This window comes from Polypterus senegalus, chromosome 12 (genome assembly GCF_016835505.1).
Source record: "Polypterus senegalus isolate Bchr_013 chromosome 12, ASM1683550v1, whole genome shotgun sequence".
Taxonomy (NCBI): Eukaryota; Metazoa; Chordata; class Cladistia; order Polypteriformes; family Polypteridae; genus Polypterus; species Polypterus senegalus.
Window position 1 is genome coordinate 8,604,461 of NC_053165.1, and position 276,012 is coordinate 8,880,472.

At 41.4% G+C, this 276,012-nt stretch overlaps 8 protein-coding genes, 1 long non-coding RNA gene and 3 other non-coding genes across 24 annotated transcripts; 6 read left to right on the forward strand and 6 right to left on the reverse strand.

The window, feature by feature from the left end:
- The first annotated feature begins 3,064 nt into the window (after positions 1 to 3,064).
- nek4 (NIMA-related kinase 4) lies at positions 3,065 to 60,800 on the forward strand. Of its 3 annotated transcripts, none has more exons than XM_039770465.1 (16): positions 3,065 to 3,513; positions 12,449 to 12,715; positions 15,869 to 16,066; positions 19,639 to 19,746; positions 25,177 to 25,331; positions 27,756 to 27,891; positions 31,172 to 31,576; positions 34,232 to 34,285; positions 37,079 to 37,186; positions 43,624 to 43,776; positions 44,021 to 44,084; positions 44,351 to 44,454; positions 47,064 to 47,155; positions 49,463 to 49,668; positions 52,294 to 52,427; positions 60,121 to 60,800. In XM_039770465.1, exons 1-16 carry the CDS (start codon positions 3,427 to 3,429, stop codon positions 60,232 to 60,234), a joined length of 2,385 nt encoding a protein of 794 aa, XP_039626399.1. In that variant the 5' UTR covers positions 3,065 to 3,426; the 3' UTR covers positions 60,235 to 60,800. The 3 variants fall into 3 exon arrangements, with proteins under 3 accessions (XP_039626399.1, XP_039626400.1, XP_039626396.1); XM_039770462.1 differs by having other exon boundaries at positions 3,067 to 3,513; positions 47,061 to 47,155; XM_039770466.1 differs by lacking the exon at positions 43,624 to 43,776 and having other exon boundaries at positions 47,061 to 47,155.
- Positions 60,801 to 62,966: 2,166 nt separating this feature from the next.
- LOC120540021 lies at positions 62,967 to 64,495 on the reverse strand. Its single transcript, XR_005635742.1, has 2 exons — positions 64,194 to 64,495; positions 62,967 to 64,112 (listed from the first exon to the last, which is right to left on the reverse strand). It is a non-coding gene; the product is annotated as an uncharacterized LOC120540021 (long non-coding RNA).
- A 238-nt stretch (positions 64,496 to 64,733) lies between these two features.
- spcs1 (signal peptidase complex subunit 1) lies at positions 64,734 to 69,973 on the reverse strand. The gene is made up of 4 exons (XM_039772545.1): positions 69,843 to 69,973; positions 66,719 to 66,778; positions 66,550 to 66,636; positions 64,734 to 64,934 (listed from the first exon to the last, which is right to left on the reverse strand). The coding sequence occupies exons 1-4, from the start codon at positions 69,891 to 69,893 to the stop codon at positions 64,809 to 64,811; spliced, it is 324 nt and encodes a 107-aa protein (XP_039628479.1). The 5' UTR covers positions 69,894 to 69,973; the 3' UTR covers positions 64,734 to 64,808.
- Positions 69,974 to 70,171: 198 nt separating this feature from the next.
- glt8d1 (glycosyltransferase 8 domain containing 1) lies at positions 70,172 to 92,291 on the forward strand. Its single transcript, XM_039772963.1, has 10 exons — positions 70,172 to 70,247; positions 73,462 to 73,496; positions 73,589 to 73,687; positions 77,586 to 77,802; positions 80,128 to 80,245; positions 85,550 to 85,634; positions 85,723 to 85,835; positions 87,579 to 87,745; positions 87,939 to 88,051; positions 89,479 to 92,291. The coding sequence occupies exons 2-10, from the start codon at positions 73,481 to 73,483 to the stop codon at positions 89,661 to 89,663; spliced, it is 1,113 nt and encodes a 370-aa protein (XP_039628897.1). The 5' UTR covers positions 70,172 to 70,247; positions 73,462 to 73,480; the 3' UTR covers positions 89,664 to 92,291.
- Positions 92,292 to 92,316: 25 nt separating this feature from the next.
- On the reverse strand, positions 92,317 to 111,601 carry gnl3 (guanine nucleotide binding protein-like 3 (nucleolar)). Of its 2 annotated transcripts, XR_005635994.1 has the most exons (17): positions 111,496 to 111,601; positions 111,206 to 111,264; positions 108,397 to 108,534; positions 107,842 to 107,946; positions 107,673 to 107,753; positions 107,396 to 107,528; positions 105,725 to 105,828; positions 105,084 to 105,228; positions 103,553 to 103,640; positions 100,679 to 100,856; positions 100,376 to 100,518; positions 99,453 to 99,556; positions 98,168 to 98,334; positions 95,753 to 95,840; positions 95,115 to 95,247; positions 93,465 to 93,529; positions 92,317 to 92,559 (listed from the first exon to the last, which is right to left on the reverse strand). XR_005635994.1 is itself a non-coding variant. In XM_039772962.1 (15 exons), the coding sequence occupies exons 1-15, from the start codon at positions 111,506 to 111,508 to the stop codon at positions 95,150 to 95,152; spliced, it is 1,644 nt and encodes a 547-aa protein (XP_039628896.1). In that variant the 5' UTR covers positions 111,509 to 111,601; the 3' UTR covers positions 94,954 to 95,149. The 2 variants fall into 2 exon arrangements, 1 of the variants encoding a protein (XP_039628896.1); XM_039772962.1 differs by lacking the exons at positions 92,317 to 92,559; positions 93,465 to 93,529 and having other exon boundaries at positions 94,954 to 95,247.
- Positions 95,621 to 95,695, reverse strand: LOC120541822. The gene has a single exon (XR_005636096.1). It is a non-coding gene; the product is annotated as a small nucleolar RNA SNORD19 (small nucleolar RNA).
- Positions 96,088 to 96,163, reverse strand: LOC120541820. Its single transcript, XR_005636094.1, has one exon. It is a non-coding gene; the product is annotated as a small nucleolar RNA SNORD19 (small nucleolar RNA).
- On the reverse strand, positions 99,695 to 99,768 carry LOC120541821. The gene has a single exon (XR_005636095.1). It is a non-coding gene; the product is annotated as a small nucleolar RNA SNORD19 (small nucleolar RNA).
- Positions 111,602 to 111,746: 145 nt separating the features above from the next.
- Positions 111,747 to 157,067, forward strand: pbrm1 (polybromo 1). Of its 6 annotated transcripts, none has more exons than XM_039772956.1 (30): positions 111,747 to 111,904; positions 114,170 to 114,387; positions 116,397 to 116,494; positions 117,741 to 117,888; positions 119,387 to 119,533; positions 119,726 to 119,842; positions 120,559 to 120,627; positions 120,896 to 120,994; positions 121,106 to 121,191; positions 122,007 to 122,098; positions 123,790 to 124,006; positions 124,860 to 125,001; positions 126,224 to 126,321; positions 128,331 to 128,610; positions 129,120 to 129,225; positions 130,710 to 131,352; positions 131,945 to 132,156; positions 133,737 to 133,922; positions 134,127 to 134,284; positions 134,982 to 135,248; positions 138,261 to 138,406; positions 138,501 to 138,658; positions 141,252 to 141,435; positions 143,130 to 143,340; positions 145,809 to 146,010; positions 147,992 to 148,153; positions 148,567 to 148,725; positions 150,844 to 150,911; positions 155,802 to 156,015; positions 156,332 to 157,067. In XM_039772956.1, exons 2-30 carry the CDS (start codon positions 114,181 to 114,183, stop codon positions 156,502 to 156,504), a joined length of 5,049 nt encoding a protein of 1,682 aa, XP_039628890.1. In that variant the 5' UTR covers positions 111,747 to 111,904; positions 114,170 to 114,180; the 3' UTR covers positions 156,505 to 157,067. The 6 variants fall into 6 exon arrangements, with proteins under 6 accessions (XP_039628890.1, XP_039628891.1, XP_039628892.1 ...); XM_039772957.1 differs by having other exon boundaries at positions 122,013 to 122,098; XM_039772958.1 differs by having other exon boundaries at positions 114,170 to 114,321.
- A 4,283-nt stretch (positions 157,068 to 161,350) lies between these two features.
- On the forward strand, positions 161,351 to 171,212 carry LOC120541389 (small integral membrane protein 4). The gene is made up of 2 exons (XM_039772964.1): positions 161,351 to 161,631; positions 170,770 to 171,212. The coding sequence occupies exons 1-2, from the start codon at positions 161,478 to 161,480 to the stop codon at positions 170,859 to 170,861; spliced, it is 246 nt and encodes an 81-aa protein (XP_039628898.1). The 5' UTR covers positions 161,351 to 161,477; the 3' UTR covers positions 170,862 to 171,212.
- Positions 171,213 to 204,844: 33,632 nt separating this feature from the next.
- Positions 204,845 to 244,278, forward strand: LOC120539907 (5'-nucleotidase domain-containing protein 2-like). Of its 3 annotated transcripts, XM_039770231.1 has the most exons (14): positions 204,954 to 205,710; positions 209,770 to 209,954; positions 212,649 to 212,723; positions 213,789 to 213,844; positions 214,439 to 214,532; positions 216,754 to 216,882; positions 223,038 to 223,098; positions 228,388 to 228,490; positions 230,438 to 230,539; positions 231,656 to 231,737; positions 232,040 to 232,126; positions 239,294 to 239,434; positions 242,360 to 242,424; positions 243,845 to 244,278. In XM_039770231.1, exons 1-14 carry the CDS (start codon positions 205,488 to 205,490, stop codon positions 244,104 to 244,106), a joined length of 1,665 nt encoding a protein of 554 aa, XP_039626165.1. In that variant the 5' UTR covers positions 204,954 to 205,487; the 3' UTR covers positions 244,107 to 244,278. The 3 variants fall into 3 exon arrangements, with proteins under 3 accessions (XP_039626167.1, XP_039626165.1, XP_039626166.1); XM_039770232.1 differs by lacking the exon at positions 232,040 to 232,126 and having other exon boundaries at positions 204,955 to 205,710; XM_039770233.1 differs by lacking the exons at positions 239,294 to 239,434; positions 242,360 to 242,424; positions 243,845 to 244,278 and adding an exon at positions 232,524 to 232,672 and having other exon boundaries at positions 204,845 to 205,710.
- A 5,321-nt stretch (positions 244,279 to 249,599) lies between these two features.
- On the forward strand, positions 249,600 to 267,891 carry LOC120541643 (rabenosyn-5). 3 transcript variants are annotated; one of them, XM_039773463.1, is made up of 12 exons: positions 249,600 to 249,700; positions 251,830 to 252,129; positions 253,152 to 253,295; positions 255,523 to 255,623; positions 256,910 to 256,955; positions 257,044 to 257,205; positions 257,561 to 257,805; positions 259,068 to 259,138; positions 260,279 to 260,365; positions 261,428 to 261,530; positions 263,081 to 263,185; positions 266,024 to 267,891. In XM_039773463.1, the coding sequence occupies exons 2-12, from the start codon at positions 251,970 to 251,972 to the stop codon at positions 267,140 to 267,142; spliced, it is 2,343 nt and encodes a 780-aa protein (XP_039629397.1). In that variant the 5' UTR covers positions 249,600 to 249,700; positions 251,830 to 251,969; the 3' UTR covers positions 267,143 to 267,891. The 3 variants fall into 3 exon arrangements, with proteins under 3 accessions (XP_039629397.1, XP_039629398.1, XP_039629399.1); XM_039773464.1 differs by having other exon boundaries at positions 249,644 to 249,700; positions 251,806 to 252,129; XM_039773465.1 differs by lacking the exon at positions 249,600 to 249,700 and adding an exon at positions 249,960 to 250,266.
- The last annotated feature ends 8,121 nt before the right edge of the window (positions 267,892 to 276,012 follow it).

Below are 276,012 nucleotides of genomic sequence, written 5' to 3' on the forward strand. Positions count from 1 at the left end.
GAGCTACCGGGGGAGAAGAGCCTTGGTGAGAGAGGTAAAGAAGAACCCAAAGATCACTTTGGCTGAGCTCCAGAGATGCAGTCAGGAGATGGGAGAAAGTTGTAGAAAGTCAACCATCACTGCAGCCCTCCACCAGTCAGGGCTTTATGGCAGAGTGGCCTGTCGGAAGCCTCTCCTCAGTGCAAGACACATGACAGCCCGCATGGAGTTTGCTAAAAGACACCTGAAGGACTCTGAGATGGTGAGAAATAAGATTCTCTGGTCTGATGAGACCAAGATAGAACTTTTTGGCCTTAATTCTAAGCGGTATGTGTGGAGACAACCAGGCACTGCTCATCACTTGTCCAATACAGTCCCCACAGTGAAGCATGGCGGTGGCAGCATCATGCTGTGGGGGTGTTTGTCAGCTGCAGGGACAGGACGACTGGTTGCAATCGAGGGAAAGATGAATGCGGCCAAGTACAGGGATATCCTGGACAAAAACCTTCTCCAGAGTGCTAAGGACCTCAGACTGGGCCGAAGGTTTACCTTCCAACAAGACAATGACCCTAAGCACACAGCTAAAATAACGAAGGAGTGGCTTCACAACAACTCTGTGACTGTTCTTGAATGGCCCAGCCAGAGCCCTGACTTAAACCCAATTGAGCATCTCTGGAGAGACCTAAAATGGCTGTCCACCAACGTTTACCATCCAACCTGACAGAACTGGAGAGGATCTGCAAGGAGGAATGGCAGAGGATCCCCAAATCCAGGTGTGAAAAACTTGTTGCATCTTTCCCAAGAAGACTCATGGCTGTATTAGCTCAAAAGGGGCTTCTACTAAATACTGAGCAAAGGGTCTGAATACTTAGGACCAGGTGAGATTTCAGTTTTTATTTTTTAATAAACAATTTTAAAAATTCTTTTTTTTTGTCTGTCAATATGGTGTGCTGCGTGTACATTAATTAGGAAAAAAATTAATTTAAATGATTTTAGCAAATGGCTGCAATATAACAAAGAATGAAAAATTGAAGGGGGTCTGAATACTTTCTGTACCCACTGTATACCTGCATTGTTCTCACTCTTTAATATTGTTCTTTATCAGTATGCTGCTGGAGTATGTGAATTTCCCCTTGGGATTAATAAAGTAGGCGGCACGGTGGTGCAGTGGTAGCGCTGTTGCCTCGCAGTTAGGAGACCCGGGTCCTCCCTGTGTGGACTCTGCATGTTCTCCCCGTGTCTGCGTGGGTTTCCTCCGACAGTCCAAAGACATGCAGGTTAGGTGGATTGGCAATTCTAAATTGGCCCTAGTGTGTGCTTGGTGTGTGGGTGTGTTTGTGTGTGTCCTGCGGTGGGTTGGCACCCTGCCCAGGATTGGTTCCTGCCTTGTGCCCTGTGTTGGCTGGGATTGGCTCCAGCAGACCCCCGTGACCCTGTATTCGGATTCAGCGGGTTAGGAAATGGATGGATGGATGGATGGATTAATAAAGTATCTATCTATCAATGAATGTGGAGGAGAGGCGGATCATCCAATCCACAGGGATCTCTGTTACAGGATCAGTCCAGCCTCTCATTGATGTGGACCCCCAAGTACTTATAGAAGTGTACAATCTCTACATCCACTCCTTGAACACTGGCTGAGTGAAGAGGGTCTTTGGTGTGGTGAAAAATCAATAACCAGTTCCTTGGTTTTGTTGATCCTGAGAGCATGCGTTGATAGCGCATTGCTGCAGCCCACCACACACCCGAGTGCAGTCAGTGACACCTCAACCCCACACTTTTTTTTTACAGTGGCTTCAATGCCAATCCTGCCACCAACCCCTGAGTTTTCCCTGTAAGTTGGAGGACCTGTTTGCTGGGCTGGGTGCAGGTTGACATCATACCCAGGATGGAGTGATCACAGGTTAAGGGCCTTGGAATTGCAGGCAATTCTCACAGTTGTTTCTCTTTCTCTTCTTCTCTGTCTCATCCCCATCTATCTGTCTATCTAAAATCTAATGTCTGTCTGTCCACTTTTCATTAGAGAACTACTTAATGGATTTAGATTTTTTTTTCTTTTTATAATTTGCTTGAACATTCCAGTTGATTTTGCGACTTCTCTTATCGCGCTGTCATAGTTTGCCTGCGGGTCCAGCTTCCAAGAGAGAGGCTGCAGGCCAAGGGGAGCAGGAGTGGGCAGGGCCCTCCTCACTCGCACACCAGCCTTCATTCGAGTCGCTCTACCTTGTGCCATATATTGGAATGTACCTCGCCTCCTCCTGTTTGTTCAGCAGACATTATCATCTAGAGATTGTTAAGGAGTCATGTTTGACGTTTTCGAGAGAGAGAGAGATCAGAGCTACGTGTGTTTTACAGGGCAGCTGCTCGTTGCCAGAGATATCACGACCATGTGCTTTTTCTCTCCATGCGGAGGACGCTCTCCCGTCAGAGCTGAACACAATCATATACTGTGCCAACATCTGACGTTGCAGCGTGCCTATCTTACATTTTTTTGTCCTGTTTCACTACTACGTGGGCGGTGCCGGGCGCTAGTTGTCAATAAGTGTAGAATCATCAAGTGATTTTTAGAACTTGAGATTACAGAGTGGGCACCTCTTAACTTTCATAAACTGCTCTCCTTGGATGATGGCGTCCCTCCTGCCTGGCCACCTATGTTTCCTGATGGAGTGAGTGGCTCTGCCAATAGGCAAACTGCAGTGTGTCCAGGTGGTCTTTCATAAGAGGATTCTTATAATCCTGGACAGCTTCTCAAAGGTCTTCGTGATGTGGAGTTTAAGGGCCACTGCCTGGTCTGGATGACTATGTCTTCTGTGGAACAGGAGCAATGCAGGATGTTTTCTCGACCAGGAGAAATGCCAGCGTTGCCTTGGCTCCATCTCCCTGATGTCCTGCAATGCAATGAGGAGGTTGGATATTTTGGGTATTTGGGTAACAACGTTGTCACCCCATCTAATGGGATTTTGAATTCAGTTTAGTGGCAGACAGACAGACGCATTATGTGGGGGAGGTGCGCAAAGATCATGTGCTTTCCAACCTCCCGCGTGAGTTCAGTCTGCGCAGTTCCCGCAGGCAGCTTTAGAAGATGAACTGCCGCTTGAGTTCGTTGTGATGTCGAAGATCCTGCGGACATGTTCACATTCTGGGAGATGATTCAGACTCAACTTGACAACCCCTCGATGCGGCCGTTATTTTACAGCCGGCGGCCACGGGCGTGCTGTTGTTTATGACGCGGGGCAGCAGGCGGCGCTGTGTGCGCCCTCATTGCTTCTCCGCGTCAGGCGCTGACGCTTGGTTGCCTGGAGACGAAGAGGCCGCGAACGGTTTGTAGAAGGCTGATCTGCTGCACCGAGGCCTTGGCGCAGCAGACGCGATGAATGAAACGTGCGTTCAGCCGCAGGGCGATACGCGGTCTCCGGCGATGGCCTGGGAAGCCTAGGGCTGTCGGCAATGGACAACTACTCCTCCATTAGAGTGGTGGGCAAGGGCAGCTACGGAGAGGTGCAGCTGGTGAAGCACCGAATCGAAGGGAAGCAGGTAAGGCGGCCGAACTCGAGGAGACGTGCCAGGGGTTGGCGGAGCCCGTCGGGAAAACAAAACCCGTAGACGCAAAGCGAGAGGACGTGCGGGCCGTGCCGGGTTTGTTACAAGGGGTCGGTGACAGTATCGTCGTAAAATTCATGGTAGCTCGACTCTCTTAACATCCAGCGTCGCGTGTCCACCTGGCACAATAGCCAGTGTCCTGCGACAAGCGGCGTGTCCGGGCCGCACAAGTTCACCTTACAGTTGGACAGGCTGCGAAGGTGCCGACGACCAGGCAGTCCGCTTGGGCTCATTGGTGCAAACTGGTGAAGGTAGGCGCTGCACCCCGCCGGATTAAGAGTGGAGTGGCGCAGTTTGAGTGCTTATGTGACACAACGCGACAGAACTGTCACCAATAAATAGCCAGGGGTCAAAGAGACATTTAGATGAAATGATATGTTCTGGGGTCGCCTTGTTTGCTTTGGAAGCTGACTTGGAACTGCAAAAGTTATTAACGGTCCTAATTAATGGAGACTTAACCAGGAAACGTTAAGGGGTCGTCCTGTACATCCGATTAAAGTTATGTACGCAGATAGAGAGAGCGAGAAAAAAAAAAAAAACATGTACTCCTGTTGTTTTGAGCTTGATTGGAAAGAAACGTCCTTTTGTTAAAAAAAATCAATCTGTCGCCCCTCAAGCTTGCTTGAAATATTGAACTTCATTATTGTATTTCAGAAAGGACTTGGTAAACTATTAAGAGGGCACTACAAATCTGTCTGAACTTCATAGTAACTTGTCTCTCCATCTGTTATTCTGTCTCTGTTTGCTTGAGGGAACAAAGGCGCTATAAACTGGTTAATGGCATGTACACGCAGGATAAAAAGTATACCTCCTGTGATAAACTTGTTGATCGGTATTCACAAATAACCATATGCAGTAAACTCTTAAACAGCTTTATAAATGTGTCTAATTGTTATAGTATCGCTCTATTTATCACATAGTGCCATTTACCATTTAGTACCTTTCATACATATGTATTATCTTTCACACGTCTCTAATTAATAGTGCCTTTCATAATATCATTTACTACCCTTTACATATGTGTCTATTATATAGTGCCTTTTAAATGAATCTAACTACTAACTGTATAGTACCTTTGATTTTGCTGTCTGTATAATATATAATGCCTTTCATTTTAATTTATTGTGCAATAACTTTAATATCTATTTAAAGTATGTCAGTAAATATGGTGCTCGCTCTGTCTGTCTATCTTGTACTGCCATCCAGCTCTATATCATTTAGTATATTTCATACATATCTATTGTTATCTTTCACTTGTATGTCTTATAAAAAGTGCCTTTCATAATATCGTTTACCATCCTTTACATATGTGTCTATTATATCCTATCTATCTGCTTTTAGGCGTGCTTGAAGGATTAGCTTTTTAAAGGCATGGCACACACAATATAAAACTATACCTGTTGTGCTAAACTTTTTGATTCTGTTTTCCAAAGGACTTTTGGCGGTAAACCGTTACATAAGTTTTTTGGTAGTAAACTATTACATACAACTTTGTAAATCTGTCTACATTATCTATCTGTATAGTGCCTTTCAGGCTATCCTGAAGGAATAGCTAATTAAAGTCATGTGTGCAGAGGAGAAAAAAAATAAAAGTCTATTAAATAAAGAGCTTTATAAATCTGTCCAAATGTTATCGTGCTTATCTATCCATTTGTCTGTCTGTATTTCTGTGTGCCTGTATAGCGCCTTTTCAGCTTGCTTGAAGGAAAAGTTTTTTGCAAAGGATAAAAAGTATAAGTGTTGTGCTACACTTGTTGATTTGTGTTTTACAAAGTACTTTTGGTGGTAAACTATTGAATAAACAGCTCTGCAAATCTGTCTAAATTTCACAGCGCTTATCTCTGCCTGTCCATCTGTCTGTATAGTGCCTTTCAGGCTTGCATGAAGGAACTATTAAGAGAGCACTGCGAATCTGTCCGAACTTCATAGTAACTTGTCTCTCCATCTGTTGTTCTGTCTCTCAGTTTGCTTGAGGGAACAAAAGCGCTATAAACTGGTTAATGGCATGTACACGCAGGATAAAAAGTATACCTCCTGTGATAAACTTGTTGATCGGTATTCACAAATAACCATGTACAGTAAACTCTTAAACAGCTTTATAAATGTGTCTAATTGTTATAGTATCGCTCTATTTATCACATAGTGCCATTTCTCATTTAGTACCTTTCATACATATGTATTATCTTTCACACGTCTCTAATTAATAGTGCCTTTCATAATATCATTTACTACCCTTTACATATGTGTCTATTATATAGTGCCTTTTAAATTAATCTGACTACTAACTGTATAGTACCTTTCATTTGATTTTGCTGTCTGTATAATATATAGTGTTTATATTTCATTTTTATTTATTGTGCAATCACTTTAATATCTATTTAAAGTATGTCTATAAATATCTAACTATCTGGAGTGGTAATCCTACCGACTATGCCAAGTACTTTAATATAGAATCACACCATAATTCTATCTATCTGTCTATCTATCTTTTATAGTGCCTTTCTTGATCTATCTATCTATCTCTATCTATCTCTATCTATCTCTATCTATCTATCTATCTATCTATCTATCTATCTATCTAATCCTATCCTACCGACTATGCCAAGTGCTTTAATATAGAATCACACCCTAATCCTATCTTCTCTTTTGCCTTTTAGGCGTGCTTGAAGGATTAGCTTTTTAAAGGCATGGCACACATAATATAAAACTATACCTGTTGTGCTAAACTTTTTGATTCTGTTTTCCAAAGGACTTTTGGCGGTAAACCGTTACATAAGTTTTTTGGTAGTAAACTATTACATACAACTTTGTAAATCTGTCTACATTATCTGTCTGTATAGTGCCTTTCAGGCTAGCATGAAGGAATAGCTAATTAAAGTCATGCGTGTAGAGGAAGGGAAAAAAAGAGCCGTGTTGTGTTGAACTTGTTGATTGTACCAAAGGACTTTTGGTTGTACACATTTAAATAAAGAGCATTAGAAATCTGTCTAAATGTTGTAGTACTTATCTGTCTGTCTGTCTGCATTTCTGTCTGTCTGTTCAGCGACTTTCAAGCACACTTGAAGGATCTGCAATTAAGTGGCCTTCACAAATAGTATAAAACGTGTAGCTGTTATGTTGAACTTGTTGATTGTGATTCACAAAGGCCCTTTGGCAGTAAACTCTTAAATAAACAGCTTTAGAAATGTGTCACCTTTTTATAGTGTTCATTTATCTCTCCTTCTGTCTGTCTAGCTAGCTATCTCTATAGTGCCTTTCAGGGTTGCTTGAAGGAATGTCTGAGGAAAGTTATGTGTGCATTGGGGGGAAGAAAGAGAGAACCCCAGTTGTGTTGAACTTGTTGATTTGTATTTCGGAATGGACTTTTGGTGGTAAGCTAATCAATAAATAGCATTGCAAATCCATGTAGATTTTAAAGTGCTTATCACTGCAAGCCCTCTGTCTGTCCGTCTGTATAGTGCCTGTCAAGCTTGCTTGAAGTAACATCTGCTTAAAAAGTGCGCGTAGGATAAAAAGTTTACCTATTGCGCTAAACCTGTTGATTGTATTTCATTAAACTTCTCAAACGAAGAGCTTTTCAAATCTGTTTAAATGTTATAGTGCGTATTTGTTTATCTGTCTACCTGTCTGTCTGTGTAGTGCCTTTCAGGCTCACTTGAAGGAATAGCCGTTTACATGCAGAGGAGACACAAAATGTGTCCAGTGTTGTGTTGAACTTGTTGATTTGTCTTTCACGAAGGACCTTTGGTGGTAAACGATTCAATGCACAGCATTTTTATTATCGGTCTCTCTCTATCTGATGTGTCGTGCTTCTCATTCATCTCTTTCCATCCATCTATCTAATAGTTCCAGATCTGTAATAAAGTGCGTTTTACATTCCGGTTATCAATTACAATATAGCACCTTTCACATTCAACTCTATAGTTTACTAGCTGTGTAAGCCTGCGGTGTAAAAAGTCTGAGGTCCTAGAAACTATTGAAATGTAGAGATGTCGGGTAATTGAACTCTGGGCGTCTCTCTCCTAGGAGGTTTTATTTTGCCAACCTGCTGGCATCGCTTGTGTATTAGCGGCGGGAGGAAAAGTGAAAGGGATACCGTTTTGTCAATGATAGCGGCTAAGCGACTTTGTCTTTTTTTTCTGAGGTTTCTTTTTGCTGACATGATGGCCCCGCTTGTGTTATTAGCGGCTAAGCGAGTTTTCTGTTTCCTGGCCCTCACCCCGACTCCACCTCTCACTTCCGGGCCAGACAGACACCTGCACCTCCTCACGTAGACGTTTATATATAAGATGGTGTTCTCAGTGCCCTGTTTATCAGGTATAATATAGTGCCTTTCACATCTATCCATCTATTATATGGCGCTTTTCATATCTTGACTACCACTCGTTGTGCCAATCAGTCCATGAATCAGTCCCTTTGTTTTAAATCATGCCATTCACAAAATACACAATCAAATGCAAAGGTTGCTGATGTCCAGTTACTTGGTTTGCAAAAAATAAATAAATAAATAATTAAAGAGAAATGACATTTTTTTTTTCCATGAAAGTAACAAGCAAAACAAACATAAAATGTGTATCTCTTCACTGCTCCAAATTCAAGTTGACCAAAAAGTGGCATTTCTGGCTGTCCAGGTTTTATTTTAGACAGATAGATACTTTATTAATCCCAAGGTGATGTTCCCATACTCCAGCAGTGGCATACTGATAAAGAACAATATTAAATTAAAGAGTGATAACAATGCAGGTATAACAGACAATAACTTTGTATAATGTTAACGTTTAAGGGGGTGGAATTGAAGAGTCACATAGTGTGGGGTCTCCTCAGTCTGTCAGTGAAGCTGCTCCTCTGTCTGGAGATGATCCTGTTCAGTGGATTCTCCATTATTGGCAGGAGTCTGCTCAGCGCCCGTCGCTCTGCCATGGATGTCAAACTGTCCCGCTCCGTGACTACAATAGAGCCTGCCTTCCTCACCAGTTTGTCCAGGTGTGAGGCGTCCCTCTTCTTTATGCTGCCTCCCCAGCACACCACCGCGTAGAAGATGGCGCTCGCCACAACCGTCTGATAGAACATCTGCAGCATCTTATTGCAGATGTTGAAGGACGCCAGCCTTCTAAGGAAGTATAGTCGGCTCTGTCCTCTCTTGCACAGAGCATCAGTATTGTCAGTCCAGTCCAGTCCAGTCCAGTTTATCATCCAGCTGCACTCCCAGGTATTTATAGGCCTGTACCCTCTGCACAGTCACCTCTGATGATCACGGGGTCCATGAGGGGCCTGGTCCTCCTAAAATCCACCACCAACGTTTGGTTTTGCTGGTGTTCAGTTGTAGGTGGTTTGAGTCGCACCATGCAACAAAGTCCTTGATTAGGTTCCTATACTCCTCCTCCTGCTAATTAGCTGAGGTGAAAAGTCCGCATTGTGTCACGACTCGGGGGAATTTGGGTAAATTTCCAAATTGAATGACATGTAGGTCAGAGTTTCTATTTTCATGGGGAATTTCCAACTCGGAAGCTCATATTTACCATCTCTCTAATAGTACGTGAGTGCAACAAAAGGAGGTTGGTGTCAGGAAGGGGATCCGGTTATAAAAAAAATATCTGCTCCAGTATCCCTTTTGATGGGGGTAACGGGCCAACTGGGGTGAATCCAGAAAATGGCTATTAAACTGGCAGGGAGAGAGAGTCCATCTGAAATGCTTAACATTTGGCAATGTAGGTGGAAGCAGCCAACTCTAGAGAAAAGCCAGGCATATAACTAGACACCAGGTAGACAATAAGTGGGGCCTGGAATTGCCCGTGGGGACCGGAGAGCTTCTTTAACTACCTTGTCAGGTTAATGGTTGACTGTTCATGGATGAACATGGATCAGAGTGCCCATATTGAACTGGCATCTGGCCTATTCATGGTAAATTCTTGCCTTATGCCCAGGGCTGTGGAGTCGGAGTTATGGAGTCAGACCCAAGCTAACAAAGCAAGTAAACAAAATTAATTAGTGGTTATCAAATGCATCCATCTGGACAGAATTTTGTATTTTTGTTGGGAAGCCACATAAATAATTGAGGCCATTTTTTCTGTTGTGATGTGACACTTTACGGACATAGAATAGATCGTCTATTGATCTTAAATTGAATCTGATGTTGCGGTTGGTTTTATATGTTGGTTTGGGGATACAAAGACCATCTGTATTGTCCAAAAATCTACAAAATTTCTAGTCTGTAACAGATGGCTGTCACTGTGCTGCATCACAGCAGCTTAGAAGGGTCTCCTCCATCTCAGTTCCATTAGACCAGGGATTCTTAACCTGAGATCCGTGGACCCCTAGGGGGTCAATGGATGGGCTTCAGGGAGTCTGTTAGAGTCAGTTAAAAATTAACATTTATATTCACTATGAAGCCTGGTACTGTTGATTTAGAGTAGATTTTGTAGTGGTAGTAATGGTAGTAGAAAACGTTATAGTAGTAGATCTGTTTTAATTTGCACAAAAGGATTGTCTTATATATAAGCGTCTACGCGTAGAAGTGTGTCTGTCTCTCTGGCCTGGAAGTGAGAGACTAGAGCATGAAGCTCAAATCGCTGAGAAACGAGAGAAACTCGCTTAGCTGCTAATACACAAGTGTGGCAAGCACGTTGTCAAAACAAAACCTTCCGAGGAGAGAGAACCTCGCTTAGCCGCTAATAGATAATGGAGGTGAACACATCGGCAAAACGAAACCTCCGAGGAAAGAGAACCTCACTTAGCAGCTGATAGATAACGGTGGTGAGCACGTTGGCAAAACGAAACCGCAGAAGAAAGAACACTTTGCTTAGCGGCTGATAGATAACGGAGGTGAGCACGTCAGCAAAACTAAACCGCTGAGTTGAGAGAATCTCGCTTAGCAGCTAATAGACAACAAAGGCGAGCACATCGGCACAACGAAACCTCCGAAGAGAGAGAAACTCGCTTAGCCGCTAATAGATAACGGAGGCGAGCACATCGGCAAAACGAAACCTCAGAGGAAAGAGAACCTCACTTAGCAGCTGATAGATAACGGTGGTGAGCACGTTGGCAAAACGAAACCACAGAAGAAAGAACACTTTGCTTAGCGGCTGATAGATATCGGAGGCAAGCAAATCGGCAAAACAAAACCTCCAAGGAGAGAGAATCTCGCTTAGCAGCTAATAGATAACGAAAGAGAGCATGTTCGGCAAAACGAAACCTCAGAGGAAAGAGAACCTCACTTAGCGGCTGATAAGTAACGGAGGTGAGCACGTCAGCAAAACAAAACCGCTGAGGTGAGAGAGTTTCGCTTAGCAGCTAATAGACAACAAAGGCGAGAAAAACGGCAAAACAAAACCTCAGAGAAGAGAGAATCTCGCTTAGCTACTAATAAATAACGGAGGCGAGCACATCGGCAAAACAAAACCTCCGAGGAGAGAGAATCTCGCTTAGCAGCTAACACAAAACCGATGATTGATTGAAGTACCAGAATCCATGATTTCTAGCAGCACGGGCTTACACAACTAGTATTTCATAATTGTAATGAGTGGCCATTACGTTTTGCATAAAAACGGAGTGTTTACTTTTAAGTTTAATGATATTTTAATTCAATAATGCTTTATTAAATCTCGATAAATAAAGTCTATTAAACGAGGTGAGACACAAAAATAACCAGATTGGTAAAAAAAATATATATAGTTATTGATAAAGTACAGCAGTCTAAAGATTGTCACCTTCTATCTACTCCCCCTCCCAATCTCTACACCGCTCCATACATATGTATCCTCCATTGATTGAAACAGCGCTGGAAGTCTTCTTGCTTGAGGCTCTTCAACTGGCTTGCCATTTCTGTCTTCACTTCATCCATTGACGAAAAATGTGTTCCCTTCAGGTCACTTTTGATTTTCGGGAACAAGTAAAAATCACAGGGAGCTAAATCAGGATAATGTGGAGGATGATCGAGGACAGAAGTGTCTTTGTCAGACGAGACCGCTTTATGCAAAAAGCATTGTGTGATCATTTCGAACAATCTGATTCACCGTTTTGATGTTTTTCATCCGTCCGTTTTCATGAGCGTGGGCGACCCGGACGTTGAACGTCTTCCACATTTTTCTTCTCCTTCCTTGAAACTCTTGTGCCACTGAGAAACTTGCGTGTGAGACAAACTGTCATCACCGTACACTGTTTTTATCAGTTCATAAGTTTCTGTGGCCGTTTTGTTCAGTTTCGTGAGAAATGTGATGTTGATTCGCTCTTCGTTTTTTTTTTTTTTTTTCACCCGACATTATAACAGCAACTCGTGCAGCGCTTGTTGTGCAAATACTGACTGGGCACTTCACAGGGTGTCCCTAGCCGGTCAGCAGGCTGGGAGGGCGTGTAGGAGGGGATATAGTTGTATGATTCACGTCCGGCCGACCTCCAGGCGGTTTTCCAGGAAAGCCCCAAGCCCAGTCCGGTTATTTTTGTGTCTTACCTTGTATTCATTGTATGCAAAATTGTATTTATGTGAATATTTCTGGGGAAGGTGGGTCCATAGCTTTCATCATATTCATAAAGGGGTTTGGTAATCATTCTACATTTTCATAATTTTAGTTGTTACCCATCTGACTTCCAGACCCCAGAGTAATATATTTAAGACCCCTTCTTGCCACACTATTCTCATTTTGAAATCCATGGATGAGCTCTCATCAGCTTTTACGGTGGGCTGTTAGAGTTTAATAATCCTACCTGTTAGCACTGCCTGTGTGTTTTCTGATTAAAACAAATGGCCGTTATTTCCTTATTTGATTATGTTTGTGCAGTCTCGTTACAAGCAAATGTGCCTCTTGGGTAATAAAGTTTGTGCCACCTGACGTAACCTAACCTTACTCTTTCTCAACCGTCTAAAACCTTCCAGTATGTAGTGAAGAAGCTGAACCTGCAGACCTCTTCAAGGAAGGAGCGGAAGGCAGCGGAACAAGAGGCCCAACTTCTGTCTCAGCTTCGACACCCCAACATCGTGACCTACAGGGAGTCCTGGGAGGGTGATGATGGTCAACTGTATATCGTCATGGGCTTTTGTGAGGGCGGCGACCTCTACCACCGTCTGAAGGAGCAGAAAGGTCATCTTCTTGCTGAAAGTCAGGTCGTGGAGTGGTTTGTTCAGATTGCCATGGCACTGCAGGTATTCCGCCGCTCTGAGCGCCGTAACGACAATTGGCTTCATTGACGGGAGGCTCCGAGGGGTTAGACAAGGCAGCCCATCTGTCAGCGACTTGGCCTTCAGTGTGTTTTTGAATAGAAAGCAGTGATTGTGGGCTTGCCATCTCTTTGGCATTGCAGCTCAAGAATTTAATGAGACACCTCTCTGTAAAAGGAATGCTCACAGATGAAGTCGTTGGACAGGTAACGTTTGTTATAAAGAAACTCTTAGGGTGAATCGTCCAGTGACTCGCTCCAATACAAATCAGACAGGTCTAATTTTGTCATTAGCCATAAGGGCGGCTCTGTGTGCACGAGAGCTGACAGCCCATGAATGCTCATCCGGAAATACGATTCATATAATGCAACAACGAGGGTAAGAAACCGTGGGCGTTTTGAAAATCGCAAACAGAACATAAGCTCGTCTGTCTGATTATTGACATTTTACCTCCCACAACAGAAAGGCAAACACAAAAAAAAAGAAGGGATGAACTCGCCATACCTGTTAACCCTTCATATGGCACCGGCTTTATCAGGCTGACCCACTGATAGTTGTCAGAAAAAGGGGTGAGGGCACCTGTGCTGGAAAGTCACCCCATGATTGGTAAATATGGCCAGCAATTTCTCAGTCATGTAAATTGTAAAGGTCCGGCGATGAGATTAGCCACTGTGGTCAGCGGTCGGACATACCCTACGACTAAACATCATTTAATGTGGCATCGGCTTAATGTGCCATGATGTTGTCAAATGCATGTCAGTGCACAAGTCAGGATATGACATATTGGTGGCCGTGATATTTAGCTGCACATCAAAAGGTTGTGTGAATGTTGTCATAAATAGAAGGTTAACTATTTTTTTTGAGCATGTAAAAATTCAACAACATTCTGGGGTTTCATTTTTCTGCTAGCTGAATGATTTCAAGTGTCAGTCTTGCCCTCTGGAAAAGAAACGCAGCTTTTTGTTTTTTATTATATGTCACCAGATGTTTATTCTGCCTGACAATAAAAGAAATCTCTGCCAAATGGGGAAACGTTACCATTTTGGATCAATTCCATTTTTATAGAAATGTCTTAACAGTTCTGGCACGGCTGCAGTATTCAGGCCAGAAGGTTCCTTCCTGACAATATAAATGTAGAGAGCACAGAATGCTGTGTGTTTGAGTTGCCATGCTGCCCATTCTTGATAAGAAAAGCTTCAAGTACTAGGAAGTCTGTACAGCATGAGGCCATGTCAGAGGGAGGCATACATACACTGGAGTCTGTGACTGAAGACCTTTAGACCCTTTAGGAAACTTTAATTAGTATTAAGAATATATTTCTGTTTAAATGTTGGTATTCATTTTTCAGTGTTTTCTTCCATTATCTAACTTTGTTTTGTTGTACACTTTGTTGTATTTTATTTTGAAAGTTTGTTTTTTTCTTACTATATTTCCATTGCCAGTGGATCTGCACCTATGTGTGTGTGTGTTGTATAATATGAGAGGTAAAGATATATAAATATGGATCAGACTGTGGAGCACAACTCCAGGTCCAGGCTTTGGTCTTGTCACATCTGGACTACTGCAGCTGTATTAATAGAAGTACCACCATATGTCACTAAGCTGCTGCAGATGATTCAAAGTGTCTAGTGTTCAACCAGCCAAGATGGGCACATGTCACTCCTCCCCATAGAGCACTACATTATGGAGCAGCATCTTTAAGTTCACATCCTTGATGCTCATCTACATTGTATTCAATGAATCAGTGTGCGTGTGCATGCATATGTATGTGTGTGTGTACAGTATATATACGTAGCCTTTGCTATATATATATATATATATATATATATATATACACACATATATATAGACATATATATATATATATATATATATATATATATATATATATATATATATATATATATGTATATATATATATATATATATATATATGTATATATATATATATGTATATATATATATATATATATATATATATATATATGTATATATGTATATATATATATATATATATATATATATGTATATATATATATATATATATGTGTATATATATATATATATATGTATATATATATATATGTATATATATATATATATATATATATATATATATATATATATATATATATATGTATATATATATATATATATATATATATATATATATATATATATATATATATATATATATATATATATATATATATGTATATATATATATATATATATATATATATATATATGTATGTATATATATATATATATGTATATATATATATATATATATATATATGTATATATATATATATATGTATATGTATATATATGTATACATGTGTGTTATATATAATAGAGAGATTGATTTATTTTGTAAGTCCCATTTCATTTTTAAAGGTTTATTATAACAAATAGTTTCAACGGGCTTCTTGTACTACACAAATATGATTCTGTCTTCCTCTAGTCCTCCCAGGTAGGCTTTGTCCTCTTCCGCCCGACTCCAGCTCACCTGGGTGAGGCAGAGTCGCTCCTTTTTATATAAGACCAGAGAGTACTTCCAGTACCATGACATTTGCCATAGGAAGCACTTCCAGGTGAGGAGGAAGCCCTACAAGATGATCATCACTATCATCTATCTCCCTGCGGCACCCATGACACACAACAGCGCTGGTCCATGAAACTGAATTTCCCAGCATGCCATTCGGGTGTCTGTACGGGTAGAGTTGTGCAGGGATACTTCCATCTAGCGTGTCTGGCTGGATGGCAGATAATTCAGGCTGGTTGTCTCCCCCTGTCCCACCATTGTACTACCCTCTCAGCTAGGTAAGGATTTGGGCAAGCCCCACTGGGATGCCAGTGTATCCACTTCTGTGCGTCAATGTTCTGCCAGTCTCCTGGCAGAGCCAGGGAACACTCTGCCTTTCCTCTTGCCTATTCATTAAGGCCAGGTAAGGAACCTTGAAAAACCCCGGTAGGGAGACCAGCCCATGCCTACCATCCTTTATAATATTAATATTTATTTTGTGGTGTTAGATCTTGTGTGATTTTTAAATGGTATGGTCACAGATAAACTGGCATGGTATTTCAGTTTTTATAATAGTTTGTGTAATTTTTTATTATTTGTTTTGTTCCCAGTATTTACATGAGAAGCACATCCTTCACAGAGACCTTAAGACCCAAAACATCTTCCTTACTAAAACTAATATAATCAAAGTGGGAGATCTTGGCATCGCAAGAGTGCTGGAGAACCAAAATGACATGGCCAACACCCTTATTGGGACGCCATACTACATGAGTCCTGAGCTCTTCTCTAACAAGCCCTATAACTACAAGGTAATGTGTGCTAAAATGAGACCTTTACTTGCGTGGTATGATTTTATATTTTAGTAACGAGGAAATTCTATCTCATTCTTGTTATAGTATATTGTATTTGGTGCCAAATGTTCAAAATGGCCGACAATAGTGCCAGAGCCATTATTAACAAAGATGTGCAGCATTACAACTAGTGTAACAGCAATACAAATTCAGCCTTTTATCGTAGTGTTTTACATGTGGTAAGTGTTATTCACAATAGACTGCTCAAAGTGTGTTTCCATATAGCTGCAGCGGCTGCAGGTTTTCATTTTAGTCTTGTTCTTAATTACAAGGGTAAATCAAACAGGAAAGGCAATTTGAAAATTATGCAGTAACCCCAGTGAATAGAAGCTAACACAAAACAACTTAAAATCTTTTATCGAGTGCATTTATCTTGATTAAAATTGTCCAAAATGTTTCCAGGGCAAGACTCGACCTGTAAATGTTGCGATCGAGCTCCAGCCTCACTGGGCCACACTTTCTGGGCCTGTACCAAATTAACAAAGTCTTTGCCTGCCTATCAGAGAGCCTTGGTGTCATAATCACTTCTAACCCACTAACAGCTGTGTTTGGTGGGCTCCCAGACGGGCTTAAAGTGGAGGACAACAAACAAACTGGAATTTCCTTTACTACACTACTAGCACATAGACTTGTCTTGCTCAGCTGCAAGAATCCTAGCCCACTACTCTTCAATCAGAGGTTAACCAATGTTCTATACAACTTGAAATTGGGGTGAAAAACAACAGATTCTCACTTAAAAGATCTCTTCAAAACTTTATTAAAAATATGGCAGGGTCTAATCAGTAACATTTTAGAATTAAGCTTCCATTTCAGGAAAAAGCATACCCTTCTTTTGCTCCTTTTATAGAGTAGCTTCGGTTGCTGGCTCCTCTCTCTTTCTCTTGGGTGAGAGTTGAATTTTGCTTTGATTTGTTAACATTCCATAGAGTCAAGTCATATTTATCTGTTTGTAATTAAAATCAATAAAAAATATTAAAAACCAAAAAAAAACACGTTTGCAATGGCTTATGGGTAGTTTGAGCATGCATTGGCACAGCACTCTGCTATTAGTCTAGTTGAAGCTGAGGCCAACTGAACATGGACGCTCTGCTGAAATTCACTGAAGAATGTTGCCTTGTGTAGATCAGTAAGCTGTCTGGGGTACCCATTTTGCACAAACTTTAAGTTAAGCCAAGTCGTCGTGCACTATGGCCTGTGCAGATCCATAGATGATATCCAGATGTGCAGCAACAGCAGACAACATCATCCGTCGGCTTTCTTTGGTAAAGGCATTCGCCATGTCAATGTGGGCTTGTGTGTCCGCGATATTGATGGCCGACCAGGTCGAGCTTTGTCAGTTACACTTGTTCTTCCTGGTTTAAACCCATTCATAACCTTTTTGTTGAGTCACGCTCTTTGGTGGATTTCAGCAGCTTTCGCTCCCTTTACCTGAAGAAATCTCACTACGACATGTTGTTCAGCATTGGTGTAATCCTGCAGCGAGGCATCCACTGTGAACTTGAACCCTGGACACAGACAGAGACGGACACCAATTGTCCCAAAGCACACACGTTTATTCTCTTTTTCAATTTCTACACACAACACAATGCATCAGTCACTGCCATACACAGTTCTTTTCCTTCTTCTTCTCTTTCGTTCTGCCTCCTCCTTTCCTCTCCTGCAAGCTCTGTCCTCTTCCACCCATCTCCAGCCTCCCGAAAGGAGTGAGGCGGCCTCCTTTATACTACACCCGAAAGTGCTCCAGGTGTCTCCCGATTGACATCCGGCACTCGGAAGTGCTGCATATACACTCGGCTCCTCCTCTGGCAGCGCCTCTGGGCGTGGCAGAAATGCTTCATGCCCAGACTCCGGAGCTGTCCAGGCGTCCCCCTGGCGGTGGCCATGGACCCCTGCCGGGTTGAGCTTCCAAGCTCCAGTTCCGTGACCCCGATGTAAACCAAGGGGGCGTCCCTCTCGTGTCCCGGGGGAGGTACTGCTGGTCATATCTCTTCAAAAGGGCGTCCCGGCCGGGCAAGATCCCCAGCTGTCCATCACACCACGTTCATTTGATCTTGGCTCCACCTAGACTAACTGCAGAGCGCGGCACTCTGTGTGTTCAAACTACCCATAAGCCATTGGTAACGCTTTGTATTGCACCATCTTCTAGGATTTGTGGTTACTGCGTAATTCTCAAATTGCCATTAGTTTTTTTTAGTGCAGCTAAGGGAACAGACTTTGCCGCCTTGATTTTTGTCTGACTTGTTTTTCAGGGTTCCAAAACTTAAATTGCATTTTTTTTTCTTAACTTGCTGTCCATTAAATAAAAAGGACTGAACTGCTCCAGTTCATAAAACATTTTGAATCAGGGTTCTCAAACTTCCGTTCCTAGAGGGCTGCGATGGATTCAGTTTTTTCCTGCAACCAATTGTACTGTGGGTGCCAGAAAGTTTGTGGACCCTTTAGAATATTCTCTATTTCTGTATAAACATAACCCAAAACAAGATTTTATCATTTTTTTTTATATTTGGGTGATGCATTGCCTTGCAGTTTACAAGACGCTGATATAGTAGAAGTGTTTGAACACATTTTTATAAATGAATCGCAGGCAGGTTACGCGGTTTGCTCAGAGTCGTACAATATACAGCTTTCGAGGACTGAACCGCCAGTCTTGGGGTTAACATACTGCTGTGACTGCATAAATCGATATATCCAGCAACTCCTGTTCCTGAAAGGTTTTTTGTTTTAAAATTTAAAAAAAAAAATATATATATATATATATATATATATATATATATATATATATATATATATATATATATATATATATATATATATATATATATATATATATATATATATATATTGTGGCAGTAGGGGCACTAGTGCTCCCTTGAACCCTCAGGTACGACTCCAGACACCGGATAAAAGTCCAAGACTTCTTCATTATCTTTAGCACAGTGCACCAAGCACCTTCCACTCTACTCATAAATCACCAAATAAACACACTATTCCTCTCTCCTCCTCGTCCAGGCACTTCGCCCTCCTACCTTCCAGCTCAACTCAGTGTCTGGACTGGCCCATCGTCCTTTTATAGCCCCTGTCCCGGAGGTGTTCCTGCCCAACCAGTCCACAGTTCCTTATTCCTTCCGGGTCAGGGTAAACAGTCCTTTTTCTTCAACCCGGGAGCACATCGTTTCTTCCTGTCACGTGACTGTGACGTACTCCCGGGTTATAGGGCACATATGAGCCCACAAGCCCCCCTACAGCGACTCCCAGCGGCCCCCAAGGTATCCAGCAGGGCTGTGTATAAACACTACAAGGTCCGTGATGCCCTGCTGGAAGTCCGGGCACGATCCTGCTGTTGGGAGACCTCCACCAGGGGTGAGGACCGGAGTATGAAGCCGGCAGTCCTCCACTATATATATATATATTTGAATATATCAAATATATATATATATATATATATATATATATAATACAATATAATATAATATAATGTGTGTGTTAATATGTTTTGCAGTGGAGTTAACTGAAAATGCATTTTCTTGCAGTCTGATGTCTGGGCGTTGGGATGCTGTGCATATGAAATTGCAACTCTGAAGCACGCGTTCAATGCCAAGGATATGAACTCCTTGGTATACCGTATTGTTGAAGGAAAGGTAAATATACATTTTATATGTGCATATTTACATTTTTTGGGTTGCCATTACAGGGTTAGGTGCACTCACATTGCTAGATTGGCCCTGCCTTGTGCCCGATACTTGCTAGGATGGGCTCCAGCTTCCCCATGACTCATCTCAGGGTTTGGAAAATAAATAAATGAATGAATGGATGGGTGGATATTGTTACTGCTTACTGTGTTCAAACCTCCAATGAGAGTTAAATTTCAAGACCCCAAAACTCGGGACTGTCGCTGCCTTTATACCATCTGTCCTGCTTGTTGAAAATAACATTGTTTTTTCTTTCAACATTTCTTGTTAACAGAATAATAGATGTATAAAGAAAATCTTGAGAAGAGACCATTGCCAAGAAATTTTTTCAAGTCCCACCCTCCTCTCAACCATTTTCAACTAGCACACGGTCCTCTCACCTCTCATTCATGTGAATGTTTTTGTCAGACACAGTTCCTGCGCTCTCAGTTCTTATAAATTTTTACGTTTTCCTCACTTTAAGTTCCCAATAAAAGAAGACGTATTCTGTCCAAATCTTATTGATGAATTTCATCCTGAAAGGTTAAACAACAGAAGAAATGAGTACACAGGTAATCCTAGCACCGAGAAACGATGAAGTCAAACGAATTAACGCAAACATTTTCAATCAGTTAGAAGGCAATGACATGTAAATTTTTTTTGATGTCATTTTATAGTCTTAACTGGAAGTGAGACAGCTTTAACCTTAATTTCCTATATCCCCAAGAGTTATTGCCATGCAGCCTATTGTTACGTTGGTAGTTATAATTATAAAGTTTAAAAGGATTGATTAGATATAGATATAGCCTGCTCTATTTCTCTCCCCCACTTAACCCCCCACCCTCCCATTTTGCCTCCCCACAAGAGGCTGGACCCCACTTCACACAATCCCGGTCCTCTGACATACCCAGAGACAGAGCGCGTCCAAAGCAAAACAAGCCCCACGCAGCGGTGTTTTAGGATTAAAAAATAGAGATATCTATTGCCAATATAGCCTAAATACTATATGCCTAAAATATAACCATTAAACTATGAACTTAAAATATATATAATCTTCAGCAATCTTAATGTATTAAGATAATAAACCCAGGGAATGGTGTTAGAAAGTGGTCCAGAATAAGCATAGTAAGTCTTAATGCAATAATAACAATAAACCAAGGGTATGATGTTAAACAGTGTCCTTTAGGGTAGAGAAAAAATAAATAAAAAAAAACGTAAAATTTTAAAAGGCAACAAGAAAGGTAATGTAGTACATCTTCAGGGATTATCATTAGACACCAAAGGAGATCTTGATAATGCCATTCGTATTAAAATGTTTCCAGTTTCCAGTTCGAATAGATTTTGCAAAGACAATTAACAAATCACAGGAACAAACATAAAAAAAATTCAGTTTATTTATTAGAGAGAAAGAAAACGATATTCACTCACGAGCAGTTATTCGTTGTGTTGTCACGATGCAAGTCCAAACATGGAATCAAAATTCAATGCGATATTGATAAAGTTAATTCAAAAAATTTTTACTGAAGTTTTACAGTAAAAGTGTACTTTTAAAATGTATTTGCGTGTTCATTTCAAAGCCAAACAGAATGAAAACATACAACACAACGAATACCTCTGACCCAACATGAAACATAATTTCCTTTCAATTTATTACGTTTTACTATCTTTTAATATGGTTAATTACTCGCTGTGATCTAAAATAGTTAGGTCTATTATGTATTTGTAACAATTCCCATAAAAATATCAATCTGTTTAAATTGTACATCCACTTCCCCATACACAAGTGGCAGAGCCGCGAAGTGGCTAGCGCGTATCGCCCACCCGGGGGTTCGAGAGCAAAGCTCTATATATATCTATATCTATATCTATCTATATCTATATCTATCTATATCTATCTATCTATATCTATCTATATATATATATATATATATATATATATATATATATATATATATATATATATATATATATATATATATATATATATATATAGCTTTACAACCAATCAAACCCCCCCCCTCCTGAACACTGACTTAGCCCCCATATTAATAATTTTTGCTATATATTCCCTTTGCTTCTTGTAAGTCTAAACATTATCCTCTGATGAAGGCCCCTGGCAGGGGCTGAAAGCTCAGGAATACAAACTACTTTATGATACGCGAAAACATACAACGCAACAAATCCCTCTAACCTGGAATAGGCCAGGAATGGTGTAGAGAGCCATTCTTCTACAACTTCTCCTAGTAGCAAAAAGTGTCTCCTCAGTGCTGAACCTCATGACTCCCTTAAGGGGCCAGAATGCTTATCTATTATAGTGGGGACTGGTTGTCACCTAATGAGGCACATTACCTGCATTGTGAGGGAGCGTCAGTTATGGCACTATAACCAGGTGGTGTGATCCGGCCCAGGATCCTCATTGTTGAGGACCCGATTGGCTGGACGTAGCACCTGGATGTGATAGATTTGCCGGGGTGGGGGGGACTGGACGTAGGGGTTTGCCAGCCAGGATCCTGAGCTGTTTTGTTGTGTGGTGGGTGTAACAATGTGCTGTACACCAGTGCATGCTCCCCAACCTGACCTGACCTGATCTATGTGCTTAAGAAACTCAGAATCCCTTTTATTCACCAGTACTTAATATTCAGGAATTTGACTGGGTGTATTTGGAGCTGCTTATAACCGAGCACAACGTCGCATATGATTAACATAAAGAGCATAATTTAAAAAACAAAAGCAAAAATCATTATACAGAGCTGCAGAATAGTTCAATTGTAAAAGAGTTGTGCAAGTGATGATGTACAATGCTCATGCACACACACTCCTGTACATTTAATGCATGTACACACACCTTCATACAGTAGATGACAGAACACATGTGAAGACGGCAGACTAAATTACTGGTTTGAGAGGTTTGTGGCTCTGGGAAAGAAACCGTTTGGGTGTCAATTTGTTTTAGTTTTAATTGACCTGAAGCGTTTACCAGAGGGGAGTTTTTAGAACCAGTAATGAGCTGGGTGAGATGAGTCTGTGGTGATCCCTTGACATGTTTAGTGACACGAGACGTCTACAGGTCTGCAGCAGACGGAAGAGCACAGCCAATTATTTTCTCAGCATACCCATCCACACGCTGTCATTTATTTTTGGAGTGTGCCGTTGCTGAACCAAACCAGATAACAATGTGATTACACTTTCACTTATGACGTTATAAAAACGTACTAGGATTGGCTTCTTAGTGATGGAAGTGGTGTTAATGTCCCAGCTGAGAGTGTCTGGGATAGTTGTGCCCAGAAATTTGAAGGATTCCACCATATTGACTACAGAATCATTACTTACTGGTGGGAGAGGCTGTACCTGCTGGTGACCATTTCCACTACCTTGATGGTATTGAGGACCAGATTATTAGTAGCACTCCCAAGACACAAGACGAGACCTTGTAAGCTGTTTTCGTTGCCCATAGTAATTCGTCCAATAATGATGGTGCCATCAGCAAACTGAATGATTTTTACTTAAGGATCAGGAGACCTCCAGTCATTGGTGTACAGGGAATAAAATCAGGGAGAAAGTACACAGCCTTGAGGGGCACCTGTGTTAATATGGAGACATTCTGAGAGGTGGGAGCCTACAATCTTATGATCTCTCACGGCTTTCTATTCATATTAATATTTCAGGGAGTAGTGAACTTCTGCACACTGCTCATTATATTATTGATGGAGGTGTTGGGTTGCCAGCGGTGTTATGGTATATGACCTTCCGCCTGTCCTACACTACTTGGATTTTGCCTGCAGTTGCTAACCCTGCTGGACCCTCATTATTTCCACTCTCTTCCCGGTGGTCTACCTTCTCATGTCATCTCATCTTATCTTTTTTTTTTTTACTTCTCTGTCTCTTGGATGATCTATTATTAAGCACCCCAGGCTTTCTATGTAACCAAGCATTCATTGCAACCTTTTGTTCCAGTACCAGCCATTGTATTTAGTGTCACTTTTTTCTTGGACATAAATATAAGGTGAGCCAAAATGAAGTAGCACATTTCTCAAGGTCATTTCGCGAGGTACAGGCAGCCGAGTGGGTTGGAGTTGGGGGTCTTTTGATAAGTGAAGATGCCTTGTAGTTTCAGTTTTCAACATGCCTTGGTCCGGTACGCGCCATGCTTTCACTGTCGATGCGTTCTTCAACAATAACGAATCCATCATCACTTTCCGAATGCTGTTCCTCACTCCTCCTATCGGTGACGTGCCAAATCGGAAAAACAATCCTTCACTGGGTATCTAAATTTAGACAGACGGGTACAACATTGAACAGAAAATCTCCAGGCTGTTCTTGGACTGTACGAACACCTGAAAACATTCAAGCTGTAAGGGCATCCATTTTGCAGTCTCCTAGACATTCAGTGCCTAAACCATCTTCGGCATTTCCAATACGTCTTTGATTTTGCACGAGGACCTTCATTTCCATCCATACAAAATGATGGTAGTGGAGGAACTTGCTGAGAGAGACTCGGCGAGCTGTAGAGAGTTGTGCGCCAGAACATCCTGCAAACCGTTCATCGAGATGCCATTGCTGTGTGCAGCGACAAGTCACATTTCCATTTGAATGGATTGCGTAAATAAGCCAAACATTCGCTATTGGGTTGAAACCAACTCTCGTGAACTTCATCAGAGAGACCCCTGTACAGCGAGTGGGTTACAGTTTGGTGCATTGTTGCAGAATTTTGCGTTGTAGGCCCTTACTTTTTTGAGGAGGGGGGGGAGTAACGGTCACCGTCACTTCAGAACGTTATATTGAAATGCTAGAGAACTTTTTTTTTTAGCCCCAACTGGAAGAAATGGATGTGGTGGATGCCTGGTGTCAACAGGATGGAGTGACAGCTCATACGACCGGCGCAAGGTTTGCGGGAGATGTTTCCGGGGAAGCTGATCTCCTTTCGCAGTAATGTCGGGTGGCCTTCACATTCGCCTGATCTCACTCTGTGTGATTTCTATCTCAAGTTGAAGGTATACACACACCAAGCTCAAAACCTTGAAGCCCTCCAGGGCGCTATTTGCCATGAAATCGCCGCTTTTCCCCTTGAAATGGCTGAACGAGTCATGCGAGCGTTCAGAAGTCATCTCGAAGAGCATATCGCTAATGATGGCCGCCGCCTTGAAGACCTCATTTTTAAAACGCAGTGAACAAAATCTATTTGGTATACCCTTTCTTGTGTTGTTGTAATGACATTTATTTTATCTTGTACCATTTTTGTAGAACAAACGCTTGAAATGCGGTACTTCTTTTTGGCTCACCCAGTACATAAAACACAAAGAATACACTTCCTTCAATCACTAAACACCGATGTGCTGTTAGGTCTTCTGCGTGTTTGTGTTTCCCACTCTTACCACTGATTTTCATCCATTGTGTCTGCAGCTTCCGCAAATGCCCAAAGATTATAACCCTCAGCTTGGAGAGATAATACGAAGCATGCTCAATAAAAAACCCGAGGATCGCCCAGACGTGAAGCAGATCTTGAGACAGCCTTACATCAAGGGTCAGATCGCCGTGTTTCTGGAAGCTACCAAAATGTAGGTATTTTACTCTGTGTGCTTCATATTCACCCCTGTTTTCCATCCATTACGTTATTTTTTTTTTAAACATAAAGCGCAGGTAAACGTTGGTGTGGTAGCTGACACGGCACATGCTATTAGACGGAGAAGAGTTGTAAGATGCAAAGAGTTTCTGACCATCTGAAATCTAATACTAGTGGTTTATATACCATATCTTTCTTAAAGAAAATAGTAATAATAATAACATGAATGCATTCCTTCCTTCAGGTAGCGAGCATGTTGTGCTTGTTCAGGTCTCAGTGTTTAAACTGCAGGACCACAGAAGCTGAAGATTGTTTTCCAGCCAAACTGAACTTTGTTCCCAACTGATGTTTTTTGTTTTTGTGGTAGGGACTAAAATACACACTTGGATCTTCCATAATAAAAGCATTTTATTTTGTATAGCACATGTCAGAGAACAATTGCACAAGTTCAGACCATGTCTGTCTGTCTGTCTGCAGTCAAAGTAAAAGTATGTAAACCCCTAGGAATTTTCTCTATTTATGTCTAATTCCCATATAAAACATGGTCGTATCTTCATGTCAGGCACCGTGATGAACAAACACAGTCTCCTATAACTCCTCCATCCTTCAATTCTGTGAGCTGCTGGCCGTCTCTTGGTCTATTTAATAAAAGACCATAGCAGAATGCCTCTCTGTAGCGATGGTTCTGTTGAGGTCTTCAATATAGTGTTTCTCACTTGATGTCCGTTTAAATCAGACTCCTAAAAACTGCAGATCTGTGCCCATTTTCATGTAGCTTCTCTTGCTTTTCTTCAGTGAGGTTGGACTCTTCCTTAGTAGCACCTACTGCAAAACCAAGACAACATCCATCCATTAAATTAAACATTTTTAGTTTTCAAGCTGCATCTTTGATAAAAAAAATTGGTCGCCAGATCTGTTAGTAGTGCAGAGTTTTAAAGGAACACTTCAGATTTCCTGTTGGGAAATCATCCATATCCAGGCCTTCTGGATGAACTTGTGCCGCACGTTTTAGCTATCAAATTGAATTTTGTGTCTCTTGCCGATCATTTTTATGTGGCTCACTTATGGGGACCTCAGTATCTGTTGGATTCTGTGTCACATTTCCATGATGAAGTGAGCAGAGAGGCTAAGCTCTCAGCCAGTTTGCATGTATGTATGTACTGAGGGATACGTGGTGATTGTTTTCTGCAATGAAATTGGCCAGGAAGCTATTACTGCCAATGACAATGGGAAGTCATTAGCTTAGTAGTTTACTGCGTTCATGTGGGTCTCCCTAAGGGAGAATCTAAACTGGTCTGGCATGAGCAAAGCAGCCATGTTAAAAGTGTGTTTGCCAGGACTGACTCTTTCTTATCTAAACCCTTTACTAGGTTGCTCAGGAAAATATATGGGGGTAATGCTTTAACAGAACTTGTATGGGTTTTGATTTCTTAACTGAATCTTGAAACTTTATTTTTGAATCATGTCCAGTGTTTCTGTTTCTTTATTGCTTATGAATGTTAAGTAGTTGGCATTGCCATGATTGGCTTACGAAGTTGCCTTTTCCACACCGTGCCAGGGCCTTGTCATCCTAGCAGTAGCTGGATAGAACTCACTAGGGATTCAGACCTCGGGTGGTATGACTCATCCTTGCTCTTTGCAGTAAGCTCTTACACGGGCGGGTGCCTGGGGACCTACTGTTTTTGTAATTGACGTGCCTCTTTGAAAGGCCTTTGAGTAAAGTGATCCTAACTATTTAACTCTTTCAGGGCTGAATATTTTTTCCAAAAAAAACCGATAGTTTCACACAGAAATCAACATAAAACGTCTGTTGCTGCATGCTGTGGCTGCCAGTTTGCCAAGAATGAGCGCCAGGCTTGCTGCCAGGCTGTCTTTGTGTGGCTGGGAGAGCAGCAGTGGCAGTCACGGTCGCAGTGCATTAAAATCTGATTTTTTTTTTAGTTGCAATCCTCCCTGGCGAACATTGTCAGTACCGCGACTAACTGGGGACTGATCAGCTGAAGATGGACCCTCACATTCGTTTTCAATCACTTATATCAAAATCTGAGTCTAACAAGTCATAGTCCAGTTCAGAGATGATAGATAGATAGATAGATACTTTATTAATAAAAGTATCTGTCGTCCACAGAGTATTTTGCTTTTCGCATTCGATTTGATCTCTTGCCAGATGTCAGTGCCATTTTTGCCATTGTGTGCGCCTTGCTACTCACGTGACCGCATGGAGTCTCGGTCAATCCAATGAATCTAACTTTCCTTCTAGCAATGAGAGTCCAACATAACGAATGATTTTGTCACAGTTTACAGTTGATTACCATCGTCAACTCCTCCTTTTGACAAAAGTCGACATCAGCCCTGAAACAGTTAAGTAGGATACTATAATCCTTGTGTAGTTCAACTAATGCTTAAACTTTCTTTTAAGGAAAACTGCCAAACCAAGGAAAAAGGAGTCCAACCGCAGGTCAGAAGGATCTTCATCTACACCCTCAAATGTTCATTTAAAGCAACAAGAAGTTATGCCGCACCACCCTCGGGAATCCAACAAGAAGCTGAAAATGGTGCGTTTAGCATCCTGATTAATTAATTCTTTTTATTTATTTATTTTTTCTCAAACTAGATAATTATGACTGTCTTCTGCTTTCTATTCTTTTGATAAAAATCTGTCACAGTTATTTATACAGGGTGATTCAAAAAGACTCATCCAATTTCAAAGTGCCATATTTTTACAACCGTGAGGTGCCAATCCCATACTAATTGAAAGAAAGGGGGGTCCCAGAGTTTCTGACTGTCACCAGAAGATGGCTCCCTTCATCTGTGCCTTTCTCAACAATGAGCTCCCTCATCGCTGGATTGGGCCTTAAAGGAGCCCACACACGATATGGCACTCCACTTCTGAACTTGTGTGGTACTCGTTGCATGGCTGCACTCGGGTCCTAATCTGGATCCTGAGTTGGTTTGCCGTGTGGTGGGTGCGGCAATGCGCTTTATCAGTGCGTGCTCCTATCCTAACAACCTGACCCTGTACGTTAAGGATTCTGTTTATCACTGGAAAGAGCCACGAGTACAGTGACACGAGTATGGGATGGATTTGACTATCGCGTTAGCTGCAGGAGGCCATATTGCGCGCTTGTAAAATTGCAGAATAAACTTTATGCTCACCTAAAACATTTACAGTTTACTTCATTGTTCTGCAATGATTTACAAGTGAAATCACTCATTTTGAAATTGGATGAATCACCCCATACAGTGATAGACTTCAGATTATTTAGAAATGGCCTTAACTGTTCTCCAATTAACAAGAAGGATTTCAGAGAGTTGCCTCTCTGAGATCATTGCAGATTTCTCTTGTCTTTTTTTGGTGTTAACAAAAACTTTCCTGCTTCAAGTCACCCTGCCAAAGATTTAAAGGCGATTGCACTTCCTGATCACTGACTAATCAAGTGCCCCCTAGTAGCAGTGCCTGATTCAAGCTGCTTCCTTCATTGACATGAACACAGTAAAGGGCCACATGTGGTTGGCTTAATTTTTGTTGAATAAATAATGACAGGACAGCAAGATGGTCCAGTGGTTCGCAGTGCTGCCTCATAATTCCGGCATCCATGGTTTAAATCCTGCGCCTGGATGTTGTCTGTATGTGAAGTTGATGCGTTCTTCTTGCTCTGTGTTAGTTCTGGTGTGAGCGAGTGTGGGTGTCCGCTCTGAAATGAGTTGGCGTCCCATCCAGCGTTCTTTCCTGCCTTGCACCAAATGGTGTCAGGATAGCCTATGAGAACGTAATGGTCAATAATAACAAAATGTAAAATATATTTTGGAATATTTTTTGACTTAAGTTTGATTTGTTTAATTTTGGTACTTTTTGACGACTGTAAAATCTTTATTTTATTTTTTTTTTTTAAAATGGGTATTCTTTTTTTTGTTTTGGGGGTAACTGGCCAGTCTGGGTAAACCTACAAAAAGGCAGTCAAATCAATGATGTGGAGGAGGACCATATGATTTTCAGGTCAGGTCAGGTTTTGGGGTATGCAATGGTACAGCTCGTTGCTACACCCACCATACGACGAAACAATTCAAGATCCTAGTTGGCAACTTTCCCAGGCAGACACATGGTCCAGTCCCACCCACCGCAAATGACCCTCTTATCTGCCGCAGCCAGGTATTACGTGGGCGTCCCCTTGGCCTGGTTCAGCCGCTCGGGTCCTCAACAATGAGCCGGATCACCCTCGGGTAACTGCGCCACATGGCTGTAGTGCCGTAACTGACGCTCCCTCACAATGCAGGTCATGTGCCTCATTCGAGACTTCATGAGCAACACAAAGGCAAACCAGCGGGACCCTAGGATTCTCCAAAGAGACACAGGAGTCCAGTCTTCGTCTCAGGTCACTGGATAGTGGCCATTTTGAAGGTAACTGGCCAGTCTGGGTAAACCTAGAAAAAGGCAGTCAAATCAATGATGTGGAGGAGGACCATGTGATTATTGGGTCAGGTCAGGTTGGTGGGTATGCCCAGGTACAGCTTGTTGGTACAGCTCGTTGCTACTCCCACCATACGGCAGAACAGTTAGAGATCCTGGTTGGCAACCCCCCAGGCAGACACGCAGTCCAGTCCCACCCTCCAGAAATGACCCTCTATCTGCCGCAGCCAGGTGTTACATGGGCATGAGGATCCTGCATGCCAGATCACCCTCGGGTAATTGCGCCACATAGCCATAGTGCTGTAACTGACGCTCCCTCACAATGCTGGTCATTTGCCTAATTCGGGACTCCATGAGCGACACAAAGTCAAACCAAAGGTACCCAAGGATTGTCCAAAGTAACACAGGAGTCCAGTCTTCTTCTCAGGTCACTGGATAGCGGCCATTTTGAAGGTAACTGACCAGTCTGGGTGAACCTAGAAAAAGGCAGTCAAATCAATGATGTGGAGGAGGACCATCAGGTTGGTGGGTATGCCCAGGTACAGCTCGTTGTTGCACCCACCATACGGCAAAACAGTTAGAGATTCTGGTTGGCAACCCCCCAGGCACACACGCAGTCCAGTCCCACCCTCCAGAAATGACCCTCTATCTGCTGCAGCCAGGTGTTACATGGGCATTCCTTTGGCCTGGTCCAGCCACTCATGTCTTCAACAATGAGGATGCTGCGTGCCGGATCACACTAGGGTAATTGCGCCACATAGCCATAGTGCTGTAACTGACGCTCCCTCACAATGCTGGTCATTTGCCTCATTCGGGACTCCATGAGCGACACAAAGTCAAACCAGCGGGATCCAAGGATTCTCCAAAGTAACACAGGAGTCCAGCCTTTTTCTCAGGTCACTGGATAGCGTCCATGCCTCACGAACGGGAAGCACTGGGACACTAAAGACTTGGACCTTTGTCCTTTAGTTGAGATATCGGGGGTGCCACACACCCCTTTAAGGTGATCTCATGACCCTTCATGCTCTCCCAATCCGTCCACTGACTTCATAGGAAGAGTCGCCAGAGACATGAATGTCACTGCCGAGATAAGTAAACTTCTCAATGACGAGGTTGATCCACAGATGTGCGCCATGCGTGACTTGACTCTTTCTTTTTTGTTTTACGCAGTTTAATGATGTCAGAGTGTTTTACCAGTGGAGAACTCCAGCAGATATCCTGTGCATGTAAACACAAATTTTTAAGAAATTGAATTTCTGCCTTCACCGAGTTACTCACCTTAACCTGATTCTGTGTGTACATGTTAGCGCAGTGAGTGATGAAGGCTTTACAGTTCATGAAGAGAAATTTGTGCCATTTCAAAATATAAACATATCATAGAATCTGTGGTGATGATCTAAATGTTGTAATTCCCCCCCATCCTATAGAATGAAGAAAAAGGTGCGAAAAAAATCAAAAAGCACGATCTTCCACTAGAAAGCCCTTTGCCTGCAAAGCCTTCCCTCCCTCCTGCCTTCAGTGGCGATGCTGTAAATACTTTAAATGCCTCCCTGGCAACCCTTAGCAAAGTGGATATTGATATGAAGCCTGACGACCCTAACAAAAGGACACCTGATCCAGAGACTGAACAAATCTCCAGTGTCACCAGCGCTGAGGAGCTGAAGAAGCCGTCCAAAGTGCAAGAGCTGTACCGACGATTGGGCTCTAAAACAGCGGAAAAAAGTAAACGCCCGTTGGCAAAACAGAACCATTTCCAAAATATGGACGAGAACGAGGACACTGCAGAGCTCCTTCGGGGTTTGCCTTCAAAAACCAATTCTGCTGACATACAGGTAACATTTTAACACAAGTTCATCTACCCTGAGTTGCAGTTGTAGACGGGTTTGTTTCAAATTATTTTAGGTCAGTACATGTAATTTTGAATTTTCTGTTACCTTTGTTAAAATTTTGAACCATTTTTTCCCCCCGTATTTCAATTTCTTTTGTGCGTAATTGTTTTAGTAAAAGGGTGAAACTTTAAATTTCCTTTAGGAAGTAATGAGTGATATTTCTTTTTCCTTCTGGGAGATTCTGTAGCTCAGTAGTTAGGGCTGCTGCATCTCAACATCTGAGCGCTTCATTCAAACGCCCTGCCTGCTCTGTGCGTCGTTCTGTGTTACACACTGAGGGTTCAGAGACCCCTAAAAGGCTGAACAGAGCACTGGAATGTTCCAGCAAATTATACAAAAAAAAAAGATCTAAATCCGTTAAGTACTCCTCTAATTCGCTAACTAAGTGGAGGTTACGCCCCAAGGCAGACGCGTGAGTGAGGAGGGCCCCGCAGCCCGATGAGTCTCTCTCCGATTCGTGCTAATAAACTGATACCGCAAGCAAACTCTGATACTTAGCGCGATGAGAAATCAACTGGAATGTTTATGCAAATTATAGAAAAAAATCGGATCTAAATCGGTTCAATTAGTTCTCTCATGAAAAGCAGACAGACATACAAATGGGTCTAAAAAACTATAAGAAAATTTGTGCTTGGACCATAAAATTTTTAAAACCATTTCTTAGCGAGCACCTATGGGTCAAGGGTAACCTACATTTCAAATTTCAAGTCCCGAGTCCTCATGGTTCGGGAGATACGCGACACGTGTTGCAGACCAACCACACACGTTACCTGGTAGGTAACCACCCATACAATCGGATTGTGATTCAGACTTCGAATGCTATGTATGTAATTACCCCGATCTCCAGGCTGTCAAGTAAACGAATCGCATGCTGTGGCGCAACGTAAAGAGCCTTTGCCTCTAACGCTTACGTCCGAGGTTCGATCCCCAGTGAGGGGCGCAGTGGAGTGTGTACGCCTGATGAGCCAAAAATAGGGCGAAACATGTGTCGTGTACTCTTTGCATTATTTGACAGTTAAGTGTGTAATATAGATAGATTGATTAAAGAATAATCTGGGAAGATAATCATTTAAAGGGGTAGTCCTCCCCAAAAATATTCTAGGTTTTTTTTATGTTCTATTTGGCCCATGTTGTTTATAGTGATGACCAAGAAGAAATGTTTAATTTCATGTTCTCATGCAGGATAAAAGAAACATTACAATAAAATAGAACCCAGTGGTCACCAATGCTATAATACAACCGTACATGATGTGAAAAAGCATCTGACACTCAAGTCACATAATCCACATGTTTGTTATCCAGTCGAATGCTCAAAACATGCACAATGCATGCATTTTTTTTTTCCTAAAATATTGTTAACAGTTACTTTCGGTGTGGAGGTCGGAGTACAACAAAAACAGCAAACGCAAGTCACATGGGATTGTCTTTTGGAATTGAAGGTTTGTCGTTCCCCCTCATTCATTGGTTAAGACTCCTGCCCTCAATTTAAAAGCACAGTATTATAAGAATGCCTTTCCTGTTTGTTATATTCTAATTTTTCCAGAAGTAGCTAATAAGAATTTTTTTTAGCAGAAATGCACGTGTTTTATCCATTTGGAGCATGCGACTGGATAACAGCCAAGAATTGGTTTCTTTGTCCTTGGACGTTTTTCATATTGTTTGCTATTGTGCAACACCGGTCACCATTGAGTATTGTTATATTGTGAACATTTTTGTCTCCGTGTAAAAACATGAGATTAAAAACTTTCCTTGGCCATCATTACAAACTACATGAGGTACGTAACATTTAAGAAAAAATAATTTTTGGGTGGAGTATACCTTTAAGACTTACCTGGATTGAAGGTCACCTCTTGCAGCTGTTGAAGGATTGAATCAGGCCCAACATTGAGCTGATGATTCTGTAATCTTTATTAAATACAGTGAAATAAGCAAATGAGCCCTGCTGGCAAAAAGCATATCTTACATTCCTGTAATCTGACCTATCTGGGTAAGGATTGCAAGAAAACCTGAAAGTCAAATTCCCAAAGGTGCAAAGCTTCCAAGCATGAGTGCTTGCTACCGAGACAACTTAAACAGTCCCTCATGTTGTGCAAGGCAGTCCCACCAGCTATGTCATTTTTGTAATTAATGGACAGTAAACACACCTCAGAGCACCATGAAAGTGCTAGACATGGAATTGCTGTAATAAGTAAGTTATCATAATGGGGAGAGCCAGTGGAGTTCTGACCACAAAAGGCCAAAAAGAGGGATGACATACTTGGGAGTCTTGAACAAACTGCAGTCATGTAAAATGTGAACGTCTTCCCTGTGTTTCTGGACATTTCTCTCCAGGTACTCGCCTTAATTCCACATCAATAAAAGACATGCATGTGGACGTTAGTCTCTAACTGGTGACTCTAAATCATCCCCAGTGTGAATGTGTGGGTGAGAGGTGTCCTCGGCCAAAGTTAGTTCAAGCTGTGTGGGTATCGGCTCCCCAAGACTTTGAACTGACTAAGCAGGTTGGAAAATGGATGGGTGAAGTTTTATTCTTCCATTCTTACCATCCAGATAAAACATTTATTTTATTTGACTTTTTTTCCCTCTCTTTCTGTCCAGGAGAATTTCGATTCCACAGAAATGCTTTTAGAACCATTTGTTGCAGTTAAAGTGGTAGGTGACTCACGTCTACTTTCTTAGAGACACTCAAATGTCATATTTTAAACTTCCTGTTTTGTGTTAATGTGAACTGTAATTATCAAGTTTTATTTTGTTTTAAATGATAGAAAATATCCGTCTTATGTTGTTCAAGTTATATTATACTGCATGTGAACAACTCTACCAGTTTCTAATCACGATAAGGTGGCTTATCTTCTTCTTCTTCTTCTTCTTCTTTCGGCTGCTCCCATTAGGTGTTGCCACAGCAGATCATCTTCTTCCATATCTTTCTGTTCTCGTCATCTTGTTCTGTCACACCCATCACCTGCATGTCCTCTCTCATCACATCCATAAACCTTCTCTTAGGCCTTCCTCTTCTCCTCTAGCCTAGCAGCTCTATCCTTAGCACCCTTCTCTCATTATACCCCTCATCTCTCCTCTGCACGTCCAAACCAACACAATCTCGCCTCTCTGACTTTGTCTCCCAACCGTCCCACCCTCTAATGTCCTCATTTCTAATCCTGTCCATCCTCGTCACACCCAGTGCAAATCTTAGCATCTTTAACTTTGACACCTCCAGCTCTGTCTGTTTTTTTGGTCAGTGTTATGAATAAAAGGTAAAGTACCACCTCCGGTTAGCGGAAATAGCCCAAAAGTTGACAAATATCTATGTTTTGTATCTAATACTTGTATGCAAAATTTGGTTGACCTAAGTGAAAGTGTACTCATGTTATCGTGTTTACATACACACAGACATAATACCAAAAATGTATTTTCGGACTCTAAAACTTTGAGATTCATCAAAATGTCGAAATGGAATTTTTGGAGGATTCCAATACTTTCCCTACACTTCGTATACGAGAAAGTCAGGGAGGTCTAAAACGTCACGATTCATCAAAATCTCGACATCACCATTTTTGGATGATTACAATACTCTCTGTATAATTCGTATACGAGAAAGTAAAAAAGGAGGCGCGCATTTTGAAAAAAGGAGAGAAGGAGCTGGGAGAGAGGATTCAAAAGGGAACGAGATCTGTAAGGCATGGAAACTCCATGTGTAGATCGGTTTGGGCCCACGTGAAAATAAGTGCTGGCTGACTAGTGTTGGACATCAGTGTGCACGCCGCTGCCTATTAGTTGTGATGCTTGTGTCTTCCTCTTGACGGACGCGTTAACGCCATTACACCTGGGTGAGGTGGACTTGGGCGTCCAGGAAAGGATTCTCTCCAAAACGATGAGAACGCTCCTTTATATTGTAAAGGGGAAACGTGCCAGTGTAACATTTTTACCAGTGCACTGGATTTAACTGCGAAATACTCAGGCCGGTTGGATCCAAAGACAAAGAGGATGATCAAAAAGGGGACTGGGGAATGCGTGTGTGACTTACAATTTTTTATATATGTATATACAGTGGGTACGGAAAGTATTCAGACCCCCTACAATTTTTCACTCTTTGTTATATTGCAGCCATTTGCTAAAATCATTTACATTAATTTTTTCCCTCATTAATGTACACACAGCAGCCCATATTGACAGACAAAAAAAAGAATTTTTGAAATTGTTGCAGATTTATTATGGCGGTGGCAGCATCATGCTGTGGGGGTGTTTTTCAGCTGCAGGGACAGGACGACTGGTTGCAATCGAGGGAAAGATGAATGCGGCCAAGTACAGGGATATCCTGGACAAAAACCTTCTCGAGAGTGCTAAGGACCTCAGACTGGGCCGAAGGTTTACCTTCCAACAAGACAATGACCCTAAGCACACAGCTAAAATAACGAAGGAGTGGCTTCACAACAACTCTGTGACTGTTCTTGAGTGGCCCAGCCAGAGCCCTGACTTAAACCCAATTGAGCATCTCTGGAGAGACATAAAAATGGCCGTCCTCCAACGTTTACCATCCAACCTGACAGAACTGGAGAGGATCTGCAAGGAGGAATGGCAGAGGATCCCCAAATCCAGGTGTGAAAAACTTGTTGCATCTTTCCCAAGAAGACTCCTGGCTGTATGAGCTCAAAAGGGGGCTTCTACTAAATACTGAGGGTTCAAAGGGTCTGAATACTTAGGACCAGGTGAGATTTCAGTTTTTCTTTTTTAATAAATCTGCAACAATTTCAAAAATTCTTTTTTTTTGTCTGTCAATATGGGCTGCTGTGTGTACATTAATGAGGGAAAAAATTAACTTAAATGATTTTAGCAAATGGCTGTGAAAAATTGAAGGGGGGTCTGAATACTTTCCGTACCCACTGTATATATGTCTGTGCTGTCTGTAAGAAGTCATTTTTCTTTGGTCTCATTTACTTTTTCTGCTTGAATGTTTATCTGCACAGTACATTATGAAGCGGTGATTCGGTATTTATTTGTTCAGTTCAATTTCGTGGATGATTTGCTAATGGGGAGTTTGTATACAGTTCTGTTTGGGGTTTTACGTAATATATACTCTGCTTAGTTTAGTCTCTTGGTTTTATTTATTGTTCATAAAACACATCTCCATCAAAGGGGAGCGGATTAGAGCTAAGGTTCTGTCCATTTTCTGAACCTGTTAGTATGAATCTCTTACTAAGAGTAGGAGGTTCTCGTGTCTGTCCGGTTCCTCATATTGCATTTTGAGGAACTCCCTACACAGTAATCAGTCAGATTTATGCTTGCATTCTCTCTCAGACCTTTTCACAACGAATGCTCTGTGCCTGGACTTAGTGAAGAACCCTAAACGAAAATAAGATAAGTTGAATTGAATTAAAAAGTGCCCCCCCCTTTTAATTCAGTTTTGGGATAGGAGACTTGTCTAAAGCATGATATCTTCTGTTGCAGGACGATTCATTCGGAGATGCCCCAGCTAGACTTCAGCCTCACAGTTCGTCTTCTGAGCCTTCAGTCTCTCGGCAGCGGAGAGTTCAAAACAAAGAGCACAGCGAGGAGGTCGGTAACGCTAACTAAAGTTATGTGTGTTTTTCACTTCTGAGTTTCAAGGGTTACCTCTATGAACTCATTTCACTCAAGATGGTATGGCAGCCAGGCCTTCAGGTTTGCTGGGTCAAGTGTTTTGTAAGACGTTAAATATCCATTCATTTTCTCGGGCTCGGGGCTGTGGAGAGCCTGCACTTATCGTGTCACTTTAAACAAGGATGCAGCACACTTGAGTGAGGACACAATGCCAGTGTCGGGTCACAAAACGGCATAACCTGCATGTCTTTGGGATGTGGGAGGAAACCTGCACAGACCTGAGGAGAATGTGCTGATTACCCGCAGACAGTGAGCAGGCTGGGAAGTGAACCAAAAGCCCTATCCGGTACATTGAATACATTATTTGGAAATGTGGCTACAATGTAGAATTATGATACAGAATTCAATTTTTGTTGTGTGCTTAGTCAACACATCACTTGTTGGATGGGTTTTTATTCATAAATTCAAATAAAATTGCATCATTTACAGTGGGGGGGATCCCCTACTAAATTTGTAAGTTTACTTACACACAAAGAAATGAACAAGTCTCTCATTTTTATGGTAGTTTCATTTTAATGGAGAGAGAGAGAGAGACAGAAGATCAACCAAAAATCCAGGAAAAACACATTACATAAAAGTTATAAATTGATTTGCATGTCTTTGAGAGAAAAAAGAATTTGATCCCCTACAACCTAGCCAGAATTCTGGCTCCCACAGATTGGCGATTTCAATCAATCAATCAATCAATTCCAGAGACTCCTGATCTCAACTCGTGATGTGTATAAACCCCACCTGTCCACAGAATGAATTTCTTCCACTCCAACTTCTCCTCCACCATGGGCAACACCAAAGAGCTGTCAAAGGACATCCAAGACAAGGCCAGAGTGGACTACAAGACCACCAGCGAGAAGCTTGGTGAGAAGGTGACAACTGTTGGAGTGATTATTTGGAAATTGAAGAGAAATAGAAAATGAACCATCAGTTGCCCCTCGGTCTGGAGCTCCACGCAAGGTCTCGCCTCATGGGGTGGTGAGGATGATGATGATGATGAGAACAGTGAGGGATCATCCCAAAACTACATGGGAGGAGCTTGTTAATGATCTAAAGGCAGTTGGGACCATCATAGCCGTAAAGAACACCATTGGCAACACACTATGTCATAATGGATCGACATCTCGCAGCGCCCACAAAGTCCCCCTGCTCAAGATGGGACATCATCTACAGGCCCGGATGTTCTGACAGACTTAAGACTGGCCTGTTCATTTCTTTGTAAGTGAGGGATCTTGCAAGGGATCTAATACTTTTTTCCCCCACTACATTTTATATACTATCTTTAAATAGCACTAACTCCAATTGCTCTACAAAGTGTAATGGTTTATTTTTTGAAATTGAGTACAGTTAATTATCGCTGTTCCTTACAGTATAGTGAAAAGTATTTGTTTCTTGGGTCACTGATGTAGAACCGACTAGCGACCGTACAGTACTGATTACATGTATGCAGCACATTCAAATTACTAAACAAAGCCATGTCATTTATAAATAAATAAATAGATATAACCATTTCAGATTAAAAGCCAAATTACATAAATAAATAAACTGTTGGGAACTTTCAAGTATTGTAACCAAGTGCAGAGTCGCAAAAACTTCCAAAAATGCCCACTAGATGGAGAAACTGACAAACCTGGGTGGTAACAAGGGCAAACTCGGGATCTTTTTAAAATAAGAGAGTTCTTTTTCCAAAAATATGCCCTGGGCATGAAGAACCTCTGTGGATCACCAAATGCATGCCCATGTTGCAATACGGCAGTTCATTCGCAAACAAAGTGCCAGTACAGAATCCAGAAAAAAGGTTCAGAAATCCAGAAAAATCACAACAGCAAAAGAATAAACGTAAGAGAATTCACCACACCACAAGCTCATTCACAATGAACCGCAAGGGACTGTGAGTTGGACTCGACTTCATAGGGCAAATTAAGCAAATACGGTTTATAACTTCTGGAGTAACCTAAGAATACTCAGAAACTGAGAATTAACAACTTACTTAATTATTGTGAAGTACAATTAAATCAAAATAGTGACTTGAAAACCCCTGATGTATTGTGATATCAGCAGTGATTCACTCATAATGATCTGTGACTGGCGAAGACAAAACTAAAACAGGCTGATTTTGTCGCAGGTTGTAGGGTCGAACTCGCATGCGAGAGCTGCCTATCCGTGAGCGCTCGGAGTGAATTCCACGGTATACAGCCATATTGTCTACAGCACAACAAATGTGCTCTTCATCAGGTTTTACAACATATACCATCCTTTGTTTCTCATTACAAAGGAAATCCCTGGCAACAATGGCAGCAGAGGTGCCTACCAGCTGCTTGTTCTCCACGTTGTTTGTCCCAGTTCTTATTCCACTGTACCCCAGGCTGATTGGCTGCCAAAATGTATCGACTTTGCAATAGGAAATCTGAAACTGTGCTGAGAAGTCATGAGGGGGTCTTTGCAATCCTTTGTCCCCTGCAGTTCCTAGTCATGTAATCTGACATTCTGAAGGCAACAAGATCCAGCAACTGGAGTTGTTAAAAGTGACGTCCCCGTAACCTTGAAGTTGTGTAGTGTGACGTTGGCCCACCTAGCAGTATGCAGTAATTGCTTGAAGAGCAGTGGGTGATCAGATGTCCATGTAAATTATGCACCTTTTAAAGTCTCTGTGTAATGTCACTGATCACTTTGACCATCTGCAGAACTTGTAAAAGCCGTAATGTTACAGAAGGCAGGGCAGAACTAACGGCACTAAAATTACATCCAGTTTTCTTAATATTAAGTTGCATCTCAGAGGTTCAGCTGGATATGCACACACCAAGCACTGAAAATTTGCCTTAAGCAGTTACCTTTACTATTGATTTCACTTCTGTTTCTTGTATTTAGTGCATATGGTTTTTTTCTTCATGTAGTTGGCACTGTGCCATTTCATTTTCTTGAGGGGCTGTCATGCTAATTTTTCTCATTAATGGTTTTACGTCTTTAGCTGAAAGTCCCATTAGAATTTCAGTTCTTTGTTGCATCCTTCAGTTCTATTTTATCGTCTTTTTTTCGTCTACTTATTGTCAATTTTCTGAAACGATGTCGGGGATAAGCCGGAATGTCCCTCTAACCAACGCTGGCAGTCCATTACGATGCATTCATGCATTTGCTCCTGTTGAACAGTTTGCACCTGCCAATTAAGGTAACTCACCTGTAGGCTTTTAGAGGGAGGTTGAAGACCGTAAAAGAACTCGCACCATTACGTGGTAAGGGTGCAGACCTAATGTAGTCAGTGGCTGGGCAAGAAGCGGAAACTGAGCTGCTATAGCCGTAAGGTCGAAGTGCCAACTGCTTTCATTTTCACCAATCCTAACAGTAGCTGCTGGCATGAGGTGCATGTTGATTGTGAATAATGACGCTGCTAACGCCTTACAGTGCAATATTGTGTTTACAAAGCTTTAAACCTAAATGTTTCTAGTAATTAACAAAAAAAAAGGACAACTTAAACATTTTGTAGCAGCAACTCAAAAAGGTGAAAGTTAAAACATCATAGTATAGGTCATAGGCATATAAAGCCATATTAAATACCAATTAGTCCTTTATTTTTGCATGGATTATCCTGATTATTAAATGGGATTATGTTGAACAGCTCTTGTTGATTTCCTTGTGCCTTCATAATTTTATTTTTATCAGCGATTTATCTTCAAACTTTATGGTTCTCAACTCCTACTTCTCACACCATCATCCCTGGCTTTGGGTTACAGCACTCCTTGAGGGGTGCCATTATAGGGTGGCATCTGTCACTGTGGCCAGTTGATTGGATGGCAAATTGAGACTACTGAAGCTGCATACTGAGTAAATTATGCATATCTATGTATACATATGTGTATGTATGTAAAATATATACAGGACTATTCAAAATGAAAGAGCAGATTTCAAATATGTATTTCAAACAAACTGTAAGACAGAAACAAGTATATATTATATATTTATATATATATATATATATATATATTATCTAAATATATATATACTGTATATATATATAATATATATTATATTTATTATATATATATATATATATATGTATATAAAATTATATATATATATAAAATATACACGAGGGGTACCCAAAAATAACTGGAATCTGTACCTTGGTGCCCAATTTCAACTTAGTTGCGAATTTCTCCGCTCGGTGTGGCACACTTAGAGTATTCTGTGGTTGTTGGCCCAGTGGTTTTGCTCTGTATTGTTCATACATCATTCCACATTGGCTTTGTTTGGTGTTTATTGAACGTGTTCTGCGATTTTTGTGACGGGTCATCATAAAGAACAGCGAGTCTCTGTGAAATTTTGTTTTCTCTTAGGGAAACAGTAGCGAAGCTTGAAAGTGCTTGTAAAGAGGAATCGTTAAGTAAATCACAGGTCTATGAGTGGTTTTCACGTTTCAAACAAAGGCAAAAATGTCTCTTGAAGACCATCGAGATCTGGCCGACCTTCCACAATTAGAAATGACGAAAATCTTGAACGAGTCTGCAATGCAATTTATGAAGATTGCCGTCGGACTATTGAAGAGATTTTCTGAATTGACTTGTGTGTCTTGACGTTCTCGCCACCTTCCCTATTCGCCTGATCTTTGCTCCATGCGACTTTTTCTTGTTCCTGCGTATGAAAAAAGAACTCAAAGGAAAGCGTTTTTGTATCGTGGAGGAAGTCAAAGAAAATTCGCTGCAGGCCTTGGACAACGTTCCTTTTCAACAATTCCAAAAATATTTTCCACCAGTGGGGAAACTGTTTGGACAAAAGCTTTAATTGACATGGAGAGGACTCTGAAGGAGACTAACGTTTCAGTAAGCAAAAATTATTTAAACATTTTTTTTTTTTCAATCTTGGTTATTTTTGGGTGCCCCCTTGTATGTATGTATATATACGTTGTCACAAGAACGAGACATGGACAGATAAAGGGTTGGGGCAGCCACCCGTATAATGTGGTATCCTGGCTGCAAAAGTCGTTTTACCAAATAATCAGCACTGAAGTGCATTCAACTGAGTCCAAAACAAAACTGAGGAAACAAAGGAAAAGGGGCAGGTTTTAAAGGGGGAGACAGGAAGTGAGGTCATATGGATCCAGCACGTGGTCTTCCACGATTGGTTCATAGCCGGATGTGACATCAGAGGGACTGGAGCTGGTGTGGCCGACTTCCATTGGCTCAGTCCCGGAAGTGATGTCAGGAGAGCCAGGTGAAATCCCCCGGGGATGGTCTACAGGCAAGGGAGAAAAAGAGTCAGTGCACCCTGCCACACCCCGGCATGCCTCCGACTGCCTTCACTCAAGCCCTTTAGCTGCCTCCCATGCGCACGTGTGTGACAACGTGTATGTTTATAATTCTCTACCTTGTATATACAGTGGCCTCCATAATATTTGGGACAAAGACACATTTTTCCTTGACTTCCCCATCTGCTCCACAGTTTAAAATGACAAATCAAGCAATTCAGACATCGTGATTAAAGTGTACATTGCAGACTTTCATTTAGGGGGATATGCATAAGTTTTAATCACACAACTCTTTTTTTTTTTTTCTACACAGTTACCTCCATTTCAGGGTACCATAATGTTTGGAATAGTTGTTGTCACAGGTGGGTTTCATGGATTCATAAGATACCTCGGCTTGCTTCTATCCTTTGGAGTTTGCCATTGTTCAACATGAGTATAGGAGCTTCGCCAATGAAGGTTGAGAAAGCCGTTATGGGGCCAAAAAAAACAAGAATAACGTAATCGGGGACGTCAGTAAAACCTTAGGATGAGCTAAATCAACTGTCTGGAAAGTCATGAAGAAGAAAGAACACACTCTGGTGGGCTCAGAAATCACAAAGGGACTGACAGGCCAAGGAAGACCTCCACTGCTGACAAACGGAAGAATCCTCACTATGGTCAAGAAAAAGCCTCCAAATGCCTGTCCGACAGATTGGAAGGGGGGGCATGTAAAAAAAGGTGTTGTGTGACTGAAATGTTAGCAAATCCCCTTAAATGAAAGTCTGCAAATGTGCACTTTAATCACAATGTCAGAAGTATCTAGTTTTTAAATTTCAACTGTGGAGCGGTGGTTGGGTTGGGCATTTTGGAGCACCCTGGGGGAAATTAAGGAAAAAGGGGGTCTTTGTCCCAAACTTGATGGAGGGCACTGTGGATGTTGAAGTAAATGGTGATATTAAACACAATAGTATGTTCCCAGCAGTACTTGTCAATCTTGTAAAGGGTAATTGTTGTGCCGTTTGCTGCTCACAGCTCATCAGCTACAGCACCAACTTCTTTTTGTCGGTCAGTGAGTTTCTTGCACATTTGCTCAGCCTTAGTTTTGATGGCTGGTTAACACTGCTGTGTAATTTCGTTGTTCCAGTTTAGGGTGGTACCTCCCAGGCCTTTGCCTTGCCCCCCTCAGATTACAGACACGAGTCATGAAAAGAAGAACCTCAGTAATTTGGAGATCCAACAAGGTGGAATATCCCGGTCACTTTGCAGTTCAAAAAACGGCGAAGTGATTGCATCACAGGTTTCCTTTTTCTGTTTTTTTTTTTCAGTTCTGAATGTCAAGTTCTACTTTTCCTTCTCTTAAACTTAACTTTTCTGTACTTTAGTAGCCAAGGAAATCTTATATGATCTGTATGAAATTTCACAGCCAAACAATTTAATTGTAAACTTTACCCTATGTATTAGAAAATCACAAAGAGGTTGCAGGTAGATAAATGTGAGCTCCCTGCGTCCTTAACTGACATTCATATTTCTGCACTTTCAAGGAGCGCCCCCTGTCAGCAAGAGAGAGAAGACGACTTAAACAGTCACAGGAGGATTTTTTCTCTGGTAAGACCTTTTCATTAGTCTTCTTTCTTAAACTACAGTGGAATCGGACACTTTCATCTTCTTCACCTTCTAATCTAAGTGGCATTTTTAAGAAAAGGATTGTTTTCCAGTTAAGAAACTGGTTCTAACTTAAGCCTGCAGACATTACAGTTCTGTGGGGCTTGATTTGCCCACTTCTTGTTTAGAGGCCTGAAAGTATCAGAGAACCAGTAAATGTTCTTAAAAAAAGAAGTATTTCATTTGTCTTTTTTCTGTCTTTTTTTTAGTTAATCTACCGAGACGGGCATCTCATGATGTAGTTTTGGACTCGAAGAAACCGTCAGCTGGAATGATTCGGTCTTCATCTGATCTTATTACACATAAAGAAAAGGTAAATAAAGCAGAGGACATATATCTATATGTGACTAGCTGTCCCCCGCAGCTCTGCCCGCGTAGTAGTGAAATGGGACAAACTTCAAAAACCAATTAACAAACAGGTAGCGCTAGCTATGCGGAGGCAAGGAATGCCCCAAAATGCAGAGGTAGACTGACTTGAATGGAGGCTGGCATGTCTGTAGGATTTGCACAAATAAATCGGTACCTCAAGCAAACTGTGACACTTGGTGCGATGAGAGAAGTTGCAAAATCAATCGGAATGTTCAAGCAAATGACAGAATAAAAACACGATCTAAATCTGTGAAGTAGTTCTCTCGTGAAAAGCGGACAGACATACAGACAGACGTTGGATTTTATATGTACTACGAATTGTTGCTATTTCATTAGTTTCACTTTCATTTCAGAACTTCTGTAAAAACAATATTTGGAATCTTTCTTGTCCCAATGTGCTCAATCTTTTAAATGAGGTCTTTGGGACTTGTGTTTAATGACTTTTGTACCATAATGTAGGAAAGGTTTCTCTGTTTGGAATTTCAGCACAGATAAAACGATCCACATCATCAGCAGTTAACTGTTTTTGCAAAGTAACCAATAAATGCATGCGAGTTAAACCCCGTTTTTGAAATTCTCTGACTTAAACTAATTTCCTTTTGTTTGCGTCAATGCGATCTGTGCTATCTTTTTTTTTGATATTGTAGCGACTGACGTAATAAAGTGTCACAAAAGTTCTACTTTAACAATCGCCGACCGTGTAACCCCAAACACAACTTTCTAGCACCTTCTCCAACCTTTCCTCCCACGGGTCTCGCCTCCCCCTTTACCGCATCAATCAGCACCCAGCTATCAGTCTGCTGTGGTGTATTCTGCCCTCCCTTTCTCCGCACTTCTCTTTCTTCTTTGCTGAGAGCACAGGCTCTGTGTGTGCCACGTGACTTTACATGACTGAATGTTTTGCTGGCTGTCCGGCCTCTTATTTGATAAGAAGGGAGTGTCTTGCAAGAATCTTATGTTCCATGTCCCACCGAGACTGCCCTGGGACAATCTCTTGGCACCATGTCTCATGTTTACGGTCCCCGTGAGATGCTCCATGGCCCGTCTTTGTTGTCTCGCTGGTCTTTAAAATGTCTTTCGAGAACTTCCGAGAAGATCACATCTCATCGCCTGGCTTTTACATTCCAGGATTATATATATATATATATATATATATATATATATATATATATATAGTCAGCTGGGGAAGGTTACAGAAAAATTTGTGCTGCTTTGAAGGTCCCATTGAGCACAGTGGCCGCAATCATCCGTAAGTTGAAGAAGTTCGAAACCACCAGGACTCTTCCTAGAGCTGGCCGGCCATCTAAACTGAGCAATCGGGGAGAAGGGCCTTAGTCAGGGAGGTGACCAAGAACCCGATGGTCACTCTGTCAGAGCTCCGGAGGTCCTCTGTGGAGAGAGGAGAACCTTCCAGAAGGACAACCATCTCTGCAGCAATCCACCAATCAGGCCTGTATGGTAGAGTGGCCAGACAGAAGCCACTCCTTAGTCAAAGGCACATGGCAGCCTGCCTGGAGTTTGCCAAAAGGCACCTGAAGGACTCGCAGACCATGAGAAACACAATTCTCTGGTCTGATGAGACAAAGATTGAAGTCTTTGGTGTGAATGCCAGGCGTCACGTTTGGAGGAAACCAGGCACCGCTCATCACCAGGCCAATACCATCCCTACAGTGAAGCATGGTGGTGGCAGCATCACGCTGTGGGGATGGAACTGGGAGACTAGTCCGGATAAAGGGAAAGATGACTGCAGCAATGTACAGAGACATCCTGGATGAAAACCTGCTCCAGAGCACTCTTGACTTCAGACTGGGCGACGGTTCATCTTTCAGCAGGACAACGACCCTAAGCACACAGCCAAGATATCAAAGGAGTGGCTTCAGGACAACTCTGTGAAGGTCCTTGAGTGGCCCAGCCAGAGCCCAGACTTGAATCAGACTGAACATCTCTGGAGAGATCTTAAAATGGCGGTGCACCGACGCTTCCCATCCAACCTGATGGAGCTTGAGAGGTGCTGCAAAGAGGAATGGGCGAAACTGGCCAAGGATAGGTGTGCCAAGCTTGTGGCATCATATTCAAAAAGACTTGAGGCTGGAATTGCTGCCAAAGGTGCATCGACAAAGTATTGAGCAAAGGTTGTGAATACTTATGGACATGGGATTTCTCAGTTTTTTTATTTTTTAATAAATTTACAAAAACCTCAAGTAAACTTTTTTCACATTGTCATTATGGGGTGTTGTGTGTAGAATTCTGAGGAAAAAAATGAATTTAATCAATTTTGGAATAAGGCTGTGACATAACAAAATGTGGAAAAAGTGATGAAGCGCTGTGAATACTTGCTGGATGCACTGTACATAATAAAAACAAATCATTTGGCTTGGATATAGACATCAGCCATGGACAGTGTAAAATAATAATAGCGATAATCGCATTGTTTAAATTATGCAGACAAGTAAGTTAAGTTTGACCGTATTCAGTTTTCGGCTGCTTTTACTTTTCCATGGTGGCCGTGCATGACAGCATCTTTGTGATTTTTTTTTTTTTCCCCAATAGCAGCAGGTGGCAGCGATGCAGCATCTGTCTGATGAAGATGAGTGCAGCTCTTCAACGAGTTCTACTGACCGGTCAGAGGGAGAATGTAAGGATGGGTAAGAATCTTTTTAAAATATATACTCGTTTACTTACTATTACCAGGAGCTTTGGGAACCATAAGACAAAATGATCTATAATTATATGTACAGTACATACACACACACACACACACACACACACACACACCAGACGAGTGTTTTTAAAAGAGTAAGGCAACACAACCCAGCTGTGTTCTCCGTACTGTACATTTATTCAGTGCTTATGCATTTAGAAACACAGACTTAGTCAAATGCTGTAGTGCTTTTCTATTTAATCTCCAGGTTTATGCTGCCATCAGTTGCACTTTGACCCCATGGTGTCCATCCCCATCCAAGGCACAGCATCCAGAATTTTACAACCTTCGATATCCATCCCTATATACAAAGTCGTAACGGCCGCAGCTACACCACCACCAAGACCCTTGGCCTGGCAAACTGAGGAATCATTAGACCAGACAAGCCGTACGTCTTCCAAATAACTCCCCCCCCCCAACCCGATCAAAATAATCAAATGGTCAATAAGCAAACCATATATACAATAATAATGGCGTGTATATATATTGATAGTAAAAAAGGAACAAAACAATGTATATCTTACTCCCTCCCAAAGCCCCAGTTGTTTCGCTACAAATTCAGTTTTGCACGAATCATTTTGCTGCAGAATCGGTTTTGACCAAATCGTTTCACTTATCACTCCAAATCCATTTTGTGATGTTTTTGACCCATTCTTCCTTTATTTTATGTTATAAAATGCACACGTCTCTTCGCAGTCATTAATTGGTAAAGTGCACATTTGTTTTCTCCAAGGTTTGCATTCTGACATGCCAGGGTGGTCCGGAATGCATGTGATTGATTACTTTTTTTGAAAATCCTTAAAGCGGCGGTTCTCAACCTGTGGGGTGCACCCCCCCCTAGGGTAAGTAACAAAAAAGGGGGCGCGAAGATGTGAATAAAAGAAACCAAGAATCGAAAATCTGAAAAATACAGTAATCCCTCCTCGATCGCGGGGGTTGCGTTCCAGAACCCCCCGCGATAGACGAAAATCCGTGAAGTAGAAACCATATGTTTGTATGGTTATTTTTATATATTTTAAGCCCTTATAAACTCTCCCACACTTTTAACATTATTAGAACTCTCTAGACATGAAATAACACCCTTTAGTCAAACGTTTAAACTGTCCTCCATGACAAGACAGAGATGACAGTTCTTTCTCACAATTAAAAGAATGCAAACAGATCATCTTCTCTTCAGGAGCAGAGAATTTCAGAGGGAGAGAGAGAGAGCGCTCGCAAAGAAAAGCAAACAATCAAAAAATCAATACTTGCTTTTAAGTTTGCGGCATTTTTAGAGGAGCGTTAGTATCTTCTAAGCAAACAGCCTCTGTGCAAACAGCCCCTCTGCTCACATCTCCTCCGTCAGGCGCAGAGAACGTCAGAGAGAGAGAGTGAGATTAAAGCAACAATCAAAAAATCAATACGTGTGCTTTTGTGCTTTTAAATATGCCGAGCACCACAATAAAGCGGCATTTTTTTAGAGGAGCGTCAGTATCTTTTAAGCAAACAGCACCTCTGCTCACACCCCCTCCGTCAGGCGCAGAGAATGTCAGAGAGGGTGAGAGAGAGAGACAGAGAGAAGCAAACAATCAAGCTCTGCGCAGGATGCATATCTTATAGCATTGAGGAGTTTTAGTTAATATGTAATACATGCTCTGATTGGGTAGCTTCTAAGCCATCCGCCAATAGCGTCCCTTGTATGAAATCAACAGGGCAAACAAACTGAGGAAGCATGTACTTTAAATTAAAAGATCCATTGTCCACAGAAATCCGCGAACCAGCGAAAAATCCGTGATATATATTTAGATATGCTTACATTTAAAATCCGCGATAGAGTGAAACCGCGAAAGTCGAAGCGCGATATAGCGAGGGATTACTGTACATCGATTGAAACCAAAACAAATGAACTTAAACTACATTCTGATACTAGAAAAATGATTACAATGTTAGATAAATGTCGATAAAAGTTAAGTAGGTATAATAAAACGTGTAGCGGTGTATCGGCAGCAGAAAATATAGGAATACATTTTATTAGGGTTTCAAAAAAACGTTAGGGGGGCACGATTAAAACTGTTGTGAAAACTCGGGTCGCAAATACTGAAAGGTTGAGAAACGCCGCCTTAAAGAGTTCAAACCGTTTCGAGTGCTCAGGTTATGACTGATTGCGAGGAGTTCTCCTCCTCTTCTTTGTGAGCTTTAGCCTTTGAAATGTTTACTGCTGGACTCTTAAAACGATGTGCTCTTCCTTAACCCATCATGTCTATGATTTCAGCAAGAGTGATTTCAATGAAATGCAGGATCTGGTGCAACTGATGACCCAGACGTTAAAGATGGACTCTAAAGAACTCCACGGTACGCCTTCTACAGCAGCAGCAACACCAGAGTTTAAGCTGAATCGAAAGTACCGAGACACGCTGCTGCTGCACGGAAAGGCACACGAGGAGCAGAGAGAATTCCTTTTCAGTGAATTTCCTTCAGGTTTGTTGCGTGTCTCCATTTTAATTGGGTACATTTGTTTTTTAGAATACGTCTTATCACAAAGCACCTTCAGAGCAAAGGGAATAAAACATTCAAAGGTTATTACTAGACCAGTGACGGCGCACTGCATGAATACCCTTGACTTGAGCCTTCCTGGTTGTCTTCCTCTTTCTCTGTACTTCTATCGTTCATTTTCTCAGAGGTTGATGCGCCTGCTGCTTCCTGAGCAGTTGTTCTTTTGTCGGCACCTTTTTGCGTTAAAACTGATGAAGTCAGTGTTTGTGTTGCAGTCACTTTGTACGTTTTTTCCTTAAGCTGGCACTTAAGTCTTCAATCTGCCTCAAGAATGATTTAAGATATGAAGTGGTAGAGGAAGTGATGGCGAAGGTGGTAGGGAATGAGAATGGCGCCCGTACGCATGCGCCTCTGCCAAGAGTTGATTCTACAATAAAATAAAAATGGAGGTCAGTCATCACCCCGAAAGCGAACATTCGACGTCCAGTAGTATATGTGTACCAAATTTCAGGTCAACAGTTCCTGGACAGACAAACGGACAGCCACGGTAGCGTATTATATACACGGTGTGCACAAATATTAAGTAAGTTGTATTTTTGAGGATTCATTTTATTATGGAACAGATACATCCAAATGCATGCTATCAGTTAATCCAAAATATTAATAAACCTGTAACAGCAACAACAACAACATTTATTTCTATAGCACATTTTCACACAAACAGTAGCTCAAAGTGCTTTACATATTAAATAATAGAAAAATGAAAGACACGATTATAAAACAAAATAAATCAACATTAATTAACATCGAATAAGAGTAAGGTTCAATGGCCAGGGGGGACAGAAAAAACAAAAACTCCAGACGGCTGGAGGAAAAAATAAAATCTGTAGGGATTCCAGACCATGAGACCACCTGACCAGTCCCCTCTGGGTATTCTACCTAACATAAATGAAACAGTCCTCTTTGGATTTAGGATTCTTGATGATGATGATGATGATGGTCACGTAGACTTCTGCCTTTTAATCCGTCCATCATTGTTGGAGCATCATGAAGCATCATGTAAGTTGAATGTTTTACAGGGGAGTGAGTGTGAACATTCTCGGGGGGAATGCATATGTGTGCAGAATTATTGCTCAACTAAAGGAAAAACGAAAATCTCACGTGTTTGTTGTCATCTGTTAAAGTGAGAATAATAAACGACTAATATTTACAAATAAACATTTCTGACATTTCAAAAAAATAAAATAAAATCAGTGCCCATTATAGCCATCCTTCTGTTCAATAACCGTCATAAGCCTTCCATTCATGGAGTCTGTCAGTTTCTTGGTCTGTTGACAGCTTTTTGTGTGCAGCAGCAACCACAGCCTCACCCAGATGCCGTTCAGAGAGGTGCTCGCTTTTCCTTTCCCGTAAATCTGCCATTTAAGGAGGTCAGGTGAGGAAGACTAGAGGGCGTCACCCCGCTCGCTTCACTCGCCAACCCCCGACCTTTGCTATGCGCCAGCCACTTTGTGTCTCCGCCGCTCGCGTATGTGGATCTCACTTTCACCAAACAACAAATCTTTTAATTCTCGCGGATAGGCCTCTTCATTGGGAAGAAACACGACTGTTCTCTAATGGCGACACGAATTAGACGACTGAAAGTTTAAATCCGAACAATATCTACACACTTCTGTCATATCACCTATGTCCATATATTCAATCTCTTTTTTTGCTGTTCAGTTATTTCACCGAGTAATAATTTCCATTTTGTTTGCGCTAATGCGATCTTTACTATCATTTTTTGGAGACTTTCGAATTTTCATACTTCCATTATCTCTAACCTGCTCTGCATGTTTATCGCGCCAACGTTTCTGAATTCTTTACGACATTTTATTTGTCATCTACACTTTGACTTTTATTTCTGGCCCCAGGCCGGACAAAGTCTTGTCTCGCAGGATTTGAAAGTGTCTCTCTGAGAAAGTCGCGTCTCGTCCCAGGCTAAAAAGTCATGTAATAGAGAGACTAGCCATGCTACGTGTAATAGAATAATTAAAAAATATTTGCCATCTCTTGCGCTACATGCACTTTCAGCTGCTTTCCTCGGTATTCGTGTGCGTGTGTGTGAACGTCTCTTCACCGCCGCTCCATCTCTTGAACGCGTTCCCGTAAAGCCTGCTTCTCAGACTCTTGTCATTATTTTTGAGGCGCCTTTCTCGCATCCCATCTGCTTTTATACTTTGAAGGTGATTCTCTGCAGACCTCCCAAGCCGTTTCTCCTCCTCGTGTATCTCACTCTCGCACTTCAAAGCCAAACTGACCAATCACATTGCTCAGAGGAGCTGCACCCACAGACATTGGTCTACTTTTATTATATAGGAGAAACAGTATAGATAATTTTATGCTAATTTCTAAAATATTCTTTTTACTTTGTCATTCTGGAGTATTGAGTGTTTCTTGAAGGGAAAGTAAAAATGAATGGACATGATTTTTATCATAAGGCCGCACCGTAACAAAAGGTGTAAGAGTGAAGGGCCCTGACTGCTTTCTGAAGGCAATGGCGTGTTCATTCATTCTAGGACTCCATATTAACTGGACGTGGTCTTATGACTTCTGTGTTTTGTTTCCCAGATTCTACTTCTGCTCATGCAAAAATTAAAAGGACAATTGAGTCTATGAGGACAAACATCATGAATGGAATTGGAGTAAAGCTTTTAGACAAAGTTTTGGACATAATGGAGGAAGTTGATGATGACCAAAGAGAGGTGAGTACTGTGTAGCAATTGCAGGATAAGAAATGCAGTTGCTAATTTCATTGTCTGCTTTTTTTTTTTGTGTAGACTCTCGAGGTGTTCGAGCGTCTCCTAGCAGAATTGGGTCCAAATCACAAACCAGACTTTCATGAGACACTCATTTATTTTAAATATATATGTCGAAAGTGCTTAACTTTAGAACATTATATAGCTTACTTGCGAAGAAACAGCTTTGCTGAAGTCCGTCCCCAAACTATCGGCTCCGGAGTCGTCATTGCCCCCTAATTCCGCTTGCACCACACAAGGCGCCCTTTCCTACTTGATTTCCAGTTAGACATTGCGATTACGTCAGGGAGAGAGCAAGCATTGTCTGAGGTCGTGGGCAAGAATATGCCAGAGCTGTCCATCGTGCCTTGATAACCTGCAATGGTGGGCGGGGGACAAGAAGGGTGGCACTAATGGGCAGGCGAACGGACGGCTGTCAGAGCACACTAGGAGGAAGTGACTTCTTCTACTTTATGTAAAGCACTTTGAGCTCCTGTTTGTATGAAAATGTGCTATAGAAATAAATGTTGTTGTTCTCTACGGGCCGCTCGTCCTGGACATCAGTACAGCAGTGGCCAAAAGTTTTAAGAATGACACACACATGGATTTTCACAAAGTTTGCAGCCTCTCTTTTTATGATGGCAGTTTGCATCAACTCCAGAATGTTCTGAAGAGGGATCAGATGAATTGCAGAGTCCCTCTTTGCCATGGAAATGGACTTCATCCCAAAAAGCCAGTGCATGCCAGCCCTGCCACAAAACGTCATTTCAGTGATCCTCTCGTTCACATGGGTGACAGTGTCGACGAGGACCAGGCTGGAGGTCACTCTGTCGTGCTGATCGAGTTAGAACAGCAGACTGGATGCTGCTTTAAAAGGAGGGATGGTGCTTGAAATCCTTGTTCTTCCTCTCTTGACCACCGTTGCCTGCAGGGAAACACGTGCAGGGCACAAAAAGGGCTTCACGGGCCAGGATATCGCTGCTAGTAAGATTACACCTAAATCAACCATGTATCGTATCATCAAGAACCTCAAGGGAGAGAGGATCAGTTGTTATGAAGAAGGTTTCAGGGCGCCCAAGAAAGTCCAGCAAGCGCCAGGATCGTCTCCTAAAATTGATTCAACCGTGGGCACCACCAGGGCAGAGCCTTTTCGACAATGGCAGCAGGCAGGTGGGAGTGAGTTGAAGACTTTTGGAGGATGGCCTGATGAATTGTGCCTTTCAGATCTTGTGAAGAGCCCGGCTCATATGCTTCTTTTTAACTGGGAGAGAGATGGGAGCAGGATGCATTGTGGGAAGAAGGCAGGCCGGCGATGGCTGTGCAGTGCTCTGGGCAATGTTCTGCTGGGAAACCTTGGGTCCTGCCTTTCATGTGGATGTTACTTTGACATGTACCACCTACCTAAAGATTGCTGCTGATCACGTACACCCCTTCATGGCTGCGATATTGCCCAACAGCAGTGGCCTCATTCATCACGGTAATGTTCCCCTGACACACTGCAGATTGTGTATGGGAATGATTTGAGGGGCACGACAGAGTTCAAGGGGTTCACTTGGCCTCTAGTTCCCCTGAGCTCGATCCGATCAAACATGTGAGGGATGTGCTAGAAAAACAAGTCCGATCCATGGAGGCCCCACCTTGCAGCTTACAGGAAGGACATCATGGTGCTGAGACCACCAAACACCTTCAGAGGTCTTGTGGGCTCTGGGGCTTGACAGGTCAGCACGTGAGGGGGGGCATACACGATATCAGGCAGATGTTTAATAGCCATTAAGAAGGCTAACAGGTTATATGGCGCCTTGGTGTGTGGAGTACAAGTCACAGGAGGTTCTGCTCAGAGTTTATAACACACTGGTGAGGCCTCATCTGGAGTACGGTGGGCAGTTTGGGTCTCCAGGCTACAAAAAGGACAGAACAACACAGGAGATGATCCAGAGAAGAACGACGAGGGTGATTCAGGGCTACAGGGGATGAGTGATGAGGAAGGATTCAAAGAGCTGAGCCTTAAGGAGATGAAGAGGAGACCTGAGTGAAGGGTTTAAAATGATGAAGGGAATTAGTGCAGAGGATCGAGACGGTGTCTTTAAAATGATTTCATCAAGAACACGGAGACACAGCTGGAAACTTGTGAAGGGGAAATGTCACACAAACATTAAGTTTGTCTTCACACAGACACGTGAAATCTAAAAAATAGTAATAGTACCTTTCATATCCATCTATGAGAAGGATTTAGGAGTCGTAGTGGACTCTAAGCTATCGAGTGTACAGAAGCCATTAAGGAGGCTAACAGACTGTCAGGTTATATAGCGCCTTGACGTGTGGAGTACAAGTCACAGGAGGTTCTGCTCAGGCTTTATAACACACTGGTGAGGCCTCATCTGGAGTCCTGGGTGCAGTTTGGGTCTCCTTAAAGACATGAAAGCACTGGAGAAAGTCCAGAGAAGAGCGACGAGGCTGATTCAGGGCTACAGGGGATGAGTTATGAGGAAAGATTCAAAGAGCTGAGCCTTAAGGAGATGAAGAGGAGACCTGAGTGAAGTGTTTAAAATGATGAAGGGAATTAGTGCAGTGGATCGAGACTGTGACTTTAAAATGAGATGAAATTGAAAGTCCGCCTTATGAGAAGGATTTAGGAGTCGTAGTGGACTCTAAGCTATCGACTTCCCAACAGTGTTCAGAAGCCATTAAGAAGGCTAACAGAATGTCAGGTTATATAGCGCCTTGATGTGTGGAGTACAAGTCACAGGAGGTTCTGCTCAGGCTTTATAACACACTGGTGAGGCCTCATCGGGAGTCCTGGGTGCAGTTTTGGTCTCCAGGCTACAAAAAGGACATAACAGCACAAGAGAAGGTCCAGAGAAGAGCAACGAGGCTGATTCAGGGCTACAGAGGATGGGTGATGAGGAAAGATTAAAAGAGCTGAGCCTTTACAGTTTAAGGAGATGAAGATTAAGAGGAGACCTGAGTGAAGTGTTTAAGATTAAGAAGGGAATTAGTGCAGTGGATCGAGACGGTGACTTTAAAATGAGTTCATCAAGAACACGGGGACACAGCTGGAAACTTGTTGAGGGTTAAGTACACACAAATATTAGGAAGTTTTTTTTTTTTTTTTACTCAAAGAACAATAGGCACTTGGAATAAGAGACCAAATAGTGTGGTAGGCAGTAAGACTTTAGGGACTTTCCAACCCCGACTGGATGTTTTAGAACGATTAAGTGGACAGGACTGGAGAGCTTTGTTGGGCCGAATGGCCTGTTCTCGTCCAGATTGTTCGAGTGTTCTGAAGGTTTTAACGTTGTGCGTGTTTTTGTGTTTCAGAAGGATGCAGTTGTATTTTCAGTTTGCCAAATGTGGACAGCCTTCTCGTTTTGTGTGTTTTTCCCCCCTTAAGAATATTTGAAAGTGATTTTTTTTTTTTTTTTCAAGTCATAAATCATTTTTTGTTTATATTTCATACTTTGTTTTTCTCGTGTCCAATTATGAATAATGTTGACCTTTTTAGATACTTCTTCATCCTAAGTAGAAAGAGCATTTCTTCTCAAATATCCCAGATGACATCTTGTCTTACTCCTTCACATACGACCCACACACGATACGAAACACTAGCTTGGAACAGTGGCAGACGTATTAAAGTAGCCGTTGGCCAAATGAACCCTAAATGAAGATGGCCTCGGGTTCAGAGGAGGAACCTTTCACCTGTGGACCACTTGCTTTGCAGGTGGTGAGCCTTATTGAATTACGCCCTTCATGCCGGGCCTGACCGCTGTCATTACCGAGCAGATTGTGCCTCGTGATGAGCTCTCAGTTTCACGGATACATTTTTAATGAGGCTAAGTGGCGCACTCAAATGAATATTAGCATGCCATTAAGGTGAATTATTGCAGCTTTTTTTTTTAATCATACTTCTCGTTTATTCATTTCAAAGTTCATAGACATTGACCCGACAGAGACACAGCAGATCTGTTACCCGTTACTCATCCTTGTGTAGGATACAAGAGTCAGTCTTCGATTAAAGGGACTCGTGACACGGATTGTTTTACATTGTGACGCATGTTGTGTCACAGTGGGGTCTTAGTGTCACCCTGTTGTCCCTTTCAGATTCTTCAGTTTCTTTCTTTTAACAGCACTTACCTGTCAAAGACGGGGTAATAGAATTCATTTTAAAATCGTGCTCCACCTGCACCGCTCCTCGGTTTCTTCACATGCCTCAAATCTTCCCTGTAGATCTGAATAGGCGTATCCAGATTTCCATCTTGTATGGTTACTCTTACCATCCTGGCCTCTTCTGCACCTAAATGCGTCCCTTTTTCTTTTACAATCATATTCCAGAAAACTAGGTGTAGTATCAGAAGAGGAGAGACGATTTATATATTTTATTCATAATTTAACTTAAGATTTTCAATAAGGTGCCCAAAATATAAGACGAGTAAAATGAGTGTTGGCAAAATAATACCAGTACAACCTGAATACCAAACAGTTCATCAAGCTTCCGTAGACTACCGGGGGGCTCTCTGTCTTATTATGTTGATTGGCCTCTAATATGGCATTGACCCGTCTCTAGCATAGCCTTAGATGGCTTGATACGAAGGAGTGACCTGGCATTGCCATCTGTGTGGATGGAGGTTTAGTTTGCTGCTCCATCCATAGAGAAGGCCATGCTGAGACACTGAGCCTCTCTCTTTAAAGCACTCCTGTGGTCCTTGACATGCCTGTTGGCCAAGTGGGAGCGTAGCGTATTCATCTCTCCCTCAGGCGTGACTCCTCTGTATTCCACCCCAGGCCACCTGTATTCCCACAGGCCAGCAAGCCCGCCAAAATAAATCTGCTCGTCTTTAATCTCCAAGAGAGGTCAGTTTCTGTCTGATCTGTAATTATGGTTCAAACAGGAGTTGGCTTATCCAGCTTCCATTTAAACATTTATCAAAATTGGAATAAGGCTCAAAACGTATTTGATAAAAAGCTATTTTACAAAATAATTCTCACCAGATATCATTGATACTTACTCTCCACTACACGGCACATACAATTATATGAAAAAGTAGGTACATCCTCTGTGGTTTAACTCATCAGAACATAACTAACAATCATCTTGTCCTCGCCAAATCCCAACATTGAATAAAAATGGCTGTGGGTGAAAACATAAAAAAATGTACTTTGTGTAGCGGGGCAAGTGATGAGTCCAAAAATAGTTAGGATGCCAACGGGGCAAACATTGTTTAATTTGAACAAAAGCAGATTGAATGAAAACCCGGACTCGATGGAGCTACTAAAAACTGTTGGCTTGTTGCCTTCTAAGTCACTCTGGTGGCGTTCTTCAAGACTGCTCATCTGGAGTTGTCTCTGCTAGTCGAACTGTCAGGTCTAAATATGATGCAACCTTCCGGAAATGTGTCCCTTTTATACTGGAAGGGGCGAGGCTTCTCTGACTCCATTGCCCTCAAGGGGCGGATTCTCGATGTTTGTGAGGGGAAAAAGGAGACAAGACTGGTAACGGCCGTGCCCACTCTCGTCCCAGGGTGGTAACACATACCTTAGGTGAGCCCGGAAGGCAATCCTCTGATACACGTGTAAAATTTCTCATTAGTTAATCAACAAACATTTGTTGTATCTCCAAGTCTGACTCCTCAATTTCTGGTACCTTAGGCTCTTGAAATTATGGTAACCCAGACTTTGACTCTTCAATTTCTTGTTCCAAAGGATCTTCAAATTATGGTACCCTAGACTTTGAGTCTTCAATTTCTGAAACCTCAGACTCTTCACATTATGGTACATCTGAGTCAGACTCCTCAATTTCTTGTACCTCAGCTCTTCGAATTCTGGTATGTCCGAATCTGATTGTTTAATTTCTGGTACCTCCAAGTCTGATTCCTCCATTTCTGGTATCTTAGGCTCTTGAAATTATAATAACCCAGACTCGGATTCTTCAATTTCTGGTTCCAAAGGATCTTCAAATTATGGTACCCTAGACTTCGAGTCCTCAATTTCTGGTACCTTCAAGACCTCAATTTATGGTACAACCAAAATCTAGATTAGACTTGTATATTTATGACGTGCATTGAAAGCACACAACATACAAGATACGAGGCACTGCCTCACCTTCATTGTAAATCATCAGACCACTTTTTAGCAACTTCACCTGTTAAAGTTAAGAGTTTAAAGGCTGTAGCAATACCACCGGGGCCTTTTTGTTATATTATTTATTGATCTCCTTAGCGTTGCAGTTTTTGGCATGAAAAATGACATTTATTAAATCTCATCTTTCTGCTCTAAAACGTGTAAAACACTGTCTGAAGACGTATTCACTTCGTCATCACTGCTCGTATCTCTGTCAACAGCGTGCAACATCTGGGCTGCTGAAAGACAGTCCGTTATGAGGCTAGGAGAAGACATGTCTGCACCGTTGCCTGGGTAACACTCAGGTCCATTGCTTACGGAAGACACGCCCATACATTTTACCGAACAGCATTTGGCAGTAACACTGTTGGCACTTTTACAGCCCGAGTAATCCTCAGGTCTAACGCTTATGTGAGACGCGTATATACAGGGTGGGCCATTTATATGGATACACCTTAATAAAATGGGAATGGTTGGTGATATTAACTTCCTATTTGTGGCACATTAGTATATGTGAGGGGGGAATCTTTTCAAGATGGGTGGTGACCATGGTGGCCATTTTGGATCCAACTTTTGTTTTTTCAATAGGAGGAGGGTCATGTGACACATCAAACTTATTGGGAATTTCACAAGAAAAACAATGGTGTGCTTGGTTTTAAGGTAACTTTATTCTTTCATGAGTTATTTACAAGTTCCTCTTTGTGTACAGCCATTGACATGTCGCAGAGGTTAACACGTGAGGAGCGGATAGAAATTGTGTTGATGTCTGGTGAACGCAGTAACCGGGTCATTGCAGCAGATTTCAATGCAAGACACCCTATAAGACCACCCATCTCCCACGCTACAGTTAGCAAACTGCTTTCTAAGTTTCGTGAAACTGGTTCAGTGTTGGATTTGCCAAAATGTGGACGCATCTGACGCTTACACAAGACTTGTCTATACAGTTACCCAAGTGACGCTCGGGACTAATGCTTTTCGCACTGTTTTTACAGCTTGAGTGACACTCGGGTCTAATGCTAAGGAGGTTAAAGAAGTTACAAATATTGAGTAACATTAACCTTTAAAAAGACAAAACCTACTAAATTAAAAAAAACAACTATATTCTTCTAAGATGGCTAGAAGGAAAAAATAGTTTAATTGAATTAGTACATATGAAAATTGGAAGTTTTGACACATTACAATTCACTTTTCGTCAGATTTGGTACATTTTTTTCCGTCTCTGTCTTTGGTTTACTTTCGACCAAGACTCTGACTCCATAGCCCTGGTAACAATCCCAACCTCAAATCTTAACATTAATAATTAATAACAAAAAGAAATGATCAAAGTAGAAAGAGAAGAGAGAGCTTCTGTAAAAAGGCTGCCACGGTGCCCGGCGCTCGTAAGTATTGTAACGCTCTGCTGCTTGCCTGCCTTTTTAAAAGTGACGGCCGTTCTTGAGCAAAGTGCCCTAAAGACACCGATTGAGTTTGAGGCGGAGAGCTTTAGAGTGGCAGACGTGGACGGCCGTGACTGAGTGCGTCTGTTTGTGTCTCCCTCCTTTTTTAGGTGAGGCTACAGGAACATCTAGGAGAAGAGAAATACCGAGAATACGCAGTGATGGTCAAGCAGCTGAAATTCCTGGAAGATCTCGCTCTGAACAGCCAGCACTCTTTCTCTTGAGAGCGGACTTTGACTCACGGAAGATGTGAAGATTATTTTGTGCCTTTTTTTGTCTTTGTAGGGTGAGAATTTAAAAGCTGGCCGGATACAGATGGCCGGTTTTATTTTTGTTTATACTTTTTTTTTTTTTGGACATATATGCAACTATTTTGTACCAAGCTGATGTTAATAAGATTAACTGCGATTCCAAAAGGTATGCAATCCGGTGTGGATGTCAGGACAGATTGTGTTTTGTGCCCACCCAGTAGGACACGCTGGATAACCGATGACCAGTACTTCTATAATGGCGGCTGCTGTCTCGTTTTAGAATCACGATGTGCAGTTTGTTTCCCTTTCAACGACTTGTTAGCCTTTCTTTCTAACTTTAGCACAAGTGTAAAAGATTTATAACACTATAAATGTATTTCTGAAGAGAGCGTTACACTCCGTAAATGATGGCATAGAAAGTACAGTATTTAAAATATGCAATTACTGGGAAAACTATAGAGAAACTGTGCAAAAAAAAAAAAGTGTAATTATACTCATCATATAAAATTAAAGCCGTTTTTTATATTCTTCGCTGATAACATTCGGTTTGTTATGTCACTTGGTTGATAAAATTTAGTTTGGTGAGGGGTGTAGGGCTGAGACTGGGAGACGAGTCTGACCTAAAGGTGAGCCGACCAGAGCAAAGTCTTACTGAACACCTGCTCTGAGGTACCGTGGACCTCAAAATGGGCCTGACGTTCACCTTCCAGCAGTTTAAAGACCCTAAACTAGTGTTGGATCGCCTCTTAAATTTTAAACTCAGAATCTGTTTCAGCCTTCAGACCTCAGTACCGGTACCAAAACTGTTCTGAAGCGAATAACAGATAACTCCAAAATCCTCCCCATCTTACTCCAGTCTCCCTGGTGTGCTGAACGGAGCAAAGTACGGAGAGACCCTTAGTGAACACCTGCTCTGAGGTACCGTGGACCTCAAAATGGGCCTGACATTCACCTTCCAGCTGGATAAAGAACCCTAAGCTAGCGTTGGATCGGTACCACAGTTCTCACTTGGGTATCAATGCCAGCTTTCGGTATTCAGTATTGGTACCAAAATGGACCGAAAGCAAATAAGTTATTTCCAAAACCGGACCACCAACACCCTCGCCTCCATAATGCCCGTCTGTCTTACTGCAACTTCTTGGGTGTGTTGAACAGAGATAAGTATGGAAAAACATCTGCATCAGGGTTAGGGTTAAGGTGCTCAGGACCTCAGAATTGCCCAGATGTTCACCTTCCAGCAGGTTAAAGACCCTAAGCTAGCGTTGGATCGCTTTTTAAATTTTAAACTCAGAATCTGTTTCAGCTTTCAGACCTCAGTACCGGTACCAAAACTGTTCTGAAGCAGATAGATAGATAGATACATAATTTATTAATCCCAAGGGGAAATTCACAATAACTGATAAGTCCAAAATCCTCCCCATCTCACTCCAGCCTCCCTGGTGTACTGAACGGAGCAAAGTACAGAGAGACCCTTACTGAACACCTGCTCTGAGGTACCCTGGACCTCAAAATGGGCCTGGCGTTGATCTTCCAGCTGGATAAAGTCCTCAAGCTAGTGTTGGATCAGTACCACAGTTTTGAGTTTGGTATCAATACCAGCTTTCAGAATTCGCTACAGCGACCAAAATGGACCTAAAGCAAATAACGGTTAATTCCAAAATCTGCCCCTCGTCGTACTGCAACCTCTTGGGTGTGCTGAACAGAGAAAAGTATAGAAAGCCCCTTAATGAATATCTGTGTCAGGGTTAAGGTGCTCCAGACCTCAAAATTGCCCAGATGTTCACCTTCCAGCAGGTTAAAGACCCCAAGCTAGCGTTGGATCGGTACCACAGTTTCCTGTCAATAGCCATGAACTTCCAATCATGATGAAGGGAAATTGGAGGTTGGGAGACTCCCTTGTAAAGCCCCCCATTTCATTAAAGCAGTTTAAGGTTGACGGTGTCCCCGTGAATTTCCAATCACGTCAAAGCACGCAACTTTAGATTGGTAAAGCATGTGAAATGGACGTTTTTTTTCCCCATGACTGCTATAACAAAGGAAGGGAATTTAGAGTAGAGGCAGTGTTTACTTCCGGGCCTGAACAAAATCACGAGCTGCTCGTACCGGACCGTTTTAAAATGTAGGGCTTTTTGGTACGCTTCTAGCACAAAGCAGACAGTGAGGGGGGACTCATCTGTGAAGTCGTGATTGTAGTAAAGGAGGGGAGAAGACGGTGTCCCCCTGCACTTCCAATCGCATCACAGTGCGTAGTTTAGTTTCATAAAGTAGACAAAATGGATTTCATCTCATCTGCAATAGAGAGTGTTGAGGGAAGGGGGATTGAGAGGAAGGCTGACGTTTACTTCTGGTACTCGGTTGGGGGGAAATCACAAAATGCTGGACCGCAACACTTCAAAATTTGCCAGTTTTTGGTACGTTTCCAGCACTATTATGTTGCACGCCCTTACTCAAAGCACAAACCAAAGATGACACAGGAGTGGATTAGGGTCGTCTCCAGAGGGTCCAACCGGAGCACTGACTCGAACGACTCCGGAGAGACCTGAAGGTAGCTGCCCACCAGCGGTGTCCGTCCAACTTGTCGGAGCTCGAGGGGCTCTGCAGAGAAGAATGGCAGAAAATGCAGGCGTGTGAATGTCGTTGGTCATCACCAAGAAGACTCCCAAGAAGGCTTCAACAAAGTACTGAGGAAAAGATCTTCATACATATGGTAATGAAATATTTCAGTTTTTTTTTATTTTTAATAAATTTGAAAAAAATCCTCAGGTTTGGTTTCCACTTGTCCATGTTGAGGTAAAAAATTAATTAGCACGAGGCCTGAACATAAAATGTGTATAAAAGGGTCTGAATACTTTCTGAAGGTGCTGCATAAAGAAGAGTGTAAGGCAAATGAAAGAAACCTGAGGTCTTGAAATCATTTTTGGAATGTTTTGAATATGCCAGTAAAGGATTACAAAAATATAAACAGTAGAACCAAAATTATCCGAGGTAACGTGGACCGATGCTACCTCAGGTAGCTGAAAACTCCTACCATAGTGGAGACATTACGCAGATAAGGTGCTCGGGGTGGGTTTGGGGTGAAACCACCAGGGAAGCGCACCAGTCACAATGATCAGCGATGGACTCTGCGTGACCGACGTACGTAGATCTCCTTTTACCTCAAACCCTGCAGGTTCACAGCTTACCAACAGTACAAATCTTCAACCCAAGGTGCTACGTGGGGAGAGTCCCCAACAATTGACTTCGCGATGAAGGTGGGATTTGCACTCTGGATGGGTGGAGTGGCAAAGTTACGCAGAGAAAGACAGATCAGCTGACATCACCAGGGAAGTGCGCTGCTCACAGTGCTCAGAGATGGACTCTGTGCGACTGATGGATGTAGGTCTCTGTTTAGTACACACCACATAGCGCTCGCTCACAGTGGTCAGAGATGGGCTCCGCATGGCTAGCAAATGGATCTCTCCGTTTAGCTCCCGCCGCAGAGCACTCGCCTTTGAGCCAGAGAATGTGGGTTTGCAGCTCACCGCCGGCAATTCACCACAACACAAACCTTCCAATTGTGATGCTACGTGTTTCAAATCCATAGCAAATCAATTGGCGACAAGGATTGGATTTGCACTGTGAAGAGGTGGAGTGTAGTGGAGACACAGCACAGACAAAAGTGTGAGAGCCGACATCACCAGGCAAGTGCACCAATCGCTCACAGCGGTCAGTGATGGGTTCCGTCAGGCTGATCGATGGATCGCTCCATTTACTCCGTACCGTCTGTAAGGTAAGGTGCCCTTTTCAAGGATTGGCGTCCATTCCAGTTGGTTCTTCCTCACTGCAAACTCTTACCAGGATAAGCACCTACACTGTAATAGAAAAAGTAGACACATCAATGGAATTGTGACAGCTCTGCATATACCACCTGCACTTCCGAAGAGGTCACCCACCTTAAAACGACCAGCCAGTGCTTGGATGAGAGACCACCTAGGAAAAGCCTGGGTTGCTACTGGAAAAGGTGTTGGCGAGGCCAGCAGGGGGTGCTTAGCTTGTGGTCTGAGTAGTGGATCCCAGGGACACTGTGCTGTTAAAGTGGCACCGTGTGAGATCATCATGCGAGATGTGAAACTGAGGTCTTGACTCTCTGTGGTCACAGAAGATCCCTGAGCACCCTTCATAAAGAGTAAGGTGGGTATCCTAATGTCTAGGTGAAATTGCCCACCACAGCCTCTGTCTCTCACCACTTTTATCACCTGTGAGCGTACTGGCACAAAAATGGCTGCCGTCACATCACCCAGGTGGACGGATGTTGCACATGAGTGGTGGCTCCCCACTCACTAAAGTGCTCTGAGTTGCAAGGAAATCTCTCTATAAATGTTAAGAATTATTACTGAATAAAAAGAAAACATGAATTGCTTCTCGGATAAATGATTTATTTTGATGCGTCTGAATTTTTCAATATATATTTAACAACATGTTTTTAAAAGTAAAAAAGAAAAAGAAAAATGGTGGAAATGCTATTCACAATCCAGAAGGTCTGCCCAGACTCCAAGGAGAGGCGTCTTTCACTTGTGCTTCTTGGATTTCTTCACAGACTCGGGTTGCTTTTCTCTCGTTTCTGCAGGGGCTTCCACTGCAGGCTGCCATTTCAGGGGATGTCTACGAAACACGGGCCACGGTGGAAGAGTAAGCTAAGAAAGAATCAAAAAAAAAACCAAAATGTTACACTAATAGTAGTACGTTAACATTTATTTGCATTATTAGATGCTTCTATCCAAAGCGACTTACAAAAAAGGTCAACATAATCAGGTAAACCTCAGACTGTTTAGGAACAAAGTGACAACCGGCAGTGACAAACTCGGAACAAAATACAAGTGAGTGACAATTCCTCGATTACAAAAACCAAATCCAAAATATCAGTTTAGACAGAAACTCGCCAACCAGAAGGCAGGGTCTAAAGACACGTCTTGAACAGACTGGGGAAGTCAGAATTTCTAAAATGTCACGTATGCCGTTATTCCGGTTAGAGAGGCCAGGATGACACACGTCGGTTTCTCTGCAAGTTATTAACCCAGCAGCACTGGGTGTGAGGTGAGAAGCACATGGCGCTCCACTAGCCAGGCGCTCTTAGCTGTGTCGAGGTTGAAGCAAATGGGGGGCATCGGGCAATGGACAGGGGGACAGATGAGATTAGACAATTTGCTGATGACATTGTGATCTGTAGGGAGCAAGTTGAGGAGACCCTGGAGAGGAATAAAGGGCAGTAGGACCACCAAGTCAGAATACACGTATGTGAATGAGAGGGAGGTCAGTGGAGTGGTGAGGATGAGGGGAGTAGAGCTGACGAAGGTGGATGAGCTTAAATACTTGGGATCAACAGTACAGAGTAATGGGGACTGTGGAAGAGAGTGCAGGCAGGGTGGCATGGTGGCACAGTGGGTAGGGCTGCTGCCTCGCAGTTGGGAGACCCGGATTTGAGAGGGGACTGGGCAGTCGAATGGACTGGAATTCCTACAGATTTTATTTTTTTCTCCAGCCGTCTGGAGTTTCTTTTTTGTTTTTTCTGTCTACCCTGGCCATCGGACCTTACTCTTATTCGATGTTAAGTAATGTCGACTTATTTTATTTTCTTACTGTGTCTTTTATTTTTCTATTCTTCCTTAATATAAAGCACTTTGAGCTGCTGTTTGTATGAGAATGTGCCATAGAAATAAATGTTGCTGTTGTTCCCGAGTCCTCCCTGCGTGGAGTTTGCATGTTCTCCCCGTGTCTGCGTGGGTTTCCTCCCACAGTCCAAAGACATTCAGGTTAAGTGCATTGGCAATCCTAAATTGTCCCTAGTGTGTGCTTTGTGTGCCCTGCGGTGGGCTGGCGCCCTGCCCGGGGTTTGTTTCCTGCCTTGTGCCCCGTGTTGGCTGGGATTGGCTCCAGCAGACCCCTGTGACCCTGTAGTTAGGATATAGCGGGCTGGATAATGGATGGATGGATGGATAATCTAGCCAATGCCATGTCATTGTCTGACTCGCTCAGTCCATACCAGTGTTGAGAGAGGTGCTGAAGCCTATCCTTGCTGGCATAAGGTGCCAGGCAGGAACAAATCCTGGACATGGTGGCCAATCCGTCGCATCACAGGGTGTGAGCACACATGGACCAATTTAGTGTCATCAATTCTTGTGTGTCTTTGGATGATGGAAGGAGACTGAAGCCCCCAACACAGAGAGCAGCATGCCCACTTCACCCGGTTCCCTCACTTACCACTGTGCCACCTTCACCAGCGTCAAACAATCAAATCGGGCAAAAACTCACCAAACAGGAGAGTGCAAAGCCGGCCAGCACGATGTAAACCGTCCACCCAAACTGCTCAACGATGAATCCATAAATGAAGCCGACCACCTGAGAAACCGGAATTAACAAATAAATCCATGTGGGCAGATTCGCAAATGATTAACCAGCAAAACACAAAAAGGATACTTACCGCAGAGGCAACAATAATCGACTGGAAAATCTGCTCTGCTAATTTTTGTCCCTTGTAGTCCTAAAATACACACAAAAGAGCACAATGTTTAAAAATGCAAACAAAAAAACTTATGGTGTCACATTTATACTTTTCATAACTTCTGCACAGGACATACTGCAAGACCACAACACTCTTTAAACCGATTCAAGGTAGGAATCAACCCTGGCCTGGCATCAGTGCATCGCAAGGCCCACTCGTGTGCCCACTCCTGCTACTTTACAGCCATGTTATGTCTTTGGGATGCACCAAAATCTGAACTGATTCATTTCATTAAATGGCAGCCAAACAGGAATGAGATGCGAGACGAGACGAGACGAGAGCTAAACTGAGATCTCAAACTCCTACCGGGTTCTTAATGAGAAGCCGATTCTTGGGGTTCATTAAAGCCGTTCTTGAACTTCTGGACTTGTCGCTGCCACAGCAGACTGTTGATTTTCTGTCTTTTTTCTCCAAGCCCACCGTCAAGATGTGTTGGTGACCCGAGCAGACCGGTGTGAGCGAGACCTTCACCTTTCTTTATTTTCTGGTGGCTGCTTGTTTTTTGCCTCACTGTTGTTTGGCTGCTCATTAAGGAAAAAGAAACAATGAAGGGGGTCCGAGTCACGGACCTTGTTGAGAGGTGCAATGACATTCATGGGACTCTTCCTATGAAGTCAGCAGATGGATTGGGAGAGCGTGGGGGGGGTCATGAGGTCTTTGTAAAGGGGTGGGTGGCGCTCCCGATATTTAAAAAGGACGAAGGTCCAAGTCTTTCGAGTCCTGGTGCTCCCTGTTGGCGAGACATGGCCGCTATCCAGCGACCTGAGACGAAGACTGGACTCCTTCATGTGTGTCTCTTTGGAGAATCCTCGGGTCCCGAAGGAGGCACGTGACCTGCACTGTGAGGGAGCGTCAGTAACGGCACTACGGCCATGTGGCGCGTTTCCCCGAGGGTGATCCGGCTCGTAAGATCCTCGTTGTTGGGGACCCGAGTGGCAGGACCAGGCCAAGGGGTCGCCCACGTAAAACACCTGGCTGCGGCAGATAGAGGGTCATTTCCAAAGGGTGGGACTGGACCGGGGGGTTGCAAACCGGGATGCCGAGTCGTTTCGTTGTGTATCAGTACACGCTCCCAAACTTGACTTGAGTCGCGTCAATTAAAGGGGGTAACACAAGTGAATCAGCAACAAAAACGGCTCACTAATTAAGAAGATGGTTAGAATGAAAACCTGTAGCCACTGCGGCCCACCAGATCCGGAGTTGGACACCCCTGGTGTACACGTTCTCCCCATGCATTTGTGGATTCACTGGTGAGTGATTACCAGTTTTAACACTGAATACCAGAAATGTCGCGAATTCTACTCAATTAACAAAATCTATTCATGTACGGTGAAGTAAATCCCACTCAGACCCTTTAACATCCACAACCCGAGCCCCTGAAGATTCAAGGTATGAACTGAGGCTAACCTGAAAGAGGCCATTTTTGTCGGACCCAATATTAGAAAACTGATTTCTGCTGCAGAATCTGTCGGTGCAACGGACGCCCTGAAATGCCAGGCGTGGGTATCACTCAGTAGTTTCTAAATATTGGGGTGGCAACAGAGATCCAAATTGTAAAGAAAATGTTTGAAGTTTAAGGAACTGGATCACAATAGGAGTCCCAGGAGTTCACTTTTTGGATTTGCATTTGGAATGTTTCCCTGATACTGCGGTGGGCTGGAACCCTGCCCGGGGTTTGTTTCCTGCCTTGCGCCCTGTGCTGGCTGGGATTGGCTCCGGGAGAAACCCGTGACCCTGTAGTTAGGATATAGCGGGTTGGATAATGGATGGAGGTTTCCCTGATAACCTTGGAACGGGAAGCGAAGAGCAGGGTGAAAGATTCCATCAGGACATCAAGGACATAGAAAGAAGGTACCGGGGGACACCGAGATGTCATTATGATGGCGGGCTACTGCTGGCTGGCCATTCACAAGGAGGGACAACAAAAAAAGGGGGGACAAATGACAGGCCACCAAATAAGAAAAGAAGAAACTAACAAGTGGCAAAAACTAGAAAGTGATGGATTGTTGTTTTCTTTACAAATACGTTTAAAACTTTAGGTTAAATATTTTCATGTTAAATTGATTTTGAACAATAGTGAATACGTTAAGAAATTGTACGTTCAACTTTAATTCAACGTGACATTTTAGAAACGTTCTGTTAATACTGTATGTGTTCACGAATGCAAGCAAAAAATCACAAAGCATTTTTTAATCAAATTAATTTTGCACCCTGTTGAAAAATTGCGGCCATATTTTGAATCTGCCCCCCTCCACCCGGACCCTCGTCTGGATAAAGAAAATGAATGGACAGATTTATAGCAGCCGCTTTATGCTTTATTCATTTGTTAAATTTTAAACTTTCTGTGTTAAGATCCGCAACCTTCTCGTAAAGATGGCAGTTAACATTGCGGACAACTGTTAACAGCTGTGGACGTCGTTTCATAAATTGTTTAAAGAGGATTACAGAAAAAAGCGGGACAAACTATCCCAACGTTGTTCTTATTAAACCTCCACCAATCCGTTCATTTTCCGAACCTGCTTGTCCAGGGTAGAGAGAGTCGCGGGGCAGCTGCAGCCCAATCCGGTCACCACCAGCCGCAAGGCAGGTCACATTTTGTTGGTTATTTTAGAACATAAGTTGTTTGAAATTTCTAAAACGGCGTAACTGAATGCAAGGCGATGCTGAACAAATAATTTTCGCAGGCTATCCACTGTAACTGGCTGTTAATTTAAAAACTCCCAACAGAGGCTGAACTGGCCAACTTTACCGTGAAGAAGGTCACTCCGCTAACAGTTTATCGTGGCCCCATTCTTCCGATTTCTTTTTTCCTTCTTCTATACTATACTATGCGTGCATGCATATCTTGGAAAATGTGCATCTCCTGTGCAGTTTGTAGTCATTAAGATAAGAATGCTACAAAACACGTATTGTGGTCTGCATCCGCACGTAATAGCATAAAAGGGATCGTGCATTACAAATAATTACATCGTTTTTAAATTCCACCAAAACAAAGCCAGCCACGTTGTGTCCTACTAGCTTGAATTAATGAGCAAAATCTTACCATATGCGTATTAATTGAATTCACAAACGGCAAATTCTTCAACATCATCATTGTAACGGAGTCCGGAATACAAGCAATCCAAACCTGCGAAACACCACCGACCAATAAGAAAGAGAGGGCGACTTCCGCCTTCTCAATAGCATACGTATTACACATAGGACCCTTACCCGACCATCCACGCAAATGCCTGGTTGTTTTAAAAGTGTTTAAACGTTAAAGCCCATTTACGGTAAAAAGAAAATAAACAATACAATTAGATTAAAACACACCCGAGTGATTTCATTTTTTTTTGCGTTTGATTTTATACAGGCAATAAATGGGCAAGCTAAATGTAAGCCGCCGGCAATGTTGATGTCGAGCTGGCACTTTGACGTTGCTGCCAATTGAAGTAGTAAGAAGCTGCAGGTAATTTTGAGTTAAATTCGTTTTGTGTCTTTGTTGATTTGTTTCTTTTTTTTAACTTGTCACACGTATTGCTATAATGGTGTTAAACGAGAAGGAGATCGAGAGACCAATATTTCAATAACGATGAGGAAATAATCGAGGAGAGCTACAGGTTTGGCGAACCCTTGCGCTGGAGATGCACGCTTCGCAAATGGGACAGTGAGGGGGATCGGACCGCGGCGGTCTGCCTGCACGCTCGTATTGTATTTAAGAATATGCATTTCAGACAACAACATAGATGGCGTGTCTGAGTTTATGCAGTAGCTATTCTGCAATGGAGAGTTGGTATTCTTGAACGGTGATCTAAAACGTCGCTCCTTAAACAAGACGTTCTTTGCAGTGTACTGGAGTGCCTGGGGTCTAAAGACAACGTATTACTATTATCTCGAGGGAGGAAATAATTCAGCTTTTCATAATTGCTTCATGTTTGTTAACATTCTGATTTAAGATGTAGCAGCACACTACCAGAGGTTGTATTCGACAATGCGATTCACTGTTAGTTCATTAGGCTGCGTGATTAAGCGGGCTTAGAAAAGGGCAGTGTATGGTAAGGTATGGTATAGTAGTGACTGTTCTTGTTGGAATCGATAACGAATCTCAAAAATGGCCTCGTGTCCTGTATCTTTGACCTATATGTGGCATGTATTATACAGTAGCACACAGATAGGTCATTCCCCTTTAGCAGTTTGAAGGCATTACATTGCCATATTAATTTATTTAAAGCTATGCTGCTGAAGTTCACCTCGGGGTAACAAAGAGGTCTTAAGAATCCCTAACCGGGACAATTACTGGGCAAAAGGAAAGTGCAGTGTGGGTACGGAAAGTATTCAGACCCCCTTCAATTTTTCACTCTTTGTTATATTGCAGCCATTTGCTAAAATCATTTAAATTAATTTTTTCCCTCATTAATGTACACACAGCACCTAATATTGACAGACAAAAAAAAGAATTTTTGAAATTGTTGCAGATTTATTAAAAAACAAAAACTGAAATCTCACCTGGTCCTAAGTATTCAGACCCTTTGCTCAGTATTTAGTAGAAGCCCCCTTTTGAGCTCATACAGCCAGGAGTCTTCTTGGGAAAGATGCAACAAGTTTTTCACACCTGGATTTGGGGATCCTCTGCCATTCCTCCTTGCAGATCCTCTCCAGTTCTGTCAGGTTGGATGGTAAACGTTGGTGGACGGCCATTTTTAGGTCTCTCCAGAGATGCTCAATTGGGTTTAAGTCAGGGCTCTGGCTGGGCCATTCAAGAACAGTCACAGAGTTGTTGTGAAGCCACTCCTTCGTTATTTTAGCTGTGTGCTTAGGGTCATTGTCTTGTTGGAAGGTAAACCTTCGGCCCAGTCTGAGGTCCTTAGCACTCTGGAGAAGGTTTTTGTCCAGGATATCCCTGTACTCGGCCGCATTCATCTTTCCCTCCATTGCAACCAGTCGTCCTGTCCCTGCAGCTGAAAACACCCCCACAGCATGATGCTGCCACCGCCATGCTTCACTGTGGGGACTGTATTGGACAAGTGATGAGCAGTGCCTGGTTGTCTCCACACACACCGCTTAGAATTAAGGCCAATGAGTTCTATCTTGGTCTCATCAGACCAGAGAATCTTATTTCTCACCATCTCAGAGTCTTTCAGGTGTCTTTTAGCAAACTCCAAGATTGAACTTTTTGGCCTTAATTCTAAGCGATATGTGTGGAGACAACCAGGCACTGCTACAAGTACCTGGGGGTTCACATCCATGACGGGCTGAACCGGTAGCATAACACTGAGGAACCATTGAAGACAGCTGACTTTTTTTCCTCCTTCTGTGTTCCTTTAATGTGAGTATTGACACCCTTCACATAGTCTCCAACTCTGTGGTGGCCAGTGCGATTTTCTGCATTGTGGTGTAAAGTGCTAGCAATTACACTTCAAGAGAGACCCACCGAGTCAACAAGATGATTAAAAAGTCAGAGTCAGTCATTGGATGCCCTCTGGACCCCCAGTGGAGCTGAGAATTGAGGCAAAGCGCAGGGCCATTATGAAGAAAGCTTCCCATCCTCTCTGTGAGGCTCTCAAATTGACGACTTCCAGCCAACAAATTATTCAGCAGAAGTGTGTGAAGAAAGGCTGCTGGGGCTCCTTTATACCAAATAGCAATATGTCTGCATAAGGCCTCACTGCAACTGAGACTGCCAAGTCTGAACTTTTCTTTAGAATTTTCTTTCTTTCTAGTCATTCTGGTGTGTGTGTATTTATTTATTTTTCAACTTACTGACTTATCTACCTACCTATCTATGTATTTATTTATTTAAAGAGTGTCTGTAGAAAGCGAAATTTCCCCCTAGGGACAAGGCCCTTCTATCTATCTATCAATCATATAGTGCCTTTCATATCTATCTGTCTGTCTATCTATCTATCTATGAAAACCACTAAGTATAAAATTGTAGGGAGTGGTTTGCAAAATCCAGTTGTAGTTTTTACAATACTGTGCATTAGTCACATTTTGATAGATTTTAATTTTTACAAATCCACAAACAATCTTCACAAGTTTAAAACCATATGATATGTGAATAGTATATTATGTGACTGTATTAATGAAGAAGTGCAGTTTGTTTTTTAGGGGAGCTTGTGGGTTCAGTTGTGTTTCCAAAAATATTTAACATGAAAATGCATTTATAATAATATAATGTGTAATAATATAATATAATGTGTAAGTTGTTGTATAGTTGGCTGAGGTTTTTGTTAATAAAGTTTGTTTTAAAAAATAAACAAAAAATATCTGTCTAATCCTGCCAACTATGCTATCCATCTGTCTAATCCTGCCAACTACTCTATCTATCTGTCTATCTAATCCTGCCAACTATGCTATCTATCTGTCTAATCCTGCCAACTACACTATCTATCAATCTATCTGTCTAATCCTGCCAACTACGCTATCTATCTATCTATCTGTCTAATCCTGCCAACTACGCTATCTATCTGTCTGTCTATCTAATCCTGCCAACTATGCTATCCATCTATCTAATCCTGCCAACTACGCTATCTATCTATCTATCTATCTATATATCTGTCTAATCCTGCCAACTACTCTATCTATCTATCTGTCTATTTATCTAATCCTTTTTTTCTAGACCAGTGTTATTTGTTCAGAAAACATTACTCATGTAAGTTATGTGTTTTCTTTATTCTCATTAGATCTGTGGAAGCAGAAAAAATGTCCTTCCGGAGAGGTACGTGGGCCACGTGTGTCAGAAAACTGCTGTGAAAATCTGTCACCATTTATTGTCCTTGTATTTATTTATTTTTTTCTTCTTCTCCTAAGTGAATATTGTTATACTGCTGCTGATTGCTGTTGCATTTTTGATAATCGTACATCGAAACCTTTTGAGTTTGAACGACTTCCTGAAGAGGCAAATTTCTGGTGAGTTTTGATTCTGATCTACTTGTAAAAAAAAATAAAAAATGCTGATAGCTTTTATTTGGGGATGTTGACTGTGATGTAATGAACTCTGTGGACCCAAGGAGCATTGGGGGGGCGAGAGCCAAAACACGAGGCACAACTCGGCCACACACAAGTTTAAGAGAAAATAAAAATGTTCAGATATTCGGTAACAGCATCTTGTCGCATTAACAACTCAGCCGAGCGCCATACCAACAACCAATAAAGCTCGTCCTCTGTGAATGTCGTCCACCTTCTTCCCGACTCGGACTCTCCACATGGGGTGAGATGCCACCCTTTGTGGCGAACCCGGGTGCACTTCTGGGGTCACAGCACTGCATGCCGGAAGCATTTCTGGGTCATACGGAAGCTCCCCAAAATAGGGAGGTCCATTCTTTACAATACAGTAGCACCCAAGGACCCCAACAGGGTCACCCTTCTGTATTACAATTCCCAAGTAATCTTCTTCTTTATTTATTTATTTGGTATGTACTATGCTATATACTGTATACCCTGCCGTTCTCTCTTATATTCTGTAAGTGCCTTGAGCATGGGAAAGGCACTATATAAATAAAATATATTATTATTGTCTGGGTGGGCACTGCCAACTCTCGTGCTGGAGGACGAGTTGTTCAAAATATGAGGGACGTTCAAAAAGTTTCCGCACTTTTACATTTTCATTGGAAATGGTGAAGGCGGGAGGAGTAGTAATTGGGCATTAAAAAGTTGGTACGATGCTGGGCATATTACATCGCAAACAAAGGTGATCGTGTAGGAAAGTGATGTCATTCCCTTTTGAAATTCCTAATAAACAGATTAAAAAAAAAGTGTGGAAACATTTTGAACGTCCCTCATATCCATTAGGGGCCATGTAGGAAGTCGTCCTTGCCCGGAGTTGGAATGCCAATCCATCCAGTCTGGCACTTAAAATAAGTAATTAACATTGGGAAATCACAAAGAGGATTGCCTTTGCTTTTACTGAATGCGTTTTGTATCTTGCCGATTCTGTTGACCTGTTATTTTAGACACCTTCCAGACAGTCCATGTGCCATTTAACAAAAAAGTCTAGTGATCTACATCTTCACGTCAGGTATTTTATGGGCAATCATCCCAATTATATGCATGTTGAGAAAATTGAGCTGGGGTGACTCCTCATTTTTATATGCATTGGCCTTTCATCCTCACGTCAGCAAAGCAGCAAGCTGTGTATCACACTACACACAACACCTACATTTCTGAGCTAACTAACTTCCTCACTAAACTTGAACAGTAAGATTTCTTTCGTGAACGCCTGGCACCATAGACACCCAAGTGTGTATAATCAACATTTAGACCAGTAATCTGGCTGTTAAAGTTGCTCTTTCTATCTGATAATCGCAGAGTTAACAAAGATAAATCTAGCAAATGATAAATCCCTCACCCTAACCAAAACCAGCCAGGAATTTGAATCACAAAAATGGATAATTCTAGACCTTACTAGTCCTATAGTCCTGTTTTTGCCCTAGTGAGTACGTAAGAGTTTGGGAGCATGCCCAGCTAGGCCGTCACCGCACCCATCACACAATGAACTACCTGGATTGGGACCCGAGTGCAGCAGGTGACACCTCAGCACCACACTGGGACAGTGGGAGGTTTTTTATGGTGGCTGGAGTGCCAATCGTACCACCAACCCCATGTATTCCCTGTAAGTTGGAGGACCTGCTTGCAGGGTTAGATGCAGATTAACATCATACCCACCAGGATGGAGTAATTTTCAGGTTAAAAGGTCTTGCTCAAGGGCCTGACGGAGCAGAGTCACTTCTGGCATTTATGGGATTTGAACTGGGCAACCTTCCGATTGGCATTAGAGATCTCTAGCCGCAGAGCCACCACTGTCTTACGAGTTGAAATATTTGGGTGCTGGGAACTGTTTGCTTGCCAAAGACACGGTTCACGGCTAAAGGTTTAAACACGACTTACCTCCAAAGAGAATTGGATTTGGGGGTGAAAAGCACAATAAACCGAATTTGGCTTGGATGCCATCCAAAACAATTCTGGCATTTATTGATGGAAAAAAAGTGTAAGGTAGAGTGTTCATATATTAAGATTTGTATTGGGTGTGACGAGGATGGACAGGATTAGAAATGAGGACATTAGAGGGTCAGCTCAAGTTGGGAGACAAAGTCAGAGAGGCGAGATGACGTTGGTTTGGACATGTGCAGAGGAGAGGTGAGGGGTATAATGAGAGAAGGGTGCTAAGAATAGAGCTGCCAGGGAAGAGGAGAAGAGGAAGACCTAAGAGAAGGTGGTGAGAGAGGACATGCAGGTGACGGGTGTAACAGAACAAGATGACGAGGACAGAAAGATATGGAAGAAGATGATCCACTGTGGCAACACCTAACAGAAGCAGCCAAAAGAAGAAGAAGTTTCTTGGGACAGGATTAGAAATGAGGACATTAAAGGGTAAGCTCCGAATGGACGATTGAGAGACAAAGTCAGAGAGGCGAGATGGCATTGGTTTGGACATGTGCAGAGGAGAGATGAGGGGTATAATGGGAGAAGGGTGCTAAGGATAGAGCTGCCAGGGAAGAGGAGAAGAGGAAGGCCTAAGAAAAGGTTTATGGATGTGGTGAGAGAGGACATGCAGGTGATGGGTGTAACAGAACAAGATGCTGAGGACAGGAAGATGTGGAAGAAGACGATCCACTGTGGCAACACCTAATGGGAGCAGCCAATAGAAGAAGAAGAAGAAGGTTCTTATAACACAACATGAAGTTATGGGAAAGAGTAGTGGAAGTGTGAGTTTGACGAGGATGGACAGGATTAGAAATGACATTAGTGGGTCAGCTCAGGTTTGGAGACGAAGTCAGAGAGGCGAGATTGAGTTGGTTTGGACATGTGCAGAGGAGAGATGAGGGATATGATGAGAGAAGGGTGCTAAGGATAGAGCTGCCAGGTAAGGGGAGTAAGGCCTAAGAGAAGTTGGTAAGAGAGGACATGCAGGTGATGATGGTTGTGACGGAGCAAGATGACGAGGACAGAAAGATATGGAGGAAGATGATCTGCTGAGCCAACACCTAATGGGGGCGTGCGTTCTGCTTCTTTTCAGATCTGATGAAGTGTAAGAAAGTGAACACACCTTTAGTACAGACCCGCAATAATTCCAAGCCTTGACAACAGTGGATGTAAGGCAGGAGTTTACAGAGAAAGGGTTGCCAGGCCATTGCAGGGTACACTCAACACTCATTCATTGCAGGAGGATTTAAACGTGCTGATTAGCTCAGTGTACCTGGTCTTGTGAGGCGGAGTGCCAAGAGAAATCTTTGAAGCAGATGGTGCCATTTCCTTGTCTTCTTAGAGAGTCAAGGCTGGGGGGCTGTCAGAAGGCAGGGCCTGTTAAAGCCCATTGCGGCACTTCTTGTGTGATTTGTTTTGGAGGAGGAGGTTAGGAGCAGACGCCGATACAGCGCATTGCCGCACCCACCACATGACAAGCCACCTCAGGACCCCAGGTTAGGACCCGAGTGCAGCCATGCAATGGGTGACACCTCAGCACCACACCAGTTCAGATGGAATGGAACCAGTGTGAGGTTGTTTTTATGGTGGCTGGAGGGCCAATTCTGCCACCAACCCCCAGGTTTTTCCCTACAGGTTGGAGGGCCTACTTACAGGCTATACAAAAATAAATTGTATTTTGTTTTAGTGCGAGAACTGTAACTTGGGTGCTTAGAGTTTTGAAGTAACAGTGTGAAACGCTGTGCCAGCCTGCTGTGAAACAGTAAATGAACGTTAAGATTCGATATTGAATTTCAAACATCCTTTGCTAGTTTCATGTAAAAATGGCAGAAAACTGTCGCACGAGTTCACTTATAACGCAGTCTGGTGGTGATTTTTATTGTAGACGTGGATCAAAATGGATTACAACCCATTGACTTCATCGTGAACATTCCTGAGAAGTTCAGAGCTGTCAGGACGGGTGAAGAAATTCCAGTGGTCATCACGGCCGTAGAGGAACGACTTGGAGGACTGATAGCAGCAGTGAACAGCATTCACAGCAACACGCAGGCCAACGTTGTGTTCTACTTTGTTACCACAAACGACACGGTAATGCACTTGAAGTAAGTGTTTGCATCTTCACGTTTACACATTTGTGAGCTGTAGAAGTTGATATCACTAACGCAGCCTTTCTGTTGGTACTACACAACACTCCACCCTTAATAAACCCAATCTCTCTTCTGTGCCCATTTTTTCCCATTTCAGATGGGGTCTATCTGTGCAGCATTAAAGATAAGGCAGGATGGAGATGCCAGTCCAGTATGAAACACTCTCACACACACACACACACACACACACACACACACAGGCTTGGTCAGTGTGTAGCCTGCAGTTAGCCTAATATAGAGAGAGTGAGAGGTTAGGAGCAGACGCTGATACAGTGCAGTGCCTCACCCACCACATGACAAACCACCTCAGGATCCCAGATTAGGACCCGAGTGCAGCCATGCGGCGGGTGACACCTCAGCACCTCACCAGTTCAGATGGAATGGAACTGTGTGAGGTTTTTTTTATGGTGGCAGGAGTGCCAATTCTGCCACCAACCCCCAGGTTTTTCCGTGCAGGTTGGAGGGCCTCCATGCAGGGCTGGATGCAGATTAACGTCATACCCAGGACGACTAACACAAATACAGGGAGAACAGATGAAGTGCACAAAACTCTCTGCGCCTGGCTGCTGTAGGTCACCAGTGCTCACCCTGGTGCTGTAGTGTCCACCCGTGTTGACAGACACTGTGACGGCCAAGAAAACCTGTGACATTTATCTTTTTAACAAATGAATGTGCATCAACATCCTGTTGTACTTAACTACTGTGTATTTGCTAGGGGTACTGCTGATTTTAGAGGTTAAAAAGAAACTTTATGAAATGTATCTGTAATTCAACGTATCCTCATTGTACACTGTACTACAATGAAGGGAATTTCTTCGTTGTCCCACTGGTGCAGAAACATGGCTGTGCAGGGTTCAACAACACAGCAGGCACAAATGGCAAATAAAAAATATAGATATATTAGAAACTACCAAATTAAGGAAATAAATCCACCTTAATAAAAGGGAATGTGTCTGTCTGTGTGTCAATCTAGTTTCTACGTCTCTGTCATTCCAATATTTGGCGCTTCACAAACATTAACAATGCTTTCACAAATCCCATATCAAATAGCATTTACCAGAGACGTGTGCATTGAATGTGTCATTCCAACAGTTGGTGCATCACAAACATTAACCTTGCTTTGATGAACCCCTTACCAAATGGCATATAATTATATGCATTGCATTTATCATTCTAACAGATGGTGCATGACAAATATTAACACTGCATTTACAAATCCCATACAGTACCAAATGGCATATAACAGAGACGCATCAATTGCATGCTGCACTGCAAACATTTAACACTGAGGCCTACGTTGATTTTAAATTTCAGTCTGTCTTAGATGGGTAGCGAAGCTAGTTAATAGATGAGTATCTGTGTATCCATCCGGTTGCTGTATCTTTGTCATTTCAACAGATTGTGCATCACACACACGTTAAAACTGCTTTTACAAATGGCATATAACAAGAGACATATGTATTGGATGGTGCAATGCAAATGTTAACGCTGAGGTCTACTTTGACTGCTTAGATCTCAACCTGTCTTAGGCAGATAGCACAGCTAGTAAAAGAGTGTCTGTGCAGCTGCCCAGTTGCTATGTTTATGTCATTCCAACAGGTGGCACTTCAAATGCATTGCATTTATTATTCCAACAGCTGGCACATCACAAGCATCAGCACTGCTTTTATGAATTCCGTATTAACACTGGGGTCTGCGTTGATGAATTAGATTTCGTCCCGTCTTGGATAGATAGCACAGCTATTATCAATATAAACATGTAAGATGCATCTGACAGAACAACTAACAATAACACAGTAAAACTGAATCTTGTGTGCAGCCTGATTGATAGTGCGAGTGTTTCCAAAATGGAGTCTTGGACTCCGGTAAAGCAGGTGATTGCGTGGGAGTTAACAGTTTAATGGTGGCTACTGTGTACAAGTCTGGTACGGTTTATGGATGGGTGATGTAGAATCTGTCAAAATGGAGTTGGCTTTCTTAAAGCCTTTGTTGTCACAAGCGTCCTGTATGTGTGGCACCATGGGTCACGGTGAGGGGCTGCCAAAGTGTAGTTGCCAGTTATGGTGAATGTTTATTTAAACCAGTTACGTGCCTGAGGTGGTCAGACTTTTACCTTTTACCTTTGACGTAATTGCAATTCCTTTTTTTTTTTTTTTACATTTGGTAAAGATTCGTTTTATTTTAAATTGCAGTTTTCATTTTTTTACTATGACCTACACCTTTGTTTCACTACACAATCACTCACCTTGTGTTTTAAATGCTCTCTTTTCTGATTTCCAGGCATTGGATAACTCAAACTGATCTCAAGGACGTCAAGTACAGAATTGTGCCATTTGATCCACACATCCTGGCAGGCAAAATAAGGATAAATTCAGAACAGTCGGAGGACATAAAGCCAGTATGTATCGATACACAAAATGTTCTGTCCAATTAATTGCATCCACTGGACCAGGTTTATGAATAGAAAAAATGATCCATACTGTAAATTTCATACAGATTGACAAAAACTAGAGTGGCATAATGTATAGGGTGGTCCGGATCTAATTATGCAACTTTTAATGCAATGCGGGAAAACAATACAAAACAAAAATCTTGTAATAAATGAAAACGGAGTTACACTGAATGAATTCACTGATTTTCCGTGTAATCCACCCATCCATTTTCTAACCCGCTGAATCCGAATACAGGGTCACGGGGGGTCTGCTGGAGCCAATCCCAGCCAACACAGGGCACAAGGCAGGAACCAATCCTGGGCAGGGTGCCAACCTACCGCAGGACAAACACACCCACGGGCCAATTTAGAATCGCGAATCCACCTAACCTGCATGTCTTTGGACTGTGGGAGGAAACCGGAGCGCCAGGAGGAAACCCACACAGACACGGGGAGAACATGCAAACTCCACGCAGGGAGGACCCGGGAAGCGAACCCGGGTCTCCTAGCTGCAAGGCAGCAGCGCTACCACTGCGCCACTGCGCCGCCCTTTTCCATGTAATGTTTTTGTGAATTCTCTATGTAATAAACTTAATAAGTTATAGCGTAATGAAAATTGCATAATTAGATCTGGACCACCCTGTAGTTATATATGGGGTGGATTTTTAATTCCTCGGCTACCCTTCTTCTTCAGAAACACCTATTAAAATAACCTCAGTGTCTGTCATCTCTGAGCATGATGGCTTATGTTGATGACCTGTGTGTTAAGTAATAATAATTATATTTATCTAACGCTTTTCTATCCTACTCCAAGCTCTTTATGTAGACGGTGAGGAGCCACCACCAATGTGTACCATCCACCTGGAGGATGCAGAGGCAGCCATTCTCATGCCACACATTAGTTATTAGGTGGTGAAGGGGTGAGAGTGAGAGTGAGTTAGCCAGTTATAGACATTACTGACCAGGCTGTGGTGGGCAGTTTAGCCAGGACTTGTACCCTTTGTTTCATTGGGGGATGCCTAGGGATCATTTATGACCACAGAGAGTCCTAAACCTCAGTTTTACATCTCATCCTAAGCACATATTTGACAGCGCTGAGACAGTGGGACTCACACTCACACTCACACTCACACACACACACCACGGGGTAAAAGTGACCCCCGATTGCCTCACCAACACCTCATTCAGCAGCAACCCAATGTTTTCCTAGATGGTCTCCCCTCCAAGTGCTGGCCAGGCCCAAACATGCTTATCTGCTCTAAAGTGCAGGTGGAATGGCCGCTGGCTATCAGTCAGTCTATTCTGGAGCTGGACACGCACTTGATACATTGAGAAATGGTGGCCGTGACAAGGGATGGCAATACTAGAGCTTTAAACCTCTTGTGGACTAAGCCCCGGACACAGACAGGCAGACATGTTGTAAAACACCACCACACGTTTATTTACAGTTTCTACTATTTACAAGTCCAATAAGTGCCACACAAACCCCAAGACTTACCCAAAGTCCAGGCCTCTCACACACTCTGCCTTTCTCCTTCTTCGGGCCGCCTCCACTCCCTTCTCCTGCTTAGTCCTCTTCCTCACCCGACTCCAGCCTCGAATGAAGGGTGGCGGCCCCTTTTATAATTGCCCGGATGTGCTCCAGGTAGGTTCCAGCAATCTTCCACGGACACACCCACGTGTGGCGGAAGTGCCGGCTGCATCCCCGGAAGCACTCCAGGTGTCCCTGCTCCTCTTACCCCAAAACCCCCCCGGACTTCTGTGTGGCGGAAGTGCGGAGGTCCAGGGCTACAAAGGCATAGGGGCGCCCCCTGGCCCCTACAGGGTTGAGCTTCAAAGCTCTGTACCCGTGGTTCCCATAGCAACCAGGGTGGCTGCTCCCTCGTGGTCTTAGATGGACGCACGCCCTCTTCCGGTCCTCCAAGGCGTCCCAGCTGGGTCGTTGCCCCAGGCATCTGCGACACTCTCCACGTTTTCGTGACAATGTCCAGCTCACATGTACAGGTTGCCTGCATTCTGACTTGAATGAGAATAAAATCCAACTTAATAAGAGGATGTCTGTATGTCCAGTTGCTATGTCTCTGTCATTCCAACAGATGGCGCAGAGAGCATACCTCACTTTGACCCAATGCCAGCACTATGGGTCATGCCATCTGGTGGCTCCAGGAAGGTGTAGAGTCAGGCCAAGACAGCCACTATAAGATGGTCCAGATCTAATTATGCAATTTTCATTACGCTATAACTTAAGTTTATTACATAGAAAATCACCCGAAAAATCCCGGACCATCGAGAAGTGTGCGAACTGATGACATGAAGAATCGTCTTCGCGCCGAACTGGAATCGTCCCCGCATAAATCAAAGTCATCCAGACGATCTGGACCACCCTGTAGAACTGCTGATAGTGATGATGAGGGAGCGCATGATGGCTGAACTATAACTACTGGGGGCTTGCCCCAAATCACTCAGGGTTCTGTCCTTCTCCATTTCACATCCTCATGTAAGGAAACTGGCTGTGAATCCATGGCCTCCCAGTCAGTAAGCCAAAGTTTATGAAGCGTGCAGGAGGTTGGACCGAGGTCTTAGAATTCACGTGGGGTTGTAACCGGGAAGACATATCCACCTTAATAAAAGGATACATGTCTGTGTGTCCATCCAGTTGCTATATCACACACTTTTGTAGTAATAAAATGCACTGCATTGGTCACTCCAACAGATGGCACATCACAAACATTTCATCCATCCATCCATTATCCAACCCGCTATATCCTAACTACAGGGTCACGGGGGTCTGCTGGAGCCAATCCCAGTCAACACAGGGCACAAGGCAGGAAACAAACCCTGGGCAGGGCACCAGCCCACCAAACATTTGTAGGAGTGAAATGCATTCCAATACATGACGCGTGACAAACATTAGCACTGCTGTTACAATTCCCATACCAAATGGCACATAAGAGAGACATATGCTTTGCATGGTGCACTACAAACATTAATTCTGAAGTCTGCGTTAATTACTTAGATTTCAGCTCTTCTTCAGCAGCTGGCACAGCTTGTGGGCTCTAAAATGCTGCTGGACAGAATAATCTGTGAAGTCGGCGTCACATTATATAGTTGGAGGTAGGCGTGTGCGATATACATCGTTTACGATTATATCTTAATTGCTGTTTTAACGATGTGCGAGATTAAATTATCGAGTATGTAACTCACTTTGCAAAAAAAAAAAACAAAACAAAAACAGTTCATTCACTAATGCAACAGTATAGACCACTGCGCGTGCGCAAAGCGAGTTGCTTAGTCGTGACGTGTACGTCCAGCAAGCCGGAAGTTAGCATCGCTCGCTGCCTCAAAATGAGTGAACAAACAGCGCCAGATGATAAAACAGCCTCGCCATCTACGTCGTCAAGAGTTAATTGCCAGACGTGGTTCATTCGCACTCACACGGCAGTGGTTTGGTTTTGAAAAGACTGATGTTGCTCAAAAGACGGAAATCTGCATATTGTAGCGACCCGTGGTTGAGTCTTAAAAGTTTTTAGAGCCGAACTCAGCCGTGCACTTCTCCCAAGCTGGTCGGCTAGCGGACTGCCAGCGTTATGCACGCAGCTGTACCCAGCTCTTTAAGTAGCGAGCACTCGTGTCCCATACACCGCACGACTCCGAGTGTCTCGGTAATCATTGCTTAGATGAAATCTTAGCAATACACAGCTCTGTCCTGTTGTATCTCTTTATTAGAGCAGATAGGCAGAAAACAAAGCTCAATCATTGCAAAGCCATTGCCAAGGTCATTAACGAAGCCATCTTTCTCACTGATGGTAACTATTTACAATTTAATAACCCCGGACGGCAATAACCCAAATCCACCCCATCAGTTGAACACAAACACATACAACAATTACAACAGGAACAATAATTCGATTGCCTTACTAATTTAACACAACAGTAAACTTTACATAAATTACCCACAATGCATCATGCCGCCAGCGCTGGCTGCCGGGTCACTACAATATTATGTGGTGAATCGGTTGCCGTTAAAGACACCTCGACAACTAACTTGTTTCACCATTTGCGAACTAACCACCGTACAGAATACGAAAAGCTTAAGGAGTCAACTGTCCAGCACAACTCTAAAGTAACCAAGGTACAAGCAGAAAAACACGCTCAGCAAACTTTAGCGGACTCGTTCTGCACAAAAAGTGCCTTACGACAAGAAAAGCAACACATGCCATGACATAACAAACGGCGTCACCAATGACATCGCAAATGATGTGGTGCCAATTCAAGTGGTTGAGAGAGATGGTTTTAAACAACTTTTGAACACTTTAGACCCAAGGTGCACACTGCCTGGCCGAAAATATTTCAGTCAGACCGCTCTGCCTAGGTTGTATGATTCGTGACGCCAAACTCTGATGCATAAACTGCAAAAGGTTTCACATTTTGCCACAACAACGGATTTATTGTCAAGCCGAACATCCGAGCCATACCTCTCCCTGACGGTGCATTTCACTGACGAAAACTGGCAACTTCAAAGCTCCTGTTTGCAGACATCCTACTTCCCACAAGATCACACTGGCGACATCATTGCGCAAGGTCTGAAAGATGCGCTGGCATCATGGCCACTGTGAGAAGACCGCATGGTTTGCATGACAACAGCCAGCGGGGCTAACGTTGTCAGTGCACTACGGATTAATAACTGGAAGAGGCTACCTTGTTTTGGGCATAGGCTTCATATTGCGATTGGTGAGTAATTTGGGGTTCCTCTATAAAATGCAGTTTAGGTTAAATTGATCTTATTTATTATGACATTTAAAAATACAAAAAGTAGTAAGTAAAGCTATAGATGACAAAAATATAATTTCAAATAATACATTACATTATCTTGGAATTATCGTTATCGTCCAAGTCCCAGAAAATATGGAGATATTTTTTTTTCCCAATATCGCACACCCCTAGTTGGAGGGGTAGTCAAACTTGTCGGCTGCAGTTTCTGATATTGTCTCCCGAGGATGTCAGACTAACACAGTTTCGCATTTCCAGAGTAACACAAGCAGAGTAAACAACAGAGTGCCTAGCAAGCTTTATATAATGCATATCAGGCTCCCGTCTTTTCATATATTTAACCTTATAAACAGTTTTACATGGATGTGTGTGTGCATGAAGTATGAAATACCCGGTAGATATTAAACAGACTTTTTTTTTTCCCCCCAAGTGACTCCCCGGTTTTTCTCCCGAGTTGACCGTTTTACAAACCCTGACGTCCGTTTATTTACTTTTCACCAGCTCACGTTTGCAAGATTCTTCCTTCCTGCATTTGTGCCAGATGGAGAAAAGGCCATTTACATGGATGACGATGTGATAGTACAAGGTAACGAGGCTGGCAGTGTCGAGGGGGTTTGTGTGGAGGATGAGGATGCTGTACGGTTTCTCTGTAACGGCACCGTTTTTAATTCTAGGAGATATCCAGGAGCTGTACAACACCAAGCTGAAGGCAGGACATGCTGCTGCATTTTCAGATGACTGCGATTCAGCCTCGTCCAAAGGAATGGTGAGGGGGGCTGGAAATCAGGTAAAGTAGCATAACAGTCACGTCAGTCATTTTCCAACCTGCTATATCCTAACTACAGGGTCATGGGGGTCTGCTGGAGCCAATCGCAGCCAGCACAGGGCACAAGGCAGGAACAAACCCCAGGAGGGGCGCCAGCCCACCGCAGGGCAAGTAGCATAACCGAGTCGTTTTATTGTGCAAGGTCCCAGGGTGACCCTGTTTTCCTCTTTTATTTTGCAGAGCTTAATAAAATGTCTCAAATTCCATAACATGTACCACTCTATGATCAGGTACTTTAGCACTTCATTGCCACTCCACTTCCCTTCTAAATCTATAACCACAGGCAATTAGACCGAGTAAAGAAACCTGCAGAAGTTAAGTTACACATTTCATTATGTGTTATTGATAAAAATGCCAAAAAAATAAGTAGAATACTGTGTGATTATTGGCAAACCACACCGTTACAGTCTTAGCAGTGCATGTGGGGTCCATAGGCGGCTCTTGGCTCATCCTCACTCTAGCTTGCTTTGCTACCAGATGGCCTTTGAATGGAGTGTTGAAAACGGGCCACGTACCTCTCTCAATATGGCCACCAAGATAAGAGTTGTCTTCATAATGGTCCAGATGGTAAGGTGACCAACTTTATGCCACTCTTACTTCTGAAGTCAGTCAGCCATTTTCGAACCTGCCTAGTCCTGAATAGGGCCACTTGGTGCTGGAGCTCATCCTGGCTAGCATAGGGCACAAGGCAGGGCAAACAGAACCACCCCAGCCACTCACACGGGCCAATTTAGGATCACCAGTTCACCCAGCCTGCATGTCTTTGGACCGTGGGAGGAAACCCACCCAGACGTGGAGAACCTGGGGGTGCGAATCCTGACCCCCCACCTGCAAGGCGGCAGTGCAATCCCCGTACCGCTATACCGCCATACAAGTTTTTAAGCTTTTCCTCCACGCCCCTTACCCTCCAATGTAAATCACTGACGTGGGCAAGATGTATATTTTCTTTAAATTTATACAAGGCGCTTAACTTTTGAACACAAGTTTGTCAGGGCCAGTCAGAGACCATTGTCATTGGTTGGGTATGTCACATTACACCACGGGAGCGCACACCGCCAACTGACACACAACTCGCTAAGATTATGTAAATGAAGGCCGTGACTGGGCAGCACGGTGGCGCAGTGGGTTGGCTTCCCGGGTCCTCCCTGCATGGAGTCTGCATGTTCTCCCCGTTTCTGCGCGGGTTTCCTCCCACAGTCCAAAGACATGCAGTTTAGGTGAATTATTACAAGTACAGAGCAGCATTCAACAGAGTTCTGTTCAGAGTCCTGGAGGCCCCGGCCATCAAGCTGCCTCCATCTATTGGCTATTCCACAGCTGAGTCAGTGCTGGGCCAGCCAATCCGATGAAAGGACCCCTCTACCTTTTTGGTATTTGGTACACTGTATTGATACAAGATGGCATGAACTTTGGGGGTCATCCACTGTACAGCTCCCCTGGATCAATTGTCAGGTTAAGGGCCTTGCTAAGTGCCCCAAACGGAGTAGGAACCCTTCTGGCAGTGACAGGATTTGAACCGACAACCTTCCAGATACCAGCCCAGATCCTTAGCCACAGAGCCAGCACTCTGCCTTCTAAATAAATACATATTAACGTCAAAAATGACCGATTATAACGCAAAGAAAGATTTCTTATCGGTATCGATTGGTCAGCCTGTATGTTTTTTTTATAACATCCATTTTATCTCCTCTCCAACCCCCCTAGTTCAACTATATTGGCTTCCTTGACTTTAAAAAGGACACCATAAAGAAACTGGGCATGAAGGCCAACACCTGCTCCTTCAACCCTGGCTTGTTTGTTGCCAACCTAACCGAATGGAGACTTCAGAACATAACTGAGCAGCTCGAGAGATGGATGGAAAGAAACGTAGCGTGAGTACACAAAGCAGTCTCCCTCTTTTTTTTCGTAAAGAAACTTTTTACGAGTATTAGTTTAATTTTATTTTATTTTTTACATGCATGTTTTTTTTTTATTCATTTGCAGTGTTCTAGTTGCATGATTTTGAACAAGTGTTTGTTTTCTGATGCGACCGCCTTGCCAACCTATTATTGTGCTTCTCTGCAGAGAGGATTTGTACAGCAGGACTCTTGCTGGCAGCGTCACTGCGCCACCTCTGCTCATTGTATTCTATAAAAAACACTCCACTATTGATCCCTTGTGGCACGTGAGACACTTGGGTAAGTTGCATGCACTCCTTTAGTGTTGTGTTATTAGTTAAAGAGAGCAAACTGAATTCTCTTTGTAGCGTTATTAGCACTTTAACAATGTTGGGGGGATGGCTGCCACCGCATCCGGAGTAATATTTTACTCTAACATTTGGAAGATTTTTTTAAATGTGTTTAGCTTGCCTGTCTCTTCAAAATAAGGGAACCAATGTGCATTATGCCAACAGTGAGCTCAAAGCAAGTTGCAGGCACAAATCCGTTCTGTATGGCACAGAGGAGCATACGCAAACAAAAAAATAAGGGGCACAAATTAAGAATAGCCAGAGAAAGCTGGAAGAATCTAGAAACTATAGGAATTTAGTGGGGCACTCTGTGGACAGGGGGCAAAAAGAAACCATTCTGAAGCAGGAGATCAAAACTTCGCTATTAAGATCACGTCAGATTCTGATTCTATGATGCGCAGGAAAAGTTGATCTCAGAATGGCGTCTGTACACGTTTCATATCATAAAATTAAGTAATTTCCTTTTAGATTAATCAAGTTTTCTGATTCTGAAATATGGTGGCGCAGTGGGTAGCACTGCTGCCTCTTAGTTAGGAAACCCGGGTTTTCACTTCCCGGGTCCTCCCTGTGTCTGCGTGGGTTTCCTCCCACAGTCCAAAGACATGCAGCTTAGGTGCGTTGGCAATTCTACATTGTCCCGTGTGTGTGCCCTGCAGTAAGCTGGCGCCCTGCCCGGGGTTTGTTTCCTGCCTTGCACCCATTGTTGGCTGGGATTGGCTCCAGCAGAACCCCGCGACCCTGTGTTAGGATATAGCGGATAATTAATGGATGGATGGATTCTGAAATTACAATTTTTGGTAGAAAATTATGCTCTTTTTTTGGTTTGGCATAGTGTGAAAGGTCATGGCTATATCCTACCCAAGATTACAAAATTTAGAACAAACGCTTTTCGAGATGTCCACCCAGAACACAGATGTACATATTTTTTGGAGGTTAGCTCTGCACGTCTTTTTCAAACAAGGTGTGCCAAGTTTGTCTTGTTACAGGCAAACAGGTCCTGTTATTTATCCCTGTAACCTTCACAAAACCACCTTGACCGATGGCCAATGATAACTCCTGGCCACAGTTTGCTGCTCATGTTTTGGTTCATTTTGTATCTCATTATTATCCGGCTGCTAATTAAGGAAAAAGAAACAATTATTGGGCCTGCGTCCTCAAGAGCAAGTGAATTAAAATTCATTCACAAGACGTTAATCAGGAGCAAAGACAGGTCACAAATTTAAGAAAGGAGCAGCCACTGGGGCCCTCCAGGACCGGAGTTTGAGATCCCTCATGTAATAGTTTAATAATTTAACTTTACTTTGACTTGACTTTAGTATTCGTAAAACCTGCTTGTTTCTAAAAGAGGCATTTTATTTTTGTTTCCTTCTCCATAAGGTTCCACAAGTGCTGGAAACCGCTATTCATCCCAGTTTATTAAAGCAGCCAAGCTTCTTCACTGGAATGGCCATTTCAAACCGTGGGGTCGGGCATCTCCTTACTCGGACACCTGGGACAGTTGGTACATCCCTGACCCAACAGGTAAATTTCACCCCATCCGGAGAAGCACAGAGGAAAAATAAGGGGCTTGAACAAGACATTGTTTTTGCAGCCGCAGCCCCTGATCGCTGTTACCTGGTTTTTGGACCTCAAAACCTGTGATTTCTCAGGAGTGCCCTTTCTGTCTACTTGGATAATGAGCTGTTTTCTTTACATTTTTTACATTTGTACTGTACTGTACTTTGCATGCAGCTATAAAGGATCCCTTTGCGCTTAAAGCAGAGGGCCGCCAAGCCTGATCTTCAAGCATTACAGTGGCCGCAGGTTTTTTTTTTTCAGCCAACCAGCTTGATGGAAGCCAATTCTTAACTGGAAATGGCGGATGTACTTAAGTTAAGATGATGTTATCCTGGTTCCTTCCGGTAAGTCAGATATCTAACGTCCCAGAGAAAAGAAAAGGATTCTGTGGACTTGTGTAAATTAACACTACATAACAGCATGTGTAGCACATAAAACATACAATATCACAATACATGAAACAATTCATATACTGTACCATATTGAACTCCACATGTAGCAACATAAAACAAATACCCTACTTAGACATCAATCACCCAACCCTGAATGGGATGCCACTTTAGCAAAGATTACCTGCTACTGCCCACTAGCCCTCAGGTTTTCTTTTTCTTGGTCCCCATCTTATATACAATTTTGTGAAAAATCCATCCATACATTTTCCAACCCGCTGAATCCGAACACAGGGTCACGGGGGTCTGCTGGAGCCAATCCCAGCCAACACAGGGCACAAGGCAGGAAACAATCCCAGGCAGGGTGCCAACCCACCACAGTATGTGAAAAATACACCCCATTATTTTTTTTTTGTTTTTTAAATATTTGGACATATCAATATTTGATTAAGGAGGCAATCCCAGGAGGGAGACGAAATTTGATATTGCAGTAATTGTTTCAATGACACACCATTTCTGTTGGCTCTAACAGTTTATATTGCCCACTCATGTCTGTCTACCAGTCTCTGACAGCGACTCCATTCCTCAATGCAGAATGGTTTTCAGCTGGGTGCTGTTTAAGGGTTGTCTTGTGTGCACAGCCTCTTTCAAATACACAACACACAGCATCTCAAAGGGATTCAGATCCGGGCTCGGCCTTCCCAGAACACCCCCAATCTCGTTTCTTTCTTTTCAGTCAGTCCCATGCGGTTTTACTGGTAAGGTTACGGTCATTGTCACGTTGCAAGCTCCCCTTTCAGTTGAGCTTCTGCCTTTCCTGACAGATGACCTCACATCTTATTCAAGCACCTTCTACTATAATGGAGAATTCCTAGTGGATTCTAGGAGGGGGAGCTGCCCAAGGCCAAATGCAGCAAAGCAAACCCAACATAACATTTTCATCACCATGCTTTAGAGATGCCATCAGGTTCTTCTGGTCATGTGCGGTCTCTTGTAGTTGCAAACCATCTCCTCTGGTGCTGGCCTGGTCTGGCCAGAGCACATTGTTTCAAATGGCCTTGGTCCTTTTAAACTTGCACAACTACCTTTTTCTAAATTGTACAATGGATTACTACATGTAAATGTGGAATGGTGTTTATTTTATCAACACCTATAGATAAAGAAGATCTAACAAAGACCAAATCCTGATATGTCCATATATATTTAAAAGAAGAAAAATAAAATTTCATGGACAGGCCCACATTTAACTGGCCAGTTAAGTTTTGGCATCTTGCTTCATGCATCTCAAAGTTAATTGGCTAATGGTCAAAGAACAAAAACGTATTGAGAATGTCTATGAAAATAATGCAAAGATATTAGGTGAAGAATTAAGCACCTCTTGAAACAGAGGCTACTGGGTTCACACTTACCATGTCTGTAAAAAGTCTTCACTTTTTTGTTACACAACACACTGAATCACAGTCAATTTAAATTTGGCTTTTTTGACACTGGACAAAAAAAGCTCTTTAACATTAAAGTTAAATCAGATCTCTGCAAAGTGGCCTAAATTACAAATATAAAAGTTTAATGTTTTATACTTATAGACAGGTAGCATGGCTAGTTACAAGACCAACTGAAATGTAAGTAATCAACGTGGACGGCAGCGTTAACGTTTGCAGTGCACTGTTAAATATGCATGTGTCTGTTATCTGCTATTTGGCATGGGATTCGTAAAAAGCATTGGTAATGGCACATCACAACTATCTGTTGGAATGACAAATGCAATGCCTTTATCTCTGCTTTACGTCATTTAGAATGGGATTCGTAAAAGCAGTGTTAATGTTTGTGATGCACCACCTGTTGAAAAGATGGAGACTTGCAAATGGACGGACGTGTATTTTTTTTATATTTTGACATTACAAAGAGTCTTTATCCGTTTAGTGTCAAAAAAGCCAAATTATTTCTTCTATTTTGAACAATAAGAAAATATAAAGCTTCCAAGGGGATGAATACTTTTTTTTTCTCGGCACTATAAGAGAAACTAAAGGGAAGCCACCCCATCCCACCTCCACCAGTTTATGTCCATTACTTGTCTGCAATGGCAAGAGCCGAGACAGGTGTAGGGGAGTATAGCAGACACAGGCACAAGTGATACTAAATGGGTAAAGTGACTTTGGTGTCACACCCCTCTGTGCTCATTACCTAGCAACAGTTAAGATTAGATTTACAAAATAAAGAGAACAGGCTCAAAGAATAAAAAAAAAAGAGGACAACTTGTACTTCATCCTAGTACATTTTTTAAAATTTACAGTCACTTTATAAACTTTGGTATTAACAGAAATTGGGCAGCGAGAGGGAGGACAAGCTAAATAACAGTAGACATCCAGTTAAGTGGAATAAAAACCTGCTGCCACAGAGTGACTTGAAGAGTCCCATCTTGGAAATAAAGGTTGCACTGTTGGTGATCCAAGAACTTGATGGCCTGCAGTGAAAGCGCCACACTTAAGATGTCCAGTTAGGAGCGGAGAAGGACCTGAAATGAAAACAAGGGACTGAGACCACATCAACCAGTGCAGCTCAATCAGGCCAAGACTGGAACCTTCTTACTTGGATACATCTTGACTGGGGCAAAATACTAGCCAACACTTGAATGGAAGGGGAAAAAACAAAACTTCAGGAGACCGAGAGGCAATCTGCCAACAGCCCTGGTCAATACTGTATATGCCTGGCACTTTAACTTTGTGTTTTGCGTGACTAAACAGTGTTCAGAATCATCTGTCAGTGTATTAAGGCGCAGATACTTTTACTTTGAACTGTACTTGACCAATTTGTTGTTTTTTTTGCTGTAATTTTCGCATAGCCAGCTGAGGTGCTACGTCTTAACCAAAAAGTGTTTTGGAGTTCAGAATAGCTGTTCCTCCCTATAAAGGTGCCGTGTTACAGTTCCTTTTACCTTGAACCGTACTTTGAAGTTTTTTGCTTTTCTATTTTAGTTTTATCTTGTATATACAAAATGCGGTGTCAAAACTGATTTCTGACGATTTCAAATTCAAAATAGTCTTCCATCAGTATAAAGGGGTACTCTTATTTTACCTCAAACCACATTTCAATTTTTATAGTGTGAAAATTCTTATACTTTTGAGATATGATGATTTAAAAAAAAAAAAAGTGTTTCTGGTTAGTTCAGAACAGTTTTCCATCAGTATAAAGGGGGAGTGTTATTCTCACATATTAGATGGAATAAAACAGATAATCAGCCACGGTCAGGACCTCTTCTACATACAGTATTACTATTTTATACATGCAAGATAATCTCTCATTACTTACACGGTGTGACAGTTTAGAAACTATATAGTTTAGAATGTTGCATGTACAGGATAGGACTGCCGCAAAACTCCATTCATTCAATTTTAATGTTCCCAAGAAATTTCCACTAACCTCAGATTGCATTTTCTATATTGCTGCTTTTCCATTATTCATTTTCTGGTTTCATTTTTCATATCCTGTGGAGCACACAGAGTGGGGCAGACTGAACAGTTTAAATGTCATAGCTTTAATAAAAATAAATAAAGTCTTGACTTTTTAAATATAGAATTTGCTTTGTATCATTACAACTGAAAATATCAATGGCTTCCTCATAACTATTATGAATTGCCAAGTCTTCATGTGTGTGTACATCTTTCCAGACTATTCCTTTATGTCACAGTTTTACAGGATTATAAGTATGTCATGTTTAGTGGCCCCCGTGTCAATCAGATACTACAGATGTACTACATGCTAGCCCACTACTGCTTGGCGTGCATTATTCACATTGCATTATCCCTGAATGCACGTTAGGGCTGGACGATGTACATTATTACACTTCTAAAACATTAACGTTATACAAAGTTATTGTCCGTTTTACCTGCATTGTTATCACTCTTTAATTTAATATTGTTCTTTACCAGTATGCTGCTGCTGGAGTATGGGAATTTCCCCTTGGGATTAATAAAGTATCTATCTATCCAAAAAAAGAGCTGAAGTTAATGTCAATAAGAGAGGACAAGTACATTTGTGAAATAAAACTTCAGTCACATAAATTCCTTATACCAAACTAAACATCAGGTATGGTAACTGAATCCGATTTATGACTGTAGCAACACTGAAAAGAAGGAGTGTGCTAAAACCATTCAACAAGTCCACTTAGACCAGCCACCATTCCAAACAAATTCAACGGGTGTTGGTGTTAGTGAGCAGGTGGATGTCGGCCTTCCACAGGACCGTCATGAGTTTAGAACACAAATCGATTGGCTTATTTGAAGTGCACCAGTTTGTCCTCCCCAATATGAGACAGAGTAATAATTAAAAAAAAAAAAGTGCCAAAAATGAAAGAAAATGAAAATGTACACTTTGAACGCACATCATACCCAAACCCCGACTCAGTAGCACTTAACCAAAGGAACACAAATCTTGAGCCAAAAAAAAAAATTCAAACCCACAGACAGAATAAAATATAAAACTATTACAAGAATTTGTTCTGACCTTGCTAGACATGCGCTCTGCAGATTAGCACAAGGATGCGATTAGCAGAACCAGGGAATACTGAACGGTTCAGGTGAGCTGGGCTTTTTAAATCAAAATGAACACTATAATCTCTAATAGCCATCTAAAAGGAAGGTGATGATAAAGCACTAGTAAACTGAAGAGAATTTCCTAGAATGACACAATGAGGCAAAGGCGGCCATACAAAGAAACTCTAGTCAGATGCTCAAGGTCCAGATCTGAAGGAAACTCGCTACAAATCAGGAACTGCATCTTAAGAGATATGAAATGCAAGCTCGGAAGAAAACGAAATCACTTTATACACAGTTTTGAGACTTGCACATTCTCAGTCTCTCTTGAAAGCAGATGAAGTGCATCATTCTAATTAAGGAAAGAAAAAAAAATGTGCAAACACAGCTACCATGATTATTGCTTGAAATGTGACTTAACGTACACCTCATTGTGAAGGTAAGCATTTATTTAGTTCCCTTCGTTACATCCCCCAGGGGCATCAAGGGTTTTTACAAAATATGTACAACATTTACAACTGATGAACTGTTATATTACACTGGAAATTAAGGACTCCTCTTCCACAATGGTCCTCAGTTGAAGTCCGTATTAAAATCATAAGCGTCATCATCACCAAGATTGGATGATGAAAAATTGATGTCAATGGGCACCTGCAATTGTGTTTTCTTGGCTGGGGAAACACAGAAAAACAGGAAAATCGTTTCAAAACCAACACTTTGTTCATCCCTTTTTTATCATAACATATGTGAAATGAAATACACACATCCTCAAAATGTACCTTTGTGTTAGAGCACACACAAGGTTCAGCCTACAGTCATCCATGCAAATAAAATTTCACACCCAGTAGATTTTCACAACACACAAGAGAGTAATTCAGAGTGCTGATCTGTCCCTGTACTTTTGTGAAATTCAATTATTTTTAATATACAGCTAAAGAGAGCAGAACTGGCACATCATTGCCTGGGAAATCCTGTCTATCAGATGACCACCCAGACCACTGCCTTCACCTTGCGATCTGCACACTCCTGCAGGCTAAAGAGTTTTATTTTAATGAGATCAGAGTTGGATATGAAGTCTTCAATTCAATTCAAGATTCAACAGGATTCTCCTCATGTCTCATTGGGCAAATATATAATGCATCTTAGAAAGCCAATCAGAAGCCTTTGCTTACATACCCATTTCCATTTCTGCTTTGTCCTTTTCAGGGGCATTCTTTACAGAAACTCGTTTTCTGGTTCCTTCTCGGCTTACAGATGGTTCATTCTATATTGACAAAAAAAAAATTAAGTCAAGCTGGTACAAAAAATCTTCTACAAGGAGATGCTGGAGGGATTTATTCTCAATATACTACATTAAAAACACTCCAGTCTGTTCTCCGTCCATCCCAACTTCTTATTTATATTTCCATCCACATTACTACATGGTAAGGTTTCCCCAACCCCCCTTTTACAACTACTAGCTTGCATAAGATGGCAACACACAACAACACAACAGGAAAAGCACTTCTTATAGCTCTGGTGAGATCAGAGTTGGATCTGAAGTCTTCATTAGAAGAATCAAGATTCATTCATTTATCCTCATTTCTCACATCAGAGCTGTGCGTTGCTACTCTTTAAAACCTTAAGAACCATTAAGTACAACAGCCCAGTTAAATTTTTTTTTTTTTAAATTTCACACAAAAAAACCCATGAGGCTCTTAATTGCTAGAAATTAGGAAAGCACAATTTAAATTACAGTACTGCAATAGAAGTCGTTTTTACGACTGGTACGATTTGAGACATGAACTACAAAGAAGCTGGCTTACACACTGTCACTTGGAAGCGAGATGGCATCTCATTTATAGGAACTTGTATAAAACGAGTCCAGTATTTCACGTTCAGTCATTAATACAGGCATACTAATAACTGCCGGTTCTTAAAATATCCAAAAGATACAGTCAACTCTTCACTATATAGTAGGACTCAAGTGTTTGTAACTGTTTGCCTGTTCAGCACTGCTCTCATTTGAGCTGAAACACTTAAGCAGTTATTAGATACTTAAAAACCAAAAAAAACAAAAAACAGTGAAAGGGACAACGCTAAACAAACAGTTTAATATTGTCAATCAAGGCTGTGCATTTTAAACTGATCTCAGTATTAGGAAACCAAAACAGATTAATGAAACCCTAAAAGGGCACGTATACTCCACCGGTCCCTGTAGACATTCTCAGTAGCAGGTAATGGCCAAATAAAACGCGAGAGAGTGTGGTTGTTAGACTAAATCTTCTCAATACGGTTAAGCAAAAACACTTTTAAATAATCTAGCAGAAAAGCAGTTTTCATGAATTCTTGCATTACTGGAAATTGGCATTAAACCAATCTATTTATTGTACTTGCCATTCTGCCCATGCATGAAGTTGAAAAATTACTATTGTAAGGGACGGCCGGCAGCTCAATGCGGCTGGGACACCCAGAGAACGGAAGGATAGGGGAAGGCAGCTTTTCTAGGTCACTTCCTCCCTCAGAACGTTAGATGGCAGCTCCATTGGGTGACAGCAGAGTTGCACATCTCAGCCCTGTTGGGTGCTGTGAGTGCCACCAGGGGGTGGTATAATTATACAAGAGCCATATGGCACGAGGTTTCTGCCCAATATAAAAAGGATTGGGCCAACCTAACAGGGATGAGCCAGAGTCGGGTGGATGGTGGACAAAGCTTGTTGGAAGGAGTGAAGGAGGAAGAAAGAAAGAATCATTTGTGTGCTTTATTGCCCATTTACTTGTGGCTGTGCTGGTGGAGAGCACTGCGAAGAGTTAAAAATAAACGAGCACTTATGTCACCATTGTCTGTGTGTTGGGGTTGAGGAGCGACAGTGCCCTCTAGTGTCCACACTATTTATCTGTATTGTGTTGATTCTCTTAGGCTTGTGTGTAGCCTTTGATTGAAGATTCAGTCTACTTTCAACCCCCAACCATGCACCAGGGTACTTTTGAAACCATAATTCAAAATAACTGCAGTGCCTCATAACTGAGCATTTACTCAAATATGCCTTTTTTTTTTTTTTTTAAGTCCCCCAATACTCTTGGCAATCTAGAAGAGACTAACAATTGCAGAATATTTATATCATGTCCAAACAGGTTCCTAGTCAACATTCCGCTCCAATTCTACAGGCATATAGGCAAAACCTTTCTAACACACTAGCAGAGTGGAAAAAGCAACACGTTTCAAAAGGAGAACACATGAAGGCATTTTCCATGACACAACAAAAGAATTGTGGGGATCTGAAAGGCAGCGTTTGTCAACTGAGCAGACAAACACTGGGGTTCTCTCAGCATCATATAAAGAAAAGGGTCATTCAAGTTAGAACAAATTAATATTTTATGGGGTCTCTGAACCTTTTAAAATTTCCAAGTGTGTAGGAACAAGAAATCTTGTTTATAAACCTTAAACTGGACTGGTTTGACAAGCAGGGCAAATACAAGAACTAAATACTAATGCTTATTTGTTATCTGTTTTTTCTATCTTTCAAATAAATTTTATTTGAAAACCTAGCATATACTATATTTTATATAAAAATAAGAGGCAAGGCAACATATTTTGATTTTTTTTTTTACCTCTTCCATTTCTACACCGTCTTCACCATCCTCTATGTGTTCCTCCTCTTGCTCATTAGACTGCTCCATATGTTCGCCACTGTCCTCCGAGACATCTTCCAACAGTCCAACTGTAGCATTTAATGACTGAAACGTAATGCTACTTGACTTAGTGGGGCACTTCACAGCTGTGGACGAAAATTTAGACACCCACTTAAAATAAGAACAATGTTTAAAGGCTGGTATGATTCCAAATTACAGTAAAGACCACAATAACCAAAAACTTAAAAAAGGAACACAAAGGAAGAATAAATGTGAAGAGCACAAAGTAACATACAGGACAAAACCACTTCTTGGTCACACTGGGCTTAACGAGAATGGTCTTGACCCTACTTGTTTTTGTTAAAAAAATAAATAAATAAAAATAAATAAATAAAAAGCTGCTGAAGCACAATCGCTATATCCATGTTTCATAGGCCTCCTTATGTGTTTTGGCCACTCCAACACCACCCAGACTGAGCCCTTGCTACTGTGTCCATCCTTAAAGCCCTTTTGGTCAGGGTCTCCTTCCGTAAAGAAGAACACAAAGGAAGAATAAATGTGAAGAGCACAAAGTAACATACAGGACAAAACCACTTCTTGGTCACACTGGGCCTAACGAGAATGGTCTTGACCCTACTTGTCTTTGTTAAAAAAATAAATAAATAAAAAAATAAAAAGCTGCTGAAGCACAATCGCTATGCCCATGTTTCATAGGCCTCCTTATGTGTTTTGGCCACTCCAACACCACCCAGACGGAGCCCTTGCTACTGTGTCCAACTTTAAAGCCCTTTTGGTCAGGGTCTCCTTCATAATCCTTTCCTGCAGTTATACCTAGAACAATCCATGCAACCTTTTCCAGGGCTACAAACATCCACTGAACCCTGACCTAAACTGCTGCATTTATAGGGTCATTACTGTCACGTGTACAGAGAACAATGAAACGCATAACATGTGCTAATCAACAACATGTCACCACTCTCTGGCACCAAGATCTTTGTCATATATCTGTAGGTAGGTAGGTAGGTAGAGTGAAAGGCACTATATAACTGACAGATAGATACTTTATTAATCCCAAGGGGAAATTCACATACTCCAGCAGCAGCATACTGATAAAGAACAATATTAAAGAGCGATAACAATGCAGGGTAAAACAGCCACATAAAAGAAAGTGATAGGAGTGATCAGGGAAATAGAGAAAAAAAAGGTAGAAAGATAAAGTCATACACGTAGACAAGATACTAACTACAAGTGATAGGTAACATACCAGACAGTGTCTTAAGATTGTCATATTGCAGTGTGTCATCTTCAGAAAGGCATGAAGAACTGTTAAGTTCATTGGGAAGATTACAATGGTAATTCATTTTACTCCTGGGGGTGTTCATGTATACAAAAGAAGAAGAAGAAAAAAAAAAAGTTACGACTTTTTCAGGAATGCTACAAGTAATAAAACATGTAAATATTACAAGTAGAAGATAACATTGGGCCAGGCGGAACAGACTGTACTTTTGCCTTCAGGAGATCAGAGTTGGATCTTAAGTCATCACAGAGAATCAAGTTTTAGTTTAGTATCCTCATTTCTCACATGGCATTAGTACTGTTCCACTTCAAATCACTACCTTGATACCCCGGCTACAATGAAAAGACAATCTTTATCTTAAAAAAAAAAAAAAAACAACCACCACACAACACACTTGCAAGAAATTACATTAAATGTGACTAGTCCCAGCATCATGCATGCTAAAGTTGCAGGTTTTAATGCCACCCCTTGGTCCATGGCCTTAGCCCCAACACTACTGGAAAAATCCTTCAATATGTCATATTTAGGTTGTCTTTAGCGCATTTTCATGATGGTTTGCACTTGCAAGCTGAACTGTGGCATACTGTCTGTGGCCACCTCTTCAGATATTAAAGTCCCAGGCATGTGAAGGTATGACTTTAAATAGTTCCATTTGAGTGAGTGTATTTGAATATATAAGCAGGACCTGTGATGTCTCATTAATTGGGTTCCTACCATGTCAGGATCAACCTGCCTAAAAGATTTTAATACTTTTGAGTAAATGATGTTCAAAAATAAAATAATTTTATTTTACAATGTGGGCCACATTCTATTAGAAACATTTAAAAATCTCAAAACACACACACACACACACACACACACACACACACACTGCATCGACAATTGCTTACCCAGTCAGGTCTTTCAGGAAGATCCGTGCAGCTTTATCTGTATCTGGAATGTTCCCCTTTTTCACAAAACCCCTCCTCTGTGCAAGCAAAGTTAAAAATTCCAAGGAATTTCTGAAGTCAGGCAAATTATATGCCATCATGATCTGTATTGGAGAGTGACAAAATGTACACAAAAATCACCAAATTGCCCGTTAAAACTTACCTAACAAGATAAAAACTACACAGAAAATCTTAGTTTATACTACTAAAGGGTCAAATTCACCAACTATTAGTATTTCTTACATTTCAAAGCAGTAACAATACCTTTTGTTTGCTACATTGTTTGAGTAGTGCATTGACTGCCCCTCTTGGATTTTCCATATTCTCAATGTCAACATGACCTCTTAAGGCCAGAGTAGCCACAGAGTTTGAGGGGGCAGCAATGATAGGAGGGCAGTCAATCATCCGGATGTGGTTGTCAATTTTCACTTCCTGGATATGCCTGCATGAAATTAAGAAAGACACAGATTACCAATTCAACTGAAGTTGATTATTTTTGCATAATTATTCACTCTCAGTGGGTTTAAGATTCTCAAGATTAATTTGAGCTATACGATCAAGCTACAAAAATGTAAAACAAGTACATTTACCGTTATTTGTGGTATGTGGTCAGTAGAAAAGTAAAGACAGACAGCTCAGAAGCACGTGGACTATTAACTTAACACACTGAGGGGGACAAAAAAAATCCAAGATACAAAAACTATGTAAGTGGAAAAAGTTTTATTTTTAAAAAGTATTATAGTCTAGTATCTGCAAGGGACTGTTAGTCATTTCTTTTTATGGGGTCTTCCATAGCTATCACTGAACAGCAAGAATCTGTAACCGTTTCACTAAAATTAGACAACTAAACTGCTATCCAATGCTAAAGTGGCTTGCTTGATAAGCAACTGATAAAACGCTGAACCAGACCAGTGGACACAAATCAACAGTCAGGTCACTACATCAATTGTGTGTCACTATCTTTTACCCTCACATTTACATATGTGGTGTAACGTGTAAAATGATTAGCAGGACTTCCTGTATTTTGAAAATTAAAAGCCACACAACTTTTCCTCCTTTAACAAACAACAATTAATGCTCTAGAAACTTCAACATACTCCTGAGGTTGAAAATCAGCCAAATTGGTATGTAACCCATAAAATGCAAAACTTCAGGTATAACAATAGGGTGTAAAATTATGGACAATGGCCTGTGTTCTGAAGCTTTCCCATGTTAATGCTACTAATTGTGTACTTATTTACTGTGTAGAATTTTCATAAAACAGCTATAAATATACACAGATACACTATATATATATGATATATATATATATATATATATATATATATATATATATATATATATATATATATATATATATATATATATATATATAGATATATATATATATATATATATATATATATATATATATATATATATATATATATATATATATATATATCTATCTATATATATATATATATATATATATATATATATATATATATATATATATATATATATATATATATATATATATATATATACACACACACACACACACACACATATATATACACACACACATATACACACATATATATATACATACATACATACACAAATACACACACACATACATAAACACAAGAGGAAGCGAAAAATAAAAGTAATGTCCCATAAAACGGCAACACTCCAGTTCAATAAGCTTACATATAACCTATCATAATAGGTAATATGACTTATTGAGCTGACCATCAAATCCAGAACATGAACAATCAATCAACACAAAACAATTCCACATGTTCACTACAGCACTTGGGTGTTTTCACACTCCTATCCAGTTTGCTTTCTTCTGAATCAGGGGATGTTTCATTATTTTGTTTCAATCTCTACTTTATTTGGTTGCTTTTCACACTGCAGACTGTCAGGCGAACTAAACATATCAATAAACATCCAGTGGGCCTATTGTGAACTTCATTCAGTGGGCAGAAATACATTTTTTTTCCAGAAAAAAAATAAATCATTGAAAGTTAACAACAGTTGTGTTTGCCTACTACTTCCATAGTTATCTGGTTTATTTAATCAAGCACAGCTCTATCAGCAAAATGGCTGTAAACAATCAAGTGTAAAAACGTATGAAATGTATGCTACTACACATGGCACAAAAAGGACACGTTTTAAATAGGCAAGAATGCAAATGGAAGCACACTCTGCGGAGGGTATACATTGATGTGCTTCAGCTGTAGGACTGTAGATGTGCCAGGTGTGTTTCATTTAACTATATGATGCTGTGCATTTACTCCCCCACATTCACCATACCCTAAATCTCAAATCATGTCTACGATCTTAACTCCTGTAACTAACTGCTAACGTTCAATTTGGAACGTCTGATTAACATTTACTACATGTCAGTTAGTGTATCCACATCGTGCCCTGTAAAAGATCACACTGACAGGACATCCCACCTGCATGACTCACTTCTGTGGTATAAAATTTTGAGACAAGTTTTGATTGACCCGATCACAAGTGAATTTTGTTTTCCCCTTTTAGCTGCTGTATAATTACGCTCATAAGAGGCATGTATCAGGCATCTGATCAGGTGCTAGGCCTGCCCTAACTGACTGGTAATTGTGCAAGTGTTTATTTGGATTTTGTCACATTTGTACCTATGTATTTTCAACTTTTTGTAGTTGTTAGTGTACATTTTAACCCTCGACCCTATTATGCAGTGAATGAAACTCCCCAATCATCAACAGCAAATCACTTAAGTGTGACGACCACATCCCAGTACACACAATTTCACCAATGCTGCACAGTATTTACTGTAATCGGCTTGGTCTTGTGTTAGTTCACAGTCATACTTCATGTGAACTATTCTAGGGCATGCTTGGTACCGCACTGATAACACCCTTACCAAAACGGCCTCGGTCCAGTTTGGTTTGCACACAAGTGGAATTGGCATGTTTACATCTACCTAAACAAACTAGACTTTCAGGGAAATTGCACCAGAGTTCAAATAAAGTCATTAAATAAATTAGGGGTGAAAAGGCATTTAGACTCAACTGCTCATTACCACTGCTTTGTACATGCCACATATGCCCATCTTTTCTACTCCCATGCCCAATTTCAACCCTTATTACAAATTGTGCTTACTTTGTAGTGCACCTGTAAATCCCAGTGTTGCAAACTTCAGCTTTCCGTAAGCTATTAATTATGCTGCTTTTGCCTACATTAGGGAGCCCTGAAAAAGAAAAAAAAAACCAAACAGACTTAATGCACAAAACAAAACCATCAAAGCTCCTTCATAAATGATATCACCTAGCAAGCCATTTAAAACCAAATAGGCAAAAAAAAAAAAAAAGTGTATTATCAAGTAGTTTATTGGTGAAATGTTTGATTTTATGTACATCAGGTTGAACTCACTCCCTGGTTACAATTTTGTTTCCATTACTTTGCCCACACAAATCCCCAGACCCACTGAATTACACATTTTACTTTGATCCTGCTGCGTGTGTTAAACTCATGCCAGCTCTTGTACGTTTATTGTAAAGATGTGGTGACTGACTGAAGAGAAAGCCATTTCGTTCTCCATGCGGATTTTGAACAAATACTTTAAAATTTCAAATCTCTTTTGTTACATAAAGTACTTCGTAACAAAAACGTACAAGGACCCGACAACGTATTCCTTGACAAAAGTTTCTAATGGAAAAATTGTGATCTGCAAGGCACATCAGGCTGCCTTTTGAAAAAAATCTTTGCACATCACAAACAGAGAACATATGGAATTACATCACTTGTCTCTTGTTGTCCCTCGTACCAAGTGTAAAACAAAGGGGGACAGGGCTTTTGCAGCTGCTGCTCCTCGCCTGTGGAACTCTTTACCTCATTACGTAAAGGAGTCGACTACAATTGAACTGTTCAAAACGAGATTAAAGACTCATTTCTACTAACTTGCTTTCCGTGACCTTCAGTAATACTGATGGTTTTCCTCATTGTGATTATGTAATCTTACTTCTATTTATTATTTATTTTAATCGTATTTTTTTTTCTTCTTTTATTGTAAAGCACTTTGGCCGCAACATTCCTGTGTTGTTTTAAATGTGCTATATAAATAAATTGACATCACAACTGGCTTGTGATACAATGCCAATTGTTAAATAAAAAAAAAAAAAAAACACACCATAGTATTTTGCACTCTTCACATTTGCTCTTTTTAGCATATTTAAAATTTTAAACAATTAAGGAGAAATGATCTAAAAAAAATAAATAAATAAAAAAAAAAAACACAAGGAACTGGTAAGATACGAAAGGGCCATCCATCCACGGCACTGGCTCTGCCATTAACTTACAGTGGAATAAACTTTTGTTTCCCCACCCATTTCTTACACCAATCTCCACAACCTTTTGAAAAGTTTGATGGATGCATTTTAATCAATACTATGCATCTCCTTATGGAAAAAACAGACTTTTTTCTGTACCTTTTAAAACACTTTTTCATGTGTCATCTTGGACGGACCCAAACAAAACCTGTACAACTTCACATTCTATGCACATTACATTTAACAGCAGAACATAAAAGGAGTCAGACTCAACATCACAGAAGAGTTGCAGGTATAAAAGCAAGGTATTCCTTTTAAAACAAGGAGCAGAAGTTGCCAATGATAGCTAATAAATATGTCCTCACCAATGACTCCAACCTTTAAAATGCCATCTGTCATCTGGGGATGGCAGCATTCTTTTAGGTGTTTCAACAAGACATCACCCCCGTAACAGGAGCTGCCTTTCATTAGCTGTGTAATTCCACCTGGGGGCATTTTTTTCGTCACTACCTGTTAAAAAAAACAAAACCAGACTATTAAAAAATGCATTATTTTTTTTTTTTCTCCCAGAAAGGGTCAGATTCTATTCTCCAAGCTATTTATTTATATTTCACAGAAAACCTGTTGCAGTAACATCCATAAAACGAAATGGTTAGTTGAAATGGCTGGTTGACAGTTAGGAGAAACATTTCAACAAAAATTGATACAAGGAGGCATTTAAAACAGAGAATGAAAAAAAGGGCATTTAAGTGCAAGTTCAAATTTGCTGTCATATGTATAGAGTACAGTAAAACATTTACCTGCATGTCTGACTAAAACGCAACACCTCAATCACTCCATGTCTTAAGTGTTTTAATAAAGTGAGGTGCTCAATGACAGTCTACATTCACTAATCTGAGCTACACCAATGTGATAAATACCATCAACACCACATACTTTCAACTGTATAATAACAGAAAAAAAAAAAAACTGCACCAACAATCGATATATCAAAATTAAATCCTACCTTCATACTGTCTTCAAACATGGTAGCTGATTTGAAGGCCACTGTGGGAAATTCTAGTTGCAGACATTTTATCCAGTCTGTGACAATCTCTTTTGGTACTAGATCTGAAATTTTAGAAAATGAAGCAAACCATTACTTATACTTCTATTAGTATGTCAGAAGCATGTCAAAAAACTCAAGATGCATATTTTCTATATAACCTAATCAGAAAAGCTTTCATTCCAGCTCAGTAAAATCCAATGAACTAGAACTACTAGCAATTCTGACACTACCCCAAATGGAATTTACATTAGTATTAATCGAAATCTGTTTTATATGTGATCATAAGGCTAACAAACAACACACTTCACCAAAACCACCACCATACAGCGAGTTTTGCCACTCTACTGAAAAAATGTCCCCTGAATTCTAGCAAGAAAAAGTTGTAGTAAAAATGTACTTTATTACAACTAACCTACAGTATAAAGAACAAAGGATATACCTATATAAAAAACACACCTCTAGACAAAGAATATTAAGAATGGCTGCAAGCACCACAAACATACACACCAAGAAACCAGGCAGGTAGAAATACATCAGTGTGTGCTGATGAAATGTGAACACTAGCAAAAATGGAAGGGTAGTCCTGGGATGTTCATTCATGCCAGTGACTTAATTTGTGGAATACTTTCCTGTACATTTCCCCCATGATGCTTTATGAGGCCAGCATGACATCAGAACTTTAATGGGTACGTTCAAAAATTTCATGCATGTGTATTACAAGATTGTTGTCAAGTTGCTTTGGGCATGCAGCATATCAGGACTGGATCAGTACTCTAGATTTGCAACCAGCATGCATGTTTATAATGAGAAGAGAGAAAAAAAAAAAAAACCACATACAGTGTTTTCAATTGAGGGATACAGTAGTGACGTATTTTACTATTACAAAAGTTTCTGATGCACCATCTGTTGAAATGACAAATATATTACTTTGTGAACTGCAAAAAACAAATAGATGGTGCACTGCAAGAAATATTACTCGGGGTCTACGTTGACTACATGTACTTCAATGGGGATGTGTATCAGAGATGGAAATAAACCAAATGTGAACAGGCCCAAGTTAAAAAAAAAAAAATCGCACTTAAGAGCATTAGAATGCATTCACTTTTGGCTTACTGAATTCATATAGTTTAAGCTATAAATTGCACTTATCTACAGTTATAATTTATATTTTCATTTATGCACATAACTTGGATACATTTACTCATTAATGAATGTTACTAAATATGTACATATGCAATTTTAAAAAAAGAATGCAAAGTACCATTTTGCTACTACTTGTGTTTATATATAGAATTCTAGTAAAAATCCAAATCTAACATATGAAGTTCACACCCTCTGTCCAATCTCAACAGAATTTTGTACACATCTCATTTTGAGATCCAACAATGTGACCCTGGGGGTTCCTTGAATGGGGTTTCTTTCTTAGTACAGTGAGTTTTAAGTACGGTGCCTTTCCCCAGATTTTGAGCCCAGAAATAAATGAATGCGTCTCAGGGAGGGTACACTTTAAGAAACACCATTCACATTAATCACTTAGGCAATTCTGCCTTAACATTACTTACTAGGCAAATGCATTGTTGACATTGAATAAATAGAGATAAATAATTTGTTTGCTCTTTTTTGACTCACCGACTTTGTTCAAGACTAACAGCAACTTTTTCTTTTGAGATTTCAGGATGGTTTCTTCTATCTGTGGACATCTACAGCCCCGAGGGTCTCTTGCATCTAAAACTTCAAGGATAACATCACTGGCATCAATAACCTAGTTGACACAAAGGATCAATTAGCTCTTTCACCAAGTAAACATAACATGGAAAGGGACACAGACACAAATAAAACTTAAGGCAATAAATGCTATTAAAAAAAAACCTGCATTCCCAGCTAATAATCTTAAATCAGGACTTACTTTTTGTATTTCTAGGCAGAATGACGCTGTAAAATGTTTAGCTTCCTTTTTGTGCGATTCGGATTGTTTCACTGGAAGTTTCTGTTGAACATACACACAACACTATTCACTGTATCATTCTAAAACACAAACTGTTTTATACAAAAAAAAAAAAAGAAACATGGCTAACCTCGGTTTTCTGGGATTTTGCCTTCTGGTCTTTACCACCTTCCTGTTTTCGCTTAGCTTTCTCTTTTTTTCTAGCTAGCTTCTGCTTTTCTTTTTCTTCTTCAAGCTGGAACACAAAAACAAGTTTCTCAAAAAAAAAACTTTACTTTCTAGGATAAAATGTATGAACTGTATTGGTTTAGTGCATTAAGCAGACAACCAACTCCAAATTAAAATCACCAAGGACTCACACTAACACACCAAAACTCAGACAGACAGACAGAGAGAGAGAATCATGGGACTACTTCAAAGACTGCCTGTGAAATTCCAATAGTAAGAAGGGCCTTTCAAAGTACAAGATGCTCATCTCTACATTTGTTAACCCACTTGAACACGAACAGTTTACCAGGATGCTTCTCCACTGTAGTGGAATCAAGGTCTTGTTCCTTAATCATTTACAAGCATAACTTTTAGCAAACCCAGTTATTGAGACTTTTGACAAGGAAGTTCAGAGGAACTGCACATTTGATCAAACTTGCCACAAGAAACCAGATAAGGCCATTTTGACAATACAAACCTTTAACCGCCTCTGTTCTGCTTCCCTTAAAAGCTCTTCTTTAAAAGGTGCACTGTTGGGAACTCCAGGGTCTTTTTTAGTTTTCCGAAAGCCACGTTTCTTTGCTTCTTTACGTAATTTTCTGTGATGCTCACGAACCTACAGAGGGGTAAGAAAAATCTATTACTAGTGGAAATCTCTTCCTGTCTTGCACAATTAAGACTAACCATTTTTATTCTTAAAACATTATGCACTTCCAAGTTCTGGTGGACTTTTGTCTGAGCCTTTCTACACTTACAGTTCAACCCAGCACTGATCTTTTCACAATTGTTAAAAGTCCCAGAAAGTCCTACACCAACTTGGATTTAGCTTATCCTTTCAAATGTGGGATTCTGTTAGCAACTGCTGGAATAACACCCAAGTATAAACGCTTAACTCATTTTAAGCCATCATTTTTGTGTGATTCAAAACAAAAATGCAACCAAATATATGATACTCGTAAAATCTGGTGTACTGCCACCATACTATAAAAAAGTAACATGAACAGCTGTCATGTTTATCTATGAACTATGGGCTATCCCTACATTGTTAGGCCGAGAACCAAACCAGTTTAGTTATTAAAAGAAACGGCTACACAGGAATCTAAACCAAGTCTGTTTTTTTTGAGAGAATTGCCTTTTGATATTGGAGTGTAACAGTTAGGCAATAAACAATTAACTCAACTGCATATATGGAAATTAAGCAATAAATCAAGTTCAGCTCAGAGCAGGTTCTGTCTTCTTCCCCTCCACAAGAAGTAACATAAAAACAGTCCTTTCAGAACAGATTTCCAGAAACCAATCTTGTCTTTAAATTTTGGATGTGGGAATTTAATCCCTGCCCTTATATCAACTTCATAGTGGTCTGCCACCAAATACGTTTTCAGCAATACACTCAAAACCAAGATGGCAAGGGATACCAGAATTATGCAGAAGGTTTCACTAGTGAAAAGTAACTAAACAAATTATGATTACGTGAGGTGAAAGATCTTTCTGGGAATCAAAACCAAACCTTACAAAATTTTGGTTGCACACTTTCACTCTTAACTAATGAGCACTTTAGTAAAGTGTGTCATTTTTGTTCTTAATGAGCAGGACAAAAAATAGTTCGAGTGAACGGCACATTTTGTATTATCAAGATTAAAGTTACCAGACTCGCCCTCAGTCTTTCACACATTTTTTTTTTATATTAGTTCAGCATTTTAACTGAGAAAATTAGGCCAGCATCAAAACACCTCATATTAAAAGTCAAATTATAGCAAATATGGGTTTATTCGATTTCAAAATTGCAAAGAGACAAACATTTAAACACATTACACAGCTAACAAGTCAATGAGAATATAAAGAGCAAATTAATTGGGCAATTTACATTAAAACTAATTGAGAACATTGTGCTAGCTTTAAAAGATCTCAAATTAAAAAAAAATTGCAGAATCATAGCTAAGATATAAAATTGAATGTCTGTCTCTCCCCTATACAATCCTACACCCCTTAAACTAATCTGAATGAAATTTTGCATACTTGCAACCTGCAAGATTAGAGGCATTGACCGAGAGGAAGTGTTAATGACAAATGGGATAACTATTAATATAACTGGATTGCCATAAAAAAACACACCCCAGAAATTTTTGCTTTACTTTCTTTATCCATTCTACACATAAACCAGAGGAACACCAGGTACTTCCGCTAGTAAGGATTGTAAGAAATATGATTTAAAGAAATAAGTTTAAAAAACAGGCCTTTTTGTACTTAATCAGTCTTTTCCAAACGTACAGAGACACACACGCAAAGTGACCAAATATTAAAACACATTTTGTAGCTAACAAGTCAGTGTAAATATGAACAGCTCATTAATTTAAAAGGAATCATTAATACTCTTTAACAAATACTACTAGGTCTGACGGCCCCTCGTATGTGTGTTATTTAACTCAAAGGTCTGCAATACAATTTTTATATGGAAAGCTGGAAATCAACAAAGGGAGCAAAAGAATCACATTATCTTAATTTTTTTTTTTTATTCCTAAGCTTTCGATTCATGCCAGAAATCATCATCATCATCAGGTCATGACTAGATTCAACACACACGTGGATAGATACTCATCTATCTATGAAAACTTTCACTTTTGAAAATACAAATATCCAAACGTTTTTTTTGTAATGTATGTACATCATACACTGGACGTATATTATTTTAGAATCGACAAGGGGTTGGTCAGAATGATCCTTTTCATTTGATTTTTGCATATCTAAATGTCAAATTAAAAAATGTCCATGTATAAGAGAGTTGTACAGCATTCCTATGATATTAGTTTTGCCTTGTACGACTTATAGTTTATAACGAAACCAAAGAGAAAGCATTAAACCCATCTTATTGTAGTACCCATATCTCATTTATTAGAATATGCCTGTGCCATTTGCCATTGCTTAATTTCATGATGAAACATTTTGGAATCCCATTCAACTTTTTGGAATTTGATGACCAGAAAACGCCATGACGAAAACGTGGAGCTCGCGCACGCTCAACCTCCGCATGGCCAATGGACGAGTTTTCTCAAACGATTTCTAAACAAATTATTAGCCGGTCACCACCTAAATAACCTATCTGTAGTTTCCGTTATAGTTTGGTAATACTACTGTTATTACGCTAATAAGATTTCTGTCTCCCTTCCACATTGTCGAAGATAACATGTGGGGAAGAAAAAGATGAAGGCCTACTGCTGCCCCAGCGCATGTTCTACGATCAGACTACTGGTATACGACAAACCTCTTCCCTCGTTCCGATCAGGCCTCACCTTCCTCTGGATCTTGTAGCGCTTAGCACAGGACAGTCTCTTACTTGCTTTCTTCAGTTCTGAAAAACAAGAAGACACCGATCAGAAAAATGAAATTTCTATCACATTCGACACACGTGCCTCTCGGGTGACAAATGTACATTTCAGAATCAGACGCGCCAAAAAGGGGGCTATTTTAGCCCGCCAATCAGCAAAACATAAGCAATGCAAGAAGGGTTTTCCGAAATGTTCCGAATAAAAATTCTGAAACGTCCCCAATTTAAATTAAACGCAAAATTTCTCTCACTCACTTGGCCGCTTCATCTTGAAGCCTTGACGTCCTTACACTTGCAGCTACCAGACCACGTGTAAAAGGAAAAGAAGGAATAAGAGGCGTGCACCGGAGAAGATACGCTCCATATTTCTTAGCGTTGATTGGACGAATGCATAAGATTGACGGGACCATCCTCCTTTCAAAGCAGACTCTCTTACTTCGCCATGACGCTAAGGGAGGGGGAGGGGAACGGAACCGAACCGCTTGTAATGGCCGACTTCCTGATCCGGGTTACGGCCGCCTGCAAGGGGGGGGGAAAGCTGTGGGACTATTGTCAGTTGGGCTCTGCGGTGGGGGGCCCACGCCATTAGCTTCATTTTTATTTTTATTTTCCCCCCTTTCTGCAGAGCTGGGCTGTTGTGTTTGAGGAGCGGTGCCGGGAATAGGTGAGCTACTCGAATAACCGGGACGAATGTGGTATGGGGAGAGCGGGTGACAGACGTGGTGGGGTGGTAGGGAGCGTTTGGCGGCTTCTTTTGGTACATTAGGTGGGCCGTTGTAGTCGGAACAAAATCAGCGAAGCTAATGGGAGGACATTAGAGCTCATATCAGGCGGACAGGTGTGCGCAGATCAAGCGTGACAGGCGCGTGGGGACTTCATCGTAAAGTGGTTTACGGTATCCCGCTTCATTTCTGCTCATATCTCGCGTCTTATCTATTCCTCGATTCATTGTCGAGTTCGGCGCCACTTTCTTAGGATACACTTAAATGAGTTTCTAATTATCCCTCACTTTGATGCATATGTTACAGCTGGCATGTTGTGCAGAGTAATGTAGTACAACTTGATTACATTGGAGCATTTAGCAGCCAAGCCTGCAGTCCACAACAAAGGAGGCGTTTATGTCATGTGACCGTACAGCAGGCGAGCCACACATGACCAGGGATCCACACACATCGTGCACTCCACTTACTTGAAAATGTTTTGAACGACGTGCTTATCTAGCACCGGTAACACGTTCCATCACCAGGCGCTGTAGCGAAGAAGTCAATTGCAAAATTAAATACCTCGTCCGCGCCCTGTGCTCAAGGTTATGAACGTTCGTTGCCATTTTTGCATGTTGCTGACACACACACACCTCGTAAGCTTCTTAATTTTGCAAACAGATATTAGGATCGCAGTGTTTCAGTGCTCAGAAACATGTCCTTTGACAGAAGTATTTTTTTTATTCGTCGTTTAATTTGTAAAAACGAGGAACAAGTTATTTCATTAGATTAGATATACATTCTCTATATAGGGTCACAGGGGTCCGCCGAAGCCAATCCCAGCCAACACAGGGCGCAAGGCAGGGAAACAAACCCCGGGCAGGGTGCCAGCCCACCGCAGGGCGCACACACGAGGGATCTAGCCTTTTATAATGGGACGGTCCTTACAGAACCGAAGGTCTGTGTGTGTCACTAGTTAATAGTAAAATTAATGAGATATTTAAGCACTGTGGCAAATATACACATTTCTTTTGTTAATGTAACTCTTAACACTACAGTTCTTTTCTGAATGCTGATAAAAAGAATAAAAAAGACCACCCACTTAAACAGTGAGATCAACTACAAGTAAAATGTTTCACTGGTACGGGGTTTGAGACAATAACCTGCATTCACAGGGACACCCACCAGGACTGAGTTTGGGAAACTACATTTATTTCTGTAGTACAATTTCATACAAAGAGTGTAGGTCAAAGTGCTTTACGAGATGTCAAAGAAAACAAATTAGAAATAGATAAGAATGAGAATAAATTACCTACAAAAATAGTAGATAAGAATCAGTACATAGTTATGTAACGCAAATGTGTAAGAAATAGAAAAAGCAGAGTCATTATATATGCTGTAGGTTCATTTCAAAGTCAGTAGTGATAAGTCAGATGGCTGGTCTTCTGTCTTGCAGTCTCCGGCATCACTCAGAACGATACCTCTGTTTGAGAAATGGCTAACAGTATGTTTTAGAAGTCCAGATAGATGCGGCGCTTAGCTGAAATTAAAACTGCAGTTCAAACGGGGTGCCTAAGACAGAGAACCACTGCTTGAAAGGTTTCCCCAAACGATTGTTTGTGGCACAGTTTCACTAAAGGCAATAATGGAAGTATGCCACTCAGTTGTACATCATTGTCAGCAAAGCATTTTGAGTAAAACGCCGTCATTCTGTCTTTTTACTTCATTCCATTTTCAGTACTGCTCTGACATGTTGAGGTTTATGGATGTAAAACCCAAACGGCGCAGAAAAGGCCAGACATGCTTTTCAGCATCGGCAGTCTTTTGTGTTTCCTGGTCGATTCCTTTGCCAATGTAAAAGTATAATCAGGGGTTTATGTATGTGTATATATAATAAATAAATATAATATATACTATAATATATACTATATATATATATATATATACAGTATATATAAATGTTCATTTACTCTAAGTGCAAAATGGGGAATAAGCAGACCACATTGCAAGAAATTTTAAAAATTTTGTAGACAAATTTAATGGGGTACATTTTGTGTCATTCGGTGGTGATGTTAATTTAAAATGTAAAATTTATTATTAAATGCTTAAATTAGTATTGGGTACCTCTTTATGACCGTTCTTATATTTTACTAGTGAAGACTACAGACAGTGTAATGCCTAACGCCTGTATTAGTTTGTAATGTCTGATATTGTGCATCAATCCAAAGGTGTTGCTTCTATGGGGTCGAAAAGGAGAAGGGCAACTTCCCCTTCCAGTAGTGTAAGTGGGGGGGATTTTGATGATGGACAGACTTCGACCTCCACCCCTGTGAGCGGCAGAAAAAGGCGACGCACCTCCAATTTACCAACTGTAGATCCAGTAAGTGGATTTCCAACTATTGTTCCACCTTTACAAAGAGACAGTGAGCACAGCGAACAGAAAAAGGTGTGTCTCGCATTTCATAGTTTAAAATTTTTAACTAAGTATACATGTACATTCATGTATGTGTATGTATTTATGTAAAGCATTGTTTTAACTGTTTAATTGGTTGTCAGTCCTACTCTTCAAACGACCTAACACAGTAGGCTACCTTGATTTAGCTAAAATATTATAACATTGTCTTTCATTAATCTCTCTGGCTTTATGTGCATCTGTGCTGATAAACATGCATATTGTGAGGTTTGAAAAAGTACTAGACTGTTAAGGTTGTTATAGCAGGACTAGAGCTGACAACTGATTGTTCCCTTTTTTTAAGGTTCTGAATGGGAGCGTCTTTGTATTGTTAACATTGAAGTCTGCAGCGTATATATCATGACATAATTATTTTTGATGTTATTCCACTTGAAGATTAGACTGTCATAAATTGGGGCCTGTCAAACTGAGACAGTTAAACAATGGATAATCTGTGCCTGCAAATTATTCCAAGCTTAATTAATGTGTGCGTGTGTCTATAAGTGTCTCTAACATTCAAAACTATCATTCTGAGAGAGACATTTTTTGAGAAATTTGTGAATTCTCAGCTACATCACTTTTCTTCAGTCTCTCCATTAACTTGTAAGCTCTGTAGTAAGCATCTGCTTTATATTGACCAGTCCCACATGCTTGCTGTGTCTAAAATGAGGGTTTTTTTTTGTTTGTTTGTTTGCTTGTTTGTTTACATCTTTTACTTTTTTCAATAGTAATGAACAACTATCGAGATCAAATCACGGGGGGGATATTTCTGTTGCACTATTATATTGTATTGCGGATTACTTGTGTGCTGTTCTGTACATAATATTGTAATTACCCCGTTTTTTTTGTTTTGAACCCCACTGCATGCCCAGCCTATCTGAAAAAGGGTCTCTCTTTGAACTGCCTTTCCCAAGGTTTCTTCCAATTTTTTTTTGGGGGGGGGATTTTTTCTTGTCTTCTTAGAGAGTTAAGGCAGGGAGGCTGTCAAAAGGCAGGGCCTGTCTTGTGTGATTTCAGGGCATACAAAACTAAATTGTATGTTGTATTTTCAAAACAATGAGACGGAAGAAAGTTGTGTAATCTAAAATGGCAAACAAAAAAACAGTTTGGAGATTGAATAATACATTTTTGATGACAAAATGGCAAAGACATGAAGTTGATAATTTGCAGACGCATATTAGTAACTATTGAGTGTTTAGGTACAATAAAATGCTGTAGCCTTGTCCATCCTTAATCCCTTTAGGATCAATAGAGCTTTGTTTCCTAATTATCGGTCTGCAGAAAAAAATGCTTTACAGTGTCTCTTAGGAAAAACTGCTGCTGTGTTTATGGGGAGAAAAAAACATGGTGCATCTTGGAAAAAAAATTTAGCATTTTTTTACATTAAATGCACCAGATTTACCATGATGGCCCTTTTCCTGGAAGTAATGGTTCTTTCATGCATTAAATTAGAACCAAATATGGAAATATAAGGGTTAAGTGAGTACTTCATACAGAATTTAGAATTTCATCTTTTGAGCAAGTTAAGTTTTTGTACATTGTTTAAACAGGTCTTTTGTGCAAGGTGGCTTCAAAATAATGAGGGATGACATGGTGTTTCATACTCGACACACCTGGACCTCAATTGAATTTATGAACCGGAACAGAACTCACAAAAGGCAGTGAATAGTGTCTAATAACATATTCTTCATCTTTTCTGTTTGGACAGAATATATTCGTATTTATCTGTTTTCAAGGTAAAGTATAATTAGAACTCAGATCTTGAATCTTTACCTTGGAGTGGAAAAGCACACAGAAACGTTTAATTATATACTTGGGTGCAAATATATACTATAGTGCTTATGAAGAAAAGGTCTGGTTTAATTGTATATTAAACGATGCATTAACTCAGTAAGACTTTTTGGATGTGTATTGATGTTTTATATATTCTCTTTAGTCATTTTTATGTTAAAGTGTTTTATCAGTTATGACGTCTACAGTAGCTCTGCTATTGCTTGTTCCAGATTGCAGTTTGTCATGAACTATTCAATGCTATTAGAGATTACAAAGATGATCATGGAAGGCAGCTTGGTGAATTGTTCCTTCGTGCACCAAAAAGAAGGTATGATTATTTCACTTAAACTGTTTTAATTGGTTCTGATTCTTAAACCTAGGCTACATGTAAATCAAAATTGTGGAACCTTTTTTGTGTTTTAGAATGCCATGTATTTATGAGAATAAGTGTGTGTATATATAAAGTGGACAAACAGACAGACACCAGAATGTCCAAAACACACACGTTTATTGATGCCCATCACTACAATGCCTTATTACCAACAGTCTTGTCTCTTTCTTCGTTGCCTCTATTCCCCCTCCTCACAAGCTCCGTCTCCTTCCTTCCAACTCTGGCTCGTCTACTGGAGGGAGGTGGCCCCTTTTATAATGACCCAAATTTATTTTGTTCCAATACACAGTAGGGAGAATGATAAGAGAGGTAAAACAAATCTCTAAGGATCACTGTTGGAGAAATACAGAAAGGTATCATCTTGGGATCACCATGTCTCCAAAACTACCATCAGCTGCCACCTGTAAGCCAACAGATTGTTTGGGAGGCATGCCAGGAAAAAAATAAAAACATACCTACAATTTAACCACAAATGTCAGCATCTGGAGTTTGTGTAATACTGCTGGGACTTTCATTGGATCCATGTCCTATGGTCAAACAAAGTGAAACATTGAGATTTCTAACAATAAACACTCCAAGTATGTTTGGCACAAAAAGAAGGATGGCTATTCTGAAAAGAACCTGATCCCCACTGTCAAGTATAGTGGAGGGTTTTTTAAATTTTAACATCTTTGCCAAGAAACTAAAATTGGTGGTGGTTTCGTGACCCTGTAGTTAGGATATAGCGGGTTGGATGATGGATGGATGGATCTTCCAACAGAACAATGATCCAAAACATATTTGTAGATCAACACAAAAACGGTTAAAGGAACTCAGTCAAGCTTCTCCTCAGTGGGTGTTTATGTTAATGCAATTTGGTGTTTTCTGTAAGTAGTTCTGGAGAACAAACATTTTCTTTGGTCCTGCTGGGTAGCATTTTCCCATTTGTTACATTAACACCTTTCAAAAGCTTATCTTTAGTATTTTTTGTGTAATGAACCATTCTGTTATCTGTTTATCTTCTGAAATTCACCTCAAATTCCACATGTTGCGTACAGTATGTCATATAGTCAGTGGAACAAGCATAGCGACATTTATAGCATATCCAGTATGAAAAATGATATTAAGTCCTATTTTTTTAAATGTGAACCTCATATTTTTTGAGTAAAACAGAATTTTATTTATTTATTTATTTATTTTTTAGAAATCAGCCAGACTACTATGATATTATCACACATCCTATTGACCTAATGAAAATACAACAAAAACTGAAAATGGAAGAGTATGATGATGTTGACCAGCTAACCAGTGATATACAGCTAATGTTTAATAATGCCAAAATTTACTACAAGGTGGGAAAATTTTTAATTTGGAATGTAGTATAGAAGTCTTTTTGTTAATTTCTCACAAAGTATTTACATGAATGACTAAATAAACAAAAAAAAAGCAAAGTGGGTCCAAAATATGTGTGAAACCAGTCATTCTTTTTGGTGTATGCTTTGTCAAGAGCCAAGTAAGCGGATATTGTTTAACAAGTGACATGAAGGCATTAAACATCTAAATTAAATTTTTATGCCAAATATTTATTTTGGATGTCCCATTTACTTTGAAATTGTTTTTATTTATTAAAGCACCATGTGCTCTATTTGCCACTGCAGCATGTTTAGAATATATATTTCCTATACAGTCCTGAGCTGATGAACCTGCCGACCAAAATAAAATGCTCACAAGCAGTGCACCTGTTGGAAACATCTGCAAAGCTTTTGTTCATTCAGACTTTAGTTGTCTATGCTTGGATCATTTTAGTATTTGTGGGTTTATAGTATTCATTTAATTTCCCATGTCCTTTTAATGCCAGTATCTTTATCGTTTGGTTTATCAAATGCAAACTACATCCAAATTCTCTGTTCATTGATTACAGAAATGACCATTAATACAAGAGCTTCAGTAAAATAACCACGTTGAATATCCCTTAAAATCTTTAAGCAGCGCAAGTTCAATTTTGATGATTGTTGGTTAGGGTGTCTTCTTTATGGGCCGTCTTTGCCCAGATATTCTGTGTTGTGCCCTGTTTCTTTACGATTGCTTGTTTTCTAATCTGCAGCTACATCTGGCAGATAGTTTTTTTTGTTTTGTTTAAAAATTGTGGCCTTTGAATCTTAAGTTAATAATTTATTCCACTGGTGTAGAGAAGATTGTAATGAAAAAATACTGTGTTGTTTCTTCTTTATACAGTCTGATTCACTACTCTTTTTTTAATGTGTGTATGGTTGCCCTAATGGAAGGAACCACACTGGTAGCAGAAGGTACAAAAAAATTTGTTTGTCTTGCCACCTGTTTGAGCAGGGTGGTGAAATTGTACTGTATGCTCAAAAGAGTCATCCTTGATGTGCATAGAGACTCAAGGGAAGTTGTTACTTTTACTATGGAAAATGTTTTATATATATAACTTTCCCAGACTTGTACTGCTGGAGCCACTTGCAAAGTTTTCAAGATAATGTTTCTTTAGTCTAAAAGATGGAATGCGCAATATGGTACTGTTTAAAAAATAATATAAATTACCCTGTCCCCATTTCCACTTTTTCCTAAATACTCTGTCAAGAGTAAGAACTCTCAATTCACTTTTTGTTTTTCTTCTTCATATTATCTAAAATTGCATGTTTTAATCCATGTGGTTGTGTATTTATAAATGCACAACCTGGTGTTTTGCCACCTATTTTAAAATAAGCCTCGTATTGGTCCAGTGCATCTTTGCTTACTACAACGACTTATAACTGTGAAACCCTCGTTTCAAAAGCTTTGTTTTCCCTCCTCTCATGTTTAGCTACAGATTTATCTCTTTATGTTTAGTCTGATAGTCAGGAATACAAATCTGCTTGCAAACTCTGGGATCTATATTTACGGATGAAAAATGAGTTTGTGCAGAGAGGAGATTATGAAGATGATGAGGAAGGAGATGGAGGAACTGAGAACCCCGGGACATCAACAGAGGAAGAGGTGAGTAAATTGGTTTACTCCATCACCTTTCTAAGTATGTTGCTGTAGCCTTGACATCATTCTTTAAGACTTTATATGAAATGAGCATCTCCCCTGTCCTTTTTTTCCTTTATTAATGTTAAAACACCCTGTTGCTCATATAATATTTTTTAGTTTGAACATCCCCTCTAACTGTTGCATTATTATTCATAGAATTCAGGAAGTGGCTTGAAGGAAGTATTAGAGCAGCTGCTTGAAGCCATAGTCACAGCAAGCGAGCCTTCGGGAAGACTAATTAGTGAACTATTCCAGAAGCTACCATCTAAAGTGGTAAGAAAGCAGGAGTCTTTACATGTACAGTAGTTAGTGCAAAATATCCTTTACAAATTAAGAATACTTGGATTGTTACATTCCATTAATTTCTTTTCCAGTTTAACATTCAACATTCCTCACACAGATATATGCCACAAGTCTTATTTAACAAAGTGCAGAAAGCATTTTTTAATAAACACCAATACAGTGTCCAGTGTTTGCATGACTCTTTAGATGTAGTCTGCAGGATAATTTGTTTATTCTTTTCAAGAGAAATTAAAAAAAAAAAAAAAAAGCCTGGCTGAGGAAAGCCGTTAAACATATCTTAAAAGTAAGTACTGTGATTGCCCGGATGTCTATTTATAAATTACTATACATATAGTTACCTCATTTTATAGTTTACATTGTCTATGGGGTAATTATTGTGAAAAATAGAAAATGCAGGGAAATTCCTATTTGCACATGCTAATCAACACGCCAAACGTGGTAACTCTCCAACACCATGATTAATAACCTTACCTCAAAACGTCTCAGATCATAGACTCCATTATATCCATTATTAGATTGTCACTACAATATAAAATATGAAAATATTGAAGACTACCAAACAATGTTTAGTTTAAATAATAATAATGCAGTGTCTTTGTATGGGGAGAAGATCATTTGACAAACAAAATACCAACTAGTTACATTTTCAAATAAGTGTTAACATCAGTCCTTATGTTTTTATACAGCATTACCCTGATTATTATGCAATAATTAAGGAACCAATTGATCTCAAAACAATTGCACAAAGGATTCAGGTATGTTGGTCTTTCTACTCCCAAATTGTGGCCACACTTTTAAATAGTTAAATAGATTTTAAAGGGTTGTTTTTAACTTACTAAAGCATAATTTTTGTGAAAAGTGCTTTTTAACTTGGATTTTTTTTTCTATTAAGGAAAGAAGTGTATTGCTATATGCTATAAATTAAATTAATTTTGCTCCATAGTTTTTGCATTTGGTTTTTTTTTGTTTATGTCAGTATTAATTGTCAGATTGTGAGACTCTCCTTTTTTTTTTTTTTTTAAGAATGGTGCATATAAGAGTGTCAATGCGATGGCCAAGGATATAGATCTGTTAACAAAAAATGCTAAAACTTACAATGAACCAGGATCTCAAGTATTTAAGGTATGTCAAGTAAAGATGATTTTGGTTTTCATTTTATTTTTATAATCTGAGTGTTTATTCTTCATGTGTTAGGTGCTTTGTTTTATAATTGTATTTATATTTCTTTGAAAGGATGCAAACACCATTAAAAAGATTTTCATACAGAAGAAAACTGATGTTGAACATGCTGAGCCAATGAAATCTAGTCTTCGAATCAGGTATAGTCTACTTTTATGCTGAGTCAATTTTTACTGTTGAGTAAAAGAATAATACATGTATCCAACAAAGAATGTTTATAGATGTTTGCATTTTAAGGAACCCTCCACCCACAAAAAATGTTTCATCTGTTACTTATCCTGTGGTGTTTGTATTAATAGCTGAGGAAAAAAATAAATTTAATGGAGAATGTAAGAAAGTTGTTAATTCAGTGGAGACCAGTAGGGACTGTTGCTAAACAACAGCAAGCGATATTCAAAGGTCCATCAAAAAAAATCTTATAAATAACATAATCCACATGACAGTTGTCCAATTGTATTCCCAGAATGTCTAAAACACATGTATTTGTTTGCTAGAATAAAGTTAAGATGGGACTCTTGTCTAACAAATTAGTTAAGTTAAACATCTCAAATTTGTTTTAATGCACTTCACTTTTCTGCGTTGCTTTGATTTTTCTGGAAGTATTCTATTCAACAGTACTCTCTAACATTACTACAAAAAGCACAAGGTAGGTAGCATAAAAAAACATGTTTTTGGTGGAGCAATCCTTTAAATATGTAGCATATCTTATATATTATGCTTCTTAAAATTCAGATAAATCTTCATAGAAAGACACTTAACGCAGACACAAGTATTAAACTTTATCAGATGTATATAAAGGGGCGATTATGTTTGCTTTTTTAATGGAGTCAGAATATTCTATTGTTTTACTCACATATTTGTTACAGAACAAAATCTCTGATGAAATGTTGTTTTAGGAATTTCTGAAAAAGTGATTTCTCTATGGCACGAATTTCTAACCTACTCTTTTTGGTAGAAACAGAAGATCTACGCAAGCTGATCGACAGCCATCCATACCTATGACATTACAGTACTGCTCGGAGAGTGATGAAGATGCCCTTCTAGCTGGTAAGACAAATTGATTCCTGTAGTAACAGGCTTCCTGAACATTTATACGTCTTTACCATGGTTCTAGGTAGCCAGATTATGTCTCGATTATCTGTTTTTAATGAGAACTGTAAATTGCTGCTGAATGTTTTTGCATTAGTGTGCTGTAAACTGGACTGGCATCACATCTAAGGTTTGGGTAACTGTGAACATTGGTTATTGCTCTCTACAGTTTCTGAAAATGAATGATTGGCTTCTGTTTCTCCAAAGACATACATCTGCCTGTTCTTTAAAATAGGTTGAAACATTTTAATTAGGTTAAAAACTAACGTTTTCTGTTTCTGCATCAAAACTTACAAATCCTATGCATTTAATGATGTATTTTTAGGAAAATTAAATAAATATATTTAACTTTGAAAGAAAATGGGATCTTCAGCTGCTTGCTACAATTTTTTTTTTTTTTTAAACAAACTAATGTTATTTAACATTTACTTTAATAGTAAGGCAGTTTTTGGAAACGGACAGTTTAATGCCATAACTTACCAAAATTAGGAAAATATTTTCAACATTCCAGTTTGCCATTTATCTCTGGGCCTGCATTGTTTCTGCATTGTATATATATATATATATATATATATATATATATATATATATATATATATATATATATATATATATATATTTTATAATATAGTGTGTGAATGGATTCCAATTTGGACCAGCTCCTTGTTCAGGTCTAGTTCCTGCTTTGTGTCTGATTGAGCTGATGTAACTTTCTCAAACTTGTTTTAAACCATTTTTAGTCATTTGTTGAATTTGTTTAATGCTGGATTTAATAACTTTTGATTAAAAGTTGATGAGCACTCTGTGTAAGCAAGGTCACCAGTAACCTGACTTTTTTCCATCCTCTCTCTGGCTTTTATCCCCTCAACCTACACCATGGTGCTTCTCTCCTGCCTTTCATTCCATATGCCCAAACCATCTTCAGCACAACACCTACCATCTCAATAATGAGTCTTTCTGTTAAATCAATATTCATCTTCCTCATGCCTTTTGATGTTCCACACATTCACATTCTGATTTCTGTTCTTACGTAACACAACATTAAGACTAAAAAAGTGTTTTGTCAACAAGACTTACAAATTCCTACACTTTAGAGCAGAGAATACCTATAGTGTATTTTTTGTTACTAACTGCTTGCTTTGTATGTTATGTATCAGTAAGTCAGTAATTAACAAATATACGCACCATGTCAAGCCCTTAAAAGTCCCCATTCTACCGTGTTGGCATTAGTTTTGTGAAAATGAGGATAATTTAGTTGTTGAATATTGCTTTTTATTGAAGACATTTTTCTCATCCAAATTGTGCATTTTTCAGACAGGAACATGACATATTGTTAAAATCTATAAGCTTAATATGGTATACCTGCAAGCATGGAAAAAAATGTTGCAGTCAGTTATCTAGTTATACTGTAGATAGGTGCATACATAGGTATTTTTTGTAATTATATTTTTCTGTACTGATATGAAAGTATTTTAGTTGACAACTTGAAATTTTATATAATGAAGCATAATTAAATCTGTGGAACTTTTAATTGTTATCCTCCTTTCCTATTTACTAGATGTTGCAATTATTTTCTACCATGCAAAATATTGTAGCAGTTTAATTAACACTAACACTAAAAAATTTTTTTTTTTCTCCCCCCGCCCCAGGGGCTGTTCGATATGATGAGGGAGAATCGGAGGCTGAGAGTATCAGTTCCAACATGGATATTACAAATCCCATCTTCCAGCTTTATGAGGCTGTTAGGGGAGGACGCAACAGCCAGGGACAGCTGATTGCGGAACCTTTTTTGCAGTTACCTTCTAAGAAAGAGTACCCAGATTATTATCAGCAAATCAAGCACCCGATCTCCCTGCAGCAGATACGGTAAAAGATATTTAACTTGTTGTCTGTTTCTTTAATAGTGTTTCAGATATTTCAAACAAATCATGAACAGGGAATACTCTGTGTGATCTTAATTCTATTAATTTAAATCCGTTCCAGACTGTGTTCCTTCTCTGCATGTAGGTGTCCTTCATTTTGCATTTTGCTCCAGTTATTCTTCTAGTGACTGTGTATAGCAGTAGCCCAAAAACGTACTTTCTGTATTTCATTTTAAATTAACAGGAAACGTCAGCATGTTACGCTGTGGCCAATTTAAAATGTTTGAATTGTTACTGTGGTGCTTGGGAACAGCATGTTTGTAGCTCTTATTATTAGCCCAGGCACCATTTTAAATTTCTTGAGACAACGAAGAAATCGGTCATGAAAATTCATAGGCAGTTAAAAATAAGCCATGAAAGGTACGCCTGTGGGGAATAATTGGGCACAATAGGACAATTATATTACAGATGTGTCTGTGAATAAAGTATTCAGATTGATTGAGGGAGGCGAAACATGCTGCTGTTTCACTCTAGGTATGGAGAAAAATAAGGAGTCTACCAAGTACCTTTGAGTACTGTATGTTGATGCAATTCTATAACAAATTATTGGCAATAAAAAGTGCATTTGTTTTAAATTTTAAAGAATATATGAAAATGAATGTTTATCAATTAACTTTACCCTTAACTCCAAATTACAATGATCCTCCTTTAAATCACATACGTATATGTGTTTGAACACTCAGAAAACCAGAAGCAAGCCAGCTGTCAGAGTAAAATGTTAAAAAATCGATAGCAATAAAGAAAACATTGCTTTTTTTTCCCTTCAAGAATTTTTCACTTCTTTCCTGGCCTGACAGAAACAAGATGAAGAACAATGAATATGAGACTATGGAGCAGATTGAATCTGACCTCATGCTGATGTTTGAAAATGCCAAGCGCTACAATGTTCCCAATTCAGCAATTTACAAGCGTGTCATGAAGTTGCTTCATTTAATGCAGGTAAGAGATTTATCAGACTGTGCGTCATTGTTAGGTTATATTATTTGTATGTTCTTCCGGGATTTCATTACAGGTTAGTGCCTGGTTTCGGCCAATGGGAGAAGTGTACATGAACATGCCTTGTGATGAACTGGTATCCCTTAATGGATTGGTTCCTGTTTTACTTCTATTGCTGCTATGATTGGCTTGGATTCCCCATGACCCTGAATACAAAGAAACAGATTTATAAATGACATAGTTGGATATTACTAAGGACAGAGGGTAAAGTTTGATATTTTCTGGTTGTATACATCCTTGTCCTCATCTCTGGTCATGTGTTTTGGGTATTGGCTGAAAGAATGAGATCATGACTACAAGTGCCAAAAATAAGGTTTGTTTGCAGGGTGGCTGGGCTGATACCTTGTGATAGTGTGAGAAGCTCAACGGTTTAGGAGAGTGTCAGAGTAGATTTGCTGCCTCATAGGATCAAGAGGATCCAGCTGTGGTAGTTTGGCCATGTTGTAAGGATGCCCATCATACTGTGCAGAGACCCTGCAGCAGACTCAGGATTGACTGGTGAGATTATATCTCTTGGATGGTTTCACAGTGCCTGGGAATTCCCCAGGAAGAGCTGGAATCTTTAACTGTGGACAGGAAAGTCTGGACTGACCTGCCTCTGAGTTGTCCCCGAGACTCTCGCAAGGAAAATTTAAAATGAAATGAGATTATGTAGACAAAGTATTTTTATATCTAGTCTGATAATGCATTTGCGTCTAAACCTGTTATAATGTTACCCTTTGCCTTCAACTCAAGCAGGAATTGAAAGAAATCAGAAGAGTTGTTTGAAGTGCGTGCTCTAGTCAAATATCAATGTATATTGCAAACAAAGTAGTGGAATTTGTAACATTAAGTGGCTAGATTCATTTTTGTCTTCAGAAAATCCCTTGCATGTGGATGCTTAATGTATTCTGCCAGGAAGACATTTATTTTTAGAAATGGCTCTCCCCTTAAAGTATAGTGATGCGTCACTGCTTGGAGTATTGATTTTTTTCTGTTCTATAATAAATGAAAGACTTGCAGACATAAGTTGTTTCCATTTCTCTTGATCGTGCACGCCCATAAATGAGCAAGTGATTTTAGGTTGCATATTCTGTCTTTTTAATTAACAAAATAGTCTTGATGATTTAAGCAGGTAGTCTGTTAAAATAGCATTAAATCTTATTCACAAATGCTATATTCATAGCTAAAAAAGAAGGAGCTCTTAAGGAGGGATGAAGCAGAAGATGGGGACAGCATGCTTTCTTCAGCAACTTCAGATGCCGGAAGTGCAAAGAGGAAAAGGTATTTAAATAAAATAAAAAAAAATAAAAAAACCTGTGATGCTTGTTACTAATGAAACAAAGAAAAAACATTGTCTTTTGAAACTTAATTTCTGCATATAAAAATACATTTGCAGAATAAGTTTGCATTCGTAAGGTTGTGTAAATATAGTATTTATTACTTGGGAATATAATTTAGGTTTAACAATCCAATCCAGCTGAACCCAGAAAATGGCTCTCAAACAGCTAGAAATAATTTTGGCTTGTAGGAGGTTAGGTAAGTCTCTCATGTCTTCGCTTCCTTGGTTTAATGTATGTAAAAAAACTGGTACATATTCATATCAGTAATTAATTGAGGACTCTGAAATAATTTAATGTTTCTTTAACACAAGTTATTTTAGTACATTTTGCAGGTAGTGAATCATGTATAATTTAACAGGTATTAGACAAAGCTTCCTGAGTATCTATAATGTAATTGTAATCCTTCAGAGGCAGCCATCTAGTTAACATCCTAATAAATAAATATGATCATATGACATAATCATATTAAACAGTATTACAAACACTTTATTGAAATATTGTAGTAGTTGGCTAAATTTTGGTGGAAGAGGGAGGAGCTTCCATTCTGGTGAGTTAATAAATAGGTTAAAAAGATCCTTCCCCTTTTTTTTTGTATACATGTCAAGCATATTGTACTGCTTGTTGATTTTTGATTGGACTGCTTTTTATCAAGAGGTTTTTAGGGTATCATGTATGTAAAACACATAAACCTCTTTTTTTATGTTGATAAAGTTTCTGTTTTCTGTATAAAGTTTGTCAATTTGTTACATTTGCCACTTTCTATTAGAGAACAATAGTTTTAGAAAAGGAAAATTAAATCTTCTCACTTTTAATATTTTTCTGCATATGACATGTTCAAGCACTTTATTGTCATTGTGTAACACAACGAAATTACTTTTTGTGATAGCCCCAAGGTGCATTTAAAGAAAAGTCAAATAATTCCAAATATGTCGTATACAGTGTTAAGTAATCAAGTAACCAGAGCAAATTATTATTGCTCAAAGTACAGAGGCATAAATTGTTATTGCACCTGTTAATGAATAGTACATTACATATTCCATATTGTAATACATTAGTATATTGCACATTACCAATATAGCTTATTGCACATGTTCAATTAAAAATGATCTCAGACTGAGGATATTCAGAGTTCAGAGAGTTTATGGCAGATGGGGAAAAACCTATTTTTTAGTCTGTTTGTGCGTACACGGATTGACCTAAAGTGTCTTGACGGGAGGAGCTCAAACAAAGATTTTCCGGGATGAGTTTTGTCCTTGAGAATGTTTTTGGCCCTTCTCACACAGTGAGTCTTATACAAGAGTTCGAGTGATGGCAGCTCAGTCCCAGTAATGGCCTCTGCTGTTTTTACGACCCACTGCAGGGCTTCTTTAGCAGCCTTCGTGCAGCTATTATACCTGCAGGCCATCATGCAGTTATTAAGACATGTCCTTATTTGCTGTATTTTAGTAGTCAACATTTAAAGAAAGAATCAACTTTTTAAAGTTATACAGGAATGCACTGATTGATTTTCAGAAGCTAATACACAAGAACTTGTATGTGCCTGATAAGGTTGTATGTCAACCTACAGTATATCGGAGTGCATACCACCCCAACCTAATTCAGTTTTAACAAGGAGCATCTTAAAACCAAAAACATCCCTTTTTTTTTTTTTTTTCTCTTATTTTAAAAATGCACCCCCATTTCTGAACAGTTCTTCAATCTGCATCATTTCTATATCACTTTATTTTACCATTTTCACTTTCTTACTAGCTTATTCATTATGATTGCTCTGAATTATTTTTCTGGTACCTTAAAAGTGTTTTAAAATGTAATAAACAACCTGAGCTCAACTAAAAAATACAAATTACGTGCTAATGTTTAAATTGCACTATAATATTCAAAATGGTCAAGATTTGTATACACTTTATGAATTTTTAAGAGTAATTTATTTCTAAATTAATTTTCTTCTAGTATCAAAAAGAGTACTAAGAAACACAGACTGAAGATTCTGTTCAATGCAGTAACAGAGGCACGGGAAGCAGTTTCAGGAAGGAGGCTTTGTGATCTTTTCATGGTCAAGCCATCCAAGAAGGATTATCCAGATTACTATAAAATAATTTTGGAGCCAATGGATCTCAAGACTGTTGAGCACAACATTCGCTCTGACAAATACCTTACTGAGGAATCCTTGATTGAGGACATGAAGCTTATGTTCCGAAATGCACGACACTACAATGAGGAAGGATCACAGGTATTGTAGATGTAACCCTTTCATTTTATAAATTCTAAAACTAAAACAATGCCACAACAGTAAAAAAAAATCTGAAAAATCATTAAGTGCATAAAGACTTATTTTTTCATTTTTTTTTCCTGTTTAGTTATTTTGTGAATACATTACAGTTCAGTTAAAAACAGTACTCTATTTTATTCAAGGTTAGATAAATGGATAGATACAGTTCAGATGCTTTCAGTTTATTTGTTAAGCTCACTTTTACCTGATAAAATTAAACATTTGTTGGAATGAGGGGGAAAAAGTATTGCATAAGTTAGTATTAGGCAGACTAATGAGAATTTGGTATATGTATATAGGTTTGAGCACAATAGTCAAAGGAGGAAGAAAGTGATTCTGCAAGTAAAGAAAATCAGTCTTGTTTTCCCATTCGTTAAATTTAAAATTATTGATGATCGTGGTTTTCATTTTTTTTCTGCTTCGTGTATTAATCATTTTTTCTTTACCTAATGCTTTCTGTTACTATATAGGTATATAATGATGCCAACGTGCTTGAAAAAGTATTAAAGGACAAAAGAAAAGAATTGGGACCACTGCCTGAAGATGATGATATGGCTTCCCCAAAACTGAAAATAAGTATGTTTTAATTGCTCTGCCTTAAGTGTCTGCTAAGAGTACAATGTCCACCAAATGTCTAACAAACAGTGGTTCTAGATTTGGAAAAGAGTTACAGATAGTCTAGAGAAGCTGGAGTTGATTAACAAGTTGAAGTTTATTTATTTCTTCTAAAACATGCTATATACTGTATGCATTTGCCATCCGAAATTGAGATCTAAAGTTAATCGCATTCTATACATTTAAAATATATCTTGTCCTCACTGGCCCTTTAAATTGTAGTCTGTGGGGCACAGAGGTAAAGCTTAAAAACTTACAAAATATGTCAATTTTTCAAGCTAAGACAGTTGTCGAGTATTGGTACACGTCTTGTGATTATACATAAATTGTGAAATAGTTTGTAATGTCATTTTTGAGTAATAAAATATTATTAGATTAATTTATTTTAGAAGACCAGCTGTGCCTGATAGCTCATCTTCATCTTCCATCTGCATCAACCTTTCATTCTGAGGATATGGTTTCCTCCTAACAGACCAAATCACAATGAACTGTTTGTGCGTGCAAGTGGTTTTGTTTTGCTTTACTTCTGTATTTACATGAAAATTTGCACAAGCAAGTAGAAAATATATCCTTACCACAATAAAAATATTACCAGAATTATACAATAGAATGTTTGCACCGAATGCATCCGAAACTCGTAAGGGCTGATAAATACTCAACAGCTGTCTTGGCTTGAAAAATGGATTATTTGGCAAGGTTTTTAAGCTTTTCTTCCGTGCCCCCTATTCTCAATTGTAAAACACCAGAGCTGGAAATATATATATTTTTTTAATTAAATACAAAGCGCTAAACTTTAGAAAACAATTTTGCTTGGCAAATGGATATATACCATGTTTGTGAAGAAATAACCTTGACCTTTACAATTGCAAATTCATCCTTTAATTTGTAAACGGTCAGTACTCTTATATAACTCAGCAGTGTTGTTTGGGAAGAATTACCATATAAGAAGTGGAGCTGAATGACGAGTAGACCAAAATAAGAATTGGAGTGCAGCAGGTTAACTTTAGAGTGAGTTTCATTTGTTTTCTTGAGTTATTAGCAAAACGCACCTTAATAGATATAGTCTAGTCTAAGCATTGTACAGAGTTTTTTTTGTTTTATTAAGTTTATCTTGTGAATTTTACATAGGTGAAAAAAAAAAATAGGTATTTTTTTTTTTTTTTTTTTATATATATATAGATGTTTTGTCCTGTGCCGTGGGTTATTTTGTATTCCAAATTTGTTTTCTATTTTTGAAATTTTTATAATACTATACACACTTTAATCTTGCATTTTTGAGATAAACAGTAAAAAACTTTTTTTTTCATTCTGTATTAAACAAGTGAATATTTGGTAAAATTAACATTTTGCTTGCAATTTATTAATTTTTTTTCTTTTGTTTGAATTATAATAATATAGGTAACAAACCAGTACATTTGTTTGTGTCTTCTTTTTATATATTCCAGGTAGAAAAAGTGGTATATCTCCCAAAAAATCCAAGTACTTGACTCCTTTGCAACAAAAGCTGAATGAACTTTATGAAGCAGTGAAGAACTACACAGATAAGCGGGGTCGCCGTCTAAGTGCCATTTTTCTTAGACTACCCTCTCGGGCTGAACTACCAGACTATTATGTAACTATTAAAAAGCCAATTGACATGGAGAAAATCAAGAGTCACATGATGGCCAACAAGTTTCAGGATGTGGATTCCATGGTGGAAGACTTTGTCCTCATGTTTAATAATGCTTGTACATACAATGAACCTGAATCTCTGATTTACAAAGATGCCCTGGTACTCCATAAAGTGCTTTTAGAAACTAGAAGAGACCTTGAAGGAAGGGAAGATTCTCACGTTCCCAATGTTACCCTGCTGATACAGGAGCTGATCCATAACTTGTTTGTATCTGTGCTAAGCCACCAAGATGACGAAGGACGCTGTTACAGTGACTCTCTGGCAGAGATTCCAGCAAGAGATCCCACTAACTCCAATAAGCCTTTCTTGAACTTTGAAATAATCCGAAAAAACATTGAGAGTAATCGGTACAGGAGGCTTGACGTCTTTCAGGAACACATGTTCGAGGTTTTAGAAAAAGCTAGACGACTAAACCGGTACGATATTTAATAATAGTAGTTAAGTTGGTAAATAAATCAAGACTGTTTTAGTTTTGTTGTTTTTGTTTTTTTTTTTCTCCAAACCACAAATTAATCTTATACATAAGCCATTTAAACCCTTTTTCATTAGCATACCAATCTGCCTGACCTTTCCCAGCATGCCTTGTTTCAAGGAAAAGCCATTACACTGTACTTGGGCTTATCAAGGTTGTAAGTAGGACAAAAAATGATTTGTGAGTAGTAGTTTTGTGGACAGAACTGTCTCTACATTTCATTTAAATGCTATCCACAAGGTACAATAAATTATTTGTCAAAAATATTTCAAATTTTAAGAGTTCTTTTGTCGCATTCTGTTTTTCAGCACATTTTTTGTATGTTTTACCAAACCATGGCATCTAATTAATGTTCCCTCCTACATTCTGATTCCCACTTGAGCAAGCTATAATATATTCTTAATTTATTGAATTCTTGTAGCAAAGTATTAAGCATTTCTTAGCTGTATTTAGAATGGAACATTGAAATAGGGGAAAGGGCTGATAGCTTTGAAGAATTATGAGTGTTTTTATTTGTGTATTTTCCTCATTTCAAGAACTGACTCGGAAATTTTTGAAGATGCCGTGGAGTTACAACAGTTCTTCATTAAAATCCGAGATGAGCTGTGCAAAAATGGCGAGATTCTCCTTTCCCCAGCTCTTAGCTACACAACAAAGCATCTTCATAATGATGTAGAAAAGGAGAAGAAAGAAAAGCTACCGAAAGAAATGGAAGAGGATAAACTTAAGAGGGAAGAAGAAAAGAAAGGTACTAGTAGTTCTAACTGATTACTTTTATCCCCATGTAGTAGATGATTCGTTTTAATAATCAAAGAGTCACATAGTATAATTGTCTCCTTATTTTTAAAAACTGATCACTGAGACTTGTTCATGTATACTTTGCTTCAGCAAGAGAAGGTTTAATTTACAACTGTGTGTTAAACAATCAAATGCTTTAGTCATTGTCGTTGCACTGACTGCGCTATTTCTGTGTCTAGCATTCTGACAACTGAATGCGTCATCGTTTTACTTTGATTAAAATTTAAGTATTGTCATTCAGTTTTTTTTTTTCTTTTATCAATCCGTTATCCAACCCATTATATCCTAACTACAGGGTCATGGGGGTCTGCTGGAGCCAATCCCAGCCAACACAGGGCACAAGGCAGGAAACAAAACTCGGGCAGGGTGCAAGCCCACCACAGGGCACGCACCCACACACACACCAAGCACAAACTAGGGACAATTTAGAATCGCCAATGCACCTAACCTGCATGTCTTTGGATTGTGGGAGTAAACCCACGCAGACATGGGGAGAACATGCAAACTCCACGCAGGAAGGACCCGAGAAGCGAACCCAGGTCTCCTTATTGCAAGACAGCAGGAAACCCACACAGACACAGGGAGAACAGTTAGGTTTCTAAAACAAAGCTGTACCTTTTGTAGAGGCGTACACTCCCAAGAAATATCAGTTATTTTGTCTTGCACAACACAGTAAGTGACAAAACAAAGAAAATAATCAAAAATTACAGAAAAATGCTGTTGAGACACAGGAAGGAAGCACGTCATCAGAAAAAGTGTCTCTGGTACAACAAGAATATGGTTGTGTTTCTTGCCTGTTGCCAGATTCCTGTCTCCTTAGCTTTGCCCAGGTAATTTGGTTCTGAGAAAAGGTCCAAAGACTGGATGGCTTGACCGATCCCAACACAACAGGGTTTAGATGTTAAATCATTGTGGAGAACATACAACCAGGAAGTAGCTGGGTGTGTCGGCTGCTCTTGATGTCGTCTTAGTCAGATGTTTACAAGAATTAGTCCAATAAATGATGTGATACTCTATGCACCGTTCTTCCTGCATCTCTAATGTTTCAGAATATTCAGCAAGTTTTTTTTTGTGCTTGACTTGTTTTATAGTTTGCTTCTAAGTGCTGATATCTTCTTCACAGCTTAAAAATCCTTGTGTATTGTCTGCAATAACAGTAGAGTGTTGTACTGTGTTAGCCATAGATTGATACAGGAGAAAGTAGGGTGAAATGACATTTCACCCTACTTTCTCTTGTCTGTAATAAGTAATAGTAATCATCTGTGTGTATTAAAAAAAAAAAAAAAGAATATATTCCCAATTAAAGCATAATCGTAGTAATTTATTACTATATACAAGCAGGCAAGGTATTGTTAGTTTTAAAAGCTAATATAATTTTGAAAGTGTTGGTACCTAAAAAAAAATAAAGTACTATATAACATTATTTAGAATATTGATTATGTGACATACCAGGTAAAATGAGAGCTGCTACTTATCCTGGCAGAGTATTCCTCCAACACACATTTGTTATCTCTGTTTTGATTTCTGCAGAAGCTGAAAAAAGTGATGATCACACTGGAGGATCGTGGCAATCTGGACTTCAGCGTACATATAGCCAGGATTGCAGCTTTAAAAACAGCATGTACCATGTTGGGGATTATGTGTATGTTGAGCCAGCAGAACCCAACTTGCAACCCCATATAGTTTGCATTGAGAGACTTTGGCAGGATGACACTGGTAAGTAAGTCAGCAAGAAAATAACGTCTACACACCAGGGACACTCATGAAAAGTGTTAAAAAAAAAATTCTTATTATTGTAATGGACATGACAAGCTTAGCATTTTTAGAATAAATATAAATGGTGACTTATTCATTACTAGGGCTAGATAGATGTTCAGTTGTTTTTACTTTACCACTACTAACCTTTTTTTCCCATTTCAGGTGAAAAATGGTTGTACGGCTGCTGGTTTTACAGGCCAAATGAAACCTTCCACTTGGCCACTCGCAAATTTTTAGAAAAAGAAGTGTTCAAAAGTGACTACTATAATAAAGTGCAAGTCAGCAAAATATTAGGGAAATGTGTGGTTATGTTTGTAAAGGTAAACACTATTTACTTTGCTCCTTTCAGATCGGCTACTTAAAAGGAAAATAAAGTGAGCAGGGTTAACTGCAAGAGATGTGACTGATCAACACATTATGTATTCCATTAAAGCATTAAAGACTGTCAAACTATGAAAATTAAAAAATATTCAAATGTGGTAAAAAAAAAAAAAATAGTTAAATATATCAATATTCCAGTAGCACTCATTGATTCAGTCAGTCATTATTATATATAGAAATTAACATCATGCACTATTGCAATGCTGAAGTATATAGCAAAAACAAAATTAAAATGTCCAATATACTGTTACTGCAAATATCATCATGCGTAATGTTTCATGCTATTTGTTGTTAGTTTTTTTTTTTCCATTCATTTATTGAATTAATTCTGTTTTCTGCTGCCAGAAGGGATACTGCTCTATTGGGCCCTTGAGCAAGGCCCTTAACCTAAAAATTGTTCCAGGGGCGCTACACAATGGCTGACCCTGTGCTTTGACCCTCAAAGGTCATGTAAAAAGACAATTTCCTTTTGGGGAAATAACAAAATATATCAAAATCCAAAAAAAAAAATCTAGTTTATGGATTGTGTTTCACTTTATTTCAGATATTGTGAAAGACATTTTGTCTAAAGATCATACATATTACACTAAAGAGAAACAATTCACAGTAGTGTCTTTTATTTTTATTTGTTTTCAGGAGTATTTCAAGTTGCATCCAGAGGGGTTCAGGGCTGATGATGTATATGTCTGTGAGTCACGGTACTCTGCCAAAACAAAGTCATTTAAGAAGATTAAAATGTGGACCATGCCACTGAGCTCTGTGAAGTTTGTTCCACGTGATGTGCCATTACCAGTGGTACGAGTGGCTTCTGTCTTTGCGGCTGCCACCAAGCATGATCAAGATAAACATTCTGAGGGACCTGAGGAAGGCAGAGGATTGGATTCAATCAGCATTATTGATAAGGTGTGTTTAAAAAAAAAAAAAAAAGTTAATTAAGTTATTAAACATTTAAGAATCCATACTTTGTTTCTGCCTAGGCAATATTGTATAGAACATTCCACCTGTTGGGTAAGGAATTAAAATAAGTAATCAGAATTATTTAATATGAATATGTATTGATAAGATAAATCGGAAACATGATATACTATGGTATATCTGCACAGGTGCTTGGTGAAATAACTACCATATTTACTCGTGTACCTCACGCCCTCGTGTAAGATACACGCCCTAATTTTTACAAAGAAAATTGCGAAAAAAGTTTTGCCTCGTGTATCATGCGCATTGTGATTGTATAGGAAGTGTTAAGAGAAAGAGAGAGAGAGAGCGCTGTCAAGCGAAAGTGTGAGCAAGCAAGCTCAAGCAGAAGAAGTCAACATTACAGAATTACATTTCCTCATGTAGGATGCACACCTGATTTTTCTAATGCTAATTTTCGGGGAAAAAATGTGCGTGTGGTATATGCGTAAATACGGTAATACAGAGTTAAAAGAAAAAAATATAGTTAATATGTCTTTGAAAAATTAATGGTGTTTTACTGTGTAAGGTATGGACATCCTTCAGTATTAAAAAAATGAAATTTAACACAAACCTTAAATTATTGATTTCCAATAGTTATCTTAATTCTCATATTCATAGTCTGTGTGTGTGCATTTATAGATACAGACTCCCCACCATGTTTTAATGTCTGTTAATAATACAGGAGATCTTTATGAGACAAAGAGAATCTTCTCCTGCTGCATTCACGGTGTTACACAACACAGACATCGTGAGCAACAAGGGAATGTTCTGATTTCATTAAATTAGACATGAAGTTCTGTCCAGCTTTAAGTCTTCAGTTTGACCTACAAGCATAAAATGTCACAAACCCCATCACATGTAGTAACAACAACATTTATTTATATAGCACATTTTCATACAAAAAAATGTAGCTCAAAGTGCTTTACAAAATGAAGAATAGAAAAATAGAAGTTACAATAAAAAATAAAAACAAGTCAACATTAATTAACATAGAATAAGTAAGGTCTGATGGCCAGGGTGGACAGAAGAAAAAAAAACTCCAAGACGGCTGGAGAAAAAAATAAAATCTGTAGGGATTTCAGACCATGAGACCGCCCAGTCCCCTCTGGGCAATCTACCTAACATAAATGAAAACAGTCCTCTTTGGATTTAGAGTTCTCACGGAAGGATTCAATGATGATGGTCACGTGGACTTCTGGCTTTCAGTCCATCAATGTTGGATCATCATGAGGCTTTGAGTAGGAAAAAGAAACAGAAGAGAGAGTAGGGGTCAGTACGGATTTTAGAGCCACTATGAATAGTTATTATGATGAATTGAACATGCAGAGTAGCACTTCATCATTTGATGTTAGAGTTCCAGTAGAGTATGAATCACAGCTATACTTACTTTGAGCACGGTCAAATGGAGCTATTTCATTTGTCATTTCCAGTTTCTTAATCGTAGTTCTTGAAGTTTTCCCACAGGTGATGCATCTTTCCTATTTGCTTGGTAGTCTTGGTGAAATGCATCGATAGCACATTACTCACTTTAAACCTGAAAACTGCCAGGTTCAACATAAGAATTTACTGACATTTAGTTGTTCATATGTTCAGAATGGTCCAGCAATTTTCTGAACTCAAGAGAGTTCACAGGTTGAGTGGGTTGCTAACAAATATGCAGAAATCAGTATGATCTCTCTACAAGTTACTGGGTCCTTATTTGTCACCAGTACAGGGTACATTGAAATTCTTACATGAATGTTGTGTCACTGCTCTCTGGCACCATGATTAGTTAAAATTTTGTAACTACCTTACATTTTAAAACATCTACCTTACCTGAAACTTTTCAGAGCCCACTTTACAAACACTATCCTTAATTGGGATACATATTTGTCACATTTTAATAAATGACTATAAAATTTGAAGACGAACAATGGTTGAGGACTACATTCATTCTTTATAATGATATACTTAGTTACAGAGACGATGAATGGTTTAAAAACAGCAGAGCCAATAAAGTTCATTGGGGATTTGAACACATCTGTCCCATCTGAAAGTAACCAGGCTTAAAGACGTATTGCATGGCTTTGTGGAAGAGTGAACAGTTTCAGTTTCCTGATATTTAGGTTAGCTATTTGAAAATATGTACATAACAGCAAGTGTGTTTTGTAGATTTTCCTAAATAATTGCCTAAGGTGCTCATGATTTACTTGCATCAGTATCTGTGCTTCTCTCACATGTGACAATTATATTTTGTGTAAGATCATTTTAAGTTGGTTTTCACATGTATTTTGACATGAAAGAACAGCAGGAATAATACTTGGTTTAGAAATTTCAAAGTGCAAATTCTCAGGATTCTTGATTTCTCATTGTTCATACCTGCATCAATCCTGAAACATACCTATACATTTCTGGGCTGTACTATATAAGTAAGTGGGCCTTTGCCATTTATGCAGCAGTTCAATGTCCCTGATGATCAGCCTCAAGCATTGTAGTAAGCCCACCCATTCTAATCCAGGCCGAAATGCAACTTTTGTCAAGGGGCATTTGCAGGTGATTACATATGTAAGATACAGGCTTTCACTACAAAGCTGGAAGTAGTTTGAAATGAATAACTTCTAACTGTTTGATGTATTATGTTTTGGGAAGATGTGCATGGTGTTTATCATCTCTTTGGTCCTCAGGCTTAATAATAATAAGCACTGACTCCACTAACCAGCAGTAGACATTTTCCAATACTGTGTGAATGATGAAAACACTGAAGTCTTCTCATTCACTGCACCTGTGAATAGTGCACACCAAGAAAGTCTACATTTAAAAATACAGATCACTTATAACCGCCCACAACTGACGTGTAGCATTATTACATACCAGCAAATGGACAGATTTGTGTTTTATATACTTTCTCTGCTCTGCTGCTGCTGCTTTTTTTTTTTTTTTTTTTTTTTGTCTGTCATTTTCTTCCCTCTGGTTCCTCAGGACAAAGATGACGTTTCCGTGGACATGCCCAATGGAGAACCTGGCTGTGTATATTATGAACAGCTCCGGTACAATGACTTGTGGCTCAAGATTGGTGATTGTGTTTTTATTAAATCACATGGATTAGTCCGTCATAGGGTAGGGAGGTATGTATCTTTAAGTTTGTAAAAGTTTGTGTTAGATGAATATTTTTTTTTTTTTTTTAGATTTCTTTTTAATGCATAATCATTTTTTCTTCAGAATTGAAAAGATGTGGGTCCGTGATGGAGCTGCATATTTCTTTGGCCCAATTTTTACTCACCCAGAAGAGACTGAACATGAGCCAACTAAAATGTTCTACAAGAAGGAGATTTTTCTGAGTAACTTGGAGGAAACCTGCCCCATGACATGTGTTATAGGTTTGCGTTAATTTTGTTATAGTTTTTAATTACTTTTTAATACGAAAGGATTAGTATTTTAATATGATAATAATAATAATAGTGCATTTTATTTATAAGGTACTTTACATTTGTAGTAAATCTCAGAGTGCTACATAAAAAGTTTAAACAAAGGCAAAACAAGTTAAAAACGGAGATAAAACAACAATAATTAGTCACATTCTTGTTAATATGCTTTCCTAAATAGAAAAGTCATTAACTGTTTTTTAAAACCGCCCACAATCTGCTGTGTTCTCGGCCTCTCTGGTAGGGCAGTCCAGAGCCGTGGAGCAGCCACTGCAAAGGCTCGGTTACCCATTGTACGAAGTTTGGCCATAGGGAGGGGAGGCTGTAGGTATTTGCAAAATGGAGGTTTCTTGTAGTGGATTGTAATATAAGGAGTTCCTTAAGATATTGTGGAGCATTTACATGGATACACTGGTGAGTAAGCAGACAAAGTTTGTATTGAATACGGAGGTGAATAGGGAGCCAATGAAGTGACCGAAGGATTGGTGAAATTTGTTCATATTTCCGCACCCTCATCAGGATACTTGCAGCACTATTTTGAATTTGTTGTAGCTTTTGAAGGCTCTTGTTGGGTATCCCGATGAGGAGTGCATTACAATAGTCCAGCCTGGAGGAGACAAAGGCATGAACCAGCTTTTCAGCATCACAGAGGGAGAGGCAGGTACAGAGTTTGGCTATATTTCGGAGATGCAATTTTACAAAGGTGATTAACATTTGTATCAAATGACAGATGGGAGCCTAACTTGATACCCAAGTTTGTAACTGAAGGGGAGAGGGCAATGGTACGATCAGAAAAGGAAATATAATGAATGAATTTGATGGGGGTACCAATTTTTAAAGAGCTTCAGTTTTGGTGCTGTTGAGCTTGAGGAATTTCTTGGACATCCAAGCCTTAATCTCATCCAAGCAAGAGTAAAGAGTTAATGGAGGTGTAAGGGAGGTTGAATCCAGTCTGACATAGAGCTGCATAACAGTGGAATGAAATTCAATGCCTGCCGATGATGTGACCCAGGGGTAGCATATAGATGTTGAATAGGGTCAGCCCAACGACTGATCCTTGTGGGATCCCACAGATGATAGTGTGGTTTTAAATGGTTTTATTTCAGGTGACTACCTGTTGAAGCTCATCGAGAGAATCCCAAGTGTGTGCAAAGCAGTAATCAGAGCAAAGGGTGGCTATTTTGAAGAAACTAGAATATAAAACATGTTTTCAGTTATTTCACCTTTTTTTAAGTACATAACTCCACATGTGTTCATTCATAGTTTTGATGCCTTCAGTGAGAATCTACCAATGTAAATGGTCATGAAAATAAAGAAAACACATTCAATGAGGAGGTGTGTCCAAACTTTTGCCTGTACTGTATATAAGTGCATTTTATTTAGTAGAAAACACAAATCGGCATAACTGATCTGCTCCTTACACCTGTTCAGTTGTGATCCTAGTTCCGGTAATGAGGTAATATTCTAGTTCTAGTTATAATAGCAGGGGTTAAAAAAAGTGAGAACCCATTAAACTTTCTTTTTTTTTTTTTTTTTTTTTAAAAACAACTAGAATAGTAAACAAGAACACAATGTTTGTCACAATTCACATAGTCTTTTCTAAAGCAGTTCCCTACTGATGATTATTTGTAAAGCTGGACTTCTTCAGTATTGGAGGTAACTTCAGAGTATGGATAAGAGAAGAATGTCCTGCATGAGGTGAGGTCATCAGTAGAGTCTCTCAAGATTCACTGCCTAGAACTGTTTTAAATTTATTTTAATAACATTGGTTCTGGTATAGATAGTGAGTAGACCTGTGTCATTTCCAGACAGCAACAAAAATCAAAGGATACCACAGGCTGGGAAAATACAGCTTATGCAAAAACGGTGCATGCAGGCAAGACAAATCTTAAATGTAATTGCAGGGTGGTCACCTACAGTGAGCGAATTTTGAAAGGGTTTTAGGGGTTTATGTTGATGCAGCATTGTCTCCTTCACCAGAAATTGGAAAGGCAAATAAATAGTTAGGTTCTGTTGTAAAATGTATTAAATGTAAATCAAGTGGAGTGATCCCCATGCTGTAAAAGAAATAGCAGAGAACTTCAACCAACTTCATTTTTAGAGTAATGAGCATTATCTGTTCTGACAGACAGAAGGAATTAAACCCCTTGAGCCTTAAACAGAGAAGACCACCTGGGGATTAAATCCAAATCTTTAAAAATCTTGATAAAGCTGATGCTGAAACACACCAGTAGAAATAAAGGGCAAGTGCATTCCAGACAAAAGATCGGCAGCAGTGTTTCTCGAAAAGAGTCCTGAGAGTTTGGAACAAACAAGGTGAAGTGGTAACCGTGACAACTTTATTATAAAAATATTTATATATCAGACTGAAAGACTGAGCCAACTAAAGTATTAGCTAACCAAATGAGCACAGGGAATTAAATCATCTCCTGTTGTTTGTCAGAATGTTGGTGTTCTTATTTATGATATTTATATAATTCTTCCAAAATAAATGTTTTGAATAACAGTATATGTATCTGTTTTAACTTATGTTTTTGTTCTTACATAGGGAAATGTTCAGTTTTATCCTTTAAAGACTACATCTCTTGTCGTCCTACTGAGATCCCCGAAGAGGATGTCTTGGTTTGTGAGAGTCGGTACAATGAAACTGAGAAGCAGATGAAAAAATTTAAAGGTCTCAAACGATTCTCCCTCTCTGCCAAAGTTGTAGATGATGAAATCTATTACTTTAGGTCAGTAATAACACATTTTTTAAATGGGTTTTTAAAAAACTATTTGTTGGACCTTAAAACTAATTATTGTAGAGTTCGTGCTCAGTTTTGATAAGAGTTTATCAAACAGCTAATTTTGTGTGAAAAAAGTATAACAATTTTTATTCATCAATTCATTTGCACTTTTTTTGTTTTGTTCTGCCATTCAATCATAGAAAGGTTTGGAAGGTGAAATGTGTACCACTCTATTTATATATATAAAAAAAAAAAAGTGATGGTAAATCTCTATTAATAAAATGTTTTAACTCTAAATTCTAATATTTTTAACTGTCAGTGCATAAAGAATTTAAGCTGTTTATTGCAGGATATAAAGGCATAATGAAAACTTCTAAAATAGCCCTGCTCCCCAGCAAAATATTTAACAGTTTATCCAAAGTGTCTGGCAAAGTACAAGATGAATGTGAATGTTTTTAACAAGTTGGAGCTTTAGTAGTTCCAGAAACCTTTTTGTTTACAGTTATTTCCCCAGTCACACTGTCTGTCTATGGCTAAACAATACTGAATTTGTGGAAAAAAATTATTCAAAATAGATGCAAGTGTCTCTGATCATCTACAAAAAGAGAACTGCTGGAGCTGAGCAGCTGTCTCATATAATCGTAACATCATAACTTGCAGAACATGTTTCCTTCTTCCTTTATGTGATTGCTGCAATAGAAGTACATATCCTGATCTCATCTCCAAAAATTAACATGATTTAGTTGATTTACTAAAAATAGTACTGTACTGCTCTTTGTTTTGCACTGTATGAACAATGTGATTACTTTAATTGTCTGTCTATGTATTCTTAGCTGCTTATTTTACTCAATACTCAATATAAAAATTCATAGACACAAAAGTGCTGGGCCCATTGACAGAGTAGGTGAATTTCTCCCATATGCCACAGAAGGAAGTGAAAACTGAATCTTCTGCAGTTATATACACCATTTTGTGACCTTGATGGCTATCCTAGGTCACTTTATAAATAGTTACTACCATATTTCTACATGAGTACTAGCATGTGAGGCAACCATCTGGTTGCCATGTATTGAGTCAGTGGTGGGGGAGTTACTTAGCAGTATTGTGGTTTACAGTCTGATGCCTAAATAATTTGGGGGCATGCTTCATCTAACCCTATGATCATCCGAGAAGGAAATATTATGTTAGGTCTCTTCAACTGGATGTGGGCCCTCCTCACTTGCACGTCTGCCTCGGGGCATTACCTTAACCCCACTTAGTTAGCGAACGAGAGAACTACTTCACGGATTTAGATCTGGTTTTTTTCTATAATTTGCTTGAACATTCCGGTTGATTTTGCGACTTCTCATTGCGCCAAGAATCATAATTCACTTGCAGGAGCGGTATTTTTGCACTAATCTAAGACAGAGGTGAAGAGTAACGGCAGGAGTAGAGAGCTGGGCCATGCCCTCCTCACTGTCCCGTTTCACTACTACACGGGCAAAGCCACGGGGGATGGCTAATACTGAATAAAATGGGATTGTGAATTCACACAACCAGCTTTATTGATGAAAGAATGTTGTTGTTGTTATTATTTATGAATTTACAATGTAAGCAACCATTGCATATCTAAGAAGAAGTATTATTTGAAAACTGTGTTGTAGAAAAAGCTAGGTTCATTGTAACTAAAGTGATAATTGAAAAGTTTCATTTTTTGTCAGAAAACCAATAGTGCCGCCAAAAGAACCATCCCCATTGTTGGAGAAGAAGATCCAAGAGTTGGAAGCAAAGTTTGCTGAACTGGAAGGCGCAGATGAGGATATGGAGGAAATGGGTGAGGAAGAGGGAGAGGCCATGGAAACCACGGTTCATCCACAGATGCAGACACCCCTGTCCAATGAACTAGACATCATGCCTTACACTCCTCCACAGGTACGAAATCAGCAGCACTTTCAGCATTCCCTAGAACAAGCAGTGTGGCTTTTTTCAGTGATGGGGTTCAGGCTAAGCAGTGACAGCATAAATTGTCAAGATATTAGGTCATCATTAATTCATTTGGAGAATTTGATTAGGGAGACCGTAGATGAAGGTATTGTGTTTTGTTAGTTTTTTTTTCCTTGTAAATTCTTCCTATTTATTTAAAAGTGTGCTGTACCATTTTACAGCTTGTCATCAAACTTAGTAGTAAGTAAAATTAATAGATGCCTATTCAGCAAATAAACAAATCTTTGGAATCCTCATGTTCACTTCCTAATCCCATAATGTGCGTTTCTTACAGCTGTTTAAAGACTACTGTGTTCAGCATGCATGGTTATGTTTTGGACGTTCTTAAACATGTGATGTACTGTCGAATGATTGTATTTGTATAAATGTATAGCTGGCAAGTATTGTGGATGCAGCAGGTCTCTAATCTATTAATTCTCACAATCATCAAATACAGGGTCACATAGCTGCATTAGGCAAAAGGCAGGAACCTGCTCTGAACGAGATGCCAGTGTATTGAAATGGCGCACTCACAAGCACACACATTAATAGGTTGCCATGCATCCTCTGGTACCCATTATACTTCATTTCTCTGTGTTATATGTACTGACACTTTCTGAGCAATCTAAAAAGTAACATACAGTTTTAATTTACTGCATTGTACTTATACATCATCAGAAATCGTGCTCTGCAGCTATGGTTTTCACCTTTTTACTGTAGTGCCAATAGTTTATGTTCATACAATTAATTATAAGTTTGGTGTTTACTACAGATCAGAAGTAGGAAAGATGACAATGTTTATACATCCATTCCTCCATCATTGATTCATTTTTCTAAACCCCTTTTATCTAGAACACTGTCACAGGGAGTTGGCTTACTATACGTTTATCTGCGGGAGTGCACAGAAAGCGCACGTGAACAGGATCCAGTACATTTTTAAGAGTATGTTCACAGACAAATTAAGGAAGATTACAATTAACTGATGCTGAACTAAGGAAGTAAATTGAAACCTTGATGATCTTTATTCCTCCTGTATAGAACATGCAGGAAAAAAAAAAGTGTGGTAGCTTCAGGCTCAAGGGGACCCAATGCCAGTAATGGTACAATTTGGGTACAAGACAGGACCCAGCACTGGACAGGATGCAAGCATACAGTAGAATACATTCCCACACACCTCCCAATACTCATTCATAATATGATCATAGATGAGGATGGGAAGTGTACTTACTGAAGATCTGAAAGCCGTGTCCTAGGACTTTGGTTTTGGCACTAGATAATGATGGTAAAAACGGGCCAAGTCCAGTGGCTGTATCGCTCATCTGCTGCTCATCCTCCCAGTCATTTTTTTCCCCAAACTGCACAAAATCCTCCACTTGTTGCATCTGCCCACTTTCACTTGCAGAGAGCAAGTCGTTCTTCTTTTGAGGATGTGACCATGAGCTCAGGTTTTGGAAGTGTTGATTCTCATCTTGGCTGTGAAGCATTCTAGTGCAAGTCAAAGCTCACGGTTCGATGTGACCATGAGGATAGTATAATCTGCAAAGATGCAGCCCAGACTGGGTTACTTCATACTGCTCAGTTTTGCCTTGATGTCATGCTGGTTAAAATCTTGAAAATGGCAAGGATACATCCTTGGCAGATTCACATAGCCAATTTAAACAGATGAGACATAACAAACATCTAGTATGTGAACAGATGGCCTGTATTATATACACAAAGACAAAATGGCAAGTAGCAGTCCTGGGAGCCCATTCTGTGGCAACACATCCCACAAGTTAGCACGTGGAATATGGTCATGAACATTTCCAAATCCAGTATATAACATGTACTATGTTATGTTTTGAAGCAGTATTGCAAAGATCTCACACAGCTGTAAAGTCCATGCAAGGCGAAGACGTGTTCCCCAGCCATGATAAAGTGCACATTACACCTCCTTTGATTCAAGTTTCTGTTATCTGTTGAAGTTTCTAGTGTAGGCCTTTCCATGTGGGCCTAATTAATTGGAACACACACTTTTGTCCTTCTTTTCATGAAAGGGGCCATTATCAGTCAACTAGTCATTCCCATTTTCTGAGATTAAGACAGGTCTGAGCCACAGAAATGGGCCCACTCCCAGCTACTTTTTTTTTTTTTTTTTATGTTTTTTGAATGCAATTGAAATATTACTGTTTTGATTATTTATTTACTTATTGATGTGTTTTATTATTTTATTTGAAACCATTTTTTTTACATTTGTTCCAGTCACAAATTTGATAAATGTCAGATTTCAAATAGATTACTCTCTCTGTTGTTTTAAATATTGTATCATCATGTGAATTCTGTTATTTCACATCCCGTTTGTAATAACACATATTTATTCTTTAAATGTTAATTTATGTTGAGTTTCAAGTCTCAATTAACTTTTTGTCTGTTTGTAGTCAACTCCCAAGTCTGTGAAGGGCACCACGAAGAAAGAAGGCTCTAAAAGAAAGATTAATATGAGTGGGTATATCCTCTTTAGCAGTGAGATGAGAGCTGTAATAAAGGCACAACATCCAGACTTCTCTTTCGGAGAGCTTAGCCGGCTGGTGGGAACAGAATGGAGAAATTTGGAGTCGACAAAAAAGGCAGAATATGAAGGTATCCGTCCATATGAGCTGTAAAATGCAAAATGCCTATTGATGTTTCTATTAGATCAAAAATAGATTTTTACTTTTAAATTTCATGTCCGTTAAGATTTTATTTGGTATAGTACTATTAGCAATGTTTGGCACATATCACTTTTACAAAATAATTATATGCAAAAGCTCACTATATTGGACACAGTTCAAAACATTTGAATCAAATACACAAAAACAAAGTAAGCAGTCACATACAGTAGGAAAGTTGTGAATTAAGCTTTATAAATAAAACTTTCTCTAAGAAAAGTAGTCTGGCAGGTACAAAATAAGCCAAAGACAATTGTATGCAAAAGTATATGTGGATGAACCCCTTTTATCTTCATCTTGTCAGGAAACATTGCATCTGTTCAAGCAGCATTCTGTTTTCTAGTTTAGGCAGATGTTAGGTGTAGCAGACAAACCAAGATGCCCATTAGCACCCCAATCTGTCTAGAGTTTAAGGTTTTTTATTATTATTTATTATTATTATTATTATTAATAATAATGTTCGGCTGTTATTTATAAAATGTAGTGCTTGAAAACAAAGTGTTAAATTTTGTACCGTCATATTTTATTTTTAATGCAATTTACCATTCATATCAGAATCAGAACTGTACTCTGTTCTTGAAATTTTAAAATTATTCTTGTAAAGGTTGAAATAGAGAAAAATCCTGGCGGACATTTTTAATCTTTAAAAAGCGACTGCAGTCAACAATATTTTAAATAAAATCAAAAAGTTAAATGTCTTGGCTGTGTAAGAGTTTGAACATCTCTTAAAATAAGTGTTGCGGCAATCTGATGTACTGTACTCCTCACATTTCAAAACCTGCATAAAGAAAATGTTCTTTGGCCTCGTATAGGCTGAAGTGATTCTAACTATCCCCACATAAAATCAGTACCGAAATATCGATGACCCACGAGGAGCTAGCAAAAGGTTGTTATTGTTAAGAGGTATGGAGCAGGAGTGCAACAGAAAAATACTTTATAGAGACATTACAGATATCAGGGAATACTGACAAGTGGAGGGAAAATTGCTCTACTTTGGTCCATCCACAATTAATAATTAAGTATGGAGAAAGTTTAATTTGGAAATTTTAGCTAACAGTCTTAAAAGAGATGTAGGAATGTATGGTGGTCACTCCCAGCGGACTACAGTCATTTTAGGTATAATTCATAGGTCTCAACTCTGAGAGAGAGAGTGGCAAAATGAAACCAGTTTGCCACAAAAAAAGGCCAGCCTTTAAATTACTTCTCAGAAAAATGTGTGTGAAAAAGACAATCTGAACAGACTAAGACAGAAGCTATTGGCCTTAATTTTAAAAGATTTGTTTGATTCAGAGCCAACACAGCTCATCATCACTATGGTGTTTCTTCTCTTCAATGGGACAGAAATTCTGATTAACTCCAAGAGTAAACTGATTAGCTCCACATGTTATATTTTGGCTGGAAATGTCTTGCTCTCTTCCAAAAAACAAAAGTTAAAGAAGAATTCCACCTTAACATAATAAAAATCTTAAGGACATAGTCAAACCAACCAAGGGGTTACGCATCAAAGATTCTCTCACAATTTGAGCCAGTTTGAATTGGTTTTTTTGCCGGGAAGTCAGGATAAATTATCCAAGGTGACCTACTGCCATTATCAAAGAAAAAGTGACTTTTAATTAGAGGGTATGCAAATTTGATTAACCAAAGGCATTGAACTTTTTTTTCCTAAATAGATCTTTTGTTTTTCTTTTAAATATTGTTCACAAGGTGAGAACGCGACACATTTTCCTCATTTCTGCATCGTCCAGGAATTGCGCCTCAATGTATTTAAAAAAAAAAAAAAACGATACACAGCAGTAAAGTTAGAGAAAATATATTGTATGTATATTGGTAAAAATGAGATGTGGACAAAGAATATAGTTTCATAGTTACTCGAGCTTTAGGTTTAGACACCATACCTTTCTTCTGTTTGACAGAAAGGGCAGCAAAGGTTGCAGAACAGCAGGAGCGAGAGCGTGCCGCACAACAGCAGCAGTGTACATCTCCAAGAGCTGGCACCCCGGTTGGTGCCCTGATGGGAGTTGTTCCTCCACCGACCCCAATGGGAATGCTAAACCAAAACATGACTCCAACATCAGGTAATGGTGTCAAAATGGCCTTTTGCTTTCATGAGCATGAACCATAAGTTTTATTTCAGATTTTATTTTCTTAATGAAACACTCAAGAATTATGTATTTTTGTGATAACAATAAGAGCTGTCAAGTGTGTTTTTTTTTTTTTTTTTTTTTTTTTTTTTTAATGAACTGACCGAGGGACGTGATTTTTCTGGTACATATAGTGGAGAAATGTGATAAACAAAAATGTAATTTCATACATAATGTAACTTCATCAAGTGCATGTTCATAATAATTAAACAAGCAGCTAACCAAATTGCTCTTTGAAATACTAACCATTATTTAATATAATCATGCTTTTCCATTTTTAGTGCATGCTCTTATGATAGCTTATTGCATGGTACTGATGCATGAACTTTGTTGTGTTGTCCTTCAAGGCATGAAGGGTGGCTATGGACCACCTATGTTACCCTTTCAGGGCCCAGTTGATGGCATGGTCAGCATGGGCAGCATGCCACTGCATCACCTTGGGGTCCCTCCTTTACCCCATCATCTACCACCAGGTATGCCGGGCATCCCAGGCATTCCTTACCCGGGTAAGAACCATCTTCATTCTTGCCATGCAGCATCATTGTCATTGTCATCATTCTGTTGCTCATTTGCTGACTTTAGGAGTGCATCTTTTGCCTTGTCTGGTTTGTGTATATAGCCAGTCCCACCATATTTTATTGTTAGATCTTGATTCATTAATACAATCTTTTATCCCTGAAATTGAATAAGAAGTTGTTTTAAATTTTCTCCAGTAAATAAAGGACAAGATATCTAAAATCAAGCACTCTGTTAGTTTATGTGGTCTGACTAGAGGGCACAAATAAAAAAAAAAATCATCATGTTTGGAAAAACTAAATACAAAGAAAATTTTGTGAAAACTATTTCAGTGTTTTCATTCAGCTGTATCCGAAGTTATATTCTGACTTTTATGTATTGAAGCACTGACATTCTTAACACCACATTTTACCCAGGTTATAGAAAAACAAATTTCCACCTTATTTAAAATGATAAAATAATTCAGCATGTGGATATACTGCATTCTGCTGTATGTACACATCACAATTAGAAGCATATAACTTTAGATGAATGAAATCCATATTAATAGAAGCTACCATCAATTAAAAGCTAATAATCCAGCTAGGAGTTATTGGACTTTTAACATTGCCTTAAAAATGTGTAAGTATTTCTGAATATCTTATTACCTGGGTCACTATAATGGAAAAGTATAATATTAGGAAAACAAGTATAGAAAAGCATTGTTCTGAAACATAAGTAAATAAACTGCAGTTGCATATTGTGCTGAATAATGGTGAGGATGAAAACTGAAAATTTGTAGGAAACCATTCAAAGCAGCTTTTTTGTATGTTACTCTCCACGAGATAAAAAGTGACCAATGCTGCACCAACAGTGAACAGTATCAAAAACATTCATGAAAAGATCTTGCATTACTCGTGTTGCATAATCCACATGTCAAGTTTATTCAGTTGTATGCTCATAATGTCCCAAACAAATGTATTTTTGCTTTTTTTTTTTTTTTTTTTTTTAAAATAAACCTCTTCCAGAAAATTGAAAGTGCTCTGACACAATTTGAATTATAGATTTGCCTGCCATTGTTACATTGATTATTTTCCTCAACTCTAGTAGCTCTGAATTATTTACTGGTGGTCAGTGAAAACTGCGCGCTTTAATTGCAGCACAAATCAGAGACCCGTTCTCTTCCTGAGATAATATTTTCACTCACACACCCACTCATTTGAAGTGCAATAATATCTAATAAAAAGTTGTTTCTGCGTTGGGCTCATGTTGGGGGAGGGGGTTTCTTCAGTTTAAATGTGCATTCACATCTAAGCAAGTTCCATTTTTATTTATGAGAGCATTTTCCAGAACTAATTTGTATAACAATGTAAAAATACATGAGTTTTGGAGGAGACTGGGCTGGAGGTAGCAGAGTAAAAGATGCTATGATTTGCACTGGGTGTGACGAGGATAGATAGGATTAGAAATTAGTACATTAGAGGGTCATCTCAAGTTGGATGGTTGGGGAGACAAAGGCAGAGAGGCAAGATTTGCATTGGTTTGGACATGTGCAGAGGAGAGATGCTGGGTATATTGGGAGAAGGATGTTAAGGATAGAGCTGCCAGGGAAGAGGAAGGCCTAAGAGAAGGTTTATGGATGTGGTGGGAGAGGACATGCAGGTGACGGGTGTAACAGAGCAAGATGATGAGGACGGAAAGATATGGAAGAAGATGATCCACTGTGGCAACACAAAAGACGACGACGACATGCGTTTGAGACTTTATTAGCATACAACTGGATGATTTCATGTATGAGATTTTTTTCATGGGCATTTTTAAAGGTTTGTTATTTTCCAGCATTGGTCTTTCTGAAACTTCATTATTTCTGTTCTGTATATATGTATTTTTTTCCCTTGGCCATCACTACTAGCTACATGGGGGAGGTAACATGCAAAAAAAAAATCATTTTTATGTGCGGTATTCCATTAACAAGAGTACATTGCATCAAGAACAACTTACTGTAATTGTTGAGTAAATTGCTGTATAGATAAATATTTCCAGCTCAGAGCATGAAATATGTCTTTATGTACTTCTTTATACTTGACGTGATAGAAGACCTCTCTGTTTCTGGTCTCTGTGTTGCGTAGGTGTAATGGGTCCGAGTGTCAGCACAATGGTTGGAAGCCCAGCTAATGCTAGTCCATACAGTCAGCAGGTGAGTTATTTTCAGTGTGTGATGCAGGGCTAACAGCATATCATAGAAATCTGAATTTATTTAATAGAAGTATCAGAAATTAGAATGTGTTGGGTGTTTTTTTTTTTTGCGCTTCAGAATTTCCCTACATGAATTAGTATGGCATTTAGCAAGCTAATTAATACATAGTTGAAATGTGGCTTTTATTTCAGCTCTTCATTTGCATGTAAACTATCAATTGGCACAGCACATTCAGGTGGCGCAGTAGCTCAAAGCTGGTGCCGCTTGTCACTTGGATCCAGCAGGCTGTGTTTGAATACCACACCTGGTCACAGTCTGTGTGGATTTTGTAGAATTCCCCAAACGACTGCATGGGGTTTTTCTCTTGGGTACACTGTTTTTCTTCCCACATCCTTAAGATGTGCATGTTAGTTTAATCAACGATTCTAAATTATCCCTATCTAGAAGTGTGCCTGATACTGCCAGAATAAGCTGTGGCTACCTTTGACTGATTGAATAGGTCTGGAAATGCAGTGGTGTTTTTTATAGCACATACCACATCTCAGATTCATGGTATATGTCTTTCAAATATAAGCTCTCTTTTTTTCCCTAATTAGAGGTAGAAAGTGAGGTAATACGAGTAAAGAAGGGATATCATGTACTCTTACATTTGCTCATTAATAGGGCAGTGTGATGTGAAATTAGCCAAGAGTTCAGCTTTCATCTTTTTATACTTTTATTTACTTTGCAATTGAGATAGAAATGCATTTTTCTTGAATATGTGAACATTCAGTCAAATCGGAAAGTATTCAGACCCCTTCACCTTTCACATTTTACTGTGTTGCAGCCTTGTGCTAAAATCATTTAAATTCATTTCCCTCATCAAGCAACACTCAACACCTCAGAAAGGCAAAGTAAAAACAGAATTTTTGGCCATTTTTGCAAATGTATTTAAATACTTATGTCAATATGGTACTTCAGTTTTTGACTCTTTTGTGATACTTGAAATTTGGCCAGCGTGCATCCCATTCAATTGATCATCATTATGATGATTCTGCACTTGTGTAGAAGTCCAGCTGTGGTCAGTTCAATTCAACGGACTGGATTAGGAAAGGCACCTGCATATAGAAGATCCCACAGTTGACAATGTGTATCACAGTAAAATACAAAGTCCTCAGATTGAAGGAATTGTCTGCCGGGCGTAGAGACAGGATGGTGTCGAGGCACAGATCTAGAGGAAGCTTACAAAAAATTCCTATAGTATTAAAGGTTCCCAAGAGCACAGTTGCCTTCATAGTTTTCAAACGGAAACACTGTGGAACAGCTATGACTTTTCCTAGTGTTGGCATCCCAGCCAAACTGAGTGACTGTGCGACAAACGACATGGTAAGAGAGGTGAACAAGAGAACCTGTTGTGAGATGATGGAAACTATGAGCAGGACAATCAACTTTGTAACACTCCACTTATCCGGGCTTTATGACAGAGTGGACCGAAAGAAGCCTCTCCTCAATGAAAGACACATGGCATTCTGCTTGGAGTTAGCAGAAAGGCACCTGATGAGAACCAAGATTCTCTGGTCTGGTGAAACTAATATTTGTATCCTGGCTGGAGGAAACCAGGCGCTGCTCATTACCTGTACTCCTCTCTCTTCCACAAACCTTTCGCCAAGCACTAATCACTGTCTTTCCAAAACAAAATAAGGACTTATTACAATGTGCATCATACAGACCAATTTCACTTCTGAATAACGACGTTAAAATACTCTCTAAAATCATAGCTAGAAGGATGGAGAAAGTGCTCCCCTCAATAATATCACAAGACCAAACTGGATTTATTAGGGGCCGACACTTATCTTCAAATCTTCGACGCCTGTTTAATGTAATATACTCACCAACTAAATCAAACACCCCAGAAATATTATTATCATTGGATGCAGAAAAAGCATTCGACATGATTGAATGGAAATACCTTTTTACTATTTTGGAGAAGTTTGGGTTTGGCCCGAACATTTGTGCATGGATTAAATTACTGTATACTAACCCAGAAGCTTCAGTTTGCATCAATAACATTTGCTCAGACTACTTTAAACTAGAACGTGGCACAAGACAAGGATGCCCTTTGTCACCACTGCTGTTTGCAATTGCCATTGAACCACTGGCAATACATTGTCGAAATACTGATCAGATAAAGGGGATTAGCAGAGAAGGACTGGAACAGAAAATCTCATTATATGCAGATGACATGGTACTGTATATATCGGACCCAGAAAATTCTGTGCCTGCAGTCTTAGCAGCACTCACAGAATTTCAAAAGCTCTCTGGTCTCAGAATTAATCTGAATAAAAGTGTACTCTTTCCGGTGAATTCGCAAGCATATAATATTAGATTAGACACCCTTCCTTTTATCATTGCAGAACAGTTTAAATACCTCGGGGTAAACATCACAAGTAAACATAAAGCTCTTTATCAAAAAATTTCGTGTCTGTATGGAAAAAATTAAACAAGACTTGCATAGATGGTCAACCCTTCATCTCACACTAGCTGGAAGAATTAACACTGTTAAGATGAATATTCTTCCTAAGCTCCTTTTTATTTCAAAACATACCAATATACATTAATAAATCGTTCTTTAAGCAATTAGATTCAACAATAACCTCATTTATTTGGAATTCTAAACATCCACGCATCAAAAGAGCGACCCTACAAAGACAAAAGGCAGAAGGCGGCATGGCTCTACCTAACTTCCAGTTTTATTACTGGGCGCAAATATACAGTCGATAAGAACCTGGACACAAATAGAAGAACATACACAGGCATGGACCGCAATAGAAGTAAAATCCTGCAGTACTTCTTTGTATTCCTTGCTTTGTGCTCCAATAAACACACGTTATCGGCAATACACTAATAACCCAATTGTGCTCCACTCACTTAGAATCTGGAACCAATGTAGAAAGCATTTTAAGACGGAGAAGCTTCTTTCTGTGGCACCCTGCAAAAGAACCACCTCTTTCAACCCTCACAAACATATGCAGTTTTTAATATCTGGAAAAATTTGGAATTAACTTGCTTAGAGATCTTTATATAGACAACGCCTTTGCATCCTATGAACAATTACGCTCCAAATTTAACATTCCAGCTACAAATTTCTTTCACTATCTTCAAATCAGGAACTTTGTTAAACAGAACCTTCCAGATTTTCCTCATCTTGCACCCTCATCCACGCTGGAAAAATTATTGCTCAATTTCAAGGAGTTAGACTCCATCTCTACAATATATAAAATCCTTTTACAATCCCTTCCTTTCAAAGATCCAAGAGGACACTGGGAAAATGACCTCTCAATTAATATATCAGAAAAGGAGTGGAAAGTAGCAATGCAGAGAATTCACTCAAGCTCCATATGCAAAGCATACAATTATACAACTCAAAATTATATATCGAGCACATCTGTCTCGACTAAAACTCTCCAAAATGTTTCCAGGGCATGATCCAACCTGCGAACGTTGCAACCAAGCCCCAGCCTCACTAGGTCACATGTTCTGGGCCTGCTCCAAATTAACATTATTCTGGACAAAAATTTTAATTACCTCTCAGACAGTCTTGGACTCACAATCCCTCCTAACCCATTAACAGCTGTGTTTGGGGTTCTTCCAGAGGGTCTTAAAGTGGAGAAAGACAAACAAACTGTGATTGCATTCACTACACTGTTGGCACGCAGACTTATTCTGATAAACTGGAAGAACCCAAACTCTCCTCTTTAAGTCAGTGGGAAACTGATGTGTTATATTATTTAAAATTGGAAAAATCAAATACTCAGTTAGAGGATCTGTGCAGACTTTTTCAAAACATGGCAGGATCTAATCAGTAATATTTTGAAATGATTTATAAAGCACAGAGAATTTGTTGATTTAGGTATTTTTAAAAGCCTTAAATTTTACACGCTTGGCTTGCTCTCTCTCTCAAGGGTGGGGATCGATCTGTTCTTAGCATAATTTTTTTTTTGTAAAACTTGATTGCTATGTATTGATTGTAATAAAATTAATAAATAAATAAAAAAAAAAAAAAAAAAAAAAAAAAGCCTCTCCTCAATGAAAGACACATGGCATTCTGCTTGGAGTTAGCAGAAAGGCACCTGATGAGAACCAAGATTCTCTGGTCTGGTGAAACTAATATTTGTATCCTGGCTGGAGGAAACCAGGCGCTGCTCATTACCTGTATAGTACTATTCTGTTCCAGTGGTGAACCATGGTGGAGGCAGCATCGTGCTGTGTTGTTTTCTTTCTTTTTCTCCATGTGGCAGAGAGAATAGAGTTGAGGAAAAGCCGAACAGAGTATAGTACAGAAGTACCCTTAATGAAAATCTGCTCGAGAGTGCTCTGGACCTCCAACTGAGATGAAGGTTCACTTTCCAACCGGACAAAGACCCTAAGCACAAAAGCAAAGACAACACGGGAGCATCTTTGTTACAGTTCTGTGTTCTTAAGTAGCCCAGCCAGAGCCTGGACATGAACCCAACTGAACATCTCTAAAGAGACAAGAAAATAGCTGTCCACCGACTGCCGCCATCCAACCTGACAGACCTTGAGAAGATCTGCAGAGCAGAATGGCAGAAAGATCCTCAACCCCAGGGGTGTGAACCTCGTTGCATCAGACACAAGAAGACTCCATGCTGGAAGTAATGCCAAAGAGGCTTCAACTGAGTATTAGGTTAAAGGGTTTGAATATTTGTCAACGGTATTTTTCTGTTCGTTCGTTTTTTTTTTTTTTTTTTAGTACCTTTTGAAGAAATTCATCAGGTAGTTTTAAAACAAATGAGCAACAAAAAGTCTTTCCTGTTTTGACGACCTTATTATTAATGTGAATTTGTTTGTAAATTACTTCTAATGCATACTGTACTTCATATTTTTTTTAAGATGGGTGTGCATAACCAAGGTCAACAAGCTCCACCCCCTTACCCAGGTCAAGGACCACCAGGGCAGCCTGCCTTGCAGCAGCCATCCACACCCATGTTTGTTGCTCCACCACCAAAGACACAGCGACTTTTACACTCGGAGGCCTACTTGAAATACATTGAGGGTCTTCATACGGAGTCGGGAACCGTCAGCAAATGGGACCAAACACTTACAGGTATTCTTTATGGTGTGACAAGTGGCTTTCATTAATAATGACTTTCCACTTGCTGTAGCTTGTTGTGTCACTAATACAGTCTCTTGTTTTAATCTTTCAAACTTCATCTTTCTCTTGAAGAAAGGGCAGATTGAATATCTGTATACTGTAGGGGGCTTGGTCGTTTTACAAAAAAGGTTTTGTTGTATCAAATGTCACATATGGAGATAAGAAAATAGCAGTACATAAAACGTAAACGACTAGGTTTTAATGTCTGTGAGACAAAAAGTATAACACTTTCAAGTTCAATTAACTTTTTTTTGTGTGTGTGTTGTAGCGAGAAGAAAAGACGTTCACCTTTCTAAAGAACAGGAGAGCCGTCTGCCTTCTCATTGGCTGAAAAGCAAAGGTGCCCACACGACGATGGTTGATGCACTTTGGCGCCTGCGAGACTTGATGTTGAGAGATACTTTGAATATTCGGCAAACGTACAACCTGGAAAATGTTTAGCAAATTTCTTTTTCCAAAAATCAAATTTTTTTTTTCTTAAATGTTCACTGGAAAATGAGGTCCAGAAGGAAGTCTTATTTTATTGTTTAATTTAAAAAAAATATACAGTTCTGAAAGGTTTTATAAGAAATCTTTAAAATGAGGTTAGTTTGATTTTTTTTTTTTACACTGTTTTGTGTTTTTCTTTTTTTATATTAATATTTTTTATTTGATAATTCTGTTTTTTGAGTTTGTCCAGGCAGCTCTTTTAAGCTATTATTATTATTATTTTTTTTTTTTTGTATTTGCAAGTTTCTCATCTGGTATACATTGTGAAAATGCTTAATATTTGTTGTACTGATATCCAATGTAAACAATATGAACATTTTCATATGAAACCTGATGGGAAAAGTTGGTTTCTAACATCATAATTTTCAATCATGCTATTTCATCTGATGTCCAGTGAGTTGAATTCACAAGTTTCCAGACTGGGAATAAAGGAGAAATGGCAAAAGGGATTGAAAAAGGTTTGTGGTGTGAACTGATTCTATGCAGGAATAAACTATGAGGGACGTTCAAAAAGTTTCCGCACTTTTTTTTTTTTTTATATATATCTCTGTTTATTAAGAATTTCAAAAACAAATGATGTCACTTTTCTACATAGTCATCTTCCTTAGCAATGCAATTTTCCAAGTCACATGACACTCTTAGACACGACCAATCACTACTCTTCCTGTCTTCACTGTTTCCAATGATAAAATAAAAGTGCAGAAACTTTTTGAATGTCCCTGGTATTTAAAGTTAGTCACTTCAGTCAGTGGAGCCAACCAGTATTTAGCACCTGGACACAGTGGTGGAGGTCTTCACTATGCTCTCAACAGTTACTGTGGCTTCTGCATTGACGGCTTTTTAAGTTTTAGGTCATTATCTCCAAGAGTTTAGAACATTTAATTGGGTTGCACATAACAGGGGTAATCAGATGCCCCATATATCCTGGGACAGTCCAGTATATCTGACCTAATTTGAGTGTTCTGACTTGTCTAAATATGTGACAAATTGAACAATATGACTAATGCCTCATTCAAGCGACTTCAGAAGTCGTTGCACTATGGACATTATTGCATGTAGATTGCCTGTCAATTGTGCATCGGTACATTTCACCACCAATCATATCAGTTCGGTTTAGAGAGAAAATAGTCCACCTTAGAGCTATGACCTTGTTTATAAAAGAAAATTACAACAAATCCTTATGACATTAAAATATTAGAAACGTTCTGACAAGAACAGGCCTTTCAACCCAGAGATCTAGTCCATCCTAAGATTGGCCAAAATAATATCAACTTAAGATTTTGAAGGTCGATAAAGTCATGCTATCCACCACACTTCTTGGTCATTTATTTCACGTGTCTGTGGTTCTTTACAACAAATATTCGAAAGTTTTTTGTTTTTTTTTTTTCTTTCAGCCTTCCAACTGTGTCCCTGTGTTCATGTTACAGAATTCATTTTAAAGTAAAAGCTGGTATCCACTGCACCAATTACTTTTATAATTTTAAAAACTTTGTGTTGCCTGTTGATCTCCACTTCCTTAAACTGAAACGGGTCAACTCGTTTAATCTTCCCTAATATCTCACATGGCTCAGCCTTGTTATACATTTCTCTGGACGTTCCCTAGCACTGCCACGTCTCCTTTTGTAATATGGAGGCCAAATCTGCACTCTGTACTACGGGCGAGGCCTCACCAGTCTGTTGTTAAGCTTCAGCATAAACCTACATTGACTTGTTCTCTGCTCCACAGGGCTACTATTACGTTGAAAGCCTGTTTATTTTTTGTAAGTGTTGGATCTGTTGTGCTCATTAAGAATTACTTCTGAGTGATAGAAAAAATTTTTGTTTTTGGTTCCTGACCCATTCAAACTCACTGTTACAACAAAACCCCGCCAACATATGATACACCTTTTGCAGTATCTTGATGTCTTGTTATGCAAGACATTGAACTTTTTGGGGTCCCTCTCTATTCTTGGCCGTATAGAACCATAAAACTCTTTTAATTTTTGGGTCATATTTTGTGCAGGAAATTACACCCTTAAGCTACAAGATACTAATAGGTGTCTTCAAGCAAGTTTTCCAGGCCACCTAACCAACCACAATTGCTCGCCCTCTAATGGGATAACAAGGAAGGGGAATCCTTTCCTCAAAACTTTAATAAAAGGATGATCGGACATATAAACGCGGAGTGTTGTTTTATGCCATTTTGAGGTTGCTAATTATGAATATGACCATATTTTTGATATTTGATTCTTTACCGGTGGTCCTAGCCCACTAATAGCCATTCCCAGGAAGGTTAAAAATGACAATTTCAAATATAAGCATGTGAGGTATTGTTTTAGATTCTTTCAAGGTCTGTGATTACAAATATGAAGTTTTTCTTAATCTTTTGCAAGGGTCTAGCCCTCAATCAGAGGGTGAAAAATTACTAATTTCTGTTCCAGTTAAGAATATTTAGACATTAAACATTTTGGTTGAAGCACACATTTAATATTTCAAATATTTGATACAACAGTCCTTTTTTATAATATATGTCTACATCATGAAGTAAACCATTACATTTCCTAGGAACATCCTGAAATGGAGCAGCTAACACGAATTCAGACTTTTTTCATCTTCAAGGAGAAACTTCAGAAAACGTAAGCAGTAAGATCAAATTTAAAGTCTGCAGACTAAACTACTGGACCATTCTGTGAATGTCTGCTAGGAGAAGATGTGCGGTGCCTTTTGTTGATTATGAAGTGAACTTCACTCCAAAGCACATTCATTTTTAATAGGAAATGTGTTGAATCGCATCCAACAGGAGGGCACCTTTCATTAAATAGGCTTAAGTAAGAACACATCAGCCTCTCAGAGCTGAGCTTTTCACCTCCAGTCTCCATGTCAAGAAGCACTTGGAGTGTATTTATAGATATAAACATGCACCTGGAGGGATTCTATTGGCTTTTGTTGCATGCTGTAGTCAATTTTCTTAACATAAAATGTTTGGAATAAATGTGTGGTTTTCATTATGTACTTATTGAAGTAAAAAAAAAAAAAGTTTTCAAACTGAGGGTCCAGAGAAGAACCAGAGTGTAAGGCAGGAACCAACCCTGTACACACACACAGAGTCACACAAGGCCAATCTGGAAGTGCCAGTTAGCCTAAATCTGTACCTCTCTTGGGAATGAAGAAGAGAAAGTCCGCAGACATAAGGAGAACAAGCAAATTAAACATTTGCTGCCCCCTCAACACAGTGCTTCTCAAGTGCGGTCCTGGAGGCCTTACCATCTTCTGCTTTTAATTGTATTTCTGTCATCAATATGCTTGATGGTGTCATATCATTTTCTAACCGGCTTAATCCAGAATTGGTTCCCTCTTTTGGGGTGTTGAGGTTGGGAGACTATTCAAGCTAGCATAGGGTGCAAGGCAGGAACAAACAATGGATAGGGCACCAGTCCATAGCAGGGTAAACACACACTAGGGCCAGTTTAGCATCTCCAGTTCACCTAACCTGCATATCTTTGAACTATAGGAGGAAACCAGAGGGAAGCCTGGCAAGCATGAGGAGAGCCTGCAGCGTCAATGCAGAGAGGACCTGGGGCACAAATCCTGGCCTCCTTACTGTGAGGTTGCAGCACTACAACTGTGCCACCGTGTTTTGGGGTTGATCTAGAAAGTACAAAAAAACTGGGTTTGTTAAATTTTTACTGGAAAGTAGCGAGCATGGATGTACTGTAAATTACATATGGAGGATTTAGTATTTACTTTTCTTGGTTATTCATATTTTCATCATAGTCATTATTTTTATTCTACTTTACCAGCTGTTCTGGTTTATTAAGGCGTTACGTAATATTGGTCAGGCTCGTCGTTCATTGTTATTAATAGGATACAATCAAGGGTGCAGACTCTACATATGAAAAGGCAATTTAATAGACAAATGACTAACAAAACTATTTATACTTTAATCATAAAATGTTGAACACGCACGAGTTTTTGCAAATGCAGATTATAAGATGTAAAAAAAAAAAAAGGCCCGCTAGTGTCATTGACAGCGGTACGCAGCACAGTGATTGTTACTTTGCTTTTGAGTTTAGTGATTTGACGTCGGTGACATGAGCTATGCATGCTGCACGATTAAACACGTTTTGAACTTTGATATTTTTATATATTTCAGTTAATTCTCATGACAGCGGACGCACAGCTTGAAATCGGGACTATGCCGTGATTTCCGATCACCATATCCCGTACTGATTGATCTAGAGGACCACTGCCCTAACGCAACATGTGCAAAACGACGAGTGCCTGAATGCGCGAGCGCCGCTACTTGATTATACGTTTAATAATATTTCCATGTTGAATAAGTATGACTCTACTTCCAGTACTCATTTCGGCATTGATCGCATTCGCAACCCCTCGTACGTTTCGGCTTCCACTACCGCCCATCGAAGCAAACAAAGTAACAGTTTGATTGGTGTACAGTATGTCATTTTTATATTTTTGGATATATCAGGGCGCAAAGGTTAGCGCTGTTGCAGTTGTGATTCTAGAAGGCTGCATAACATCGGTTAAATAATCGAACGATTCTAAAGTTCGTGCATTTTAGAGTGTTGTGTAACCGAGGGTACCCAGTGATGAACTGGAACCTTAGTTTTGGCTCTGTGGCATTTAGTAATATAGAATAAGATTACACGTATTCGATAATGGATAATTGGACTTGATCATATTTTAATACAAAACCAGAGTACTTGCTCTCAGCTGCCATCCACACGAGAAGACTTAATATCAACAAAGTGAGGCGGGGCCGGCCCACATCCACATGCGTGGTTATCGCGAGAATATAATGACGTCATTTGACCGCGACCTGTAAAATGCACTTCGCTGTCAATTCCGAGTCTTCTCGACTCCGCTAAACTCTCTAGTCATGTTGGTTGTTTTCGTGTGTCGGACGTGGAGTTTTTTCCTGTAACATGGCGAGAGGCATCGCTCTTGTTCGAAGTATCCTTGAGAAAGTCCCCGGCCAGAAGCTGCTCGGCCCGTACAGATTTTTGCCTTTTTTCTTCGTGCTCGGCGGAGCGATGGAGTGGTTCATGATCAATGTGCGAGCCGGAGAGGAGACCTTCTGTGAGTGTGATGAAAGACACGCTTGTTAAAAATGCTGTTATGAGTTCCTTTGTCCCTGACACAAACTATTTGTACACCATTTTAACTGTGGGGTTTAATGGCGTTTATAAAATAACAAACTTTACGTTAATCCACATATGGTTTCACCTTGACGTTTCGGTCGTAAAAGGTCGCACCAAACGAAGGGTTTTTGTTGCAACATTTTTTTTAATGATTTCTTTGTTGATAATACAATTTTGCTATTTAATGTCATGATTTGTTACCACGTGGGAAAGACGCTATATACAGATAAAATGTATTATTATTACTTTGATTTTTGCAACGTCAACACATTCTTACATTGTAAAATTTTCTTTTGTGAGAATATCCTCAACTATTTGTGGTCCAGGACAGATTAGTAATCTGCAGTCCTTCACTATTTTCCCTTTTCCGCTTCTTTCTCAATATTTTTTTCAATCGAATGCTTCATGATGAGGACACTCAGTTGTAAATGGGACCAAGCATTGCATGGAGCTGATGGGTCTTTTGTCTGTTACATCTCAGTGTTCATTTACAACTGGTTAAGGAAGGGAAGCAATTAAAAAATGGAGATCGGAGCTGTTTAAGACCAAATGATGCAATTGAAAGTTGTGAATCTGAACAAGCAAGTTTCTTAAAATGAAACACAAAAATGTTGCAGTCACCAGTATTGTATTAATTGATAATTTAAGGGTATTGCAAAAACAAGTGTATTACTCATGTACTCTTATGTGATTGAAGTTTTTAAAATTATGAAGGGAATTAGTCCTGTGGATCGAGACCGTTATTTTAAAATGAGTTCAACGCCGACACACTTGTTAAGGGTGAATTTCGCACAAACATTAGGAAGTTTTTCTTTACGCAAAGAATGATAGACCCTTGGAATAAGCGACCAAATAGTGTGGTAGACAATAAGACTTTAGGAACTTTCAAAACTCCACTTGATGTTTTTTTGGAAGAAATAAGTGGATAGGAATGGCAAGCTTTGTTGGGCTGAATGGCCTGTTCTAGTCCAGATTGTTATCTCTTTCAATGCACTGTATAAAATCCCACGTATGTCTGTCCGCTTTTCACGAGAGAACTACTTAACCAATTTAGGTTGTTGTTTTCTACAATTTGCTTGAACATTCTGGTTGATTTTGTGACTTCTGTCATTGCGCTATGTATCACAGTTCGCCCGCGGTACTGATTTGCACGAATCCGAGTGACAATGCAGCGGGGCGAGGACCTTCTCACTCTGGCACCAGCCTCGTGGTTACCTCCGCTTAGCTAGCGAACGAGAGAACTACTTCACAGGTTTTGATCGGATTTTTTTCTATAATTTGCTTGAGATTCCAGTTTAAATTGCGACTTCCCTCACTGCGTTAAGAAATCATATACCAGCGAGACAGAGGCTGAGAACCGAGGGGAAGAGTGACGTCAGGAGTGGGGAGCCGGGCGGGAACCTCCTCACTGTCCTTTTCACTAGTGATGGGTAGTTCTTGAACGATTCGTTCATTTTGAACGAATCTTTAATGTGACTCGGGAAGAACGAGTCGTCTCGTGGGAGTGTTTCGTTCAGTCGCGCATGCGCATTTGCGCAACTTCCTATAGTTTCTGTATTGGAATTGATTCACCTGTTTCGAGTCTCCGGGTTTTTCGAGTCGTTCGTTCATCACGTGACAACCCCATAAGCTTAACCAACTCAGTCTGAGCCGGAAACAGAATTGATTAGTTTATCTCTCGAGTCTTCGGGTTTGAGTCGTTCTTTCATCACGTAAGCCCCATAAGCTTAACCTATGCACTCTGAGCCGGAAAGAGAATTGAACGAAATGACTCGAAAAATGATTCGTTCATTTCGCTGAATGAGACTCAAAGATCCGAGTCAGTAAAATGATCCGAACTTCCCATCACTACTTTTCACTACTACGTGGGCGGAGCCTTGAGGGACGGCTAGTCTTCTATATATAAAGCTGACTGTAACAATTTTGCGCTCCTGTATGTCTTGTCTTATCCAGTTTACGATTAGTAACCGCAAGGGGGCGCCAGAGAGCCGCAGACACTTCAATATAAGTCCACAAAATAAGAATACAGTACTGTATAAATAAATACGATAAAGAGTTTTTATTCCACAAAGCACCTACCGATGAACACCTGTCCAACAATTAGCCACAATCTTATATATAAAGCAGACTGTATCAGTCTTGCCGTCTTGCATGTATGTTATCATCCAGTTGACGCTCGGAACGTTTGTGGTGTGTTCCGTAAAAGCAACCGACAGTTTTATCATGAAAAACCATTAGTATTATATGTTTGTCGTTTAATATTTGGCTTTGTTAATTATATTCTCATTTTGCATTATTCTTATTGTAACACTGTTGTAGTGGTAATAGAATTATATCAACATAATAATAATTTAACTTTTTTTCGTTGTCAAATTCTGCATGTAAAAATGTATTACTACACCACATAACCAAATTAATGTCAAGTTGTTTTTTTTTGTTTTTTTTTTTAATTTTCTCAAACAATAAAAAAAAACTTTATTTTCCTCCCAGGCAACGCCAGGTATTTGAGCTAGTGTTATGATACAGCAAAACCTTAGTGTACATTTGTTTGGGTGTTCGCAACACAAAGCCTCGGTAAAATGTTCGTTCGTCTCCGTGATGTGACCAACTAACAAAACGTCACTTTGGAGCGCGCTGAGGTGGCTTCACGTGATATTACTTGTTTAGAGTAAGACCCGCGAGTCCTTCATATTAACAGGTCACTTTACCATCGGGTCCCTGCATAGACATGAATAACCGGTCGTCCGCTGATGTTTTGTAAGCGTTATGAAGACCAAAGGAGGCCACTGTTCGGGTCTTGTTACGTAACAGTAAGCGGGTAATGGATGCATTTTTGCAGTCCCTGAACTAAAGTGTCACCTAAACGTCTGTTTTGTCCTCTTCCTTAAATACACGTCAGACAGCAGTGAAAAAACGACTCTGACATGCTGACCATGATACATTTTTCCGGTTGTCTTTTGCCCTTCTTAATTGCCATTTTCACATATGGCTTGTTCTTTGAAACTCGGCCTCTTTGACCAGCGTCGCCTCTTCTCTTTTGCAGGTGACACGGCTATTGGCGTACATTTAGGAAAGAAGCTAAATGAGGAGCTGTAAGGGGTTTTGCTTTTCAGCTTGCACACTCTGATATACAATTCATGATACTTAATTTAACAGAGTAGAGCCGCTGCTCCTCCGCGTCGAGAGGAGTCAGATGAGGTGGCTCGGGCATCTGATCAGGATGATCAGTTGTTCCGGGCACGTTCCAACCAGGAGGAGGCCCCGGGGAAGACCCATGGCACGCTGGAGGGACTATGTCTCCCGGCTGGCCTGGGAGCGCCTTGGGATTCTCCCGGAAGAGCTAGAAGAAATGGCCGGGGAGAGGGAAGTCTGGGCAGCCCCCGCAACCCGACCCCGGATAAGCAGAAGAGGATGGATGGATACTTAATTTTCTAAGATCATGCAGGATTAAAGGGGAGCAGCATCAAGTTAAAAAAAAAGAGGGTAGAAAGCAACTCTGGGCAGGGGGGGTCCCATTTGCTGGAGAGCTGATGATTGTCCTACTCGCACCGGTTTCAAGGTAGGAACCAAGTCTAGTCGGGGCTCCAGTTCATTACGGGATATAATCACAGACACACACACACAGAGCTGTTTATACTGCGCCAGTTTAGATTTGCCGTTTAACTTACCTGCATGTGTTTGGAATGTGGGCCCATACAGGAATGGAAGTGACATGCAAACTCCGCGTAGGCAGTGCCCAGGTCGGGAAGATCTTATTTCACGAAAACCCGTATCTTATAGCATCAGTCTCCTGTATGAATAAGTAAAAATATCGATAAATGAATCTAGGAGAAATGTCAGAGTCTTCCAAGTGAATACCTTTAAGAGTGAGGTAGGCAACAAAAGTTATTCAGTTAAACTGAAGATTGGAGCTCTTAACCTTTCGGCCCTGGATTTTTCTGTTTTTATGGAAAACATTATTTTGTGAGATATTCTAACTTTGGGGCGTCTAGGAAGCTCAAAAAAAAAAAAAAAAATGATCAGTATTATTATTATACTCAGCAAAAAAAGAAACGTCCTCTGACTTTCAACTTTTTTTTACTTTCAGTAAACTTAATGTGTAAATATTTGTATGAACACTAAAAGAGTCAACACCATAAGACGTAAACTAAAAATGTTTCACAATGTGTCCCTGAATGAAGGGAGGCTCAAAATCAAAAGTACCAGTCAGTATGTGGTGTGGCCACCAGCTGCTTGAAGTACTGCAGTGCATCTCCTCCTCATGGACTGGACCAGATTTGTCAGTTCTTGCTGTGAGATGTCACCCCACTCTTCCACCAAGGCACCTGCAAGTTCCTGGACATTTCTGGGGGGAATGGCCCTAGCCCTCACCCTGTGATCCAGCAGGTCCCAGACGTGCTCAATTCCTTCGACGATAAACACGAATCCGTCCATCACCCCTGGTGAGACAACACCGTGACTCATCAGTGAAGAGCACTTTTTGCCACTCCTGTCTGGTCCAGCGAAGGTGGGTTTGTGCCCATAGGCGGCGTTGTTGCTGGTGATGTCTGGTGAGGACCTGCCTTACAACAGGCCTACAAGCCTTCAGTCCAGCCTCTCTCAGCCTATTGCGGACAGTCTGAGCACTGATGGAGGGATTGTGTGTTCCTGGTGTGACTCGGGCAGTTGTTGTGGCCATCCTGTACCTGTCACGCAGGTGTGATATTCGGATGTACCGATCCTGTGCAGGTGTTGTTACACGTGGTCTTCCACTGCGAGGATGATCAGCTGTCCTTCCTGTCTCCCTGTAGCGCAGTCTCACAGTGCGGACATGGCAGTTTATTCGGCAGTCCTCATGCCTCCCTGCAGCATGCCTAATGCACGTTCACGCAGATGAGCAGGGACCCTGGACATCTTTCACAGTCGGTAGACAAGTCTCTTTAGTGTCCTGCATTTTTAGAACTGTGACCTTAAATGCCTACTTTCTGTAAGCTGTTAAGGGTTGCATGTTAATTAATTGATTAGGGTTAATTGAACATGCATGGAAAACATTGTTTAAACCCTTTACAATGAAGATCTGGAAAGTTTATTTGGATTTTTAAAACATTATTGTTGAAATACGCAGTCCTGAAAAAGGGACGTTTCTTTTTTTTGCTGAGTATACAATAGCTGCCAAATACATGAATATTACTTGTTTCACTTCCGTGTTTCGGTGGACTGCATGCCAGTCTGCACTAACAGCACCAGGTCAGGTTTCAACGGCTGCAAACGTCCCCGTGCTTTACAAAAATGGCTGCCTATATGTACAGTGGGATGCAAAAGTTTGGGCAACCTTGTCAATAGTCCTTATTTTCCTGTATAAATCGTTGGTTGTTACGATAAAAAATGTCAGTTAAATGTATCATATAGGAGACACACACAGTGATATTTGAGAAGTGAAATGAAGTTTATTGGATTTACAGAAAGTGTGCAATAATTGTTCAAACAAAATCAGGCAGGTGCATAAATTTGGGCACCACAAAAAAGAAATCAATATTTAGTAGATCCGCCTTTTGCAGAAATTACAGCCTGTAGGTTCCAATGAGAGTCTGGATTGTGGTTGAAGGTACTTTGGACCATTGCTCTTTACTAAACATCTCTAGTTCATTCAAGTTTGATGGCTTCCGAGCATGGACAGCTCTCTTTAACTCACACCACAGATTTTCAATTCTATTCAGGTCTGGGGACTGAGATGGCCATTCCAGAACGTTGTACTTGTTCCTCTGCATGAATGCCTTAGTGGATTTTGAGCAGTGTTTCGGGTCGTTGTCTTGTTGAAAGATCCAGCCCTGGCGCAGCTTCAGCTTTGTCACTGATTCCTGGACATTGGTCTCCAGAATCTGCTGATACTGAGTGGAATCCATGCGTCCCTCAACTTTGACAAGATTCCCAGTCCCTGCACTGGCCACACAGCCCCACAGCATGATGGAACCACCACCATATTTGACTGTAGGTAGCAGGTGTTTTTCTTGGAATGCTGTGTTCTTTTTCCTCCATGCACAACGCCCCTTGTTATGCCCAAATAACTCCATTTTAGTTTCATCAGTCCACAGCACCTTATTCCAAAATGAAGCTGGCTTGTCCAAATGTGCTTGAGCAGACCTCAAGCTGCTCTGTTTGTGCTTCCTCTTCATCACTCTCGCATACAGCATCTCCTTGTGTAAAGTGCGCCCAATGGTTGAACGATGCCCAGTGACTCCATCTGCTGCAAGATGATGTTGTAGGTCTTTGGTGCTGCTCTGTGGGTTGACTCTGACTGTTCTCACCATTCGCGCTTCTGTCTATCCAAATCTTTCTTGGTCTGCCACTTCGAGCCTTAACTTGAACTGAGCCTGTGGTCTTCCATTTCCTCAATATGTTCCTAACTGTGGAAACAGACAGCTTCAATCTCTGGGACAGCTTTCTGTATCCTGCCCCTAAACTATGATGGTGAACAATCTTTGTCTTCAGGTCATCTGAGAGTTGTTTTGTGCCCCCATGTTGCTACTCTTCAGAGAAAATGAAAGGAGGAGGGAAACTTACAATGGACCCCCTTAAATACTGGGATTCACCTGTGTATGTAGGTCAGGGGTCACTGAGCTTACCAAGCCAATTGGAGTTCCAATAATTAGTTAATAAAAAAGTTTGGGAATCAATAAAATGACAACGGTGCCCAAATTTATGCACCTGCCTGATTTTGTTTGAACAATTATTGCACACTTTCTGTAAATCCAATAAACTTCATTTCACTTCTCAGATATCAGTGTGTGTGTCTCCTATATGATATATTTAACTGACATTTTTTATCGTAACAACCAACGATTTATACAGGAAAATAATGACTATTAACAAGGTTGCCCAAACGTTTGCATCCCACTGTACTAGTAATAGGATGTCAGGGCCGAAAATTACTTTATAATGGCACAAGAGTAACAATTACAGTTTTCTTTCATTTTCTGCTATTCAGACTACTGTCATTACTAAAAATCCAAATATTTTTATTTCCCAGTTTCCTACCATATCAGCTGACTTTTTTTTCGGTTCCCATACGGCACTCAGCTTGGCAAAGAACGGCAATTAAGCATGGCTGGCCAGTTTCTCAGAGACATTTATTTAAGTGTTGCTTCAAAGTGAAAAAACCGTTTATGATAGAGTGAAGGTTGGCACAGGGTGTAGCGCTGCTGCCTCACTGCTCCAGAGTCCTGGGTCCTGGATTTCCAGTCCACATCCCAAGGCCGTGTGTGAGGTTAACCAGTGGCCCTACGCTCATCAATAACAGCAAGAACAACATTTATTTCTGTAGCACATGTTCATTCAAATGGTGCAGCTCAAAGTGCTTTACAGATGAAGAAAGAAAAGTATAAAAATTCTGGCAATAGTAATTAACAGAATAAATTCTGGTCTGATGGTCAAGGAGAAAAAAACTAGAGGACTGGAGGAAAAAAAAAAAAGAAATCTGCAGGGGTTCTGAGGCCACAAGACCACCCAGCCAGCCCCCCACTAGGCATTTTACCTCACTTAAATGACCTCAATCACATGTGGGGGGGAAAAGTGTGGTGTGTGCGCACGATTGTGCCCAGTAACGGAGCAGTGCCCCTACCTTCTGCCCAAAGTTGCTGTAGAAGACCCCAGCTTCTCAGAAGCCTGAACTGGGTAATCGGCATCGCAAATGGAAAACGGATATCTTAATGAACATGTGGAGGATTTGTAATGGTGGAGGCAGGCTCTTTAATTTATGGAGGGTGATGTGGAGAGGATCGACCGCTTTATAAAGTTCTTGGTGAATATCATTATGGTGGTCCCAGATTTCAGGGGGCCGACTGTAAATTAAGGATGAGCTTTAAAGTTCTTTTTGAAAATCATTATGGTGGGTCCCAGATTTTAGGAGGCCGACTGTAAATTAAGGGGATGCTATAGAGAGGATCGACAGCTTTATAAAGTTCTTGGTGAATATCATTATGGTGGTCCCAGATTTCAGGGGGCGGACTGTAAATTAAGGATGAGCTTTAAAGTTCTTTTTGAAAATCATTATGGTGGGTCCCATATTTCAGGAGGCAGACTGTAAATTTAGGGGGATGCTATAAGAGAAGATTAACAGCCTTAAATTTCGTGGACACATCATGGCTATCGTCAAGTAAGCTGAACAACCAATTTGCTCTCCCAGAGGCCTAAGAAAAGCCTGACTGGCGTCATCGTACCCCCAGTACACGAGCAGCTCCGCACAGGACTACAAAGCACTATGGGGAGGGTGGGCCGGTTGGCTCACAGTATTACTGGCCCACGCTGTTCAGGATATACAGTACTGTATACACAACAGTCTGCCATGGAGAGACAAGCAGGATTATTAATGATCGTCTCTTCTCTCTGCTCCATTGTGGCTAACATTACGGCGCTGCAGAGCCCCATTGGCACTGGCAGCATTAGATTTGGAGACTCTTTTAATGCGCCATTACTGACTACTGCTTTACCAGATGTTCATTTATTTTATGTATTTATTTATTGAGCTTCTGTAAAAAGACAAATCTGAACCCACCCACAAGGACAAGTAAGGTTCTGTCTATCAGTGTATTGTGTCGTCTTCATTGTCTTATCGTTTGTCACTCATTTTCTAGCCTGCTTAGCTGGGTGGGGATTTGTCAAGTGGTGGGTGTGGTGATGCCCTATCAGCGCATGCTCCCCACCCCTCTCGGTCTCAGTCCTGAACAGAGTCGTGGGGGTCTGCTGGGTCCTGTCCCAGCTAGGATAGGGTGCAGTGCATCACAGGGCTTCTTTTTTGTTTGTTACTGTGCTAATCTGTGGCAGTAAAAACCTCAAGTGACGTGTGTGACCAGGACAACAGTGCTGAGCTTAAATGAAGTGACATTTTATTTTTTTGCATTATAGTGATTTATGTTCTTAATTTAGAAATTTGACTTACAGATGTATTCTATTTTCAAATGCACCCAGGAAACTTTATATGAATTAAAGTGTATTTAAAAAAAAAAAAAAATTAAAAAATGGGCTTTTAAAAATCTGTTTGACTTAAAGTTTGAGTTTTTTCCTGTCTGGCGAATTAGGTGCCTCTCTCTTTATTTTACAGATGATGTGTTTAGAAGAAAGCAAGCTGAAAGGCGCTATCAGGAGAGACTGGAGCAGGGCTTTGCTGTACAAACGGAAGAAGTGAGAAGATAAAAAGGTGCAGGGAATGTGGGGCAGCAGAGTGCCCCCCCGCCAACCGGAATGGACCCCTGGGGGGCAACTGGAATGACTTCATGTGAATATCTGCCGAGAGCGGATTATAAGGAGCCTTCATAAAGCACAACTCCATGTTGGTCAGTTATTTTCAGTGGCTCGCCTTGTTCAGTCACAGGCTGCTTACTCAATTGTGATGAGACACTTGGAGTGGAGGCGTCTAATAATTATTCATAGCATAATTATTGTTTATATTGTGAGACTTAGAATTTTCATATAATCACATGAAACAGCTGTTTTAGACCACATGTAATATTGGTTTTCTAAAATAAATCACATGTGCCATTTAAACACTGAAAAATAGAGGTTTGATTGAAATTCTAAACTTTATTTTGAAGTGTAAGGTGGCCTCGTTTGTTTACTTTCCAGTTAAAGGAAAAATTTGAGGCCGCAAATGTAATGGACTGTGCACCTATGAAAGCTTGCATATATTTGTTTTCTGGGCTTGTTGTTGTTTTTATTATTATTATTATTATTATTATTATTGCTACATTTCAGCTCCCATAACCAACATGCAAATCCACACAGTAGAACTGAGATTAATCTATTTATTCTATTTAATCTATCTATTATATAGTGTCTTTCACTCTATCTATTAAATATTGCCTTTCACTCTATTATATAGTGCCTTTCACACTCTATTAAATATTGCCTTTCACTCTATTATATAGTGCCTTTCACACTCTATTAAATATTGCCTTTCACTCTATTATATAGTGCCTTTCACACTCTATCTCTTCTGACATATTTTGTACAGAACAAGGCAGGGTCACAGGCTGTGTTTAGTTCTGAAATGTTTTCCCCTGGTGGATGTTTATTTAATAATAGTAATATTTTTTTACATGTGTTCTCACTACTCAAAGCACTTTTCATAATGAGTGGGGAGCCATTTCATCCACCACTAGTGTGTAGCATCCACCTGGATGATGTGATGGCAGCCATTTTGTCACCACACATGAGCTGTTAGGTGGTGAAGGGGTAAGAGAGAGACAATTAGAGACAGGGGGTGACTAGGGGGCCAGACCCCAGCTCGTTCTGCCCGGCACGGCTATGCGGATTTAAATCCGACCTCTCTTTTTTTTTTTTTTTTCTGGAAGCCACAGACCTGCTATACCACATGGAGCAGAATTTAACAGTAGATGATATCCCATAGAATGATTTGGATTTGTTTAGAGTCCTTGGGCCTCATGTATAAACGGTGTGTACGCACAGAAATGTTGCGTAAGAACTTTTCCACGTTCAAATCGCGATGTATAAAACCTACACTTGGCGTAAAGCCACGCACTTTTCCACTGTACCTCATGCCTTGTCGTACGCAAGTTCTCCGCTCGGTTTTGCAGACTGGCGGCACCCAGCGCCAAAGCAATGGTACTGTTCTTGTGTGATTACTCATTATTTTCATGACGCGGCTTTATAAATACACAGAAACTAACCGCATATTGTTTATTAGTGTAATGCATCTGATTGTAATTAACTTGTAACAATATAATGGTCCAGGGAACAGCCATAGTATTTCAAATACCAGAACTGCTTTAGCGTTGTTACTCTCACTGCACCACCTTCTTCTTCTTTTTCTTCTTTCAGCTCCTGTTAGGAGTTGCCACAGCAGATCATCTTTTTCCATATTACTCTCACTGCACCACTCAGAGTATTTATATCACTGTATCTGAGTGTGAATCACAGCAGCAGCTGATCGGAAAGAGAATCAAGCACACGCTGTCTCAGCCACGGCAAAATGTTTTAAAGCCTTTCCTGTACGGACCTCGCGGTTCAGAATCAGTTTCATCCCAAGAACTTTAAACGCACTCAATCAATTGCTCCTTGTAGGACTGTCTGTACTTATAAGTACAATCACCCCACTGTAAACTTGCACTACAGTTCTAATATCTCACAACCTGCGCCACTTTATAAAGCGCGTATTTACATATGATGACGATATCATTTTTAAGATGAAATGCAGCAAAATATGTTTGTTAAATTATACAGATAAAACTTTAACTTCATTTAAATAATCTATATTCTTCACTGGGAGTGTCTTTAAGGATAGAATAATTAAACATGTACTACAAAGATATTTCAATGTTCTTTAAACGTTTTGAAGAATCTGCGCTAAGCTTACAGATGGCTTAACGTCTATTACAGAGCTGATTGTGTGGCGATCGGTTACTTGGGGAAAGAAAAGCAAGGACTGCAGGGGCGGCCACGCCAATATATATTGAATATAAAACAGAAAGGGAAAATAACGACACAGCTAAAAACGCAGCAGCAAATTTCGACAAAAGTTAAACGCTTGTGTCATGAGCACGAGGCAGCTATGCAGTGTCCGCAATGGACTTGGCCATCCGGCGTGCATAAGATACCATATTGACATTGGCGGGCTTAAGGGGCCACCGATTCTTTCTCTGCCTAGAGCCGCCCCTGAGTACTGCTGCAATAAATTTCATGGAAGGTCGCGCACAATCACTGCACCGTGAAACCCATGTTTAATAACGTGCTTTAACTCCTGTCATCATGAAAATGATATCACGTATACATCTCAGTATTTTAGTTATTCAGAGAGCTGTAATATCACGAATGTAATGGACTCTGTGTCCTGTCAGAGGAAGAGAGCCAGTTTAAGAAGCAAGTAGTGATTCACACACACAGATCACATACGAGTAGAAGATCAAATACAAAACAAAGCATTTAACGTGCTACTTGAATTACGATGTGATTTGAGAAACTGGTTAAACGATTTTAAGATGACGTTTATGATGTTCTACTTTAATGTCAAAATAAACTACGTGATTAAGCTTCCTTTTGTTGATTATACCACGGTTTATTTGAACAAATAGTACGTTTTTCTTTGCCTCCGCTTGGTATTCGCTGAAATTCTTATATTTTCCCTCTTGCTTTTCCCATTGTCTTTTTACAGAAGGCTGAGCTTAAGGGTGATTTTATATCGATTTGCATATTCATAGCGGCATAATTCTGGGAGGAGTTGGGGCGGGACAGAAGGCGCGTGCGTTAGTTTTCACGCTGATCGGGATTTATGTAGTAGATATAGATGTATGTGCGCACAGATTCCTGCATCTGGATTTTTCTGTGCGTAATTACATTTCGGCTTTTGTGCATACGTCATGTTATAGTGCGAGTTCCACGCACGGCGTTATTCATGAGGCCCCTGGAGAGCTCAGCTCCCCCATTTGGCCAGCGCTGGGCCAGCCAATCCGATGAAAGGACCCCTCTACCAGATGAGTCCTGTGATCCTTTATCAGGGATGACTTTACCTTAGGCAGTCAGAAACAACTTGGCAGGTGGGTCTATCCTTCAATCTCTCTATCTCTCTCTCATTACTATATATTGCCTTTCACATCTGTGCATTACTATCATGGTGCCTTTCCTATCTATCTATGGGCGCTGTGCTCCTCAGAACACTCAGTAGTTTGATACACTCGCCCTGATCTGCGTCTCCTCACAGTTTGATGGTGGTGATCTAGAGAGTTTTATCGGTCTGTTTCTTATAGTGCTCTCCACATCTGTCTGTCTGTCTGTCTCTGTTATATAGTGCCTTCCACATCTATCTGTTTATCTGTGCAGTGTCCATTACACCCATTTGACCCAGCAAGTGCCCCCTAAACTATTCCAACAAATGGCCTGCTTGTTAGTCGAGCAATCCAGACTGATGATGAAATGAGATGTACAGTTAAGAAACATCTACAGCTACTTCTTCTTCTTCCTCCGTAGCTATTCCCATTGTTATATGGGGTCATTATCTTTGTTGACTTGACTGGACTTCTCCACTAAGGGGTTTCCATGTGAATTTTATGGCCGAATGCCTTCCCTGACATTGAGCAGCCTAATTCCTAAAGATACAAATGGCCCCCCTGTACCTCGTTTTTATACCCCATTTTATTGGATTCTATTTCTTGTCAAACTGCTAAGATGGAATTTATCGTGCCGAGTTGTGAGCAGGATCATTACAGATTTGATCAAACCTTTATCGGAAAGTGGCTGCACTGATCGATTCTAGTGACACGGGTCCGTCGTGGCTGTGATGGTGGGCTGCAGGTTGTCTTTATGTAAAGGTTTCGTCTTTCCAAACACACGGATGCGACCAAAGGACAGAACGCCCTGCAACGCGGACACACAACGGCGGACGTTTGTAACACACGTCGGTTAACAAAGAGGTCGGCTTACGTAAGAGAAGCAGGCCTGATGGTAAAGAGCAGCTCAACTTAAACTGACAAACGTTAAGTGGATGAGAATGAAAGAGGAAAATGTCCGTGTGCACAAGGGGGGCCTCTCACCTGCGCCCAAATGGCCGCTGCGTCTGTTACGGTGCGGTGTTACGGCTCCTCATCCCAGGGCTGCCGTATTCTCAAACCCGATTGGTTCCCTTCAGGTCATGTCATGTTGTCCTAATATGTTTAGGCCAGGGCTTTTAAGAGACGATACACGTACAAATATATTTGAATGCTTTACTTTACCCCGTGTAATCTGTAGCAATAGTCGAGAAAATCTTTTCATTTTATCGTTTCATACGGAATGGAGAGAGACATGATTATGATACCGCTAAAGCCAAATGACATATCATCATCCAGGCGTTTTTTTGCCTAAATATTATTGTTGGTGGGCATCATAAACAGAACACACACAGCCTCATGGGATGACTTTTTGAATTAAAGACGGGATTCTCAACCAATGTAAGGGAGGGACGGCAGCCTTACCCGGCCAAGACCCCCGTGAGTGGAAAGGAGCGTACACAGAACGTTATTTCCCTCAGAGCGCTAGATGGCAGCCCCCCTTGGGTTGCAGCAGTGCCTCAGATTCCCACAGGGCAGCATGGGACTTGGAGTTCTTCAGCTCGGCCCTGTTGGGTTACATGGGGGCGCCGCCACTTCATGGGGTTTCCATCTCGCCCGGAAGTGCTTTACGGAAGACCAGAAGTGGTCCTGGGTGGGAGATAAAAGGAGCTGCCTGCCTCTGTCGGGTGGGAAGGTGGACAAAGGTTTCATGGAAGAGGCAGTGACTTGTGAGAGACGGGAAGACGTCCAAGAGTTGCTGGGCTGCGATCTCGTGACAAGAAACGCTTATTGTGAGGGGTAGAGGAGGGGAAATGCCCAACCGTGTCTAACTGCAGGACAGACAGATGCTAAAACGTCCTTCGACGTGAGGGTCCGATATGCCCACAAGTATAACAGAAGAACAGCAAAAACAGGAGGAGGGGAAAAAAAGCTCAACTCACCGAAATCGTTCTCATCATCATGCGTCGGTGAAGCCCCCTGCTAACCGTTCTGCAGACCGAGGAAGACCCCAATAAGACCATTTACAGGAGTCCTTTAAGAGTTTCGGCCCTTAGTGTCCATTCACATCCTCGCCACGCGATTCTGAAGGGTCAAAAAGAAGCCAACGTTTACCCACGAGGACTAAATGAAGAACTTCTGTCACTTGGGTCCAATTTTGGTTGACCCACTTGGCCATCTGTTGTTGTTGTTGTTGTTGTTTTTTATTATTTTTTTGTCTTTTTTGTGTTTTTTCTCCGACCCCTTCATCTGATTTGTTGGGTCTGAGCAGCAAACTCCCATCTTTAAAATGAGACGGTTAAATGAAGCCAAGGGTGTGCCATTAATATCTAAAATATCCTGAGTGGGCTTCTATGAATGATGCATCATTCTGAGCATTGTGCCATCTCCCATGCCTTCATTCATTCATTTTTTTTTTTGTTCCAAAGACAGGCTGTGCCATCCCACTCTGCATGTCAGATGCCAGAATACTCCCATCACCATCCCATACCACATTAGGGTGGGTGGCGCCACCTGTTGGAGATATAGCCGGACACCATGTTTCCAAGACAGTGGGTGAGAAGAGAGTTTGGGCACACATTGCCAATGCCAGCTATGAACCTCTGGTTTAGTCTGAATGGCCACATTAATAAAAACTTCTTAGCCTACTGATGCCATGTTTATCAGATATCAAAAATGGGGCCCTCTGTCTTTGGGGGCACTGGCCCTTAAAAATGGAGTCCTTAATGCAGTCGACTCCCTTGCAGGTCACATCTCCCGCTAACCGTTCAGACATTCTCACACTGAAGGAGTAGACTCGTCCCTCGCTCGGTCGTTTTTAGGGAGCAGAAGGCCCCCCACACCACACCGTCCTGGTAGTCTCGCCATTGAACAGTGCCCTCTTGCTACCTCCTCTCTCTTGTGTGGCCAATGTGCCAGGCATCATGGGCAAAGGACTAGTCATCTCTGGCCAGGAGTTCCTATTTAAATGTAAAAAAAAAAAATGTCATGAATCAATGAGTGCTCATTTTATATAGTGCCTTTCACAGGATGATCAGTACAAGGCCAGCAGAATGCTCGCCAGCCGTGAAAGTGACACAGTTGCCCCCAGGGCTTTAACGGTACTGCACATTTGGAAGGAGCCTCCATCATGTCCTCCAACAGTCCGGTCAGGTACCTCCTGAGGGTGACTCCGTGCTGCACGTTGTCCGGGCGCTGAGTGCACATCGGCACTGAATTGCCTTCGATAAAGAAAACAAAGAACAAAGTCACGACTGAGAAAGGAGAACCGTTAAACAGATTTCTTACTGATTTCTCAGCTATGTGTGGCGACATTGCCACCTTGTGGACATTTGAGTACTGCACGCATGTGGATAGCGGTTTATTTCAGTTCTTACGGCCATTTACTTGCAGGTGTTAATCAACATGCAACATGTCGCCACAATCGTTGTCCCTTCCAGGTTTTCTCCCTGCCTTGTGGTTGTTACTGACTAGATAAAGTTCCCCTCTTTGTCTGTAATCATGTATTTGAAGCAGGGTGGCCACAACATGGATGGATAATCGAATGGGGCGAATGCTAAAATGGAATAACACCGCCACCTTGTGGACAGTTTGAAGTACTGCAGTCGTGTTAAATAGGATTGGTGAGTGTATGAGAGGGACAACACGGTATGACAGTTTGGTGACCAAGTGCCAAGAGGTGAGATTGTGGTGGTCTGGGCACGTACAGAGGAGAGATGAGGGGTACATCGGGAAATTAATGTTGAGGATGGAAGTGCCAGGCAAGAGGAAAAGAGGAAGGCCAATGAGGAGGTTTATGGATGTGTTGAGGAGGGGGACATGTAGGCAGTCGGTGTGTCAGAAAATGATGTGTAAGACAGGAAAAGATGGATAATCTGCTGTGGGGACCCCTAAATGGGAGCAGCCAAACAAAGAAGAAGTCATGTTAATGTCACACAGATGACATGCCCTCCAGTGTGTTTTCTGTTCCTGCCTTGTGCCCATTTACTCCTTAAAAAGACCTTGTGTGTCTGTGATTTCATGCTGGAAAAGAGAACAAAAATGAATGAAAGGAGTTGAGAGAGAGACATGCACAGCGTAAAAATGTAAAGGACCTTAATGTATAATTCAGTCCAAAGAGATCTCCACAAGGCGTTTCGCACTTTGTGCCACGTTAATCTTACAAAGTATGGATGCGGTCAGTCTTGGTATTTCTTCAAGCTTTCTCCATTTTATAGTCCATGCTGGTGACACCTTTGTGGTGGGTGGCAGAAGCTCCAAAGGACCACCTTTAAATGACAGCCTGTGTGACGTTTTGCCTCTTTGTTGTCACCACATGTTCTCCGGGTGCTCCTTGGCACATCCTAAAGAACTGAACTGGTGACTCTGCAGTGGCCCTCGGTGTGTTTGAGAAGCTCTTGCAGCCTTGCATGTTCTCTGAAGTTCTGCCCAACTAATGATGGCTTCATACCTCGGAGCGTGTCACTCGCTTGTTTTCAGAGCTCTTCACTTGTGCCACCTCATCCTGTCACGCTTGTTCCCAAACAGTCCAAGGCTGACGGTGACTCCATTAAGTTGTAAGTCACTTTGGGTAAAAACGTCTGTTAAGCAGATACATGTGAGTGGCTCAGTATGGGCGAGTGTGCCATCCAGGTTTTGTTCCCGCTCTGGTCTTCATGTTCTCAGGGTAGACTGATTTCCATGACCGTGATATTTAGTGGACCTTCTGTGGTTTCCAATGACTTTAAAAAGAAAAAAAATCAAAACCACTCCTTTATGACCACACCTATTGAATCCACGTAATGGCCGTGGCAGCTGCGTTGGGTGCAAACCCTAGTAGGTGGCATCAGGCCATCGCTGACCATCTTATTTCGCTTTCCCTCTTCCTAAGGAATGAACATGCAAGTTCAAATATCTGCTCAGAGGGGTCACCTGAAGTCCCAATGTGACGAAAGAAGTCGCACAGCTTATATAAGTGCAATGAATTATTATTATTATAATCTTTTTGAGGCAAAAGAGGCCAAAGAAGGAGATAAGAACTATGGATGAAAATGTAGCATTTTGCGCCTAAAGAAAGAAGAAGTCAATGTGAGGGCACCCAACCTTTAGGGCCATCAAGACAAAACTTGGCCGTCCCTTAACCCTGAACGATTTAGAAGAAACACCTTTTTATTTATTTCCTAATTTTTTTTCTTGATACCCCTCTGTTGTGACGAACCCCCACCCATAAAAGTAGCCAAGGTGATTAACCCAACTTGTGACTTACATTTGTGTTCCTTTTGCCTTTTACTGATGAAGACCTTTTTCTGAAGAAATCCCTGCAATCAAGAGAGACAGAAAATATCAGAAAGCACCACAGCTGAAGACGGTAAGAAGCCAAGGAGTCCAGGGATTCAGGTAGGCCTCCCATTTTGTACAAAAGAACAAAGACAAAGAAAATTAGTGTGTGAGCGTCGGTGGGCTATCTGCTCTAAGGAACCAACTTACCTGAACTATTCTAGAACATTTCAGTCATTACAGTCTTATGAAAAAGTTTGGGACCCCCTCTCAGCCTGCATGATAATTGACTCTCCTTTCAACAAAAAAAGATATCAGTGGTATGTCTTTCATTTCCTAGGAACATCTGAGCACTGCGGTGTTTAATGAACAAAGATTTTTAGTGACGCAGTATTTAGTCGTATGAAATTAAATCAAATGTGAAAAACTGGCTGTGCACAAATGTAGGTCCCCTTGTCATTGTGCTGATTTGACTGCCTGTCACGGCTCAATGCTGATTACTTGGTTGGATGAGCTCATCAAGCCTTGAACTTCACGGACAGGAGTGTCCAATCATGAGTGGTCAAAGGTATTTAAGGTGGTCAATTGCAAGTTGTGCTTCCTTCCCTTTGACTCTCCTCTGAAGAGTGACAGACAGCATGGGATCCTCAAAGCAACTCTCGGAAGATCTGAAAACAAAGATTGTTGAGTCTCCTGGTTTAGGGGAAGGCTACAAAAAGCCATCTCAGAGGTTTAAACTGTCAGTTTCAAGTGTAAGGAATAGAATCAGGAAATGGAAGGCCACAGGCACAGTTGCTGTTAAACCAACTTAGGTATGGCAGGCCAAGAAACATACAGGAGCGGCATATGAAGAGGCAGGATTGTGAGAATGGCTACAGACAACCACAGATCACCTCAAAGACCTGCAAGAACATCTCGCTGCAGATGGTGTATCTGTGCATCGCTCTACAATTCAGCACATCTGTATGGCAGGGTGATGAGAAAGAAGCCCTTTCTGCACTCACGTCACAAACAGAGTCGCTTGTTGTATCAAATGCTCATTTAGACAAACCAGATTCATTTGGGAACAAAGTGCTTTGGACTGATGAGACAGAAATGGAGTTATTTGGTCAGAACAAAAAGCACTTTGCATGGCGGACGAAGAACATCGCATTCCAAGAAAAACACCTGCTACCTGCTGTCAAATGTAGTGGAGGTAACATCATGCTGTGGGGCTGTGTGGCCAGTTCAGGGACTGGAACCCTTGTTAAAGTCGAGGGTCGGATGAATTCAACCCAACATTTAACACATTCTTCAGGATAATGTTCAAGGATCAGTCACAAAGTTGAAGTTACTTAAGCAGGGGTTGGATATTCCAACAAGACGATGACCCAAAACACAGCTGGAAATCTACAAAGGCATTCATGCAGAGGGAGAAGTACAATGTTCTGGAATGGCCGTCACAGTCCCCTGACTTGAATATCATCAAACATCTATGGGATGATTTGAAGCAGGCTGTCCATCAAATTGAACTGAACTGGAGAGATTTTGTATGAAGAATGGTCAGAAATACCAACATCAGAGTCCAGACACTCATCACAGGCTACAGGAGGACAGCGTCGAGAGGCTCAAAGGAGCAAAAGGAGGCTCAACTAAGTATTGATGTCATATCTCTGTTATGATGCCTGTCTAATTTTGTTATGATGCATATTGCATATTTTCTGTTAAACCAATAAACTTCATGTCACTGCTGAAATCCTACTGTCTCCATAAGGCATGTCAGATATTAAAAGGAAGTTCAGCCAACGAGAAACAGAAATCCAAAGAATTAAGAGGGGTTCCCAAACTTTTTCATATGACTGTATGTACTGCTGTGATGCTGGTCTGATTATAAAATAGGTCATCACGATAGCAATGGACGAGAAGAATTCAGAATTAATGGCAGAATTCCGGTATTTGAGGGTTCTCCTCGAGGGCCTCTTTCTCTCGTACGATTTCGCTCAATAGCTAATCGGCACATTGTCATCACATCACAGGGTTCAGTTTCAAGTTTGGGATTTTTCTCAAGTGTGGTAATGGACTTTTTATTTGTAATTTTTCTATTTTTCCCTCGTAATAATCTTGCTCCCTTATTGGGGGGGTCTTCAGTACTGCAGATCATGAATCTGCTGTTATTTTTTTTGCATTTTTGACTTACGCCGACGTCACATTATGTAGATTTTACTCATGGGGCTTGTCAGACTTGCCGACTTCAGGTGTTAATCTTCTCGTCAGACTCCATCAGTTTAAATGACTGAAAATCGGAGGACACCTCTAATTTAAGTTCCAGCACAGTCGTGCTCGCCTCATTTTGTTACAGCCGATGGTGTGCTGCGTAATGGGGCCAGTGCTCTTCAAAGGGTTAACAACTACGACAGGCTCTTCCACAATCGTGGCCCCCTTTTTGTTTTTTCCATCCCATCATGGTCCATCAAACACGAGACATCAGACAGACGAGCTTCTCTTTTTGTTTGAGAGGCCTAAAACTCCCGCGTGCTCTTTGTTTCTCGTCGTTTCATTACATGCATTGTACTTCCAGATGAGCACTCATTGGTTGTCGGCCCTCGTGCACATCATACGAGTAAAGGAAAAAAATTCGGAAGTGAGCGTCAGTAGGAACCAAGGTAGCCAAACTATTGTAGAACATTTCAGGAATTATTTACCGCTCTGATGCCGATCTTTCTGATCATAGAATGGGTCATTGCGATAGCCACAGACGAGAAGAATTTGTAATTAATGGCAGAATTACGGTATTTGAGGATTCCTCTCGAGGGCCTCTTTCTCTTGCACGATTTGACTCGAAAACTAATCGGCATATCATCAACTCATAAAAGGCTTAAATTTAGAGTTCAGTATTTTTCAGTTTTTCCATTTTATCTCTCAACCATCCTCAAGAAACGGTGACACAGACACACACAGCCCTATAATTGAGATATCGATGTTTTCGGGTCCTAAAACCGGAGATTGAAATTTTTGACAAACCTAAAGCTTTCGCTCCTCCTCATAGATGATAGGTTTTGGTAGGGGAGGGCACAAAGCAAAAAAGATTTTATCAGTACGTTCAAATTCATGGAAGTTCTTCTGATAACAAAATGAGCAAACTGCCTTTACAGCCAAAAGTGGAAATGGAACCAGAAAGCATAAGACAAACAATTAAGATAGCAATAAGGTGGAAAATGTCCACCTGGTGTAATGTGCAGGTACGTTAGGGGACTCCTCTTAAGTCGTAGGGGTGGGCTTGTGCGTATGAGAGAGCAGACGACTAAAGTACAATGCAGCGACTTCAAGTGAGCACTGGGGGGCAATAAGCATCCCAACCTTTTCGATCAACACTTCATGTATCGCAACGATCGAAGTTTCACCATACCGACACCTTTTCTTAGCGTAGCAGTGAGTACCGGAAACCCTTCACAGATCTTCACAGTGGCCAATAAGTAACCAATACTCGCCCCTAATCACCAACACCACTCTTCACCCACACATGGATCTTTAATCAACTGTTAGCCTATCACGACGCTTGAAGTTTCACCATATTGTCCCCCTTTTTGATCGTGCTAGTGAGCATCACAATTCTTCACAAGGAACGATAAGCACCCCAATCTCTTTGATCAACTGTTTGTGTATCGCGACAATCGAAGTTTCACTGTACCGTAGACAACTTTTCTTAGCATATCGGCGAGTCCCGGAAACTCTTCACAAATCTTTACGAGGGGTATAAGCAACCTGCACCACAACCCTTTCTTTGTTCATCTGTTAGTGTATCGAATCGAATGAAGCTTCACTGTACCAATAACGGTAATTACTAGAACCTTTTCACAAATCTTCACGGGGTACATAAGTAATAGAACCACTTCGATCAATTTAATATCAAAGTTTCACTTTAGTGGAAACTTAGAATTCTTAGCATTCTGGTGAGTAGCAGCACCTCTTCAGAAATCTTAAAGGGAACAATAAGCACCCCGACCTCTTCAATCCACCGTTAGTGTATCGCGACGATCAAAATTTCCCTTTACCGGCACCTTTTCTTAGCATACCTGTGAGCAGTGGAACCTCGTCAGAAATCTTTACGAAAAACAATACGCACCCCCTCCACCACCCTTCAGTCAATTGTTTCACCTTACCAGCGCCTTTTCTTAGCATACCGGTAAGTGTCAGAATCTCTTTGCAAATCTTCATAGGGGGACAATAAGCATCCCTTCCTATATTGTTCGATCAATTGTTAGTGTATCGAAGTTTTGCCATACCAGCACTTTTCTTAACATAAATGAGTGAGTAGTGGAACCTCTTCACATCAGACACCACTCTTCACCCACCCATGGATTTTCGATCAACTGTTAGTGTATCACAACACTTGAAGTTTCACCGTACCAGTGCCCTTGTTGAGCATACCAGTGAGCACCATAGATCTTCATGGGGAACAATAAAGACCCTAACCTCTTTGATCAACCGTTAGTGTATCACGACGATCAAAGTGTCACTGAACCGACACCTTTCCTTAGCATATTGGTGAGTAGCACAACCTCTTAGCAAATCTTTACAGGGAGCAATCAGCACCGTGCACCATAACCATTTCTTCGTTCAACCATTAGGGTATCACAACAATTAAAGTTTCACTATACCGATAAAAGTGAGTACCACAAACTTTTCAGAAATCTTAACGGAATACAGAAGCCACACAACCTCTTCGATCAATTCGATATCGTGACCATCGAAATTTCCCCTTGCCAGCACCTTTTCTTAGCGTACTGGTGAGCAGTGGTACCTCTTCAGAAATCTTTTACGAAAAACAATACGCACCCCCTCCCCCGCACTTCAATCCGCTGTTTCGCCAAACCAACACCTTTTCTTAACATAAACGAGTTGAGTAATGGAACCTCTTCACATATTTTTGCAGGGGGCTATTAAGTAACCAGACACTACTCTTCACCCACCCATAGATTTGTGATCAACTGTCAGCGTATCACAACACTTGAAGTTTCACCGTACCAGCGCCCTTCTTGAGCGTACCGGTGAGCATCCATGGTGAACAGTAAACACCCCAACCTCTTTGATCAACCATTAGTGTATTGCGACGATCGAAGTGTCAATGCGCCGACACCTTTTCTTAGCATATTGATGAGTGCCAGAACCCCTTCTTTACAGGGAGCAATCAGCAACCTGCACCATAACCACTTCTTTGTTCTTCTGTTAGTGTATCACAACGATTAAAGTTTCACTATACTGATAAAAGTGAGTACCACAACCTCTTTGACCAATTTAATATCATGACCATCGAAATTTCCCCTTACCGGCACCTTTTCTTAGTGTACTGGTGAGCAGTGGTACCTCTTCAGAAATCTTTTCACGAAGTACAATAAGCACCCCCTTCCCCGCCCTTCAATCAACTGTTAGTGTATCAAAGTTTGGTTCACTGACAAAAGCGTGACAGACAAATGAGCGCCGACAAATAAGCGACGACAAAGTCGCTAACTGGTTTTCGACAAATGCGCGCCGACAAAATCGCGAGAGAGGCCAAGAGAGTGGGACGCGTACGTGCGCATTATGTATACATTATGTGCTAGGTTATAACTGTATTCAAAGATGCTAATTGCACTGAGTTTCGTTCCTCCGGAAGATGTTGGGTCCGCTTTCGATGAACTGAGCGAGAGTAGACCCGACAATCTCCAGAGTGTTTATGATTACTGGGAGGACAATTACGTTGGACGATTGAGACGCAATCGACGAGCCAACCCGTTGTTTCCTATCACCATGTGGAACATGCGAGAACGTGTTGCTGATCTGCGTGCCGTGTCTCATAATATTGACTTCTGAAATAACCCATTATATATGCTTTAAACTAGTAATTCATATCTAGTGAAACTTTCGCGATTTTGTTGGCGCGATTTTGTCGCCGCGTTTTAATCGGCGCTATTTTGTCGGCGCTTATATGTCTATCGTGCAAATGTCGGGTCACTTCAAAGTTTCGCCATAGCAGCACTTTTTCTTAGCATACCGGTGAGTGCCAGAACTTCTTCGCAAATCTTCACGGAGGGACAATAAGCATCCTTTCAAATATCCTTCGATCAACTGTTTAGTGTATCACAACATTCAAAATGTCACCATAATGGCACCCTTTCGTAGAGTGCCGATGACTGCCAGAACCTCTTTGCGAATCTTCACACCCCATTCTCCTCTGCCCTCTTCAAACTACTGTGACGTATCGCGGTACTCAAAGCTTCACAGAGGACGTATCGTCGTGAAAAGAGTACCGACAGTAATTTGGTTCCACTTCAAACGCTGTTGTACAAATTCCAATAGAAAATCGCTCCTATGGACCTTCATTTGGAACTTTTGAAAATGTAGGTGACGGGTGTCGGGTTTTTGGAGGTTTGTTTACCTTTATTACTGGCTTCTAATTTTTTTTGACGTATAGGTCACTGCATTTGATTTGTCTGTACGTGCGTGCGTGTGTGTGTGTGTGTGTGTGTGTGTGCGTATGGGTGCACCAGAGGTACTTATGTCCCAGCGGTACCATAGAGTCTCCATCTGCCCCAATGGGTCACACCTACCTGATCTTGGCAGAAGAATTTCCCCTTAGACTCATCCTGGAAGAGAAGAACACAAAGTGCAGTGCATTGCATTAAACTGTTGAAGCTGTTTTATCTGGCTTGCTTAAAGCATAACTTCAATATTTTTCAAGTTGAAGTAGGGGCTTAGTCAGGAATAGATTTTAGGGTGGGCCTGTGTAAAAAGGGATGTTCTAGTTTTTAGTAGGATATATAAGGGCACTTTTATTCATGTTGTGGTACAGTCACATAACTGAATTATTAGGAACATGCAAAAATTGAGCAAACATTATCAAGGCCATCTAAAAATGTTGTTGTGCCACAGCGGACACAGACACCAAATCAGTCCCTACCTGTCCTATAAGTTTTATGCCACACAGAGGCATCGGGGCTTTAGACTGAACTAGTTGATGATTTCATCACGAATCCAGATTTTCAACAAGATTATGTTCAAATGATAAGCTAGTCAAATTACTGAGACAACTTGATGACACTGATGATCTCAAATGTGTTTTGATCCGATTTACGGATGAAATAAAACTCTCAGCACTACAAGTTGTCGCGACAAAGCAGTAACATCACGGGACACGTCTGCAGGGCAGTTGTCAAGCACCTCCAAAATGGATGACCATTTTTGCCGTCTTGTTTCGACGTTTCTTTTAATTTGTAGGACAAACGCAGTGTATTCTGCGTCCTGCATATTTATTCCATATAGCTAAACGAGGCTTTTTGAAAAACCTTGATATTTCCAATTGTTTTGCCATGTCAGAAATAATCTCTCAAAGTAAGAAACTATTTGAGAATACTAACTAAGAACTTAAAGTTGTGTTAAAGCTTTAAATGTGTTTTTTCTGAGCAGAGGTTATTAATAGCATCATGAAATATCCATTAATTTTATTATATGGCAGTATATAATAGATAGATAGATGTGAAAGGCACTATATAATACATAGATAGAAAGACACTATATATTAATATAGTATAATATATAAAGGCATTATAGATGGATAGATAGATGCGAAAGGCACTACATAATAGACAAAGATAGATGTGAAAGCACTATATAATACATAGATAGAAAGGCACTATATATTAATATAGTATAATAGATAGATAGAAAGGCACTATATATTAATATACATGTAGTATAATATATAAAGGCATTATAGATAGATAGATGCGAAAGGCACTATATAATAGATAGATAGATATGAAAGGCACTATATAATACATAGATAGTGTCACACACGTGCGAGTAGGACGTTGTATGGACCAAGCTAAGGTAATTCCATGCCAGGCCAGGAAGTGGCGGCCACACAAAACCTTCTGCTGTTATCTCAACAGACCAGCCCTGGGAAAACCTGTCTGATTCAGAACTGATGATGTCGCTTCCAGCACCCTGCATGACATCACTTCCGGTTCCAGTGCCCAGAAGAATGTCACTTCCAACCCACAGACTGACGTTAGAAGAACATCACTTCCAGTTCCTACACATCACTTCCAGCCTGATCCCTTAAAGCCACCATCTTTGCAAACCCTCACCAGTTCTGTTTTGGACTCAGTCTTGTGAACATCTCTGTTCCTTTAAAAGCCTTTTTGCAGCCAGGAAAATGATATGGGTGACTGCCCCAAACCTTCTTGAGTGTGTTAAGTCTTATGCTTTCACAATAGATAGATAGATAGATGTGAAAGGCACTATATAATAGATGGAGAGATAGATAGATGTGAAAGGCACTATATAACAGATAGACAGATATGTAAGGTGCTATATAATAGACAGATGTGAAAGGTGCTATATATTAGATACATATACAATCTGTTTATTGGGAACCTTAATCTTCTTGGGCATCTGTTGCCATGGCTTCCTTTCAAATGATGTAACACCTCAATCTGACCCCCATACAGAGTTTTCTTTGTTGCTGGTCCTACTCCCAGATCAGATTTGGACACCCCAATTCTAAAGAGGGTCTTCATTTATAAGGTGCTTTACAAGTGTGATGTAGTTTAATGGTTTCTAAATTTCTCAAAGTTAGCCAATGAAATGACTAACTGGGGGCAAAGAGTGCTTAGGGATTTCATCCACTACTTGTTATAGCGCCTTTTCATAACCAAGACCACCTCAAGGCACTTTATAGGTCGATTTGATATTACACTCCCTGACAGATGAAGTGCCGCACAGGGAGTCGGTCTATGAGACACGTACAATGACCAGAATGGTGCCAGGTGGCATTTAAAAGCGTTGCCATGATCTTGTAGGGGTAGCCACTTGGAGCTCATTTTTAAGAGAGTCGTGTCTTACCTTGAAGGCAATGTCAATCTCCATTGGCTTTTCCTGTAAGACAAGACAACATATTGAGACACAATGCTTTAAGCAGTCCATTTCAATTAAAATTAATAAAAGCAATTTGCATATCTCTTCGAGTTCAGTGCAAAATGTTTCGATTTAATGAATCAAAAAAGTTTCTAATTAGGACTAACACCACTGAAAAGACCCCAGGATACACAGCATGACACTGGCCAGTCCAGGTGACCCCACGTCACAATGGAAAGACCTCTGACCTTCAAAGGCTTGTTTTCTTATTCCTTATTAATAATCTATCATGCTTGGGTGCATCCCACTAATTTTTTCTACAACAAATATGAATTACAAGAAAAGTGTTACGACAGTTTAACACACGTTGCTCCGCCCCACTCATGAATATCAATGGTTTACCAGAACACATGGAAAAAGTCATAACTTTTACAGCATGATATTATTTCACCCACTAGATGGCAGCAGAATAGCATCCCGAGAGATATTCTGGCATAACACTGTCAATCAGATCATTAAATGTCACCCCATGACTCAATTGTAATAATGCAGGTTCAACAAATTTTTAATATTTCAATATTTCCTATGAAACCTAAATAATAACGACGGTCATCTTTGGCTACTCAGCACAATAATCACAGACTCCAGCTACATTTTTGTGATCATTGTAACATGGCTCCTGGCACGCACTGCAGCGGTCAACTGTCCAGTGATACTGGCAGACATGTGTGGCTTCTTGTGTGTTTTGTGTCCACTTTTGCTTCTACAAGAAGCGGTTTTAGGTGATGTGACTTGTAAAGTTTCATTCTGTGCTTGCCTCACTTCACCTTCAACCTCCTCCTCTTCATCTGAGCTCAGCTTCAGCATTCAGAGAGCATCAGAAGTGGCACACTGCACTGCTTCACTCTGTTGTTCATCGTTTGTCTCTCCGCCATGTGTCTCTGTGACACTCTCTGACTCGTCATCTGCCACCACAAACATGGGATTCTCTCAAGGGCTTGTGGTGGTGATAAAGGCCTGCTTATACCCAGGAGCTGGCAACTGCAGACGCCGCCATGGATGGAGGATGAGCCCCCTGGTCTGTTTATAATTCAGGTGTTCAGTACATGGCACTCACTATTTGGGAACAGAATCCCTGACTTTTACTTTGCTTTTACATGTTGGATTTTGCAGATATTTCCGTTCCTGTCTGCACAAACCTTCATCTTTGCCCGTGGTTTCTTGCCACGAATTTGTAGACATTTGGCTATTGCTGTGTGCTTGTAATGTTGGATTGTGAGGGTGTGGATGGCGACTCTTAACACAACTGTTCTTCCAGTGAGCTCAAGGTGTCTTGTCTAGCAATCGACGTGCACAGGGCCCCGCAGTTACAAAACTATGGAGGCACACGGTCACCAACATGAGGTTACGAGCAATAGGACTGCTGACAAAACTCACGTCATTTACACCCTAGCAGACGCCCGTGGACACCTGCTGCAATGCGGACGCATCAAGTAGAAATGAAAGGTAGGAGTCATAACATCTCTTTTGTTATCTCTTAACTCTCGAAACTCATCCATCCATCCATTATCCAACCCACTATATCCTAACTACAAGGTCACAGGGGGTCTGCTGGAGCCAATCCCAGCCAACACAGGGCACAAGGCAGGAAACAAACCCTGGGCAGGGTGCCAGCCCACCACAGGGCACACACACCAAGCACAATTCAGGATCGCCAATGCGCCTAACCTGCATATCTTTGGGCTGTGGGAGGAAACCCACGCAGACACGGGGAGAACATGCAGACTCCACGCAGGGGGGACCCGGGACGCAAACCCGGGTCTCCTAACTACGAAGCAGCAGCGCTACCCACTGCGCCACCGTGCTGCCCTCTCTAAACTCATAAATGCCTAAAATAATAAGCAGCTGTAATGAACATATATAGATACAAAAAAAAAATCCTGAGAAAGAAACATTAAAGCTCTGCTCACAAATGCAAAACGCACCTGTAAAATGAGTGACTCTTTACCGCATTCAGGGTCACAAGTGACCCTATATGATTTGGGTGAATAAATGATATAAATTTTGAATTATTTTAGCATATTTCTGTAGATTAAAGGAATGAGGCCTACCTTGTGGACTGTGTCCCTGCTATAGCATATGACCCCGTGAGAGCTGTATGAATATAAGGGCCAACATCCAGAAAGGGCTTTTGGGTGCCAGCTTTATACATTTCAATTAGTACACATTTGCACGGGTTTAGAGAGAAATGTAAAAGTCAAGTAATTGATAATGGATATATTCTTTCCAGAAGTAATTCTATTACAACTTGACAGAAGTAATTAATAATTCCTGTTAGATTACGGGTGTCATGGTGCTGCCTCGCAGTAAGCAACCTGGGTTCTCTTGCGTGGAGTTGGCATGTTCTCCCCGTGTCTGCGTGGGTTTCCTCCCACAGTCCAAAGACATGCAGGTTAGGTGCATTGGCGATCCTGAATTGTGCTTGGTGTGTGCTGTGTGTGTGCCCTGCGGTGGGCTGGCACCCTGCCCGGGGTTTGTTTCCTGCCTTGCGTCCTGTCCTGGCTGGGATTGGCTCCAGCAGACCCCCCGTGACCCTGTGTTAGAATATAGCGGGTTGGACAATGACTGACTAACTGACTATTAGATTACTTTCATTGAGTATCACACTACACCACATTGCCCAGTGGGCCGGAAATGAAATCTGCGCTCCCCCAAGATGCAAGTCAGAATCATAATTCATGTGCCGCCATCTGTGTCTGTCCATCTGCCTGTCTGTCTCACCTTAGCGTTAACACAGTCACCATCTTACCTCGTCAACCACATCAACCTCCATGGGCACCTCCTGAAAGACAAAATAGGTCCCTAGGTTACAATTCTTGGATTATGGAATATGCAAATTGGAATTTGTACGTATTTTGTAAATTTGGATTTGAATTGTTTCTACTTATTTTATTACTAGCAAAATACCCGCGCTTCGCAGCGGAGAACAAGTGTGTTAAAGAAGTTATGAAACAGAAAAGGAAACATTTTAAAAATAACGGAGCATTTGCTTTCTATTTGTTTGCATAAGCACAGTCCTTCACCAGCAATTTTAAAAACGCCAGTGCCAGCGTGTCTATAAACTTAATTTAAACTTACGGTTTACACCGTGCTTTGTTTCCGCAGTAGCTGCACTTATGAATATGCTTGTATTTGTCACTCGCTTCATATTCTTTTGCTGCCTTCTCAATTGTGTAATACGTTTTTTGTTCAGCGCTCTTTGGAGCTCTTGCTTGTTCTCTACGTACTGCGTTCACAGTCAGTTCATGTGAGCCGCTAGTCCTTCGCCCGCAAATATTTACCTTATATGGGCAGGCACTCAATTACGTGGGAGGCGTGACGATGAGGGACGCAACTCCGCCAACTCGGCGACCGAGCTGCAGGCTATGGCCGTATATATGGACATAAGTAGGTTCCAGTTATAACCGTTATGCGTAGAATTTCAAAATGAAACCTGCTTAACTTTTGTAAGTAAGCTGTAAGGAATTAGCCTGCCAAATTTCAGCCTTCTACCTACACGGGAAGTTGGAGAATAAGTGATGAGTCAGTCAGTGAGTGAGTGAGTGAGTGCTTTGCCTTTTATTAGTATATTGTAGATTATACTAGTGAAGTCATTTTCTGGCTTCCTTGCTTCTGCCATTTTGTGGCGGAGTTGCACAGTCATGGCCATGTTGTTTACCACCACTGTGGTTTTGGTTTTGTGACTTAAACCCTTTCGAGATTAGTCAGTTTTAAAATTGTGTGTTATTTTAACTTTGATTTTTGATTTTCGTCTTGGGCTTTGTAATTTTTGACCTTCTGGCTTTTAACTGCCACAAGTTTGTTGAAAATAGTTTTCTCTCTCATCTCCTGACTTTGCTTTCTTCCTTTTTCATTTTTCACAGTCACAGAATGAGCACCCTGAGGTCCTAACCGCGGTCCTTGCTGATCTGACACTGAAGTAACGAGACACACAAGGCCAGAGAGGTGAGCAAGATGGGAGGGAAGGAGAGAGTTTTGATTTACTGGTGGGTCGGCCACCCTACAGGTCAGGTCAGAAGCCCATTATCTGTTATATAGTGAGATCTGACGAGGCACTGGCTTTTGTTATTTTGCTTTTTCTTTTGCTCCTTGTTGCTTCTTCTGTTTCTCCTACACATATAGGACGACCTGTTCTTGATTTTCCTTATACTTGGGCTTCCCTGGCACTATTTGGGGTTCTTGAGAACATCCTTGAGGTTCACAATGTGCACACAAACCCAAGTAGGACCAATTAAGCAGCAGGCTGACAGCAGGTCATTACCATGGGTGGGTGACCCAATAGAAATATGAGTTGGGGGATCGGGTGATGAAAGGAGACCATGCCACTCCACATTAAGAGCATCAGTCTTTTGTTATTTAGATAGATAGATAGATAGATATACTTTAGTATAGTAGGCAGGATCAGATAGATAGATAGAAGGACTTTAGTATAGTAGGCAGGATCACATAGATAGATAGACTTTAGTATAGTAGGCAGGATCAGATAGATAGATTGAAGGACTTTAGTATAGAAGGCAGAATCAGATAGATAGATAGATAGAATGACTTTAGTATAGTAGGCAGGATCAGATAGATAGATAGATAGATAGATAGACTTTAGTATAGTAGGCAGGATCAGATAGATAGATAGACTTTAGTATAGTAGGCAGGATTAGATAGATAGATAGATACTTTATTAATCCCAAGGGGAAATTCACAAAATTCACATTTAGCAACCTCTCAGTGACTACAACCTTAAACAAAATGGCATCCATACAGGCCGTCTCACCTAGTCGAGATCACTAGGGGAACCAGCTGTGGTGACAGGTCCTGCTCTGCCACCCCTTCAAGATAATGCCACCTTATAAATATACACATCCATCAAGGATTCTGGTGTTCTACACAAGTAACATATTCTGGGAATGGCTCCTTGATTTGCTTTGATCGTCTCCTGACATTCACCACCACCTGCCACAAGCTTACTTGCTTGTTCAAGGGTCTTTGGCTGCTTTTCAGGCACCTTACCCAGGAGGTCAGATCACTAGGGAAGGCCACTTGGTCTGCAAATGTGTCTGGAGATCTTGCGACTACAGAACATTTCCAGGTGGGGAATCTGACAGTAAACCTTATTGTAACACTGAGTCATACGGTGAGATGGCCAGCACTTACCTCCTCCATTTTGTCTGTCTCCATGGGCTCCTCCTGAAAGACAAGAGTAATGACAACGTGAGGCAGTCTGGCATTCTCCCTTTTTTAGGTTTTTGCAGGAGCAGCAGAGGTTTTCAAAAACTGGAACTGCTGCCATTTCCCTACTGAAGTGGTCTGAGCTTCTGAATTTTTTCAGCTTCAGCCTGTGGAAGACTGGATTGGACTTAAACACTCATAAGCAGATGTTCCAGCTTACCCTGAAGCCACCGGGTGATGGCAGACCACCACAGAGGAGCTCTTACCTCGTCCATCTCAAGGGGTTCTTCTACCTGAAAGACACCATCAAGAGCAATGAGATTTCAATAGGAGCGTCACATCAGGTAAAGTGGACAGTTGTTACATCTCAGGCTGAGTTCCTCCCTTGGCCAGGGTTCAAATTCACGTTTTATGTCAGCTTTGTTCATTTCTAATTCTTTTCTACGTATTAATTTGATATGCTATTTGTTGGGCTATATTATCTCTTGTGATGGACGGCCGGACGCCCAAAGGATGGAAGGATGGGGGAAGGCAGCTACTTTGGGACACTGCATCCCCCAAGACGCCAGATGGCGACTTCCCTGCAGTATAGCGGCACCCCGGGTTCCCGCAGGGCGCTATGGGATCTGGATTTCGGATTCACAGCCCTGCTGGGTACCATAGGTGCCACTGGGAGACGCAGCAGGGAGACCTGGGAGTTTCCACTTTCTGCATAGCCCATTAGTACGCTAAAGTCACGGGGACGGAAGTCCCGTAGTTCTTCTGGGCTGAAGAAAATGCAAGTTTTCCATCTGTGAGGACCTGTCAACATCAGTGAGGACCTCACTTGGACTCTTAACACCACACAGCTGGTCAAGAGGGCTCAACAGCGGCTGTACTTTCTGAGGAGGCTGAGGAAGTTCGGTATCCTCGGCAACTTTTACAGCTGCATTGTTGAGAGCATTTTGACCAGCTGCATCACCGTGTGGTACGGCAACACTACTGCTATGGACCTCAGATGCCTGCAGAGAGTGGTAAAGACTGCTGAGAAGATCACCAGGACCCCACTGCCCTCTCTGCAGAGCGTCTACAACTGCAGAATCCGCATGCCTCAACCCTCAGGTAACCCTCAGGGACCCCAGCCACCCCCAACACGAACTGTTCACACTTCTGCCCTCAGGCAGAAGGTACAGACGTATGAAATGCAGGACCTCCAAGCTAAAGAACTCTTTCTTCTCCAAGGCCATTAGACTCTTAAATAACTGACTGGAGTTTATGACCTCACGCAACTGTATTGGACTTGTCCATCACACACCTGGGGCAGCACGGTGGCGCAGTGGGTAGTGCTGCTGCCTCGCAGTTAGGAGACCCTTAAGGGTTCACTTCCCGGGTCCTCCCTGTGTGGAGTTTGCATGTTCTCCTCGTGTCTGCGTGGGTTTCCTCTCTCAGTCCACAGACATGCAGGTTAGGTGCATTGGCGATTCTAAATTGTCCCGTGTGTGTGCTTTGTGTGTGTGTGCCCTGCGGTGGGCTGGCGCCCTGCCCAGGGTTTGTTTCCTGCCTTGCGCCCTGTGTTGGCTGGGATTGGCTCCAGCAGACCCTCATGACCCTGTAGTTAGGATATAGTGGGTTGGATAATGGATGGATGGATCACACACCTACCTGCACAATTACACTTTATACTTCTCTTCTGTTTTTATACTTTATGCTGCCTCTGTTGCTTATTATCTATCTGCTACTTATTTTTTATGCTTATCTTTATACGTTGGTTTTATCATTTGGTGTGGACAGCAAAGAAAGAATTTCATTGTACAGGGAAACGTGTTTCCTTACTGTGCACATGACTAAAAACTTTGAACTAGAAACTGACCCGCATGTCACGGGGACAGAAGGACAGAAGCACTTCCGGGTCAAGGACTATAAGAAGGACTGCTGTAAACCAAGCAAGCGAGCCGGAGTTGGGAGGCAGAAGACAGAGCTTGCTGGGAGGTGTGGAGGAGAGAATTGCGTGTGATTATTGTGCTTATTTACTTGCCTTTACATGGTGGCTGTGGTGCTTTGAGGGCACTATATTTATAAAAGAAAGGAATTTAAAATACCTATTTGTACTTTTACTTGGTGTCCTGGACGTCTGTCTGTCAGGTTAGAGGAGCCCATTCTATCTCTACATATAAAAGGCCAAGCCCTCACTGACCCCTCACTAATTCTCCCACTTTCCATATCGGTGGGAAGCTGAAATATCGCCTGCTCATTCCTTGCAGTGTACTTACAAACGTTAGGGATGTTTCATGTCCTATTGCAACACCCAAGGGGTGGAAACGGGTGTACCCCCTAAACTGTATATATAGGTAGGGGAAACCCCTCCTCACTATTTCTGCGACTTTCAATTTACATAGGAAGCCCAAATTTCCCATGCTCATCCTTCACAGTGTACTTACAAACATTAAGCATGATTCATTTTGCGCCGTGCCCCCGTAACGAACTTTCAAAAATAATGTCTTCTTTTTGGCGGTTCTCCCCATTATGCCAAAAGGAACTTTTGGAACTGACCTCTCCTTTTGGCGGTTTCATTCCTTATTTCCGTTAACAGACGATTTATTTCACAGCAGAGACACACAAGGGCCGCCCCCGGTCCCCTTTCCTTTTTCTGCGCACCTACCACGAGATTGGCCCCCTGCCTATATACATTAACGACATCCCGCGCTCATGTGCCTCCTCACTCGCTTCCTTATTTTCCTCAGCTGTTCATCGTGCTCACTGCTCACTTCTTCTTTACTCCACCGCGTCAAGCCTGTTATTGTTCACCTCGCTTCACATCTTCCTGCTGGTGACTCCTGCTTTTTCGTTTACTCCACCGCTTTACTACGAAACTTACAACCACCAAAACGTTGTAACGGCACCAGACTTCAGATCAGATCTCTGCACAAGATCCTCATTGAGGTCACTGTCTTCACTGGAACTGGCTCAGGGGAGACCCTCTCATACCCTCTGACCTCCCATTCCAATTTAAACACCTCCAGTTTTCAGTAAGGGTCTCAGCTTCGCTATGACAATAAATAAGTCACAGGGCCAGACTCTTGAAAAAGGTCACCATTGACTTGACACAAGATGGCTCCTCACATGGCCGACTGTATGTTGCATGCTCAAAAGTGAGCTCAGCAGACAGTTTGGTCATTTTACAGCCCAAGGGTAGAACTGCAAACGTCGTTTACAAAGAGATCCTTACAGCCTAAAAATGTGCATTTATCCTACACATTTACAATCAGAAATTCAACTCGTTACATTCATCAAATCCACTTTGATCCGCTGTGGCGATCCCTAACAGGAGTAGCCGAAAGAAGAAGAAGAAGACATTCATCAAATCCACTGTCAACAGTAAAATAAGCCTACGACAATTACATTGACAGTCATGTTACGTTATTTTTAAAATGTTTCCTTTTCTTTTTCATAACTTCTTTAACACACCACTACTTCTCAACTGCGAAGTGTGGGTATTTTGCTAGTATATGTATGTATGTATGTATGTATGTATATATATATATATATAAAAATCCAGCATTTGTCTGTCTATCTGTCTGTCTGTCCGCTTTTCACAAGAGAACTACGTAACAGATTTAGATTGCGCTTTATGTCGCTTTCTCCCGGGTTAGTTACCCCAAGAAACCTTATATGTCCTCGCCCCCCGATAGCAAAACCAAGAATATTGTATATCAAGAAGCCCTCGTATAGGAAACCTATCAATATAAATTGTTCTCAATGCAGATTATATTTTGTATTGATTTTTAAAGTTTGTCCTGTTTCACTACTACACCGGCGGAGTTTTAATGCCGCGGCAAAGTCTTATGTGGATGTACTCGTATGGAAGACCAACCAGGAAAAGCTTGGGTTGCTGTGGGAAGAGGTGTTGGTGGGGCCAGCAGGGGGCGCTTACCTTATGGTCTGAATGTGGATCCCGATGCTCCCTCAGTGCAGTGACAGGGACACTGAGCTGTAAAAATGGCACCGTCCTTTAGATAAGACTTAAAAGTGAAGACCTTTACTCCTTCGTAAAGAGTAGGGTGTATCCCAATGTCCTGGCTAAAACTGACCACCATGGCCTAGTCATTCTGGTCCCCTAGTCCTCCCCTGTGACTAATTGGCTAACTATCACTCACCACTTCACCTCCTAACAGCTGGGTGTACTGGCGCAAAAATGGCTGCCGTCACATCATCCAGGTGGACGCTGCAATTAGTGGTGGATGAAGTGGCTCCCCACTCACTGCCTAAAGCACTTTGAGTAGTGAGAAAAGGCGCTATATAATTGTGAAGAATTATTATGATTATGTTGTGGGTAGTCACCTGCAAATCATGGGCCAGAAACTGCCTATAAATCTGGAGTGTCTCCCACAGTTCCAGGTGGTTCATTCTGAATGCACCTTGGAGTTTGGCGAGTGTTTCTTTGTGTAGTTGTGTGCTTTTGTGATTCTATGGATTTTTGACTTTAATTGCTCTATTTTAAATACTATTGTTCGAATATCTGCTTGGACACTTGCTTGCTTTGGCCTGCCTTTTGTGTTGTAGGCAACTCCATTTTCCCCTTTGTGCTTCTATGGAGCTTCACTCTTAAGATAGATAGATAGAATGATACTTTATTAATCCCAAGGGGAAATTCACATACTCCAGTAGCAGCATGTGGAAGAGCATGAGTTTTATGAAGGATGAATCATTTTTTATTTATAAAGACTCTGTGCCCTTATTACTGGATGCCGGGGTTTGATGGTGATATCCCCCCACTGGTGGATACTTTAGGGATTGTGAGTTTTGGGATTCCTAGATCATAACAGTAAATATTAGGGGGTCTGATCCATGAGGAGAAGCCATCACCCATTCAGGTGGTCTTTAGGCGTGACTTGTCCTGCAGTATTTGAATCAGATTTAGGCGGAGTGCAGGTGAGTGTGTGAGGGTGACATGTGATGGTCCGCATCTCCACTCAAGTTGCATGCAGTCTCATGTTTCTGGGATGGATACCAACGTCCACTGCCCCCAGAACGTGTATTGTATGTGCAGCTTAGAAGATAGAAGAAAGTAGGATGCTGTCCAGTGATAACCCAACATTTTGTTTCTGTGCATTTGCAAAGTTCATCCGCTGCCTGTTTATATTTTTAATATCTCTTTGATTCACTCTGTGAGTTCTTTAGAACGTCAGAACAACCCGGAGGAGCACAGGCCATTCAGTTCTACAAAGTTCACCAGTCCTGTACACTTCATTCTTTCAAAATAACACCAAGTGGAGTTCTGAAGGTCCCTGAAGTCCTGCTGTCCACCACACTACTTGGTCACTTATTTCACATGTTTGTCTCTCTGTGTGAAGATAAACTTCCTAACGTTTTTGTAATTTCCCCTTCACAAGTTTCCACCTGTGTCTCCGTGTTCTTGATGAACTCATTTTAAAGTCACCGTCTCGATCCTCTGCACTAATTCCCTCATAATTTTAAACAGTCAGGTCTCCTCTTCATCTCCTTCTCCTTAAACTGTAAAGGCTCAGCTCTTTGAATCTTTCCTCCTAACTCATCCCCTGTAGCCCCTGAATCAGCCTTGTCGCTCTTCTCTGGACCTTCTCTTGTGCTGCTATGTCTTTATGGAGACCCAAACTGCACCCAGGACTCCAGATGAGGCCTCACCAGTGTGTTATAAAGCCTGAGCAGAACCTCCTGTGACTTGTACTCACCACACATCAAGGCGCTATATAACCTGACATTCTGTTAGCCTTCCTAACGACTTATGAATTATGACTTTACACCGCCACGACAATTACACATAATGCAGAAGAGCTGCACTGCAGCCTTTTTGACAGATATGAGCGAACCCGCCATCGTCTGCTGTTGTGGAGTACAAGCAGAGGTTGTGCATACGTGTGACTGGACATTCAGTTTTACTAATACATGTAAATATTCTTTAACACTTCATAAAACAAAACAAAGCCATCAAAGGCGTGTAACCTTTTATGCCACCTTGTGCGTCTTTCCTCGTCCACACAGCGTAGCGTTTTATCCAAATACCAGCGGAATCTTTGGATCAAGCATCTCCTCGAGTTCTTTGCCACCAAAATACGTTCTGATTATTTGGTTATCCCATGTACTGTTAGGGTGGCACATTGGCACAGTGCTGCCTCAGAGTAAGTAGACCTGGGTTCACATCCCAGGTCCTCCCAGCGTGGAGGTGGCGTGTTCTCCCCGTGTCTCTGTGAGTTTCTTCTCATGAAGGTCAGGCGGACTGTAGACACTAAACTGGCCTGAGTGTGTGTTTGGTGTTTGGCTGGACTGGCACCCTGGCGTCCTGGCCGGGGTTTGTTCCTGCCTTGCCTAGGCTAGCTGGGTTAGGTTTCAGCCCCCAAAAATAACCCCCCTCCCGTGACCCTGATCTGGATTAAATGGGTTAGAAAAATGACACGACATGTACTGTGAGCACCACAGCCTCAAGCAGTGCACTCTCTGGCATCCCCTCCGTCCCACCACAGACACCAATTAGCCCCACCCTAGTAAAATTAAATTTAAATGATTTTGGTAAAAGGCATCTGTGACCACTGTGAGGGGTGGAGGTCTCACAGCCAGAAACAACCTCACAGACACAAGTCCCAGGTTCACAAATAAATGGTTTATTATAGCGGAATACCTTTAAACAGGTTTCTTGTAGAATTCACCGCACATATTAAGAATCTTTTGTCTTCTCTCTCCTTCCTCCTCCACTCACCCCTGGCGAGCTTTGTCCCTCCTACATACCCGACTTCAGCTCGCAGGGACAGCCAATCCCTGAAGCTCCACCTGACAGCACCCATGAAACCTAGCAAGGGACTACAGTTCCCAGCATGCCCTGCAGGTGTGCATATGGATACCCAGGCCCAGAAATGCTGCCATTTGACATTTGAGGGTAGCAAACAGTCTTAGAAGGCTGTCTCTTCCCAGCCCCGCCTGGATGTCTCAGTACCCGCCTCTGCTTTCACGTTGGCAACTCATTCCCGCCACCTGACTGAGGAAGAGAACACCCTGCCTTTCTTTCTGGCCACTCACTATTATGGCCTACTTAGCCAACAAGGAACTAAAGACCATCCCTGCCCATGACTGCCATCCATCATAGGCTGAACAAAACAAAATGTGAAAAAAAAGTCTGAATTTATTCTGAAGGCGCTATATTTAATTCCTAACCATCCATCCATTATCCAACCCGCTATATCCTAACTACAGGGTCACGGGGGTCTGCTGGAGCCAACACAGGGCACAAGGCAGGAAACAAACCCCAGGCAGGGCGCCAGCCACCGCAGGGAATTCCTACCCAGGAACCAAGAAACATATACATTCAACGTGGGCACCTAGAAACCAAGCGTTCTCTGAAAAGCTTCATCCAATTCACGGCTGTGAGGCAGAGCTGGAGCCATCCTGGCAGCACTGAGCACAAGGCAGGAAACAGAACTGGGCAGGACGCGCCAGTCTGCCAGTCACATTTGGGCCGAATTGCAATATCCTAGCAACTTAACAGGCAGGACTTTGAAGCACAGCAGCCTCTTGACGATGACCGGGGGCAGGAATCGAAGCCATGACTCACTTCTTCACCCACCGCGCTGCCCACATTTAGGAACTCCATGATTAAAGTCAATAGAAAAAAAGAAATTCGAAATGGGGTCATTTACTTTTAAGCAAAATATGAATAAAATAAATAAAAGAAGTGAAGGGGTCTGAATACTTTCTCAACACACCATATTGACTTCCCACCCCGGAGATTGAATTGAATTGAAGGGAATATAAAAACAGCAGTGTTTTGTACCTGTGCAAGGGAAGCCAACGGCCGCCTCAAAGTGCTGCCACGACTCTGAGATCCTTGGATTTGGCTCAGACTTGCGGGGCAGGAGGGGTGAATAATCTGCGCCACCATTTTTCTTAGAGAAATCCCTTTAAATAAATTTCCCTAATTTCTTTTATGTTTTTAAAACTGGCACAATACTATGCAGCATCCTCCCCAGCAGCTGAAGCCACCTAAGCTTAGGCTGTGCCAGCTGGGCAGGCTGACTTATGGAGGGTGGACCGTACCATTAGTGAAGTGCGGGGTGAGAGCGTCTCCTTTAAATCTCTCGTGAGATCTAAAGAGGTGTAGTCTGCGCTTGAGAGGCCATATGGGCTGGACTCTTGGACTGTAGGGGGCGCCGTAGGGGTAGAAGGGCTCTGGGTGTTCTCTTCTGCCAACTCCTTAAAAAGATCTTGGGAATCGTTTACTCCCAGAGCCAACCCACCAAACGCAATCACTTGGTAGCCATCCAAATGTCTGTCATCTGCTGTTGTTCAGACAGGTGGGCTTGGATATGCTCATTAAAATCAAAAAAGCACAACCTTGAAGAAAAAATCGTCAGACGTTAGGATTCTTTCTGTATCATCAAGGCTGCAGAAGTACAAGTTGGTCTTCGCGCTGCACAGTTTCATCCACGTTGAACCGTTGAGGCAAACCAAACAGCGAGGGGGAATCAAACCTCCGAGGGTCTCGTTTGTAACACTGGTGTGTGGATTCAAGCGAGAAAACATCAATCCATTATCCAACCCATTATATCCCAACACAGGGTCACGGGGGGTCTGCTAGAGCCAATCCTAGCCAGCACAGGGTGCAAGGCAGGAACAAACCCCGGGCAGGGTGCCAGCCCACCACAGGGCACACACTAGGGGCAATTTAGGATCGCCAGTTCACCTAACCTGCATGTCTTTGGACTGTGGGAGGAAACTGGAGCACCCGGAGGAAACCCACACAGACACGGGGAGAACATGCAAACTCCACGCAACTGCGAGGCAGCTGCGCTACCCACTGCGCCACCGTGCTGCCCATGCGAGAAAATATACGCACATCAAAAAAAATAGGAAAAAGTGTACGGCAAAAAAAATTTAAAAAATCACATTTAGAAAATCTGCCATATGCACACCTCTACGCAATTTACTGTTTCTAAATCCCAATCACCTTATAAATGTGTGCACAGTTGAACGCACCTCGATCACCGCCCTCAAACGTCCATATATGGAGCATGCTAATCAGCCTCATACATATGCAATCATAGTGCTGCAGCACTTCATTGGCTGGTACAACAAAAATATGTGTTATTAGGTAACAGCAGCTGCCCGCTCAGACACTGGCACCTTACGCCTTCCCGGACTTATGCAGCCCTCAACCCACCTGACGTGCTAAGACCCCCCTCACCTGCATTCAAGAGTGTATGGCTGTGCTCCATAACTGAGAACCGAACATCACGTGTGGCATTATAGCATGTCTCCTCTGCACTCTGGGGGTCCAGGAAGGCGTAAGGTGCCAGTGTCTGAGCGGGTAGCGATTGTCGTTATGATGAACAGTTCAGGCAAAGTGACATACTGCGGGTCCAGCCAGTTACCGTACCACCCTAATTTCTGCCAGGCCGCAGGATAATTTTTACCCCCAAGCTGTCAGACTCCTTAATACCATGCTGCCCCCCTGGGATCTTCCACACGGCCTCAACCACCTCTAAACACAGAACTTTTATACACGCAGGACGCTGTCCTGTAAAGATGAGTGTGCAGGTAGAAAAGAACTGAAAATCTCATATTGACTTTTAAGGATTTTGACACTCTTGATGTCCTTCTGACGTGAAACATTCTGACCTGTCACTGTTTACACACGTCTTAAACAACTATTATTATCCATTCATCCATCCATTATCCAACCCGCTATACCCTAACTACAGGGTCACGGGGGTCTGATGGAGCCAATCCCAGTCAACACAGGGCGCAAGGCAGGAAACAAACCCCGGGCAGGGCACACACACCCACACACCAAGCACACACTTGGGACAATTTAGGATCGCCAATGCACCTAACCTGCATGTCTTTGGACTGTGGGAGGAAAACCACGCAGACACGGGGAGAACATGCAAACTCCACGCAGGGAGGACTGAGGAAGCCAACCCGGGTCTCCTTACTGCGTGGCAGCAGCCCTACCCACTGTGCCACCGTGCCGCCCTAATTATTTTAAATTGCTTGAGTTAATTTTTTTGTATGTGACAGTAATTCTAATGTGATTTTTGTTGAATACAGTTGTTATTTTGAAATGTTTTGAATGCTTTTCTATTAATGTTGGTTATGTGTCAATATGAGCGCTCAACAGCCTTTCCGCGTGTTTGTTTTTTGTTAATAGGAGGACTCACAGAGCTCGAATAGTCACTTTTTATGCTCTCTGCTTTAATATTTCATGCATGTTATTTTTTCATTTTTTCATATATACAGGGTGAGTCAAAATTATATTAACATTTGAATGTTGGAAACAACTTATTCACAAAACGTACTTCATATGTGCAAGATGATTTACAGGAGGGTCTCAGCCTGTTCGCCATCACGTTCAGCACATGGACCATATGTGGCACATGAATTGTCCCCCAAAAACTGTATGTAAGTAAACACATTAGTGTTCACGTGATTTTGACTCACCCTGTATTACCCTTCAAAGTGGAGGCCTCTCATTTAGAGAAACTGCAAAGAAAAATCCAAGTGTCGGCGAGTCCAGCGGTGTCCTACACAATCCAAAGGCCATTGCAGACTGGTAGGAAGCCCTGATAGGAAGAGATCAGGCAGAGCCAAAGTCACAAGCCAATCAGAAGACGAGTTTCTCAGGGTCCCCAGCTGACGTGATCACCGGCGCCTCACAGCACAGCAACTTCATTTCGTTTGTTAATTCCTGCCATTATCACTGCAGTAGTGTCCAAGTGGTACTTCAGTGGGTGTAGTAACTCAGTCTCCTCCAACTCTGCTTTAAGACACACACAGGGGTTTCAAGTAATCAACACGAGTTGGGACACCTGTGCAAATTGTTAACTTCCACTTACAAGGCTTCATTTTACTCGAATGGCTGCAGAACATCTGTACGTTGTAACCTGTTAGTTGTTCCCTGAAGAAGGCCCATTTCTTTCAGTTTTTGCTAACTTAAGCTTTAAATTTAAACCTCTGACAGTTTACTGCTCACCTTTTCACCATTTTAGGTCATTCATTGCATTAAGGCTGATACATCTGAAGAAAAACTGAGGTGTCCTAAAACTTTTCTCCAGTGGTGTAAGTTAAACAACATATCAATGCATCCATTATCCAACCCGCTATATCCTAACTATAGGGTCACGGGGTCTGCTGGAGCCAATCCCAGCCAGCACAGGGCGCAAGGCAGGAACAAATCCCCGGCCATGGTGCCAGCCCGCAGAGGGCACACACACTAGCAGGCTGCTTTGATAAATCCAAGATTTGAATTAAAGTGTGTACACTTAATGATTCCTTGACTTTATTTTTATTTGTCATTGTTTATTTGTTCTATGCCTGGGTTTCATGAAACTTTACGACATACAGGCATTTCCATTAGAACTGAAAAAGCTGAGCTGTTCTTAAAACCTTTGTCCGGTAATGCGTAGTATTTGTATGTGGTGTTGCGTTCTGTGATAAGCAGCTCTGAAGCTGCGGAGTTCCATTCCTGTACATTACGTACCAATAAAAGCACTTCTGCTTCCCATTCTCATTCTGTATCCAGGAGCCCTGCGGCGTCTGCGCAGACCGCCAAACCAAAGTTCGAAAGCTCCGCCAATCACGTCTCCGGCCTGCGCAGATCTGCCACGCACTTTCTTAACAACGCCGTCAAAGTTTCCAGCTGTTCGGCTAGAGATGTTCTCGTCGCTATCCACCCAGCTTTGTTTTACACGAAGGTGTAACTGTGAAGTCAAGTGAACGTGTTCCGCAGCGGTTTTTAATTTTTATCTATTTTTTTAATGCCACTGGAGCGGTTCGAGGGATTACGAAGCGGGCTGCGCGTCTGGAGCGCCTAAAGGCAGAATCTGCGGCTGTAGACGAGCCGGGCGGTCAGAGAAGCAGCAGCAGCAGCGGTAGCAGCTCGCCGCTCCGAGTGCCTGAGGTGACCTGCACGGATCGCTCCTCTGAGATGAACCGTCTCAGCAGGACCGCTTTGATGAGGTGCCAGCAGCGGTCGTCTGGGACGCCCTTGACATTTCGCCGCGTCTCGGCCGGGTGTACGGACCACGGGAAGGGCAGCGGGCAGCCCGAGCTGCAGGCTGAAACGCCACTCAGCGAGGTTCGACCGGAGAGAGGCGACAAGGGGGCGCACATGTGGGCGAGGTACAACGACATGAAGAAGCTCGTCCATGGTAAGACTTGTCCGCACGTTTCGTCTTTTTTTGTGGGGGGAAAACAAGCGTTCCGCTGTGAGCCATCGAGATCGCTTACCGTACGCTTTTAAAAAATACGACTGTAAGTTTACAGTAAATTTCTAGCTACTCATTGCATTACGTTCACAGAATTTTCCAGTATCGTATTACTGTATATTTTAACAAAAGGACAATGCTACACTCTGAAAAAGAACAGTCCTTGAATGGCACCTTACTGGGTTGTGCGGTTCGTTCAAAGAAATCTGAAGTTGCTTCTTTGTCATTTCAAAAACTTCCTAATGTGTAGGGGAAAAAAAAATTTTTAATGCAAGGTGTGCTACTTAGACTCTTAAAAAATAAAAAGTGCCTGAGCGGCCCTTCAGAGGGATGGCCAGTTTGGGTTCCTTAAAGAACCATCCACGTGAAGGTTCCAGAAAGATCCGTTTATTTGTTTCGATCAGTAAGATGCTCCATAAATAACCAGGAACAGATCGTGGCAGATTCATACAATGCTAACGGTTCACGAGTTTAAAAAGACTCTTGCTGTATACAATAACACAGCTTTTCTTGATCTGGTAGAGTCCCTTCTAAGTACCTCTGCATTAAAGTTTAATTTTTATTTTTTTTTACATGTTCGTGATCAGGGTAGGCAGGTGAGGTCATCATGAAAAGTAAAAAAAAACTAATAATGATAACATAAAATAAATGTGTCCACTGGTCCGTGCTATAAATTTGTTTTCTATATGATTCCAATAATTTTGATTATTTTTATAGTCACAGTTGCTGAATTGGTGCATTTCCTGTTCCAATACACGAGATTTGAACCAGCAACCTCCCTAACCTCAGAGCCACCACTCCTCCCACATTTCCTTGGGTACTCTCTCAATCAGCCCCCACAGGAAAGCCAGCCTTACCTATAAGCATCAGCTCAACAAATGGCATTGGGGGGCAGGCGCGAAAGGTATGGTGTGCCCCCCATTAGTTTAAAGTATTCCTGTTTGAGATTGGATTGAATCAGAGGCCATTCTATAGCACGACGCCCTATTGGTGTAGGGATTTGGACCAAGAATGTATCAATTCGGTTGCTTTACCCCTCTCTCCCTCTCTCACACCATCAGGATGAATCAGCATCTCACACACCATGGACTGAAAAGAAGAGCACACTGAGCAGCACAACGCGGCAGCCATATTGAAGCAGGCATGTGGCCCGTCCTGTAGTAAGCTGACATTGAACGTTAGAACACTCTGGACGAGAACAGGCCATTCAGCCCAACAAAGCTTGCCAATCCACTCCTCTTATTTCTTCCAAAAAAACATCAAGTCGAGTTTTGAAAGCCGATAAAGTCTTACTGTTCGCCACACTACTTGGTCGCTTATTCCAAGTGTCTACCGTTCTTTGTGTAAAGAAATCCTCCCTAATGTTTGTGTGAAATTTCCCCTTCACAAGTTTCTAACTGTCTCCCCGTGTTCTTGATGGACTCATTTTAAAGTCACCGTCTCGATCGACTGCACTAATTCCCTTCATCATTTTAAACCCTTCAGTCAGGCCTCCTCTTCATCTTCTTCTCCTTAAACTGTAAAGGCTCAACTCCATCATTCTTTCCTCCTAACTCATCTCCTGTAGTCCTTGAATCAGCGTCACTGCTCTTCTCTGGACCTTCTCTAGTGCTGTTATGTCTTTATGGAGACCCAAACTGCACCCAGGACTCCAGATGAGGCCTCACCAGTGTGTTATAAAGCCTGAGCAGAACCTCCTGTGACTTGTACTCCATAACGAAAAGTTGCATAATTTCACACTGGCTTTAGAACGTTAGAACACTCTGGACGGTTCAAAGCTCACCAGTCCTGTCCGCTTTATTCTTCCAAAAAAAACTTCAAGTTGAATTTTGAATGTCCCTAAAGTCCTCCTGTCCACTTGGTCTGTTATTCCATGTGTCTGTGGTTCTCTTCCTAACTTCCTAATGTTTGTGTGAAATTCACCCTTCACAAGTTTCCAACTGTGTCCCCGTGTTCTTGATGAACTCATTTTAAAGTCACCATCTCGATCCACTGCACTAATTCCCTTCATAATTTTAAGCACTTCACTCAGGTCTCCTCTTCATCTCCTTAAGGCTCAGCTCTTTTAATCTTTCCTCATAACTCATCCCCTGTAGTCCCTCAATCAGCCTTGTCGCTCATCTCTGGACCTTCTCTTGTGCTGTTATGTCCTTTTTGTAGAATGGAGACCCAAACTGCACCCAGGACTCCAGACGAGGCCTCACCAGTGTGTTATAAAGCTTGAGCAGAACCTCCTGAGACTTGTACTCCACATGTCAAGGCGCTATATAACCTGACAGTTTGTTAGCCTTCTTAATGGCTTCTGAACACTAATGGGAAGCTGACAGTGTAGAGTCCACTACGACTCCTAAAATCTTCTCATAAGGTGGACTCTCTCAATAGATGGATATTAAAGGTACTATATTACTATATGATTGACAGACAGATTTCACGTGTCTGTGTGAAGACAAACTTCTTTATGTTTTTACGAGATTTACCCTTAAGTTTTCAACTGTGTCCCCGTGTTCTTGATGAACTCATTTTAAAGTCACCGTCTCGATCGACTGCACTAATACCCTTCATCATTTTGAACCCTTCAGTCAGGCCTCCTCTTCATCTTCTTTTGTTTGAACTGTAAAGGGTCAACTCCAACAATCTTTCCTCATAACTCATCCCCTGTAGCCCTGAATCAGCCTTGTTGCTCTTCTCTGGACCTTCTCTTGTGCTGTTATGTCTTTATGGAGACCAAAACTACACCAAGGACTCCAGATGAGGCCTCACCAGTGTGTTATAAAGCCTGAGCAGAACCTCGTGGGACTTGTACTCCACATATCAAGGCGCTATATAACCTGACATTCTCTTAGCCTTCTTAATAGCTTCTGAACACCGTCTGGAAGTCAATAGCTTAGAGTCCACTACGACTTCTAAATCCTTCCCATAAGGCGGACTTTCAGTTTCATCTCATTTTAAAGTCACCATCTCGATCCACTGCACTAATTCCCTTCATCATTTTAAACACTCAGGTCTCCTCTTCATCTCCTTAAGGCTCAGCTCTTTTAATCTTTCCTCATAACTCATCCCCTGTAGCCCTGAATCAGCCTCGTTGATCTTCTCTGGACCTTCTCTAGTGCTGTTATGTCCTTTTCGTAGTCTGGAGACCAAAACTGCCCACCATACTCCAGATGAGGCCTCACTAGTGTGTTATAAAGCCTGAGCAGAACCTCCTGTGACTTGTACTCCACACATCAAGGCGCTATATAACCTGACAGTCTGTTAGCCTTCTTAATGACTTCTGAACACTGACTGGAAGTCGATAGCTTAGAGTCCACCACGACTCCTAAATCCTTCTCATAAGGTGGACTCTCTAGACTAGAAATGATGACTTAACTAGGAACATTTTATGTAACTATCAAGTCTTTGTTCCACTTGAAGCTGCACATCAGCATTTATCAGGTAGTATGGTTGCCAGTATTCACTTGTACTTTGCTTATTGTTGTTATTTTATGAATATTATCAATAATACATTATTTAAAGTTGTAACTTCACTCCTGTTTGTCTTTTACGCTATGTAATTACTGAGGTTACAGATGTAGAGGGGACAGTGGTGGGAAGTTCTAAAGTACAATAGCATTAAGTCTATGGAATTTGGGGCATTCTAACAAAGGCTACACATTAAAGAATACAAAAGGGAAAGCTGAGTTAATATAGAACTCCACGAAGACAAAGCAGCAGGTCGTGTTCGCTGCAGAACATTTGGCGTCGTCCGTTAGACTTCTGCAGCTGTAGTTGCAGGCAAAGAAGATTCTTAGCAGGTTTCGGGGGTCCAGCGTGAAACATAAGTAATGCTGGCAGGCCTGACACTTGGCAACTCCTTTTGCTTCACACCAGTGCACCTCTTCCAATTTCAACATGGAGTTACCTGCACCTTTTCACACATCTTCTCGAATGTTGATGCATCCTGGTACTTGATTTGCCATCAGAAGAGTCCCACTGCCAGTTTTGTTCCAACCTCTGTCTTTTCAGATCTGCTCCTCCCAGGCGTCTGCAGTCTGCCCAGCCCGTCTACGATCTACGCCAACAACGAGATCAGTCTGGAGGACATTGACATCTACGGCTTTGACTATGACCACACTTTGGCCCACTACTCCACTTGCCTGCACAGACTGATCTTTGAGGCAGCGAGAGACATCCTGGTTGAACAGTATAAAGTAAGACGTACTCTTTGAATTTTTTTCTCTGAAGGAATGTTTGCTGTCTGATATCAAAATCGGAGAGCGTTGGCTTGGCCAGCCACCCTGGACTGAGTAGGGGCTCTGAGCGTTTTTGTTAAAGAGTCACCTCAGCCTGAATCGTGTGGGTTTAGGGTAAGGTGTGCAGGCATCACGTCTATTATTCTCCACTACAAGTGGTTATTAAATAAATATGAAGCACCCTTTGCTAGCCCTGATAATAAACTCTTTTATTATTTTACTCCTTTCACCTGCCATTTATCATCACGTCGAAGTTCTGGAGTGACACAGTGCTGCCTTATCACTCTAGGAGACTGGAGCTGCAAGAACTTTGCATGTTATGAATTTGTCTTCACGGCGTCTTTGGGTTTTTATTTATTTATTTATTTATTTATTTATTTATTTATTTATTTGTTTTCATATGCCAGTTGTGTTCAGTTAATTGGCATCTCTTAAACTGGTCCGATGTTTCTGGGGAGTGCCCAGTAGGTACTGATCCTGGGGACGCAAGGCACACTTGAACTCTGATGGACACACTGGAGTTCAGTCATACAGGGCCCTTGGAAAAATACCAAATGTGTGTTAGTGACTGGTGGTCAAAGCCCATTTGAAGCCCTGGTTTGGATGACGGTGCCCCTCGGTGTCCAGAGCTAGTACTATTAGACTTAGACGACCCTCATCCCCCTCATAAATAAATGGTGCCCTTCTGTGTACATACTGCACACTTTGTAACATTCCTATTTTTTTTTGGGGGGGGTTGGCTGCTCCTTGCCACCCCCTAGCAAGATGCCATCCCAGAATGGCTACCCCAGGGCACGCATACCTCAATCGGCCATGGGTGCCAGAATCTCTGGGGCAATCAAATTCGTGCAAGGTGGTCACACATGTCAGGATGGAGCTCCGTCCAGAGGTCTTCTCATCCCATTGTAGGTGGGCCGTGGCCGACCCCGGACGAAGCCCCCAGGTGATATGTCGATCACGCTTGTTTCACAGCAGTAGTATTATAAGTGGATCATGGCCGACCCTGGTGGAAAGCCCATCCACTGGTTTGATGATTGCGCTCCATTTACTGCGGCGGCGTTGCAGGTGGGTCGCAGCCGACCCTGGACGAGCTCCCCAAGGCCCACCCTGACGGCACTGCACTGATGATTACACTTGATTCATCTAACCCCCAGATGGTTTGGTGATCACGTGGGACCACCTCATCCCACTCTGATGATTGATGGAGGGGGACCCCCACCGGGTCGCGAGCAAACTGACACCACAAATGTTGGGAAGCCCATCATTAGAGAGTCTTCTTCTGTTGATCAGCATCAAAAAAGCCAAACCAAACCCCCTGGGATTCAGTGTTTTAGAACAATAAAATGAAGTGAAAACGTCTAAGGGGGCTCTATTTGTGTGAATGTATATTTCTATATTTCTGTGTATGTTTATGTGCAGGTTGCACAGCAGTTGCTATCGCTGCCTGTCATCCAGCTTCTTGATTTCTAACCTCCATGTGTTTTTTGCGTGTCCTCCTCATGACTGCATGGGTTTGTCTCGGGTTTCTCTCATTTTCTTTTCAAACACGAGTGTCTGAAGGTCACTGGAGGCTCATGGATACGTGTGTGTGTGTGTGGGCCCCGTGAAGGACTGGCACCCAGTCCGGGGTTTGTTCTTACCCTGAACAACCCAAGATGGTGGGCTTTGCTCCAACACTCCCTGTGACTCCGAGTTCCATTAACTCTTTGAGGGCTCAATATCCATCTATCCATTATCCAACCCGCTATATCCTAACTACAGGGTCACAGGGGTCTGCTGGAGCCAATCCCAGCCAACATGGGGCGCAAGTCAGGAAACAAACCCCAGGCAGGGCGCCAGCCCACTGCAGGGCACACACACACCCACACACCAGGGACAATTTAGAATCGGAAATCCACCTAACCTGCATGTCTTTGGACTGTGGGAGGAAACCCAGGCAGACATGGGGAGAACATGCAAACTCCACACAGGGAGGACCCAGGAAGTGAACCCGGGTCTCCCAGCAGCGCTACCCACTGCACCACTGTGCCGCCCCGGGCTGAATATTTTTTCCAAAAAATATTCAGTTTTCTGAAAAGCACACAAAGCAACGCTTTCACACATAAGTCAATATAAAACGTCTGTTGCTATGTGCTGTGGCTGCTGTTGGCGCATATTTGGCATCTCTGGTGGCAGTGACTGCATGGGGGCACCTCAATGGTCAGCAGAAATGCACGGTGGGCCAGCTGCCTGGCTGTCTTCACACTGCAGGTGGTTGGTGGTTGGCGGTGGCGGTCGCAGGGTGATGCAATATGGTTTGTATCTCATGTCATCGTAAGTGGTGGTCCTCCCAGGCAAACACTGCTGCAGGTGCATCAGCTCCACGAAAGTGTTCAGCACCACGATCAGCTGGGGACCGATCAGATGATGCCGGCGCCTCACTTTCGTCTCCAGATCACTTGCTTCAAACTTGGAGTCCAACGAGTAACTTTCCTTCTAGCAAAGAGAGTCGGACTGAAACGTAAGGGTGAGTTTTGTTGCAGTTTACAGCCGATTACCATCTTCCACTCCTGAATTTTGACAAAAGTCGACATCAGCGCTGAAAGAGTAAAGCAGGTTTGAGAATCGTGCGCTATGCTCTGTGTGTAATGTGTTTGTTTTTTTTCCCTTTAGTATCCAAGAGGTATTCGGAGTTATGAATATATTCCCAACTTTGCTATAAGAGGTCTCCATTATGATATTAAGAAGGTAACCTTTGAGCGTCTTCACCGTTTCGTACTTTACATTATGTGCGTAACAATTGCCTAAACTCTGGCAATATTAACAAGCACGGCTTTGACTTTCTGCCAGGGTTTGTTCCCTGGCTTACATTTATTTTGCTTTCAAAGATTATTTCTGGTTTAATATGGTTGTTTTTGCACACGTTTGTGTTTTTATGTCATTTTTTTTAATATTGTTACGTTTATTATATGACATTTATGTCTTGTGTATTCATGTTTGCCCCTGTTCCTTGTTCTCTGTGGGTGGAGCCCTAAGAGGCGGGGCCATTTTGATGTCACCACTGAGGGACCGCCCACCCACCCCAGTCTTTATATTTCAGGTCTCTCAGAGGCTCATTTAGGTTTTTGCGGTGACTTTCGTTACGCTTTATCCTTTGTCTTCTTTCTCTTCATTAAGATTTAGACCTGTTAGCGTTGAGTGGTCTTTCTAAGGCAAACCCGTTTTGCTCTTTTTCTTAATTGTCTTTCATTTTTTGAACATTTAGTAATTGCTTTGGAATTTAAATGTGAGTGTTTTGCCCTTATCCTTTTAAGTGATTCAGAGCTTCATTATCACTGGAAAGATGTTTTTTAATTCATTTTTATTTTAATTTTTAAAGTGGGCATGGTGGCGCAGTGGGTAGCACTGCTGCCTCGCAGTAAGGAGACCTGGGTTTGCTTCCCCGCGTGGAGTTTGCATGTTCTCCCCGTGTCTGTGTGGGTTTCCTCCCTCAGTCCAAAAACATGCAGGTTAGGTGCATTGGCGATCCTAAATTGTCCCTAGTGTGTGTGTGTGTGTGTGTGTGTGTGTGTGTATGCCCTGCGGTGGGCTGGTGCTGTACTTGGCGATGTTTATATCCAAGTTTACAGTCATATGTCTCACCCAGATGGATCTCAAGGTTTCTCCTTCCCACAACTCCGTACATAAACAGAGATAGCCCAGTCATTTCAGGCAGCAGCACTAACTGCTGTGCCACCAGACTGCAAGATGAGTCTGCTAGCCCTGCTTTTCCACAACACTGATGGCCTTTGGGGTTTGTTTTATTCGTTTCAGAGTCTACTGATGAAGATCGATGCTTTCCATTACGTTCAGCCTGGTACTGCCTACAGGTAACGTGCCTTCTCGTGACACACACCTGATGAACGTCCAACATTGTGTTTCAAACTTTTATTTTGGATGGAGAAATTATCTTTCATCTCACCTTTATGCCCTAGTGGTGGTGACATCATAAACCAAGCACTTGCTGTCATTTTCTTCTTAACGATGTTGTGTCAGCTGCTATGTGAAAAACAAAATGGCATAAGTAAAAGACACAAATACTTCACCTGCGTTAAATACAATTTTAAGTCAAAATCCAAAAAAAGATCAGAAAAACATAACAGGAAATTCATTAAAAAATCCATCCATCTTCTAAGCCCACTTTATTCAAAGTGACATCGCTTCATAACAGCAGTTAGTGGCCTTACTTAAGTGCCAGTGCCCTGGATTTGAATCCTGGGGCCGACGTCACCAATCAGGCGCATCCCACATCCCCCAATACGCGGTGTGAGCGGGTAGGTGAGTGGGCCCTGTGATGGACGAGTCGCTTCGATCGGCTTTACCGCCACTCCTGATAAGCAGGTCAGTAAGGGGAAGGACGGGTGGAGCTTTATATCCAGTAAGTTAAGGTAAAAAAAAATGCCATTATTTTCTTTTTCCAACAGAGGCCTTCAACCCGTAGCAGATGAGGAGGTGATTGAAATGTACGGAGGGACAAAGCATATCCCGCTTTACCACATGAGTGACTTCTATGGCAAAGTACGTCGTCCCACATTCAGACCGCACGACCCTTTCTTGCTTGTGTTTCATTGCATTCTCAGGAAACGTCGCACGAGCTCCCTTTTGTTTCTGTTTCTCTAAGACTGAAAGCAACACAGAAAGGCAGCAGTTTTGTTCTTGACGATGAAAAGGTGAAATATGAAGGTGGAGACCGGAAAGGCAAAGTCGTGGAGGCCGTTCAGTCCAGATCAATTCAGATTACTCTTATTTAGTGGTCTTTAGTGGTACAACCTCACGCCACATAGATAGATACAAGAGGGGCCAAATAATTGATTGATAGATAGCTAGTGGGCGGCACGGTGGCACAGTGGGTAGCACTGCTTCCTCGCAGTAAGGAGACCTGTGGGTTCACTTCCCGGGTCCTCTCTGCGTGGAGTTTGCATGTCCTCCCCGTGTCTGCGTGGGTTTCCTCCCACAGTCCAAAGACATGCAGGTCAGGTGCATTGGTGGTCCTGAATTGTCACTAGTGTGTGTGCTTGGTGTGTGTGTGTGTGTCCTGTGGTGGGCTGGCGGCCTGCCAGGGGTTTGTTTCCTGCCTTGCGCCCTGTGTTGGGTGGGATTAGCTCCAGCAGACCCCCATGACCCTGTGTTTGGATATAGTGGATTGGATGATGGATAGATAGATAGAAAGGCACTATATGATAGATAGATAAAATACACTTTCTAAATACACCGTATCGTCCCTGTTTACTTTGATAATACAAAGGCTCTTGAGACTCCAGCATGTACTGTATATACTGTAAGAAATGTACTTAACAGAGAGCATATCTAAGGAGCATATGATACAAGATGTTAATCACAGATATGTTAGCAGTTGTTTGTTGAGACAAAGCATTTATAGATTTGAAAATACAAGATCATCTTTAGCATATAGCTGATAGCAGGCAAATCTCAGGCAATCGCCTGTTCTTGAGAAATAAAGTAGGATGATCTAAACCTGGTATGGTGACTCAAGGTCAGAGGCTGCATTCTAGGCAAGCACTAGCGTACTTTAAAGCACAGAGACAAAAGTCAGGATGAAATGACATTTTATTTTGGTAATCTTATGGCATGATTTCAAGGATAATTTGAACAGAGCTGCATCTCTTAAAACAAGAATAGCTTATTTAAAAAAGTTAGAAAAACCTTGTGAGTCTGAGATGCTAAAGTTTAATAGAAAAGATTTTCTGCAACCTTGATAGATAGATAGACATGAAAAACACTATATAACATATAGATTGATAGATATGAAAGGCACTGTATAAACTATAGATATTTTAGTGTAGTCGGCAGGATTAGATGGATAGGTATGAAAGGTTCTATATCATAGATAGATAGACATGAAAGGCACTGTATGATAGATAGATAGATGTACAGACAGATATGAAAGACACTTTATAACATAGCAATAGATAAATATGAAAGGCACTGTATAACAGTTAGTTATTTTAGCATAGTCGGGAGGATTTCATACATAGGTATGAAAGGCTCTATGTCATAGATAAATAGATATGAAAGGCACAATATGATAAATAAAAAGATAGATAGATATAATAGACACTATGTAACAGATAGTTATTTTAGTGTAGTCGGCAGGATTAGAGAGCTTGATAGATGATGGATAGATAGATAGATAGTTATTTTAGCATAGTTGGCAGGATTCTATACATAAGTATGAAAGGTTCTATATCATAGATAGATAGACATGAAAGGCACTGTATGATAGATAGATATACAGACAGATATGAAAGACACTATATAACATAGCAATAAATAAATATGAAAGGCACTGTATAACAGTTAGTTATTTTAGCCTAGTCAGGAGGATTTCATACATAGGTATGAAAGGCTCTATGTCATAGATAGATAGATATGAAAGGTACTATATAACAGATGAATATTTTAGCATAGTTGGCAGGATTAGATAGCTTTTGCAGGTCACCATATAACACATAACAGAGGCTGTCTGTCTCCCTGTCTCCTTTCATACTGATGCCCTAACCGGACACCCTTCTGAGGTGCAGAGCACACATACAGGATGTTCTGCCCTCTGGTGGCCACTTCACTACCGCAGTGGCAAATGCAGGAACTCTTTTGCTGTCAGTGTCATTCTCTCTTGTCTCTCTTCTTGCCTCTATTGTGCAGCAGGACTCTCTTTTTGGTTAGATAGTTCAAAAAAAGATTCTGGTCATCCCCAGTCTTCTCCTCCTCCTCGTTCCAGGGTCCTGCCATCAAGCAGTTTATGGACATTTTCTCCCTCCCTGAAGTGACTTTGCTGTCCTGTGTGAACGACTATTTTCTCCGCCACAACATTGACTTTGACCAGGTGCACCTTTTCAAAGACGTCACAGTAAGTGGAGTTTGCTGCAGGTTTGCTGTGTCTGACACTTACTGTGGATTCAGAAAGCCTTTTGACCCCTGGACTTTCTGCCCAGTTTATTGTGTTGTGGATTTCATTTGAAATGTATTAATATTTGTGCAAAAATGGTAAATGTATTACTGTAATTTCAAATGAAATGTAAAACATGATAAAGTGTGCAGAAGTGGAAGGGATCGGAGAACTTTCTGAATCTGCTGTAAATGGGCAGACTTACAGTAATAGTCACCCTGCTATTGCTCACATTCCTCTTCTTGCAGTTGGAATTTGTGTTTAGTTTTGATGTTAAATAAAAGATTATTAAGTAATGGTCTGTTTGGCTTCGGCCAGCGCAAGAACGAATTGTTGACTGAGTGATAGGAAGCTTAAACTTGCACAATCACCTTCTGTGTGATAAACCACTGTGTGTGTGTGTGAGTGTGTGTGTGTGAGTGTGTGTATGGTTTGTGCATGTGTGTGTGTGTATATATATATATATATATATGTGTGAGTACTCGTGTGTGTGTGTGTAAGTGTGCATATCTCAGATTGCGTGTGTGTGTGTGTATATATATATATATATATTTATATATGTGTGTGTGTGTGTGTGCACATGTGTATGGTTTGTGCACGTGTGTGTGTATATATATATATATATATATATATATATATATATATATATATATATATATATATATATATATATATGTGTGAGTACTCGTGTGTGTGTGTGTGTAAGTGTGCATATCTCAGATTGCGTGTGTGTGTATATATATATATATATATATGTGTGTGTGAGTACACATGTGTGTGTGTGTGTGCGTATATATATATATATATATGTGTGAGTACTCGTGTGTGTGTGTGTGTGTAAGTGTGCATATCTCAGATTGCGTGTGTGTATATATATATATATGTGTGAGTACGCATGTGTGTGTGTGTGTGTGTGTGTATCGCAGTACCGGTTTGGTGGTCTGACAGAAGGCTGAGTGTGCTTGTGTCGTGTTACCCCCACAGTGAGTTCCCCTGCTTTGTGTTGATTTTCCTTTCTTTTCTTTATTTTAAACTATTGTTTTTCATGGGCTTATTGTATTTCTTTATTCTTTGCTAGGATTGTTCTGTTTATTTCTTTATTTACTGCCATCTCTAATGTGTCCCTTGCGTTTTGTGGGTGGAAGCCCAAGAGTTGGCCCCCCTGAGCCTTTCTACTCAACAGCGTGACGCTGACACCACCAAGCTTCACCGCTAGACTGGCCCCGTTCAGGTGATGAGCTGTGCCTCGTTTCCTCCAGACGTGACGCTTAGCGTTGAGGCCAAAGAGTTCCATCTTGGTTTCATCACGTTGGGGAGTCTTTCAGGTGCCATTTATTTATTTATTTTTTTTTTTTTGCAGTCCAAAGGGGCTTTCATGTGTCATCAGCCAGAAAGCTCAGATTAGCGGAGTGCTGTGGTGGTGGTTCTCCTGCCATCTCCGCCCCAGGCTCTCTGGAGCTCAGGCAGTTCTTGATCACCTCTCTTACCAAAGCCCTTCTTCTGCCGATTGTCAGCTCTTACAAGAGTGGTGGCCATACCAAACCATGGAGGCCGCTTTGCTCTTGGGAACCCTCAATGTTTTTGTCACCTTCCCCAGATCTGTTACTCCGCACAATTCTGTCTCTTAAGCTCTGCAGGCAAGTCCTTTGACCTCCTGGCTTGGTGTCTGCTCAACTGTGGCTGTGTGCGTTTCCTAATCAGTCCAATCAACTGAAATGACCACAGGTGGACTCCAAACAAGGTGCAGAAACCTGCATGTCTTTGGACTGTGGGAGGAGACCCACGCAGACATGGGGTTTTTTCATTTAACGTGGGAGCCCCCTTTTTGTGTATCCTGGTCCAGCTGCACCATTTGAAGTTTTGCACCATGTGGTCCTTGGTAAATTTCTGTGGTGCCCCCCTTCCCTTAATGCCCTAAGTACACTCACCTAAAGGATTATTAGGAACACCTGTTCAATTTCTCATTAATGCAATTATCTAATCAACCAATCACATGGCAGTTGCTTCAATGCATTTAGGGGTGTGGTCCTGGTCAAGACGATCTCCTGAACTCCAAACTGGATGTCAGAATGGGACAGAAAGGTGATTTAAGCAATTTGGAGCGTGGCATGGTTGTTGGTGCCAGACGGGCCGCTCTGAGTATTTCACAATCTGCTCAGTTACTGGGATTTTCACGCACAACCATTTCTAGGGTTTACAAAGAATGGTGTGAAAAGGGAAAAACATCCAGTATGCGGCAGTCCTGTGGGCGAAAATGCCTTGTTGATGCTAGAGGTCAGAGGAGAATGAATGGGCCGACTGATTCAAGCTGATAGAAGAGCAACTTTGACTGAAATAACCACTCGTTACAACCGAGGTATGCAGCAAAGCATTTGTGAAGCCACAACACGCACAACCTTGAGGCGGATGGGCTACAACAGCAGAAGACCCCACCGGGTACCACTCATCTCCACTACGAATAGGAAAAAGAGGCTACAATTTGCACGAGCTCAACAAAATTGGACAGTTGAAGACTGGAAAGATGTTGCCTGGTCTGATGAGTCTCGATTTCTGTCTCGAGTCAGAATTTGGCGTAAACAGAATGAGAACATGGATCCATCATGCCTTGTTACCACTGTGCAGGCTGGTGGTGGTGGTGTAATGGTGTGGGGGATGTTTTCTTGGCACACTTTAGGCCCCTTAGTGCCAATTGGGCATCATTTAAATGCCACGGGCTACCTGAGCATTGTTTCTGGCCATGTCCATCCCTTCATGACCACCATGTACCCATCCTCTGATGGCTACTTCCAGCAGGATAATGCACCATGTCACAAAGCTCGAATCATTTCAAATTGGTTTCTTGAACATGACAATGAGTTCACTGTACTAAAATGGCCCCCACAGTCACCAGATCTCAACCCAATAGAGCATCTTTGGGATGTCGTGCCCTGGATGTGCATCCCACAAATCTCCATCAACTGCAAGATGCTATCCTATCAATATGGGCCAACATTTCTAAAGAATGCTTTCAGCACCTTGTTGAATCAATGCCATGTAGAATTAAGGCAGTTCTGAAGGTCAAACACCAGATTAGTATGGTGGTCCTAATAATCCTTTAGGTGAGTGTATGTGCTTATTTTGCTTAACCCAGCCTTGTGAGAATAGCAGTTGGAGCTCACGAGTGCCCGACAGACGTTAAATGGCAAACAACAAAAGGAGCTCCATGGGTTTAGGACCTCAACAGGGCAGCCCGAAGAGGACCATGATTAACATTTCACTTTGCCGCCTTCAGACGTGTCTCCCTTTAACCCTGAGTCACTTAATTCTACCGAGGGTAGCGTTGCTTGGTACAGTTTGCTGGCACAAGTCAACATTATTATTAATAGCGGCCTTTGAGCCAACACAAACAGACCTTATAGGGAAGCTGGGCTTGGCACCTCATAGGAAGAAAAAGAAAAAGAAGCCACGGACGTGCAGGTTTTGGAACACTCCTGCCTTCTCGGGCGTTTGTTTGATTGATGACGGCCGTGCCATTCGCCGTGAACTCAGGAAAGCCAAACCGAGGAGACGTGAGGATGTTTTAGTTGAGCGCTCGGCCTGGTTTACACAATCCAGCGTCGGTGTTTGGCTGCGGCGTCAGCCTCCATGACGAGCTCCAGACACAGGCGGTAACGTCAGAGTGGCCTCAAACAGGAGAGCCGTTTCACTTGCAATGTACCCTGGGGTGGGGAGCTCCGGGTGTGCACCCAGGGGCCTGTGACGGCAAAGGGTCTTTGTACCAACGATCGAGTATCCACGAGTCAAAATGATCGAGAGGGATTTGAGGGGGTCGATGAAGTGCTGCAATAAATGCCCCCCATGTCTGTGCACCGTATTGTTGAAGGTTTGATCAGCTCTCTGTTAAGGAGCTAAGTGACCCAGGGGCTGAATGCCACTTTGACTGGACCCTATTATATATATATATATACATAAATATATAAATATATATAATATATTGTCACAAAGATGAGTCACAGACATCATAAACGTTTGGGGTAGCCACCTGTATATTGTTTCCCGGCTGCAAAATTGAAGTAAATTGAACAGAGGTGTTCACAGGTTTGAGTCCAAAATAGTACTGATATTACGGAGATACCAGAAGTGATGTTGTTAGGACAGGAAGTGACGTCATCACCCACGCTGGCACCTGAAGTGACATTGTCGGGACCGGAAGTGACATCATCATTGGTGCCAGAAACTGGGAGTATTGTCATCGGGACTAGAAGTGACGTTGTCATTTGCGCCAGAACCCTGCAGGATTTCCCGTGAATGTTCTGCGAAAGATGGAGAGAGACAGTCAGCGCACCCCGCCGCTATTATTTAGGCCTATCAGGTGTCATGTGTGTGACAATATATATATAAAACCACCATCTGTCTGTCTGTCCGCTCTTCACGGATTTAGATCGGGTTTTTTTTCTATCATTTGCTTGAACATTCCGGTTGATTTTGCGACTTCTCTCATCACGCTAAGTATCAGAGTTTGGTTGCAGTACCGATGTGTTTGCGTGAATCCGAGAGACACACTGCAGGCCGAGGGGAGGGGGAAGTGGGCGGGACCTCAGGAGTAGGGAGCTGGGCGGGGCCTTCCTGACTCGCACGCCAGCCTCCGTTCAAGCCGCTCTACTTCTCGCCACGTACCTCGCCTCCGCTTAGCTAGCCATACCAGTTTGTTCAGCAGACGTTATTGTGTAGAGATTGTTAAGGAGTAACGTTTGACATTTTTGAGAGAGGGAGATCAGAGCTGCGTGTGTTTTAGAGGGTCGCTGCTCATTGCCAGAGATATCACGGCCACGCGGGGGACGCGCTCCCGTTAGAGCTGAACACGATCAGATGCCGTGCCAACTTTTGACGTTAGAACGTACCTACTTTCCGCTTGGCCGGGATTCCATTTTATTTAATTGATTTTTACAGTTTGTCCTGTTTCACTATGTGGGCAGAGCCGCGGGGGGACAGCTAGTTTATTACATACAACTAGCTGTGTAAGGCTGTGCTGTAAAGCCTGGGCTCATAGAAACTATTATAATTGTCAGAAAAAACATTGAAACAGAGTCAGCGTTTTCGTCTTGAGGATGTGCTCACCCACCTAGTCTATCAGTGGCTAAGCGAGTTTCTCTCTCCTTTGTCTTTCCTCGGCTCCTTCACTTTGGTGATGGAGTCGCTTTCTTTCAGCTTCATTCTGTAGCCTCGTCTTTCTTTCTTCTTCCGACTCTTTAACTTGGGGTCACCTTGCCGGCTCTTTGAGGTTCATGTTGTAGCCTCACACTTCGAGGTACACACATTTCCACGCGTAGACATTTATATATAAGAAGTGTCTACTGAAGGTCTGCACGAACAATCCAAATGTCTCCTTAGTGCTGTCTCTAGTCTGGTTTTGCTCCACATACTGCCATTACAATGTTACCAGTGATTTTAGATCCTAGGCGACCCTAGGAGTTGTTGGAGTTGTGACCACAAGGGGGCACCACTGATGCTCCAAACCTCCGACACAAGATCACCCAACACAGTCCTGAGTTCAAGTAGGTAAATAGCTCACCGAGTGTGCACAGCCAAACACACCACAAATCTTTGTCTTCTCCTTCTGCTCCTCCTGTTGAGTGTTGCCTGCTGCCTCCCGATTCTGACTCAACTGGATGGATGGGGCTGGAGACTGGAGAAAGTCCGACGAAAGCACTGCTGGGTCAAGCAGAAGCCCCGAAAAATCCTGAGATCATGAATCCCCCACAGTGCCACAGCAGGGCTGATTCAAGGCACTACAACTCCCATCATGCTTTGCCAGTGTCTACATGGTAATCAAGCTCCTGGGATAGTGCTGTCTACTGGAATCAGGATCAACAGAGTCTGAAATTGGAGCAAAAACTGAGTCTCATATTCATCCCGGATGGGATGCCTGGCCATCGCTGTCCTCCCAGTCCGGCTTCCCTTCTCAGCAATCCTGCCAGGCACTTACAGAGTGGAGAATATCCCTAAAATAAGGATCTTTCTTTCTTTCTTTCTTTCTTTCTTTCTTTCTTTCTTTCTTTGTTAGGTCACACCTGGCTCTATCATTTACCTTCTGCTCAGAGTGTGGCCTCATTGATGGCTTGTGCTTGTCATTGCAGGATGCGGTTGGAGACGTTCACACGAAAGGCTTGATGTACAAGTGGATCGAGGATGACATAGGTGAGAAAGGGCCACTTCATTTATTTCATGTTTTAATACCTAGTTTGTTGCTTTGAATTCTGGTCATGATCGATTCGGATTCTTTAGATGATGTCTTTATTTATTTAGTCATACATGTAATTCCATCTGTGATCAATCGTTTGGAATTGGGGGAATTGGAAAAGGAGTTAATTAGCAGCAAAAACAGGTCACTAATTAACAAAAGGGTTAAAATGAAAACCTGCAGCCACTGTGGCCCTCCGTGACAGGAGTTGGGGTCCCCTGCTTTAGCGCTTGGGGCTTTGCAGTCCACGACAGACTGATGGTGCCTGCCCGGGTGGTGCTGAGCCCAGCATTCATGGGCAAGGTTTGTCGACTGTGATGCGTTTTCTCCAGAGATGTTTTTCTTTCTTCAGCTGGTCATTTCATTTAACTAAACTGTGAGTGAGAAATTCTCACGGCTGTTTATTTTACAGAACCTTTCCCACCGTGTTTACATCCCGCTTCCGGTAATAAAATGCGATAATATGACCCACAAACAGTGAGTTGCATTTTCCAATGCTGCGTCCCGTGTCCTTTGCGCTGGCCCACTTGCTCCTTAGACATCACGTTTAGTTTAATGACGCAGTACAGAAACAGAGCTGGCCAAAATAATACAGTTGTGCTTCAACGTTTGTGAACCCTTTAGAATTTTCTACATTTCTGCATAAATACGACCTAAAACATCATCAGATTTTCACTCAAGTCCTAAAAGTAGATAAAGAGAAACCAGTTAAACAAATGAGACAAAAATATTAGACTTGGTCATTTATTTATTGAGGAAAATGATCAAATATTACATATTTGTGAGTGGCAAAAGTATGTGAACCTCTCGGATTAGCAGTTAGTTTGAAGGTGAGGTGTCAGGTGTTTTCAGTCAATGGGATGCCAATCAGGTGTGAGTGGGCACCCTAACCCTAACCTAACCCTAACCCCCTAACACTAACCCTAACCCTAATTTTATTTAAAGAACAGGATCTATCAAAGTCTGCTCTTCACAACACACGTTTGTGGACGTGTATCATGGCACGAACAAAGGAGATTTCTGAGGACCTCACAAAAGAGTTGTTGATGCTCATCAGGCTGGAAAAGGTTACAAAACCATCTCTAAAGAGTTTGGACTCCACCAATCCACAGTCAGACAGATTGTGTACAAATGGAGGAAATTCAAGACCATTGTTACCCTCCCCAGGAGTGGTCGACCAACAAAGATCACTCCAAGAGCAAGGCACACGTGTAATAGTCGGCGAGGTCACAAAGGACCCCAGGGTAACTTCTAAGCAACTGAAGGCCTCTCTCACATTGGCTAATGTTCATGTTCATGAGTCCACCATCAGGAGAACACTGAACAACAATGGTGTGCATGGCAGGGCTGCAAGGAGAAAGCCACTGCTCTCCAAAAACAACATTGCTGCTCGTCTGCAGTTTGCTAAAGATCACGTGGACAAACCAGAAGGCTATTGGAAGAATGTTTTGTGGACGGATGAGACCAAAATAGAACTTTTTGGTTTAAATGAAAAGCGTTATGTTTGGAGAAAGGAAAACACTGCATTCCAGCATAAGAACCTTATCCCATCTGTGAAACATGGTGGTGGTAGTATCATGGTTTGGGCCTGTTTTGCTGCATCTGGGCCAGGACGGCTTGCCTTCATTGATGGAACAATGAATTCTGAATTATATCAGAGAATTGTAAAGGAAAATGTCAGGACATCTGACCATGAACTGAATCTCAAGAGAAGGTGGGTCAGCGAGACAACGACCCTAAGCACACAAGTCGTTCTACCAAAGAATGGTTAAAGAAGAATAAAGTGAATGTTCTGGAATGGCCAAGTCAAAGTCCTGACCTTAATCCAATCGAAATGTTGTGGAAGGACCTGAAGCGAGCAGTTCATGTGAGGAAACCCACCAACATCCCAGAGTTGAAGCTGTTCTGTATGGAGGAATGGGCGAAAATTCCTCCAAGCTGGTGTGCAGGAATCAGCAAAAGTTACCGGAAACATTTAGGGGGGTCACACCAGATAGTGAAAGCAAAGGTTCACATACTTTAGCCACTCACAAATATGTAATATTCGATCATTTTCCTTAATAAATAAATGACCAAGTAGAATATTTTTGTCTCATTTGTTTAACTGGTTTCTCTTTATCTACTTTTAGGACTTGAGTGAAAATCTGATGATGTTTTAGGTCGTATTTATGCAGAAATGTAGAAAATTCTGAAGGGGTCACAAACTTTCAAGCAGCACTGTAGAGGTTTTTTTCCCATTGAAGTCATTTGGATTAGAAGGTCAAAGAAAAGGCTGGTAAATAAAGACTATCGAGCCAAGTCTGTATCCCTTTTTCATTTTCAGAGTCGCCTGAAAGCATTCAGACCCCATTTCACTTTCTACGCATTTTATTTAGTTGCGGATTTCATTTTAAATTTATACACTTTCCATCAATCTACACCCAATAACCCATAATGACAATGTTTTCAGAAAGATTTGCAAATATCTTCAAAATCCAAACTTGAAATCTCCCGTTCCTTGAAGTATTACGGCCCTTAGCTGTGAACCACTAAATTGTGCTCAGGTGCCTTCTGTTTGCTTTCGTTCTCCTTGAGATGTTTCTAGAATTTGATTAGAGACCACCTATGGCCAACTGAACTGACTGGACGTCGTTTAGAGTGGCACACGTGGAGCTAAGGATAGAGGGTCCTACAATTCACATTCCACGTCAGGAAGTCCAAGGAACTTCTCTGTAGACCTTCAGGATCAAACTTGGGTTAGGCACTGCATCAGGCCAAGGGGATCAAACCATTTGTAAAGCTTTGATGTGTTCCCAAGAGCACAGTGGTCTTGATAATTTTGAAATGGAACGAGTTTGGAACCATCTAGATTTGGCCATCCAGACAAAAGTGAGTAACCGGACAAGAAGGGCCTCAGTCAGGGAGGGGAGCAAACACCCAATGGCCATTTTAGCAGAGCTTTAGAAGTCCTCCGCTGAGATGAGAGAACATGTCTGAAGGATGACCATCTCAGCAGCACTTTGTCAATCAGGCGTTTATGTTTGAGGGGCTAAAGAGTTGACTAAAAAGATGTTTGACGATCTGGAATCTGAGAGCACGAGGAACAAGACCTGTCTGTTCTGGAGGAGGAGGTTGGGAGTGTGCGCCGATTACAGCACGTTGCCTCACCCACCACATGGCGAACCCCCTGATTGAGATCTGACTGCAGTCGTGCAATGGGTGACTTCTCAGCAGAACACTGTGAGGTGCCAATCCTGCCACCAATCCCCAGGTTTTCCCTGCAAGTTGGAGGACCTGCTTGCAGGACTGGATGCAGATTAACATACTCGGGACAAAGCAATTGCTGCTTAAGGGCCTTGCTCAGGGGCCCAATGGAGTAGAGTCCCTTCTGGTGTTAATGGGATTCGAACCGGCAACCTTCCAACTGCTGGCATAGATCCCCAGCCTCAGTGCCACCACTGATGAGGCAAAAATGGAACTCTTTGGGCAGAACCTCAGCGTTCCTCTCCAATTGATTCTGGGGTCCTGGGGCTGTAGGGCATCTGTTGGTGAAGAGAGATTCACTGATCTTCACTTTCCGATGATGCTGTGATCTTCATGGAGTCAATGGAGGCTTTGATGGGGGCTCTCAAGAGACTGAGTGAGGGGTCTGAGGGTTTGGGCTTGCGAGGCTCCTGATAAAAATCAACAATCCAGGCCTTTAAAGAACTCTTGGGCATGGCCATCAGCAGTGTGTCTGTCTGCGGAGAGAGTGTGGACCTTGTCGAGAGGTTTACTTACCTCGAAAGTGACATTCCTGTCTCTGGTGACTCTTCCTATGAAGTCACTAGATGGACTGGGAGAGCATGGGGGGGGGTCATGAGGTCTCTGTAAAGGGGTCTATGGAGCTCCTGATATCTCTGCAAAAGGATGAAGGTCCAAGTCTTTAGAGTCCTGGTGCTCCCTGTTTGTGAGACATGGCCGCTATCCAGTGACCTGAAATGAAGACTGGTGAGAATCCTTGAGTCCCTCTGGTTTGACTTTGTGTTGCTCATGGAGTCCCGAATGAGGCACATGACCTGCATTGTGAGGGAGCGTCAGTCACGGCACTACAGCCATGTGGTGCGATTCCCTGAGGGTGGTCTTCATTGTTGAGGACCTGAGCAGCTGGACCAGGCCAAGGGGATGCCCACATAACACCTGGCTGCAGCAGATAAATGGTCATTTCTGGAGGGGGATGAGACTGGACTGCATGTCTGCCAGGGGGGTTGCCAACCAGGATGCCGAGCTGTTTCATCAAGTGGTGGGTGCAGCAACACGCTGTACCAATGCCTGCTTGCCAACCTGATCTGACCTGATCTGTCAGCACTCCAAGCGTGACCGGGCACTGCTCATCACCTGCCTCAAACTGTCCCTACAGTGAAGCTTGGAGGTGGAACATCAGGCTAAGGAGGTGCTTCTCAGTGGCAGGGACAGGGAGACCACTCAGAACTGAGGGAAGGAGAAATGCAGCCAAATACAGAAGGGTCCTTGACACCACCTTTCACCAGCTTTCAGCATGACAATAAACAAAAAGCACAGAGCCAGGACAATGCGGGAGTGACATCGGGACAAGTCTGTTACTGTCCTTGAGTGGCCCAGCCAAAGCTCAGACTTGAACCCTTTAGAGACCTGAAGATGGCGGTTTACAGAGACAGATCTCTGTGGGAAGGGTGCCCGTTGGACCAGCCTGGCTGCTGTCCTGGCTTCCCCATTAAAATAAATCAAACTCTGTTTTGTCATATTTGTGAATCTGAGTGCCTCAGGGCCACTGCAAATGGGCGCCCTCAGGGTCACATAAGCAGGATTTGAACCCGCATCTCTGTGGGGTAACGTTCAGTGCATTAGCCGCTATGCCACACGGTGTGTCCAAATCTGCAACAAGTCACCAAGTCATTTTTAAAACGTCTGCAGGAGACACCTGAACAGCTTTCAGTTGACCAGGTGACCTTGATGGCCTGAAGTTCTCCCTTTGTTTGTGAAACATGCCATTTTCTTATCGGTCGTTTGATGATACAGCCTTTGGTTTTCCAGGTCAGAGTTCTCTTTCATGTGTCATTAATTAATTAAAGCCGATACGTTTCTGGACCGGAGTTTTAATAAATGTGCCCGATGCCAAATCTGCTGCTGACGTTTTGCCAGACGTCTTTACAGGTCGTACTTTTTCAGTTGTGCTCTGGCCTGCTTGTCCACGTCTGTGCTCACCTCTTCCTTTCTTGTGTGTTTTTGTTTTCTTCTCTTTTCTCCAGAGAGACACATTCTGCATGGCAATGAAACCTGTGAAGTCCTCAGCAGGCTGGTTAACAATGGCAAGACCCTTTTCCTCATAACCAACAGCCCCTTCAGTTTTGTGTAGGTGGAATTCAGACAAGTTTCACATTTCGATCCTGAGTGGCGTCTCCGTAAATCATCCAGGAAGACATGTTCACTTCACGTTCGGCCTACAGAATGTTGCTCAACGTATCTAACCAGGAGTGCGTGTTCTCTAGGAGGTGTGACCACCAGGGGGTGAGGGGCACGAAGGGTTGCAGTGCCCCAAACCTCCCCAGACACAATTACACAACATGGCCAAACACAAAAATCTTCTTTATTTATTTCTTCAGTGTCCTCCAAATTCTCTTCTGCAATAAAACTCTTTCCTCCTTCCAGACCTCTTGTGAAACCTCATCCATAAAACTCTGACTGGGACCCTGGAGGACTTCTGGTGCTGCAGCATTGCACACTGGGAGCACTTCTGGGTTAGGCGGAAGTCTATTAAAAAGGTTGTAACGATCTCCCCTGCAGCTCCCCCTGGTGGCACCCAAGAACCCCAACAGGGCTTTCCCATGGGACTACAATTCCCTGCCTGATAATCCCATGGGTGTCCCACCAGTGGAATGCTGCCACCGTGTGTACAGGAGCGGCTGACACCCCCTGTTCTTTCAATGTGGCCTCCCTTTCTAGAAGGAAGCCAACCTCCATGCCAGCTGGGACGAGGATATACCCCAAGTGAGGTAAAGCCCAGCAATTCTGTAGGAAATATGGCTACCAACGTCCAGCTTGCTAAAAAACATACACGGTGGGTTTAACCAAGGGTGACTGAAGGAACATCGTTTAGTGGCTAAACGCAGGTCGTTGTACTTGTGGTCCTAATGTGATGCCCCCCAACAACTGAACTAAGCCACAGAGCTAAACCATAAGTCCATTTGTTTTCTACCACTTGGGTCCCAGGGGCAGCAAACTTCCCTTTTGTGAGCCACCTTCTCCGTCTCCTCCTTATTTTGGGGTGTTCCCAGGCCAGTCGAGAGATGTGACAATGACACTGAGCAAATCTGCGCCGTTATTCTAATATACTGACAAAGATTATGGCCCAGGTACGACTTGAACCCTTAAAAAATGGACAACTAGAGAAACTTGGCTGATGAAGGTGGGAGCTTTATCACCGGGACCACAGACTCACCACGTGTCCTCGTGTGCGTAGGGAAAGCTGTACGGCCAACCCAAACCAAATTATCACAAAAGTGTGCATCATCGTAGACTAACCCTCATACGTATAAATGAGTGTGTGTGCTGCGCTTGAACGTCGGCAGGTAGGCTTCTATACCTTCCTGTTTTGTGCAGAGGAATGAGTATGTGTGGTGGGCCATGTTTGTGTCCCGTTTGGAAGGCTTCTTCTGCCACATGTCTCGCCACAGCTTCTGTAAAATCGCTCTGCCCTGTGGCGAAATCTACTTGAAGCTATCTTACCAAGTGACAAGTTGCATTAGGGCTCTTAGGTCTGCCTGGTCAGTCATTCTCCAGGAAAAAATCCTGCTGACTACGCCACTTTAAGATAAGAGGGCGACAACATCAGAGATTTGGGTAACCAGCCTGGTAACACCATTTACAGGAAGGCAATTAAGTTAAAAAAAAAAAAGTCAAAATAAACAGAAAAAGACCAAGACCACCGTCGGTAACGTAGTAATCTGGAGGTCCCAGTGCAGCTAAATAAATCGTTTGCCATGGGAGATCCATTCCAAATACGTGCACACGTACAGTAAGAAGCCTCCATTTGAAAGAACTTATTAAAGAGAAGTGTGACTTACCACCATTTCATCGATCGTCAACAAGGAACAGCACTATAGGACTGGCGGAATCCTGCTGCCCCTTTAACTGAAAAAAAGAAGGCCCAGAGATACAGTTATTACCCCTGCCACTAGAGGGCACAGTGACCTGGAGGCCATGGGATTTGTGTTTTGTATGAATATGTGTGAGTATGAGACTCTTTGGGGGTGTTCATGTCCCATAATTCACTCCTCTTTTTTTTTTTTTAAATCCCAGTAACAAAGGCATGACGTACATGATTGGAAAACACTGGCGAGACCTTTTCGGTGCCATCATTGTCCAGGCTGAGAAGCCCAGCTTTTTCACCGACCGGCGCAAGTAAGTGCTGCTCCACTCCCAATTTAGGATTTGTACCATACGAGCTCTGACAATTAAGTTCACAAACTCATCCTAGAAAAAGTGGCACATACCTCATTGCTGACTATCAGTACAGTCGCCTTTCGAAGGACCCCCCCTTTGGGAAACTATGCACCGCCACCAGCGCCGAGGCCACCCGTCAAAGCAATTTTGGAGCTCTTTCTCTGGACTGGCCATCAGGGCTGTCGTCGTATTACGCTTGATGTCCTGAATGTCTGCCTTTTCAATGTTTTCCTTTATCTTTGGGTAATGAAAAAAGTAATTGGGGGGGCCAGAGCAGGTGGGTAGGGGAGGCTGTTCCAATACAGTGTGGAAAATGCCCCGCCAGGGACAGACACGCAGACCCATAAGTCCAAAAGCCTTTTCTTTTCCTTTCTTTCTTCTTCTCTATTCTTTCACCACCTTCACTCCTCTCCCGCAAGTTCTGTCCTCTGCCTCCCGACTTTGACCCCTCTAACAGAGTGAAGCGGCCCCTTTTATATTGTACCCGGATGTGATCCAGGTGCTTGTTGACGACCTTCCTGCAGCACTTCCTGGTGTGGCGGAAGTGCTGCCTGGGCACCCAGAAGCACTCCGGGTGGATCTTCTTCCTGTTTCTTGGTGTGGCAGAAGTGCTGCAGTCCAGGGCTTAGCAAATGTCCAGGGGGCCACAGTCCCCCAACAGGGTTGAACTTCCAAGGTTTATTCCTGCGGTTCTGACACACACTCTTGTGTTCCGGGGGAGATACTGCTCCTCTCCTAGTCCTTCCAGTCTCCGGGCGAGGGTCTCATACGACCATTTAAATAGTTATTGGTTTACTGGCTAAACACACCCCTCACAGACGGTGTGTGCCATGGGAGACATTCACGCAATGGCACACAAGAACACGCCACGATAGTAATGAACGCCACTCAGCAAGATGTTGACACGAACGCAGCTGTGAGACACCAAGGTTATGAAACCTTACTGAGCTGTTTGTACTGTGCTGCCAGTGTAAGCGCGTGGTGGCAAGACCTCGTATGTGCCAGTGCCGTTCTTCAGTCTACATCCGTTCATGGCAGCTAATCCCACCTGTGCCCATTTACCTCCTGCTGCAGGCCCTTCAGACACTTGGATGAGAAGGGGTCCCTCCAGTGGGACCGAGTCACGAAGATAGAGAAGGGGCGGATCTACCGCCAGGTAAGCAGAGGCCTTCGGGGTCGGGGGGCTTGAAGAAGGTGGTCCACTACCTGTATAGTGCACTTGTGTCTTTTTTTTCTTCACCTGTGGCCTTTTCTTTCTTTCTTTCTTTCTTTCTTTCTTTCTTTCTTATTACACTGTATCAGTAGATTCTTCTTCTATTTGACCAAAACTAAGAATGTTCGTCTGAACAGCATAACATTTTTTGGCCCAAGCTTTCTTTGTTTATATCCCAGGCTTTTCCTGGCTAGCCTTGTTCAGGTCATTGGACTGAAGGCTTTTCATTAACTGTGTATTTGCAGGGAAACCTCTTTGATTTTGTGCAGCTGACGGGCTGGAGGGGCTCAGCGGTGCTCTACTTCGGGGACCACATCTACAGTGATCTTGCAGTAAGTGCTGATGATATGACAAGAGCGGGCTGACGGCCCCTCATGGATTGTAAACGACCCGTCACGCTGGTATCGAAGGTGTCGTGTGACATCAGGTGCTGTGACCTTTGATACCGAGATTCCAAAATGGCACCCGTAAACCAAACAAAATGATGTCACAGTAGTGCAAAAATACAAAATGAAGAATCCTCTTCTCCACAAGCTATTGTAAATGCTAGGGGTCGCTGTTGCCCCTTTCACCCCAACATACTGATGCTCAGGACAGAAAGTTAAAGCAACAGGAAGTATTTTAGTACTTTTTTCTTTTAAGCGGTGCCTCCAAAGCACCCCAGCCACAAGTGAATATACAATAATCTTCTTCTTCTTCTTCTTCTTTTCTTTCGGCTGTTCCCGTTAGGTGTTGCCAGAGCGGATCATCTTCTTCCATATCTTCCTTTCCTTGTCATCTCCCTCTCTCACACCCATCACCGTCATGTCCTTTCTCACCACATCCATTAAGCCTTCCTCTTCTCCTCTTACCTGGCAGCTCTATCCTTAGCACCCTTCTCTCATTATACCCCTCATCTCTCCTCTGCACATCCAAACCAACACCATCTCGCCTCTCTGACTTTGTCTCCAAACCTGAGCTGACCCTTTAATGTCCTCATCTCTAATCCTGTCCATCCTCGTCACACCCAATGCAAATCTTAATATATGAACACTCTTCTTCTTCTATTGGCTGCTCCCATTAGGTGTTGCCACAGCGGATCATCTTCTTCTATATCTTTCTGTCCTCGTCATCTTGTTCTCTCACACCCATCACCTGCATGTCCTCTCTCACCACATCCATAAACCTTCTCTTAGGCCTTCCTCTTCTCCCCTTACCTGGCAGCTCTATCCTTAGCACCCTTCTCTCATTATACCCCTCATATCTCCTCTGCACATGTCCAAACCAACACAATCTCGCCCCTTCTGACTCCCAACCGTCCAACTTGAGCTGACCCTCTAATGTCCTCATCTCTAATCCTATCCATCCTCATCGCACCCAATGCAAATCTTAATATATGAACACTCTTCTTCTTCTTCTTCTATTGGCTGCTCCCATTAGGGGTTGTCATAGCGGATCATCTTGTTCCATCCCTTCCAGTCCTCTGCATCTTCTTCTCTCACGCCCATCACCTGCATGTCCTCTCTCAACATCCATAAACCTTCTCTTAGGCCTTCCTCTTCTCCCCTTACCTGGCAGCTCTATCCTTAGCACCCTTCTCTCATTATACCCCTCATCTCTCCTCTGCACATGTCCAAACCACCGCAATCTCACCTCTCTGACTTTGCCTCTCAATCGTCCATTCTGAGCTGTCCCTTTAATGTCCTCATTTTCTGTCCCAAGAAGCTTCTTCTTCTTTCTGCTGCTCCTGTTAGGGGTTGACACAGCAGATTATCTTTTTCCATATCTCTATCCTTAGCACCCTGCTCCCATTATACAAGAATAATAAACACAATCTCTCCTCCACACCTCCCAGCAAGCTCTGTCCTACTCCTCCCGACTCCTGGGTTCCCATCAGTCCTTCTGTTCTTCCCCCCAACGTGACTTGACAGAATTCTTTAATCAGCTCGGAAGTACTTTGGGGCTTCCGCCCTCATGACCTCCTAGTACTTCTGGACTGCAAGGGAAGCATGACTCCCCAGGTCCTTTTACAGTTCCCCCTGGCGGCACCCAACAGGGCTGAGAAACCGGACTCCAAGTCCCAGGATACCCTGCAGGAATTCGGGATTACTGCTGCACTCCAGTGGAGCTGCCATCTAGCCTTTTGGGGGAGGCAGTGTCCTGGAAAAGCTGCCTTCCCCCATCCTTCCATCCTTTGGGCGTCCCGTCTCTCACACTATGCTGACTCAAAATGAATCGCCAGAAATCTTCATAGAGTTGCGTGAAAAAGTAAGTACACCCCATGAGAACGGTTCACTTTTTCAGCATATCTGAACTTACGGATCACTCGCGCCAACATTGCCGATGGATGAAGCTGTAGCGGTGCTACTGGGGATTAAAAACTGAAACTCCCAGCAGTCCCTCCAGTGGCTCTGATTGGTCTTCTGCTGAGAGTGCAGGGGCTGTTGGGGTCACAGGAGGTCAGTGCGGCTTTTAAAAAGGGGCCGGTGACAAAGAAAAAAAAGAGACGTGTTTTGTGTCTAAAGTTCCTGTCTGTCTACCTTCCGTTGGGTTTCCTGTGTTTATTCATTTTTTGTCCTGATCGTTTCTTGGTCGGGGTCTGGATTGTCTGCCGTCTGCCTGTGTACGTGAGGACTGTATGTGGATTTATGGCCATCCTGTGAAGAAAGGAGCGCTCCTGAACCCGCCCACCCGTCTTCACCATTTCAGGATCTACTGGTAGGACTATCTTTATCTTTACATTCCCCTTCAACGTGCGGATCTCTGGACTATCTGTCTTCATCGTTACATTTCATCCGTTGCTGTTTTCCATGGACTTTATAGCGAGTGTTTATTGTTGTGGTTTGTTTTTGTGTTTATTGTACATCACCATAAGGGGCACAGCATGGTATCGTCGTTCCATTATTAGTGTTAATGCATTCTTAATTTGCTGTTTTATTTCCGTTGGCTTTTTGTCTCTGTTTGCGAGTACATGAAGGTTGGGCCAAGGCTGGGTGCATCCCTGGAATCTCCGCTAAAAAAAATAAATAAATCACCGTCTCTTCAACGGTGTGAATCTTAGCGGCACCGGAACGCTACAAAGGTGATCGACGTGAAGTCAAACATGAGGAAACTCTGCCGAATCAATCATTTATTTAACAAAACGTTGATAGGTGTCATGGTCTTCTGGGGGAAAAAGTAAGTCCACCCTTGGCCTCCGAAGCCCCTGTGAAAGAACAATGAACTGCTTGCAGGCTACTAAGGGTTAAACGCTGTTTTGCACTAACGGCAGGCGTCTGTCATGAGACAGGGTGCAGTCAGCTGACCTCGGACAACTTCCAGTTTCTTTAGGAACGCGGCTGTTAGACACTGGAAAGATGGCCATTCCTTCTTTAGGGTCCATCTGACACGTACACAAAACAGAAACAGTTGGCCGATCTGCACAAAATAAGGTGAAACAATTTTATGCTTTTTGATAAGTAAGGGGAAGGGAGGAAAAAAATCTAAAACTGACCGAAAAGGGGAATCTGCGCTCTTCTGCCTTGCGACGTATGAATCCATGTAACTCACCGGTGCCTGAATGAAGACCTACCGATTGCACTATTGCTGTCTTCCTCGGTGGCTACTTCCACACCCCCTTTGGCAGAAACGACTTCATGTAGGCATTTTGCGTAACTGCCCACCCACCAGTCTCTGACATCGACTCGGTGGAATTTTTTGACCGCTCCTCCATCCAAATTTCCTTTCCGTCGCAAGATGTTTGTGGGTTTTCTTGCATGTTCTGCCCATTTCAAATCATGCACTCCAACGGGATTCTAATCGGGGCTTTGACCGGGCCAGCCCAGAGCCCTCCATTTCTCCATTCCATGGTGGATTTGCTAGTGTGCTTCAGGTCATTATCATGTTGAAAGGTCTATCTCTGGTTCCACTTCAACTGTCGGACAGATGGCCTTACAGCTTCCACAAGCACACCTTGATATGATGCGGAATGCATTGGTTGACTCGATGACTGCACGTTTGCCGGAAATGACGCCTCCTTCCAGGAGGCTTGGGCTTTTATGGAGGCTGAACGGGAAGGGGTGGAGTCAGTGGGCAACAGAAGGAGATGACACTGTTAGTGAGAGCCCCCCCCCCCTCGTCCTAGCAGATTATTCCATACCTCGAAAGAGCCGGTAGGGAGGTCCTCTGACAATCTGTAGGCACCGTCTGCATGAAGATCTACTATCTGTCAGTCCAAAAATGTTGAAGAAGTCAACAGTTTCCATGGGGTGCACTTACCTTTTCACAGGACTGTGGGTATCAGAAACTCCTAAGCACTCCTATGCTTTGAAGTGTAACACTCCTAACACTCCCGGCCTGATTAGTTGCTTGCTCGAGTGTGAAGGTCAGCCTTCGGTACTCACGTCCTTATCACAATGGCCAAACAGTACAGTGCCATTCTTTGTGTCCCTGCAAAGTCACCGAGTGGGATGTGACGGAGCAGCATAATTAAGCCGTGTCATTCAAGTCAGAAGCAGGAACTCTTTGGAGATGAAAGGTAATCTAGTGAAGCATGAAACCTGATCTTGCTTGGCGCTGGGGTCCGGTCATGGCCGTGTCATGTGAATCTGGAGCTGCTGCTCGCCATTCTTTCTAGGCGATGGCCCTCACGTGCCCTGAAAGCGCATGACCTCCGAGTGCAGGCACAGGCCTCATAGTTACAGAGTAACCAGCCTAATGTTATCTCTGAAAACAAGGGCTGCTCAGTTTTACAGAACACCATCTGCCATTAGCGTCGTTCTGCAGGAGACCATTTATGGAGGCAAGCTGAGCAAGTGGTGGGGTGGTGGGGGGCTTCACAAGCAAAGAGGTGAGCGGTTCATACCTCATTCTCGTTAACCTCTGGCATTTCTGTCGTTCCCCAGGTCTGACATTAGGTTGAAGGGTATCTCGGGCATAACGGAATAAGCAGGGTGGGTCCCTGCTTTGTTCTCCATGCTGCTTAGAAAGGGTCCAGTTACCTTTGACCCTGAACTGGAGTCAGTAGGCTAAAGGAACAGTCCGCCCACCCCATGTTACTTACCCCATGTGGTTTGTTGTGATGGCTGGGAACAAAATTTTAATCTTATGTTATTAGGGAGAATGAACATAACAAAGTTTCTGACAGATCTGGCGTCAATGGTGACCAATAGTGCGGATCGGTAAAATTCACCAAACCATTTTTAAGGCAAATTTGATGGTCAGCTTAGACGAGCTTTTTTATTTTTTTCTTCCCAGCACCCCATGATGCTTTGCAAGGGCCAACGTGATATCACAGGGCTGTAAACAGCCATGTTGGGTGGGGATGTCGCAACCCGATCTGTGCTAAGCGCCTGATTTTCAACACGTATGTGTACCGTAAGCGTATCCCATCTCTCGATATCTTTACGGTGCTGCACAATCCGCTTCAAACATGCGAGAATAAGTACAGTGTCACAAAAACAGTCCAAAGACATCAAAAGGTTGGGGGCAGCCACCCTTATATTATGCCCTGGCTGCAAAGTGGGTAAATTTGGTTGCAATGTTCACAGGTTTGAGTCCAAAACAGAACTGATTTGAAAATGAAAATATGGTGGCTTTAAAGGCGGGTGCAGGAAGTGATGTCATTGGGGATTGGAAGTGACATCATCAATGGCCCCAGTACCGGAAGTGATGTCATCAATGGTGCTGGTACCGGAATAGTGATGTCATCAACGGGACCTAGCGGGATTTCTTGTGGATGGTCTGCAGTGGTTTGAGGGAGAAAGTCAGTGCAGCTCGCCACCCCCTGGTCTGGCAAGGTACTACTATTATTCAGGCCCTTTAGCTGCCTCCCAATCGCACGTGTGTGACGACAGCAAATACACACTGGCGTGACGATACTGCCCAGATGGATTAGGACTCACAATGTTTTCATATGTGGGGTACATTTGCTGTCCGTTATGAGAATATTCTGAAAATACTTTGCTGTTCTGCGTAGATTCAATGGACGTTGTATCTTCACTGCTGGATTAAGCATAAGGCATGTAACATACTAAAAAAATATATAATTTTCGGGTTGAGTGTTCCTTTAAGAAACCGGTGTGATGTGTTATTATGACTGCAGGATATGAAGTAATTATCTATGGAAGGACTTGTGATAATATGTTATATCTGTATAGGCGCCATGCATTATGTATTGCAAACTTGTAGTGGTCGTGGAGATGCTAAGATTCACACTCCCGAAGACGATGATAGGATATATTTTATTGTGGGGACCCCAGGAACACACCCAGTCTTGACCTGGCACACACATACACAAACACACATACACACACAGTGGCATCGATAAATAATACTGAGTGCCTTAATCAAATAATGAACAAAGAATGCACAATGTAACAAAATCTGCATACGTAAAAGGCCCTCCCCTCCTCCCAAACGGCGATAATAAAACACTAACAGCAAACAATAAACTCTAACAACGAGGTCCTAAACATTCCAGTATAGCAGGAACAGATGACAATGGGTGTGTGGATGAGAAACTCCGTGAACAGCTTTCTCAAAGCAATGTGAAGTTTTGTCCTACCAGGTTCCTGTTGAGGAGTGAGGATTTCTGGTGATTGGGAGCGCTCCCCGAGATGAAGACATATCCAATCAGGGCAAACTCGCACAGTCAAGCCGGGACAGGACAGCAAATACCGTACATCCAATCAGAAACGGTAATCCAAGGCGGTCGAGTTGTAATCTTAATTGTGTGTGTGAGGCGTATTAATAAATACACGGATGATCACATATCCCCCCCGGTGTCTTTTAGGTTCCTTTTTAAAGGGCCCGCTTGCTCAATCTTATTCCCAGCAGCCCCTGCACCCTCCAAAGCTGTCCAACAGTGTTATACCACTGGAGCCGCTGGGAGATGTAGGACATTTTAAGTAGTGCTGCTACAAAGTTATGATTATTCATGGCACATAGTGAGACACACTACATACTAGTAGCCTCACTTATTCACTGATGTCTTTGGTATTAAAGATCACGCTGGTCCTTTGGGATGGCAGGAAGCTTGTTCAACTGCAGGATCCATGCCAGAGATGAGAGAGGATTGGACTTCTGGGTGGCAACCACAGCTGATAAAGAGAGAGACACTCGGGCAGATGGACGGTAATGTAGGGATGGCAATTACAGCAAGCTTTGACGACTTTACACGTCCCCAGTCCAAAGATCTTTAACTCTTTTTTTGGACCTCCAGGACAGAGCATGTTGTAGATGTGGTAAAAGTGATCAGAATATGCGGCCTTAGCCATCGCGGGTTCAAAACTGAAGTTACCTTCACTGTACAAGAGACCACTCTCGACAGGGGCAGGAAATACCAACATCAGCATGAGTGCATTGAAAAGGGCGAGAGATGGCTGCTTTAGGAGATGCAGTGACCATAGTGGACTAGTAATGATACCCCCCACCGTTCTGTATCATGTCATTCCAGGGCTGAAAGGCAGTGCCACTCTGCCCCCGCTCTGCACACGAGGTGCCATGACTGCTACTACTGCATGTTGTTTGCTCTTTTTTAGGATCTTATGCTTCGACATGGCTGGAGGACGGGGGCAATCGTACCAGAGCTGGAGAAGGAGATTCAGATAACAAACACCGAAGAATACATGCACACGCTCATCTGGCTTCAAGCTCTTACTGGCCTTCTGGAGAAGATGCAGGTATGAGAGGACAAAATGGATTGGGGGGTCCGAACACCTCTACAGAACTCGTACTAGTCATTCATGTTCTGAACTCGTTAATTCCATTTCTTAATTACAAGTCCCATTAACTTTGATATCAAGTCAGGGACCAGCTCGGAAGGATCACCTGTCCATTTAATCATTAATATGATGATGATGATGAATTTTTAAACCTATTACTTTGACTTCATGGTCATGAGCATCAAAGACGAACCCAGTAAATTTGGGACTATAGAGTTCGTCCCTGGATAGGGCACTACTCCATTAATATCCATCCATTTTCCAACCCACTGAATCCGAACATAGGGTCACGGGGGTCTGCTGGAGCCAATCCCAGCCAACACAGGGCACAAGGCAGGAATCCAATCCTGGGCAGGGTGCCAACCCACCGCAGGACACACACAAGCACACCCACACACCAAGCACACACTAGGGACAATTTAGGATCGCCAACGCACCTAACCTGCATGTCTTTGGACTGTGGGAGGAAACCCACGCAGACACGGGGAGAACATGCAGACTCCACACAGGGAGGACCTGAGAAGCGAACCCAGACGGGTCTCCTAACTGCAAGGCAGCAGCGCTACCACTGCGCCACCGTGCCGCCATCCATTATTATTATTATTATTATTATCTGAACTGACTATGTCCATGTATTTATTTGAGGCTATCATGAGGGTCTTTCATAGATTGTTCTTTCTGTAGCTCCTTCCCCACAAACCAATTTGACGTGGGTATCCCAATCAGGAGACAGCCAGGGGCAGACTCGGGACATGCTGGAGGGATTATATAAGGCAGACCTGAGTGCATCTGGGAACTCCACACAAGGGTGAATTTGCTGAGGGTTAGGGTGGTCTGGTCACACCAATTCACTGGACGAGCACTGGAGCCTGTACTGGCAAGTTTGAGACAGGTTGTCTATATCACGGTTTCTTCAACTATGGTTCATGACCCAAAATGGGTCGCAGGTTGCTGTCTTTTTGGTCGTGACTCACCGTTTTATTCAGTGGGCAAGGGTCACGCGTGGTGTCTTGCAATGGGTCGCTTCAAGCCCATGTCTGTCAGCGGCGATTCTCCAGGGGAATAAATTATGATGGTCGTCATGGACATTAAGAAGGGTATGATTGGGTTGTGAGAAAATAAAGTTTAAGAATTACTGATCTATATAATAAAACGGTAAGGAGGTCTGTCAGTCTTCTGGTCTACAGAAGGAGGAAAAGAGAGAAGGTTATCACAAAGTGCCACCCCCTGGCTTGGTGGAGAATTACCATCAGCATAAACTTCCATACATATCTGTTACATAGTGCCTTTCATATCAATCTATCTATTATATAGCAGGTGTCTTTATCTATCTATCTATCTGCTGTATATAGTGCCTTTCTTCATCTTTCTATTGTGGCAAAGGTGCTATATAGGCATCGACCTGACACAGACTGATAGCAGAGGCACGTATAAAAATGAAACAAAGATTTTGTTTTTGTCTTTAGCCATGGGGTACGTCTTCCCCGTGTCCCACAGACCCTACACAGTCCCCAAAACACACCAAAAGAAAAATACCCAAAAACACACTCTTCTTCCTCCAGTCCTCCCAGGTGTCGTCGTTGTCATCGTCGTCCTCCTCCTCCCGACTCTGGCGCATCGAGAAGTGGCTACAGCCTCCTGTTATAGCCCACCTGGAAGAGCTTCAGGTGATAATTAACCAGGCTGCACTTCTGGGTGTGGCTGCATTCCAGCCCACAAGGGCTTGTTAAGCTGTGCAGCTCCTCCCCATGGTGGCCACAGAGCCCAAAAAGGCTGAGCCCTGAAGTCCCACGCCTGTGGCCCTGATGTAACCCAGGAGGGCTGTCAACACCCAGTCCCATGGCTGCTCCCCTGCACGCAGTGTCAAAGGGGTGTCCCAGCCGGGCATGGGTCCCAGCCGTCCGCCACACTATATAGCTATAATAGTGCCTTTCTTCTATCTATCTATCTATTATATAGTGCCTTTCATATCTATCTATCTTTGATATAGCACCTTTCATATCTATCTATCTATTATATAGCGCCTTTCATATCTATCTATCTATCTATCTATCTATCTATCTATCTATCTATCTATCTATCTATTATATAGAGCCTTTCATATCTATCTATCTATCTATCTATTATATAGTGCCTTTCATATCTATCTATCTATCTATCTATCTATTATATAGAGCCTTTCATATCTATCTATCTATTATATAGTGCCTTTCATATCTATCTATCTATCTATCTATCTATCTATTATATAGAGCCTTTCATATCTATCTATCTATTATATAGTGCCTTTCATATCTATCTATCTATCTATCTATCTATCTATCTATCTATCTATCTATCTATTATATAGTGCCTTTCATATCAGTCTATCTATCTATCTATCTTTCCTGCTGTGTGGAGTGTACATGTTCTCCCCCTGGACGTGTAGATTTTCTCCGTCTGGATCCTAAACCAGAGCAGGCTTGGCAAGTTCACCTGGTGCGGCTGACTATATTTGTGTATTCTTTTAAAGTATGATAGTAGATGACGTGTAGTTGTGATTTCTATGTCATTTTTAATAAAAGCATTTGTTAAATAATAATTCAATAATAATATTGAATAAATAAGGGAAAACCTAGGATAGTTTGTTAAAGGGGTCTGCTGGAATATAAAGGAAAGCATGTTCCATGGACACAGAGAGTAATCGAAGTCCAGTAGCCGCTGGTGGCACAGCTGAGGTGAGAAGGCCGCCGTTGTTCAGGGTGCCCCTGGCTAAGAGACGTATCCAAAGCCACACCTGGACTGAACGGCCGCCTCTCGTCTGGACGTTTTCTGATTTTCTTGTATGATTTCTCGGTTGTCTCTGTGTGAGCTTGTAGTCCCAAAGAGCTGTTTGTCTTCCAGGCCTGTCAGGATGCCGATTCAAGAGCAGTTTGGCTGGAGTGGATGAAGGAAAGACAAGAGCTCAGGTGAGTATCCGTTGCTGGCATTTTAAGTATTTTGCAGCAAAACCCCTCATCACAATCATGCAGATCTCAACTACATTTTGGCATCACCAGCATCGCCTTGTACCCGCTGTGCTCTAAAAGCATATAAAATGGTGACAAGGGGTAAGGGTCTGCCACAAGTCCCACAAGCCCGCCTAGAGAGAGGCCAAAAATGAGCTCAGGTTCTTAATGAAAAACTCCAGTAAAAACGATAGTTTTTTTTTATCTCCCTCCCTCCACCTCATTCATTGGGCAAGAATCCTGTCCGTAATTCCAAAGCACAGTATTATGGGAATTGACCTTTCCTGTTTCCTGCAGACCTGGCATTACCCACATTGACAATCATGTACTGAGGACGGACTTGGACAATGAGGACTCAATCAACAAATCCTGGTGCAAACTGTGTTTTTCGAGACAAATACAGCACAAGCAAAACAACCGAAGGACGTTATACTCAGATAATATAATACACTTGTGAGACCACACCTGGAGTTCGGTGTGCAGTTCAGGCCAAAATACTACAAGAAAAGACATAGCAACACTTGAGGAGAGCACCCAGGCACATCCTTTTAGGACCTCGATGGCATCCAAGCATCAGAGTCACAAAAAAAAACACCTCAAAATGCCCACTAGAAGGGGAAATACCATCGAAAACCCAGTCGGTGACACAAAGGGCAATGTAAGAGCTTTATAAATGAAAAGATATCTTTGACTAAAAATGCTCCATAAACAAAGTAAAGCTGCATGGAGCACAAGAGGCAAAAGGAGTTCCCAGAAAAGGCAATCCGAGGCAAACATGCATTCAAAGAGAGGTCAAAAAAACAGAGCACAGAGGTCAGAAATCGCACTAGAAACTTGCCAACTTCACACAAGCATTCACAATGAACCGCAAGGGACTCTAAGCTGGCCCCTCCTTTATAGGCCTGAGGGCGGGTGGTGATGGGCTGGTGGCCCCGCCTCTTGGGGAAGCTCCCACAAAACACAATGAACACAAAGGAACACACTCTTTAGTCCTGAGCAGAGGAGACTGTGTGGGGGGACCTCGTCCAGGTCCTCGAAATCCTCAATGACATCGATGAAGACAATCCAGCAGAATTCTTTCAATCAGAGGACATTCAGGGGAACAGCATTTAGGACTAAAGCCAAGGAGCACTTCGTTATACAAAGAGTTGCTGGAATCTGAACAATCTACCGAGACATGGAGTTGAAACAGAAGCCTTGACAACCTTTCAGAAGAATCAGGACGAGATACCGGGGACAGCAAGACAAACGGGCTTCACGCACTGAATGGCCTCCTCTCGTTTATCACATTTCTTAGGTTTCTTACTAGCACAAAACACAGCCCTGTTCTCACTCCGACAGCGGTGACCTGACTGTGATTCCTCTTGTTTTATTTCCTCAGATCTCTTACGAAAAAACTCTTCAACCCTCAGTTTGGCAGCATCTTCAGGACGTACCACAATCCCACCTACTTCTCGCGCCGCCTCTGCCGCTTCTCCGATCTCTACATGGCCTCCATCCGCTGCCTGCTCAATTACGACCTGAAGTTCACCTTCTACCCCCGCCGCACTCCCCTGCAGCACGAGGCCCCCTTGTGGATGGACCGGCTCTGCACTGGCTGCATGAAGACGCCTTTTCTTGAGGAGATGGTGCACATCCGCTAACTCGGGCCGGGGAGAGCGCTGATGACTCAGAGTCCTGCAAAGGGAATGGCTGTGGTTCAGCTGCTGGCACCCTGATCACGATGAACTGGAGGCCGAGACGGGAATCTCAAACACTGTAGACGTACTCGGGTTAATAAAGAACACGACCGAAGGGCTCCCAGTGGGACCAGAATGTGCAGTGATGGGCTTCTTATTGTTAAGGACGAGTCACAACTGCAACTGAAAACCTCTGATGGCCATTTGAAGCAAAATTCAAAATAAGCCAGGCTTTAATTTATAATTATAATTAATAATTACAGTAAGTAACACAAAGGCATTTTAAAATTTAGGAATGACTTTTAAATGGGATGCTGGAAACATGAACTCCAGCGTTACTGTGTGTGCGTGTGAGTGTGTGTGTGTGTGTGCGAGCGAGCGTGTGTGTGTGAATGGGCTGTCTGCCGTAGAGTGGCATTCTGTTCGGGGCCTCGTCCATGCTGTGTGTCACATTCTGCCAGCATAGTGTCCTACCACAGAGGATAATAGATAGATAGATAGATAGATATGAAAGGTACTATATAATAGATAGATATGAAAGGCACTATATAATAGACAGATAGATAGATAGATATATGATAGACAGAAAGGCACTATAGATAGATAGATAGATGAAATAGAGCACTATATGATAGACAGATATGAAAGGCACTATAAGATAGATAGATATATAATAGATAGATAGATAGATATGAAACGCACTATAAGATAGACAGATAGATGGATAGATAGATATGAAAGGCACTATATAATAGATAGAAAGATAGATAGATATGAAAGGCACTATATAATAGATAGATAGATATGAAAGGCACCATATAATAGATAAATAAAAAGATAGATAGATATGAAAGGCACTATATGATAGATAGATAGATAGATAGATAGATATGAAAGGCACTATATAATACAGACAGATATTTTAGCATAGTTGGCAGGATTAGGTAGATAGATAGATTTTAGTATAGTAGGCAGGATAAAATAGATAGATCTGAAATTCTTAATTGCCAATATATAGTTCTGTATAACATTTATTCAGAACCACTCTTCAGCTTATTCCAGATCACAGAAGTCCACTCCAGGCTGTGCCCTGAGGGTGCTGCTCAATGTTTATGCTAACACGCGGTTTACAAAGCAGGACTTCTAAGGATTCCTGACTTACACAGAAAAAGAAAACAGCAACTTAGAAATGTATTGGAATCAAACACAAACATCAGGCTGCAGTACAGCAGGGTCCTGCTCAGATGTGCTTTTCTTCAGTGCCACCGGCCTCTGACATTGTGAAGTTTATACATAGTATAAGTTTCACTGTCATACAAATGTACTGCAGGGTTATTTACGGCCATTCAGGAGTTATTTGTTCTGTCAGGTAAATAAAGAATTGCAGCTTTGCCAGATTTAAGTGAGTTTATGCACCTCACGGCCAAATATTCTGGCCAGTCTTTCAGACCCAGTTCTGCTAATTCTGGCGCATGGCGTCCTCTGAGTGACACAACTGCTGCAACAGAAAACATTTTTGTTCTGCTAAGGATACTAAAGTTAATTGTAAAATATTAAGAAGTATGAGAATGGGCACAAAAAAAGATAAAATGGACTAAGAACACACTACCTCTCTCTCTGTGTCTCTCTATATATATACATTGTAGAGAGAGAGAGAGAGAACAGAGAGAGAGAGATAAAACAATAATAGCTTATTTAAAACAGTTAGGAAGCCCTTGTGAGTCCAACACTAAAGTTTAATAGGAAAGATTTTACTATATAAGATTTTTATATAGTAGATAGATAGATAAATAGATATTTTTGTGTAGTTGGCAGGATTCGATAGATAGATAGATAGATAGATAGATAGATAGTGTGGTGTACGGCTGGTGCCCTTGCCCGGCCAGGACGCCTCCATGCTGGGTGCACCGGGGTAGGGAGCATATCCAGAGCATTACCTCCCCTGCAGCACTACGTGGCAGCCCCCCTGGGAGCTGGAGTTTGGTACAGCCCCATTGGGATCGGTGGTCCCTGCCCTGGAGGGCTGCAGCTGAGCCCTTTCTTGGCAGCTCTTCCGCCACACCCAGAAGTGCGTCAACGAGCACTTCCAGGTGCTTTATGAAAGGCGCCAGCAGCCATTACTCCGGGAGCCAGAGTCGGGTGGGAGTTGATGAAGCTTGTCCGGAGAAGAAAGAGACTGGAGAAGAAGAGAGAAAGAAAGAAGAAGTGCATTGTGCTGTGTGCTGAACTGTGTTGTGCTTGGGGGAAACGGGGAAGGTAAAACAAAAAAATAAAAAAAAGTGGGTGCCTTGAGCTTGTGTCGCACGCCTATCTGAGTCAGGTTTGGGCATCGGTGCACCTTCTGGTGGTCCACAATAGATAGATAGATAGATAGATAGAATACATTATCTATATATATACTGGATATATAAAAATAAACACCCACTAAGCAAATTTTTCGGACCACCACCCCAATACTGGGTAGGTCCTTCTTCCTCGGTTCTTCATGGTGTGGACTCCATATGATGTTGTAAACCTTCTGTTGAGATCCCAGTCACGCTGTCTCCGAGGAGTTGTCAGCTACTCATTCGTGCTACGACTCTCCCTTTCTAGCACACCCCAAGGATGACCTACTGGATTCAAATCTGTGACTGGGTGGGCCACTAGAGACCACTGAACTCGCTGTCATGTTTGTCAAACTAGTTAAAGTCCCTGGAAGATGGACTCTCACTTTGGCCCCCGATCCTGGCCTTGACGAAGCTCCAACGAGTTACTTGTGCCCCCCTCACCTGGGGAATCCTTTATTTGTGTTGGGCTGTTATGTCGCCTTTTTCCAATTGTGCCACTCGGTGTCTTCTTTTTGTTTATCCAGTTTATTAAATGAGGACACCTGGCTGGTGCCCCAGCTTTGGAAACGGCTTGTGATATTCTGTCCACCAGTCACACTAAACATAATTGTAACATCCAATAAGCCACAGTTAAGAATTTCAGACTTCTTCTTCAGTGCTGATTTTCTTTTTATCCTACAATTTTTAAAAAGTGAATTTTGCAGGAGACGTACACCAGCAGCGCTACACTCGGAGCTCAATAAAAGGCAACACTAAAGGCAGAGGGCGCCCTCTTGTGGACACAACCTGAATATCCTTAATGGCCAAAGGCAGAGCCTTCTATGCTTACCTGCCTCATAAATTTTCAAGCCCATTTAATCCATTTAAAGGTCACTGACTGTCCCAGCAGCCCTGGGCACACAGCAGGTGGCTCCATCAATGACAGCATCAGGGACTCAGACAATGAGTCTTAAAGAAGGGAGACAGGCGGTGAGCGAGGGGAAATCAGCAATGTGAATATTTAAGCAGACATATGAAGGTGGGGGGCTCCGGCCCGAGTGTCCGAGGAGCAGACTTTTCACTTGATAGTGCAGCAGATGTTTCACAGCTGGGTCACCAGTGAAAAAGCAGCCAATGGTGATGCTGTCGTCGTCATAAAAGAGATCGTTAATGAAGTGAGCCAGTGTGGGATCGGGGGGGTCTAACTAACACCAAGGAGGGATGAATATGAGGAGAAGACGAGAGCAGAAACAAACCAAAGCACTGCTGCCTCTCTGAATTAGAGAAGTTGTTGCTGATTTTTTTAAATCCATATCTTGTCATTTTACACTTGTTTTGCATTTTTTAGGTCACTGAAGCTAATTATTGTGCTCTCATTTTTCTTTTCCTTTTTGTTTTAATTGTGAGATTTTTTTTTTCTGTTGGTGATGCTTCTGTAATTTATATTAATTCTACTAAATATATTCCATTTGTAAGCCCCCCCCCCCATGACATAGAAGCTATGAGGGCCACCTCAACCTTTATAAGCTTATGGGTTTACGACCCGTGCCACCTGGCTATGATGGCTAGTAATCTAAGTAATCAACGAAGACCTCAGTGTTAACGCTTGCAGTGCACCGTCCACTGCCTAAATCTCTGTCAAATGCCATTTCCTATGGGATTTGGAAAAGCAATGTTAATGTTTGTGATGCGCCATCTGTTAAAATAACAATTGCAATGCTTACATCTTTGTGAAATGTCATTTGGTGGGGAATTCGTAAAAATAGTGCCAATGTTTGTGATGCGCCATCTGTTAGAATGACAATTGCAATGCATACATCTCTGTGAAATGTCATTTGGTGGGGAATTGGTAAAAATAGTGCCAATGTTTGTGATGCGCCATCTGTTGGAATGACAATTGCAATGCATACATCTCTGTGAAATGTCATTTGGTGGGGAATTGGTAAAAGCAGTTCCAATGTTTGTGATGCGTCATCTGTTAGAATGACAATTGCAATGCATACATCTCTTGACACTTTGTGCTGGCTCTACATTGGTGTTAGTAGTGGGATGAGTAGACCTGCAGTTAAACTTAGCAAAGCACCGACTGTCACAGAGATCTGCAATGGAGTTGAGATCCTCACAAAATACAGGATCTGGAGTGTTGTTTGCAGCACCAGCACAGTAGCTGAGAGACTGCTACTTCTGCAGCCCCACCAGCGCCTCTCCATCTGCTAAAGGCCATTAGCCTGGGTGCATGGCCATCAGTGGAGCTTCCAGTTCCTAAGGTTGGGTTATATAGTATAGCAGGTGGAGTTGTCACTGTCTCCAGGTGAAGTGGAAAAACTGTGTAGGCAAAGGACGAGGCAGATCACAGAGGTGTTACAGAGCAGCAGTGGTGGGAGAGTCTCAGAGCAGATCTCGAATGGTGTTTGCAGCATCAGTTCACTCAAGGAAAACAGGCAAGAGACTGAGACATCTGCACCTCCACATAAAGAGTTTCGTCTGCTCACTTGTAATCGACAGATCTCCGTGCTTAACATCTCCGCTGTAACGCTTGACAGTGCAGCACTCCACATCCCTGCTGTGCCATCTGACTATGCAGTATCCAACACTCCTGCTGCGCCACCAAAACAGTAAAGTGTTTAAGACCCCTGTTGATATGCATTTGTCACTGAAACAAAGACCGCCTTGCTGTTTGGAGGAATGGTAAGCCATTTCAAGAAGTTGGGAGTGGTCGCTGGGAACAGCGACTTTGAAGGGTCGGGCGCTATATAACAGCACTGACAAGTTGCTTCAGCCAGAGAACCAGTCGACCGTAGTAGAGCATGGTGTTCCAGCACCAGCGACAGGGTCACAAAACAGAATTCCATTTAGTGCAGTCCTTTTAAGAATAGCGAGGCACCTCAAAATGCCTTTTAAACACCAGAGTCCATATCAGCACTCGGCTCCGGCACTGCAGTTTATAAACATGTTATTACTTTTTTTTTTTGCATGCCTTGTATGTCGGAATGTATGTTGCTAACTGGATGAAAGTTGAAATTCCACTTGTGGACGATAACGGTTGTTTAAGTAACGTACTCACCGTCGTTGCTCGCACTGAGAATATCCTCTTCGACGCTCTGCCTATCTTGGACCCTCACGGCATCCGTAAGACACATCCGCGGAAGCAGCGTCACGTGAGGAGCGCGACCAATGCCCCTTGACCTCGCACGGTGACAGGCGCCTCCAGTGTGAAGCCTTCATGGACAGGGCGGCGGTCGCTGGAGTTCCGTGAGTGTTTCTCTTGGCAGCTTGTCGCGTATGTCAAGGGTGGCGCAGCGCAAAGCAGCGATGAACCGCGGGCATATCTTATCTTTGTAACGCCAGTTGTAGTAGACGTGTGAGTCGGTGACTGCCTGCGAGTGCAGCAGTGATGACAGTCGAGCTGTTAGCTGCCAGACGTGCCTCACCCTCCCACCCCCCCCTAAAAAGCACATAACCAAAACCGTGCAGACCCTGCTTGTGCATTTCGAGTCGTTGTTAGGTAATCTGTAGTGGAATGGCTTTGGTTTTATTGTATGCGGTGTGGAGTTGAATGTGTTGATGTTCATATGAACAAAAAGAGGAGCAAGTCTGCGTTCAAGCGACACACTGCTGACACGATCGGATCATCCAGTACACGCGTTATATAGCGTCCGCCTTACTCGGGTTTCCTTCTAAATTCTGCAATGGGAGCGTCAGCTTTGTTTGCTTCTTAGACTTTCCAATCTTCGCAGCAAGCTGTGCACGTTTATATTAACGTCTTTACTCATGTCTTCAATCCGGTAACATAACCAAGGTCTATAAGATTGCCAGAGGTAAAGTCATACAATGTCTGAATAATATGCATTTAAATATAAAGTACGTATTGTGAATTGCGGTGAGTGGCATAAAGGCAGGCTGTGCGGAGTCCATTGTTACTGTTATATCAGTAGGCCGAGACGGATCGGAGGATGCTACTGACTCTGTGCCCGTTTTACAGCCGTTTTCTTGATTTGTATGAAATCGAAACACGCCGTATGAATAGCGTTGGCCTTGTGCATTGAGTCAGATGCCCAGATGTGTGGTTGGTTACCTGCTGTTGCCGTTTGGCTTTCATCTGCCCTGCTTTGTTCCCCCGTTTCCCCTCCTGTATTTGCTGCTTGCGCCTTCCTTTTCAGTTGCACACCTGGTGAAGGCAGCACAGCGTTTTTAACCACCTTTTCTTCATTTTATTTAATGTCCTATTTTTAGTATAGTAGGTAGTATGAAATAAATAGATCTGAAATTCTTAATTGCCAATATATAGTTCTGTATAACATTTATTCAGAACCACTCTTCGGCTTATTCCAGATCACAGAAGTCCACTCCAGGCTGTGCCCTGAGGGTGCTGCTCAATGTTTATGCTAACACGCGGTTTACAAAGCAGGACTTCTAAGGATTCCTGACTTACACAGAAAAAGAAAACAGCAACTTAAAAATGTATTGGAATCAAACACAAACATCAGGCTGCAGTACAGCAGGGTCCTGCTCAGATGTGCTTTTCTTCAGTGCCACCGGCCTCTGACATTGTGAAGTTTATACATAGTATAAGTTTCACTGTCATACAAATGTACTGCAGGGTTATTTACGGCCATTCAGGAGTTTTTTGTTTTGTCAGCTAAATAAAGAATTGCAACTTTGCCACATTTAAATGAGTTTATGCACCTCACGGCCAAATATTCTGGCCAGTCTTTCAGACCCAGTTCTGAACTGAGAAGAACTGAGGCTGTTTGGAGAGCCAAAAGAGGATACCCTACTCAGTATTGGTCCTAAGAATTTGCTCATTTACATCTATCTATTAGATAGATAGATATATAGTGCCTTTCATATCTATCTATCTCTCATATAGTGCCTTTCATATGTATCTATCTATCATATAGTGCCTTTCATATTTATCTATCTATCTATCTATTATATAGTGCCTTTCATATCTATCTATCTATTTATTATATAGTGCCTTTCATATCTATATCTATCTATCTATCTATCATATAGTGCCTTTCAGATCTATCTATCTGTCTATCTATCTATCTGTCTATCTACTCTCTCTATTATATAGTGCCTTTCAGATCTATCTATCTCTATCTATCTAGGTTCTATCTAAGAGAACTACTGAATAGTATTGCACAGGCCCCTACAATATGATAATGACGCTTGTTACAGATTGTGTTATAATTTGTACATATACAGTATACATTTCTTGTATGTTCTGTTTTTGAACATAATCTGCATTCAAATTTGTCAAAGGTGTTGTATCTTAAGACCTGATGGAGTAACATTTTTCTTTTGCATTAAGTGCTTTCTTGTTCATATATGCCACATTTTATTTCTTTAAGGATTCCTCTTTTCGGTCTGTCCAGGGTGAAGATGGATAACTGTTACAAATGGAGCAAAGCATTATGATATTGAAGGGGAAGATGGCACAGATATTCTGACACTAGCACTTTTACTTTATATAATCCATCCCAGTGGGACAGTTAAGAGCTTGTAGAAGAGCACCATGGCCACTAGCTATCCTCCTTTTGAGGAGCAGGGAGAGGTGCGGGAAGGCTTCCTTTGTCCCCTCTGTTTGAAGGATCTGCAGTCTGTCTACCAGCTTCAAGCCCACTATGAACATGAGCACTCAAGCGATGATGGTGACGTTAAGGGTCATCTGAAAAGTAAGTAGTTTCGGCTAAGATGCTAGCCGTGTAAGTAGCTGACTTAATATGTAACTGGATGCTTAGTTATGCAATTTTGTAAGCAAAAGGCAGTGCGGGCCTTCTGAGCAATTTTACAGGTGCTGTAGAACTCCCTGTAATGTTTATATTGCTCATATAATAAAATAGTTAATAAATGGCTTCAGTAAAATGTGATTTGAATGTTTTTCATGTAATGTCATGTACAGTAAGAAGCCGTGTTCAGCTTGTTTGCATGTGTGTTTTTTTTTTTTATTTTTTATTAAATCCATTATCAGGGGCCACCTCAACAGTGACAGTAGTCTTTTAACTGGTATCAATCTTTTAAAATTAATCCCACGAATCCAATTCAAGGATGGGGTGGGAAAACAAATACAGCAGATGATCCACTCTGGATGGGATGGCAGCCAATAACAAAGCGAACTCACTCACTCACACACACACACCCATGCAGAGTAGATTTGGAGTTGCCAGTTAACCTAACTTGCCCATCTTTTAGATGTGAAATGAAAGGCAGAATGAATGCTCAGTTTTCTGTGAGGTAACGTAAAAGGAAATCTCTGCCTATAAATAAACTGCGGTGCTTAAAATTGAATTTATGTGCGAAGGATTTCAAGAGGGACAAAATAAGTCGGTTTTAGATCACACCAAGCCCAAACTAAACCGCATGTTATTTTTGATACTTTTGTTCAGAACCCCAGCGTTTCATTTTAGAAATAGCAAAAGTGACCGAATCCATGGGTTAGAATGGAAATTATAATGTTTTAAAAACATACTAGTAAAAGTAAAAACAAAACGTAGCAGTTTTAGTATTAAAACTAAACCTGTAGCCATTCATTAAGCATGCGTGTGGAACAGAACCTCCAGTATGTTGCCTTTGTTGGTTTACTTGTTGTAGTACTCTGAAGGGTGGTCCTTCATGGGATTGGCATTGTGCTGTATTATTAAGGGTGCCCAATGTTCTCGTTCAAATTTATCACACGTCATTTGCACTTTTTTCTTAGGTTTGGTACAGAAAGCTAAGAAGGCAAAGAACAAGCTGCTGAAGAGGGACGGTGAGGAGAGGCCCGAGTCTAGTGGGCAAGACCGATATGATTATTTGTACAATGGTGGGATCGACCCCTTTCTTTGGGAGCCTCAAGAGATAGGTAAGACTCATTTGCATATTTTCAATCTAAAATGTACTATGTAAAAAATCTCACATCTTTATTTACTTAATTCTTGTAGATGTGCATTTAGTGGCATGCCTTCACGCCCATAAAATGCAATAGGAGTCAAATACTTTTAAAAACGTGTATTTGTTTCTACGGACACAGAAGGCAGGGTTGGTAAACAGAAAAACATACAAAGTACAATAGAAAAAAAGAAACCCTTTTGTGAATTTGAGGCTCCTGACGAGTATAGCTGCCACTGTTTATCAAATACTAGGGCCTACCTGCTGTCCAACCTTTCAAGCATCACAGTAAAGCGTTCCCTACTCATCCCCCATGTATCTTTCTCTTTTTCCAACCAGTGTGCCTTTGTGCCAGTTCTCCTCCATATCCTACATGTACACATTCTGTGATGCCAGACAACTTCAAGGTTCATTTCCAGCAAAGCCCTGAAAACCGTTTAGGGTCAGAGTTGGCCTTTCTTTTGGATCTAGGGGCAGGGGTGTCGAACTCTAGTCCTGGTGGGCCGCAGTGGCTGCAGGTTTTCATTCTAACTCTTTTCCTAATCAGTGACCAGTTTTCACTGCTAATTAAATTCTTTCTCCCTTCATTTTAATAGCCCTGTTTTTAAAGATTCAGTTGTTTTCTTCATTAAATGACAGCCAAACAGAAATGAGAAACAAGCCGACAGATGACCAGCTAAATTGGGACTTCAAACTCCAACCAATTTCACTCCCAAGTAGATTTTTAATGAGAATCCCATCCCATTCATTCTGTTAATTAATTAAGCTTGTTTTTGAGCACCATCAAGATGTTTTGGTGACCTGAGAGATCAACCTTACTGAGACCTTCACCTTTCTTTATTTTCAGATATTGTGTGATGGGCACAGGTGAGCTGGTCACGTGGCAGCTCGTTTTTAGTCTCATTTATTGTCTGGTTGCTAATTAAGGAAGAAGAAACAACTAAGAGGGCCTGAGTCAAGGTCATTAAAATTAAGATGAAAGAAGTTAATTAGCAGCAAAAAGTGGTCACTAATTAAGAAGATGGTTAGAATGAAAGCCTGCAGCCAGGACTGGAGTTCGACACCCGTGATCTAGGGGCATGAGGATTAGTGTTACTGCATCTCTAAGCACTTAGGGTCCTTTTAAAGCTCAGTCTCCATAGCATTTCTCCAATGAACCTCTTACCTTTAGAGGAGAAAATGTTTTCTTTCTTGTAAGCCAGGGGCCACACGTTGCCCCTAAATCTCATCTCTGAAAAGACAGGCATGCTCCAACTTCTTCAGGTAGGCCTGTAAGAAAACTTGCATGTTTCTCATACAGCGCTTTCTTCTCCTAACCACTTTAAATATCAACATGGACAAAGCAGGTTGTATCTGAACCTCTGCAGCATTGGTTGTGTTAGCACTGTCCCATCTATGGGAATGTAGACTCAATATCATCTTCAGTAACATTTAAATATAGTGCATTCTGTCCCCTTTATCATGGTCAGAGTAGCAAAAAAGGTTGATATTAAATGTTCAATTGAAATGTGAATGGAAAAGTTCATATTGGGATCTCAGCAGCACGTCTACCATTAGTGGTGTGTCATCTATGGCAGAGTTTCTGAACCACAGGTTGGTGTTGTTAAATCACAGGTAGGTCAGCAGCCCACAACACTGCACGCTATTGTTCCCCATTTTGAATTGTGCTTGTTACAAGTAGTGGGAAGCACCCCCCTCCCAGTATCACGATTGTTTCACAAAGGGGATCCCCGGTTTTCAGTCAATGCATGTAAATCAACAATGAACTTAAAAAGGTGAAACTGGGTTTGCGAGACCCTAAAGGTTTAGAAACATTGATCTATGGAGATATTAAAAGCAGAGTATCAAGTATTATGTATGTCTGCTTTAACATGGATAGGGCAAATACTTATTCTCTCTGAAGCATTCATTTATTATGACAAATAATTACAATACTGTATTGATTTTTTTCCCTCACGTTTAATATATTCCATATTATTTGAGAGTGACTCAGAGAGGACTTAATGAGACGGTGCATACCATATATATTATTTATTGAAGCCCAGCTGAGTGAGTTTGTCATGCTATGAATTGTAAGATACAATAGTAAATTTAGCTGAGAATGTAATTAGATAAACTTTGAAAACCATTTTATAATAAGTGTTTCAATTGACAAAAATATATGTGATGTGTATATTTTATTTTATATTTGTTTTTCTAAGGTACAAAAAGAAGTCATTTGGATGATTTTAAAAAACACAGAGCTGCTAGGATTGATCACTACATTATTGAAGTTAACAAATTGATTATCAGACTGGAGAAGGTGAGTGCGTCTTATCCTAGCAGGGCTCATAACTCTACTTTGGCTACTTGTGTTTTTGTGTGCACTGCTTAATAGAGCGTTGCAGTAAATGGCATCATGGAGAAGCTACTTGACCCAACATAAGCCAGTCTGGTATTTCTCCTATAAGTTAAATAAGTGTTTTCCTTTTGATTTTTTTAACCTGTAGCAGGTGAATGCAAAATGCATACCTGCTATAAATATTTTCTTGTGTTTATACACCTTATTTGAGTGGATCTCCTGAGAGGTTTTTTTTTTTTGTTGTTCTTGTTCTTTGGTGATATTTTTAATTGCACCCAAATTCGTTTGTTGTAACCGTAACCCAGAGTACGTCTTGGACATTCCAGTGTAGTGTCTGATGCTGTCAGGATAGGGCCAGGGACCACTGCAAGTGTAAATAAGGCCTGAAAGTGTTGAGTTCTGTGTATTCAAAATCATAGAATTACTACATTTAATGAAAAAAGGGGAGTGCAGGTATATTTATCTAAGTAAATAAGAATTATTTTAATATTTTTGTTTAAAGACAGGAATACAGATATGCTAATACATGCAGACACCGGGCGGCTTCAAGGCAAATGTAAAGAAAAACCCTGGAGTGTAGAGAGCAGTAGATCTCTATTAAATTAGTCTGATTTGATTTTTAGACAAGCCTTTCTTTACCACTGATTAATGTTATTAACCTGATTAATTATGCCTAAAGTGTTTTCCATTTGAAATTACAACCAATATGTTTGTTTGTTTTTTATTGGGAGTTTTTTCTTTGTCTTCTTAGAGAGTAAAGGCTGGGGGGCTGTCAAGTGGCAGGGCCTGTTAAAGCCCATTGCGGCACTTCTTGTGTGATTTTGGGCTACTACAAAAATAAATTGTATTGTATTGTTTGATATTAAAATCAATAGAACATTAAACAGGATATACATATATATATATATATATATATATCTATCTATATATCTATATCTATATCTATATATCTATATATATATATCTATATATATCTATATCTGCGGTGGGTTGGCACCCTGCCCAGGGTTGGTTCCTGCCTTGTGCCCTGTGTTGGCTGGGATTGGCTCCAGCAGACCCCCGTAACCCTGTATTCGGATTCAGCGGGTTAGAAAATGGATGGATGGATATATATATATATATAAATAAATATCTTATCTATACGGTAAATGAGCTTTGAAATATCAGAATACATTTTGTGTATTAATCGTTTCACTTCATTTTTAAGTGTAATATAATGTATCCATATCCTTCTTGTTTCTTGGAAGCTGACAGCCTTTGATAGAACAAACACAGATGCTGCTAAAATCAGAGGTGGGTAAAGTTCAGAAATGACTATATAAAGTACAGCGTTATGGACAATTACTTAAACTTTCTGTATTTTTCGTTTTGACTGTTACAGCGATTGAGAAGTCAATTGTTTCTTGGGTCGATGACCATGATGTGCCATTTTGTCCAGATTGTGGAAACAAATTTAACATTCGGAACAGACGTCACCACTGTCGCCTTTGTGGGTCTATAATGTGCAAAAAGTGCATGGAATTTCTGACCCTTCCTTTTGCAAGTTAGTGCCTTTGTTTTTCTTTTAATTATTTCTATTTCATGCAACATTTTGAAAAAAATAGTGATAGCTAAAAAATAGCAACAATATGGAAATAAGTTATGTTATCATTTTTGAAATTCTACATACCCCTCTCTCTCTCTCTCTCTCTCTCTCTCAAAGCTCAGTATTAAAATAGTGCAATTGTTGACACTCTTAGGTTTTAAATAACAGAGCAAAAAAAAAAGATGGGTGCTGTCTTTATCAATTTTTTATTTCTTTTGGTTTAGACAGTCATTATCTAAGGAACATTTCAGACTTAATGAATTTAAATGAACCAGCGTGAAGGATCTGTTACTCACTTTTTCTTTCTTCTCAGGCAAGATGACAAGTATCACCAAAGGAGTGCCATCTTCTGTGGCCAGTCCCAGCCAATCACCCAGCAGCAGTGTACAGGGTTCCAGACGAGGCAGCATCAGCAGTCTGAGCAGTGTCAGTTCTGTCCTGGAAGAGAAGGATGATGATCGCATTCGTTGTTGCCGCCATTGCATGGACACGCTGTTGAAACACGAGCAGCAAATGGAGGAGAAGGACCACATTCCTGAAATTGTAAAATACTATGAGGTATAGTTTTATATAACGGCATACTTCTCTTTATTATTCAATTTGAAATGTAAAAGTTTGGTTTTCACAGCATATTTTTAACTAATAATATGTTTTCTAGTGGTTGTAATAAAAATATGCCATCACAGAAGCTAAAGGAAGTATTATTTTTAGTTACATAAATGTTTTTTTCACTGATTGTTCCACACAAGCACAGCATTGAAGAAACTTGAAATTTTAGTCATATGTGTAGTGTACCCTGTTTAAAGGTTAATGTTTTAAGGTGTGCCATTTTGCAGATTGGCACCCCATCCAGGATAGATATGCCTTGCATTTAATATTGCTATGATAGATCCTTAAATTCCTCATAATCGTGAACAATTCTAACATGTTTGCTTTTAAATGTACTTTTTTTTGTTAAGCATTGCTCAAAAAAGACACTCCTTCAGTCTGTGTCCACGGTCCTGAAATCACACTGGCAGCTCTCCTCTGCATTTTCTCTAGCTCTGTCTTATTTACCTACCTACCTACCTACCTTTTCTTTCTCTCTCTCTCTTTCTCTCTTTCTTTCTTTCTTTAGTGTTTCTGATGATGCCCAATAAGTGAGGTCTTACCTGCCCCTATACACTGTTAGGGTGTAGACAGTGATGTCCATTAGGACTACCAAGTCTCTCTTATAAGGCGTACTTTTAACTTTTAGGTTCCATTTTCCCCAACACCTATTAGAAAGATTATATATAATTATATTTCCTATTAGTAAATCTTATATGTGAAATAAAGCAAAGGTTAATATTTTCTTTTTTTGGTATATTTCTGTAGTGTGCGCACTTGAAGGTACGGTGATTCACTATCACAGATGAGTCAACATTAGGGATAGGAACTTTATTGGGAGTTGACTGGTGGGGCGTTTGTGATACTGTTACTAAACGACTAAAAGTAAAATTTACTGTACTTCTTGTACTGAAATTAAAATGCTTGTACCATACCATTTAAAAAATGTTTTTTTTAATTTTTTTTTTGGGTTTAGTTTTTGGAGTGAACGCAAAGACTCTGTTGTCCAGAAGTAAAGAATAAATCATAGAAAATGTGAATTACTAATTGGTATTTTAAAAAGGAGTTTAACGTACACTTCGAATAAAGTATTTAAAGTGTCCCAAGTCAAGTGAAATCAGATTGAGATGCAGATTCCAAATGTACATACAATTTCATTTACATAGATAGATACTTTATTAATCCAAAGGATTTAACACCAATGCATAGATCTCATTTGCTTTCTCTTGCAGAAACTGAGACAGTGTATGGAAAAGGTGGATCAGAAAGCCCCTCCCTATATTAAGATGGCTGAATCTTTGAAGTATGTATAAATCATTCTTAGGCCTACATATTTTTTTTCACCTTCTTGAAACTTCTTCTTTAAATCATGTTGTTAGTTTCCACCCAGCTTCCACATTCTATGAACTCTCCAAACGTATGTGCTGACTTTATGCTCAAGTGGCTGCCCAGCATGGATGGTTCATACCTGACTATGAAAGGACTCATTCCTGCTTAGAGTAATTTGCATCCCTCAGTCCATATATTCAGCCCTTTTTCTAAGATTATGATCCATCAGATAATGAAGTGCAAACAAAACATTCTCAATGAATAGTGGAAAAAAAATTGTGCTATCTTTTTTTATATAAAATATACAGAAGGTCTTAGCATTTATTGTCCTATCTTAATGGTCACAATTTTGAGAATTTTGTTTGTTGTTTTACAGGCAGGTTTGTAGGCAAATATACACAATTACAATTTAGAGCCTTATATTTCTATTACTGGTTGTAATAATGAGCTGACCAGTGAAACTGTTGGTGTACCAGGAGGATTCTGTAAGCCTTCATGTATTTTAAGTAATAAACACAAAATCAGCGTGCATGGGTGCTGATTGCAGAGAAATTGATCAAGTTTTACCTAGAACTATGTTTAGTTGTTTATCTTCTGATTAATATCACTTTTTATTATCCTTTTACGTCTGATATTTGTGTATGTGGTGACGGCTAATGCTGGATAAACTTGTCTATTCCTTTAGAATGGATGATTCCTGTTTTGTCTCCCTGAGGTACTGCTCGTTTGCAGGTTAATTACTACTGTAGGTTACTGTGTGTTTTGTTGATTTAGATGGTTTTTGTACTTGTTTGACCTTTGCTTAGCTGTTGTTTTTTCTCAGAGGAGCAGTCTGAGGATAAGATGCCAATTTAGTGGAGACACTTTTATATTTTAAAATGGATAATTCCCGAAATGTATGCTTGATGTATGGTGGAGAAGAGAGAGCACCAGATGAGCTGACTTTTCTAGCTTTTACCCTCTTGCTTTATCCAATTTTTAATTTTTAAGTGGTGGTAAAATTTGCATGAATATACAGAGAAAATGCCTCATTACAAACATTTCTGTCTCCTTACTAACTAAGTACATTCAATTAATTATTGTTTTTTCTTAAATCTGCCTTACTTTATTGCAGTGCTGGTGAAACAACATATAATTTAGAAAATGCTAACAGTCTCAGAATGGAGGTACAGAAGTACTATGAACTAATTGATGCACTAAGGTAGGCATTGAACAGAAGGGTTAGGGATTTCTTACTGCATCCTCATCTCTTCTCCTAGACTGCATAAACATTAGTTCAAGTTCTCTGTTTAGCTCACGGGGCATTTTGGGAATAGCTGCTCCTTAGCTAGAAGTAACGCTCGACTCTGGAGCTTTACTGTATATACTGTATCTGTATGTTTGGTTCCATAATATAAGCATTTCTTTCATCATTCCTTCTTTTGACTTTGAATTGTTATATCATAAATATGTTTATTATTTTCTTTCCTTTAAAGACATCTCAGTAAGTCTAAACTGTTTAAGACCTGTGAATGTTTAAGCCCCAACTCAACTTGCTTTTGCTGTGAGCCTGAAAATCTCATTCTCACATCTCCTCTCTCATTGTAGAAATACAGTGATTTCTAAATTTCCCCCTGGGGATAAATACAAATTAGAAATTTCAAGTTTGGGCAGAACCCTTAAATGCTTTCAAGGCAGTTTCCTTATTTCCAAAGAATACATGCATTTTCTATTTGGTTTTTCTTCTTTTTATTTTCTGTGACCCTAGTAGTAGAACTCTATTAAATGTACAGAGCCTTTTAAGTTCTATTATGCCTTTGCTCGCAAGTTTTCAGTTCAGAGATTCCTGCATTTGTCACCTTTAACTGCAAGCATCTGTTGTGCCGTCATACACTTCAAAGACAGGTTAGGCCTGCTGATGTCCTTCTAGACATGATGACCAGTTGAAGACAGTAGAACCCACACACACACAGAGGGGTGGGCAAAAGTAGGTTTACATTTGTCAGTATGCAAAACACAGAGTTTATTCTTGTATTATTATTATTAATTGTCTTCATATTATTAAAGTGTAGCAATCATAACTTGCATGTCTTTTTTCCATATGAACAACTGTAAACCTACTTTTACCAATTCATATATACTGTTTGTGTGTGTGTGTGTGTGTATATATATATATATATATATATATATATATATATATATATATATATATATATATGTGTTTTTTTTTTTTTTTGGGTGGGTGTTGTAATGTCTGATTCTGTTGGTTTGTTCCCTATTGTAGTAAGAAGATTCTTTCTTTGGGAATAAATGATGAACCTAAACCACATCCAAAGGCCCTACAGCTACAGAAAATGATAAGATATTCTGCCACCCTTTTTGTGCAGGTAAAACCTAAATGGTTTCTAAATGTATATTGTAAATATGTGGACGCTTTGTGGTGCTATTGCCCACCTTTTTTCCCAACAGACAGTATGAAGGACACGGGGTAAAATCACCCACAAGTTGATTTTAAATGATTTTCCTAAATACAGTGCACCAAGCACCACAATTAACAAATCAATTACAATAAATCAATCCTTCTCTCCTCCCAGCAGCTCTGTCACACTCCCTCCCAACTCCGGCTCCGCTTGCTGGGTTTCAACCAGTCCTTTAAATAGTCCTTGACCCGGAAGTGCCCCTGTTCTTCTGTCCATGTGATTCCATAGCACTTCCGGTTCAGACAAAGACTTCTGTTTTTCTTCAGCCTGGAAGTACTTCCGTTTCTCTGCCCTCGTGACTGAGGAGTACTTCTTGGCTATCGGGAAAATAGAAATCCCACGATGGCACCCAGCAGGGCCGTGAAAACCGAACTCTATCCTCCATGGTGCCCTGCGGGAATCCGGGGCACCTCCATACTGCAGGGAGGACGCCATCTAGCGTCTTGAATGTGTCGGCTGGGATAAGCTGCCAACCGTCCATCACAATATGAACAGGCAGATTTGCATGCTTAAAAAATCAAATTGTACGACCATAAGGTTTTTTTTTCTAATTTTCTGCCTTTTTTTTTTTTCTTTACTCATTTTGTATTTTTACATTGGTTTTCTTACATTCCTATGCTTGTCAGACAAAACAACTTGCTTGATACTATATTTGCAAAGACAAAAAAATGTATGGGCAGGCAAAGTCTATAAACAAACATATTGTCTGCAGTGAACGTTGCCACATTTTTGTGCTTTTTAATTTTACTCATTCTTTACTTAAAAAAAAAAAGTCCTGTGTAAAATTACAGAGCATAAAAATGTTAATCACATAGGGAAGTAAATCCATATTTTTAACTAGTAAGAAAACTAATAATTACATTTTTGAATATGGTTTTTATATTTTATTTGTACACAGAAAGTACAACTAAAAGAGAAACTTTAAATAATCTTTATGAGATCTGCAAATACCCGTAAGCTACTCCCGCCGGCAGCCATACCACATGCCCTTCAAAACGGGTCACCCACCTGAAGCTAAGCACGTTTGGGCCTGGCCAGTACTTGGATGGGAGTCCATCCAGGAAAAGCTTGGGTTGCTGCCAGAGGAGGTGTTGGTGAGGCCAGCAGGGGGCGCTGATCCTGAGGTCTGTGTGTGGATCCCAGTGCAGTGACGAGGACACTGTGCTGTAAAAATGGCGGTGTCTTTCAGATGAGATGTAAAACAGAGGTTGTACCTTTCTGTGGTCATAAAAGATTCCTGGGCATCCTTCATAAAGAGTAAGGAGTATCCAGATGTCCTGGCTAAATTGTCCTTGATGGCCACCTAATCATCTCCTGTCTCTAATTGACTCCGTCACCAATAATTGCTAATAATTTCCTATGAAAAAAAGCACTTTGAGCAGTGAGAAAAGCGCTATATAAATGTAAAGAATTATTATTTAGTTTTATTATATCTTTTACTGTCTTGTGTTATCTAGGAAAAACTGCTTGGACTGATGTCATTGCCTACGAAAGAGAAGTATGAGGAACTAAAGAAAGAAAGAATGCTAGAAATGGAAAAAAAAATAAAAATGGAAAGAGAGGTAAGAAATCCTCTAGATGTTGTCTGTCTGTCTGTCTGTTTGTTTACTTTTAATGGACATTCTGGACATGTGCTAGAAAGTAATCCAATTTATCTGGTATGCTGCCCTCCACAGCCAGAACCATTCATCACAGTGTACTTTAAGAAGCAAACATGTAGTCGTTACAATACACTAAAATTATGAAGTCAAGTACAGTAGACTCTAAGCGAATGACTTCCCGACAGTGTTCAGAAGCCATTAAGAAGGCTAACAGACTGTCAGTTTATAAAGCGCCTTGACGTGTGCAGTACAAGTCACAGGAGGTTCTGCTCAAGCTTTATAACACACTGGTGAGGCCTCATCTGGAGTCCTGTGTGCAGCTACCAAAGGACACAACAGCACTAGAGAAGGTCCAGAGAAGAGCGACGAGGCTGATTCAGGGCTACAGGGGATGAGTTATGGGGAAAGATTCAAAGAGCTGAGCCTTTACATGAGATGAAGAGGAGACCTGAGTGAAGTGTGCAAAATTATGAAGGGAATTAGTGCAGCGGATCGAGACGGCAACTTTAAAATGAGTTCATCAAGAACACGGGGACACAGTCGTTAAGGGTAAATTTCGCACAAACATTAGGAATTTTTTCTTTACACCAAGAACAATAGACACTTGGAATAAGCGACCAACTAGTGTGGTAGACAGCAAGACTTTAGGGACTTTCAAAATTTGACCTGATATTTTTTTTGAAAGAAACAAGTAGACAGGACTGGCGAGCTTTGTTGGGCTGAATGGCCTGTGCTAGTCCAGATTGTTCTAATGTTCTAAGTGAACCGCAGCTGGTAAATTAGAAAGACACAATGTTGTATTGCATAAAGTAATCCCACAGAAAACTAACATTTAACAGATATTAGCTTATAGACAACACTTGCATATGCAGAACACGCTGTGTTAAGACACTGTATACAGAGTGCTGAACGTTAAAAGAGCAGAAAGAACAGGAAGGTGGGTCTTGAATGACAGGCATAGGGTGGGAGTTCCAAAGAATAACAAGCCAGAAAAGAGGAGATATTCTTAGCCTCTGGTTGGCACTCAACTGTCTGTGCCATGTAAGACAGGTGTTCTGGAATTAGTTCAGTTTATTATTATTATTATTTTTTTAAATTAGTAGCAGAATATTTTAATGGGAAGCTAGTACAGTGGAACCTTGGATTGCGAGTAACTTGGTTTGCGAGTGTTTTGCAAGACGAGGTAAAATTTTGAATACATTTTAACTTAATAAATGAGGGAGGTCTTACAATACGAGCAGTGCGTATATATATATACGCTTTGTCTGCCGAGCGTCATGTGATCACAACTTAGCTCTCTCGCTGCAGGATTGTGGGCAATCGTCTCCCATTGTCGGGCTCAGTCGGTGTGCCTCACTCATATAGTCAACATCCGTACTAGAGCATCGTGACCACTTGTGTGTGCTGTGACGTGCGAGTCCTTGTCTTGCACCCCAAAACACGAGGCTGAGTCTCAGTACTTTAGCGACACCAGCTTTATTCAGCTTGAAACAGGAACAGCACGGTTATTTATTGTAGCGGGATCTGCCGCTCTCCTATACACAGATATAGAATGAGACCCTGGCAATGTTTTGTTGATGACAGGATGAAGGTTTTTACTGTAGCCAAGATTTGCAGTTCAGAGTTCCGTATACTGTGAAATATTACTACCAGCCAGTTTAAAAGAGGTATGTAAGATGATGTAGCAGGGTCCGGCGTTTAGAGAGGACCATGGGCCATTAAGACATTAGAAGAAGAAGTTGATAATGGGACTCGTTTCTTTGACCTGGACAAGATAACCCAAACAGCAGAAGATTGACTTCACATTCAGGGACAGTTCCTATTGTATGCTTTGCTCCGACTTTGTAATCTGTAATCGTCCCTCTCCACTCAGCCATACACAAACAGATCTAGTAGTTTTGTGATGCCACTTCAAACTGAATGCTCTCAGGTATCTTTATCACATTTTACAGTCTTCAAAAAGATTTGTTTGAGAGATGCAGGAAAAATATCTTAACATGGGGTTAGCAAAGATTCTGTAAACTGCTGCAGCGACAGCTGTGGTTTATGTATAGTAATACTATGAATAGCTGTGTGTGGCGCAGTGGGTAGCGCTGCTGCCTCGTAGTAAGAAGACCTGTGGGTTTGCTTCCCGGGTCCTCCCTGTGTGGAGTTGGCATGTTCTCCCCGTGTCTGTGTGGGTTTCCTCTCACAGTCCAAAAACATGCAGGTTAGGTGCATTGGCGATCCTAAATTATCCCTAGTGTGTGTGCCCTGCGGTGGGCTGGCGCCCATCCCGGGGTTTATTTCCTGCCTTGTGCCCTGTGTTGGCTGGGATTGGCTCCAGCAGACCCCCCGTGTCCCTGTAGTTAGGATATAGCGGGTTGGATAATGGATGGATGTTTATACAGTGTAAGATGATTTGCTTTTTGATAAAACTGTGGGCGTTCTGAAAAGCTCTAGGTCATAAATTCCAATGCACCCAATTTGAATGCCCCCATAGTGAACTGATAGGAAATGAAGATCGTGTTACAGTCCATCAGTTCTGAAAGTTAACTTAAAGCAAGTTGATGTTAATGGTTCACAGCAGGGCTCATGTTAAAACTGATATGTTGGTTTATGTAGAACTTGTATAACAGCTGGTGAAACAAGCAACTCCCATATTCTCCATAACGTGGTGTTTTAGCCAGAATTTCCAATTTTAAGTGTAGAAATCCTAAAGTGATTTCAGTTCTATAAATTAAAATTGTGACAGAATGGGCCCAGAATTTCCACTAACTACTATCATTTTATATTATTATTATTATTAATATCTTTAAGGCTGCAATGGAAGCACAGAGGAAACGGATGGAGGAGAAACCCAAGGACCCGCAGCACTTGGCATCTACTGCCAACGGTGATGTAGGCCGCACGCAGAGGTCAGCAGTGATTAAAACAGGTGGCTGGCTACCATCCTCAAGTCTGCCAAGAAATCGGGAGAATTCAGATCCTCTCCTTCAGCAGATCGACAACATCAGATCGTTTATCCAGCAGGCAAGAGAAGCCAACCGAATTGATGAGGTGAACATGCTGGAGGAGAATCTCCATCAGCTCCAGGACGAGTATGACCAGCAGCAGACCCAGATTGCTATTGAGCTTTCCAAAAAGCTGGCAGAAGAGGAGGCCATGCAGCAACAGCAGCTTCAGCTTCTGCACGAAAAAGAGTGGGAACGGGAACAAAAGAAAAGAATTTCTCAACATTTACGGACTCGTTCTTTGGACTTCCGGGAAATACAGCCTGTTCAGATGGGTGTTTCAGAGAACTACACTGCTGATGTGGACCCAAACTCGTACCAGAAAAAGGTTAGCCCTTTATCGAAAACACAGTCTATGAGAGCTTTTCATCATCTTCCTAAACAGGATCAGCCAAGTTCACTGTCCCCAAACACAACTGAAGCACTCCATGCAATGGCAGACGAACATGGCAGCAAGTCGCAAACGTCTTTGAATCCCTTTGACGAGAATGATGCCTCGCCTAACCTTGACGATGATCCCTCCAACCCCTTCTTGGAAGAAATTATGAAAGAAAAGACAGAGTCCGTAAAACACGTCCTGAATGGGAAAAAGGAGTATAATCCTTTTGAAGAGGATGACAAGACGAGCACTTCTGACGTGGTTACCGGTGGAGAGGCGTCCAATCCGTTTGAGGATCCTGCCAGCATCTCCAACCAAGGTGCAGCCAAACAGGTAACCTCAACAAATCCTTTTGACTCTGAAGAGGATGATGTGGAAAAAGACAGTGAAATTGAGGAAGAGCTGCTCCTCCAGCAAATAGACAATATCAGAGCCTACATTTTTGACGCCAAGCGTAGCGGGCGCACGGATGAGGTGGAGTTGTTGTCGGAGAACCTCCGAGAACTGCAACGCACTTTACAAGAACAAAAGCGGAAAGTCCAGTGACTTTTTTCTTTTTCTGTCCCCTTTCTATACCAGCTAATCTTAAGGAGAACTGAACTTAAAACACTACATGATGTGGCTTGTTTGGTTTAAGCCGAGTAGTTGTAATTCAACTAGTGTTTGTATATGGATGCAAAAAAAATAATTAAGTGTACTGCTCTTGCACCAGTGTTGTGACTCTTAAACAGAGTCCATTACATTCTGCACTAATGCCTGAAGTGATTATATGCTTGGCAGCAACGCTCCATCCAGACGATTCTACAACTCTCTGCTGTTTTCACCACTGTGGCATTCTTTATTCTTTAAGGATACACGCCTTAATTGTCCTGTTACTAGTTTAACTAAAATCAAATAGCAAGTTTTATAGTCGTCATCTGCATCATGGCACTGCTTGTACAGGCTTCCTACTGTGAGGCTCGGCCGGCCGGCCCTTTTCTGGAAGGCACTGCATCCACTGGCAAGAACGGAGTAAATGATTAAGGAGGGCACTTAGTGGCAAACTGGCACAAAGGCTTCTGCAGCGCCACTTTAAGAATGCAGTACGACTACATGTCCGTGACGTCACCACATCAGCATTATGTAAGCAGACTTTCCCATGTTGATATCCTTTACTGTATGGTCAAACAAAGCAAATCTCAACGGTTAAGAGTAAGTTTTTTTTGATTAGTTGTATTAAATATAATACAGAACATTTCTGATTAACTTGTGTTTGATGACCGACAACTTGTAGATCTGAGCAAGTAAAACAACAATTGAAAATGTCCCTTTCAGGCAATAGCTTAATATAAAATTAAAAAAAAAACAAAAAAAAACTCAGATTTTGAACGCCTTTCCCGAGTTTCTCTACAAGATGAAAGCAGCCAAATGATTTAGGTGGCCCACCACCCTACCATACGGCAGGTTGATTATTTACTCGTCGCCTTCATTTCTTCTCCTGTATCTAATTTGGTTTCAGTGTGGCCTGTGCTAACGGTAGTACTGTCCTGTTATCGAGTGTGTTGCAAGGCCTTCAGTCACAGTGAGGCCTGTTCTTACTGATGTGTCACATGTGTAATGCTTGCCTTCAATGTAACTAAGGTCAAACAGCCAGTATATAGATAGATAGATGTAGGGTGGTCCAGATCTAATTATGCAATTTTCATTACGCTATAACTTATGTTTATTACATAGAGAATTCACAAAAAATTATTTTTGTTGCCAATAGATGGCAGCACCTGTCCCGCATTCCAAAATGGCGGGGAGATGGTTGTCAGTCGAACAGCAGGTGTGATGTGTTCGCCTTTCTTTAATTGGATCTGGACCACCCTGTGTGTGTGTGTGTGTGTGTGTGTGTATATGTATATATATATATATATATATATATATATATATATATATATATATATACACTGTGAGTGGAAAAGAAACACACCAAAATGTTTTTCATCACATCTTCAACAATAGTCGGCCGATTTACTTAATGTTTGATACAAAGTGTATGTAATATGTTTTCAACAACAGTTGTATTAATTACTTACAAGTTTATACAATGTTCCAAATTTTATCAAAATTGGCCGACTATTGTTGAAGATGTGATGAAAAACATTTTGGTGTGTTTTTTTTCCACTCACAGTATATATATACAGTATATATATATATATATGTATGTATGTATGTATGTATGTATGTATGTATGTGTGTGTGTGTGTGTGTGTATATATATATATATATATATATATATATATATATATATATATATATATATATATATATATATATATACATATATATATATATATATATATATACATATATATATATATATATATATATATATATATATATATATATATATATACATATATATATATATATATATATATATATACATATATATATATATATATATATACATATATATATATATATATATATATATATATATATATATATATATATATACATATATATATATATATATATATATATATATATATATATATATATATATATATATATATATATATATATATATATATATATATATATATATATATATATATATATATATATATATATATATATATATATATATATATATATATATATATATATATATATATATATATATATATATATATATATATATATATATATATACATATATATATATATATATATATATATATATATATATACATATATATATATATATATATACACATATATATATATATATATATATATATATACATATATATATATATACACATATATATATATACATATATACATACAGTAATCCCTCCTTGATCGTGGGGATTGCGCTCCAGAACCCCCCGCGATAGATGAAAATCCGCGAAGTAGAAACCATATGTTTGTATGGTTATTTTTATATATTTTAAGCCCTTATAAACTCTCCCACAGTGTTAACATTATTAGAGCCCTCTAGACATGAAGTAACACCCTTTAGTCAAAAGTTTAAACTGTGCTCCATAACAAGACAGAGATGACAGTTCTTTCTCACAAGTAAAAGAATGCAAACATATCTTCCTCTTCAAAGGAGTGCCGTCAGGAGCAGAGAATGTCAGAGAGAGAGAAAGGGAGAAAAGCAAACAGTCAAACAATCAATACGTGCTTTTGGGCTTTTAAGTATGCCGAAGCACCGCAATAAAGCGGCATTTTTTAGAGAAGCGTCCGTATCCTCTAGGCAAACAGCCCCTCTGCTCACACCCCCTCCGTCAGGCAGAGAGAGTGAGAGAGACAGAGAAAAGCAAACAATCAAGCACCGCGTGGGAAGTATATCGTATATCATTGAGGAGTTTTAGTTAATATGTAATACATGCTCCGATTGGGTAGCTTCTCAGCCATCCGCCAATAGCGTCACTTGTATAAAATCAACTGGGCAAACAAACTGAGGAAGCATGCACCATAAATTAAAAGACCCATTGTCCGCAGAAATCCGCGAACCAGCGAAAAATCTGTGATATATATTTAGATATGCTTACATTTAAAGTCCGCGATGGAGTGAAGCCGCGAAAGTCGAGCACAATATAGCGAGGGATCACTGTATAACACATTACAAAAAAAATTTTGGGAGGGAGACGAGATGTGATCATCTCGGAAGACACTTTGAAGTCCCACAAGACAAAGAAGTGAGATAAAAGGACAGGTGCTGTAGAGGCCTTTAAATGATCAACGCACAGCGCGACATGCAGATCACTCAGCACAGCACTACCAGCCCTGGGAGAGGGGATAACTCATTTACTACTGCTTTATTACTAGCAAATATCAAGAAATAAAAAATGAATGAAATGAAAATAACAATCTCTTTAAACTGTATATCTGGATAACCAAACCTGGGGGTTAGCAAGCAGGGGGCAGAGCCACCTAGTATATGTGTGTGTGTGTGTATATATATATATATATATATATATATATATATATATAATTTAGAGAGAGAGATTACAGTATATCCATTATCCATATCTCCATTTTTTGGGGGCTAAACCCACTAGATTAGTATGGACAAAAGGCGAAAAGAGACACTGACATAGCTTTTAAACAAAAATGTTGCAGTGTGGATGTAGCTTAAATGTACTCCTGTAGTAAAAGAAATTGATTCCAATAAATGACAAGGATTTTAAGTAAAGATGGTGCTTGGGAGTAATAGAGGGTCCCCTACTTGTGAAGATGAATGCCCCTCAAACACAAATCAGCTGGACACATTATTTCTTCCTAATATGTCATGCCCCCTTCATTAATGCAGCTTGATACGGTGGGTGAGCTACACTTTATCACTTTAACATTCACATTCAAAGGAATGGCTTTTCCATATTGCTGTGGCTGAAGCGAAGGTGCCCACGATGCCAGGCTGGCTGACTGACTGTGACCTGTAAACACAGTGTCTGCCCTGAGACTGACTGGGTGTGTCACCAGTACCCATCCTGTACCGCTTGTGGCAGCCTTCAGCGAGGTGTGAATGTAATGGAGGCCGGTACAGAGCTTAACTGTGTTTTGTTGCTCTGTTTTTAATTACAAACCTTGCTTTGTTATATAAAAGATACGTTTTGAAGGACAAAGCAAATCTGTATTCTTGTCTAATACAATGGGGTCACTGCATTCGTTACAGAATTGCTCAGCCTCAGCCTGAATAAAACCATTAGTGATTTTTATGTACAGGGGCATGTTTCAGAAAAGACAAAATTGTAAAATGGCATACTTGGCAGTATCGCCAGACTGGGTGTGCCCCCACCTCACAGCAGGCCACTGCCAGCCTGGATTGTATGGCACTAGTTGACAAAGACCTTGGGCTGCCCTCTAGTTACATTTTGAAGTATTGCAGCAGGTTATGGTGAGCAAGTGAGTTGTTCCCCAGTACTTCATCTGTTCCAGTCTCTTGCCACTTTACTAATTCACCAGGCATATGATGCCAGTTTGGCCGTACCGTGCCATATGCATCAATTTCACTATCCATGTCAACAGTTCACATTGCCATCATGACAGTACTGCTTGATTCAACTTATGGTTCACTTTCAGTTTATTGTAAAACTGTGTGGTTGGGTTGAAGGCTCCAACCCACTCATGAATATTAATAAATTACTAGAATAAAAACATTTTTTTTTTTTTTTTTTTTTTGCAGCAGGATATTATTTTATCCGCCAGATCAGGGGTGGGCAGCGTCGATCCTGGAGGGCCGCAGTGGCTGCAGGTTTTCATTCTAACCCAATTACTTAATTAGAAACCAATCCTTGCCAGTCTCAGCCCTTATTCATTTTTATGTCCTGTTCAGTTCTTATATCGTAGATTCTTTCCTTTCCAAGAATGTCATCCAAATGATTTGAAGCCTAAAATGTGTCATTTTCAGTCTGTCACATTTTTCTATTAAGTATTTTATTAAATTGAACAGTGCATGATGCAAATGGAAGCAAATTAGATGGGAGAACTGCTGGCTGCTTTGTCATTTCCATCTTCTTGCTAATAAGGCGCCATAAAACAGTGAATGCGGCTGTTTAAGACTGAAACAAGCAATTAAGGGTGGGGAGCGTTAACAAGCAGGACCACTAAAAGGAAGCAACATAATGTCACTTGAGCAATAAGGGCTTCATCAGCCATAATTGACTTCTCATTAAGAAACTGAGTTGGAAGAAAAACCTGCAGCCACTGCGGCCCTCCAGGACCGACGCTGGCCACCCCTGCGCTAGATGGGCGCAGAATACACAGTTCTGTCCAGACGGTTATTTATGCATAGCACAGCCTAGCACGAGGGAGGCTTGGGGGTAACGCCAAGTGGGTTAATGACAGACGAGCTGCGTATGGACTAGTGTTCAGTTGTGTCTCTGCTCCACGCCTGTCCTAAACTGTGATTTATCAGCACTAGATGACCGCACTGGACTTGCAGATACGCGAGCGACACAGAGAGACGGAGCAGAGTGCTGTGATCCACAATACCGGACAACATTAAGCGATAGAATCGAGCTGCAGATCCCCAGAGCTCCGCTCCGTTGACGAGCTATTCAAACCGCACACATTTAAGAAGGTTTACCTTTACATTTTACATCGGTGATGTTACGTGACACTCCCGATGTTGAATGTGTGTCTCTTGCTTTGTTCTCATAAAACATCCCTAAATGATGAGGACTATCAAGTAGGCATGTTTTATAGTATGACTGTCTGTCACGTGCTACTGCAGGCGTCACACATTTACCACTGTGCAATCCAATTGGCTTACCACAGAGGTCCGCAGCTAGACCCTCTTCACATTAGTTATCTGTATAATAAAAGCTCAGCGCCGGGTCCGGGTCCGCGTTCCTTTTGGCTGTATAGCCGCCCCGTAGAAAAGCCCTCTCAGAATTCCTGGTTACCCCCCTCCGTTCTTTCCGAAAATCTTTTCAAAACAAAAGTAAAGAAATAGACAGAGCGTCACATTAACGTCTTCTCCCCTCTGCCTATTAAATAATCAATAAAATGAAATAAAAAAACTCCCGAAAGAAACAGAAACCACAACCTACCCTTACAGCGTCCACCGCGCTTCTGGCGTTACAGTCAAACACGTGGTGTATGCAGGTTATGAGGTGTGACGCTAATTAACGCCCGTACTACAACAGATTATATTGTTCATATACTATTAACTATTTACAGGGATCAACACTTTTGGGGAAGTTCATAACAAAAAAAAAAAAAAAAATTCAATTATAAATAACGTGCACTTGAGTATTTCGAGCCCCGCGTCTGAGTCGGGTGGTTCCCCTGGTCACCAATTCGTGTGTTTCACTGTGCCCACTATGCCTTTCCGTCTTCAGCTACCCATGTGCACTTGTACGGAGGAGACCTTACGGAACAATGCCGAAACGCAACTAAACGTGCTGCTGCGAGAAAGGACACATTACAGCGTGATCACGAAGCAAAGGCGTGACAGTCGCTCGCAAGAAACGGACACTCGGCATTCACACAGATTAGCTCGACGACGCGTCTCTGCCGCACAACAAAAGGCAACTGACAGAGAGAGAAGACAGACTACGCCGTGATCGCGAAAGAAAGAGGCAAAAGCATGCCAATGAGACACCCGACGAGAGGTCCTTACGATTGAGTCCTTCAACTGTGGTCATCCAACGCGCAGAGCAGCGGGCGCCAAGTTGCTAGTAACTAAATAAAAGACAAACTGATCCTGCCGGACGCTAGTGAAAGCAGGAGTCTCTCACTTACACGTGGTGTGGCTGGAAGAATTGAAACAAATTGATCAAAAAGGGTTTCCTCCCACAGTCCAAAGACATGCAGGTTAGGTGCATTGGCGATTCTAAATTGTCCCTGGTGTATGCCCTGCGGTGGGCTGGCGCCCTGCCCGGGGTTTGTTTTCTGCCTTGCGCCCTGTGCTGGATGGGATTGGCTCCAGCAGACCCCCCGTGACCCTGTAGTTAGGATATAGCGGGTTGGATAATGGATGGATGATCAAAAAGGGCAAATACTGTGACCGAGGCGCTTCTTTAATGACATGGGCCGCAGCTCAGACCACTTTTATACAACGTTACAGACTTCAGAGGGTATGATGTGAACCTTCACGAGGCACTGGTCTTATGTGGACTACAACCGCAGCTCCTTCCTGTTCTCCCCGCTTTGCCAGTCGAGGATCTCCTAAAAAACGAATCGGTCCTCTATTGCCATTTCTGCCCATATGGGTGCCGAGGCTGCAAGTTCTGAACTGTGTGTGGCTTTTAGGCGGCCCATCAAGCGTGCGCTCTGTCACATTTGTACAGTTTTGGTTTTTCTTGTATAGTTTTTACATTTAACACTAATGCCTAACCTCTTGCTAACTGGCCTGCCACATGTTTTGTATGATGTTAAAAGTACTGTTTATTGGGCTGTTAAATTAACATTTCAGAGATTTTTTGACCACCTAAACAATGTGTATAGAAAGAACGGTTCTGTTTAAGTGCAATGTACACCTTGGTAGTGTTACTCCTTATAAAGTATTAATTGTGTAATATGTTGTCAGTAATAGCCTGTTTGCTGCTTCGAATGATCTGTTAGAATCACAAAAGGTCAGAAAAGTTTCAAAATGAAGTGAAATCATTGTATGAAAAAGCAGCAGACAACAGAATGACTCGAGTGGTTCAGGTTGGGCCTGTGCCACCTAAGAACCATGAACTGCATTTTATGTAAATATAACATATGTCAGTATTTTTACACTGTAATGACTTGGAAAGCATTCAAATAAAAATGTGTAAATGAGCCCTGTTGGTGATTTAAACTGAAGGATTGGCGTTGGCCTGAGCGTGAACTGTAAGTGAAGCACAAGGGAGAGGAAATGCTAACAAAGAAGAATTAAAGAGTGCGTATTAGTGAGGCTAACTGGTTGAAATCGACTCGTGTGGATCGTCGCACGCACAGCTTCTTTAACCCTTACGTTGTCTTCAGGTCTTGTGTTTGAAAGCGGTAAACGCACACTAAATTTAGTCTGTTCAGGATGGAACTTTGTGACTTTTCCTACATTTCTCTAATTTGAGGAACAGAAAAAAAAAAATATTCCCATAATTAGTACACCTTTTATTATTTATTTATTCCCTCCTTTCATGTCAGCTTTGACCCACAATTGACTTTAATGGATCTTTCCACTGCATTTAGGGTAGTAGTTTGTTCACGACTCACAAAGGCACCCGACTTGTCGTCTTTTCGGCTCAGAACTGTACAGGCGTTTACAGAGGTGCTCGAACTTTACAAAAATCAGAGGACTGCAGATTTCCACAGCTGCTACACATTACAAACCTTTGGGTCATCATTAACTAATGGATTTACAATCACAATCACAAGTGATTCACAATCCATAAAAACCTCCTAAATGTCATCTTTTCAGCTCAGAGATGTCAAGACTTTATAGCAACCTAACTTTCCACAAAGCAAATAGAAAAGTTTCCAAATGTCACAGATTTCCTCCAGCTAGTGCACACTTTGGCTCGTTTTTCAGGCAGCATGTTTCTGTATTTCTTGAAATTCTGTAAAAGCTCGATTTCCCCTTGGGAGAAATGAAGTGCTGGCTGTCTGTCTGTCTGTCTGTCTACTTTAGTGGATGTTACTCTGTGATTACAAACATCCTAAATGTCTTTGGTTTTTAAAACTTAGGATCATCCCTACTTACTGATTAAGGTAGTCAATTAATATAAAGAATGCTTGGGATAAAAAGTCTCACGTCCAGAGCACCTAAAAAGTAGTGCGAGAATCAAATCAAAAACGAGGAGCTGGTGGTGGAATTTAGGAGGACCAGACCCCTCATGGACCCTGTGATCATCAGAGGTGACTGTGCAGACCTATAAATACCTGGGAGTGCAGCCTGATATAATTCAGCATTCGTTGTTCCATCAGTGAAGGTAAGCAGATGCAGCACAACAGGCCCAGACCAT

Bases quoted from the DNA above. Each gene is read 5' to 3' on its own strand.
- nek4 (XM_039770462.1), top strand. From the start codon at position 3,427: ATGGACAACTACTCCTCCATTAGAGTGGTGGGCAAGGGCAGCTACGGA. The intron at 19,747-25,176 runs GTAAATATACAT...TTGTGTCTGCAG, and splicing joins ACCGTATTGTTGAAGGAAAG to CTTCCGCAAATGCCCAAAGA. The intron at 44,455-47,060 runs GTAAATAAAGCA...TTTCCCCAATAG, and splicing joins TTATTACACATAAAGAAAAG to CAGCAGGTGGCAGCGATGCA.
- spcs1 (XM_039772545.1), bottom strand. From the start codon at position 69,893: ATGATGATGTTGAAGAATTTGCCGTTTGTGAATTCAATTAATACGCAT. The intron at 66,637-66,718 runs GTAAGTATCCTT...CCGGTTTCTCAG, and splicing joins CGATTATTGTTGCCTCTGCG to GTGGTCGGCTTCATTTATGG. The intron at 64,935-66,549 runs GTGAGTTTTTGC...ATTCTTTCTTAG, and splicing joins GCTTTGCACTCTCCTGTTTG to CTTACTCTTCCACCGTGGCC.
- glt8d1 (XM_039772963.1), top strand. The intron at 85,635-85,722 runs GTAACGAGGCTG...TTTTAATTCTAG, and splicing joins TGACGATGTGATAGTACAAG to GAGATATCCAGGAGCTGTAC. The intron at 87,746-87,938 runs GTGAGTACACAA...GCTTCTCTGCAG, and splicing joins TGGATGGAAAGAAACGTAGC to AGAGGATTTGTACAGCAGGA.
- gnl3 (XM_039772962.1), bottom strand. The intron at 107,529-107,672 runs GTAAGTCCTGAT...TGTGTCAACTAG, and splicing joins TCTGCCTAGAAATACAAAAA to GTTATTGATGCCAGTGATGT. The intron at 100,519-100,678 runs GTATTGTTACTG...TCTCCAATACAG, and splicing joins AACAATGTAGCAAACAAAAG to ATCATGATGGCATATAATTT.
- pbrm1 (XM_039772956.1), top strand. From the start codon at position 114,181: ATGGGGTCGAAAAGGAGAAGGGCAACTTCCCCTTCCAGTAGTGTAAGT. The intron at 120,995-121,105 runs GTATGTCAAGTA...TTTCTTTGAAAG, and splicing joins CAGGATCTCAAGTATTTAAG to GATGCAAACACCATTAAAAA. The intron at 135,249-138,260 runs GTGTGTTTAAAA...CTGGTTCCTCAG, and splicing joins CAATCAGCATTATTGATAAG to GACAAAGATGACGTTTCCGT.
- LOC120541389 (XM_039772964.1), top strand. From the start codon at position 161,478: ATGGCGAGAGGCATCGCTCTTGTTCGAAGTATCCTTGAGAAAGTCCCC. The intron at 161,632-170,769 runs GTGAGTGTGATG...TTTATTTTACAG, and splicing joins AGCCGGAGAGGAGACCTTCT to ATGATGTGTTTAGAAGAAAG.
- LOC120539907 (XM_039770231.1), top strand. From the start codon at position 205,488: ATGAACCGTCTCAGCAGGACCGCTTTGATGAGGTGCCAGCAGCGGTCG. The intron at 223,099-228,387 runs GTGAGAAAGGGC...TCTTTTCTCCAG, and splicing joins GTGGATCGAGGATGACATAG to AGAGACACATTCTGCATGGC. The intron at 228,491-230,437 runs GTAGGTGGAATT...TTTAAATCCCAG, and splicing joins AACAGCCCCTTCAGTTTTGT to TAACAAAGGCATGACGTACA.
- LOC120541643 (XM_039773463.1), top strand. From the start codon at position 251,970: ATGGCCACTAGCTATCCTCCTTTTGAGGAGCAGGGAGAGGTGCGGGAA. The intron at 257,806-259,067 runs GTATAGTTTTAT...TTTCTCTTGCAG, and splicing joins AAATTGTAAAATACTATGAG to AAACTGAGACAGTGTATGGA. The intron at 259,139-260,278 runs GTATGTATAAAT...ACTTTATTGCAG, and splicing joins AAGATGGCTGAATCTTTGAA to TGCTGGTGAAACAACATATA.